General features: G+C 38.6%; 12 protein-coding genes, 1 long non-coding RNA gene and 1 other non-coding gene across 23 annotated transcripts; 6 read left to right on the top strand and 8 right to left on the bottom strand.

The window, feature by feature from the left end:
• Positions 1-45,740: 45,740 nt before the first annotated feature.
• TRNAF-GAA (transfer RNA phenylalanine (anticodon GAA)) lies at positions 45,741-45,813 on the bottom strand. The gene has a single exon. It is a non-coding gene; the product is annotated as a tRNA-Phe (tRNA).
• Positions 45,814-84,590: 38,777 nt separating this feature from the next.
• On the bottom strand, positions 84,591-127,827 carry LOC149373404 (uncharacterized). 2 transcript variants are annotated; one of them, XR_016293391.1, is made up of 3 exons: positions 127,309-127,827; positions 126,995-127,201; positions 84,591-84,672 (listed from the first exon to the last, which is right to left on the bottom strand). It is a non-coding gene; the product is annotated as an uncharacterized LOC149373404 (long non-coding RNA). The 2 variants fall into 2 exon arrangements; XR_016293392.1 differs by lacking the exon at positions 84,591-84,672 and adding an exon at positions 125,722-125,761.
• A 9,091-nt stretch (positions 127,828-136,918) lies between these two features.
• Positions 136,919-156,847, bottom strand: LOC106641569 (uncharacterized). Its single transcript, XM_089596748.1, has 17 exons — positions 156,681-156,847; positions 148,561-148,621; positions 147,705-147,887; positions 147,362-147,621; positions 146,997-147,251; positions 146,737-146,922; positions 146,381-146,643; positions 145,876-146,306; positions 145,628-145,750; positions 145,090-145,521; positions 144,438-144,801; positions 144,127-144,333; positions 143,718-143,795; positions 143,590-143,646; positions 142,704-143,514; positions 138,262-138,508; positions 136,919-137,587 (listed from the first exon to the last, which is right to left on the bottom strand). Exons 1-17 carry the CDS (start codon positions 156,687-156,689, stop codon positions 137,121-137,123), a joined length of 4,434 nt encoding a protein of 1,477 aa, XP_089452874.1. The 5' UTR covers positions 156,690-156,847; the 3' UTR covers positions 136,919-137,120.
• LOC149373403 (uncharacterized) lies at positions 140,224-142,034 on the bottom strand. The gene is made up of 2 exons (XM_089597113.1): positions 141,791-142,034; positions 140,224-141,004 (listed from the first exon to the last, which is right to left on the bottom strand). The coding sequence occupies exons 1-2, from the start codon at positions 142,032-142,034 to the stop codon at positions 140,358-140,360; spliced, it is 891 nt and encodes a 296-aa protein (XP_089453239.1). The 3' UTR covers positions 140,224-140,357.
• Positions 156,848-163,024: 6,177 nt separating the features above from the next.
• LOC106641595 (uncharacterized) lies at positions 163,025-167,535 on the bottom strand. The gene is made up of 7 exons (XM_014356069.2): positions 167,318-167,535; positions 166,707-166,963; positions 166,306-166,641; positions 165,706-166,172; positions 165,160-165,438; positions 163,965-164,210; positions 163,025-163,438 (listed from the first exon to the last, which is right to left on the bottom strand). The coding sequence occupies exons 1-7, from the start codon at positions 167,330-167,332 to the stop codon at positions 163,158-163,160; spliced, it is 1,881 nt and encodes a 626-aa protein (XP_014211555.2). The 5' UTR covers positions 167,333-167,535; the 3' UTR covers positions 163,025-163,157.
• A 1,798-nt stretch (positions 167,536-169,333) lies between these two features.
• LOC106641593 (ras-related protein M-Ras) lies at positions 169,334-170,472 on the bottom strand. Its single transcript, XM_014356066.3, has 3 exons — positions 170,234-170,472; positions 169,820-170,136; positions 169,334-169,739 (listed from the first exon to the last, which is right to left on the bottom strand). The coding sequence occupies exons 1-3, from the start codon at positions 170,421-170,423 to the stop codon at positions 169,650-169,652; spliced, it is 597 nt and encodes a 198-aa protein (XP_014211552.1). The 5' UTR covers positions 170,424-170,472; the 3' UTR covers positions 169,334-169,649.
• Positions 170,473-174,686: 4,214 nt separating this feature from the next.
• LOC106641614 (caspase-6) lies at positions 174,687-177,821 on the top strand. 2 transcript variants are annotated; one of them, XM_089596576.1, is made up of 6 exons: positions 174,687-175,535; positions 175,626-175,903; positions 176,217-176,487; positions 176,566-176,813; positions 177,202-177,448; positions 177,525-177,821. In XM_089596576.1, the coding sequence occupies exons 1-6, from the start codon at positions 175,398-175,400 to the stop codon at positions 177,657-177,659; spliced, it is 1,317 nt and encodes a 438-aa protein (XP_089452702.1). In that variant the 5' UTR covers positions 174,687-175,397; the 3' UTR covers positions 177,660-177,821. The 2 variants fall into 2 exon arrangements, with proteins under 2 accessions (XP_089452702.1, XP_089452701.1); XM_089596575.1 differs by having other exon boundaries at positions 175,623-175,903.
• Positions 177,822-178,400: 579 nt separating this feature from the next.
• LOC106641613 (caspase-6) lies at positions 178,401-181,200 on the top strand. Of its 3 annotated transcripts, none has more exons than XM_089596467.1 (6): positions 178,401-178,663; positions 178,907-179,137; positions 179,221-179,497; positions 179,566-179,813; positions 179,892-180,147; positions 180,220-181,200. In XM_089596467.1, exons 2-6 carry the CDS (start codon positions 178,914-178,916, stop codon positions 180,910-180,912), a joined length of 1,698 nt encoding a protein of 565 aa, XP_089452593.1. In that variant the 5' UTR covers positions 178,401-178,663; positions 178,907-178,913; the 3' UTR covers positions 180,913-181,200. The 3 variants fall into 3 exon arrangements, with proteins under 3 accessions (XP_089452593.1, XP_089452594.1, XP_089452596.1); XM_089596468.1 differs by having other exon boundaries at positions 180,239-180,374; XM_089596470.1 differs by having other exon boundaries at positions 179,892-180,067; positions 180,220-180,281.
• Positions 181,201-181,663: 463 nt separating this feature from the next.
• REG (proteasome regulator gamma) lies at positions 181,664-184,580 on the bottom strand. Of its 3 annotated transcripts, XM_089596471.1 has the most exons (6): positions 184,117-184,580; positions 183,550-183,668; positions 183,027-183,059; positions 182,612-182,932; positions 182,413-182,549; positions 181,664-182,333 (listed from the first exon to the last, which is right to left on the bottom strand). In XM_089596471.1, exons 2-6 carry the CDS (start codon positions 183,559-183,561, stop codon positions 182,111-182,113), a joined length of 726 nt encoding a protein of 241 aa, XP_089452597.1. In that variant the 5' UTR covers positions 183,562-183,668; positions 184,117-184,580; the 3' UTR covers positions 181,664-182,110. The 3 variants fall into 3 exon arrangements, with proteins under 3 accessions (XP_089452597.1, XP_014211580.2, XP_014211581.2); XM_014356094.3 differs by lacking the exon at positions 183,550-183,668; XM_014356095.2 differs by lacking the exon at positions 184,117-184,580 and having other exon boundaries at positions 183,550-183,893.
• Positions 184,581-185,189: 609 nt separating this feature from the next.
• On the top strand, positions 185,190-186,758 carry LOC106646384 (cytochrome b5 domain-containing protein 1). Its single transcript, XM_089596244.1, has 4 exons — positions 185,190-185,399; positions 185,543-185,729; positions 186,122-186,279; positions 186,522-186,758. The coding sequence occupies exons 1-4, from the start codon at positions 185,190-185,192 to the stop codon at positions 186,756-186,758; spliced, it is 792 nt and encodes a 263-aa protein (XP_089452370.1).
• Positions 186,759-186,827: 69 nt separating this feature from the next.
• LOC106641566 (alpha-amylase A-like) lies at positions 186,828-189,470 on the bottom strand. The gene is made up of 6 exons (XM_089596457.1): positions 189,131-189,470; positions 188,385-188,821; positions 187,909-188,290; positions 187,567-187,843; positions 187,178-187,407; positions 186,828-187,006 (listed from the first exon to the last, which is right to left on the bottom strand). Exons 1-6 carry the CDS (start codon positions 189,332-189,334, stop codon positions 186,992-186,994), a joined length of 1,545 nt encoding a protein of 514 aa, XP_089452583.1. The 5' UTR covers positions 189,335-189,470; the 3' UTR covers positions 186,828-186,991.
• A 2,758-nt stretch (positions 189,471-192,228) lies between these two features.
• Positions 192,229-198,111, top strand: LOC106641565 (uncharacterized). Its single transcript, XM_023392259.2, has 5 exons — positions 192,229-192,394; positions 194,037-194,311; positions 195,638-195,898; positions 196,160-196,313; positions 197,900-198,111. The coding sequence occupies exons 1-5, from the start codon at positions 192,229-192,231 to the stop codon at positions 198,109-198,111; spliced, it is 1,068 nt and encodes a 355-aa protein (XP_023248027.2).
• Positions 198,112-213,039: 14,928 nt separating this feature from the next.
• Positions 213,040-256,998, top strand: LOC106641608 (uncharacterized). Its single transcript, XM_089596568.1, has 9 exons — positions 213,040-213,437; positions 213,554-213,872; positions 245,128-245,340; positions 246,527-246,665; positions 251,310-251,436; positions 251,584-251,812; positions 251,881-252,476; positions 252,594-253,115; positions 253,427-256,998. The coding sequence occupies exons 2-9, from the start codon at positions 213,739-213,741 to the stop codon at positions 253,594-253,596; spliced, it is 2,130 nt and encodes a 709-aa protein (XP_089452694.1). The 5' UTR covers positions 213,040-213,437; positions 213,554-213,738; the 3' UTR covers positions 253,597-256,998.
• Positions 256,999-258,076: 1,078 nt separating this feature from the next.
• LOC106641607 (uncharacterized) lies at positions 258,077-274,629 on the top strand. 4 transcript variants are annotated; one of them, XM_089596669.1, is made up of 10 exons: positions 258,077-258,616; positions 263,161-263,373; positions 263,635-263,773; positions 269,067-269,193; positions 269,447-269,495; positions 269,706-269,885; positions 270,193-270,759; positions 270,832-271,237; positions 271,328-271,400; positions 271,606-274,629. In XM_089596669.1, exons 1-10 carry the CDS (start codon positions 258,288-258,290, stop codon positions 272,490-272,492), a joined length of 2,970 nt encoding a protein of 989 aa, XP_089452795.1. In that variant the 5' UTR covers positions 258,077-258,287; the 3' UTR covers positions 272,493-274,629. The 4 variants fall into 4 exon arrangements, with proteins under 4 accessions (XP_089452795.1, XP_089452794.1, XP_089452793.1 ...); XM_089596668.1 differs by having other exon boundaries at positions 271,325-271,400; XM_089596667.1 differs by having other exon boundaries at positions 270,832-271,246.
• Positions 274,630-288,358: the final 13,729 nt, after the last annotated feature.

Raw genomic sequence — 288,358 nt, 5'->3', positions numbered from 1 at the left:
TTTCGTAAGATAAGAGTTTAGTCGCCCTGTTGGCCGATGTCAATTAATTGTGCTTGATAGTGCTGCGAAAACAAATATTTCATAGCACGAAGCATCGATAGATGCTATTTATGTAATAATGTTTAATGAGTTGGAAGCTCGTGCAAGTACATTTCCGGACGATCCGCGGGGGTCGGGATGTCTGGAGAACTTTTCATGTCATGTGTTATCATCATGTTTGCGAGATGTGCCCACTGCATTTGTACGCTTAAGCGTGATATTATACATATATGGTACTTTACTGTGGGAGAATAAAACGTAGAGGCAATAATCAGCAGGGAGTTGGCGCTAAGAGGTGTTATATTCCTATTTATACTGTGTTGTAAAGTATGTTTGAGTAACCGTCACTTTTCGGCCAATTAAATTCTGTCCGATTCAACTTTTCTCGCGTGGAAATAGGTTCCATGTTCAAAATCTATTCAACTATACTTACAGCCAAAAGTTTAATATTGAACAGGCTACAACAACACGGTTTGTGTATGTGACATTTAAAAAAAAACATCTGGATGAAACAACGCAATCATTTTGGGTAATTTAGCCACATGCTAATAATTACATACACTACTTTTGTCTACCTATATTTATTATTTGTTACGTAAGAAGATTATAAATAAAAAAATGTATTAAATCAAGTTCTATGTTGACTAATCATCACACACTAATTTTGCGTATTTCCTAATATTATTTAAAGTAAAAAGATACACAAAATTGATGTAATTTCTAATTTCATTCATTTGTGTAACTTAGTATATTCAAAGGTGGTGGGGTGCACGGTCGTACGTACCTATTGTATTGTGTTATACCCGTATACGTACGCATAATAAATATGTACTATGTAACATAAGGTACCACCATTTATTACGGCGCGAATCACGCAAACTCCCTTCCATGCACATAATGTACTTGTATTACGTACAAGGAGCTCTCCAGCTCCTTGGTCATGTATGCGTGAGATCTTGATCCATCGTGTGTTATTTGCTCCTAATTTGTATACATCGTGTGAGCAGCGCTCCCAAAAGTGGCTATCGAACTTGGGGGGAAATTCAAATTGGCTATATGGAGCAAGACGCAAAACCTCAGATAACTCGACAACATTCCATACACCATAACTTGATCAATTAATCCTAAGCTATTTAACCCAATAACCCAACGCGCCCATACGCAGTATCACAAGCATTAATAATTAATAAAATAAATTAAACAATAACGCAAGCGCCAATCCCCACACAACCCGGGGCGCTTACTGGTCACTTTGATTATTAAGAAAATTAATAAAGTAGAGCAAGCGCCAATCCCCACACAACCCGGGGCGCTTTCTGATCACTTTGTTAATGAATATATTAAATAAAATAACACAAGCGCCAATCCCCACACAACCCGGGGCGCTTACTGGTCACTTTAATTATTAAGAAAATTAATAAAGTAGAGCAAGCGCCAATCCCCACACAACCCGGGGCGCTTTCTGGTCGCTTTAATTATTAACAAAATTATCAAAGTAGAGTAAGCGCCAATCTCCATAAAACCTGGGGCGCTTACTGGTCACTTTAATTATTAAGAAAATTAATAAAGTAGAGCAAGCGCCAATCCCCACACAACCCGGGGCGCTTTCTGATCACTTTGTTAATGAATATATTAAATAAAATAACACAAGCGCCAATCCCCACACAACCCGGGGCGCTTACTGGTCACTTTAATTATTAAGAAAATTAATAAAGTAGAGCAAGCGCCAATCCCCACACAACCCGGGGCGCTTTCTGGTCGCTTTAATTATTAATAAAATAACACAAGCGCCAATCCCCACACAACCCGGGGCCCTTACTGGTCACTTTAATTATTAAGAAAATTAATAAAGTAGAGCAAGCGCCAATCCCCACACAACCCGGGGCGCTTTCTGGTCACTTTAATTATTAATAAAATAAGTAACATAACACAAGCCTTAATCCCCACACAACCCGGGGCACTTTCTGGTCACTTTGTTAATTGATGTAATAAGTAAAATAACACAAAAGCCAATCCCCACACGACCCGGGGCACTTACTAGTCACTTTAATTATTAACAAAATTATCAAAGTAGAGTAAGCGCCAATCCCCATAAAACCTGGGGCGCTTACTGGTCACTTTAATTATTAAGAAAATTAATAAAGTAGAGCAAGCGCCAATCCCCACACAACCTGCGACGCTTTCTGGTCGCTTTAATTATTAACAAAGTTGATAAAGTAGAGCAATCGCCAATCCCCACACAACCAGTAAGCGCCCCGGGTTGTGTGGGGATCGGGGCTTGTGTTATTTTATTTATTATATTAATTAACAAAATGATCAGAAAGCGCCCTGGTTGTGTGAGGATTGGCGCTTGTGTTATTTTATTAATAATTAAAGCGACCAGTAGGCGCCATGGGTTGTGTGTGGATCGGGGCTTGTGTTATTTTATTCATTATATTAATTAACAAAATGATCATAAAGCGCCCTGGTTGTGTGAGGATTGGCGCTTGTGTTATTTTACTTATTACATCAATTAACAAAGTGACCAGAAAGTGCCCCGGGTTGTGTGGGGATTAAGGCTTGTGTTATTTTATTTAATATATTCATTAACAAAGTGATCAGAAAGCGCCCCGGGTTGTGTGGGGATTGGCGCTTGCTCTACTTTATTAATTTTCTTAATAATTAAAGTGACCAGTAAGCGCCCCGGGTTGTGTGGGGATTGGCGCTTGTGTTATTTTATTTAATATATTCATTAACAAAGTGATCAGAAAGCGCCCCGGGTTGTGTGGGGATTGGCGCTTGCTCTACTTTATTAATTTTCTTAATAATCAAAGTGACCAGTAAGCGCCCCGGGTTGTGTGGGGATTGGCGCTTGTGTTATTTTATTTAATATATTCATTAACAAAGTGATCAGAAAGCGCCCCGGGTTGTGTGGGGATTGGCGCTTGCTCTACTTTATTAATTTTCTTAATAATTAAAGTGACCAGTAAGCGCCCCGGGTTGTGTGGGGATTGGCGCTTGTGTTATTTTATTTAATATATTCATTAACAAAGTGATCAGAAAGCGCCCCGGGTTGTGTGGGGATTGGCGCTTGCTCTACTTTATTAATTTTCTTAATAATTAAAGTGACCAGTAAGCGCCCCGGGTTGTGTGGGGATTGGCGCTTGCGTTATTGTTTAATTTATTTTATTAATTATTAATGCTTGTGATACTGCGTATGGGCGCGTTGGGTTATTGGGTTAAATAGCTTAGGATTAATTGATCAAGTTATGGTGTATGGAATGTTGTCGAGTTATCTGAGGTTTTGCGTCTTGCTCCATATAGCCAATTTGAATTTCCCCCCAAGTTCGGTAGCCACTTTTGGGAGCGCTGCGTGTGAGTCATTATACTCTTGTATCAGTAAAGTCTGACTGGCCGTGGTGCTTATACTCGCTGGCTTGCTTGTTTGATTCTCCTGCACTGCGTTCCCACAATGTACATAGGAAAAGCTACAGCACCGTTACCAAACAGGCAAAGTAAAAATGTTACACGCTAGTTTCTCGTGTAATGTAAGTAGTTTTTGACTCCTTCATTCGATTTATCAAGTATTTCATCGTACTGCCAAGAGAAGTAGTCGAACAACATGGGCCACTCGTGCACTAGTTTTTTTTTTTTTTTTTTTTTTTTTTTTCCACGTTTTTCATGAGTGATGGTTAAACACGATTGAATATCCACTGGTGGCGTCGATGATCTTGAAAGAGCTCACGATTCACGCGGACGGGAGACCTCGAAGTCCAAGTTATATTGTCTTTACTCTCGGCGTTTGTACGATATAATATATGTTCATATATATTACGTATCAAGTACAACCCTACAGTATACCTACTTGCTCGCGTGTACACGCGTGCACCTGCCGGCCGGGGGATCACGTGTACGGTATACTTATTTACGTTGCGAGCGTACACGATGTATAGGTACCTACCGACGATAATAAACGGCCAGTCAAGTTCTCTTTCGAAACGTTGGCCGTGCATTATTATGTATGTGTGTATATTCTGATATACCGGAGCGGTGGTGCCCTGCACGAGAAAGGGGGACTCGTGATGCCCCTGCTCTGCGTGCAACGACTGTTTACCCTTGCCTGGCCTTTCCACCTCCGACCTCGCCGGCGTTATTATTTCTTTCGGTGCGCTGGATAAGATAATATACCGATCGTGATCGTGTTCTCGTTCGATCGATCGGTTCGATTCGCCCTTTCTTTCTCTTTTCTTTTTTTTTTTTTTTGCTCTGCATTCATATGAATCTTCGACAATGATGTATTATACCCAACAGTGCGACCTCGGCAGACTTATGTTCTCCATAGCTACGTTCGTGATAAAAAAAAAAAAAAAATTCAACAAAATTAAACAGTAGCCGAGCACGAGAGCTCCATGTATCTACATACCTGCATCACAGTGATTTTCATGGCAAGTAAATGTACAATAGATTTTTACTCTGCAGGGCATGAAAAAGTGCGTTTTTATTACCACGTGAAAAAAAAAGTTAGCTTCATCGTCTTTCGAGCTCAGCTAGGCCTCTTGATTCAAGTATTACTTCTTGAGAGATCGGCAAACAAAGAGTCCAAGTCCAAATTTCTCAAATGCTTAAAAAGTATTTCCCGTACTTGTTTTAGTATGAAAAATTGAGGATCGTTTCAAATTCGACTATGGTCAACGACGCCGATTTTTTCCACATAGGCCATGCGCTCGAGTGGTGTTATTAGCTGTCGGTGGAGGTGGCATGTGCGCGTCGATTCATGGGCCAGTGCGAAAGCATCGACTGTGCGCCAAGCAGGTAGGTAAGGCCCATTAACATCCGGAAGCGGCACTCCGTGACTGACTGGCCCGAAATCCCAACGCACGGATATAATCCGCCGGAAGCCAGGGACTGCTCGACCCGCGAAGCGTGACTGCGGTTCCGCCCGCGGTCGCTTCGCGCGCGTGCACAATGGAGTGGGTGATCGCGAGCTAAGCGCCCGACGCTGCCGATGATGCCGACGTTTAGTTTCTTTTAGTGCATGGGCATGCATATGTCAACCCATTTGTGAACTGGAAATCTTTATAGGTACTCATGAGGTAAAACAACAATAATTCTACAGCGTCTTCACAGTAAGGATATACGTAATATAGGACACGGCGAGGTGTTCATCGACCATCACTAAAAACTTGGAATAACAAACACGACTACGACGACTGAATGGATACAATAGTGTTTGGTTGCAATTCTTCAAGCACAAAACAAAAATTGGACGAGGCATAGGTACTCATACGCACCTATGTATTTGCAAAACAAATTGCACGCCACGAGCACGTACACGCAACCACGCGATATAGTGGAGCGGCATGAATGGAAACAAGCACATGCCATTTGAATGCATCGGTCTAAATGATAAACGTCAGCCGGTGTATAGGTAAGTGCAGGGCAGATGTCGTTTCACCGGAAAATCAAAACAGCCGGGACAATGCTCTCGAAATTTTTAGGCACAATAAGTACCTACCAACCCGATCCCCGCGTGCACGAAATCACTTCATTCGTTTGAGCTGCTCGTCGGGCAAACGCCCCAATTCCCATCAGGTGAATCGCCACCACCGACACGGCCTACCGCCCACCCCTCCCTGCACTGTACCATTACAGGTACCCCACCCACTGGCTACACATATATTATCATGCCTGTACTCGACGGCCACGTACGCGGCACATCCGTTTCGTTGATTTCCGTACTCGGTGACTACTACTTACTACTACCCTATTCTCCGCTCTTCCGTGTGGTGCTCTTTGCTTGCTTGTATTATATATTATACTTTGGCTCCGTGTCAACCAAACAGGTGGCCGGCCAGCACTCCCCTCCCCCTCTCCCTAAGTTCTATAATACTTGTATACATCTTCTTCTTCCCCGTCCTGCACTCTGTGTGTATGTGTGTGTGTGTACGCAGCGGACGTTAACGACTATTTCCGCTCTGACCCCTCGTGCCCACGAGATTTGCATCGGAGTGTACTTTTTACAACAACCGAACAACCGCCATCGGCAGCACCCGACATACGCTCTGGCGCGCAGAGTCAATCCGCCGACAGACAGGTGAATAAGTTTCCAAGTTTTTTTTTTCTTCTTTTCAATTCCCACCAAACTGATTTTAATCCTTTTTTTTTTTTTTAAATATTATTATTATTTTTCACAGCGCACCGTTGGAGGTGTAGTACATTAAATCACAAGTAATTAATCAATCGGCTGCAGTTCTCGGATTAAATTAGCGCACGTAAAGCGCGAAAATGGGGGAGGGGGCAAAGGAGGTTTTTTTTCTTTTGCATTTTATACACACGACTGCACGTCGCAGAGACAAGCGAAGAATCGATCAAGTGTGTCGGTTGGAAATGGCAAGAAAAAGAAAAAAAAAAAAAGAGAGCACCAATTTTATAAAGTTATTACCAAAGGGGGATCGACTACCTCGGGAGCAGAGCGTGTAACGTGTAGCAGACGGTGTAGGCGCAGGTGACTCTGGATAATGTTGAATTTTAGAAGGTGATCTCGAGGAGGTGATCCCTGAAAAATGCACCCAATCAGAGCTTTCACGCCTCTGGCCGTCAGCCGTCGACATGATCGATCGCCCGATCAGCTCTTCGCAAGCTCGAACGCGGCAGCCGCAGCAGCTCGCCAGTGGAGAAATTACACACGGAGGCCCCGCGATGAGTAGTCCCCCAATAAGAATATTAATGACTCTCCCCGCATTGCCGGAAAGTAATTACACCCGAGAGCCGATCGAACCACCACCTCCAATCAATGCAGCAGCAGCTGAGACGACGTAGCGCAGGGAGCTAGGGTACGCGGTATGCATTATACTTGCGAAGCGTAAAACGATCAATCAATTAGGCGTATAGCTGGCTCGGTACAAAATTGGTCAATCGCGCGATCGTATTACGTATTATATCCTCTCCCCCCCCCCACTCTCTCGCCCCGGCATGTTCTCTTCCACGATCGTCGAGAAGTGATACTCAGATGGGGCAAAGAAAAGAAAAGAAAGTAAGAAGAGCGAGACGCGCAAATAAGAACCTGTGCTTATCGCTCATTAAATTAAAAAAAAAACAAAAAAAACAAAAAAAAGACTTTTGCAGTCTTGCACATACCCACACACACAAATACAATGATATTTATACCTGTACCTACGTGTGTCAAAACTTGAAAGCTATACACATCAGCGAGAGGCCGCAACTAAATGCCGTGAATTCGAGTCTGATATCCCAGCCCTACCGAATTCAAAACGTGTAAATGTGATGTATTGTTCATCATGCCTTTGAATAAATTTTTTTCGGAAATACATATAATGTTGAATTGTATTAACAGATAAATCACATTTAGTGAATTAACCTTGATGCTTGTAATTAAAAGTAAACTACGTTTCACTATTGTTTATGGTTGAGCATTGATATAGCGATCAACGATATTCGTGGGTATATGTGGCTTCGCTGAAAAATGTACTTGTATGTGACTCGGGGGACATGGTTTGGCATGACTAGTATCCGAACGTGTCTCCAAACCAAATGGGATATGCCATCAAGAAAAATAACAAAGTTTTCGTGGCGCATAAATTACGCTAATGTTTCGTTAAAAGCGCCAAAAAAGAGCGCGATCGTTAAACCGAGCCTGCTCCGACGGATTTGGGACTCGTAAAATTTCAAGGAGAAACAGGACTGAAGGAGAAGCGACGAAAAAAAGAGGCTCAGAGAAAGACTACAAGGGTTTCTGCGCCTAATCAAAAGCGGAGCGTCCAAAAGTGCCTCCCCCTCGCTATCCCCCGAAATCGTTAATTTTCTTTTCTTCGCCCATCGCGCTCTCTCCGAGTGCCCTCTCGTGAAATGTGATTTTTATTACCACGCCAGCTCCCCGCTGATCCCAAGCCTTTTCACGGGAGCCTCCGCATACAGCCACGAAACAAAAAAAAAACAACCACAACTCAGCGTCTCGGCTCTCGCGACGGCTATACACGCGGGCCAAGCACACTTTCTACCATCTTTACTATTACTCGTCCTAAGCCACGCGTCAAAGTTGCGCGTCCGCTCGCCACGGGAGGCCGTCACCTTCCACTTCGTGGTCCCCTCCGACTTTTATATTTTCAAACATGTCGATCCAGCAAGAGAAAGTTACAAAGGTGGTATAATCATACCCTCACCTCGAGCAATTTTTTTTTTTTTTTTTTTTTTTTTTTCATCATCTATACTCGCACAATCCGTGCACTCTTGGATTATTGCGATCCATCCAAGCCGACTCTTTTCTTTCTCGCCAAGTGTGACTTGCCCGTTATCGCGAAAACGTATACCGTGCCCACAAGTGACAGTAATTTATGAACACTCCGAGCCGAGTGGACCGGCTGCTCGACGGCTAATTAATATTTGTCACCATTAGCTTTCCGGCCGGGCAGGGCGAAAGGCGGCAGAAGAAGCGGAAAAGTAATACGTACAAATAATAGGCGTTTCCTCTCACTTCTTAGCTCCTTTTTTTCGTAAAATTTAATGTGTCGGGTGCTTCAACCCACCGATACTTACTTACTTTTTTGAGGACAAAATCAAAAATTATTATTTTCAAGCTAAATAGATACTCGCGCAATGTTAACGAGCACCGTAAAACAAAAGGCTCGGACTCCAAGGTGAGCTGCTCTTTGAAGCTGTAAGTAATTTCAGAGTAGTTGAACATTTAGAGTCACATAATTACGTTGATCATATAACCGATATCTTAGCGGGACAATCAATTAGCAAACAGTAATAGGGTGAAGCGGTATCATTATCATGATAGCCGCACTCCAGATTCTCGATCGACGACGTGGTCTCAGCTGCGACGATAATAATGATAAAACAGCACAAAATCGTGATTGCTATTGTTATGATTTAAAGAGCAGTTAAAAATATGTTGACAGGCAGCTCTATCATGAAGATAGAGATAATAAGGCCATAATTGTAGATCATCAAAATTTAGAATAATTTTAATTTTAAATTTGCTGTTACAAGACCCTTGGACCATATGCCAAATGTTTAAAACATATTAGATAAACATTTAAACGGTCTCAGACATTATAACAAACTACTGCAAAAGCATAGCATAGGTAAAAAACTGAAATTTATGCTTAAAAAAATGTGCACAACTTTAAGCATCCGTATATGATGGAGATAGAGCAGAAAAAATCGAAATTCAGGATCATCAAAATTTATAAAAACATTTTTTTAATTCTGCTAAAACTAAGCCCTTGCAACGACATAATATATGAAATAAAAAATATTTAGAAAATATTAGATAAGTGTCGAGGCAGTCTGAATAATAATTGCAATTACACAAGTTACAAGGCCGTGGCAACGCTGAAAAACTAAAATTCATGCATAAAAAATGGCCAAAACTTTGAATGCCCGCATCTCAGTAAATAATAAAAATAGAGCTAAATAAGCCATAATTTGAGATCAGTAGAATAAATAAAAATAAATTTTTTTTTTTTATACTAAGCCCTTGCAACCACACATAAAATATTAAGTAATTGTCAGATAAGTATCGAGGCATTCTAACACATTATTGCAAACGATTTCCACGCTGTGGCACTGTTTTCAAATCGAGATTTTTGCTGAGAAAATTGGCCAAAAATTTAAACGCCCGTATCTACGTGAATAATGAAGATAGAGCTAAATAAGCCATAATTTGGGATCAGTAAAATTAACAAAAATAAATTTTTTTTTTTTATACTAAGCCCTTGCAACCACACATAAAATATTAAGAACTTATCAGATAAGTGTCCAGACATTCTAACACATTATTGCGAACGATTTTCACACTGTGGCATTGCTTTAAATCCAAGATTTTTGCTTAAAATATTGGCCAAAACTTTAAACGCCCGTATCTCCGTAAATAATGGAGATAGAGCTAAATAAGCCATAATTTGGAATCAGTAAAATTGACAAAAAAAAATTTTTTTTTTTTTGATACTGGGCCCTTGCAACCACACATAAAATATTAAAAACTTATCAGATAAGTGTCCAGGCATTCTAACACATTCTTGCGAACGATTATCACCCTGTAGCATTGCTTTACATCCGAGATTTTTGCTTAAAATATTGGCCAAACCTTTAAACGCCCGTATCTCCGTAAATAATGGAGAGAGAGCTAAATAAGCCATAATTTGGAATCAGTAAAATTGACAAAAAAAAATTTTTTTTTTTTTGATACTGGGCCCTTGCAACCACACATAAAATATTAAGAAATTATCGGATAAGTGTCCAGGCATTCTAACACATTATTGCGAACGATTTTCACACTGTGGCATTGCTTTAAATCCGAGATTTTTGCTTAAAATATTGGCCAAAACTTTAAACGGACGTATCTCGGTTAATAATGGAGATAGTGCTAAATAAGCCATAATTTGGGATCAGTAAAATTAACAAAAACAAATTTTTAATTTTTTAATACTGGGCCCTTCAACTACACATAAAAGATTAAGAACTTATCAGATAAGTGTCCAGGCATTCCAACACATTATTGCGAACGATTTTTACACTGTGGCATTGCTTTAAATCCGAGATTTTTGCTTAAAATATTGGCCAAAACTTTAAACGCCCGTATCTCCGTAAATAATGAAGATAGAGCTAAATAAGCCATAATTTGGGATCAGTAAAATAAAAAAAAAAAAATTTTTTTTTTGATACTGGGCCCTTGCAACCACACATAAAATATTAAGAACTTATCAGATAAGTGTCCAGGCATTCCAACACATTATTGCGAACGATTTTCACACTGTGACATTGCTTAAAAATCGAGATTTTTGCTTAAAATATTGGCCAAAACTTTAAACGCCCGTATCTCCGTAAATAATGGAGATAGAGCTAAATAAGCTATAATTTGGGATTAGTAAAATTAACAAAAATAATTTTTTTTTTTTTTGATACTGGGCCCTTGCAACCACACATAAAATATTAAGAACTTATCAGATAAGTGTCCAGGCATTCCAATACATTATTGCGAACGATTTTTACACTGTGGCATGGCTTCAAATCCGAGATTTTTGCTTAAAATATTGGCCAAAACTTTAAACGCCCGTATCTCCGTAAATAATGGAGATAGAGCTAAATAAGCCATAATTTGGGATCAGTAAAATTAAGAAAAAAAAATTTTTTATTTTTTGATACTGGGCCCTTGCAACTACACATAAAATATTAAGAACTTATCAGATAAGTGTCCAGGCATTCCAACACATTATTGCAAATGATTTTCACACTGTGGCATGGCTTTAAATCCGAGATTTTTGCTTAAAATATTGGCCAAAACTTTAAACGCCCGTATCTCCGTAAATAATGGAGATAGAGCTAAATAAGCTATAATTTGGGATTAGTAAAATTAACAAAAATAATTTTTTTTTTTTTTGATACTGGGCCCTTGCAACCACACATAAAATATTAAGAACTTATCAGATAAGTGTCCAGGCATTCCAATACATTATTGCGAACGATCTTCACACTGTGGCATGGCTTTAAATCCGAGATTTTTGCTTAAAATATTGGCCAAAACTTTGAACGCTCGTATCTCCGTAAATAATGGAGATAGAGCTAAATGAGCCATAATTTGGGATCAGTAAAATTAACAAAAATAATTTTTTTTTTTTTGATACTGGGCTCTTGCAACCACACATAAAATATTAAGAACTTATCAGATAAGTGTCTAAGCATTCTAAGACATTATTGCGAACGATTTTTACACTGTGGCATTGCTCTAAATCCGAGATTTTTGCTTAAAATATTGGCCAAATCTTTAAACGCCCGTATCTCCGTAAATAATGGAGATAGAGCTAAATAAGCCATAATTTGGGATCAGTAAGATTAAAAAAAAAAAAATTTTTTTTTTGATACTGGGCCCTTGCAACCACACATAAAATATTAAGAACTTATCAGATAAGTGTCCAGGCATTCTAACACATTATTGCGAACGATTTTCACACTGTGGCATTGCTTTAAATCCAAGATTTTTGCTTAAAATATTGGCCAAATCTTTAAACGCCCGTATCTCCGTAAATAATGGAGATAGAGCTAAATAAGCCATAATTTGGGATCAGTAAGATTAAAAAAAAAAAAATTTTTTTTTTGATACTGGGCCCTTGCAACCACACATAAAATATTAAGAACTTATCAGATAAGTGTCCAGGCATTCTAACACATTATTGCGAACGATTTTCACACTGTGGCATTGCTTTAAATCCGAGATTTTTGCTTAAAATATTGGCCAAATCTTTAAACGCCCGTATCTCCGTAAATAATGGAGATAGAGCTAAATAAGCCATAATTTGGGATCAGTAAGATTAAAAAAAAAAAAATTTTTTTTTTGATACTGGGCCCTTGCAACCACACATAATATATTAAGAACTTATCGGATAAGTGTCCAGGCATTCTAACACATTATTGCGAACGATTTTTGCACTGTGGCATAGCTTTAAATCCGAGATTTTTGCTTAAAAAATTGGCCAAAACTTTAAACGGCCGTATCTCGGTTAATAATGGAGATAGTGCTAAATAAGCCATAATTTGGGATCAGTAAAATTAACAAAAACAAATTTTTAATTTTTTGATACTGGGCCCTTCAACTACACATAAAAGATTAAGAACTTATCAGATAAGTGTCCAGGCATTCCAACACATTATTGCGAACGATTTTTACACTGTGGCATTGCTTTAAATCCGAGATTTTTGCTTAAAATATTGGCCAAAACTTTAAACGCCCGTATCTCCGTAAATAATGGAGATAGAGCTAAATAAGCCATAATTTGGGATCAGTAAAATAAAAAAAAAAAAATTTTTTTTTTGATACTGGGCCCTTGCAACCACACATAAAATATTAAGAACTTATCAGATAAGTGTCCAGGCATTCCAACACATTATTGCGAACGATTTTCACACTGTGGCATTGCTTAAAAATCGAGATTTTTGCTTAAAATATTGGCCAAAACTTTAAACGCCCGTATCTCCGTAAATAATGGAGATAGAGCTAAATAAGCTATAATTTGGGATTAGTAAAATTAACAAAAATAATTTTTTTTTTTTTTGATACTGGGCCCTTGCAACCACACATAAAATATTAAGAACTTATCAGATAAGTGTCCAGGCATTGCAATACATTATTGCGAACGATTTTTACACTGTGGCATGGCTTCAAATCCGAGATTTTTGCTTAAAATATTGGCCAAAACTTTAAACGCCCGTATCTCCGTAAATAATGGAGATAGAGCTAAATAAGCCATAATTTGGGATCAGTAAAATTAAGAAAAAAAAATTTTTTATTTTTTGATACTGGGCCCTTGCAACTACACATAAAATATTAAGAACTTATCAGATAAGTGTCCATGCATTCCAACACATTATTGCAAACGATTTTCACACTGTGGCATGGCTTTAAATCCGAGATTTTTGCTTAAAATATTGGCCAAAACTTTAAACGCCCGTATCTCCGTAAATAATAAAGATAGAGCTAAATAAGCTATAATTTGGGATTAGTAAAATTAACAAAAATAATTTTTTTTTTTTTGATACTGGGCCCTTGCAACCACACATAAAATATTAAGAACTTATCAGATAAGTGTCCAGGCATTCTAACACATTCTTGCGAACGATTTTCACACTGTGGCATTAATTTAAATCTGAGATTTTTGCTTAAAATATTGGCCAAAACTTTAAACGGCCGTATCTCCGTAAATAATGGAGATAGAGCTAAATGAGCCATAATTTGGGATCAGTAAAATTAAAAAAAAAAAAATTTTTTTTTGATACTGGGCCCTTGCAACCACACATAAAATATTAAGAACTTATCAGATAAGTGTCCAGGCATTCCAACACATTATTGCGAACGATTTTCACACAGTGGCATTGCTTAAAATTCGAGATTTTTGCTTAAAATATTGGCCAAAACTTTAAACGCTCGTATCTCCGTAAATAATGGAGATAGAGCTAAATAAGCTATAATTTGGGATTAGTAAAATTAACAAAAATAATTTTTTTTTTTTTTGATACTGGGCCCTTGCAACCACACATAAAATATTAAGAACTTATCAGATAAGTGTCCAGGCATTCCAATACATTATTGCGAACGATCTTCACACTGTGGCATGGCTTTAAATCCGAGATTTTTGCTTAAAATATTGGCCAAAACTTTGAACGCTCGTATCTCCGTAAATAATGGAGATAGAGCTAAATGAGCCATAATTTGGGATCAGTAATATTAAAAAAAAAAAAATTTTTTTTTTGATACTGGGCCCTTGCAACCACACATAAAATATTAAGAACTTATCAGATAAGTGTCCAGGCATTCCAATACATTATTGCGAACGATTTTCACACTGTGGCATGGCTTCAAATCCGAGATTTTTGCTTAAAATATTGGCCAAAACTTTAAACGCCCGTATCTCCGTAAATAATGGAGATAGAGCTAAATAAGCCATAATTTGGGATCAGTAAAATTAAGAAAAAAAAATTTTTTATTTTTTGATACTGGGCCCTTGCAACTACACATAAAATATTAAGAACTTATCAGATAAGTGTCCATGCATTCCAACACATTATTGCAAACGATTTTCACACTGTGGCATGGCTTTAAATCCGAGATTTTTGCTTAAAATATTGGCCAAAACTTTAAACGCCCGTATCTCCGTAAATAATGAAGATAGAGCTAAATAAGCTATAATTTGGGATTAGTAAAATTAACAAAAATAATTTTTTTTTTTTTGATACTGGGCCCTTGCAACCACACATAAAATATTAAGAACTTATCAGATAAGTGTCCAGGCATTCTAACACATTCTTGCGAACGATTTTCACACTGTGGCATTAATTTAAATCTGAGATTTTTGCTTAAAATATTGGCCAAAACTTTAAACGGCCGTATCTCCGTAAATAATGGAGATAGAGCTAAATGAGCCATAATTTGGGATCAGTAAAATTAAAAAAAAAAAAATTTTTTTTTGATACTGGGCCCTTGCAACCACACATAAAATATTAAGAACTTATCAGATAAGTGTCCAGGCATTCCAACACATTATTGCGAACGATTTTCACACAGTGGCATTGCTTAAAATTCGAGATTTTTGCTTAAAATATTGGCCAAAACTTTAAACGCCCGTATCTCCGTAAATAATGGAGATAGAGCTAAATAAGCTATAATTTGGGATTAGTAAAATTAACAAAAATAATTTTTTTTTTTTTTGATACTGGGCCCTTGCAACCACACATAAAATATTAAGAACTTATCAGATAAGTGTCCAGGCATTCCAATACATTATTGCGAACGATCTTCACACTGTGGCATGGCTTTAAATCCGAGATTTTTGCTTAAAATATTGGCCAAAACTTTGAACGCTCGTATCTCCGTAAATAATGGAGATAGAGCTAAATGAGCCATAATTTGGGATCAGTAATATTAAAAAAAAAAAAATTTTTTTTTTGATACTGGGCCCTTGCAACTACACATAAAATATTAAGAAGTTATCAGATAAGTGTCCAGGCATTCCAACACATTATTGCAAACGATTTTCACACTGTGGCATTGCTTTAAATCCGAGATTTTTGCTTAAAAAATTGGCCAAAACTTTAAACGGCCGTATCTCCGTTAATAATGGAGATAGAGCTAAATAAGCCATAATTTGGGATCAGTAAAATTAACAAAAATAATTTTTTTTTTTTTGATACTGGGCTCTTGCAACCACACATAAAATATTAAGAACTTATCAGATAAGTGTCTAAGCATTCTAAGACATTATTGCGAACGATTTTTACACTGTGGCATTGCTCTAAATCCGAGATTTTTGCTTAAAATATTGGCCAAATCTTTAAACGCCCGTATCTCCGTAAATAATGGAGATAGAGCTAAATAAGCCATAATTTGGGATCAGTAAGATTAAAAAAAAAAAAATTTTTTTTTTGATACTGGGCCCTTGCAACCACACATAAAATATTAAGAACTTATCAGATAAGTGTCCAGGCATTCTAACACATTATTGCGAACGATTTTCACACTGTGGCATTGCTTTAAATCCGAGATTTTTGCTTAAAATATTGGCCAAATCTTTAAACGCCCGTATCTCCGTAAATAATGGAGATAGAGCTAAATAAGCCATAGTTTGGGATCAGTAAGATTAAAAAAAAAAAAATTTTTTTTTTGATACTGGGCCCTTGCAACCACACATAATATATTAAGAACTTATCGGATAAGTGTCCAGGCATTCTAACACATTATTGCGAACGATTTTTGCACTGTGGCATAGCTTTAAATCCGAGATTTTTGCTTAAAAAATTGGCCAAAACTTTAAACGGCCGTATCTCGGTTAATAATGGAGATAGTGCTAAATAAGCCATAATTTGGGATCAGTAAAATTAACAAAAACAAATTTTTAATTTTTTGATACTGGGCCCTTCAACTACACATAAAAGATTAAGAACTTATCAGATAAGTGTCCAGGCATTCCAACACATTATTGCGAACGATTTTTACACTGTGGCATTGCTTTAAATCCGAGATTTTTGCTTAAAATATTGGCCAAAACTTTAAACGCCCGTATCTCCGTAAATAATGGAGATAGAGCTAAATAAGCCATAATTTGGGATCATTAAAATAAAAAAAAAAAAATTTTTTTTTTGATACTGGGCCCTTGCAACCACACATAAAATATTAAGAACTTATCAGATAAGTGTCCAGGCATTCCAACACATTATTGCGAACGATTTTCACACTGTGGCATTGCTTAAAAATCGAGATTTTTGCTTAAAATATTGGCCAAAACTTTAAACGCCCGTATCTCCGTAAATAATGGAGATAGAGCTAAATAAGCTATAATTTGGGATTAGTAAAATTAACAAAAATAATTTTTTTTTTTTTTGATACTGGGCCCTTGCAACCACACATAAAATATTAAGAACTTATCAGATAAGTGTCCAGGCATTCCAATACATTATTGCGAACGATTTTTACACTGTGGCATGGCTTCAAATCCGAGATTTTTGCTTAAAATATTGGCCAAAACTTTAAACGCCCGTATCTCCGTAAATAATGGAGATAGAGCTAAATAAGCCATAATTTGGGTTCAGTAAAATTAAGAAAAAAAAATTTTTTATTTTTTGATACTGGGCCCTTGCAACTACACATAAAATATTAAGAACTTATCAGATAAGTGTCCATGCATTCCAACACATTATTGCAAACGATTTTCACACTGTGGCATGGCTTTAAATCCGAGATTTTTGCTTAAAATATTGGCCAAAACTTTAAACGCCCGTATCTCCGTAAATAATGAAGATAGAGCTAAATAAGCTATAATTTGGGATTAGTAAAATTAACAAAAATAATTTTTTTTTTTTTGATACTGGGCCCTTGCAACCACACATAAAATATTAAGAACTTATCAGATAAGTGTCCAGGCATTCTAACACATTCTTGCGAACGATTTTCACACTGTGGCATTAATTTAAATCTGAGATTTTTGCTTAAAATATTGGCCAAAACTTTAAACGGCCGTATCTCCGTAAATAATGGAGATAGAGCTAAATGAGCCATAATTTGGGATCAGTAAAATTAAAAAAAAAAAAATTTTTTTTTGATACTGGGCCCTTGCAACCACACATAAAATATTAAGAACTTATCAGATAAGTGTCCAGGCATTCCAACACATTATTGCGAACGATTTTCACACAGTGGCATTGCTTAAAATTCGAGATTTTTGCTTAAAATATTGGCCAAAACTTTAAACGCCCGTATCTCCGTAAATAATGGAGATAGAGCTAAATAAGCTATAATTTGGGATTAGTAAAATTAACAAAAATAATTTTTTTTTTTTTTGATACTGGGCCCTTGCAACCACACATAAAATATTAAGAACTTATCAGATAAGTGTCCAGGCATTCCAATACATTATTGCGAACGATCTTCACACTGTGGCATGGCTTTAAATCCGAGATTTTTGCTTAAAATAGTGGCCAAAACTTTAAACGCTCGTATCTCCGTAAATAATGGAGATAGAGCTAAATGAGCCATAATTTGGGATCAGTAATATTAAAAAAAAAAAAATTTTTTTTTTGATACTGGGCCCTTGCAACCACACATAAAATATTAAGAACTTATCAGATAAGTGTCCAGGCATTCCAATACATTATTGCGAACGATTTTCACACTGTGGCATGGCTTCAAATCCGAGATTTTTGCTTAAAATATTGGCCAAAACTTTAAACGCCCGTATCTCCGTAAATAATGGAGATAGAGCTAAATAAGCTATAATTTGGGATTAGTAAAATTAACAAAAATAATTTTTTTTTTTTTTGATACTGGGCCCTTGCAACCACACATAAAATATTAAGAACTTATCAGATAAGTGTCCAGGCATTCCAATACATTATTGCGAACGATTTTTACACTGTGGCATGGCTTCAAATCCGAGATTTTTGCTTAAAATATTGGCCAAAACTTTAAACGCCCGTATCTCCGTAAATAATGGAGATAGAGCTAAATAAGCCATAATTTGGGATCAGTAAAATTAAGAAAAAAAAATTTTTTATTTTTTGATACTGGGCCCTTGCAACTACACATAAAATATTAAGAACTTATCAGATAAGTGTCCATGCATTCCAACACATTATTGCAAACGATTTTCACACTGTGGCATGGCTTTAAATCCGAGATTTTTGCTTAAAATATTGGCCAAAACTTTAAACGCCCGTATCTCCGTAAATAATAAAGATAGAGCTAAATAAGCTATAATTTGGGATTAGTAAAATTAACAAAAATAATTTTTTTTTTTTTGATACTGGGCCCTTGCAACCACACATAAAATATTAAGAACTTATCAGATAAGTGTCCAGGCATTCTAACACATTCTTGCGAACGATTTTCACACTGTGGCATTAATTTAAATCTGAGATTTTTGCTTAAAATATTGGCCAAAACTTTAAACGGCCGTATCTCCGTAAATAATGGAGATAGAGCTAAATGAGCCATAATTTGGGATCAGTAAAATTAAAAAAAAAAAAATTTTTTTTTGATACTGGGCCCTTGCAACCACACATAAAATATTAAGAACTTATCAGATAAGTGTCCAGGCATTCCAACACATTATTGCGAACGATTTTCACACAGTGGCATTGCTTAAAATTCGAGATTTTTGCTTAAAATATTGGCCAAAACTTTAAACGCTCGTATCTCCGTAAATAATGGAGATAGAGCTAAATAAGCTATAATTTGGGATTAGTAAAATTAACAAAAATAATTTTTTTTTTTTTTGATACTGGGCCCTTGCAACCACACATAAAATATTAAGAACTTATCAGATAAGTGTCCAGGCATTCCAATACATTATTGCGAACGATCTTCACACTGTGGCATGGCTTTAAATCCGAGATTTTTGCTTAAAATATTGGCCAAAACTTTGAACGCTCGTATCTCCGTAAATAATGGAGATAGAGCTAAATGAGCCATAATTTGGGATCAGTAATATTAAAAAAAAAAAAAATTTTTTTTTGATACTGGGCCCTTGCAACCACACATAAAATATTAAGAACTTATCAGATAAGTGTCCAGGCATTCCAATACATTATTGCGAACGATTTTCACACTGTGGCATGGCTTCAAATCCGAGATTTTTGCTTAAAATATTGGCCAAAACTTTAAACGCCCGTATCTCCGTAAATAATGGAGATAGAGCTAAATAAGCCATAATTTGGGATCAGTAAAATTAAGAAAAAAAAATTTTTTATTTTTTGATACTGGGCCCTTGCAACTACACATAAAATATTAAGAACTTATCAGATAAGTGTCCATGCATTCCAACACATTATTGCAAACGATTTTCACACTGTGGCATGGCTTTAAATCCGAGATTTTTGCTTAAAATATTGGCCAAAACTTTAAACGCCCGTATCTCCGTAAATAATGAAGATAGAGCTAAATAAGCTATAATTTGGGATTAGTAAAATTAACAAAAATAATTTTTTTTTTTTTGATACTGGGCCCTTGCAACCACACATAAAATATTAAGAACTTATCAGATAAGTGTCCAGGCATTCTAACACATTCTTGCGAACGATTTTCACACTGTGGCATTAATTTAAATCTGAGATTTTTGCTTAAAATATTGGCCAAAACTTTAAACGGCCGTATCTCCGTAAATAATGGAGATAGAGCTAAATGAGCCATAATTTGGGATCAGTAAAATTAAAAAAAAAAAAATTTTTTTTTGATACTGGGCCCTTGCAACCACACATAAAATATTAAGAACTTATCAGATAAGTGTCCAGGCATTCCAACACATTATTGCGAACGATTTTCACACAGTGGCATTGCTTAAAATTCGAGATTTTTGCTTAAAATATTGGCCAAAACTTTAAACGCCCGTATCTCCGTAAATAATGGAGATAGAGCTAAATAAGCTATAATTTGGGATTAGTAAAATTAACAAAAATAATTTTTTTTTTTTTTGATACTGGGCCCTTGCAACCACACATAAAATATTAAGAACTTATCAGATAAGTGTCCAGGCATTCCAATACATTATTGCGAACGATCTTCACACTGTGGCATGGCTTTAAATCCGAGATTTTTGCTTAAAATATTGGCCAAAACTTTGAACGCTCGTATCTCCGTAAATAATGGAGATAGAGCTAAATGAGCCATAATTTGGGATCAGTAATATTAAAAAAAAAAAAATTTTTTTTTTGATACTGGGCCCTTGCAACTACACATAAAATATTAAGAAGTTATCAGATAAGTGTCCAGGCATTCCAACACATTATTGCAAACGATTTTCACACTGTGGCATTGCTTTAAATCCGAGATTTTTGCTTAAAAAATTGGCCAAAACTTTAAACGGCCGTATCTCCGTTAATAATGGAGATAGAGCTAAATAAGCCATAATTTGGGATCAGTAAAATTAACAAAAATAATTTTTTTTTTTTTGATACTGGGCTCTTGCAACCACACATAAAATATTAAGAACTTATCAGATAAGTGTCTAAGCATTCTAAGACATTATTGCGAACGATTTTTACACTGTGGCATTGCTCTAAATCCGAGATTTTTGCTTAAAATATTGGCCAAATCTTTAAACGCCCGTATCTCCGTAAATAATGGAGATAGAGCTAAATAAGCCATAATTTGGGATCAGTAAGATTAAAAAAAAAAAAATTTTTTTTTTGATACTGGGCCCTTGCAACCACACATAAAATATTAAGAACTTATCAGATAAGTGTCCAGGCATTCTAACACATTATTGCGAACGATTTTCACACTGTGGCATTGCTTTAAATCCGAGATTTTTGCTTAAAATATTGGCCAAATCTTTAAACGCCCGTATCTCCGTAAATAATGGAGATAGAGCTAAATAAGCCATAGTTTGGGATCAGTAAGATTAAAAAAAAAAAAATTTTTTTTTTGATACTGGGCCCTTGCAACCACACATAATATATTAAGAACTTATCGGATAAGTGTCCAGGCATTCTAACACATTATTGCGAACGATTTTTGCACTGTGGCATAGCTTTAAATCCGAGATTTTTGCTTAAAAAATTGGCCAAAACTTTAAACGGCCGTATCTCGGTTAATAATGGAGATAGTGCTAAATAAGCCATAATTTGGGATCAGTAAAATTAACAAAAACAAATTTTTAATTTTTTGATACTGGGCCCTTCAACTACACATAAAAGATTAAGAACTTATCAGATAAGTGTCCAGGCATTCCAACACATTATTGCGAACGATTTTTACACTGTGGCATTGCTTTAAATCCGAGATTTTTGCTTAAAATATTGGCCAAAACTTTAAACGCCCGTATCTCCGTAAATAATGGAGATAGAGCTAAATAAGCCATAATTTGGGATCAGTAAAATAAAAAAAAAAAAATTTTTTTTTTGATACTGGGCCCTTGCAACCACACATAAAATATTAAGAACTTATCAGATAAGTGTCCAGGCATTCCAACACATTATTGCGAACGATTTTCACACTGTGGCATTGCTTAAAAATCGAGATTTTTGCTTAAAATATTGGCCAAAACTTTAAACGCCCGTATCTCCGTAAATAATGGAGATAGAGCTAAATAAGCTATAATTTGGGATTAGTAAAATTAACAAAAATAATTTTTTTTTTTTTTGATACTGGGCCCTTGCAACCACACATAAAATATTAAGAACTTATCAGATAAGTGTCCAGGCATTCCAATACATTATTGCGAACGATTTTTACACTGTGGCATGGCTTCAAATCCGAGATTTTTGCTTAAAATATTGGCCAAAACTTTAAACGCCCGTATCTCCGTAAATAATGGAGATAGAGCTAAATAAGCCATAATTTGGGATCAGTAAAATTAAGAAAAAAAAATTTTTTATTTTTTGATACTGGGCCCTTGCAACTACACATAAAATATTAAGAACTTATCAGATAAGTGTCCATGCATTCCAACACATTATTGCAAACGATTTTCACACTGTGGCATGGCTTTAAATCCGAGATTTTTGCTTAAAATATTGGCCAAAACTTTAAACGCCCGTATCTCCGTAAATAATGAAGATAGAGCTAAATAAGCTATAATTTGGGATTAGTAAAATTAACAAAAATAATTTTTTTTTTTTTGATACTGGGCCCTTGCAACCACACATAAAATATTAAGAACTTATCAGATAAGTGTCCAGGCATTCTAACACATTCTTGCGAACGATTTTCACACTGTGGCATTAATTTAAATCTGAGATTTTTGCTTAAAATATTGGCCAAAACTTTAAACGGCCGTATCTCCGTAAATAATGGAGATAGAGCTAAATGAGCCATAATTTGGGATCAGTAAAATTAAAAAAAAAAAAATTTTTTTTTGATACTGGGCCCTTGCAACCACACATAAAATATTAAGAACTTATCAGATAAGTGTCCAGGCATTCCAACACATTATTGCGAACGATTTTCACACAGTGGCATTGCTTAAAATTCGAGATTTTTGCTTAAAATATTGGCCAAAACTTTAAACGCCCGTATCTCCGTAAATAATGGAGATAGAGCTAAATAAGCTATAATTTGGGATTAGTAAAATTAACAAAAATAATTTTTTTTTTTTTTGATACTGGGCCCTTGCAACCACACATAAAATATTAAGAACTTATCAGATAAGTGTCCAGGCATTCCAATACATTATTGCGAACGATCTTCACACTGTGGCATGGCTTTAAATCCGAGATTTTTGCTTAAAATATTGGCCAAAACTTTAAACGCTCGTATCTCCGTAAATAATGGAGATAGAGCTAAATGAGCCATAATTTGGGATCAGTAATATTAAAAAAAAAAAAATTTTTTTTTTGATACTGGGCCCTTGCAACCACACATAAAATATTAAGAACTTATCAGATAAGTGTCCAGGCATTCCAATACATTATTGCGAACGATTTTCACACTGTGGCATGGCTTCAAATCCGAGATTTTTGCTTAAAATATTGGCCAAAACTTTAAACGCCCGTATCTCCGTAAATAATGGAGATAGAGCTAAATAAGCTATAATTTGGGATTAGTAAAATTAACAAAAATAATTTTTTTTTTTTTTGATACTGGGCCCTTGCAACCACACATAAAATATTAAGAACTTATCAGATAAGTGTCCAGGCATTCCAATACATTATTGCGAACGATTTTTACACTGTGGCATGGCTTCAAATCCGAGATTTTTGCTTAAAATATTGGCCAAAACTTTAAACGCCCGTATCTCCGTAAATAATGGAGATAGAGCTAAATAAGCCATAATTTGGGATCAGTAAAATTAAGAAAAAAAAATTTTTTATTTTTTGATACTGGGCCCTTGCAACTACACATAAAATATTAAGAACTTATCAGATAAGTGTCCAGGCATTCCAACACATTATTGCAAACGATTTTCACACTGTGGCATGGCTTTAAATCCGAGATTTTTGCTTAAAATATTGGCCAAAACTTTAAACGCCCGTATCTCCGTAAATAATGGAGATAGAGCTAAATAAGCTATAATTTGGGATTAGTAAAATTAACAAAAATAATTTTTTTTTTTTTGATACTGGGCCCTTGCAACCACACATAAAATATTAAGAACTTATCAGATAAGTGTCCAGGCATTCTAACACATTCTTGCGAACGATTTTCACACTGTGGCATTAATTTAAATCTGAGATTTTTGCTTAAAATATTGGCCAAAACTTTAAACGGCCGTATCTCCGTAAATAATGGAGATAGAGCTAAATGAGCCATAATTTGGGATCAGTAAAATTAAAAAAAAAAAAATTTTTTTTTGATACTGGGCCCTTGCAACCACACATAAAATATTAAGAACTTATCAGATAAGTGTCCAGGCATTCCAACACATTATTGCGAACGATTTTCACACAGTGGCATTGCTTAAAATTCGAGATTTTTGCTTAAAATATTGGCCAAAACTTTAAACGCCCGTATCTCCGTAAATAATGGAGATAGAGCTAAATAAGCTATAATTTGGGATTAGTAAAATTAACAAAAACAATTTTTTTTTTTTTTGATACTGGGCCCTTGCAACCACACATAAAATATTAAGAACTTATCAGATAAGTGTCCAGGCATTCCAATACATTATTGCGAACGATCTTCACACTGTGGCATGGCTTTAAATCCGAGATTTTTGCTTAAAATATTGGCCAAAACTTTAAACGCTCGTATCTCCGTAAATAATGGAGATAGAGCTAAATGAGCCATAATTTGGGATCAGTAATATTAAAAAAAAAAAAATTTTTTTTTTGATACTGGGCCCTTGCAACCACACATAAAATATTAAGAACTTATCAGATAAGTGTCCAGGCATTCCAATACATTATTGCGAACGATTTTCACACTGTGGCACGGCTTCAAATCCGAGATTTTTGCTTAAAATATTGGCCAAAACTTTAAACGCCTGTATCTCCGTAAATAATGGAGATAGAGCTAAATAAGCCATAATTTGGGATCAGTTAAATTAAGAAAAAAAAATTTTTTATTTTTTGATACTGGGCCCTTGCAACTACACATAAAATATTAAGAAGTTATCAGATAAGTGTCCAGGCATTCCAACACATTATTGCAAACGATTTTCACACTGTGGCATTGCTTTAAATCCGAGATTTTTGCTTAAAAAATTGGCCAAAACTTTAAACGGCCGTATCTCCGTTAATAATGGAGATAGAGCTAAATAAGCCATAATTTGGGATCAGTAAAATTAACAAAAATAATTTTTTTTTTTTTGATACTGGGCTCTTGCAACCACACATAAAATATTAAGAACTTATCAGATAAGTGTCTAAGCATTCTAAGACATTATTGCGAACGATTTTTACACTGTGGCATTGCTCTAAATCCGAGATTTTTGCTTAAAATATTGGCCAAATCTTTAAACGCCCGTATCTTCGTAAATAATGGAGATAGAGCTAAATAAGCCATAATTTGGGATCAGTAAGAATAAAAAAAAAAAAATTTTTTTTTTAATACTGGGCCCTTGCAACCACACATAAAATATTAAGAACTTATCAGATAAGTGTCTAAGCATTCTAACACATTATTGCGAACGATTTTCACACTGTGGCATGGCTTTAAATCCGAGATTTTTGCTTAAAAAATTGGCCAAAACTTTAAACGGCCGTATCTCCGTTAATAATGGAGATAGAGCTAAATACACCATGATTTGGGATCAGTTAAATTAAGAAAAAAAAAATTTTTTATTTTTTGATACTGGGCCCTTGCAACTACACATAAAATATTAAGAACTTATCAGATAAGTGTCCAGGCATTCCAACACATTATTGCAAACGATTTTCACACTGTGGCATTGCTTAAAATTCGAGATTTTTGCTTAAAATATTGGCCAAAACTTTAAACGCCCGTATCTCCGTAAATAATGGAGATAGAGCTAAATAAGCTATAATTTGGGATTAGTAAAATTAACAAAAATAATTTTTTTTTTTTTTGATACTGGGCCCTTGCAACCACACATAAAATATTAAGAACTTATCAGATAAGTGTCCAGGCATTCCAATACATTATTGCGAACGATCTTCACACTGTGGCATGGCTTTAAATCCGAGATTTTTGCTTAAAATATTGGCCAAAACTTTAAACGCTCGTATCTCCGTAAATAATGGAGATAGAGCTAAATGAGCCATAATTTGGGATCAGTAATATTAAAAAAAAAAAAATTTTTTTTTTGATACTGGGCCCTTGCAACCACACATAAAATATTAAGAACTTATCAGATAAGTGTCCAGGCATTCCAATACATTATTGCGAACGATTTTCACACTGTGGCACGGCTTCAAATCCGAGATTTTTGCTTAAAATATTGGCCAAAACTTTAAACGCCTGTATCTCCGTAAATAATGGAGATAGAGCTAAATAAGCCATAATTTGGGATCAGTTAAATTAAGAAAAAAAAATTTTTTATTTTTTGATACTGGGCCCTTGCAACTACACATAAAATATTAAGAAGTTATCAGATAAGTGTCCAGGCATTCCAACACATTATTGCAAACGATTTTCACACTGTGGCATTGCTTTAAATCCGAGATTTTTGCTTAAAAAATTGGCCAAAACTTTAAACGGCCGTATCTCCGTTAATAATGGAGATAGAGCTAAATAAGCCATAATTTGGGATCAGTAAAATTAACAAAAATAATTTTTTTTTTTTTGATACTGGGCTCTTGCAACCACACATAAAATATTAAGAACTTATCAGATAAGTGTCTAAGCATTCTAAGACATTATTGCGAACGATTTTTACACTGTGGCATTGCTCTAAATCCGAGATTTTTGCTTAAAATATTGGCCAAATCTTTAAACGCCCGTATCTCCGTAAATAATGGAGATAGAGCTAAATAAGCCATAATTTGGGATCAGTAAGAATAAAAAAAAAAAAATTTTTTTTTTAATACTGGGCCCTTGCAACCACACATAAAATATTGAGAACTTATCAGATAAGTGTCTAAGCATTCTAACACATTATTGCGAACGATTTTCACACTGTGGCATGGCTTTAAATCCGAGATTTTTGCTTAAAAAATTGGCCAAAACTTTAAACGGCCGTATCTCCGTTAATAATGGAGATAGAGCTAAATAAACCATGATTTGGGATCAGTTAAATTAAGAAAAAAAAATTTTTTATTTTTTGATACTGGGCCCTTGCAACTACACATAAAATATTAAGAACTTATCAGATAAGTGTCCAGGCATTCCAACACATTATTGCAAACGATTTTCACACTGTGGCATGGCTTTAAATCCGAGATTTTTGCTTAAAATATTGGCCAAAACTTTAAACGGCCGTATCTCCGTAAATAATGGAGATAGAGCTAAATAAGCCATAATTTGGGATCAGTAAAATAAGAAAAAAAAAATTTTTTTTTTGATACTGGGCCCTTGCAACCACACATAAAATATTAAGAACTTATCAGATAAGTGTCCAGGCATTCCAACACATTATTGCGAACGATTTTCACACTGTGGCATTGCTTAAAATTCGAGATTTTTGCTTAAAATATTGGCCAAAACTTTAAACGCCCGTATCTCCGTAAATAATGGAGATAGAGCTAAATAAGCCATAATTTGGGATCAGTAAAATTTAAAAAAATATTTTTTTTTTTTTTGATACTGGGCTCTTGCAACCACACATAAAATATTAAGAACTTATCAGATAAGTGTCTAAGCATTCTAACACATTATTGCGAACGATTTTTACACTGTGGCATTGCTTTAAATCCGAGATTTTTGCTTAAAATATTGGCCAAAACTTTAAACGCCCGTATCTCCGTAAATAATGGAGATAGAGCTAAATAAGCCATAATTTGGGATCAGTAAGATTAAAAAAAAAAAAATTTTTTTTTTGATACTGGGCCCTTGCAACCACACATAAAATATTAAGAACTTATCAGATAAGTGTCTGAGCATTTTAACACATTATTGCGAACGATTTTTACACTGTGGCATAGCTTTAAATCCGAGATTTTTGCTTAAAAAATTGGCCAAAACTTTAAACGGCCGTATCTCCGTTAATAATGGAGATAGTGCTAAATAAGCCATAATTTGGGATCAGTGAAATTAACAAAAACAAATTTTTAATTTTTTGATACTGGGCCCTTTAACTACACATTAAAGATTAAGAACTTATCAGATAAGTGTCCAGGCATTCCAACACATTATTGCGAACGATTTTTACACTGTGGCATTGCTTTAAATCCGAGATTTTTGCTTAAAATATTGGCCAAAACTTTAAACGCCCGTATCTCCGTAAATAATGGAGATAGAGCTAAATAAGCCATATTTTGGGATCAGTAAAATTAACAAAAATAATTTTTTTTTTTTTTGATACTGGGCCCTTGCAACCACACATAAAATATTAAGAACTTATCAGATAAGTGTCCAGGCATTCCAACACATTATTGCAAACGATTTTCACACTGTGGCTTGGCTTTAAATCCGAGATTTTTGCTTAAAAAATTGGCCAAAACTTTAAACGGCCGTATCTCCGTTAATAATGGAGATAGAGCTAAATAAGCCATGATTTGGGATTAGTTAAATTAAGAAAAAAAAATTTTTTATTTTTTGATACTGGGCCCTTGCAACTACACATAAAATATTAAGAACTTATCAGATAAGTGTCCAGGCATTCCAACACATTATTGCAAACGATTTTCACACTGTGGCATGGCTTTAAATCCGAGATTTTTGCTTAAAAAATTGGCCAAAACTTTAAACGGCCGTATCTCCGTTAATAATGGAGATAGTGCTAAATAAGCCATAATTTGGGATCAGTGAAATTAACAAAAACAAATTTTTAATTTTTTGATACTGGGCCCTTTAACTACACATTAAAGATTAAGAACTTATCAGATAAGTGTCCAGGCATTCCAACACATTATTGCGAACGATTTTTACACTGTGGCATTGCTTTAAATCCGAGATTTTTGCTTAAAATATTGGCCAAAACTTTAAACGCCCGTATCTCCGTAAATAATGGAGATAGAGCTAAATAAGCCATATTTTGGGATCAGTAAAATTAACAAAAATAATTTTTTTTTTTTTTGATACTGGGCCCTTGCAACCACACATAAAATATTAAGAACTTATCAGATAAGTGTCCAGGCATTCCAACACATTATTGCAAACGATTTTCACACTGTGGCTTGGCTTTAAATCCGAGATTTTTGCTTAAAAAATTGGCCAAAACTTTAAACGGCCGTATCTCCGTTAATAATGGAGATAGAGCTAAATAAGCCATGATTTGGGATTAGTTAAATTAAGAAAAAAAAATTTTTTATTTTTTGATACTGGGCCCTTGCAACTACACATAAAATATTAAGAACTTATCAGATAAGTGTCCAGGCATTCCAACACATTATTGCAAACGATTTTCACACTGTGGCATGGCTTTAAATCCGAGATTTTTGCTTAAAATATTGGCCAAAACTTTAAACGGCCGTATCTCCGTAAATAATGGAGATAGAGCTAAATAAGCCATAATTTGGGATCAGTAAAATGAAAAAAAAAAATGTTTTTTTTGATACTGGGCCCTTGCAACCACACATAAAATATTAAGAACTTATCAGATAAGTGTCTGAGCATTTTAACACATTATTGCGAACGATTTTTACACTGTGGCATAGCTTTAAATCCGAGATTTTTGCTTAAAAAATTGGCCAAAACTTTAAACGGCCGTATCTCCGTTAATAATGGAGATAGTGCTAAATAAGCCATAATTTGGGATCAGTGAAATTAACAAAAACAAATTTTTAATTTTTTGATACTGGGCCCTTTAACTACACATTAAAAATTAAGAACTTATCAGATAAGTGTCCAGGCATTCCAACACATTATTGCGAACGATTTTTACACTGTGGCATTGCTTTAAATCCGAGATTTTTGCTTAAAATATTGGCCAAAACTTTAAACGCCCGTATCTCCGTAAATAATGGAGATAGAGCTAAATAAGCCATAAATTGGGATCAGTAAAATAAAAAAAAAAAAATTTTTTTTTTGATACTGGGCCCTTGCAACCACACATAAAATATTAAGAACTTATCAGATAAGTGTCCAGGCATTCCAACACATTATTGCGAACGATTTTCACACTGTGGCATTGCTTAAAATCGAGATTTTTGCTTAAAATATTGGCCAAAACTTAAAACGCCCGTATCTCCGTAAATAATGGAGATAGAGCTAAATAAGCTATAATTTGGGATTAGTAAAATTAACAAAGATAATTTTTTTTTTTTTTGATACTGGGCCCTTGCAACCACACATTAAATATTAAGAACTTATCAGATAAGTGTCCAGGCATTCCAATACATTATTGCGAACGATTTTCACACTGTGGCATGGCTTTAAATCCGAGATTTTTGCTTAAAATATTGGCCAAAACTTTAAACGCCCGTATCTCCGTAAATAATGGAGATAGAGCTAAATGAGCCATAATTTAGGATCAGTAAAATTAACAAAAATAATTTTTTTTTTTTTGATACTGGGCCCTTGCAACCACACATGAAATATTAAGAACTTATCAGATAAGTGTCCAGGCATTCTAACACATTCTTGCGAACGATTTTCACACTGTGGCATTAATTTAAATCTGAGATTTTTGCTTAAAATATTGGCCAAAACTTTAAACGGCCGTATCTCCGTAAATAATGGAGATAGAGCTAAATGAGCCATAATTTGGGATCAGTAAAATTAAAAAAAAAAAAATTTTTTTTTGATACTGGGCCCTTGCAACCACACATAAAATATTAAGAACTTATCAGATAAGTGTCTAAGCATTCTAACACATTATTGCGAACGATTTTCACACTGTGGCATGGCTTTAAATCCGAGATTTTTGCTTAAAAAATTGGCCAAAACTTTAAACGGCCGTATCTCCGTTAATAATGGAGATAGAGCTAAATAAACCATGATTTGGGATCAGTTAAATTAAGAAAAAAAAATTTTTTATTTTTTGATACTGGGCCCTTGCAACTACACATAAAATATTAAGAACTTATCAGATAAGTGTCCAGGCATTCCAACACATTATTGCAAACGATTTTCACACTGTGGCATGGCTTTAAATCCGAGATTTTTGCTTAAAATATTGGCCAAAACTTTAAACGGCCGTATCTCCGTAAATAATGGAGATAGAGCTAAATAAGCCATAATTTGGGATCAGTAAAATAAGAAAAAAAAAATTTTTTTTTTGATACTGGGCCCTTGCAACCACACATAAAATATTAAGAACTTATCAGATAAGTGTCCAGGCATTCCAACACATTATTGCGAACGATTTTCACACTGTGGCATTGCTTAAAATTCGAGATTTTTGCTTAAAATATTGGCCAAAACTTTAAACGCCCGTATCTCCGTAAATAATGGAGATAGAGCTAAATAAGCCATAATTTGGGATCAGTAAAATTAAAAAAAATATTTTTTTTTTTTTTGATACTGGGCTCTTGCAACCACACATAAAATATTAAGAACTTATCAGATAAGTGTCTAAGCATTCTAACACATTATTGCGAACGATTTTTACACTGTGGCATTGCTTTAAATCCGAGATTTTTGCTTAAAATATTGGCCAAAACTTTAAACGCCCGTATCTCCGTAAATAATGGAGATAGAGCTAAATAAGCCATAATTTGGGATCAGTAAGATTAAAAAAAAAAAAATTTTTTTTTTGATACTGGGCCCTTGCAACCACACATAAAATATTAAGAACTTATCAGATAAGTGTCTGAGCATTTTAACACATTATTGCGAACGATTTTTACACTGTGGCATAGCTTTAAATCCGAGATTTTTGCTTAAAAAATTGGCCAAAACTTTAAACGGCCGTATCTCCGTTAATAATGGAGATAGTGCTAAATAAGCCATAATTTGGGATCAGTGAAATTAACAAAAACAAATTTTTAATTTTTTGATACTGGGCCCTTTAACTACACATTAAAGATTAAGAACTTATCAGATAAGTGTCCAGGCATTCCAACACATTATTGCGAACGATTTTTACACTGTGGCATTGCTTTAAATCCGAGATTTTTGCTTAAAATATTGGCCAAAACTTTAAACGCCCGTATCTCCGTAAATAATGGAGATAGAGCTAAATAAGCCATAAATTGGGATCAGTAAAATAAAAAAAAAAAAATTTTTTTTTTGATACTGGGCCCTTGCAACCACACATAAAATATTAAGAACTTATCAGATAAGTGTCCAGGCATTCCAACACATTATTGCGAACGATTTTCACACTGTGGCATTGCTTAAAATCGAGATTTTTGCTTAAAATATTGGCCAAAACTTTAAACGCCCGTATCTCCGTAAATAATGGAGATAGAGCTAAATAAGCTATAATTTGGGATTAGTAAAATTAACAAAAATAATTTTTTTTTTTTTTGATACTGGGCCCTTGCAACCACACATTAAATATTAAGAACTTATCAGATAAGTGTCCAGGCATTCCAATACATTATTGCGAACGATTTTCACACTGTGGCATGGCTTTAAATCCGAGATTTTTGCTTAAAATATTGGCCAAAACTTTAAACGCCCGTATCTCCGTAAATAATGGAGATAGAGCTAAATGAGCCATAATTTAGGATTAGTAAAATTAAGAAAAATAATTTTTTTTTTTTTGATACTGGGCCCTTGCAACCACACATAAAATATTAAGAACTTATCAGATAAGTGTCCAGGCATTCTAACACATTCTTGCGAACGATTTTCACACTGTGGCATTAATTTAAATCTGAGATTTTTGCTTAAAATATTGGCCAAAACTTTAAACGGCCGTATCTCCGTAAATAATGGAGATAGAGCTAAATGAGCCATAATTTGGGATCAGTAAAATTAAAAAAAAAAAAATTTTTTTTTGATACTGGGCCCTTGCAACCACACATAAAATATTAAGAACTTATCAGATAAGTGTCCAGGCATTCCAATACATTATTGCGAACGATTTTCACACTGTGGCATGGCTTTAAATCCGAGATTTTTGCTTAAATTATTGGCCAAAACTTTAAACGCCTGTATCTCCGTAAATAATGGAGATAGAGCTAAATAAGCCATAATTTGGGATCAGTTAAATTAGGAAAAAAAAATTTTTTATTTTTTGATACTGGGCCCTTGCAACTACACATAAAATATTAAGAAGTTATCAGATAAGTGTCCAGGCATTCCAACACATTATTGCAAACGATTTTCACACTGTGGCATGGCTTTAAATCCGAGATTTTTGCTTAAAATATTGGCCAAAACTTTAAACGGCCGTATCTCCGTTAATAATGGAGATAGAGCTAAGTAAGCCATAATTTTAGATCAGTAAAATTAACAAAAACAAATTTTTAATTTTTTGATACTGGGCCCTTGCAACCACACATAAAATATTAAGAACTTATCAGATAAGTATCTAAGCATTCTAACACATTATTGCGAACGATTTTTTCACTGTGGCATTGCTTTAAATCCGAGATTTTTGCTTAAAAAATTGGCCAAAACTTTAAACGGCCGTATCTCCGTTAATAATGGAGATAGAGCTAAATAAGCCATAATTTGGGATCAGTAAAATTAACAAAAATAATTTTTTTTTTTTTGATACTGGGCTCTTGCAACCACACATAAAATATTAAGAACTTATCAGATAAGTGTCTAAGCATTCTAAGACATTATTGCGAACGATTTTTACACTGTGGCATTGCTTTAAATCCGAGATTTTTGCTTAAAATATTGGCCAAATCTTTAAACGCCCGTATCTCCGTAAATAATGGAGATAGAGCTAAATAAGCCATAATTTGGGATCAGTAAGATTAAAAAAAAAAAAATTTTTTTTTTGATACTGGGCCCTTGCAACCACACATAAAATATTAAGAACTTATCAGATAAGTGTCTAAGCATTCTAACACATTATTGCGAACGATTTTTACACTGTGGCATTGCTTTAAATCCGAGATTTTTGCTTAAAATATTGGCCAAAACTTTAAACGCCCGTATCTCCGTAAATAATGGAGATAGAGCTAAATAAGCCATATTTTGGGATCAGTAAAATTAACAAAAATAATTTTTTTTTTTTTTGATACTGGGCCCTTGCAACCACACATAAAATATTAAGAACTTATCAGATAAGTGTCCAGGCATTCCAACACATTATTGCAAACGATTTTCACACTGTGGCATGGCTTTAAATCCGAGATTTTTGCTTAAAATATTGGCCAAAACTTTAAACGGCCGTATCTCCGTAAATAATGGAGATAGAGCTAAATAAGCCATAATTTGGGATCAGTAAAATGAAAAAAAAAAATTTTTTTTTTGATACTGGGCCCTTGCAACCACACATAAAATATTAAGAACTTATCAGATAAGTGTCTGAGCATTTTAACACATTATTGCGAACGATTTTTACACTGTGGCATAGCTTTAAATCCGAGATTTTTGCTTAAAAAATTGGCCAAAACTTTAAACGGCCGTATCTCCGTTAATAATGGAGATAGTGCTAAATAAGCCATAATTTGGGATCAGTGAAATTAACAAAAACAAATTTTTAATTTTTTGATACTGGGCCCTTTAACTACACATTAAAGATTAAGAACTTATCAGATAAGTGTCCAGGCATTCCAACACATTATTGCGAACGATTTTTACACTGTGGCATTGCTTTAAATCCGAGATTTTTGCTTAAAATATTGGCCAAAACTTTAAACGCCCGTATCTCCGTAAATAATGGAGATAGAGCTAAATAAGCCATAAATTGGGATCAGTAAAATAAAAAAAAAAAAATTTTTTTTTTGATACTGGGCCCTTGCAACCACACATAAAATATTAAGAACTTATCAGATAAGTGTCCAGGCATTCCAACACATTATTGCGAACGATTTTCACACTGTGGCATTGCTTAAAATCGAGATTTTTGCTTAAAATATTGGCCAAAACTTTAAACGCCCGTATCTCCGTAAATAATGGAGATAGAGCTAAATAAGCTATAATTTGGGATTAGTAAAATTAACAAAAATAATTTTTTTTTTTTTTGATACTGGGCCCTTGCAACCACACATTAAATATTAAGAACTTATCAGATAAGTGTCCAGGCATTCCAATACATTATTGCGAACGATTTTCACACTGTGGCATGGCTTTAAATCCGAGATTTTTGCTTAAAATATTGGCCAAAACTTTAAACGCCCGTATCTCCGTAAATAATGGAGATAGAGCTAAATGAGCCATAATTTAGGATCAGTAAAATTAAGAAAAATAATTTTTTTTTTTTTGATACTGGGCCCTTGCAACCACACATAAAATATTAAGAACTTATCAGATAAGTGTCCAGGCATTCTAACACATTCTTGCGAACGATTTTCACACTGTGGCATTAATTTAAATCTGAGATTTTTGCTTAAAATATTGGCCAAAACTTCAAACGGCCGTATCTCCGTCAATAATGGAGATAGAGCTAAATGAGCCATAATTTGGGATCAGTAAAATTAAAAAAAAAAAAATTTTTTTTTGATACTGGGCCCTTGCAACCACACATAAAATATTAAGAACTTATCAGATAAGTGTCCAGGCATTCCAATACATTATTGCGAACGATTTTCACACTGTGGCATGGCTTTAAATCCGAGATTTTTGCTTAAATTATTGGCCAAAACTTTAAACGCCTGTATCTCCGTAAATAATGGAGATAGAGCTAAATAAGCCATAATTTGGGATTAGTTAAATTAGGAAAAAAAAATTTTTTATTTTTTGATACTGGGCCCTTGCAACTACACATAAAATATTAAGAAGTTATCAGATAAGTGTCCAGGCATTCCAACACATTATTGCAAACGATTTTCACACTGTGGCATGGCTTTAAATCCGAGATTTTTGCTTAAAATATTGGCCAAAACTTTAAACGGCCGTATCTCCGTTAATAATGGAGATAGAGCTAAGTAAGCCATAATTTTAGATCAGTAAAATTAACAAAAACAAATTTTTAATTTTTTGATACTGGGCCCTTGCAACCACACATAAAATATTAAGAACTTATCAGATAAGTATCTAAGCATTCTAACACATTATTGCGAACGATTTTTACACTGTGGCATTGCTTTAAATCCGAGATTTTTGTTAAAAAAATTGGCCAAAACTTTAAACGGCCGTATCTCCGTTAATAATGGAGATAGAGCTAAATAAGCCATAATTTGGGATCAGTAAAATTAACAAAAATAATTTTTTTTTTTTTGATACTGGGCTCTTGCAACCACACATAAAATATTAAGAACTTATCAGATAAGTGTCTAAGCATTCTAAGACATTATTGCGAACGATTTTTACACTGTGGCATTGCTTTAAATCCGAGATTTTTGCTTAAAATATTGGCCAAATCTTTAAACGCCCGTATCTCCGTAAATAATGGAGATAGAGCTAAATAAGCCATAATTTGGGATCAGTAAGGTTAAAAAAAAAAAAATTTTTTTTTTGATACTGGGCCCTTGCAACCACACATAAAATATTAAGAACTTATCAGATAAGTGTCTAAGCATTCTAACACATTATTGCGAACGATTTTTACACTGTGGCATTGCTTTAAATCCGAGATTTTTGCTTAAAATATTGGCCAAAACTTTAAACGCCCGTATCTCCGTAAATAATGGAGATAGAGCTAAATAAGCCATATTTTGGGATCAGTAAAATTAACAAAAATAATTTTTTTTTTTTTTGATACTGGGCCCTTGCAACCACACATAAAATATTAAGAACTTATCAGATAAGTGTCCAGGCATTCCAACACATTATTGCAAACGATTTTCACACTGTGGCATGGCTTTAAATCCGAGATTTTTGCTTAAAAAATTGGCCAAAACTTTAAACGGCCGTATCTCCGTTAATAATGGAGATAGAGCTAAATAAGCCATGATTTGGGATTAGTTAAATTAAGAAAAAAAAATTTTTTATTTTTTGATACTGGGCCCTTGCAACTACACATAAAATATTAAGAACTTATCAGATAAGTGTCCAGGCATTCCAACACATTATTGCAAACGATTTTCACACTGTGGCATGGCTTTAAATCCGAGATTTTTGCTTAAAATATTGGCCAAAACTTTAAACGCCCGTATCTCCGTAAATAATGGAGATAGAGCTAAATAAGCCATGATTTGGGATCAGTTAAATTAAGAAAAAAAAATTTTTTATTTTTTGATACTGGGCCCTTGCAACCACACATAAAATATTAAGAACTTATCAGATAAGTGTCCAGGCATTCCAACACATTATTGCAAACGATTTTCACACTGTGGCATGGCTTAAAATCCGAGATTTTTGCTTAAAAAATTGGCCAAAACTTTAAACGGCCGTATCTCCGTAAATAATGGAGATAGAGCTAAATAAGCCATAATTTGGGATCAGTAAAATTAAGAAAAAAAAATTTTTTATTTTTTGATACTGGGCCCTTGCAACTACACATAAAATATTAAGAACTTATCAGATAAGTGTCCAGGCATTCCAACACATTATTGCAAACGATTTTCACACTGTGGCATGGCTTTAAATCCGAGATTTTTGCTTAAAATATTGGCCAAAACTTTAAACGGCCGTATCTCCGTAAATAATGAAGATAGAGCTTAATAAGCCTTGATTTGGGATCATCAAAATTAAAAAAAATTTTTTTTTAATTTTTTTAATACTAGGCCCTTGCAACCGTTTATAAAATATTCAGAATTTATCAGATAGGTGTTTAGGCAGTCTATAACACTATAGCTTTTGATTGTGAATCCTTGGCATTGCTTAGTATCTGAAATTCAGTCTTAAAAAAATAACCGAAACTTCAAACCCCCGTATCTTCGTAAATTATGGAGATAGCGCAGAATAAGCCATAATTGTGGATCACTAAAATTTATGAAAATCTTATTTTATCCGTTCTGGCACTAGGCTTTTGCATTTACCTCATAAATAATTGAAACAACAAAGATTAGTATGTAGACGGACTTGAAATGTTGATGCGAATGTCTACAAATCCATGGCACTACTAAAAATTTAATATTTCTGCTTCTAAAAAGGCCAAAACCCTAAACGCTTGTATCTTCGTTAATGTCTTGCATCTTAACTTGCCGTTGCTTATCCTGAATCTTAATGGGCGCGCGTGCGAACGATTTCCTTCATCTCCCCTGTTTTTCGGCTTAGATCAGCTGCAGCTCGGATTACAGTCATTAGCGAGGTGATTAATATCGTTGATTAATACGAGTTTGATATACATTATATACACTTAATGCAAGCCGAGATGACGATGATGGTAATCTTAACTCAAGCCGAGTTAATTAATTCGGGGGTTCGTGAATCCGAGTCATGTATTACCTCTGATTTTCTGGCGTGTACAACACTATATTTTTATTACTATCATTATTATTATCATTATTATTATTATAGTCGTGGAAAGGGTGGATATGAATCCTTGTTTCGCGAGACTAGCAAAAAGTACGAGAGAAATGAGAGAGATCATTGACACAGTTATCGACGTCAAGGGAAACCTTCGTCTTTGTTAATAAAGAGCCTTGCATTGACGCGGAGTAGCGTTTTTTACTCGATCGAGGTAAACGTTATCGAGTCGTTATTTTTTTTTATTATTATTATTTTTTTTCGTGATGCTCATTTGCGAGCTCACTCGCAAGACAAAGAGGCCGATTCTTTGAACAGTGTCTGGCTGCCGGCTGGAAACGGAATTCCCCGCTTGTCGAGTGGAACCAATATCCTCTGACCTTTCACGGTCTGTGACATTTGAAAATACCAGATGCGTTAAACATGTTTTTAGAGCGGAAAACGGCCAAGTAAAGTTCTTCTCGATGGTCATCGAAATTTGTCGCCCGCAAGCTGAGATCCGATGGCGATTTGCAAGGCATATAATATACGACTTGGATGAGTGCATGCGGGTCAACCATCTTTAATTAGAGTGACTAATGTTGTTCACACGAAGCTCCCATTCGGGACGTAACTAATCTTTCGGCAGCTGGATGGGGGCGCTCGAGTTTAACGTCGCACGGGAAGGCTAAGGTAGGATAAAGCAAAGTCGCAGACAACAATGGCTGAAATCTCGATGAATGGACGTTTTTATTACTTGCCGTATGCCTGTACGTAAAGACTATAACGGCTGTACGTTTGTGTGTACGGTATAGGGGTTGAAAAACAAAACTGCACTGCATAATACATATGATAATGGTAGACAATTTTGGTACAGGACAGCTAACGAGTGGTGCGCAGTAGCGGTGTAGGTGTGAGAGCGAATAAAAGAGTAAACGAGATAGAAGAAGGGCAGAATGAGGACATCAGAGACGAGAAAGGGTTAATTTGGCCAATGATTAACGTGAAAATTTGAGTAAATTTATCAAATTTGCGAAATAAAAAAATTGCATCGTATGACCATTGCACAATTACACTTGCTCATGGTATACTATATATATACATAGTGGCCTAGATGGTAAAACAGAGACAGTTCAATGTATAAGGTATGAATTAATATAATGTTATAGTAATGATGACCGAGCGATAATAGAGCGACAGGTAGATAAGTATGGGAGGAGAGAAAGTAAAAATAAGGAATGGGAATGAGGTAAGAAAAATGTATGAAGTGAATATACGAAAGCAAGAGCAGTCCCTCTCCTTTTCCTCTTTCCCATCGGCTCAGCAGCGCCTTATTTGCATCCAACCGCCTTCTCCTCCCGAGGAATAAGTAGGCAGGCACACGATGTATATCTGCCGGCGCGAGCGAGCGAAACGATCGCGTGGCTCTCGTGGGAACGGCGGGATGGAGAAAGAGAGAACGGCTTATCGTCTCTACGTGGGTATAGGCTGGGGGGAGGGGGCGCGTGCCCGCCGCGCTGCCACCATTCGTTCCCCGGCTGGCTTCTGGAATTATGTGACGGGTAATAAGAAACCGCCGCTGCCGTTGATTTAAAACCTGCGGAAAACGCACGAGTGTGCGACTGCTCGAACCTCCGAGACTTAGGTGTGTATAGGTGTGTTATAGTACAGCTACCGGCTCTTATCTCCTTGCCAATAAAAAAAAAAATAAATAAATGAAATGAAAAAAGTGTGGCGCTTGGAAGACTGGGAGTACTCATTTGAAATTTAATTCTCGAAATCGTTGCACGGTATCCTTAGTACTGTGCTTTTGCTCTCTTTTATCTCTGCTGTCTTTCTTCCCCCTCCCCTTTATTATTATTATTTTTTTTTTTCATTTTATTTTGGCGTCCCATAGATGATAATGATGATGATGTTGTTGGTGATGTACCTCAGAGTCGTGCGGTCAACATTTGCCGAGAGAGATTAATCGGGGCTGACACCGAAAAGAAGGAAACAAAATACAAGGATTGCATGCAACAGTTAGGGTATATCGAGTAGGTATCGGGTGTCGTGCGGGAAGCTCACGTCGCAGAGCTCGACGCCATCCAAGATTAGCCAGCCGTGCGGCTTGTACTATCGCGACAGGTTGTTTGTCCGGGGCCTGGAGCTCCGGCTCCGCAACAGTTTAATGTTTAACTTTCCCAGAGAAAAAGGGCGAGCGAGCGAGGGAACAAAAAAAAGCAAAAGATGGGCCAAACGGAAGAGTCCCAAACCACAGGTATGCGTATACCTATATATTATACTACAGTCGGTCGTCAGGAATTCGTGTGTGTGTGTATGTAGGTATATATTTATTACGTAGCTTATGCACACTATACGCTCTACCTGCAGTCCTGCGAAGGCTCCTCAAATGTTTTCTTAGGCGGGTTGGATATACCTATTATATATACACGACCGGGCCCCTTATGGTAAGTAAGTGAGCATACGTATATAGAAGATAAGAGAGACGCGACGCTGTAGCGAGATCGTGGCGAGACCATGATGGCTTTGCCTATGTAGGTACGTATATTCGTATATTACTACTAAGTAGGTATGCGAGACTGAGTAACTCCACTCGAGCCGACGTTGAATGTGAGAGTCATTTCAGATTTTTTTCTTTCTTACTTTCTATCATTTCAAGTAAATCAACTAGAAAAGGGGTACTATCAAAGAGATGCCCGTTGTTTTTTTCGGGCTCCAATGAAATTATAAACTGTAGGTTGTAACCCAACTTCCACCAAACAAAGCGAAAAAAGTTAAAAATTTGAGTAATCATCAAAGCCTCAAAGGGCCACGGAAGGGCTCTCCCGCTTATCTTGTTTGTGCATGTTTCAAGTAATGATAGCCAGCCAGTACAAGCTACATGTACTGATCGTTTTTCCAAAAAGCCAAGCAGCTGCTTGGGCATACATGTTATCTTCCAGTGGACGAGATGTCGTTGCTAAAACACACGAGAAAATTTACCGTATGTATAGGTATATCTGCAGCACAAGGGATTACTCTCGAATCTGCCGGAAAGAAGCAGGCACCGTATTACGAGAACACGCACTTCCACGGCACACTTGCCTTGCCCACAATCACACAATGAGGTATATTTCAGGGTTATGTTTATCGTGCTGCATTTACTACAATTGTTGTCGCTGATCATCGATAATTATCTAAAAATAACTATAGGTGTTTTTTCCTTGATGTTGTTATTAGTGCTGCACCGTATGTGTCATCTCTGTTTGACGTTTAGCATAATGTCTCTCTTTTCTCGGTGGAACTAAATTTTTCGCTTATACTTGTTTATCGCGACACTGTATGGACACAACGTTAATAATAGTGCCTACATTAGCGGTACAAATAGTGATACGACAGATATGTGTATATATCAGCGTGCAAGCATCAAACTGCAGACGTAAGGCAATGTCAATGAAAATATTTTCTCGCGCGCGGTCCGAGCCGCAAGTATGACGAATGAGCCTCACGATATTTGATGATAGAGCCCTCGAAAGTTGTTGCTGTTGTTGTTCGCACAGTTATACGCTCGTCTGATTATTTTTAACGACCGACGTCCGCTCAACCGTGTTATGGCCCGTGCCGTGTTGCCCCGGAGCGGATGAAAAACAAAAAAAGGAGAAGAGTTGGAAATGGGGGGGGGGGGGCACCAAACAAACAACACTTGCCGTGTCATCCTCCGCGATGTGCATGTGAAAGAGGCGATAGCACTGGAACGAAGGGGAGTCGGTTCTCATCGTCCCACGTGGCCCTCGAGGAGCGAGCAAACACACCACAAGAGAACTGGTCCAGAGCTAAAGCGTTGCTCGTAGGTATACCTGTGGCAGGTGCCACGACGCCGTGGATGTTTGATCGGTTCTCGACCCCTATACGCCCTGTCATGCCACAGTAGGGTGTAGTATAGGTAAGTACCTACCCACACACATCTATGTACTTACTTCTGGAGGTGTCTTTTCACTTGGGCATACCTACCACCTACGTTTCTCGGAGCAAAGTTAATAATCAGCATTGCACGACAACGAAAAATCTTTAAATCGCTTCGATTTACGAGCGCGAAGGGTAAAAGCAGGCAGGCACACCACCGTGACATTTGGAAATCCCTCGAGCCCGTACACAATATTAAATTTACTCGGTCGGGTCTCGACCAGCCACACATGAGCCGCCAGATCTCACGTTTGCGGGCTCGATTTTCCCTAGAGAGAGAGAGAGAGAGAGAGAGAGAGAGAGAGAGAGAGAGAGAAAGAGGGAGGGAGCCGAGGAGCCATATTCTACGGCACTACACGGTGCGGTCTTCAATACATGTCGTGCACTGGGTTGGATAGGGCCGGGCAGACCAGACGCTGTACGTACAACTGCTCCCCTGGGAGTGCGGGCCGCATGTAGGTATATAAACCTACCTACTTGGCGCGGACTACATCAGCGTCCAACGAGAGGAGAGAGACGCGGTGCTCCCGGATGCATCGTTGCGTTTCTTGCCCACCAATGGGTATATATATATATATATATACTTCACGAACCATCTGTGTTTTTCTCGCTATGTCCCGGACAACGTGTCGTTAATTTGCGAGCCAAGTTTTTGTTAACGCACTCCAGGCGAAAAGAGCTAGGAGTATGGATCACCCACTTGCTCTGACTCGAGGACCTCGTCTCCAACATAACTACTCTCGTGGCGTTCGACTGTCCCTTGGGTCAACTTATCCAATAACCGACCGTACTCTTGCTTGCCCGGCAGTCGGGTCTTATCTGTGGGCGCGCTAGCCGTATAGGTACTGTCTCGGCGCTATACGTTGAGCAAAGTATAAGTATCTCGCGTCCCATCATCGGCAAGCACGGGTCGATTCAAAGACTCGAGGATTCACGTCACGGGGTGCACGGAGACGCGAGAAAAAATAGATTGCCGAGTCCCTTCGGGTCCCTCAAGATCGTGATCCGAGAATCCACGAGTGAGGAGGAAAGCAAGTGGCTTATTCATCTTATTCTCTTCGGGATCTTTCGCATATCTTATTTATCTGGCGGGCCAAGGGCTCTCTCGTCCGAGCTGCTCTGCGAGGGCACGGCATAACTTATCTATGCCAGCATCGAGTTTCCTTTTGATGGAACTCTGAGAAAAAGAGGAAATGATAAGCGCGTAAAGCATGAAAATAAGTAATAATTTTGCTGATAAAATCTCGCATAAAATTCAAAATTTTTGGATAAAAAATATGCCTAAACTGAAATGACCTTATTTCCGTGATCAATGGAGATATGGCAAAATAAGTGATTATTTGGGACCATTAAAATTTACATAATTATTTTTTTTCAATTCTCATATACTGGGCCTCGGACGTCATTTTAAACATCATTTCAACAGTTAAAACAGTCCACTACATCACAACAAACAAACTATAATTTAAGCTATAAATAAAAATAAGCTATAATTTTGGATCATTCCAATTTATAAGATTTTTTTTAATTCGGCTAGCCATTGGGATTAGGGACTAGCCATTGATTTGAAAAAACAATTTTAACAATTGAACTAACCTTCCAGGCAGTCCCACTACGAAAGACTAGAAAGTTATGGCATTATTCAAACTCTCGATGCCTAAAATATTGGAGATATTGCGAAATAAGCGGCAATTTTAGATCTTCAAAACTCTTAATATTTTTTTTTTATTTCATGTTTACCAGGCCCATTGCTTTAAAAACTATTTTTACGGGAAAAATAACCTTCTGTAGAAAGTCTACTATATTACTACAAAGCCATGGTACATGGCGTCGTGTTTTGCATTTTGCGCGCAAAGCGATAACCTAATCTGCCCAAGCTTGGAAATGGACATAATTATACCTGACATGTGGGTTCTATTTATTGTCGAGCTCGTAGGAATCGACCGCAACAACAATAGTTGTATAAAGTGACGAAAGTAGGTATTACTGTATCTATTGTGCAGAGTAAGGGGGAAATGGTGTATTGAATAAGTATGATTGTTTTGCTTAAATGTTATACGCCCGCGGCTCGTCGCATTCGTCAGATGGCAAGAAAAGCCGAGCCGATCACCTTGGGCACGCGAATCTCTCAAAAATTACTTAATTCGGCTCGAACGTGCTACAATTGCCGGGAATTGCGAGCGAGCGAGAGAGAGAGAGAGGGGGCTCACTTCAAAGGTGGTCCGTTGGTTGCGTTGTCTCGGCAGACGAGAGAAAATTACCCTTTGTTTAAGCTGCGTCTGCCGATGCCGCGAATGGCGCTCGAAAGCCTCCCCACTTTGCTCTCGCGTAATTTTTGCGACTGCACGAGTATTATCTGTACAAAAGTTCTTTCATTTGAATTTATCTCCGATCGGACATACCTGCCACCTGATCGCACGCCACTCGAGGTAAATCACTAAATTTACTCGAGTTATCTTTTACCCTCACGATTGTTGGAGAGAAAAAAAAAAGAAAAAAAATTAAGAAATAAACCATCATTTTCATTTTCCTCATGCGCCTCTCATGGAAGAAATTCACTTAAAAATTCTACTTTTCAAGTTTGATTTTCATCAAGCATTTGACGCGTCTTATCGTAATGTTGGGAATGTTGACTAATTGTACGCACTTGGGAGTCGAAACTCGAGACTTGACAAACATCACGTGTAAAATTCTCCGGCTGGACCTGTACTTGAATAATTGATGATCGAAAAAAAAAACACCTTTGATAAATAGAAGAGGTACAACCATTTCTCACGTAGGCTCAACGCTAGCGGAAAGTTGTTGAATCATTAGTTGAGTACTGTGGCTTTCTTTTGGGAGCATCCTCTTTCTCTCTGACTCCTCATTTGTGGCATTGCTTGCCGACCACCATCAGTCACCATGCAGCGGCAGCACGCCAGTGTGGTACAATTTTTCAGGATTTCCTGCAGTCCCCACGAGAGCATTTTTCTCAGTCTTTTGGGACGGCGTGGCTGTATATTTTTGGAAGCGGATAATTACTCGGTAAGCAGAACATACCAGTTAATGCTGTCGACTCGCCTCATTTGTCAGGATAAACATTTTCTCTAATGGTCGATCTTTTCCTCTTAGCACAGGATTTTTTGTTTTGAAGCTTACACAGCAAACGATACATGGAAAAGTTTCATTACTTTATATCTCTATATTAAATTATTCGTGGCTTTAATATTTGAAAATTTAAAGTTTTTTTTTTTTTTTTACTTTTTACAAGTAGGTCTCGGATACAAAAAATGTTGTTGTAGAAGAAACTCATTTCAACTGCTTCATCAACGCTTGTATTACGAAAAATGGGTAAGTCACTTGGTTATAATTTAAAAACATGTATTTGTTTGCAGTTGCATATTTGATGGACAAGTGCAGTAGAGGTGGGCAAAAAACAAAGAGAAAAAAAGATTGCCGAAACCCGGGATTGAACCGGGGACCTTTAGATCTTCAGTCTAACGCTCTCCCAACTGAGCTATTTCGGCAGCTACGGACCTACTCGAAATAGCTGTACATACCCCAAACGCAGCCAGGTTAGGTGACCTCTTGTCGTTACATTCATTTCAATGCTATATCGGACACACACTTCTTGAAACATTAAACACGTGAAATTTTTATAATTATTTATGGTAATTTTGGGATTATAATAAATCAAATAAAAAGGTAAAGAACGAAGGTAATTTCGTTTCTACAAGTATAAAGTCGTATGGTATTATTACAAAAAATGATCAAGAAAATATTGTCACATGTTGGATAGAACAGAAGGATAATAATAAAATATCTATAAGTTACTGTCGTTGAGGATGAAATTCCGAGAGGCCGTTCCTTTCGCATAAATTTTTTCCGTGACTGATATTATTCCCTCCGGCATTCAATTTATACGGTTTTGTAGGATTTCAAAAGTATACTTACCATAATCCAACGAAGGTGTTACCGAACGCCCGTGTTCTTGCAAAAAAAGTCAAGAGGCTACCGGTATAAGGTACAAAAATCCGGGACCACCTTGAAACTGTGGCCAATCTTAAATTGACTGGGATTACGAGTCTGTGCCTCTGCAGCTGGGCGTCTTTGAAAACAGCGTCGTAGCTGAGATACTACCTGTTGAGTAAAAAAAAAAAAAAAATTTTCTTACGAGGCTCATACACAGTGGTAAAATCGTTGTAAAATATAAAAATGATATTTAATGATTGTTTACATGCGTATATAGTATAAGTATAGATTTCTAATTATAATTTGTTGCAAAAAAGAAAAGAAAAAAGGCTAGTTAACGCGTTAGGAAAGGGAAAAAAGTATAGGTATCGTGTGGCGTGAAGTAATCGTGAGGTAATTTTCTCAGTCGCACAACGAATAAACAGCTCCCAATAGCTCCCCAGAATTAGATAGACAATCTCTCGAGCGAGGGTCGTTTGTAAATAGTTTGCTGCAACAAAGCGATCTGCACAGAAAATCTCGTAAACGTAATGTACCCATGCACATGAACGTACAAGTGTCCGTTGGTGTCGGCTCGTTTCCGCAGATTACACAAGTCGGCGTGCAGTCTTGGTTATATGCTTGGGTGTACATACACGTGCAATGATAGTTTACGCGAATCGTAGCGGTAGGAGGGGAAACGCACCACAAGTGGTAAATAATGATTGTGAAATAGACGCGCTTGACGAGTGCGCGGCTCATCGATTATCTTGAAAACACTGCAGAAAGCGCTTTATAGTCGTAAATACGTCGCTGAATTTGAAAAGAAAAAAAAAAAAAAAAAAAAAAAAAAAAACACCGGATTAACATAATTTTTCAATATAAAGGCGCCGCCACGAGCATGGCCTGCTATATAATCAAAGGAATTTATTCAGATTATGGTGTAGCTTAATATCTGCAGTGCGTGTGTGTAATGTCTTTCAATTAAAAGAAAAAAAGAAAATCGCGCTAAATGGCTCATTGGGGCTACATACAAATGTTTAAAATTTGCTCAACAGCTCAATAGGCGTAAGTAATATTATTACGTATAGAAGTGAGGCCAATTCGCCACTGCTACTTTACACTCTGCGTTTGCCGATTAATACATCCATGAGCCGTTTAACGAATGACAGACGCATAGCATTTAGTCCACGCGGAAAGAGGGAAAGTCTCGCGCTTCATCCTACACAGCTCAGCGGAAAAAAGAAAAAACGTTAGCCATAGCTTGGGATGGGAAGAAATAACAGCAGAAAGAAAGTCGGTTTGGCGTTGCGGAAGAAGGGGGCATTTACAGTACATAACGTGTACTTACAAACATACGGATGCACACGTTTTTAAGTCGATGGAAGGGGCTCTCGAGAGTAGGGGAGGGAGGGAGGGAGGAAGGAAGGGGCGCGAGCCGTCACCACCGCATAATATACTTACGCATCAGGGAGATGGGACAATTCACGGGCAGTAGGCCCGCAGCCCGTTATCGTTGCAGGGAAGAGGCGTAATCTAAAAATCAGATGAACGGATATCCTGGAACGGGCGTGTGGCTCGTCATTACTTTCTCTCTTTCCATATACGCCGACCCTTGCATGCTCGGCTCGCGGTGCTCCATCATGCATTACAGTGAATTGACGCTCGGCTGCGCTCGCTCGCACGTTAGGCACCTACGTATTTTTTCAACTAGGTAATATACCTATCTATACATCGTCCACTTGACAACTTTTTTTCTCCGACTCCATCGAGTGTGTCTTTTGGGCGAGCATTGTCACTCATCCGCGTCCGAGGTTCCTACATCTTGTCTCGCGTGAATCGATTGTGGCTGACGGTCACTCTACTTATACATCAAGGCTGGCAATACTTAAACCCGAATATTCCGTAGAGAAAAATACAGAGGCATGGGAACGAGAGTTTGACTTGACCAGTGCAGGAAGCACGTAAGATAATATATACAATACTAACTTGTCCGTGGGGAGTCTCAGAACGTGGTGTACACCGCGTGCACATATTACATAATATATAGCTGATGCGTGTGCCGTATTACCGTATCGCCCGTATCCTATATGTATATTAGATCCCACAAGTACTGCACATATTAACATATTATATTATGTAATATATACATAGGTATACTAGTGACTCGTTTTTCATGCACATGGGACATTTCGAGAGATGCGTGGTAAACCTCTTATATGCAAGTATATTATTATGAAGTGCTGCCTGCATCTACATCTCGTGATTGCCGACAACAGTAATGAGTCTCTCTCGTTTGCATCAATTATTTCCTTTTTCATCAATGTAAGCCTCGTTCCACGCCAGAAATGAAATCCCACCAATTGACAGCGGCGATGTTTGCTTGCTTCTTCGGACGTTTATATTTCGAGGAGTGTGTATATGTATATTCGAGTACATTAATTATAGTAGATTTTCAATTATTAACGATAACCTGTACCCATGAGGTTTATTCTGTACCTATACAATTACCTACTCATACTATGGAACTATAGCCTTCGAAACAAAAATCGAGCATTTGTTGCTCGTTATGCTTTTGAGTTTTCCAATGAAGAAGAAGAAAAAAGGGGAGGGAAAAATGTTGGTGCGCGAGGAGAAGCACACGCGGCGCGGCACGAGGCGCACACGGCTCGACGCGCGACTCGCGAGGCCTCAATGGCGAGAGGGAGGGAGGCAGTGACGCGCAGTTGGCTCGCCTCCTCTCTCTCGCGTGGCCTGCACACTGCAGACACTGCAGTTGTAATAAATGTAAATCCATAGATAGGTACCACCACCACTACTACCTCGGTCACAAGTATACATAACAGTGAAGCGAAGGAACGCCGAGTGGCTGGCGCGTATATATATATATGTATAAACATTCGTATAAGCTGGCTCGCTCAGGAATTCCTTCTTCTTCTTCTTCTTCGTTAGTCGGACTCTTCCACCTTCCACGTGCACACGACAAATAAAACAGCAATAAAAAAGGCAAAGTAAGTACGAGGCGAGCAAAGGGTCTAATTGAGGGGAAAAAAAAGGGACAGAAGAAAAGATAAAACAGCGCGCCTGCGGGATCGCGGTACGTGTATAGATACACGTAGAACAAAACATTATTATTTAAGGGGCCATGGCCATCTGTTACGTCGTGTGACCTTCGTCCCTCGATCACTGCTGTTTCAAACTTTGGTTTGATTCCATAATGATTACTCGTACGATTATCTCGCCCTCGCTGATTCTATTACCACAGCTCATTCAGTATATATAAATACACCTCGTGATATCCAGTTGTGAAAACAACGGACCGCATAATAATTTTGTCGGGTACTTTTTGTTTCTTTTACAATTCTGATGAGAATTTTAAATTTAAAAAAGCGAAAGTAGTTTTATTCAAAAAATGGCATTGCAATTGAAACCACCCGCCGCAACCACAACCACTGAGAGGCTAGTTTGAGAAGCAGAGGACAACCTCAGCGATTGCGCTACTATTTTACCTCGTATTTTACTATTTACATACGTATATCCATTGGCCAGTTTAAATTACAATAAATTTAGGTAAACAGGTGAATCTTTTGAATACACGTAATATCGAAATTTTATATATTTTTACGATGGTGATTTCGATGCTTCCCGCGAATCTTTAGTTTAGACCACATCATTTAATTGCGCTGATTTCGAAGCAGTTTTTTTGCGGAGTGTTAACCATCTACATACACGAGTTTCCCACGAGTTTAAAATAGCTACAACAGTACCTACTTATGAATGGTCACGCAACGAGGAGATGGTGAAAATAAAACCTGCTCTTAATCTACAATCGCAAAGTCGCAATATTAGCTTACAAGTAAAAAAACGGCTTCAATGTACATAAAATCACATGCACACTTTGCGAATGTAGCGTAGTGTTTTGAAACCCGCACTTATTTTTCCTCGGCTCAGTTAACTGTCACACGTTGGGTATACTTACTTATAACTCAATACTAGTGGCGGTGGTACGGTAGGCGCGTACGGTATGTATGAAAGTAGACACGTCGACACGTGAGCTTCATTCATGAATTCCAACGACGTGACAGTATGATATTTGCAAATGAAAACCGAGTCACGTGCGCGTCCCCATGGAGTAATCGTCGCTACAGATAGTACAATTTCCCCGCTCTGTATACTATATGTACATTCAGGATTTTCTTTCTTTCTTATGCTCATTCGTGATTGGCTCACTGCAAAGCGAAGCCGGAAGATTCACCGCTGCATGTTATATATATGCGATTGGCCACAATTCGTACGAGTTCAGAGCCACGTGAAAAATATTTAACAGCAAACCGTCCTTGTTTTCTAGCACGCATTGGATTTTGTGAGTCTCGCTACCAGGGATTGTTTCAAAAATTTCAGCTTTTAGAAATTTAAATGATTTTTCATTCTGTTTGTTACTATTATTATTCTTTTTTTTTCCAATGAGAAAATATTCTGTTGCGCTGACACTACAAAATCATGAGTACCATTTTTTGTTCTCATACTCCCATCACTCCACACGATGTTACGTATGCCGTACTACAGCTAAATTTCGATTGATCGTACAAGTCCGCACTCAGAAATCGGCAATTGACGGGAGCGAGTGGGAGTCCACGACGGCCGCACGCTCAAGTGAGAAAAAAAAAAAAAAAAAAAAAAAAAACAATAATCACACCCTGCATCGCAAGCTCTGGGGGTAGGGGAGTTATTGATGGACGTCTCCACGAGTCACGAGGCTACACGAAGCGGTTGCGATGCAACTGTACATAAACATGTGGCTGATCTCGGTGCCTCTGCTCATCGAGCTCCATCGAGTTGCCCCCCTACCGACTCTTGGCTCGCGCTCGCTCTCTGTCTAATGGCACCCGATACGTTGCTCATTATAAATCACAAGGAGCCGAGAGCCCCCAAGCTCTGATTCATCTCGCGAGCGCGTTATCTCGCTGACGACAGTAATCTCTTACTCTCCCTCCCGCCCTCTGCTGCTTAGAAAAGAGAGGAGGTTCATCCGGTGGAGGAAAAAAATCAAGCACAATTTAACCACTTTACTGTACACATGAATGAAGCGTAAGATCTTCTGCTCCTCTTGAATGTGTGGTATAGCTTCAGACGCACAAATATATACCAACATACCAAGTTGAAAAAAATATACAAATCAATTCGTACATCATGCGGTACGTCTATAATATGGGTACAACTACTGATAAAATAATTTTAAAAAATTCACCCTTAAGAGTAGGAGTTAGTGCCCGGTTATTTACATATTTTACTATTAATCCAACATAGGATGATGGCAGAGCGCGCGCCTTAGTCCTGCGCGAGTTTCAGACTTTAGCGACCGTGAAATATGTACCTACAACAATAAGAGCATTTGATTATCAAATTGACTCAAAAATATATTGGTTGCGCAACCGCAGAAATGTAAGCTTAAAAAAAATCTCAATAAGTTTAACGCGAGCACATCTGTTGAGAAAGATCAGTGCAATTATCAGAGAGCGCACGCGATAACGAGTTGCAAAACAAATTAATTAATCGTAAGATAGAAATGTACGAAAAAATCATCATCCGGTATCTTATCTTGCATACGTATACATACAAATATAGCCGTACGGTTAATAGTACATATAATTAAGCGCGCGCCAGACTTTTAACATGTTTGTTTTGACTGTGCATGTACACGAATAATGTTGATTTATCTCGTAAAGTAGGTATTTACACCAAGCTTGCGTACTCTTTTTACTGCATGTTGTAATCAACACTGACACACCATTGAAATATTTTTTTGATAAAAAACGTGAATGTAAAGTTTAATGTTTCGTGCCAAACAATTTGCAAGTAGGTAAACATAATATATATATGCATGATGCAAAAGGAAAAGGGACGAGCGAGCAAAGGTATACCTAGCTATATACAGTTCGTCAAAAAGAGCACGCACCCTCTTCCACAGCTAAAATGTATCAGCACTGCCAAGCGGGGCAAGATGTATCATGTGAAGTGGGAAATATCTCTATATATTATGATGTACCAAGCCATGCACGTGGAACGAATGAAATACATCATCAAACAAATTTGTTCAGTCTCACCAGCTTGCATTTTCGTGGTCTGCAGCATCACTGGGCGCAGTGGCTTATTTTCCCCATGCATCCGTCGAGTAAACCGTGCAAGGTGTAGGCGTATAATATATATATACACTTGGTTTGCTTGGCTCATTATTACGCCTGTTTCTCTCTTCTTCGAGTTTGCTCGCGAGTTAGCATGGCGAGCAGTAGCCTCTTGAAACGCTAATGGCTCCGCTGCCCGCAAACGAGTTAGATGCAACGCTCTAAATGTATGTTTCCAACGTTCATTCTTCCGAGAAATTTTCATTGTTGCTACGCTCTTTTTGTTTTTCGTTTCTGCTCGTCAACGCTCCAGATCGAAGTTTGTGGATCGTAAATAATACATACAGCAGAGCAACGAGAGGGGGACCCTTGGGCCACTCTTCCTCGTCGATGCGAGCAGGCATAAAAAACTACGTCGTGTCGAACTAGGAGTTTTGACGTACGTACGTTGCATGTTGGGCAGCATGTAGGTATATGTAATAAGCAGACGCGACGACGGTGAGTGAAGAAAAGTCACACCTGAATTGTGGCGTGTTCGCACGTGTGCGCCACACTGATAACGTCGCTGATGAGCTAGATGATGATGAGAAGGTTATGCGGCAAGATGGGATGGGACGGGTATGTAAAACGTGTCAGGCGGGAAGAGAAACCGACCACACACGCTGCCCGACCGGCGACATTACCACGGCGCGTCGAAATCAATCATAAGAACACGAAACACTCCATTTTTCTGGCTCTTTATCTCTTTCTCCTTCTCACCTCGCGCAGTTTCGTTTTGGTAATCATCTTGTTACAAATTTCACCTACCCGTACCTACCACCTAGCTGCCACTGCGTTTTTTCAAGCAGCGCGTGATTTTTTATTGGAAATTAAATTATTTTCCTATTAAAACCAAGGTAACATTAATGTACTAGAGCGATAAAAAGTAAAATCCATGGTTCTGTTGAGTTATTTGTTTATCAATGATTATACCTTTGCGAAAATTACGACAGCCGGTAGGTATATTTTTCTTTTTGCGCCTTGAACGACGGCTTCGAGCAAAATTGACCGCAAAGTTCGGCTCTTCCCGATTTTCCGTCCGCTAATCCGAATTAATGGCACTGCTGCAAGTATAAAGCCGAGGAGCGCTCAACGGGCTCTTCACGAGGGCATCGGAGGTGCCAAGATTATATTATTTTGGAGTGGCCGCGCGCCCATAAAATTCCCGCCGTATCTCATGTCGCAGAGTGTTTTTTGAAGATAGAGGCAAGTTTAAGGTTGCGTGCTCTTAATGCACTCAATCCCTCTCTCTCTCTCTCTGCTACGGGTCGAGGCGAGGGGAACGATATTAATTGCCCGGCATTAATGGCCCGCGAGGCCAGATTGATCGGCAATAAAGGAGGAAGGAAAAAAAAATCCCCTCGAGAGTATCGATCAATCAACATATACGAACATCTCTCACGAGATGGACGCTAAAATTGGCTGCCTCACGGCCGCCTCGGTCTTGTGCCGTTCCGACATCATCTGTTGTAATGGGCCGTCTCTCGTGCAGCCTCATACACGTAACAATATAACAATGATGATGATGATGATGATGATAATGTGATGTACGTTCAGAGTTCGAGTCACGCGTTCTCATCGATACTTTTGGTTAAAGACATCCTCCCGCCCAATCTTGGAAAAAAAGTCAAGTGGGCGCAAGAAGCAGTCCATATCTTCCGATACGTATAGGGGGTTATTGTCTCCCACATTTATAATTATATGTACATGGTGCTCGTAACAGTTCTGATATATACCAATAGACACGGTTCACTGTGCAGGTATGGTCGAGAGACGACAAAATCACTCCTTCTCCGCTCGAGTTGGCATACTCAAGTATATACCTATAGTTTTCCCGTAAGATGAATGATAAACGGAATTGTAATGCAAGTGGTGGGGGTTCGTTGTTGTTTTTTTTTCTCCCCTCCTCGCTTTGCACCCTGGCCATTTGTATTTTTATTTCGCCTGAAAAATTCAGCAGATCGCCACCGAGGCTTTCCACGAGTTTTCGCATTAACATACGAGTATCGTGCGGAGCGCAAAAAAAAAACAAACGCCACAGCATTATCGATTCATGAAGCGCGAACGGCACGACTCGAGCTTTCGATTATGCAGCGCGTGTCTCTCTCTCTCTCTCTCTCGTTCGACTGCCGTGAGTTTACCGCGGTATGTTGTCATGTAGACGAGAGCATGCTTGCATGCACATGTGTATCGGGAGCCTACGACGAGCACAATGAGACACGGCTGATGTGTGTCATGGAAAAGCACGTTGACGACAGTCGAGTTGACTGTAGAGCCTCGATCATGTGTGCGAGCATCTGTCGAGCGGGTCGGCCCATTTTTTGTTGCTCTGGTATTGCGAAACTGTGATTTTTCTGGTTATCTCTTCTTTTCTTTTTTTTTTTTTTTCCTCTTCCCCTCGTATGTACGTATATTGTATCGGCGGCACAGCGCGAGACACGCTCTTGCGTGAGTGTAGGCATTATGCTGACACGCGGAAACATTAAATGTAACATTCTTGATGATCTCCTTGGGGAAAAAATAAAACGCTGACACGCAACATCTGTTCAACATCCAGATTAAGCAAACGAAGCGAAATGTGCGTGCCCGCGCGCCCTGCGAGAGACAACAAAGTTTTCAAGTAAACGCAAATCGATACGTTGCATCGCAGCAATATACCCGCCCAGAGAAAATTGTGTATACACTTATTGTCCTGACATGCGCTTTACTTTTGTTATATCATAATTATTATCATCAACAACTACTTGAACATTTGTACGGAGGGTCTCATAGGAGTGCCATCTATTTGCTTTGGAATAACAAGTGCAACCACGAATGAACAATCTATTTTCATGGAGGTATACTTACTGATATTGTCCACCTTTATGTGTATTTATAGAGTTCAAAAAGAGAGAGTTCACACCAGACACATCTAATGGAAAAAAATTACCAACGCCAAAAGTTGGAAAGCTACAGGAAATGTAAAGAAATGAAAATTAGATGACCCTACGTAACTTTTAAAGCTTTGATGCACTCATGTCTAATCATGATTAATTTGAATACCATTCGGCACCGGTACAACTATGGAGTGCGCTCTCATCATGACGATGGGGTGTTTACATTGCAGTGTAAACGAAAAAAGAGTCAAGAGAGTAGGGGTGGGAGGAGGAAAACATCAGCAGAAGCCGACGCCTCGATAAACCGCGGCATCCATCCTCCTTCTCTGACCTCCGCTCGCCGGCGTAGCGGTATATCGCGTTATGCCACACCACGTGTATATCTCGTATGCGGAGTTGCGCGATAGCGAGCCCTAATCTCACGCTCGGCTCACGCCACGCCGTAATCTCCGTCCCCTCTTTGGTGCTCCGTGCAAGTACGATATTTATATGTACACACGCTCACAGAGACACCGCGTTGTATCGCAGCAGCGAGGCCAGCGGAGGGCATTACTTGTTACCCTATATCCGACAATTCGTGGGATCTCGTGTGCGCGTGAGCCCAGCTATTCTTTTACCACCTCCTCCTGGACACTCTTGTATCTAGTAGACGAGTATAGGTACCTTGGCATGATCGGAAGCTATCAATCGCTTCACGTCGTTCTACACATTATGTAAAATTTACCCACGAGCTATGTCAATGCATGGGTACTCCGGGGCTGACTGATGGTTTGTTAATACCAGAAACTACTTAATATTCAGACTTTGTGTTTCTTGCCTGTTGAAGTTTTTTGTTGACCGCACTCGTGTATTAGCATTAACAGAAGCAAGATGTTAACTTCAAATTTCTTTTGCGTGGCTGGAAAAGACAAGAAATACGTTGCGGCATGTTATCTTATTGAAGAGCTTGTTTTAATATTTCCGCTAGTTGTAAGGAATTTTTTAGCAAAGTGTTACCGATATACCTAAGTGATCAATAATTACTTGAGTGCAAAAGTCTACGTTGCAGAAATATTACGTACGTACGTGCATAAAATTACATCACGCGTGAAGTCAACTGGATCTGGCTTCCCACCACCACCTCTTTAGTACTAAATAAAATTTCAACTCGCGATTCCTGCGTCAAATTTGCCGACACAAGGCAAAACTTGAAATTTTCTTGCTCGTAACGAAAGTCGCGAGCACCAGATCGCAGCGGCGATAGTTGGGTTTTTCGCTCACTCGCGCTCGGCCGCTGGACAATAGGAATGAACGATCGATAAACGCGATCGATATTCTCGGAGCAATTTATTACGTCTCTCTTGCGAGGGGGGGGAAGGGTAACCAGGAGGAGGGGGAGATGATAGGGCTTATCTGCGCCAGTGCGGAGCCATCGCGTTAGCCTCCCTTTCCCCCCCCCACCGCTGGGTACGGGTTCACTTCCTTCTACACCCAGGGCCCTGATCGTCCCCTCCCTCCTCCTCGCGCTTCGATACGAGTCACCGATAACGGGCCACTTGACATATATATATAAAAGGTGCAAAAACAAAGCTGCGCCATCAGCCACATAGGTATATATATAAGCATCCGTTTCCTCCTCCTCCTGTTCCCTTTTGACTCTGGCTCTGTTGCTATTTTCCGGAGCCACAAGTACTGCACATATAAATATCCAATGCCACTGCGGCATGACGATCAGAATGGAGACACGCTCCTCCCGTGCGCCGCGCCATCGCCGTATCGGGACGAGTGCATCAGCCAGCGCGTGCGCCGAATTCGAATTTACTTATCGATTGGCCATAGTCTGGGTCCGGGCGCGTCTTATCAGGATTCGGATTTTTTGTAATTAGAGGGATCGCGCGATACCTCGGCGCTCACCGGCCGATAGGTACCCACCGATAAACAAATCAGTTTGGGCTCGACGGTGTCCGCGTTGCGAGCCAAATCCTGATTGTTATCGACTCTCAGATGCATACATTTATGCACATTATACGCCACGTGTGTATACATATGTATACCAACTCTCACGTGCTCATTGATCTTTCTTTGATTTTTCTCTCTTCCATCTTTGGACCGTGAATTGAAAAAAGTCCCCGTTTTATGACAGCCGCTTGCGCGGGCAAGTTTTTTTTTAAATCGCGTTGATCAATTATACCAAGTACTTCTAATTTTTGGAATAAATACATGTACGAATAAATATGCACGATACCCGGGAGTTACGAGCAAATAATGACTAAAGTACAAAAGTGAGCGGAGAAACGCGTTTAATTAACAAAAGCTGTGATAATGGGTACAATATATGCACGAAGATACGCGAAGATAAATGAGTTACGCGGGCGATGTTGTTGCCGAAGAAAGAGGAAAAGATAAAAAGAAAGGTCGACACCTCCTCTCCGGGGCGATTAGCAGATTACGCGGCGGGCGAGGGACTCTCGAGTGGGCTGCAGTCAACATTCAGGTTCGTCTTGATCGCCGACTCCCTGCAGCTCGAAGAATAACAACGGACGGCGGCAACCCCCTCCGAGCGATACATTACTGCGCCAACTCGTGCTCGAGTACAGAGATAGAGAGAGAGAGAGAACATAACAGAGGGATATAGCGTGTGCTGCTGGCGCATCGCTCGGTAGCGCAAAGACGGCTTTAACGAGGCCGACGCTTGAGTAGCAGCAGCGAGCGATAAATTAAAGAAGCTTATCGGCGATCGTTTGCGCAGCACCGGTATATACGGCTCATGCAGATGCAGCATCCGCGTTTCTGCAGTGAGCCGCTGGCGAGTGTATACAGGTATCTGCCCGGCACAGCGGTAGGAGATCCCCTCGCGAGTACGAGAATAAAAAAAAAAAAAAAAAAAAAAAAAGAAAGAGCATACCTGCATTGGCCCGCCACGCTCCCCCATTTACCGGACCACGGCATTGTACGTATATGTATGTATAAAAGCCGTAAAGTCCTTTCTCGGGTTTACTCCGACAGGCGCCGGTTACCGCCGTAGGTACATATATATATATATATACACCTTTGTACCAGGTATAACGATCGATACGATTGTTGCCTCCTCTGACGTTGCACTGCTCTGATTTTAATGCACAGGGCACAAGGGGGAATCGCACAGAGAGGGCTAACGCGCTACTCTCGCTCGACTTTTATTAAATATATCGGTGCATAGTCTATTATACACTCACGCGGCAGTGGGCCATCTCGTGTTGAACGAGTTGAATGGCCAGCTACAAGACAAATGCCGATACAAGTATTCATGACACTGCTGCATACGGAATATTTGAGTCCATCCGTATAGATATAAATATATGGATATAGGACGGACACTTCTCAAGTGCCTGTTGCACTGTTTAATTGCCCTACCTTGATTACACATTTTTGTACATTTTTGTACTTTGATTTTTACTGCGGGTCTCCTACTCTTTTAAAGAATGGGAGAGCATACATAGATAATTAGGTTTATTTATTTTCAGTCCTCGTGGTTGTAAAAGGGAAAAAATCATTACACGGAGCAGTTGGGTGTGTGGGCTTGAAATACCACCGCGTATCGCTCGCATGCGCGTGTATGAGTATGTTACTCGTTACAAATTGATTATTTTGCTCTCGAGTGACAAGATTACTAGACCAGATTTCTGCTGATAACCGGTCCGATGTATGGTACGTATATATAACGTGATAATGTCGAGATCGATTCCTATCGGTGTATCGTATTGCATGTGCTATCATCGATACGCCATTGTAGATTATAGGTACAAGCAGAGAGAGAGAGAGAGAGAGAGAGAGACTAATGAAATAAACAGATACACGAGCTCCAACTCGTTAGCGGTGAACGTTAAAAATTAAGGGCCGCCTCTCAGTCCAGAACTCTGAGCGTAAACAAAAAACCACCATCGTTTCGAATCGAAAAGCTTTGTCCTCGAGCGCAGCGTCAATAAATTTGTGTGCACTGAAAAAAAAAAAAAAAAAAAAAAAAAAATTCTTGTTACGCTCAATGAGACGCTCCGATTGAGACAAGAGAGCAACATCATCGTCATCGTGTAATTAACGTGATGAAATCGTCGGGGACTGACGCCGTTGTATTGATATAATGAGCGTACGTGCAGCAGCTTTCGCTCGCTCGTAATACCACGTGTGCCTGCAACTCGGACGCATCATTACCCTAATTATTATTATCAATGACAACTGCTGCATAATTAAACGAAACAACGGCAACGAGCTGCGTACACCGTTGTACCACCACGCGTCTGGGCTTTTTCTTCAACGGGGTACATATTATTGCCAGTCCTGCCACGCGACCGCCGATCGATCACTCGGAGGGACAAATAAAGTACATACAATCAGAGCCCTCTTTCAGCGGGTGATCCAGATAGCGATCGGTTGACCAAAAGTGAAGCGTCCGATTCGTGGAAATAGAGGAAAATTTATTATAATCTATTAATCGCGGGTAACACAAAAATGGCCACGAGTTTGAAATTACTCTCGTACCTGTTATCTCAAAATTATGTTTTTTCGATATTTCAATTATTCGCAAATGTCGAATTGCGGCTGAAAAGAGAAAAGTTGTGGAGTTGCGGCCGAGCGATAAGCTTCGTTTTCTCATGTATGTCGAATTGCGGCTGGGCATTTTCTTATCTACGGTCGAATTGCGGCTGAGTAACGTTCACATTACTAATTAATATATAACGACATTTTTCCGTCACACTTTACCTGGCTCAATTGCTGGCTCAAAATCTGCGTATATGGTATTCGGTTCGAACGACAGCTTCAGTTTCTTACATTCGTCATTCAATATATTAAAAACTTGTTCGTACGAAAAAGTACTTTTGTCAGGAAGTAAAAAAAAGGCTAATGGGACATAAACATTGTTTTGATGACCATGCACGATGAATAATTGCTTAAAATTCCGGAGTACTATAAAAGGTGCCATCAACAAAAATTATAGGCTGTCTAGCTAAAAATTGCAAATTTGTTTTCGTCGAAAACAACACAATGTTCATCCTCTTGTCGTTTAATAACACAAATTGCTCACCAGTGTGCGTCAACAATTGTAGATCTTCGAGAGCATCGTGGAACTGCAAAACACTTTTAGGCAAAGTACGCAGCACACTTCGGCGAGTAGCACCAATATTCCGCCGAAATCTATCCAAATCATACACCGTAAACTGATACTCGTCGTTGTTTATCTCACTGCGAATTAATTTCAATGGTCGAGTCGAAATATCGTCCAATGCTTTGCGTTTCACACTATTGTTAATTTTCCGTCGATTTGCTATAGCCTCCTGGACAGGATTATGATTGTGTTTTTCTTCGTGTTCGATGAGGTCTTTGTGTGAGTTAAGCTTTAAAAAACTTTTGCAATTTTTTTGAGTACAAACCCAAACAAATAATAACAGTAACCGCAATTTGATAGTATAGATAAGAAAAGGCCAGCCGCAATTCAATATAAATTAGAAAACGAAGCTTATCGCTCAGCCGCAACTCGACACTGATCAAACGTTTACTTTTACTCGAGCCGCAACTCGACATCAGCCCAATTATTTGCGGAGGTACAGAGCTATTTCACCCATCGTCGCAGATCGCGGTGGAATCCGACAGCAGCAGCACAAGGTACTATCACGCATAGATAGACCATGATCGGACCAATTAACTGAATTTTAGTGATTACATTTGCACTTGGTCCTACACTCCTCGAGGAAAGGTCTTTTTCCACGTCACATCTAACAACTGTTTCATACCAGCTTGTAGTCGTAGTTAGCGTGCAGATAACGTCAACTTGGGGGTCGCGGTCGCGTGCGCGTGCCCGAAGGTTAATATGCAATGATTGCAGGAGAGCCCGCGAACGCCACCAGGGATTTTCTCCTCGCCTATTCCTGATGGGCCTACGTAATAAATCCTTCGTGAGAAGCACCGAGTTCCCACAGTTGTCCAACGCGGACGCGGACACTTACTCACAGGTACTTGTACCTGGCGCATCGCCAGCTCACAAAAATGATCGAGCCCCAGAAGCGAGTAACTTGGCAGTATCGTATAGTGCGAATCTCAGTTGTGCTTCCTTGCTTGTACTTATATATATTATATAACCCCCACATGAAATTACTACCGTATACCTTGCAGCGTTTTCTCTGCACACACATCGTATATAATATGACCGAGTAACCTTGTCATTTTTTCGATACGATTGGACGCAGTTTAGATAATATTAATCGATATTCGTTACAAAAACAAAAGGAAAAGATACTCTTAAATATCGGCATCTTCATGGGCCGTCGACGACGCTAAAGGTAAGGTATATAATACCAACAGGTAAAAGAATCCGCCACGCAGCTTTAGGGAGGAGGAGGTAGCGTTCGAATAGTTGACTCTTCCGAGGAGGAGGAGGAGGAGGAGGAGGATACGGTACGGGAGGAAGCAAAAGATGCGATCGACTCTGGCACCGCGGCATGGACGATAGCAGGAGCTGCGGCAGCGAAGGTGAAGATCTTGTTGCGCGATATGGGTTCTGCGCGTCGCACTGCTTTTTTACTCGCAGCTTTTTTTCCCCCTTCGAAGAGAGAAAGAGACGAGAGGAAGAGGTCGAGCGAGTGCGCGCACGCGTCGTCGTCCCGCATTCCCCCGCACAATGCTCGTCGCTAATTAAACGAGAGCCCGGCCGGCGGGTGAGATGTATATACGCGTACACACACGTGCCCATAAGTATACGCGGGCGTGCTGCAGTGCAGCGCAGTGATGCGGAGGCGCGATTACTTTGTTTTCGAGGGTCCAGAACCGCTGCTGATGATGCGAGTGGCGGAGGACAGTGCGCCGGTATACTTACTTATAGCCCGTAGCGGCACGTAGCGGGGCTTCAAATTAATTGGAGCCCCGCTGGAGGAGGATGAGGTACAAAAAAAGGGGCAGAAAGCAGCGGGAGAGGGCGCGAGCAGAGGGGGGCGCCGCGACTTTTCCCTTTTGAGGCAGTAGCCGAGACAGGAAAAAAGACATCTGTCCTCCTCTGTGCGGCTGCTCTGCATGGACGTTTTGTTCTTCTCTCTCCACAATCTGCAATCTTCCTCGTTGCTTAGGCCGCGCTTGAGACGCATTATCGTAATTTTGCTATTTGTCTCTGCTTCTACAGACCGATCGCTCCTTATTGGCGCCTCCTTTTTCACTGTTAGGTACACTCAATACTAACTTGAGCCTCAATGTTACCTTTTCGCCCAGTTGATGTAGGTTACTTGTTCATTCGTCGCAATTCGATTTGAAAGGCCCTACTTTGGTGGAGGCTCAATTAAATTATTTGAAACGTACCTTTGGTCCATCATCAAACTAAATACAATTTTATTGATCCTTTTCCGTACCTATACCAACGAAGAGGAATATTACTTTTCAGCTTCAGCGACGTTCAACCATCAAGTACTGCAACGGGACAAAACGAATTACTTTTCCGCCCAACAATTGAATCACGCATAATCATGCTATTACTATTAAAAGTACAAAATCATAAATTCCTACGTTTCAACGTTTTTTCCTTCTTTGAAAAAAATTAATCAAATCGTTTCATCTTTCAACAAGTAGAAATTATGTCTCTTGTACTTTCCAAAAAGTGAACATCAAAACTTTGTTTGTTTATAAGTATAACATGTTTAAATGATACTTTTAAACTGGCGAAGTTATACTTTGATGTGATTCCTACTTTGAGCGTCTATTTTCCTATGTTGGTTAAGAGTGATGGCGCCCAGACAGACAGCCGGTCTCTCTGTCCCCCAGTGATTGATTCAAAAGTAATCGCAGCCGGTAAACAATGCGAAGCAAAGTGTAAAGGGGGGTGGGGGAGAGAGAAAGAAACGGGCTCGGTGGCTTGGATAAATGACGCAGCCGCGCAGTAATAAATATAAAGCCGCGTACAGTAAACTGCAGCCGCACGGGAAGGAACGAAGCGGTTCTCGCGCGTTCGACAGGTGTTCACGTATGGTACCTATATACGTATCTCGCGTAAGTATAAGCAAACGAGTGGATATGTATATATATAAAATGAATTATTATGTATACGTGCTTGGATACCTATTTCGAAGGAGAAGAAGGAGAGAAAAGGTGGGACTGCGCGCGTGGAAATCCCACACTCGAACACACAACAGGTGTGCAAGTCTCGTTCCAACAAGTGCCTGATCCGCATATCATCGCCCAGGCAGCGATTTATCGGGCCTGCGCGACGCTCGATCAAACAAAGTACGTAGCTGATCATCATTTATCACCGAGATCAGTACAAATATAGCTATAGGTACAATCATTTTGGTACCCACAAAGTTGGCTTTTTACAACATCCTATATAGGGTCATACAGGATAGTTCACTCGCTACTCGTATATCCAATATTCATATCGCGAACAATTTGTGGGAAGAAAAAAAAAATTTCAATCATTTGTACATAAAAATAGTACCCAACAGCGAATATCGAAGCAAAGGGTATATATTTATGCAGGTATACAAATATGCAGCACATCGAGGTAAGCTCGGAACGCAGTGGTTTTATGCCACGCTAATAAATCCAACGGCATCCAAGCAATAGCGCGGGATCCGCTTAATCAGGCGTGATAGGGCGCATTTGCCAGCAGCGATAGCCATAGTTTACGGTAGCTTTCCGCGAAACTGTGTGGCTACCCGTATAATATAATATGTACACGTATGCCCCACGAACAAAGTGGGCACTCCACTGGACGCCGCAGTGTAACCGGCGGGCTTCCGCCCAAGTATTCATGCAACGATCCTCTCGAGGCTCCACCTTCTCAGGATTGACGGGATTTCTCCTACCTGGAATTAATGCCCCGGGACTATCGGAGTCCATCTCTCGGTGCTCGAATTTCAACCAACAGCAAAGCCACTCGCGCAGACCGTATACTCGTCACCGCGTACATGTATACCCCACTCGATGAATATGCGTGAGAGATGTGTGTTTTAAATATTGTATATAGGTACGGACATGTATACGCACACATACAGGAATGGTCTGGCGGCTGAATGAGTTTTTTTTTTTTTTTTGTTTTTTTTTTTTTTTGTAGCGTAAAGATGAAAAAGGCGCTACAACGCTGATGGACTCGGTTTCCCATGCTAGGAGGACATAAGTAGCCGTTTTACCAAAGTTAATGGGCTTTTCCCGTCCGTTCTCATACATGCATTATACCTATATCCTGTTGCATGCGCGGAGAGGCGGGAGGGGGCCCTTGACTGGCATCGGCATGATTGCGAAAAAAAAAAAAAAAAGGACTCAGTCTCTGCTGGGAAAAGGAGGAATAAGCTGGGAAAGGGGGTCGCTCGGACAACCTCGGTACAAAGCGAACAGATGTATATATAGACATACGTGCACGATAACCCCCGGTAACCGTCGTTATAGCTTTTTTTATGATTGGCAAAGGAGCCCGCGGCACGAGCGTCCTTTCAATTTTACGACACATCCCCGCGTGCTCCAAAGGCAATGCGTTCGAGCACCAGTGTTTCTGAATAGATCCTCCACTCAACGCTTGCAATAACCTGCACGCGTACTGCGATGGTAAAACAACGACAACAGCAACGGAAGTACACGGGCCCCCGGGTGGGGGTATCGAAAGTGTAGCGGATAATCGAGGGGGAAGTCAACAATCTGCAAACTCTCTCTCTCCCGACAGCCGCGATATCGGGTCGTCCGCCCCCGGCGAGAGAGCCATTGTGAACCCGTTGCGCGGTACAATTGCCTCCCCGATGCCGTACGAACAACATCCATCGGCAGCATACGGTTCAAGGCAGCGAATCAAGTTGCCGACACGTTGTATTTACGCCTGGTATGATGCACCTCGTTTTCCCTCCCCACGCCCCTATGCGTATATACAGGTAAAATATAAAATATGCTCTATGGCTAATGAAACTTTATTTCATCAATTTACAAGCTTTTGCGCGCGAGCTTAATCGTCGGAGGCGATCTCTCTCCGCAAGGTGGGGGGGGGGAGCCGGATTCCACACGCTGCATACTTGCGCAACACTTGTTTTGCGTCCATTATCATTATATTATATGTGCATGTAGGTATGAGTATATATACATACATATACATAAAATATCTTGGTTCTGCCTGCCTCGCGGGCTTGCGATGTTTGCATAAGCTCTCTTCTAGCAATTTGAAATTCCTCGATCGCCTTTGACTGCCGCGTCTTCGTTAAGGCTGCTGGCGCATTATTTAATTACTCGATTGGCGCGGTCCATATATATGTATACACACACACACACACACACGCCCCACACGAGCTTAGCCTCCAAGTGCTACAAGTATTTCTTGAAATGAACGCGCATAGAGTTATACTCTAATACATGATGCCTTGCCAACGATAACGTATCACGAGGCGATATGTTTTTGGCGAGCGTAATTTATAGTCAGAGCTCTTTTTGTTTTGTTTTTTTGTGACTAGCTGGCTGGATCGAGCGTGTATAGGTGGGTACGTAAGTATAGCGGATTGCAGGGGGGGGGGCAGTGATAAAGGAGCCGAACGACGAGAGTTGCGTGCGTGCAGTCATTGTTACGGATCCAACTGGGACAATAGCGTCGGGCCCACGCCACTTGAGTGCGTTATACGTGCAACCTTGAACCCGTAGTCGTGGCGAGCCTTCGATCTCGCGCTGCTGTAGCTGGAATCGATAAGATCGAAGCCGGCAGCGTGTCCCGACGATGACAAAGTTGGTTCCGGCTACGCGGACTGTCTTGGACGACAAATATTTCTGTGCCTATAATGAGATCACAGGGGCGTTGGGTGCAACACTGTACGGGCCCAAGCGCTTGACCCCCTTTTGTTTTTTATCTCTTCTATTATCTTTGCTTTGATTTGTCTGAGGTCGGAGGTGGACCAGCGCGCCGCTCGTGCGGGGTATTTGTTCCTTGCAAATCGGCATTGTAAATGACAAGCAGCGTGCGCTGAACAACTTGAGGAAATTCAACCACCTGTGATGGACATTGCGTTTACTTTTTGCGTTCATCTTTCAATATTTGGTTGTCAATGTATGTGAGACCTCCTCCTTAATAGAACTTTTTTCACTCAGACTTGACAAAAAAAAAAAAAAAAAAAAAAAAAAATGTTCCTTGCAGACTTGAAAAAATGTACCTTTATTAATTTATAATTTTTATTCTAGGATAGCGATATTGATTCATTATCAATTTCAAGAGTAATCTTAGAGTTGAAAAAAATTGTCCTTCTACAAAAAAATCATCTTCTTCATGTGCAAAGAAATAATATTTAAGATAAATTAGCCACCTATTGAAAAGGACAAATCCATAGTCATAGTCGGAAATTGAGCGATTGCACGTAAAGTCCTCGCGGGCTTGCTGTTTACGAAATAATTATATCGTACCGATTATGACATATTCAATGAATGTAAGTATACGAAGCATCGCAAGTACAGAGACAAAAACGAGGTTTATAATATAAATGCAGTACACCTCCCGACATCTCTCCATGGAAGCGGCAAGTTCAGCCCGACGCGAAGAAGAGAGAGGGAGTTCGCGCGACGAACAACCGGGGCCGAAAGTGGCCTGAGGCTCGGCGCGTGCAGGACGTGATTGTGTCGCGTTCCTCTCCCCCCTCTCTTCTACCGTCGTACTCACTCTCTGTTCGTTGTTCCCTCCCGCGCTGCTGCAGTGGTTCTCTCTCTCTCTCTCTGCACACACCCACATACTGGGTCTGGGTAACTATAACACATGTATATGTATACGCCTTTCTTGTGGGATGCTCAAAAGCCAGGGCGGTTATTTTATCCCTCTCTCTGGCCGAGCGCGCGTGCTCATCGTGCCGTGACTCTCGCTCTTTCTCTCCCACGCCGGGTTGCGGCTCGCGCCTCCTCGCGCTCCCACCGCATCGCTACTTATACATGTCTGGCTCTTCTCCTCTCTTTCTACTCGTTCCTCTTACTTTTCTGCTTCTTCCCTCGCTTATCCTCTCCTCCTTCGTCATGCTCTCTTTGACTTGGCGCATCAGCCCGAGAGGGTCGGATGATTGCGTTGGTCTTGTTATTCCTAGGAAGAAGAAGAAGAAGAAGCGAGCCGATCTCTTTGCCGCGAGAGACGCACTTTTTACGGGGGTGGAGTATAGTAGTGCATGGTAGTCGTTTCACGGGATATATATATATATATATATATTATAATTCTACGCTAAAAGCCAAACACGTTTGCGGAATCGACCTCCTCCTTCCCACAAATGCTTGCAGATATTATCTCGATACTTTTTCCCCTTTATTTATCGAATTGGACATTTTAATTCAGAAATCGGATCTGCGTCACAGTAACAAAAAAGAAAAACAAAAAAAGGGTGCACGCAACTCACACACGCGCAAAGAGAGAGACACAGGTACGTATATGTACATGTAATAATACGGTGGCATGTTTTATTTATGACATTCAGGAAACGTCTCGCTGGAGCTGCTTATCTGGAGTAATTACGTGAGACGCCAGGTTTCCAGATAACATGCTCATACCCGTATTGGAAATGTATGTATGTATTATATTAAGCCCTGACTGTCAGCCGAGCTGTATACTGCGAGTGCAGGCTTCAGAATACTATGGAATACACGAGGCGAATTATGGTTTTATTGATTTTCGAAAAAAAGTAGAGTGAAATTTAAAATTCCAATTTATTGGTGGAAAGTTCATTCGACGTGCGTATGTATATTGTGTACACACGGACAAATTGAATCTTATTTCTTTTTTTTTTTTTTTCCTCATAATATGACTTGAACAATTTGTAAAAAACAATTCACAAGAAAAATTCTCAGAGATAATCTCATGGTACAGATCTGGTGTGTCCAAGTGGTTGAGTCAACGAGGAAGATGTGGAAGATGGATATATACTTTCAAGCTACCACGTAACCTCAAAAATGTGGGAAGAAATATACTTTGTGGTTACGATAAGATTTTTGAGATGATAATTTATCGAGATTGACCACGGAACTTCAAACATGACACGAAGATTTCATTTTTGCCGTGAATCGTCTTGTAGTTTTCAGGGAGTACTTGTAAGAAAAGCGTTCCATACGAATACAATAATTATAATCGTGCAAGTATTAGCATGCAGAGGATTTTGCTAGATCAAGATAGTGACTGTATAGCAGAGAGAAGGTTAATTGTGAGCGGGTAGACAGATAGACAGACAGATGGATAAAACGCGAACGCTTTAACTGGTAAATAAGCAAAATAATGTAGTTGCCGGTTTACGATGCTCCTGCATCTCCGTTTTCATTCTCTGGTATGAAACGTGCCCTGACGCGGATAGCAGCCGTATTGTGCGGGCAAGTTATTACTCCGAGAGGTTCGTAAAACGACAAAGATACTTTTTCCCCCGGCAGATAATTTTCCGCTGCGAGTCACCGAGATCTCTATCGGGTAAAAATAGGATTCGCAACTCTTGTGCGTTGCTCCTCTTGAATTAAGTATATTATGTATACGAGGCGGTCAAATCTCTGGTGCAGGTTCTCGCAAATCTGCGTGACTGCATGGACCCAATGGGAGTTTATCTCGGCGTGATTAATGTACTTTCGCTTATTCGGTTTTCGCGAATCGGCAGAAATAAGACTACCGCGCCGATCGTTAATTTGCCAACGACAAGAAAATAACGCGAGCGCAGCAGCCGCTGCGGATCACGTTTCTCCCGTACAGTATACACACACATGTATATACCTACCTCCGACTCCTTAGCGCGACCTCGAATTTCTTTCCATCATTAAGCTTTCTCTCCGCGCGGCACGAGAGGCTGGCTGGAGCAGCGAAGCCAGAGAAAAAGAGGCTAAGAAGAGATAAGGAGAGAAAAAAAAAAAAAAAAAAAAAAAAAAAAAGAACCGGCGGGACCGAAAAAATCCAGCGAAACCACGGAAAGGCTCGGGGGCCTCGCCGGAGGAGGGAGAAAAACGATCCTCCTCCGTCCCTTTGCCCTTCTGGAGGCGAGAAAAGGCAACACCTGCGTGCTGTCCTTCCTTCGTCCCCGACTGATGATTAGGAGTGCACGGTGAGCCGGTACAGCGCGACGACAACGGGTCGGCAAAAAACACCTTCTCGTGATGTCGCGTGAGATCAGTCAAAGATACCCCAGCAGCGCACGTTCCGATGTGAGGAGGGATTTTCTTGTTCGATGCAGTACACGACGTTGGGCTCAAAATTTATGAAATTTGTTATGATGAAAAACACACACACGATAATATGCTGAAATTCATTTTCGTCTCCTATACACGTCCAGGCCCCGGCTTCTTAATGATTGTGAGCGCGTGCACTAATCTTTCACAAGGTAAAGCCAAATAATCCGAGCAGTCATGCTTTCTAAAAACTAAAAATTCGTGCTTCATGGTTACTGCTAAGCGAAAAAATTTGAAACATAAAAAGAAAATGTAGCTTGATGAAAATCAGGTGAGCGAATGATATATACATGCATCATTCACTTGATAATAATATCGCAAGCAACCCCCGAGGCCCCGTGCCCTCTCGAGAGTCATTAAGCCGAAGGTAGTTTTGCCGACGGGCTTCTTCTCTGCTCTCATGATTTCCTGAAACGAAGCTCTTCGGACCGGACTGCCCGAGTCACTATTTTCTCATTTATCCTTCGTGTTTTTGCTCTCGAGGTGTTTGGATGCAATGATTCCTCCTCTTTCGTCGCTTGTGCCCCAATTTTCTTTCCTCGGCACTTTATTTCACGAAAGCCAGCCGTACACTTTTGTGCGCGATCATGTCGCACATCAGCCGAGTACGTTCAAGTATTATGAGCCTTTGAAAACGTTATGCGCAAGATGCATCTTAAAGCGTGACGCTTCGAAGAGATTGAGAGAGGAAAAAAAAAAAGGGGGGGGGAAGGAGGGATAAATGGCAGGCACGTTCGCAGTGCGTCAACGGCGACGAGATAATCTCGGCGACACCTGTACATTTTTCCTCCCAATCGAGAGTGCCGGCTAATTAGTCGAACATTGCAGTGTTACCTCGCAGCCGCGGGCGGAGAAAGCCACCGGATCGCGCATGCAGCCGGTGTCACGGTTGCCCTGCACCAATGTACATAAGTACATATTATACGTGTATATATATATGTACCATACCTACGCTCTGCAGGTACGACGATTTTCGACGCGTGTATATAATATATATATATATGTACATACATAACGCGCGTGAGTTAATGTATAGTTGTAAGCTGCACACGCGTGGACGCAGAGATTGTGCACGCGTCGTTTCACGCGCGCGCAACCCGTCGTATTTTTCTATGTATACGTGTATATGTATACGCATATAAATGCGAATTTACGTGCGGGTATATAATATATATGGGGGAACTGGAGAGTGTAGGCTGCGCGCTAATTAATTTGCCCAAAAAAAAAAGCGTATGACCGGTACGGTCGTCTCACGGAGTGAAAGTGCAGCACCCGCGTTGGCGACGATTATTCTTGCGTGCCCTTTTCCTCTCTGATGCTTTCTTTTTCACTCTCGGTCTCGGCGGCTTTTTTCTCTCTCCGACTTGCCCGCACATTTCGTATCAATACACACAACTGATGGAAAAAAAAATACCTATCCCATTGATTTCGACCGAATGTGAAATTACTCGAGTAATAACATCCATGAGAAATTGTTCCCCATCCGAGGGAAGATTTTCAACGTGTAATGCAAAACCTCCTCCCGAGCCTCCTCCTCGACCAACCAATATTCTCTCGCATCCGCGGCAGAAGACAATTTTCTCGTCCCAGAGCTCGATGTGTATACACATATACCTGTACATGAGGGGTGCATATAATATACATACACAGGTACACCTAGCTTGCGGCGCAGTAATTATTTAACTCGAAACTGGTTGTTCGGTAGCTCCTGCGAAATATATTCGAGGCGTTTAATTACGCGTATCGCAATTTTCTTCGGCCGGCTGGACGCTGCGGGAGATCTAACATTTCTCACGCTTCGAAGCTCCGAGGGAGGAGGGTGGCGGCCAAAGGAGAGCGCGAGCCGAAAAGTCGTAGCCTCGGGTATGTTGCGCGAAAAGGAGCGAATCCCAGAAATTAGGCGGTCGAGGAGGAGCAGAAAGAAGGGAAAGGGAGTCGGTCCGCAGGGACGGAGGAGTTATCAGGCACGCCAGCGTGGGAGAGGCACGACGGTGCCAGTGCAGTGCCGGAGAAAGATTTCGGCAAATAACAGGTCTCATTGCTCCGCGAAAACGAGAATCGGCACGCAGCTGACTGTAATTCGTACGTGGTTACATACCTATACCCGTACTCATTAGCAGAATGGGGCTTCTTCGCTTTTACGGTTTTACAAATTTACATTACTACTGCGATGAAACGACTTGACCCATCTATTATTTCAATTTGTCGAAAATAAGAAACCAAACAAAATGAACTAAACTAAATATCTTGTTTACAAAAATAATATCCAAATACGTGAACAATTACGTTTCCGCTATCTCGACCACATCTATAATGATGATTACTTTATTTACGGATAATTGTTTATCAACAGTACCTGATTGTAAAGGTCAGCCTCACAAATAATTACCATAAAGTTTGGTTGCAACATTTTTGCGCAATAGAATATGACTGATAAACCGCAGAATGATATAGTGACTACGAAAATGGTCTACCTGTAGGTAGTTGGGTTCCATTGCGCTGTTGCCCTGGCGAGGGAGTCACGATCGTGTAGTGACACAGGGATAAACCATCAATCGCTGAAATATAATAAACACACCCATTTTATTCCTCGTTATGTACAAAAGGTATAGCACACCGGTGGTGCGTGCCAATATGACGAGCGATGCAAAAGGGTGTGGCGTCGATAACGATACGTATATTTATGTGCGTGACCAATGTAGATACAGTATACTAGGTCGCGTGTGCCCAATCGCGATCGAAAACGTGAGACTTGTGTTATCTGCACTGTAAGTTGGGAGGGGAGGAGGGGGAGCGCGTGATCACCACACTATCCTGCATCTATACCTAACACAATTGATTATTTCGCGTGTGTACAATTTTAGGGGCAAGCTTCGTTCTGCTGGCTGCACGCGCTTGATTAATAGGTGTAGAGTCACGGCACTGTCTCCTATAATTGATTTCGTGCTCTCGCTCCTATCTGCTTCAAGAAAATTTTTTTTTTTTTTCTCCCCTTGTGTCACAGCCCACTGCAGGTTTAAATTGAGATTGTTATATCGCGCCGATTGCAATTTATTTGATAGGTACTTGTTAATCAAAGTGACGTTCGGAACTTTTTGATATGGCCACCACCACATCTGCAGACTCCGTATAATTGAGTGAACATTTTTATTTGGTGATACGGTAGCGATGTAGAGTGTGGCACCATTTGTCACTCGCGAGTTAGGTACAGCGGTACGCTTAGTCTCAAGTTTGCGTGTCCAACCACAAATCGCATGTGCTTGCGCGGGAGCAAAAGGAGGCAACGTCGCATAACGTATTTAATAAACATCTATTAATAAAGTGTATTGGTGTACATAAAGAGCGGCTCCGTATGGGCCACGAGGAGGCTGTGGTGACATCACGCTTGCGTATAGTAATATAATTATATTATTATTATAATTATTATACGCACATAGTCAGCCAAACAGGTAGCGTGGGAACTTGGGGATAGTTTCGAACGGTCGAGCGTGATTATAGGTATGTATATATATACACACAATACCTATGCGTACACCCACACGCCACACACCTACAAGACAAACCAGCTTTATCAGCAAGTTTGGCTGCGATGTGCCTGCGGGCAGCTGACATTCTAATATTTACTTGCGCATCTGCGGCCAAGTATGGTATAGTGGTTCAAAGCGTTGGGTTACTTGAATGACCCGCTCTATGAGCGATAATTGACTAGCATGGTGTACATTGAACGTGTATTTAGAAATACACCAATGGGGGAAAAACGATAGCCATCCTGTATCCTGAGAAGACTCGTACCTGATGTATCTGGAGCATACAATTTCGTTTACAATAAAATCAATGCTCCGTATGTATTAAATGACGATGAATGGGATGTATAATTAACCATTCGTGTTGTTAAACTTGCGCTCGTTCAACGGGGGGTAGTTTTCGCTCGAGGGATGCTCCAGGATGAAGAGTATAAGCGCGCGCGCAAGCGCCAGGGCCGCCAAGAAGCGATTTCGATAATTTTTGACAAGGGGCTTTCAGGGGGAAACAGAGGAGCGACCCTCACGTGAGAATTTCATCCATCGATGGTTTAACCCACGGGAGTATTAGAGCGAGGGAGAAAAAGAGTGGACTGCCGGAGGGTGCACGTGGGCTTGATTGTGCAGCGGATAATTTCGCTCCTCCTCGGGCTTTCGCACGCTCGTCGTCGTCGTCTGAGCCTTTGGGGATTTATTATCCCGATGCCTTTGCAAGTACGAAATAATGACCAAGGTTTTCCCGTTGTTGTGATGAAAGTAGGAAGGTGCTGCAATACATCAAATACGTGTTTCAGTTTCAAATTACTTGTGTTGAAACATCATACGTTAAGGATTATCAAGATATTGTTTTGTTTACAAGTTGATGGTAACAGGTATAATAATAATAATAATAATAATAATAATAATAATAATAATAATAAAAATAATAATAATCAAGTGTACCGGTACAACTAACTATACACCTACTATACGCCAAGTGACTGCGACTGATGATGGCCATGGAGTTTCGCAAGGCCATACACACGAAAAATTTTCTCACCGCAACTTCAAAAAATTCACTTCGGATAGTATCTACACCTATTACGCTTAGGTACTAATGAAGCTGTTTTTTTTTTTAGAATCTCGGTTTGGCAATATTCATTATGTGAGTCTTGCGAACATTTTGACTGTCGTACGTATAAATTAATTCAACTATACCTACATTCTATTTCACTACGTACAAAATCATATATAGGTATATATAAATGTGTTTATACGTGTACCTATACACAATTATTTGTAAACATGTTTGCAAATGTTATAATTTATACGATAATTTTGAAGAGACGCATACATGATGTTATATTTTTCTTCTTCTCAGTCAACTACGTCAAGCTGTACATTCGGTTGTCATTCAGCGGGCGCTTCATGCTGTAGGAATATTTTCTCCCCCTTCATTCACCTATACCTTGACACTGCTTCAAGTTAATATTTAATTCATTCTATGTACAAACGGAGGCATAGACAGTTAAAATATCTCGATCTTTGTTTTTCACAATGTCACTCTCGAATGAGCACGGATGGATGTAAATAGGTTCATTGTTTGTACGCACGTTGTGCATTTTTTAGCCACACCTTATGCGAAAGGAGCTCTTTTAATAATAATGCAATGAAATATATTATAAGCCCATAGTTGCGTATTTTTCGAGTCACACAGGACGTCGAGTGCTTCGTGTCCCTGTACATGTATGTACGTATTATATATGTACACATTAACATAAAAGCAGTGAGCACATGCAGCATCAAGCTTACAAGAGCAAGCGATATAATATCTGTCCTGTGGAGAGGGGGGGGGGCGACGGCTCATACGCTCACGTTTAATTACCGAGACTCGCGCGAGAGAAGGAGACTGCAAAATGTACCTATCTCTTCCTACGATCCCCAGACCGCGGAGAACAGCGCATAATCCTTCAGAGACGTATACTCACTACATATAATAAATATAGTTATGTACCTGCGCGAGTGCACATGCATATTATGCTGTTCTGGTCCATGCCTTGCGTACACACGTACCCATATGTATTACATATATATTATGGCAGTGCAAGGCCCAGGTGAGTCGCTGAGTTGTATTAACGAGGATAGCCATGAATCTGACCATCCATGGATACATATACTAAGGGTAAAGGACGAGAGACCTGAGAGTTGGTTGTCCACTACGTCTACGCGTACGCGTAAATACGGTTATCATTGTTACTATGATTGTTATTATTGTTATTATTACTAAATCATATATATTATAGGTACAGGTCACACCTGTATTACAGGCAGCCGTACGTGTTAATAATTTGTACCCCCATAGGTATACATGTATGTACCTACACGTATCTACGCTATACGTACTGTATCGTCTTCGCGCCTTTCCTTTCAATCATCAAGTTGTCCTCTTGCCCTTCACACGTCGCCCAAAGATTCGCGCGGGTTGTAAGTAAACAAATAGTGATCCAGCTTGCGCTGTACCCAAGTAACGCCACGGTACTCATTCGAGCACCCGTGCAGGGGAACGCATGGACCGCATGAATTTCATCCGAGTTAAGAATATAATTATAGTTGAGCGAGAATATACCTACGGTACGATACGAGCAACCCAAGTGGGGTCCTCGGAACGCCTAGCGAGAGACCCATCGGGTATACCTCGCTCTGCGCGACGGAGCACATCATGCAACCAAGCGGTCCTTCGGTGTGAGTGATACCTATTCTACTTCGTGTGGCAAACAATACCGCGATGGACCATCGGAGTAGAGTGTACCTCCTATACTTACCTGATTATACCCTCGCACTGACAATACATTTGAAGGGGCAACATGATTCTCGACTATTTGGAGCATCGCGATAAATCACGGAGCAGAGTCGGTGGGAACCTGTTCCGCGCTGATACCTGCACGGCGTACGCGCGCGATTTGTCATCGGGGGCAACAGCGACAAGACAACGCGCGCGGCGTAATTGCCGCGGCAGCAGCCGAGGAGGAGTGCAGTCACACACAACCGCGCAATTATTCGGCACTTACATCAGAGCTAATTCAGTTGGCTCTCACTCTCCGTAGCTACTGCCTTTTCCGTCTTCATTCCGCGAACTGCGGACTGCGAGGTTGTCTTGCCTCGGTGTTTTTTCACTCCTCTCTCTCGCCCTCGTGTACAGCGAGGCACGGAGGCACCGCACCGCAATCCCGACACGTACGATATGCCTCGGCGTGTGCGCGCGTAATACACTGTAATTATTTTATTAAGCCTCGATTTATGTGCGTCGCGCGCGAAATTCCCGAAGCCAATCACACGTGCGGCCGCGCGCGTGAGAAAAGGCCAAGCTGCTGCTGCCTTTTCATCCTCCTCTTTTTCTTCGGCGCTCGGCCGTACATCCAATCACACACACACACACGTGCTCGCACCTTTTGCTCTCGCGCGCGACGGGCTTCTTCCATGTTTCGCGGCCGTGGACTGTTTATTAACGAGGCCTTCGAAATTAGGGCATGATTTATGGCGTCTTGCTTTATTGTAACGATACGAATTGAAAATTTCAACCACATTGGCTACAATAAAACGGCTCCCGAATTTCCGTACAAAATTATACGCTCATTACATTATCATTTGGTGTATAGGTACATACGCTGAGATTTATTATTTTCACTATCATCATCATCACCCCTTTTTATGCCAATAAATTTGGGCGTTATTTGTCTTTGATAAAACTGAGCCAACCATTGATCATCGCCCCCTTGATTTGCAGTGTGGAGTTGACCATCGGGCACATTATTTCATGTCCCAACCAACAATTAATTATCAACAAAAATTCAGATCTCGTCTCATTCGAAGGTCCACAGGTGTGCGCGGGGGAGATGAAGATGAGGTGAAAAATGACGCCAGCCAAAAGTAAAATGATAAAAAAAACAAAAAAAAAAAAAACAGAGTAGTGTATATATGTATATAATATACAGTACGTATAATGGGGACGTTGATAAGAAGCAATGTTACGAGCGTACACACATGACGTACTTACATGTATATACTTTATCGAAGGGGCACTTTCGCACCTCTGGCCACCTCGTAAATTCAGACGACTTGATTATTAATAAACGTCGCGGGCGTCGATGGCGCCCTCGAGATGCGCGGCTCGATCGAGAAATTTGACGATTCCGCGCGCAGCCACTCCATGCAGCAGCTTAGGATCGTAAATGCTCCGCGTACTAACTTAACTCGTATGTATCGAAGAAGTACAGCTCCTCCGTGGCCGATCATTAAAACCCGATGGCGCAGGATCGGTGCAAAAATTAAACTGGAATGCCGAACGATTTCATGGCCTCCTCGCCTCGTTAGGTGCGCACATCACATAATATAACAGGGGGTAGCCTGTATGTCTAGGCGAGCACAGTAATGTCCAATCGATGTGGTCCGGAGGAAAAGCCGAATCGGCCCCCGGCTCGGCCAAATTGGCGGTAAAATTTTATTAGTACCCGCCTATCCCGGGATCAAACGAGACTCGTGCATCCCCTGTTACAGCTACGGAGCTCATCTACACGCCCGAGGTGGCGCTGCTGCCAAAGGGCTCATTGACATTCAGTCGGCGACGCCACGCAGCGCCCATACGTTACAGAGCCGCGGTTCACCGACAATTAGCCGGACGCTCTTGAAAAACAAGAGAAAAACAAAAGTTTTGGTTTTTCCGAGCGGCACCATAACATCGTGTATCCTCTATCCATACGGATACATTGGTACCGTGCGGTCCGACCAACGGCAGCAGTCGGCGTTTTTGCGACGATAATTCAGTTATGAGTTATTAGCATTGGGCGCGCACTGCGGAGTAAAGTTAGTTGCGTTGGGCAAAAGAAAGCTGCGAGAGATGCATGGGGGGCTTTTTCTCCTTCCTGGCTGCCGGCGAGGCGCACGCACGCGCGGCTTTAGTAGCGATAAATTAATTGTGTCCCGAGTCCGGACAATTAATCCTCCGAGGGCTCGGGTCGGGAGGAGAGAAGAAAAAGAAAAAAAAGAAATTGCCGGAAAGCATCTCTCGCCGAGGTTGAGTGATTTATCCCGCGGTCGATTTATTTTTGCCAGATTTCGATTCATAAATTAAAAACCCGCGCGGCCGTTGTATTTCTCCTCTACCGCGATATCTGGGTCCGAAACGTGAATTACGCGTTCTTCCGTCTTCGTCACTCGATTTTTTCTTTTCACTCCGACAGATTCCAGTTGAGCCGAGCGTTTCATATCGCTGTAGGAAAAACGTTAATTTGATGCGACCGTGCGGCTGACGATGATTCATAATATCTCTTATCTATGGAGGAGCATCTCTCGTATCAAGAAAAGAAATCAGTGAAACAACATCCCTATGTATACAATTCTCTATCTATATAAATATATCCCTTTCCTTAGGTGCACTGGTATGGGCATGTTATATACATCACCTGTAAGTATAATAATATTAGCTAGAGCAAGCAGCGTTTAATCAATGAAAACTATCTCTTGTGCCTCGTGCCGCCTCGTTCCACTTTTAGTGATCTGTCGTTACATTTTTCACATTTTTTTTGTTACCTCTCGATGCCCTGCGACAAGACAAATGATTTTATTTACAGTTTACACGGCAATGCCACGAGTATGGGGTTCGGTCCCGATGAAATTGTAAAGTGAGCGTTGTTAGCAGCGTTTTTGCCTCAATTTGAGCACGGCTCCTCAAAGACGCGGCTCTGCCTCAATCCGCCGTGTGCTGTAATGTCTTAATTACGGCAATTGCAATAACCATACTGGCGCGTGTGCACGATTCAGAAGACGAGACGTCCTCGTCGAGAGGAATGAGACTGGGATGTGAGGCTCTCGTGCAAGCCCGGGCTAATATCTCCGTAGAGACGCGAAAGAAAGCGTTCGAAGTTTTTACCTACGCTGCGTTTTTACGCCGCGCGACGTAAGAAATGTGCGACGACGAACGGGCTGATGTCGGCTCATGAAATCGATGTGTGTCGCCGATGATATTTATGACGGTGATGACGTGATCCCCCCCCCCTCTCCACTCTTCTCTCGATGGGATTTCACGGACTCCTCTCGCGGAGAATGAATAATACAAAGTGTATCGCGTCTCTCCCCGATGTGCTCCCTGCATGGGAATGCACAAAATGAATTAATCATACCGTGCGATCGAAAGTCGCGAGTCATATGCTGTATGGGCTCCGTTATTGAGTACCTATATACCATCATGCATTTGTCGGGAGCGAGCCAAACGGGTGAGTTTTGGCTTCGTCGTTGTGTGCACTTTATTGTCAAGCTCGTCCCTCGTTTGTTGTGCAACGAACCATATACTATACGTGTCTCTCCTACCGTGTATGTAAATGCATTTTAAACGGGACCGCTGTCTCAAAACTCTCGTCTTTTCTCACTTAAAAATACCAATCGATAGATATGGTATACTATGAATTCACACATTTACATGTATAACTTACAATGTATCGTTGATTTTGTAATATTCTAGTGGAGCACTTTAAAATATACTAAATATATACATTTTTCATCAGTTTAAAATGGTTATTTTTTACATAATACCTATATTGAAACATGTAGTACAGGATATATTATAACAGTTGTGAAGCAACTCTCTCCTGTTCCGGTGATTTCGAAATGGCTATTTCTTTCTCTAAAGTAGGTATTTTTGTTGTACATTGATTCATTATCAACCAAACTGCAATCTCGGTAGAGCAGGCCAGGAATTGAGTTTATAAGCAATATGCAGAGTAGGTGTAGTATCAGTACTCGCAACTGAAATTTCATCTCTGTTGTTTCGTCCTCGGGAAACAATAATAATAATAATAATAATAATAATAATAATAATAATAATAATAATAATAATAATAATGTACTTACCGTCTAATCGAGCGTGGAGCAGCGGTGTCAGCTGGCACGCGCAAGTGGGTACATTTGATTCCGGTGATTTGTTACACACACACACACACACACACACGCACACACTAAGGACGAAAATTTGCCCGAGCAAAAATAAATGAAGAAAAAACAAGGCATGGCGTAGTGTAGGTAGTGTCGACAGACAGCAAAAGCAGCAGCAGCGTATTGGGTTTCAGGCCAGCAGCTACCAGTGTACGCCGGTTACTCGATGCTGCTGTAAATTTGACCCCTACCACCGTGTATGCTGTGGGCTCCATCCCTACTGGGGGTCGGGTGGTCGCCGATCGAAAAGGAGGAAAAAATCGAAAGGGCAAGCAAAAAGGTAAAAGGAGCGGCTCTAGCATCGGCCATCGGGAGCGGATGAAAGATAATGCCGTTATTACGTGGAAGTCAAAAACGTCGAGATGAAAGTCGAAGCGCCCCGAGGTACAGATGGCTCGAAGCAAAAATTATTATGCAAACTTGTACGACGCGAGCAAGAAAAAAAAAAAAAAAAAAAAAAAAAATACAAGTGTTTCGGCATTTTCTGGCCTGACAAACGTGAATGGGGAACTTAAAAATTCCTGGTACGACGACGACTAGGGCACCTTATACTGTGTACGCGTGGCTCAAAGAAACAAAAAACCAGTAGCGCTATACAGCCAGCGTCTATTCTTCTTTTTCGTTGCCTCTGCTTCTCCCTTTCAGCCTTGCTTGTTATCTGCCGAAAATCAGCAAAGAGAGAAAAATACATGAGTGCGTAGTCAAGTGCGTCGAGAATTGAACGAAGCTGCCCTGAGGGCCTAGATTTAATCGGATTTCGTGGATCCGTAAATCATTAGAGGGGAGCATGAGGTGAGGTGGAGAGGGGAGAGAGAGCCACTAGAGACCTTTCTCGTGTAATTTTTTAAAACCGATCACGACTGATTGCCACCGCCATCGTCACCGAGCCATACATAGATGAATATATAATTATGTACTCGGTCGAGGTATAAAGTTACGATTCATCAAAACTGTTTGTTTCAATAAATTTCTTTCCTCTTTTTTTTTTTTGTTTCCAGGTAACAGCCCATGCAGTGCTAGCCAGCTGGAAAAAAAGGGGTGACGAGGTAGCGCAGGTATACGATAGCGCCGCCGACGCGGGCAGGTACAACAGTAGTGGTCCCCCCCCTCCCCCAATTAAGCAAGCCCAGCCTGCAGCCGGTTATATATATATATTATACGCTATCTCTTCGTCCCTTTGGTGCTGCGTCCTCCTTTCCCATGGCTTGTTCATCGCTGTTTTCCTCGTTTGCGCAGCAACGAGCCCGAAAACGAAACTCTGGAAGATCGCGATCTGTCGCTCTGAAACGTGGCGATCGTTAAAATGCCTGCATGCATTGAGCGAGAGGCTATACTGCTACCGGAGACGCGCGCCCGTCACCGAATCCTCGATGCGGCTCCTCCTGCTCCCTTTGACTTTGCGCCGACCGATCCTCCTCTGCCCTATTACGCTACGCTCACTCTCCTGCACGGCGTAACGTGCGTATATATATATATATATATATATATATATATATATATATATATATATATATACACACATACATACATAGGAAGGTGCTCCACCGAAGGAGGCTTATTATATATTCGAGCTAATTCGTAACGGGGGCAGCCTCGCTCGCTCGTCCCTCGAACGGGGATCTCTCTGGCTTCTAACCAGCAGCTCCCCCCGAGTACGTGCTCGGCCTATCAAGATTATTATTGGGCCACCTAATGCTCCGTCTCCGACTCGCCTAAAACACGGATTCATTACCGGGCATTTCGTAGTTTTTGGAAGCAGTAAGGATTATACTTATTCATGAAATTCAGAGCGTGTCTTGCTCCCAATTTTGAGGAGAAGGGGGGTGGGGGGACTCTCGATTTTTCGAGCGGAGCTGACAAGTTGAAGCGGGGATTTTTGCATCTCGGTGCACACGCTTCAAGGTATATACGTATGAAAACTCCGAGCGAAAGTCTACCCGGAGGAGGAGGTGTGCGTACGTATATATACATGGATAAGCCTGGCACTCGGTCTGCTCTGCTGTACACGGATTGAAATTCCGGATCGAGGGGGTTTGTTATTGCTGGCATCGCGGCTCATTTACTTTAGCACAGAGCCGAATCATCATTTGCCCTCGGATTCTGAATAACATTATGCGCATACACACGCAACAGCCCACGGGGCGCATCTTGTTCGAACAGTGCGGCCCGGCTAATTTAATCGATGCAAAGTTATTCTATAAAAATGGCGAAACCCTCCTGCGCCGGCTCGTCGTCGCTTGATCGTATAGGTGTAGTTGCACGAGGGTAGACAAATATTGTGTATAGTGGATGCGGCAGCCGGTAATGCCGTCGTTAAAAATCAATCCCGAGCGCATTAGACGAGCGAGCTTCTCGCCTGAACTTGGCGACTCCCCAAAAACTTTGGCTCGCGGAGGAGACCCGCAGCTCATTGTCATTTCGGGCAGGTACGTCGGGCGAAGGGCGCAAAAACGCCGCTTTCGCCGTCGTCGTCGGAGCGAAAGTGCCGGCAGAAGAGAGAAGGCAACCGAGAAAAAGCCAAAGAAAGATTGTACCAGTTTTTCGTCGTGTACGCTCCCGTGCCCCCGTAGTTCATCATCATACGCCTGCCTGTATGGGCGAGCCTCGCTTGCTTTGCCCATAAAACGTTTTGCCGTTCATTTTGCTTCGTTTCTTTTTGTGCCCAGCTGCTGCTGGACGAAAAATAAGTTATTTGATTTCTCGAGCGCGTGCGCGCGCGCAAAAAGGTTCAACACACGCGCGTGCACAATATAGTACGTTGTCGATCTATCTTGATGGCTCATCGTCCATCGCACTACTGTTGCGCTTTGTAAAATACTTGCGAGTGTCCGATGCGATCAACAACGTGCCCGCCATGGGTGAGCGCATTCAACGTGAAAATTAATGTTGTCGCGAGAGATGAGCTCAGGGAGCAAAACGAGCTCTCATTGGTATCGATTCGCTTCTCAACAAACGGGCTGTCCAGCGTTTCATTATTGCGTCACAGTCGTCGTGAGAAAAATTACGCATCATTACAAAACGAAGCAACTGGTGATGTCCATGCTCGGTATTACTAATACATACATAGGGATACTTCATACATGTAAGACAATCGATTTAGAGACCAGACGTCTCCAAGTTTTTACGTATTGGGCGTATAGGATATAATTATACATCTAGTCGAGAGTCGAGAGAGTTTCCAGAGACACGAGGAGATGAGTGGTGCTCGCCTGTGGTATATATGGGTGTATAGGTGATGCAATTACCCGATATGTAATGTATGGGCCCGCGTCGCCGATGCCGCGCAACATCATGTCAAACGGAAGCGTGAGAACGCAAGTCGCCCTTCTTCTGCCTCTCAAACATCACTTTCACGCATCTGCGCAGCATCTTTGTCCTCCTCTTGCTGTCGAATGGGGCAATGTGCGCGCGCGCAAAAGATCAGGACCCGATATTTTATGCGAAGGTATATTATTTATACACGTGCATCATCTCGGCCTCTTCAAATTAAGGATTCCGATGCAAGCGTCGCCTGCTTCCTCTCTTTTTCTTATTCAATTCAATTTCGGGCCTGACTTTTCGGGGAGAGGGGGACAGATAAGTTCATTAGCTGCTTGAGAGAAAATTAAAGATTTGGTATCACCGGACCGGAATGAGCCCGTTTTAATTATGCTTGCCGGCGATGATGTTTGCCCGGTGTTTTATATTATATCAACAACATGGGTTGTACGTATGCTACATACCTGAGCAGCTGCTTTGTAGCACAGTGACTGTAGCCAATTTTTTTTTTTCCAATATATATGTTTATAAAAGTGTGTTACACAAGGGGGCAATGCAAGTTAGATGAAATAGCTCTACCGTGTATAAGCATCGTCACTGTTATCACCGAGAGGAATCGTCTCGACGAGAGCTCGGGCAGTATTACGCGTGAGCCACGTATCGTAGATACCCATGTCGTTATTATAAATTAGAAAACAACATGAGAAAATTAACATGGGGCTCATTTTTTCGCAGGACACAATATTAATGAGGCACTTATAAGTGTTTTTCGATCGCGCATTTCATTGTAATTGAGTATAAGGAATGTATAGTCGAGCAGCCTAAAAATGGTCGATGGAACTGCATTAAGGAGTCTCTCTCGGCAGGAGGGTAAGAGAGAGAGGGAGAGGAAAAAAAAGCCTTTAATCGATAATTCGGGCGCGTGTAACAGTTTCCACGCAGTTTTAACATATGCTGCTGCACGCAAAAGAACCACCACTTCGTCCCCCTCGACGTCTGGCTGTGCAGGGTTTTATCCGCGGTCGAATAAATTTCGCCGAGGCGACGCCAATTATCGGACGTGGCTGTCTGCTAGCTGCGGCTTACCAGCATCGGAGGCGGCGGCTCCACTCCAAAAGTAAGAAAAGAATGAGTTCTTCTCGGGGAATTCTTTAACGCGCGCGTGCGTGCGTGCGTGCGTGCGCGCGCTCGCGTGTTTTCATTAACGCCACGCTGCGTTAATTATGCCCCCAATCCGAGCCGGACTCTGATTATTCGGGACGATTGTCGCTGCATGCTGCAGAAGGACTCGAAGAACCAACAATGAATTTACCAGTTTCCCTTAATTGAAATATATTCAGGTACCCCAGGCACGTGTCATGTATCACGCATCACCAATACTAATTACTTTGTAAACAAAATTATATATACTTATAATCATACAGAGTGCAAAATTATGTTGTTTACTTACCAACTCGTAACTCAAACTGTGTGATGATGTTCGCCGGTGAAAGTTTCAAATGAGGCTGTTGGTGCTCCGACTTGTGGATTTTATTTTCCTGCAATTAATAATACGAAGATTGATTAACCGGGTATTGAGCGTCAAACTCATTTATAGATGTATTCTCATATTTTATTAATGATATTACACTACGGAAAATAATTGAGAGTTGTTGGAAAAACAAAATAGGGACAGGGTATTATAACAAATGGTTAGATTTGTTTCGGTTTGAGGGATCGTTATTGGGCAAAAGTTGAAACGATTCACTCTTTGTACGTGGAGCGAGCCATACGAGCGAGGATGCTGCACTATCAGAAATCTACCTCGTTCTCAAGTAAAAAGCCATATCTCTCGAGAAGCTGTCCCGGGAGGTGTTTCAGTAATGGATCGCCGGCACTTTTTCCCTGGAGCCTCGCGAGCAAGAAAAGCTACTTGTATCCATGGGTCCAGCATTCCGAGCCAGAGGAGCACCAGCGTCGTCTTCTGGGAAAACCGTGACGGGGGAGCGCGCAAAAAAACGCCAATCGATTGCTATCGCTTTGACGATGCCACGTGAGGTACGCCACGCGCGTGCCATCATCATAAAGCCAGGGAAAGTATAAGCGCACGTGGAATCGACGGCATTCGATGCTCCGGATCTGTCACCGTCAGAGATTTTGGATTTATGCGATCGAGGTGACAGAGCCACTGAGGCGTACAACAACTATATTTACAGTCGTACATGCAGATGTACACCTCAGCGACTCTCGGAGCGCTGCGAACACCTCCATCTGACGAATCTAATGTCCAGCACATTGAGAAACGCGAGCCGTATTGATTTGGTGATCCTGCAACAAGTTGGCACACGTGTGTGTGCTAGTTAATCGGTTTTATGACGCGACGAGCAGGGGGTTATTGGGGACGTTTGACCGCGTTGTACGTGGACGTAAATAATTGAGCTGTTGCTTCGCGCGGGGGGAGGGGGGTATACGTGTGTGATGCGCATGAACACGTACACACGCACGGGTGGATGATGCGAGGCGACGGCCGAAGACTGCTGCGCGCCAGATCGAAAAAGGGACAAATTATAAATCTTTTAATTAAAAGCTGTCCCCGTCGCGACAGCGACCGCGAGCAAGAGATGCAGATGGCGTGAAACGCTCGCCTCGAGGAGGCCAGGCAAGTAAGACTGTCTCGATGGGTGTCAAGGAGTCGGGAGAGAAACAAAAAAAAAATAAGATGGAGGATTATTTTTTCTCTCTCTCTCTCCCGCTCCTGCCACCCCGATTGAGATTTAACGTTATTAATATTCACGTCAGCGCGTCATCTAGCTCACTCTTGATGGAATTACAGGAGCCTGACTGTGGCCGCTACGGCAGGATGCAAATCGAAAATTCGATACAGCCGAGAGCCAGAACACGAGCCTGCCCATTCACACGTCGAGCAGCGATCATTAGATTGCCCCTCTTTTGCTGAGCATACAACGTGCACCTACATATATTATGATTATGCTCTCGTATTATACATGTGCGATTGGACTCTTTTACTGGTCCACTCCTCTTGAGGTGTACGGGTATAGGCTTTTTCTTTGCATTTGGAGAGAAAAAGAAAAAAAAAAAAAAAATTTTAATTTAGCGAGTATCGGGAATCGTTGAAACGTCGCCTCAAACTGTGCAAATGCAAACTTGGCTTTTTTCGAAAATTCAATCAAGCGCGCGTTTAAGGGGCGAAATGAGAGCGGCCCGGAGCCGGGGGCCACGGCGGGATATTACACAGCGTCGTCGTCGTCGTGGCTGCTCGAATGGTCCACTGTACAGAGAAGAGAGAGAGAGAGGGAGGGAGGACGGCGCGTAGCTGCAGCTGCCGTTCCGTCGATTTAGAAAATTGGCAGTACCTCTATACAGTACTACGACGACTGCGCGCACCGCCGCATAGCGTGACTGCAGTATCGAGTGCGAGCAGCTCTTCTTACATCACGTAATCGGTTCCCTTCGAGAAGTAAATAATTTTGGTCCCTGACAAGAGCAGGGCAGCTAGCTACGGGGTGGCCCCAATTTTTGTCCAGCGCACCATGCCACTGCGGCACGAGCACTGAAACGAACGTGTGCGCGTGCCGCCTCGCCTCTTTAAACGCGTGCTGCAGTATAATTATTATTGTTATTATTGTAAGTAGGGGTAGGTATGTCCCACCACACGACCGATAATTTACTTGTACCTATGTACTTTTTATCTTCCCCCCTCGCCGCCACCCGTTCGAGAATACGTAGCGGTCTGTGCCATTACGCGTTTAGTCCGACTCTCCTTCCTTCCTTGCTGATATGCGTCCGCCTCACGTGCAAGCAATTCAGAACAAAGTGCATGCGTGCCCGAAGAAAGAGGCTAGAGCCATCCTGTTAAAAGTGTCCATTCACTGCGAATCGGGTGTACCTGCACGTTTCGACATAGGTGATCACACAAAGTTGTGTCGGTACCTCGATTTTAAGTGCACCTAATCATATGGAAAACATTTTTTTCTCTCGACATGTTTTCCAAAATTCTTGCATACAGAATCTGAATATTTTTTCGACGTATTCAAATTTTGGCAAAACATGCACTCGGTGCTTGCTCAGCACTGAATATTCATTCGACTGCATGATAAGTACTGTTCCGTGACTCTTGCGACGTTTGTAGACTCGAGCTGATGTACAATACATACAATGCATCGTTCTCATTACCGATGCATCGCGTGGTGGTTCGGACCGAGTCCACTATTGACTACGTGTGCAACAATGACATTTCATTTGTCGTCCATTTATTGGAATAAACAAAAACTCAATCTTCTATTATTTGAGATTTTCGACAGCATTTACCAACAATCGGATCCAACTATTTGGTCCACATTGCGTGTTTCTTTAAGCAAACTAATGCCAACAGCAAACCCATCAATGGTGCGGTGCGCTCCACCAGAAAAAAAAGAAAAAAAAAAAAAAAAAAAAAAAAAAAAAAAAAAAAAAAAAGTAAACGTAAGTAGGTAATACATAGTTTCACTGGCACTCGGGCCGTTTTTTTACTCTCGGAGATGGCCAAGCTGCGGTAAATAGAGAGAAACACACACCCTCGCTCACGAGATCCGGCACATCAGCCGCAGCAGCCCAGTCTATCTAGGTACATTCCTCTGAAATATCAGGTCGTTATTATGGGATGATGCGTGCCAGTGGCGGCGGTCGAGCAATTTATACGTGCGTATACGTATAAGGTACAATCTGGTACAACGGAGCTCGTAGAGACCGTGCGAAAAGAGCAAGCGAACGAGGTATAACACCACCCCTCTGCCTTAACGCTGAGTTGCCGCGTTGGCGTGAGCCTCGAACCCCAGCGGCTAAACTTCCGCGCGAGCGTTTCCAATACGCCATCCTATTTTTCATTGCTTTTATTTATGCATGCAACGACCATCAATCAAGTGCAGGCTGCTCCCGTACATCTTACCTTGTATACGTACAACCGAGCTCTACAGGCCCTTTGGTAGACACCCACTATCCTCGGTTTGGCCGGACTCAATAATTATTTACCAACGGCGTACAAGGTCATACGTGCTATTAAAGATAAGTGCGCACCTGCGTGCAAAGCCAAGACAACAATGTTCCTTGATCCACTCTTTTTTTCTTCTCTACGGAATTACGAAATAATTTTACTCTATGACACAATAGAAATGTCAAAATTACACACATTATGTTTATCTTCTAGAGATATTTGATTCCAATGCAACTAACTCAGGCCGCGTGAATAGTTATTAGTCTGCTTGAAGCTGAACAAATTTTACATAGTGCGGCTACCTTCTAAAAGTAATATTTTGTAAACGGAAATAATTGAAAACTTTGCACCGCTATATCTCTTTAAATGATGCAGATATCGCGAAAAGGACACTATTTCGTAAACTTATATATATATTAGACTAAGCGACATTGGCCAAATTAAACGTTCCTAATTACTTAATAAAATACAGATTAGCGCGGAAGACCACTTAAAAACCGAAAGAAATCGTAGCCATTTTCAGAATGCCTTTTACCAAAATCTCTTTTTCAACAAATCATTATCAAGAAACTTTAAATCGCTGTATCTTCATAAATAATGCAGTTACAGCAAAAAGGACGATAAGTATTTCATGATCATGAAAAAAAAAAAAAATTATTTTTTAAATAGGGGACATTGACTACTCGAAACGTTGATGTATATTTCCCTAACTCTTTAAATTAATACGCATTAGCTGATAACATCACTCAGAGCCTGATAAAAGTCATGGCTACTTAAAAAATCAAAAATTTACAACAAATAATTATTAAAAACGTTAAATCGCTGTATCTCCATAAATAATGCAGATACAGTAAAAAGGACGATATTTTGTGATCATCGAAAAGAAATTTTTGTCACTATGTGGACATTAGCTACTTACAACGTTCATATATATTATATGTTTTGAACTTTTTAGATCCATACGGATTAGCTGATAATAGCACACAGAGCCCGAAAAAAGTTGTGGCTACACTTAAATTTTAGAATTTCCTAACAAATCATTGTTAAAAACTCCAAATCGCTGTGTCCCTATACATAATGCAGATATAAATAAAAGGACGATATTTTGTGAGCAAAAAGAAAAAAAAAATTTTCTTTTAATGATGGGACATTGTTCACTGGAAACGTTTGAATATGTTTCTATGTAATATAGTAAAAGAAAAAAGAATTGTAGGAACTGCAGGGGGTCTGCCATGCGCGTTATAACACCCCTGAAGGGACTGAGATAACTGCTAACGAAAAGTTTTTGCCAATTATAAATAGCGAGCGCTCGTGTCATCGTCTAATAAGTAATCATTGGCATCAAGAGGCAGACAAAGAAAACGGTCTAAATCGTCGGAGTGTGCAGAGAGAGAGAGAGAGAGAGAGCCGTTCAATCGGTCGCAACGGCGGCTGATAAAGTCCAAAAGGAAAGTTGTGAAACTGAGAGACCTCGAAGGAGAGGGAGCCATCATCAGCCTAAAGAGTCTCCTTCCCACTTTGTTCCTCGCACGCGCCGGCAGTTCAATACCTATACCCTATCAGACAGATCTACGGGTATACACGCGGGTATAATAATAAGTGTACATAGTATAGTGATGGGCACACCAGCCAGAAGGTGAGGTGATGAGCAGCTGATGAGGTGTTGGTAATGCATATAGGTATGTATATGTATCGAGTAGGTAGAGGTTACGCTCACCGCGAATTCACACCTACCTGTACAATAAGTGCTTACTTGTACCTGCTTATGGAGCAGCCAGCAGTCGCGTAACAGCGTGAAAATTGCCAGTGCAAACGAGCCATCGCTGGGCTCCGATTCCTCGCGCACCTTGCATCGTCGAGAGCGGTTAGCGCGCATTAGCCGGCGCGAAAGTGCCTCCTTATGTACCTACATATACCGAGAGATTGATCCGAGAGTGCGAAGTATAGGTGCTCTTAAGCGGTCCGCGATTTCGGCCGACGAGCCAGCACCATACACACACACACACACATGCATACTTACCTACTTGGCACGTGCGCACTGCTCCGTTCTGAGCGTGCATCACACGGTATCTACCTATACATTTTCATACCCACGTTACTATAAATCAGTTGGCTTACATTATTATACTGTATGTATGCGTAAGTATAACTAACCCGTGCGCGTTGATCATTGCTATGCAGTGAGGCGGCCACGGAATTTTGAGAGAGGCGCAGACTGAAAATTGGTCTCTAATCCTCTGCTCTCGTGCCTGCGAAAATATCCACTTCCATTTTTTACTGTCCACCTGCTTGGTGAAAAATACTTGGTCTCGAAATTGTGGCACAAGGGAAGGAAATTGAAAAGTAATTTATAAAGAGGCTCGGTTCATTTTATCCACACCCATGCCCAAACAATTGACTACTATTATGATTACTATTATTATTTTATGTGTACGTATTCCCTATAAACTTATAAGTACGAGGGGTCACTTGACGCTGGAGTCCCGCGCCCATTGTCTTTGTCGATCCGTCGACTCGGTCATTTTTCACACCGAGATTATCGTACGCTCCACTCTGTATATATATATATATATATACCTATACCACGGGAGATCGAAGATTGCATTGTGGTGGGCACACGGGGGGGAGAGCGACGCTGACGAAGCATCGCCGTCGATCCTTCGGTGACCTCAGGGCCAAATCCTTCCACGAAACGCAGAGCTGGAGAGAGGCTTGCCCTCGATTACCGAATCGAAAATATACATCACGTACCTATACCTACCTACCTGCCCTCGTGGTGTGCTTGACCGAGGCAGCCGCACAATGGGCATTCGACTTTTGGTCATTTGCATCCAAGGGCCCAGGGGAGTTACTTCTCCCCCGTGACCCGAGATCGAGGAACAAAATAAAAATAAAAATAAATAAATAAAAAAGTATCCAGCCCGCACGCACTAGCTCAATAAACGTCCATAAATAAATAACTCATGCAAGGAGCAAAAATAGCGCTTGGGTGACTATGCACGTTTTTCAATGTATTATTATTGTTATCAGCATTATAATTTACAACCTAGAGACAAAAAAAAAAAAAAAAATTCTACTTGCAATAAGGTTAAGCACGTGCGCTTCATAATTACAGTGTGTCCGCGCCGCGCGCGCTTTACTTAATGGGTTCAATGGAGATTTCTCGGTAGTTCCAAAGTCAGAGATACTGTTCAGCTTCCCCGACGCCTCCTTACGTATGCCATTGGCTGCTTTGACGAGCGCTGCTGCACATTATATGGAAAAAAAACAAATATATATACAGCGACCGGGTGAAAGGCGAGAGATCCAACTCGGCGTAATCACGCTTCGCGCTTGTTACAACCGATGAAACAACAAAAAGTTGCGTGGTGCCACCATCCCTCCCTTACCCTTGAAAAAAAATTTTTTTTGTCGTTGCTTTGTTACTGATGAAAATACACGCGCACAGCAAGCGTACGTCACGAGTAGTTTATCGACGCTGTCCATCAAATTATCCGGAGCCTACCCGTGGTACCTACACATACAGAAAAATGCGTACCGCTTTTTCCTCGTGTTTTCTCTACATGAACAATAAATATGATGAGGTAGGAAAAGTATACACTTGCACTTTTTTATTGGCGCCCGCCAAGTGATTTTACATTCTAAGAGCAGCCTACATCGGCAATCGAAAGTTCGAACTGACTTTCTAAATATCGTTACCCTTGAGGAGTTAATTAATGCCGATGAAGATACACCGAGTGCGAAAAGTAAAAAAAACAATATATATATATACACACATTATGTACCTACAAGTATGAAGCATACGGCCTCGTGAGGAGAGCCCACCATCATCTTGAATGTGACGCGCAGAGCCCCTTATATACCTCCCTGACGCAAGTAAAGTACGTTATCTTGACAGGCCGCACGATAGCCACGTTAAATTCCTCGAAACGAGATAAGCTCACTCTCCCTGGGGATGATGCTGGAACTTTGTTGGACAACTTTTGTATCGAATTGCTGTTATTTTTCTCGTTACTGCTCTCCCCCTTAAAATGAAAGTACCTACCTAATGATAATAATAATAATAATAATAATAATAATAAGTAATAATAACAATAAATAATAACAATAGTAGACGCTTTAGAGCTTGTTCGGCATATCTGCGAGATTCCTGGTAAATGTCTTACATTCATTAGTTCCTCTGCACTCCATTCTCAGCCAGAGTCCAATTTTCGCTCTTCGCCTCGCGAATCTCCTTAACTTGCTCCATCCACAGAGTAACCTCGGAGCTGAAATTTTTTGGATTCACCGGCTCGCCCGCTTACATACAGGTAGTACCTATATATGAATGCGGCAGCTTGGCGGGCATCTCTCCCCCTCCCCTCCCCTCATCCTCCACCAAACCAACCATCCTTTCAAAAGTAAGGTACACAAGGAATCTTAATTAGCGCGAAATCCGCGCTACACGGGCTTGCTCTCAAAGTGGTTTCTCCGAATGAAAATACAGTCGTCGTCGCCACTGGTGTACCGCACGAGCAGGTTATACTCGTAATATTGTACAAGAGCAGCCGCAGCAGCTGCCAAACGGTTGTAGTAGCGCAGACTTGCGCTTAATGAAGTTAATCGGTTTAATCGGTAGGGGTGCTGCACTTTATCTGTTGTCGCCGCGAATGCAGTCTCGCTGTTTCGTGTGTACCTATGTACCTATTGCCCGCGAATGTGAGCCATGCAGGCTCGGAAAATAGCTCGGAGCGTTAAAAATCTGATACCCACGTTTGTTTTGCTTTTTCTTTCGTTTGATTTTCCTTTGATTTCCGAGCCCAACCGCACGAACAGCCATTGTCTCTTAACCGTATCCTCCTCCTCCTCCAGTCTTGCTCCTGCAAACCTTTGTACCAAAGTCAATGTACACGATATGTATTTTGTCGACTACCTATACAGATTAAGGTTAAAAACTCCCTCTCTCATGCCTATATGCAATGTGTGCAGGTGTTGGGTATACTATAATTACGTACACTACATTTATTATCTCAACTTGTTGTTGAACAGAAATTCTCATTTCGCAGCGATTGATTTCAAATGATCCATCAAGTTCGTACTTATCTCTGTGAAAATAAGTAAATAAAAGGGCCGTATCGGTTTAAGGTTTAATGATGGGGGGTGCCTACTCGATCGGTGTTGCACACGCGCCAGCGTTGTACATTATCGGGGCGATAATTCGCACCCATAACTCAGACCTAAAGGGTGTAAAGTGCACTAAAGACGGTAGAAGAGGGAGACGCGCCCCTCAGCCGAGTAATCTTGAATCAAGCACTATCTTGAAAATTTTGACTCGGGCGCGGCATTGTCGATGGCAAGGGTATCGACGGAGGAGGCAATTATCGAGTTGCTAAAAGCCTCCAAAAGAGAATCAAGTTTGACCCTGAATCGACCACGAGTTACGACTCCTCGCGGAAGCTGCGCCCTAGGATGTGCCGTAAACTTTTCATACCGGGGGTAAAAGAAGCGAGGTACAATTGACGTTCAATTAAACATTCGGCTACCTTTATTTCTATCGCGGAGATTGCGTGGAAAGCTACACTCACGTGTCCATACGGGTATAGCATGTTCGAGTAAAGCAGGTAGGGTGGCGGTAGCAGCAGCTGGGCCTTGTTAGAATCACATTAATGGCACACACGCTGGTGTCCGGAGAATTTGCCGGAGCTGCAATTTTTTTCTAACTGGTTCGGGTAAAGGAGCGGCTTACGCATAAGCATAGTTTTGAAAATGAGATCCCGCTTGCACGGGAGCGGACCAGCAGCAGAAAGCCAATTATACAGGTGAAACGAGGTCGAAAAAGGAAGAAAGATTGAAAAAAAAAAAAAAAAGATTAGCTCGTTAATCGAGGCCTGAGCAGTTTTTCAACACGACGCGCCAAGTATTTGGCACACTTTATCGTATCGTTGGGCTGGTAGGCAGTACTATCATTACCGCGTTCGTGGGCTCAAGCCCTTCTCAACGAGAGCATCTCCTTCCTGACACCTGCCGATTCTCGGATTCGGGCACCCTGCACCGCAACACCATCAGCAGTCTAGCCGCGAGACCAAGCAAGACGAAAAGATGAGAAGAGGGGAGGGGGGTCAGCTCGTAGCGAAAATAATGACGCGTGAAATCGCTCCCGCGTGTGCATACAGGTATATGTTTATATATGTATATATATGTAAAGAGCTACCATATTATATATCCTTGATCGTGAGTGCGGACATCTAAGCGCGCGGATAATTATTGGGCCAGCACCTCTTTCGCCTCCTGTGTACCTGCACCCTACCGTGCAGCCGTCTAATCTTGCTCCATTATCGGAGATTGCGGCTCGGCGTGGCGAGTGTTTCTCTCTCGCGTAAAGAAATTTCACGATCAGCCAAGAATATTGGTGCACCAGCAGGTATAAGTGGCTCTCGGGGGGCCGACCGATTTGCCCGACCGGGTTAGAGAACGAAGACGAGCTTTTGAGGTGCCATCAGGGTCGCCATTTTGTTTTTTTTTTGTTTTTTTTTTTTGAACGATCTCCGAGTGCAAATGTAGAATAATCTCTCAAGCAGATATATGGCCAATACTTGGTAGCTACTATTATTTGACAGACCCGGCTTACAGTCCTGGACCAATACAGTTTTGGAGAATTCGGTCCAATATGATCATTTTGACATTGGCGGGAGTATTGACCAACGCCTGGCATACAATTATCTGTTTGTCATACTTCACCGTGATTCGGCCGTATTGTCAGTCTTGGCAATTCTTTCATGGGTATGTATACCTATACTTGCATAAAATTGACGCTAAGTAGTTGGTTGCTCGGCGTATTGTGTATTATTTTGTTCGCCAACTTCCGTCAATCGCAAACGCACACGAGCACGAGAAGAAGAAAAAAAAAAAAAAAAAAAAAAAAAAAAAAGTTTAACTTTGCAGCACCGTTGGGGCTGGCTAATGGAGCGCTCCCACATACCAATTCGAAACGCATCGACGTGCATATGCTTCTCCCACCCCGCACCGCCCATATAATATGGATATTATAAACAATACGTAGCTGAATGCGTGGGAGACAGGCGCCAAGCTGCCCATCGTCATAGGGGGAAGGAAGGTCCGAACTAGAGCCGGTCCACCTGCCCGCGACAGCGCGGCGGTGAGACAATACTCGCTGGCTCGACTCGTGCACACAAAGAAAAATGCAAGTTTTCACGGGACCTATGAATATATAGCTCTCCTCATCAGCCGCTTTTCTTTTCGCTTCTTTTCTTCCTGATGATGTGGCTGGCGTCGATGCGCGCACACACGCGGGAGGGAGATGTAACTATTGTGAGTATATACAGGGATGGGGGGGGGGAGGCTCTTTGTACGAGAAGAATGGCCGGACAATGGAACGAGAGACGATTTTCTCGTTGTCGGCGCGGGATGCAAGGTGCCCTCATTGTTGGCGCTTTTGTCTATGAGGAGGTCACGCTCGCACACAATGCGATATGGGTAGAGGTGGTAAACTCACGCACGCGCCGCGCCCTCCCTTCTCCTCCCCCTGCATTAATGCATGGTATTTACTTATACGTTTATACTTGGCACGAGTGAGCTGGCCCAGCTTGCCTTTTATTTTCACTTTTGGCACTTGACTCGATTCGCGCCCAGCACAAGTAAGTATTTTTCTTCCACGCTGTTCCCACGCGGACCATTGTTGTTGAATGTTCGACGCGCAGATGTTTTCTTCCTTTTGTTATTTTCGAGTAAAAACAAGGATCGAGGAAACCAGTCCTCGGGACTCCTAATATTGCATAACTGACTCCACAAAACACCCAACTTTTCCAATGCGGGCTCTAAAAGTAGGTGCACGCACGTGGATGCACACCAACTACTACACGCGAATACATATTATATTTACCTATAGAAATATATTGAAGAAATGGAATTAATAATGATAACGTGTTCGATGTTGAATATGAACATCCCAACAGCTTTGGTTTTTGTCAAAATAAATCATGCGTCTTGGGTATGCATGATGCATAAAACAATCAGCCCGAATCGTCTTCACTTTACAACCTATATAATATAATTGGGCATGCTCCGACGTTATCGGAAGCGGCACATCGAATATATTTGTCGGATTGACGTACAATCGAGTACAATGAATAACAATCTCTTGCCCCATACAAGATGTTAATTATGATGCCGTGAGTATACGCTCCACACAGGTTGGGAGGAGATAACACACATATACCCACATATTGTCAATCGCCAGCGCGTAAATGTACTGTGAAATCCACCGCTTCGATCGCGGGTGTATAGTTACATGTAATCACGTCTGCGGAAACGTATCATTATTTAGGGTGATTTGTGCGCGTCATCCTCGCTACGGACAGATTAATGAGAGTCCCCGTGGAGAGCAACCATTGATGTACCTAAGCAGCTAAACGAGCTTGATGCGACGACACCGAACAAAAGAAATCTTTGTCGCTCGCGCGATGCTTGTACATCCTTATAAATATGCTCCCATCTGACGAATACCATAACGTATGCGTATATGCAGCGCTGGATCATCCCAACTCAACAAGCGGGAAACAAAAAAAAAAGAGGTAAATAGATTAAACGTAAGAGCACGAGGGAACAAATGGGAAAAGAGAAGAACGGGGAGGGACGCGGGACGACCGCGATTACGTTTTTTCAACTCGGGCCGTCGTTTGCATCGTCAAAGTTTTCGGTTAAGATGAAAGAGGCATCATTGCCCGGTAATTACGCCGATCGTTAACGACAAGACCCAATCTACGTGTGGTGCAGCGTGTATTAGACAATGTTACCGCGAATGACTCGTACATTGAAAAATATAATCGAGAAACATTATGTATCTGAGATATGTAATATGTATTGTAAGTGAGAATGGGGAGGATGATCTGCTTGTGCGGAGGAGTCGTGGCAATGAATGACGAGGAACCTCTCATTGCTTTCAGATCGAGTTTCAACAACGAGGGTGTCTCGAGTGCCGGGAGGAGAAAGCGAAATGAATCCCAGATCCGTGGAGCGCCGAGAGAGACTTGGACGCGAGGACATCTGAAAAATGCTACCCCTTGCATATAGACAAGAGGGCCGGGTCTCGAGGGCTTCGTAATCATGCAAAAATGCGTGTAGATTTCATTTATTTCGTTGTGCTTGAAAAAAGGGCGAGTATAGGTGTGCAGATCGAGAGGATCGATTCAAGGAGAGCCACCCGAGGGGGAGGCTGAATCCGCGAGAGAAAAATTCCGATTGCGCAGGTGTCCGTGGCTCTTGCGCCTCCCGATTTTTCTCGCCCGAACTTTGCCGATCGATCTTGAGTTACAATCTCCCCTCGATCGGCGACCACCAAGGCGAAACAACGGGGAAGGTCGTGTGGGTGAGCGCTACACGTGCCGAAGAAGTACTGCGCACGCGTCCGGGAAATAAAATTGTAAGCGCGCTCTCGTGAGTCCAATGCCCCTGCCCTCGCCAATCTTTCGTGCGGCACTCGCTCGAGATAAATGCAGGCCTCGCAAGTATACGTTTTTTGCCATTGAAAAAAAAAAAGGGCATTCGGTTATTGCATACCCCTTTCAAGGATATAGGAAGCTGATACAAGACACAATCATAATAATAATAATAATAATAATAATAATAATAATAATAATAATAATAATAATAATAATAGTAATAGGAATAGTGATTATACTAATTATTGTCGAGATTATTGTTGTCATTGCGGTTACCGATGTTTTGAAATCGTTCGATTTGGGTCGACGGAATGTATCCCTCAATCAGGAATAATCCATGTTGGACACTGGCACATAGAACCAGCAATTGTACAAGCGCTGATCCGTCCGACACGTACTGCTACCACTCCGACCTAATGCGGAAGAAAAACTCATTAGAAGAGACGACAGACAAAACAACGTATCGTAGTCCAGCTGCTTTGGTCCCCCAAAAATAACAATAGTGCGCTCGCAAAAGCACGCCGTGTTATTCATCCCGAAATAACGAAGATGTCAGAGCAGCAAAATCAGCAAAAGGCTATATACAGCCGTCGTCGTGGGAGTGTCTCGCGAATCCAAGAGAGAGGGACAAGAGTTTGGTTTCCGTAGAGTATGACTACACCTACGCCGTAAACCGTAAGAGCTCGAAAGGTCGGCCAGCTGCCGCTGCTCCTCGTAATCTTCTTTTCTCCGGCCCCGCCGCGCTCCTCCACGCCACGGTCTATCTCTCTCGCACTCAAGGGCGATGAAAGAGGCCCCTTATCGCGGGGGCCATCGGAGATCGGTCGCCCGATTAGCGTCGCTAACAGAGCCCGAGGCTTTAGCTCCCCTCCGTCCACCGAGGGGGCCGGCGTAGATCTCGAAGGGCGATAAGCAGCCTCTGGTGGCTGGGGCTGCGGTGCTCGCGAGCTGATGCCCACCGGGGGGCCCGCAGTGCCACAATGGGGCGAACACACACACCAGCCTTGGCACGCGTGCAGCCTCTCCCCCTATACACACACCGTCCCCTTCTTTCCTTTCTCTCGCTTCTTCTTCTTCTTCTTCTCCTCCTTCTGCCTCCTCCGATCGACCTTCTTTTCTTGTTACTTGATCGCCTTATCCGCTTTCTGTTTTCTCCTGTACAACTGTGTGTAAGACGTGTCGCTCCCTCCCTTTCTATCTCTACATGTGCGGACGTGCGTGCAGAGCCCGTACATGCTGCTGAAAGAAACTCAAAAGAGAGACGTTTCGTCTACTTAATTTAGGCAAATAAGCGCCTGTGCATTCTCTGCTCGTGGAGCAATAGCAGCCGAGGATTAATACGCCTCGCAAATACTTGTTTTCTTTTTTTTTTTTTTTTTTCTTTTCTTTTTCTTATTTTTCCCCTCCTTCTTCTTGTTACTTTCTTGATTTGGCTGCTTTATTTCAGAGAAACATCTTTGTTCAACAACAACCGCAGCAGCGAGGCTCTCTCGTGGGTAAATAACAGCTGGTGTTATTCGTGTCGCGGTATACATAAGGGGTATGTAACAATACAGACAACCCCCCGCCTGCCCAATCGGGAAGTTTGCGGGCATTTTTTTGCTGTCATTATCCATGTTGTGCATATAATCAACCGTCGATATTACCTCAAGCATATGCATTTAACGAAGGAGATACTCGCCACGGCTGTGTGCGCCGCAACGACTGCAACGCGTCAAAGAGATTCATCTTCTCTACCACGCATCCTACATCATTTATTAAACCTATAATCGTATTTACCCGAATTTCCCTCCCCGATCGAAGAAGGCTTTTTTATTCAATTTATGCGAATTCGAGGTAAAAATAATTTTTTTGATGTTCAGCGCGAGAAATCAGCAGTACAGGAGATATGTGATTGCTGGTAGCAGCAACAATAAACGGGGCGCTCTTTTAAGTCGAGAATCCTCTCAAATCGGGCGTTAGTATACTATTACATACATGCAGGTACTTTCGGTACTTTGCCTGCCTGTACTCCATAACACAAGTGCAGCACCATCATCATCATCAACAAGCACTAGAAAGCAAGACTAATCAAAGACTATTATTTATTGCACGGTATCTATACACGACGCTGCTACTCAGCCATGCAGGGCTCTTTGATGCTCCCGCGTGAAAATTTTAAGCTTGGCCAACATGAACTTTTGCGCAAGTTTGGCCGAACTTAAAATTTTTACGCGGGCTGCTGTTGTTGATGTTGCACAATGTAAATATCACCGCTACGCGAGAAATGAGAAGCTTGACGCTGCAGCAGCGGTGACGGGGGGGATAAGCGATGCAGTCGAAGCCCGCAGGAGGAGAATGTATCTCATTTCTCTCTCTCTCTCTCTTACTTGAGCCGAAAGCTTTGGATTCTCGAATCCACTTTTTTTTTCTCCGCGTACGCGTGCGCTCGACCGAGCAAAAGAGGCGGAGAGGCATATATACATGTGCATAAATGCACAGCAGGATCAGGCTGGACACCATTACTGATGGCTGGCTGGGCCTCCCTCCCTCCCTCCCTCTCGTTATTCTCTCGGCGATATCGGACGTGCCGATCTTTCCAGCTCTTTTCGTCCGGCATGTACGTAGGCGTCTCTAAAGGAAAAACGGAGAGAGAGAGAGCTTTAGCCGACTATGGCCGATCGCCTCGCGAGATTGAGCCGCGCGACTCGCGTCAAAAAGACCACCGAGGACACGGGGCGTTGCGTAAATGACGCCCTCCACTCGAGTGCCAAAGCTTACAGAACACTGATGAGAAAGAGATGCAACTTGTACATAAGTATACGTGTTTGGGGGGGGGGGGCGCTCGCGTCATTGTCTGGTCCAATTGGCCTGCAGGACTTTTCTTGAATGTCCGTATATACCATTGCAAGTGAAATGCGAACCAACGAAAAACGTGCAGTGTGGGTACCCTGTATACCACGTAGGTTTATTGGTAACGTACAAAGGCAATTTGCCGCTCCTCCATTCAAACAGCCGTCTTTTGTCTTTCAATCGAGAAGAACTGCATTACTTTTTCTGATTTAGCCTTCGCCCCGAATTAGCGTCACAGGCGCGTTTGTTCTTCACTCGCGTCTCGACAGATTTTATCCGCAATAATAATAATAATGATAATTAATAATGATAATACTGTTTTGGCAATAACTGAAATTAAGTTTAAATCCCCATAAAAATAACGAGTTATCGCAATCGGTATCGTATTGCTGTTTCGAAATGGCCGTCGTCAATTTCAGATTAAGATAAATCTAAATCAGGCTTTAATTAGCCGAGGCGCAGCAACAGTTTGCTCTTGCCGAACAACACGATTTCGCAACACATTAAAACACTCACGTGTGTATCTGTAATGACAATAATCATAATAATAATATTACTACCTCTACCTGCGTCGTCGTCGTCGTGCACACACAATTATAAAAAGCAATTGGCTCTTTCTTTCTCCCCCTCGTATAACTCCCTCCGTTATCGCTCCCTGCGCCGCTGGAGTAAACCAGTGATTTTCTCGAGATTATCGTAAAATCGATTTCTCGACTGTATTCGCCGACTGTCTGCCGCATCGTGGTGCTGGATAATGCGATCTCGTTGACGATAAAAAGAGTGTGCGCCATACTATCCTCATTTTCGGTGTCCTTTTCTTTTATTTTTCCTCCTCCTCCTTTTCTTCTTCCATATACAGATCCGATACCTTTATATACAGGAGACCCGGGTAACTACAGGTATGGATTGTTTGCCAGCTAATTGCATCAACTGTTGATCATTGGTGATTATCGATACTCGAACAATTCTTTTATATTTACAATTTTTTTTTTTTTTTTTTTTTTTTTTTTTTTATTTCGGGGCGATTTTTACGAAATTGTAAAATAATTCAATACATCGTAGATTGTGGGATTTTTTCAATGATGGCCCCAAGATGGGTAGGTACTTTGAAAAATCCATTGCTATGGTCAATCAGCCAAAAACAAATAGGCAACTTATCGTATTGTGAAAAGTGTACACACACTTGGGTAGTTGAATACAATGAAATTAATTATTCAATGTCAAAATTATCTCGGCGATTAGGGGCTGCCATAAAGGATGACCATAAAATAACATCACACCGCGTTATCTCGTTAAGACCATCGGGCAATAAAAGTAAGAACAGTATCGGGCCGCCTCGAGCCCCGCACCGAGGAAAAAAAGCACAGCATCCAAGCTTCGTTGCGCCACCCATCGAAATTCATAAAATTATTAAATAGCTTCCGTCGAGAGTTATGGGACGATTTGGTGGGCTCAAACGCGAGACTTCCGCCCGCAGGGCTTTACGAGCGAGCAATAAAGGAGGAGAAGAGCCAACTCAGTTTGGTTTCCGAGTATAGTGCGCGAGATTTAAATTTCTTGGGGGGAGAAGGAGCTCCTCTGGATGCCATGAGTGGGCACATTGTGCGAGGGGGGTTTTCCCGAGCAACGCCCAGCGCACGAAGTATAAAAAGGCCTTTTTAGCTTTTACGACGACGCGACGGCAAGTCGAATGTGCGGCGCGCAAGTCGCCCCCCAGACATCCTTTCGAATTTAATCGTCACTAAAAATTCAGAACATAAGATGATGTGCCTTTATAATATCTGTCGGGTGCAAGAGACACCGTTGTTTTGGTTGAAAACATTCCCAGGAACGGTAATGCGTAACGCATCGGGCCCACATACATTTTTTTACATTTTTTTCAGACTCTACAAATTTTTATCTCGAACGAGCGCTGAGCGCGTCAGTACCGCGTAGCTCCACCTGGACAGAAGAAAAATGAGTTCATAAAGCTTCGGCAGCAATAATCTCTTGAAAATTTTCACTCGGACCAAAGTCGATCGAAAGAATTCATGACTATAAGGTTTATAAAGTTTCATCCCTTTTGTCACACGAGTATTGCAAACTAATGAGACTTTTATTGATCGTATGCTATAAGAAGTTTAGGGGAACGGGGTGGACGGGACAGCAATAGTAACGTTACGCAGCTCCAAGGAAGGCTTTTCACTGGCGCAAGAGTACAGTTAGTTAACAAAGACGAGATGCCATGCACCGCGATGTTTACGACACAAACACTTGAGCGACGGGGGCGTGAAAAGCGCTTTTCTTCGCTTTCACCTGTTTACATTACTCGTAGGTTTTATTGCACACCCTGCCCCTCCTTTCAGGGAAAGTGCAAGGGTAGCATATGCTTCCTTCTATTGCTCTGGTCGCTGCCTTTGTCGTCCTGGCCCATGTTGGTATTTTTATGCGCTCCCACTTCGATATCTCAAGATTTTTATGCGTGACGTAGAGTTGTTGTGTTTTTTTTTCTCGGGAAATCGTTGACCTCCTGACGCGGGAAAGCATATCATCGGGCAATTTTGAGAAAGCAGCCTTTCTCCAAAGGAGGGAGCGGAAAAACACGGATGTCAATCTCCTGATTCTCGCACTAAAACAACAATGTACGCAGGGTACTTTATACATACGTTTGAGCACACTGCGGCGACAGCCAAGACAATGGGCGACTTTCGGCGTAGACCGCATACTGACCCCCCCCCCCTAACGTTGCTTGCCCCACTCGTGCGTGAGCCGGGGATTCCCGCGGGGCGATATCGGTGACGATCTACGTAGGTATGGTACATACACATCGGCTACCTCAAAAGGAAGGGAGGAGATGATTTAGAGGGAGGCAAGTCCTCCGCACGAGATGGAACTGAATCTTTTTGTATCGTCGGCCGGGCACGTTGTTTATTACGTGTACCTAACGCGAGCACCGTTAAAAATCTCACACTTCAAGTTCTTGAAATTCTGAAAACTCCGAGCATCTTACATTGTAACATATTACACAGGTGTATGGAACGAAGATGCTTTACTATAATTGATTGCCAAGTTCCACATTTATTTTTCATTGAAAACAAATAATGTTTTGAGATTAGTCGAAAAAAAAAGACACCAGGGAACCGATAAATGTATGCCATCGAAAGTTTTTTTATAGTAATCAAGAGTCTACAGTTTGCCCAGGGACGTATCTTCTCAGTACGCTGACCTTAACAATTTATAACTCTGAATGTACGACGTTATAGAAGCCACTGATTTTATAATTTCGATAATTTTAAGACTAAGGATTTAAAATTTAGAAAATAGCTACTACTTTCTTTGGGCTCTGTGTGGTACTTACGACTTTAACTTTTGGATTACATTTTGTTTAAAAAATCCCGCATTTTGAGATTAGGGTAGCCTCTACTTTATTTTGGCTCTTTGTGGTATAATAAGCCAATCTGTACAATAGTGTTCGTACTTCTTTTTACACCTCCTCTTTTGGCAAGTCATTTCACACAAATTAATTCTACACATACCTTTTGCGACGGTATTATGGTTAGTTCTCTTGACAATTGCGTGGCTTTTTCTTTCTTTCTTTTTTTTAACGAAGGTTTATTTATCCTTTAAAGTACTATCACTCATTTCCGTACTCCCCAGGCCCCTATGGAGCAGAAAAATAGGGGGTCCATTTTTTACTGTCGAAATTAAAAATGCCAGAAGGTCCCTCTCATTTTTCTGTAACATGATATGCAAATTTCATCGTAGACGGAACACACGCCGCGAAAGTACCCTTTCTTTGTCGAAAACTAGCATTCATGGATCTACTGATGCAAATGTGCGTAGATGCAAAGTAACATATTGACGCATCCCAGCCACAAAAGCATATTTCAATCATCAAAGAATACAACTATTTAGCGGTAAATTTTTATGGAGGAAGCTTTCTTTTCGCTTTTCGCGCTTGGAAAATAATGGATATACTTTTTTTACATTTTTTATCCTACGATGGATGCACTGAAATTGTGTAACAGCATTACAGCAGATTTCTACGAGTCATCAAGTGTATATCAGTGTCATAAAGATGTCTAAAAAATTACTTTTATTAGCTTAAAATATTCAAAAGTAGGTTTTTTAACTTTGCTTTTTTGATCAATAAAAATTAGTATTTGCATTCACATTATTAGCTATACATTTTTTTTTTTTTTTTTTTTTTTTCATTTTTTTGGGGCAGTATAACGTGTAATAACTTTTGGGAAAAAAACTAAAATTTGATATCATCGCGCGCGAATTTTTGGCAATCAAAAAGACATCTGCCGTTTTAATTTACCTTTTCAGTGGACGGTCTGGTTTGGAATTTTAAAAATGTTCAGTTTGTGAGATTATCTGATGTTAATTTAGAAAAAATAGCAACCGAATGTTTTGCTGTAAAAATTAATGAGTCTGAGTGGTGGAGACGTTATACATAAACGTGCATGTAAGACCAAAAAAATTGCACAGAAGATTGAGTAGACGTTTTCAATACCATCCTTTATTAGACGCGACTCTAGTCTTGTTAAAACGCGCCGTCTCAAACAGAATAGAATTATGTCGTTAAAAGGAAAAGAAGAAGGCGAGGATGAGGTTGCGAGATGAGAAAAAGATTTTTCTAATGTTATGACTTGTAAGAAAGCCTGTTTTGCATAGCTATCAATTACCATACCCAACTCTTAAAGGCTGTCATTAATCATTGTTATTTAAATTAGCACGAAAATGTCAATGATATAACGATGCATTCGATTATCTTAAACGTACACAACATAGTGCCATAAGTTCGTTGAAAGTACCAAAGATTTTTATATTTAAAGCCGATTAGAGTTTTGACGCATTTCTAAACCTTTAACGGATGATTGATTATTACTCACTTCTTTTCTAAAATATATTCACATTGTTGTGAAAGTTTTTTTTCAATTCAGCTAAGATAAAAAAGAAAAAAAAAGAAATTATAATAAATAAATAATGTTATGCATACATACATGAAAAAAGTGAGATAGTTTTTCAAATGTCAAATAGTAACACGGACAGTCGTGTATTTTAGGACTCGCGCTAATTTAATGATCCACAAGTGTAGCTAAAAGGGATTTTGGAGTCGACCTTTACGGCGCTCTCCGGAAACGAGGGAGAGCGAGGCCCACAATAGAGAGCGATACAGGGGACGAAGGTCGTTTCTAAGAGCGGCAAAAAGCATCGGGAGTAAAAAAAAACATAGTCAGAGCCCCTTGCAAATCCGGAACTCGGAGTTTTTTACAGCTATAAGTCAGGTATGAGCAGTTCTGTGACGCTTTCGACGAAAGAAAAAGGGTGACACCAAAGCGGAGGATGCGATGACGCCATGTATTTTTTTTTCTTCTCAAAAGGGACCACGCCATCGTCGCTTCCCAGACAAACGCGCGTACACACAAACACACCTGCTCTCCCTCGGCTCCCCACTTGCCATTTGCGTCCTACTTATTTGCACCCCGAATGTAGGGTCCATGGATGTAGGTATATGCTTATGGCACTAATGCTCGTACAACACAAGCACGCACACACGTAACTGCTGTTCGCTCGGCATATAATAATAGCCCGTTAGGGAGTTGTTTTTAAAACAGTTTGACCGCGATGGTGTCGACGAGGCGAGATAATCACTTGAGAAAGGCGCCCTCTTTTTGTATATGCGAATGCTCTATTAGCTGCATGAAAGATGCAAATTTTTTTTTTTTTTTTGTACTGCTCTGCGTGAGCAAATTTAAAAATTAAAGTCTTCCTTGCTTTAGGCTCGCGTTACGTATAGGTATCAAAGAAATTTTAGTTTTAATTATTTCACGAGATAGTTAACAATGATGTACGAAGAAATCGATGAGCTTGCTGTAACGATATTTTAATACGCGGAAATCTGGATCATAGCCTTTGCAGGATTATTTAAAAATGAGATGGTAGAGTAATTGTTCTTTTTCAGAAACAAAAGTCTAAATCGACAATTTGTCGCCGTATAATTACGTTAATTGCGAGGACTTGGGCAAATTACATACAAGGAGCGAGGAGGATTGTCCCTTTAGCGGTCGGAATGGGTACGAGAATTCAACGTCTCAAACATGTTTGCCGCCACGTGTAATGGCACAAATGGGTCTGGGTCGTCTTGGATGGCCAAAAAGGGATATTTATCGAAATTAGCAGGTTACACGGTTACCTTTCCTTTAATGTTTTCCATAACGATGGCGTCTCTGTAGCGCCGACATGATTTTGGATTATATTATCCGAACGCGCCAATTTTCATGGATAGATACATCCCTCAGCCAAAACTCTCAAATTATCTGATTTCTTGGAATAGCCGGAATCATAATAATACATGTATACCGCAGCGTTTCCTGCTCACCTCTTATGAATACATAAACAGCAGCTTGACGACACGTATAAAGCTTTATACGTAATATCTATGCCATTTTGTACATTGGGCACCTACGATTCAACCTTTCTCTCTCGAATAGTCCATGTAATTGGAGGTATCACAAAAAACAATGGAATGATCTTTGGCCATGATGTATTACTCTTTTTTTTTTTTTTTTTTTTTTTTTTTTTTTTTCCTCTCTGTGTAACGGTATAGTCACGTAAAAATCTCAAATATGTGTATACTGGGGTATTGGCTTGTTAGTTGCAATATTTTCGCGCGTAGGCTCGTTTAGAAGCTCTGCATCAGAAGAAAATAATTAAAGAGAACCGACAGCTGGAAAATGGAGATGCCCAGAGGACGATTTATGCTCGTCAACGTCGGCGGGCGGGGGAGGGACGTGGTCGTTAGACGTAATCGCTGAAGATTACAGAGCAGAGCCATCAGCGGCTCCGCCGGCTGCAGCAAGCAGCTCCATGTACGATGAGTTACCTCCCCGAGTTCGTATAATTACAGCACGAGGTGCAAACGAGGAAAATCCCTTTGACTTTTGCCACCCGTAATTCTAGGTTTTCCTCGAGAATAGTTTCCATCCCACACCTGTAATCACTCGGATTATACGAGGTTCTACATCTACATTTGGCACTGAAAATTTGTTCAAGAACAACATGCTTGCCCATTTGTTTTCTTTCATTTCCAATCGCTGAGCTTACTACACGCGACCTCCCAACCTTCCAAAATACTCCATTATATTTTGGAGGTAGTTATTAGGTATACGAGATGCGTGCTACTCGGCGGGAAGCCAGTAATTTCGCGCGTATGAACCTACCCTCCTCTCTACTCTTGGAATTCTCAAAAATACACAATACCTGGCGGTATAACACAGGTGAAAACAAAATTTATCAAAATAGACGCCACATTGAGGGATGACGATGACCGCACGTTTCCGCACGCGCATCGCCATCATTGAGATAAGAAAAAAAACCATATATAGGAGGGACCCGAATTATCCATTTATACGGTCGACCATTCATCCCCTCGCGGTTTCAAGCCAAGCTTTTTATTGATGCCGCGCTCGCTCATTGAAAGCGGAACAATATGATGGCACGAGCAGAATGGCGCAGCTTTCGCGTGAGTGAGTCACGGCGATGATTATGTTGTATTGTTATTACTTATAAGTGGTCAACTCGTTCGTCGCGGTTACAGCTGCGCGTGTCGTTACGCGCAATAATTAGGCCGCCTGTGTATCTTACGTTATAGGTCCGCCCGCTCACACCCGCCCATGTGTTACCGTGTGATGGTATACGTAGTTACGTATACGTACATACTGACCACACTAACCTGAAACAAGCCACGTTCAATATGAGACGCTTTGAAAGAAAGACGAGAGTAATGATGAAAAAAATAACAGCAGGCTTCAAGTAAAAAAGGGTTTCCGAAATGTGGGATTTGTAAAATTGTGAGAAAATTGTGGAATTCTAAAGTTCTCACCTCGAGCACAGTTTACTTCCAGTGTAAATTTGTAAATCTTGGCGCAAACTGTGACGACTTCCTCGCGACTTCAGCGTCCGTCCGAGTGGCAATCATTATGTTTTTCTCACCAAGGGGACAAAATGACCGCCACTTTGGAGAAAATGCGCTGCACGATCGTAAGTCAAGACAGCGAACCCCTGAATTATCCTGCGTAAAATATTCATCGGCTTTATGGATTAAAATTAATCGATGAAGCGCCTTACCCGCAATGCTAAACGTGTTTATGCTCCGAATGAATAACAGCACACGTCGATCGAGGCAATCTGTTTAGCCGCGACGACCGAATCTGTGTAATTTGCTGAGAACGACGAAGAAGACGCGAACCAGTAGTTGTCGTTAGCTTTTCTCTCGAGTCCGGTTGTCCTCAAGTGCAGCCAGGTCTTACAGAGCTGCAGGCGTGTATATACTTTATCTCGAAAAGCAGTAACAAAATGTTGTTTTTATTTTTTTCTCATCGATGATTTGCCAGGTGAGTATGCCACGAGAAGATTATTTTTCAATTCAGAAAAATCAGGCTGTCGAGCGGGAAAACCAGCAGAGTATAGCATACTTACTACACTATACTCCGGAGACAGGGAGAACAAGACGCGTCTTTACAAACTACTCCACCTATATGTACCAATACCACCGTTTTCGGGACCAACATAGAGGCACATTTTCTTATTTTGGTTCGTTTTGAATCATAACAATATTATGTCACCTTGGAACAATCAATATATTATACTTCATTATATTATTAGTGTCGAAAAAAAGTGGAAAGTGCATGGTAATGTTTATCATGACAGGGACAGTGTGTATTTTCCAGAAACAACAAATTTTTTTGAGTTGATAAGTTACCACCACAGTTATAAACATCAAAAACCATATGACATAATGTTTCGCGCACATTGTTAAATTACATGTTTCGATACTTTTTTATGAGGCCTGATACATGCTACATCTGTTGTGATCGAATGGACCTGCAGAAAAAACAAAATTGGAGCTGAAAAAATATTCGATTCCAGACTTGCAAACTCGGAGAAAAAAAAAAAAAAAAAAAAAAGACAAAGACCGAGTCGGTGTATTTTGAGTGAACAGAAACTTCCTGTGAGTCAGTCGTATTAAAGATGTTAAATATTGTACGTAATAACGGAGGCAGAGAAAATAAAAAGCAGCAAGAGGCATCAAGGCGACTTGATTCCCCGATGAAAGAAACTATTGAAAGGCGAAGGCTGCATCCGACACTTTCTAGCTCGACTTTTAATTGGAATCAGGGCCCCAACAGCTCGATTCTCTGATTACTCAGAGCAAAAAATTTCGTGACCTGCATCTCGAGTAGCACGTGTATGTGCTCTTCCAAAAAATCTTGTTGGCTCCCCCCCTCCCCAATATAACGTTCGGTTCGAAGTCAAAGGGGGTAGTATAGTAGTAACATAATATTTTCTTGGCCGGAGACTAGACGCGCCGGAACGAGCCTCTGTAAGGGAGAGAGAGAGAGAGAGAGAGTATCGGTTTTGTGCGACGAGTAACACGAGAGCCACGCCTGGGCTGTTTTGTGCCAGACCGGAGACGATCGTATTTTTCAAATGGTAAAAAAGAAAAAAGCGCAGCCACCGCTCTCAGAATTCTCGAGATATTTAACAAATTTAAATATCCTTTAGTCTAAAAGCTCGGTAAGTGGCTGCCCCTCTTTCGCGCCGCAGGTTGTTCCATTTGGATTTATGAGAGGGGCATCCAAGCCTCCCTGCCTCTTGCCTTGCACTCCCAGAGTGCCCCCCGGCGAATGAAATGCTCGGCTTTAGGGGATCTCATTATATACAGACATAACGTACCTATAAATATTACCGATTATTAGAAGCATCTACACGTTAGCAAGTACCTCCAAGATTTGCAAATGATAAGTAGGTATTTATCACTGCCTAATGATAGAGAAAAAAAAAAAAAAAAAAAAAAAAGTTATACTAGGAAAGAACGTGCGCAACAGAGTATCAAGGAAAAAAAACCATTGCGAGCTGGCAAAAATTCGCAGTTTACACTACTGTACTCGTATATATTGGTGATTAATAAATAATTTTATTCTGAATATGTAGGGTGAGATTATTCAATACGGCTATTAGAGTTACGGTAGGCATTAGGCTCGTGTAGCACCTTTGTATCACAAAGTTACAAATTTTATTATTTAAGTAAGTGTACCTGAGGCATTATTACTCTCCGAGTTAGTTTGGCGCTTAAAATTTAATTCCACGTGACGCCCGTGGCTTTTGGAAACGAGCTGCGATTGTTGCTTTTAACATTCGGTGTAAGGGGGATGAGCAAAAGATGAAAAAAAAAAAAAAAAAAAGAGTAAAAGTGACCTTGGGCACAGCCCACAATATTACACCCACAAGTGCGCGCGAAAGAGCCGAAGGAGAAGGGACGGCGCGGGGTAATAATTCAATCCTGTCGGCATAGCCCCACGGCTCCGTAATATCTCTCCTCATTAATTGCAATTAAGCAAATCCCGCCGCGAGCGGGTCTCTCGTTCACTCTTGGCTTATTCTCCCTTCCCTCTGCGATGCCTTTGCTCCTTTCGATGCCATTAGGTACAACCGAACCTTTCGCACGCACGCCATAGGGTGCGTTAGTATAATGTTACCACGTGCGTGTGGGTGTTGGTTGGTGCTCTCCAACTTTTTTAGCCTTCTGGCTCTGTGCAGCCAACACGCGACGAGATAACAGCTCTGCCTATTGCACGTATGCGTACCCAACCAAAGTCTTGATGGGATCGCTGCTGTCTTTTCTAGAATATTTCAGAAGGGATCTTTTTTTTTTTTTCTTTTCATTTTATTAGTCTGAATTTTTTCTTTCCCTCACTGCGTGATCAATGCGGTGACATTTAGCATGTGAATTAATGCCTCAATTATCGGACTTTTTAATGGTAACGAGACTGAGATGTATTTTTGAAAACGATAGCGCAACCATTTGTGGAGAAGAGAAATTAAGCTTTTTCTCATGATCTACCACTTTAATACGCTTGGCACCCAAAATGCAGATATGTTATACACTTCCAGAGCAGACCAGCATTTTATGTAAATTATGTCAACACACACCGATAAATTTATCTTTCGTATGCGTAATACAAACACCGTATGACTTTTCTTAATGGTTAGGTATAATTTATGAATAATTTCTGTTTCAAGAGTTAATCTAATATAGGTGAATACAGATATTTATTGAGAAACATATAATGAAAAAAAAAAAAAACTAACTTCAATAGGACTTAATAAATACTTGCACCCGGGGTTTGGTAAATATTAGAAAAATATCCAATCAGAAATTAGCGTTAACGAAAAACAACAGTAGTACAGAAAATAACAGTGGCCTATATATCGTTTCGGACACACCACCTGCGTAAATTGATCGCTCTCTACTTTTTAGAGTTACGTTTTTTAAGTTTCATCATCCTTTCTTTTTTCCCAGAGACAGCCAAGATAATTAAAACAACTTTTGCCGTTAGACAAACACGACCAAGCTGCTTCATAAAAACGGCCGCGCGATTTGCATGTTTGTCAAAAATGTTAAAGATTTACGGTCTTACGCGTTACGTTTCAGACTAATTAAATAATTACACGTGTATGAGTAAAAATTGTTGAAATTATCGACCAATGCATGGGACAAAAAAAGGTCTAACTTAAAAGCCTTTTGTGCAGTACTTAATCTAAATCAGGGACGATGGCAACAACGAATAAAATTTTCCCTCTTTCTCTATTAAGTAAAACATGATGATTTTTACATGAAAATTAAATTGGAAAGACTTTAAATAATAATAATAATAATAATAATAACAATATGTGCGTCCATTTTTAACGATTTCGCCGAAATCCTGGCCGAAAGAGGGGGGCCTCGTTCTAAAGACGTTTGCGTACTTGCGTGTCCGCGTGCGTGTACATGGAAGGCAAGGTAATCAGAGAAGAAGCGAGACGGAAAAAGAACTGCTCGGATCAATTGCCTGCACACGCATGCGACACACTATATATCCATCAACTTACCGAGTTTGCTTTGTCAAAGGAGCACACGCGTGCACGGTTCTTTTTTTCGCCGTCCCTCCAATCATACGCACGTGCACGTAACTTTCACTTCTTAGTCACTTTTTTTGGTTACGGATTTTTTTGAAGTAACTTTTTGCGCGCCTGCACAGGTACTCTGGCGCACCTAAATTAGGGATGAACACGAGATGATGGCAGCTGGCTCGGTTTTATAATGCACATGCACCTCTCGGGACAAACGCGATAAAAATTCCAAATCCGTGACCACTTATAATGCACCTATTGATGCTATGTATAACTAGCTTTTGTACAATTTATGAATAGCTAAGAAAATTTCGATTGCTTTCTAAGGATTGAAAATTTTGATGTGTATCACAGTTACCCCTTAGTTTTGTGTCGTGGGTAAAATTCAAGCTGAATAAAATATTGTTAATATAGACGCTAAAACTAGCTTTATTCGCCATCGCACGTACGTCAAATGCTAAATTATACACATTTTGATGAAAAGTCCTTGAAACTGATTATAAAATATTGCTAAACTCAACAAACAAGATTTTTTTAGATTTAATAACATATGGATCATCGTTACTTCTTAAATATATACCTAAGGATTATTCGCAAAGACGTGAACGCTTTAGGGTACCTGTAAATGGAAGACCTGCTGTTTGGCAACTTCCCGTCAAAACTCTCTGGTCTCATGAGAGTGAGAGAGAGAGAGGTTCATCACGTGACCACATTTAACCTCTCTCTCACTCTCATGAGACCAGAGAGTTTTGACGGGAAGTTGCCAAACAGCAGATCTTCCATGTACAGGCACCCTTAGATTTTAAACAAATTTTGAATCAAAAGTAAGGACAGCAGGATTAACTGTAATATGAACCAGCCCCCCCCCCCCTTCCCTCGATTGTTTTAAGGAACATTGTTAAATGTCATTAGTTGTTCTTTCTGCACGCATACGTGTATAAAGGAATGACTGAATAATATAAAGTTAGTGTTAAACATGTTATTTTCGTAAAGCGTATGCGATCCGTTTAATTTTAAACGCAAAATATCTAAATTTATATAAGTACATTTCAATGGATTTTGTTACTGTTTGGATCATTCCTGAACTTATTACGACCACTTCTTATCACGTATTAAAAAAATGAATTATTTAAGTTCAACTATTGAAGTTATGTTGTGAAATACGTCCCTCCTCGACGAACATGAAATGGAACGAATCGATAGCTCTCGATCATGTCCATCATTTTGTATGAATACCTATCCCGTCAACAACTTGATTGTATTATTTTATTGATGACTAGTTTGTTCGTGACATACCTACTTGTTTCTAGTCACCTTGGTGCCTCCTTACTTTGCTAATGGTTTTCACAAATAAGTTACAGATATTTGTGGGGAAAACGAGTATGCGGGATGAATCGAGACGACGAAATAATATGTATGCACTTGGTGATAAAAAAACTATTGTGGATGTAATTTTTAAAATAAGGTATGTGAAAAAAAATCTCTGATTAAAGATGTATCGCGGTAGAAAGAAAGTAAGTAGGTCGGCTGAAAAATGAGAGAGAAGAGACGAGAAGTGAAAAAATTATGCGTGATGTGTTTTAAAAAGATGCAACGCAAATATTGAAAAACGATTAACTCTTTGTGTACCTACACATGGTATAATAAATATATACAGAGTCCCCCGAATGCGGCTCGGGTCATCAATCACAAGCTGCAAAACGAACACTCATACAGATATACAGAAAGTTTCATGGGCTTTCCTCTTAGGCGCGTATTAAGTATGTGCGCATTCTCTTGTGGTCTCGAAAATCTCATTGGCTCACCACACCAGCCATCGTCGTTATCTCATATACGCACACTCTTGACTTGGCTCCTCTGCAAACTTTGAGGCAATCTAGCCTGCGGCTTTGGCGCGCACCTCTGCCACGTTAGTATATTGCAGTGCCTTTCACGCTACACCTGCGCCGAGCGTCGAAGCGCTGACAATTACTTGACGATCGATGGACAGCCCGAGGTGGAGATTTTGCTGCCTGCCTTCCCGAGTGACTGACTGACTGACTGACTCCGCTCGGGTAGCCTCCAGTGTGTACGCGCACGTGTATTGTAGGTACCTTCTTTGAGCAGCATGCCAAAGCAATTGGGAAATAACGCCGCTGGTGGTGGTGTTCGCCTCGGTTCGCGCCATGTAGGTACACGTACACTGGGCTATTGTGCGGGCGACGGGCAATTGGGCCCATCCTCGCTCGTGTGTATAAATAATCTACTGGCCAGCCAAATTGTGGTGATCGAACCGTTATTTATTCGCTGCTGGAGAGCAACGTCGAATTATCATCTTTAACTTTAGGAATTTATTTATTTTTTTTTTTCTTTTTCTTTTCCCGCATCACCAAGTCGATCCATATTTTTTTACAAGATTGTTAAATACGCTTCTTCGCAACCTTACATTTTTATCGTCACGGTGTGTGAAGAGAGAGAAGAAAGAAAAGATTAATTTTAAGTACGTTGCGATGTTCCTGTAATAACGACGAGTTTGCGGTAACATTAAAGTTATTGCTCCTTGCAGCTATACTCATGCATCGCTATTATTTCTTGGGGAATATTATATTTATACGTACCTATACTGTTACATACTCGACAACGATAAACATAACAACGGTAATAACAACTTTGACGGGTCGCAGGTAGAGTAAGTACTAAGGCAAATAAGTGAGAGCACGTGCCACACTTTCGTGTGCTTTCGTGCACACGTGCAATTTCAATGCGTCCCTCGAAATTTGGGTTGCATCGTCGCCCGTAACCCCGAGAATCGGCCCATACACTTTCAGTATCGGCGACATGTGCGCGTAGCGCCATCGGCGATTCCCTTACCGCTTCTGTGGTGGTATGTATTTATGAAAAAAAAATAAAAAATAAAAACAAAAGCTTAACCGTGCCCTCGAGTCACTGTTGGCCTTTTTTTCCGTATCGTAATGGATGCACCAGGCGAGCAAACATGCTTTACATGATATTAATCTAGCACGTGTGCAGGCGAGGCTCCTTTGCGGCTACGAAAATTTCAATAAGTTTTTATTGAGGAATCGTCAACGGGAATTTATCGAATGTGAAAACTGAATGAATGAATTTTATAACCAATAAAATCGCAGGATTTTTTTCAAGTACCGCTTCGAGGCCCTGTAACAGTAAACCTCACTCTCGACTGGTGGGACGTAAAAAAAAGAGCGTCTATAGACGAGATATTTCATAAAAAATAAAGAGCGCTTCAAACTTCCGTTGAATCGAAAGCATCGGTGTTTCCAGCTGATCGGACAATGCGGGCCACCGCTACTGCGGCTAGCTCGCACAAACACGGAGGTGCCATTGGGGGAAACGCGAAAAAAAGCGCTTTGGAAAAAGCCGACACCCGTAGTGTAAGACTCCCTCCTCGGCCACCACCCATCGAAGACAGGCGAAAAGGCGTATACATCTCCACTTGGACGCCGACGCGCATCCGTCAGGGGCGGGAAGAGGGGAACAAAAAAGCAGCCCGTTGCGCAAGAACAGGCGCAAAAAGAGGTGGCTGATGTTCTGGAGAAAAAACGCCGACGTCGCCGACTGGCGCAAAATTTCGGCTGAGCTAGTACAGGCGCTCATTGTTTGCGCCGAAAAGTAAGTATACATTTATATCATTGGTGGAGGTTTCTCCATACTTTAGTCGAATAAACGCAACCTCACGCGTTTGGCAATGCCCCAAATCGAGGCCAATATGACACAACATTCCGAGTCATGCAATATACGTGGATACAGGACAGTTTTTACCTATACCCTCTAAAATATTTCTCAAAAATCAACATGTCCGGCAAAGTTGATGGCTGCAGTAATACATGGATGGCGCGTGAATAATAAAGTACCGATGCAACAGATGCAAGTGCACACAATTGCAAACTCGATTGGCTAGCATGAATCAATGACGGTAAGTCATCGGACGCTACTATAATTTATGTCGTTTATATTATACCTACACGTGCGAAATACCCGATGACGGAGGACATCCGGAAAGTTCGAGCTTTGCTTTCAATCGAGAACAAGTACATGACACAATACTCTCGAAAATCGTACGAAAAAAGTTCAAAGAAGAAGAAAAAGGAAAAAAATGAGAAAAATTTCCTTGAAGTGCATACAGAACGAGTCGGGCACTTCCCGTCAAGTGATCCTCGAGCGCAACTCGAATGGGCCATGGCAGCGCGTCGAATCCCAAATAATAAAAGAAATCGCCCTTCCCTCCTCCCTCTCGGTTGTCTCGTTCGCGTGCTCGCGCGTGCGCCCGGCTGTGTAGCGAGTGACTCGAGCCATTGATGAGTAAGAGGAGGCCCGGGCATTCAACGAGTCGTTTTGTCCACCGGCAGGAAGTGCATGGACGTTGTTTTTTCTCTCTTTCTTTCTTTCTTTTTTTTTTTTTTTCGCGAGCCTTGAAAGGAGCTGCTGGTGTCAAAAGCCAAGCAGCCCGCCCGTGAGCTCGGCCCTGTTATGCAGATGCCGTGAAAGAAGCTGCGTGATGCGTCGCTTCAAATGGCTCTTAGCGACAAATTATTGGTCGCCGTCGGCAAATCGCTCAGTGGAGGGGACGGGTACACCTTTTTCTCTCTCTCTCTCTCTTTGTTATTTTTTTGAGTCCCAGATGAATAACGCTAGCTCGCGGCGTAGGACCTCATGCAGCTGGGGTACAGCTTGTGTGCTATACTTACTGTATAGCCGTATATATATTATATAGGTATATATATATCCTGGTATGCATTTTTCGCGAGGATTTTTTCAATAAAACCGCGCTACTGATTTTACCAATTTTTTGACGCTTGCTTCTCTTGATGTGCTCAATCGGTCGATTATTTACTAAAAATTATGAGAAAAACAAATTATACTCGAAGCAACAGCAGATGATTTGAACCAAGAAAGATCTTTGTAACGCACCAGTTGAAAAAAGTAGGGAAAATCTTTGCTCGACACGGATGAGCAAAAGAAAAAAAAAAAAAAAAAAAAAAAGTGCTCCTAAGTAAAAGGAAACTACTCGGTCGATTAATAAGCTTCGAGTGAATCATTGTCCTCCAATCGTACAGACATTAAAACTCAACTATTAGCCGACCGCGTGATCTTCAAAAAAAGAAACAACAATGAGACGGAATCTCGGATCTTCGAGGAGAGACGCAATACACACCAGAGGTGGAACGATGCGAGCCACCCTCGAGGGGAACAGCAGCAATAATTCATCTCGTGTATACCCGCGTTTAACTATTATAAATATGTGTAGGTATATGAACACGCGCGCGTGCACAAGAGCCGCTGCACCCATTCCGAGCGTGCGACTCTTCTTCGTCCTCCTCCTCTCGCGCGTGAATGGCTCCGATGTGTATACTTTACCCACTCTACTTACTGTATGGGTGTATATAGTTATATCGTGCATTGTGTAGGAAAAAGCGAGAAAAAGGAAGGAGCCAAGAATGGAAATTGGCGTAAAGAGGCTCCGAGAAGTCGACTTGTCTCGGTGTGAAAAGCGGCAGCAGCCGGCCGGCTCGTGCTGATGGGGAATATATATATATATATATATATAGGTGCGCATGGGGCTCAAAAAGCCACAGTAGTGGCAAATTCCGGAATATAGACTGGGACAATTACTTAGCCCTCATAATGGACGCAAGAGAACAGATTCGATTCGTTCGGGGGTGTGTGTCAAGTCGAGGCATTGTCGAGGCTGAGAGAGTATGGCACAGCTCGTGCAACAAAGTGTTCCTCCTCGACTTTTAGCCGAAAAAACTCGATTTTATGCTCCGGCAGCAGATGTCTCGTCACATTCAGAGATGAGCTACCCTCCTCGGCCTATTAATGAACTCGAACCAAAGTGTACACTACGTGCGTTCCCCCTTATTTTCTTTATTTTTTATTTTTTCATAAACAAAAAATATGTTAAAGTTCTACTTGGCAGGATTTTATCGAGTTTCCGTAGCTGCTGATAAAATTATCGCAAACAGTGTTAATTATAATACCCTTCAAGACTATATGGTCTAGCCACCTGTACCAGTGATCTTGCAAATATTTTTCATTACATTAGTTTCGCAGTCGACGCTTGTTTAGCCCATTAATACGAGACGATAATCGCATTCCATTGAAATGTTGTGATTGGAAAATAAAAAGCAGCGGAAGATATAATGTAAAGAGTAAGAAACAAAATTTGGAAAAGCAGGGAATTTTCATTGTTGGTGTGCTCGGAAATGGGGCTCGGAGGGGCTAAAGACGCGTGAAAATTTGAATAGCCTATTTATACAGTACCGAAAGTCGGATGGCAATAATGGCAGAGCTCCGGGGACAGGGGCTATTTTAAAAGGAGCCTCGACCAGCCGTGTACACCTTGTTATAACTTGGGAAACGCCCCCTCCCTCCTCGGCGATCACGGCGACATTCGAGTGCACTCAGCTTTGAATCCCGTGACAATAGAACACCAATAAGTCCCTGGTGAAATTGTCGTTTATTTAGTATACGCGTCCCTAAGAATGGATGAGTCGATAGATTTTTTTTTTTTTTTTTTTTTTTTTTTGTCCCTCCCGACTTCTCATCCACTTATTTGGTAATTGAATTGATCTGAATGCAAACTGTTTCTCAATGGGGCAGACCTGCAGGCAGGCACTTTACTTGCCATTATTAATAGGCACCGTCACCTGGTGTAAATTCTCAGTATATGAGCTTCACTTTCGTTCCATCGAAACAACAGCTAGCCTTGCTCACTTGGCTGTGAAAATTTTTTTTTTTTTTTTTTTTTTTTTTTTTTCTTCAACTCCTCTACCATTAGCCTGCCATGCGTTTATTCATTCAATTTTAAAGTCGATTTAGCGTAAACCACGATAAAAGTTCACTAGCAGCTCTCGGCACAAAGCGAGTAGCGCGGTAAAAGAGCCATTAGGTGCCAAGGTAAGTAGGTAGGTATATACGCGTACGATGACATGAATATATGCCCAATTATAATAATAATTACAAGTAAAGGACGATTGGGGGGAGGGAGAGAGAGCTGGAGTTTCAATGGGATCCAATTTTCCCGAGAAAAAGAGGAGGACCCACACAGGAGCTTCCAATTAAGACGAGTCGCCGAGCAATTATCTCTCGGAGCTCCGAGTCGAATGCCAACCATCTCTCGCGCGGTACGGCTGCCGTGGAAGTCGAGACGACGAGGGGCATTAATCTCTATTAGAGATTCTGCGCAGGGGAAAATGATGTTGGCGTTCGGCGTGCCGAGCCACGGGTGAAGGCTTCATTTACCGATCTCTGCTCAATTAACAGAAAGCAGTGATAAACGAGGGCCTACGCACCGGCAACAACTTTTCTCAGATGTCGGTTTTGCATGTTTGGTCTGACAGTCTGACAATCGTGCAAGTGTGTCTATTTTATATTACTTATGGTCATATTTCCCAATTGAGATGGAGCAAACAGAAAAAAAAAAAAAAAAAATCCAGTGGTAAGCGCGTATAACGGTAAAGAGGGGTTTCGTCAAGTCCGAATACTGTAGAGGATTTAAAAAAAAAAAAAAATAAACAAATAAATAATAAAAATGATACTTGCAGAAGTAAATTTATAGATATTAAGTGAAAATTTGTCGCGGACGTATTAGTTTATCACATCTGAGTTATGACGGGCATTCACCTGCCTGCCCTCTCTTCTGATCTTCTCCAGCATTTCGATCGCCCTTAAAAATCAGACTAGAACTGCTGCTTCTGCTACAGATGTATACATATTTACAACATAGTATACTTATCATTGTTTCTCTCTTCCGATTTATTTGAGCTTCCATTTGTTTGTTTCGACAGACCGGTACTTATCTCCATCGGACCAGAACAAACTCTCTGCACTAGCCATCTCTTGATCTCGGGCGTCGCTCGCTGCCTACGAGAATTTCAGAGGCAAAGAAAAATCTTGATAGAGTCTTCCCCCCTCCTCCCCACCCTCCTGTGCTCTTATTTTCGTTTTTTTTTCTTTCTTATGTTTCTTTGGATGTTTACTCATTTTTATTTGCTACTGCAGCGTAAAACAGTTAGGGCCACCAGATAGACGGCTCTGATAGGCTTTCTTCTAGGCGACAGGTAGGCCTGTTTATCTATTTGCCATCCCTCGAGTAGGAGATATATGATGTGATGTTCTGGACTATGCAAGGGCACCCTTGGATTGGGCATAATAATAACAGTAGTAACAGTAGCAGTATCATATCTACGATGATAAAAAATAGAACGAGTTGTGTGTCGATACTGACCACCTGTGATTTCCTATAGGGCTTTGGTAAAACATGATATCGTTATACTTGAAATTAAATGTGTACGTACCAATTGAGTTTGAAAATAAAATTTCAAAAAGAAAGGTTCGAAAAATCATATGTTTAGTAAAAAAATCAAGCTCTTGCATGCGCTTGTAAGATATTATTAATACTTTTATACCTAAAAGCGCGCGTTTTTCTCTCTAAATGTTTTTGTTTCTCGCTGTATGCCCCTCTTTGTGTTGGGTCAGGGTCAATTAGTCATCCCGTCCAAATAAGTCGCTGCGATTGCCCATGAAGTCATTGCGCGCCACCAGAGAATCAGAGAGAGAGAGAGAGAACAGTCGCACGTAAGCGTAGCATGATTATGCGCGCAGGCACACGTGCACTTGCACTTTTTCATTCAACTGCTACCATTCCGGGACCCGAAGCAAAAAATTAAATACCCACAGTATATACCTGGCGCATTAATTCCTCGTCGTTCAGAGGCACGAAGAAAGGAGGTGTCCAACGTTATACTCGTGCGAGCGGAGCAGCAGCTACAAGTGCAAATCGAGTTTAATCGAGCCTTTTACGTTGACTGCTCAATAGAGCAACGTCACACTACTGGAAATTCATTATAATTACCTTGCTTTTACGCACCACTTGAATGTATGAAAAAAAAAAATAAAAATAAATAAATAAAAAAAAAGAAAAAAGTAAATAAATAACATAAAGAAAGAAAAGTTTGCGTAGCACAGAATTACTAATAGCTTGTTTTTTTTCCAAGCGCAACAATTGATTTTGATCTCACAAATGGATGTACATGTGTGTGCGCCGTGATGAAATTTACGGATCAAAGGTAGGTGAGAAAAAAAAAAAAAAATGTATTTCTCACACCAGTCTATACAGTACAGAAGTGACGTGATTGTTGTTGCTCCATCAACTGAGATGAACGCGGTAGCAGCGTGACGAGGTGTTAATTCGGTTATTAACGAAATCGACGTGCTAGCGCGATGTTGAGGGTAAAGTAACGAGCAAAAAGGCCGGCAGATTGGGACGACCGGGGAAAAAAGAAAAAGCTCCCAATATTGCAGAAAAGAGAGAGAGCTGCAGCAGCAGGGAGATACATTGAAAAATCCATCTCACACAAACGACGAGGGGCACGCAGTTCTCATGTTGGCTCGCTAAATGGGAAAATAAACAACGAGAGCTCGTTAAGCCGCGTAGTCCGAGGGGGATACCCGCCGTTATACCGTGAAATGGAGATTCGAGAGGTGATGCACTTCTCCTCTGAAATTCGGCTCCCCGGGAAGATGAAGAAACGCCTCTACTTGCCGCTTCTTCCCCCACCGTCATCATATTCATCAACCTGCGATGACCAATTTTTTCACTAACTCGTTTGGCTTCTTCCTCGTTTATTTTTTTGTTATTTTTCAAGGCGTTAAGCTGAGATCGACCAACAAAATTTTTCACACGTGGTAAAAAAGAATGAGGCCGCAAAATCTTACAGCAACGAAAATTAAAAAATTTTTATTTCAAGTGTAGCCACCAGAAGTCTGTAAATTTTATGAATATGGAAAACAGGTGTCTTTCCTTCCCTCCGTCCACCGTCCTGAGGCACAAGTGATGAGATCTCCCCTCCGTACAAAAGATTGATACATCCGCGGGTACACATACACAAGCATAGGTGTGGTAAAAATACAGCAACGATAAATTGTGAATCTTCAATGCGCTCTCAGGTATTTCGGCAGAAGATATTCATTTGAATGTTATGATTGAAATTTTCAGTTGAAAAATGTCACTGCCGTGCGGTACAGCGATCGATCAAACGATGAAAGGACCATTGACGATAAAGTGCGGCTGGGGTGGAAAATAATCATGTGCATAAAATATTTGCACCTACTCCGAGAGTGACGGAACGTTGAACGTCATAAAAACAAACAGCCAGTATGGATAACGTTATACCATTAATCGAACGTAATGGGAAAAAAAAGCAGCAAAGAGCATCGTACACCGCAGAGCCATCACGCGTAAGTAGTATACCCATGTATAAGTATATACAACGAGAGACTTTTCACTTGACGAATGAGCCGCATATTTAAATAATTTCATCCCCAATTGACTCGTCCGTCGTCAGTATGGCCATCACCCATGTAATACGTATACACATCCCTCTCCCTTCTTCTTCACGCGCATATATAATGCGATTCTTTTTTTCTTCCTCTTTCCGCCTGACAAGTGTGGCGTGTGCAAGTATAACGCACGCGCGCGCGCGCGCATCTACGATTATTACACTGTGACAGATCTGCGTCACCCGAATAGAAAGCAAAAAATCCGATCCTCCCCTTATACTTACTCTGCATACGCGAATATACACACACACATATATATATATAATACATTGGCAATACCTATATGCATATTTACAATGCATATACATACTTAATATAAATATTATACAATGAAGTACTGATTGCCATCCATCCCCGATGTGTTGCAATAAACTACTCATTGCCATACGCTTTTTAAGCCTTCGCATCATTATATCACCTTTATTATTGACGATATTTAGAGTTGGCTTGTGCCTAAATGTTAAATTTTTCTGTCAGACAGGCACGTGTTTTTCGAAAATACTACGCATACCTAACGGTGTCATTTGCGAATGGGGAACTAGGTATTGGTGCTCGTTATTGAATGAAAAAAATCCGTCATTGGTAGGCCAGAAATGGCGATGAAAAATATACCTATAGCGTTTCATGGTAGGTATGGTACAAGACAAGCATATAGGCAAGCAATGTTCGCAGACGCTCGTCCTAATAAGCCGGGCCTATACAGAAGGGGGTACTTTTGCATTTTCAAGAATTTGAATATAAATCACTTTTTGCCGGGGCTTCTTCTTCGCCTGCACGTGCTGCATCGTCATCATCGCCGTCGCCGTAGCAATGTGTATCGCTTATAGCGGAAAGGACGTGTGCTCGACCCGGGGCACGTCATTAGGCCTCATTTACAATCCACACCTCGTAAGGGGCTTCGCGCGCCGCGCTCCTTCGGATTAGAAGCCGCTAACGACCTACAGAAAGGAAGCCGACGGGGAAAAAAAAAAATCGCACGCAACGCAGGAACAGCTCAAGGGATGCATACCTACGCGTTAATATGTACATGGTGCGTGATATACGCAAAAGCGGCGAGTCAAAGGCAATCGTTCGTATTTTCGGGGCGTTTTTTTGCTCGACAATTCAAATGCGCGTTTTTTCTTCAACTCGGAGCCGAAAGCGAGTCGGCCTTCGAGACTTCCCTCCACCGGCTCCCGGGAGCTTTCGAGCATCACGTATAGACAATGTGATTCAGGCAGCCTCTGGAGAGAGAAGGGGGGACGGAGGCAAGGCCAAGAAAAATTGTACGCCGTTGATGAATCTTTGGCAAACGATAATAATCTCCAATAGGTACTTGATTGTGGGCACCTCTCGAAAGAGTCCACCGCGTCCGAAGACATTCACAAAAATAAGTAGAGGAGGTAGCCAATCAGCGCTCGTAAGACCATATTCAATGTACATTAAGCGACGTTTCTCCGCATATCGTGCAACGGGCGATTGGTTTTTTTTCTTTTCTTTCTCGAGTTGCCTTGCACACGCATCAATTTATTTCATACCTATAGTAAAGCAGCAGCTCCATTGCACGTATGGTAATTATACTCTGGCGATTTCTGTAGCTCGTGTCTTTTCGTTCGCTCTGTATTTCTCCTCGGCGTTTGGGACCCCCCGGGTCTCGAGCACAAGCCCGTTTAATTGAGACCATCTCCCCGCGACAGCACATGTCTTACGAACGTGTTTCCACTCCCCCCCTCCTTTTTTTTTCTTTTTTGGTCCCTGCTTCGTTGCCGTTGGGGTCGTGGGGCTGATTTATGCAGACGACGCGCTCCATACGACAGTCCCAAGTGCTCGAGACAACGACTGCGACGATGGAAAGGGTAAAAAAAAGGGACGCAGATGGAAAAGTGCTAATCCTTGGCAAATCACCTACCCGGCTGCGTACCATGATCATTGCGCGACTGGCGCGTACGTGATTGATCCTCCGTGGTGGTAGCGCGCGCTCTTTGTCTCTTTAATTTTGTGACTTTGCCGACTTGGGGGGGATTCGATGGCCAGACTTTATAAGACCAAATCGATCCACGCTTAACACGTCTCTCTTCAAACGTTACGGCCACTGTATTACGTTTGATTACGCCTTATGTGACATGCACACAACAGTCCCATTATTGAGCTCATTTGGTATTTTTATCGTCCGTAGAGTCAATTGGCGCTTCCTCGATTACTGCATCATCAAAGTAGGTGTTCTCTCGACCCACGAGCCTCTTGGTAAACAGCTCTCTCTCTTTCTTGTTGGTCGGAAGCGATTGGAGAAAAAAGGATTTGGTCTCTCGACATGAAAGCCATCGTGAGCAGAGCTGTATTAATCAATCTATCGCTGCCCAGCAACCGAGTAATCATTTTATTAGAGCCAGGCGAGATCAAGCATTCCTGTTAGGGTGCCTAGTACCATCACGCCCTCCTCCCTCCTTGCACATCCACCCCTATGCTGGATGCCATCGTTAGATTCGACGTTGCTCTGTATTATTTGACTCTTCGTTCACAAGCGTAATGGCATTGCGTGTGTACAAGGAAGACGGAGAGAGAGAAATTCTGGATGAAATCTCGTTGATGCTAATTATTGCCACTTAAAACTTAATCCACTGACGGGACTGTGTTGTACAGCAGAGGCGGAAGATGCCATTTGAATACTTTTCGACAATTGTTAACGTTATACCAACACAATATTAAGTTATACTTCACTATCCTTTTACTTTACATTGGTGGCTACCGTTTATAGTATTTCCACCTTATTGTTCCCTATAAATACTTACAAGTGTAAGATGAGTCATCGGTTCATGCTCATAAAAAAACTGAGCTCTGTTTCTCCCTGAAAATTTTATTATTAAATTCCAGTGGACAAACTAAACAAATTGTAAAATGGATATGCTTTGCCTTCTACAGCTACTGTAATTGTACTGCAAGTACCTACTCGACGAACGTGACAATGTGTCCTCTCACGCCCTGTGGCAAATCACCATGGATCGACTACTGCGTGTCTAGACAGCTCCTCCCTTCGACACTTTGTCCAATTGGCCAAATCGTAACTAATAATCATTGTCGTGGAACCCAAACACAGGCCACCTCCATACATACCTGTACATTTATAAAACATTTCAAGCAAGTCACATTTTGAGCATGTATATCTTAATATTGCATGTCTATGAAGACTCAATTTTTTGGTGTGATGAACACAATTTATATTTAATCACTCCAGCTATCATCCATATGGCCTCAATGAGAACTTTTCAGATAAATTATAAAGCTTGCAGTATGCAAATTTGAACAATTTAAAGACCAATTATACTTATAACTCTTCATTATATTAATCTTAACATTTTTTGCAGTGTACATTTTTTTTTTTTTTTTTTTTTTCTCTTTATCAAATAAAATTTCAAAAAGAAAGGAACTAACTTTTTTAGCACTAATACTTTGTAATATTAGATTATTTCTTAAAACAAAGTATATCCTGTTAAACATTTAGCGGGACACCTATAATTATGAATTTCTATTCTTTAACTGATATTAAATTTTCTCAAGTGTCAAATTGTCTTTTAAGGCTAACACTTACTTTCAACAGCTAAATCAGATAATGTTGGGACCACCATCATGAATTTACATTAGGGAATCCTTATTTTTGCACAATGAAATTTTAAGCACTTATGTGACTTGTGTACTACTGTACTCTACTGAGCTAAAAGTTTTTAACCAACAAAGACTCGTTTTTGCACTTAATCAACCACAAACACGTTTGTAGTGGATGTTATTCTTTATGGGTGAATAAATAGTGGCCAAGATATTTCTAACTGTGACTGACATACATGGAATGGTAATTTACAAATGTAAGCCCATAGTTTTCTCTTCTAGTCTTTATAACATCTGATTTAACTTGAGAAAATAAATAAAAGCAAGGAAAGATTCTCCGAGTCAACATTTTTAAAGACTGTAGGAACAATTATCTTTATCTACTAAAAAAACATACTTTAAATTTACGGACAATAAGGGAAACATCTAGCTTTTAATTATTCAGTCAAAATATTACTTCTTCTTTAGATACCTGCAGTGAATGCAAAATTTTAATAATTCTGCTGGATATACAGATAAAATGAGATAATACAAGATATCACATAAAAAAGCTGTTATAGATTACCACGATTTAAGCAGAGTGGTGTACCCTGTTTATCATTCGGTCAATTGTTTAGGTTTACATTGTATTACACTATTGATGTCTTACTTAGAACTCAAAGATTTTTAACAAGATACAAATCGATGTTACACTATTAATTATTTAATAATTTTTATTTAAATGATATTTAATTATTAACTCACCAAAAGTGCATCGCAAAATGGCTATTGAAGAGATCTTGTCCCTTGTACGGACCAAGACTGGGAATTGTACATAGAACGTAACTTGGCAAAGCAGACTATTACAAATAAACTGCAGTGAAGGAGTGCCTTGTACTTCCACTGCACTTGCTACATCTTTATTGTCCTCTTTTTCGATGCCCAACAAGTGACAGATGAAAAACTTGATAACTATAGCAACATTCATACAGAAATAATCTTAACATTTTACGTTGTTCACAGTAGGTAGCTTTCAATTACAAGAAATATTTTGGAAAAATAAAAAAAAAGTATACTACCTGACTTGTAATTAACTTTTACTTGTCCATTATTTCAATCAGTTTGTAGCCACTCAAATGATTGGAACTGAGTCCAAGAAGCGAACTCCTCAAAGTTTTGTCATAGTATTTCTCCTGTAACTACTTACTTGTACAGTCGACCGGGAGGATAACCGGAAACCGAACGACCGAACGACGACAACAACGACCCGGATGACTATACATGAGACTTGGTAAGTGGTATGGACCTACACTAGACACTGTCTACTGAATCGCGGCGACGAGGTATTCACGATCACGATTCACGCAACTTGCCGTGCGGTGCAAGGTACAGCGAGTCTCGCACTGCGAGAGTTCGAGTAGGTACAACATAACCAAACTTACGAAACAAGAGTGTGTATTTGTGTATGAACGACTGTGCTTGCTAGATTTTTGGTACACAAGATGCATTTACTTACTTACGTACTACGTACCCATTGTTCGCTGGAGCTCGGCTAGATGGGCTTTGTTAAAATATCATCACGCATTTACACTTAAATTATCAACAACCGACGTACCTAACTTATATCCCGAGTAGATATGGCAAACTGCACAGAGCACTGTACGCGCGCACGAAGACACTCCAAGTAGATAATATAGGTATACCTACACTAAATAAGCTGAAGCGCCAATCGCTCATGCAAAATTTACGTAAGGTGTGATGGAGTTTGGAATTCGCGAGAGAGGCGAGAGTGGAACACCTACTTATATTCTTGAATTCAAATTCAAAAAAGTCGTTAAACGCTACAGATTATTCAGTAGTACCTAGGTTACTTACGTAGATTCGTTCGGAGTGGGAGTTCGGAGGTGCTTAGGGGTTGGGGCCTCCCCGACTATCTATATAGACGTACATTTTAATTATGTTTTCAGAAGCCTTCAACGGTCCTATTAGCAACTACAAACCGTGCAGATGTCGGTATTTACAACTCGTGCTCGTGCAATGCGCGTTTCGATTTTTCACGTTGAAGTATGCATCATTTCGTGTTTCGTGTAAGTGTAAGTGCCGATACTAGTGTTCCAGTGTGTTTTTGTTAAATAAATAAAATTTTATAGAGTATACTTTTACTTATTGCATGTAAAACAAAAAAAAGGTGTTAATAATTGAGGTTAAGTAATGTTAGTTTGGTTAGTGGAACAACAGTATGGTGTCCTTCATTTTTCAACAAGTTGTCATTTGAAATTGCCCTTCTAACGCTGTCTACATTTTTAATGACTCATGAGGATTATCATCTTTGCCGAGATGTAAGTAGACATTTTCCCAAAAGGTCATCTGTTTACTGTAAGTAAAGTATATTTTTTACTCTTGTATATGCCTCAGCCATTAGTTGCAAATTGACGGTTTCACAATAAATTATAACCCATGAATTTGTTTACCTCTTGGACAAAAGTCCATCTCTCCTGAATAAGTTATTCAATGATAGTCATTTTTAATGAACCAATAGTTACTCAATTGCTCATCACAGAAAGCTGAATGTTTTTATGGAATTCCAAATAGACGGGTGTCCAAAGATTATTAGAAATGAGTTTGATGTGGTGCTGCATGAGAGAGAAAAAAAAAAAAAAAAAAAAAAAAAAAGAGAAAGACAGCTCAATCTACAAAACACAAAGGATGCAATTATCCTGATTTTTTTTCTTTTTATTTGGAGCACTGGTTGCAGGGTAAGTATAAGCTCTGAAATATTCCATAGGTTCCGATTCGTTTTTCGCAGAATCGAAAAGGTTCCCCGAATACCTGGTGGTCGTCTTAAGCGCAGATAAAACGAACTCATCTTACGAACTACCGGTGACGCAAAAAGTAAGTAGGTCCTGATTGACTTTGGCACACGTATAACGCTTCATCGATCCTCCAAAGACGAATGTGACGAATTTCTTCTCTGTATCAGACTCTATTTTTTTCCTCTCTCGCTCTCCCCTTTCCTTTCTTCTCTCACTCATCCCTTCCCCGACAAAGAAGCGCCAAAGCATTATTTGATTGCGAAAATCCGAAAGAGTATATAGGTATACATTTTGCGGCAGTTGAGCACAATGAATTATAATTAATAGTGATAAATGAAAATTCACCAAGAGAAAAATACTTATGCGGATTGGCTCGAAGCCGATGATTAATCGACGTATGCAAATTTTCTAATGAAGCGCAATTAGTCACCACTACTCCTTTGATGCATGAGCGGTTTCATGCTGAGAATATTTAAAAAGTAGGTACCTAGGTAGATGTGATAAATTCAAGTGTGCTGCTTCAACCAACGGTTACTATTATATTTTATGCTGTACGCTGTACACCTTTACTAGAATATATATATATATATATATATATATATATATATACCCTTTACTCATGCAACTCGTCGAGGCTTGGTTCTTCGAATTCCCTACCTAACCGCAATTCATCTGTCATAATTAAGTATGTATATATGTATAATATACCTCAACTGCAAAATAATTGCAAGAATGACAAAAATAAATGTCATGAATAGTATATAGATTTATCCACGCATCTACCTTTTGAATTCACTTCGTTTCGTTTATCACTTACGTAATAATATATAATATATTTATGTTCACGTACAACATTTTAGGGAATTTACGCAAAAAAATTAATTTCTTTGGCAAAACTGTTAAAACAAGTATAATTATGAGATGTTATTCACACTGCCATACGTAATCTTATAGTGTGGTTAGTTCTTATTTATTAAGATTATTATTATTTTTTCTGCCAACGTGCAATTGGTAAAATATTGTTTGTAGGTGTACAGAGATGATCTGTGTAAGTTTTTATATAATTAATCCTATATCTTGGAACAAAGTTGTAGATGAATTGTATTTACATGTTTTAACACGGTGTTTTCATTTGTTAATATATATCTGTTAAAATTTACATGAAAAAAAAAAAAACTATTGTAACGTAGCTATTATCGTACATTAACAAATGGCGCGTGTTATTGTTCATAAGATTTCCTAGCTTCAAGCTAATTCATGAATTTATATTTGTGCGTAAGTCTATCTAGTGATTACGTTGTATTCAACTTTTCGAATTCCGTTGTAATTTAATAATATTTTAGGCAGATCTGTATCTCAAAGTTACCGAGGATACCGCTCGATTAAATCGCTGCATGTCTTCGTGATTGATTACAGTATCGACTCGCGACACACCATCGTTCCCCTGTGGGGATAATAACAATTCATAGTTGGTTATTTGCGTGCCCAGCGAGGCAGGACTGACGAGAAGAAGCGCGTTTCAATGGGTCTCGAAATTCTTCTGAATCCCTAAAAGCCGTGCGAGCGCACTACAGCCAGCGTTTTCATTTGCAAAGTATAGATTATATACTTACCATGCATACACTTGTGCTTACGTCGCCTCCTCCGGTTTATCCATACGCTTAATTATAGTATACATATATTGTTTGACGCAGGGGGCGATTAAAAATACACCGACATCGTATCGTGACTCCGCTGGAGCACTCGTCGAGACACAGTGTGTCCCATTGGCTACTCCAATAACCCCCATGAATTCTGACAAAAATCTGCAATCTTTATTGCTTAAGCGCTTAGCGGGTTATGACGATCAAGCATCGTTTCATCCCCCATCTCGGCATCTTTGAATGTTTTCACGAAAGCTTCAACGGCTGGTATATCACAAGTGTACACGTGTACTGTGTCATTTATAGGAACAATAACAATAAAGCAATAAATAGAGCTAAACTCAAAACCCAATTTATGAAGTACTGGCTATGAATAATTGTCTTGCGATTAAATTGAGCATTATCAAGTTAAGTTATATGTCTCATAACGCAAGTAACGACGTTTCCCTGCAACTCGTGTCCGTATCGAATGAATTTAAAGCTCGGGTTCCGGGTAAAAAGGATAGTTCACCCATGTCGAATAGAGAGAGAGAGAGAGAGAGAGAAGAGCGCGCTAGATCGATATCTTACACAAAAGAGCCGGCCCGGTCGAGATGGAATGAAACGCGAGAAAAAGAGCCTACTGCCGCTGATTCGTGGGCCCGACCCCCCACCCCCTCTTTTTTTCTCCTTTCATTCAGGACTCTCTCTCCTTCTCGTTTGATTCGATTAAACGAATTATGCACGGGTGCTTCGTCCAAGTGGATGCGCGCGCGATGATCGGTTCCAGTAGAAATGTGAGTAACGGGAGCTCCTTTCGAAATCGTAAAACTCAAGAAAGCGAGCAAAAAATTCAAGCTGGTCGATATCGACTGTTTCACGCTCCGGGAGTACTTAAGTGGAGAGAGCGAGTCGCCGAGATTGCGTGGGAACCACACGTGTTCAGTAATGAGACTTTTTTTTTCTTTTTTTTTTACGCCCCATTGACGCACTCATAGCGCGCCCGACGAGGCTTTCTTTTCCTTAAATTTCGATCGCCGCAGCCTCTCATGAAGCGGCCGGAAATTAAAACTCTTGACTCGACTCCTTTTACTCCTGTTTCCGACTTGACTGCAGTTACACCTATGTGTACCTGATGTAACGAGGAAAATGCCTTTTTTTTTTTTTTTTTTTTTTTTTTTTTTTTTTTTTCTACTTGGCGACCAATTTTTACCCCTCTTACGTGGAGACTGACGAAATTTGGTGCAAAACTTTTTTTTGATGTTTTTTTTTTTTTTTACGAGATCTTGACTATTTTCTTCGATGAAGCGAAAAAATTCGAATCCGTTGCTCGATATAATGTCCAACTGTTGCTCGTACACCCGACTGTTTACGAAAACTCAATCACGTGAAAACGTAATTTTCCCCGCCCCGTATCTCGTTCTTCTTCACAAGAAAGGGAAAATAAGGGAAGGCTCATCGCATCAAAAGAAGGGGGAGAGGAAAAGGGGCGAAGGAGCTGCAATCCGGCGCATCGGCGCGGCGGATCTCCCAGTGAGAGCCACGTGGAAATAAAGGCTTCCTCGGCTTTTTTTGAGAGAAAATCTCCGGTTTTCTGAATCACGGCGGACCAACCCGATGGACAAAAGTTGTACCCTTTGTGGCTCACGGCCCATTGTGCCGAAAATTGGGGCTGATGCTCTGATGGCAGCACCGCGCCACGGAGAAAAGGGATGGCGAAACGGGTTCTCCCTCTATTTCCTTTTCTCGTTGGCCCGTGAAAATAAAAAGCGACCCGATCCTCGCGCACTCCGAAGGGTAGCGGCCGAGAAAAAAAAAAATTCTGCAGCAGCTGTACCTAGTTGATTTTGTTGGTCTTTGGGATTAAAAGTCCATTGTCCGGTTTGGTCGATTGTGTTTTTTCGAAGCTCGAAGGAGGCATTTCCCAGACAAAAAGTACTTAAACTCCGCCAACCATGAGGAAATCGAATAAAAAAAATTCGTACGTACACGTATAAGTGTTTACCCCTGCCTTCTTCTCACGAATGCATCTCCTTTTCTGTAAAGTATTGTTACAGTAGCGTAGTATCAAAAATTTTCGTAACACTCGATGAAAGATATCTCGTGTTTTAAGAGAAAAAAAAAAAATATCACTTTTTTCATGATCATAATCTGCAGCGCAAATCGATTTGATACAGATATTCCGACAGTATCTTTTGATATCGTTGCTTCGGAGAGTGAACAAATAATATTTGGATTTCCCCCTTCGGTTGCACCGACACTTTCGGACTTGATGAATGCGTGTATATATGATATACCTCACGTATCCACCACAAACACTCCAGCAGCGATCGCGCGGCTTTTATATACCTACACTTACCTTTCTTTCTCTCGATTACACCTCCAACGGCGGCGGCGCGGGTGCAGTGGTGTTATGTACGGTGTCGCCATACCTGCATCAGGACCCCGTAGTCATCCCGTGTCACTCGCTTCAATGGACATCATAGGAGCGGTGCACCCGGCCAACAGAAATGTTTCCCGAAACCTGAAGCTTGTTCTCTCTGTACACACACACACACACGCGCGCGCTGCTTTACAAATACGCGCGTACGTGCCCCCAGGCTCGTGAGGATCCCGCTCCGAATGAAAAAGTGAGGAGGCACCTGTGCAGTAAGTAGGGGAATAGGGGTCGATTTTTTTTTTTTTTTTTCATGGTTAACGGCAGAGAAAAACCGAACAAGGTTAGCCTCTACGTTCTCACGCTCCTTTTCACCCGCGCGCTCCCGATTCTCAAAAAAAGAGGGTTCGTGAGATGATGCGCTGTGTTGGAGCTTGCAGGACCACGTCACTTGAGCGGACGATTGGGGGCTCGGACGGATTTGTTGTTTGCGTAGGCCAAGCCATTGTTGGATAATGGCTTGCGCATAATATAACTATGCATATCCCAAACTCAGCCCCCTCGGATATTCTGTCAAACGGATATTTTACAAATTTTTATTTCAACGCTCTCTCGTGAATCTGCATTACAGAAATATAGCGAGTCGCTCCTGCGGTGTATCCCGACGTTGTAAGTTACTGCCTGTCGCGCGTATGGCTTAAAAAAAAAAAAAAAAAAATCTACAGAGACACGGAAGACGAGAACGGAGCACTAAAATTTGTGATGCCAATATCGTTGCAACTCGCAGCTACATAAACTGCAACTACCTTATATTGTGCCATCGTTGACTTTCATGTCGATGCAGCTGGGAACACTTGATTTTTTGCGAGCCAATAAAAATTCAAGTCGCTACGTCGAATCAAAGGGTATATATGTAGGACAAAAAAAAAAAAAAATAGAAGAAAGAAGGAATGAGAGTCGAGGAGCTCAAGAATTACGGTCCAAGCCGTCCAAGGTGCCAGCCACTCGAATACAATGGGACGTCGTATTTGCCATCTCGTTGTGCAATAAAAATTAATCCGATCATTGTGCTACACCAGCAACAGACGAAATACACAATACTGTGTTAAAGTAGTGTGATGTAAATTTTTTTTTTTACCGGCATCCAGACGTGTCGTTGAAAACGGATGAGTAAGTTCTGATAGTTACCGCAATAAAATCAGTGTAAAAGCCAAATGGTACTAGAGTAATTTTTAATGAGGTAAGACTATCAAGTTCGACTTACTATTATTCGACATAACAATTCGTATCCTGTTTTTTTCAGGAATAAATAAAGAAAAAAAAATGTTACCGACTTGGAAATAATAAAACAATGATTTGTTAAGACCAGATATTTTTAATCGGATTACAATATTAAGACTATATATTTTAAATCAGTTATCCATTAGTAAAAAGAAGGGATCCAATGATTCGAAAAATATGTTGTACGAGGCAGGCAGAAAAAATCGACAATGAAAAAGCTCTTTGAGATCTGAAACTAAATTGATTTGATTTTTAACGCGAGTCATAAAATACAATGTATAATAAATCCCCATGTATAAATTTATGTATATCTTTTACCAGTGGCGCATCTAATCTTCATTCAAAATATTCACCTTGTGTATTCTTTTATGTCACTAGCTCATGGAAGAAAAATCCTTTACACATCTATAGATGATGCTTTTATTGCTTAAAGAGCAATAATAATACTAAGTTGAGGGGTTCGAATGATATCGTTTTGTATGTGTCTCACAAATTCAGTCGAATAATGCGAGTATATATGTAAATAGATCTGACGTAAACCTCACCCTCAATACGTTAAAGCCTGAATAACTCGCGTCGTAACAATTTAGCAACATTCTGTCAGTGCCGCGCAAACATTTACGTATTATGTGTGTGTGTTGTGGAAATCATAATCAAAAATGCAACCATTAAAAGAGAGATTGGCCATTACCAAACTTTGTATTCATCTAAACCTTTACGAGCTTGAGAGATTTACACTCAACCAGACTGTATTCTACTACAGTGTTGATGAACGGAAGTGCTTTTATGGTGATCTCTCGAAACAATCTTGGCTAGCCCTGTCCGTCCTTGGTCCGTACAACAATATAATGTGCGCTTATTTTGACGAGAGGGGCCTCTTGAAGAAAAAGGGGGGGGTATCTATAATGTAAGCCTCTCTGTGGTTCGTAAGGGTTTATGTATGAAATGGGCTTCATATCGGTAATAAAAGTGATTTTTTGTCATTGCAATGACTCATTAGCCAGGTTTCCATGAATATTCACGCTTCGGTAACTGTAAAATTTTTAATAAATCCAGAGCTTAAAAAAAATTTCTTTTGTTATTAACTACGACGGTATTTTTTTTTTTTTTTTTTTTTTTCAGCTTCCTACCACTGAAAATCCCACTAAATTATTAGTACATTGGGTTGCTAAGAATTTTTTAAATTTCTTTACTACTGCTATAGCTTCAGAATTGCTCGCACTTTCTTTAACACATTACTAATAGAAACTCTGAACTTGATGTTTTTTACTCGGTTTCTTATCAGTGATACACCTAGAAAACAAGCGGAAATTTACTTGAAAGATATTTTGTACTTTACAAGTAGTGCAGAATAAATTCATACAGTTTTTTAGTTATAACAAATGTTTTTCTAATTGGTAAAAAATTATGAAATCCATCAATCCATTCATACTTTATATATGTATGTCGTATATATATAATATGGACAAATAAGAGTGCGTAAATGAGATATGTAGATATCATACGAAATTTCGCATACAAGCAGCTAATAATAATAAAGATCTGAAACATTAAACAGTAGGTGCCAAAGTGCCATTACCGTCTTTCAACACATATTTTCGGGGCTTGACTCATGATTAACTCTTAGGGTTCTGCTGGTTTCATTTGTGATAAACGATGATAAAGTTATCGTTACCACTACTTTATAAAAAAGATAAAAAAAGATAGGCGAAAGGAAAGCTTTCTATGCTGTTAAATTGGTATTACTTAAATGCGTGCTTTGAAAAGAGCTGCACCTTTTAGAAAAGAAACGCATTAACCTCACGATTATTCCTTGGTTAACCCAAAAACGATTTTTGTTGGTATTCGTTTCAATTCTTCCTTATATACATGAAATTTAATAATCATTTAATCAACTGCTGGTAAGGTAGAACTTGTACATGGTCAATGCTTAATTTTGACCGTATACATGCACAGTTACTATTAAATGGTTAATTACTAGCTGTCGGTGCAACAGTGTTCCTTAATTGTTTTTAAAACTGAACGAGGGAGTAACAAGATATTCAATAAAACATCTCTGAAAAATTCATAGTTAAAAAGTGTATTTTTTTTTTTATTTTTTTTTTTTATACATATATATATATATAAAATGAAATAGTTTTATTTAGTGCCGATTCGTTAAAAAATTATATCTATTTTATAAATTAATATGTCGCTCTCAAACTGGTACTTTAAGATTGTAAATTCTGCTTATACATAACGTTACTCTTATATTTACATTGACTGCGAGATTTACAACAAAAATATGTACAGTACATTAAAAAAAAATTAAAAAAAAGTGTAGAAAGATCTTATACATTATTTTTCAGAAATTTACTTATAAAAGTATGCTTCTAGAATATCAATAGCATGAAGGTGGCTTAACATATCAACCGTATAAATACATAATTTAGCGTATATTGTTTATCACACATCGCAATTAATAATGTATTTTTACATTTTTCCAAACTTCTAGTGGTTTCAGTAAACAACAATAATGGTAATTTACAATTTTAATAAAAGTTTTACGTAATTTGTAAAAAAATTGAAATTCATAAGCACAAAACTATTGGATACTTGTTTACAACTTTTTAATAACGTCTTACCATCTGAAAATTACAATTTTTAATTATGAACGCTTGTCGTAAAATTTAATATTTTTATTGTTAATTAATTAAATCTGACGCATTTAAAAACCAACATATTGAAATATACACTCATTACTGTATGCTAACTCAATAACACATGCTATTGATGATAAGATTTACATTTTCAATGAGTTATTCGGTACATCCAAGTCCTGCTGACCAATTGCACATTCCACCAACCGGATCGAATGATAATTTAGGTGGACAAGTGTACTCTGTCCCAATGATTTTACCATTTACCATTTTAGCGCAAGAAATGAATTTTTTGCACGAAACTGGATGCGCAAAGTTACCTTGATCTAGACATTTTAAAATACCTCTGCTTGTAATATAAATTTTGTCGTTTGGTTTATCAACAAATCTTTGTTCTTCGTCATCGTAGTAATCATAATCTGTTACTGCAGGCTTATATGGACGAGAATCAATTTTATAAGTATTATAAGAGGTAACTTTGTTTGAGTTATATTTTTGTCCTTGGCGACGTTTATCTGATGAAATTACTCTGCTTGGACTACTAATGTCTGAAATTTCCGTAGTTGTCTGGATGGAAATAGCATTTGTCTTGCGTTTGAAGCTGGGCCTTGAGAACGCTTGTATACCTGTTGTTGTGGAGTGCACAAATATTAATAAATAATATCATAAAATTTCGCACTAAAATTAAAACACATTAGCCACAAATATGCATTAATAGCTGGTTAAAACAGAAAATCATTGATCCCTGAAATGTTAAGCACAGAGTTATATTTCGTAAAATACAAGCTTAGATCGACGTAGGTAGAGTGCGTAAAAGATAAGAATGAAAGATACAAAGATATTAATTATACTCTGAGATCCCATCGCCTGGTATCACACTATGCTTAAGCCTAATTAACAAAATTGTTTCATAATAATAACACGTTAAATAAATATTGATTATAATATACAGTAAGAGACAATATGCGGATTAAATTACGATGCACTATTTTGAAAAAAAAAGAACCACAACCACACCACTGCATTAGACCATGAAATATAAGAATTTTACGTGAAAGTTAGTTTTTTGTTTTTTACATTTTTGTTTTTTATTTTTAATTTTTTTTTATAAAAGTAAACGCAATCCATAGCCACACGTTTAATTATGAAGAAAATTATTAAAGATCACCTTCCAGTCTGTAAGACACGACTGAGAAAAGATACAGACAAATATGACGAATAGTATAAACACAGAAATTCTCAACCACTTAAATTAACTTTCACAAGATTATAAAAATTGTAGCCGACGGTTGTTCTATACCCGAGTCAGTTGTCGAGGAAATCGATGCTGGTGTGTTGGCTAGAATGAGATCCAAATTTTGGGAATTTCCATTTTGATCAGCCACTAATCCTAAAACGCGTGAATTCTCGATATCTAATTGCACCGGATAGATTTTCGTCTTTAGGGGTAACTTCGCGGACGGTATTGCTGTAAAAGTGCCGCGAGGTAGCGATGGTGTTCCTGGTCGTCGATACAAGTTAAATCCTGGATTCCTGGGGGGCTTTACCTGTTTTGATCGTTATTTATTATAAAAAAAAAACTTTGATACTTTATTAATATAACCTGCACATCTTTTACGTGAATGTATACACACGAAAATATAATATGTGATGTAGAAAGTGCGTAGGCGTATAAGTTAATAAAAAAAAAATTAATACATATGTAAATATTCTAATGTTGCACAAAAGCGGAAAGATTTCTAGTGTTATTAATTGTACTTTATGATATACGTGTAAACTTTCTATATAGTCAGTGTGCTTGAACCAAGATTGATCAATATTTTTGATCTTGTACAGCTTAACTGTTAAGTGAAAAGTACTGTTGAAATTGTGAAGTGGTAGGTCAAGGCCATGTGTAAAATATTAAATTTGGTAACTAAACTGTCCTACAGAAAAAACTGCTTTAAAAGTGAGAATAATTATTTAAATTTTTTTATAGCAGAATAGTTATACAGCACAACATTGACAAATTAAAAGCAGTGTATTAGATTTTTTAATATAATTAAAAGATGGATGAGGCATCGTAAGAATAAAGAAGTGGTTATTATAGCGAAGGCACTCGTTATTTTTCGTGGCTTTTTGTCTCTTCATTTAATTTCATTTTTTTTTTATTTATTTTTTTTTTTTTTTTTTATTCGAGACTGACCTCTAGGAACCATGGATTGTGCATGCTAGAGATGCTGTGAAATATTGCTCTCCAAATCATTCGTCGGTGATTTCAATTTCGATCGTATAATTCTCTTCCGAACTACTTTCTTCTTTACCCATCTTCTTTGAGCAGAAATATTTTTGGGTAGGTGTTTTTTCGAACCTCGATTAACTACAATGCGTTGTCTATGGACTTTCCTTTTTCGCTTAAAGTCTCGGTATCCCGAACTGGATCATCTTTGCTTGTTAAAGTTATATTTAAAAGCAAATGTTTGTTATTCATAATTAAATTTTGTGAATCATCAATGGCACTTTTATTGTTTAAATTTCCTTCAACAAACTTTTTATCAAAAGAAAAATTATTTTTTAAAGCTGAAGTATCAAATTTTTCCTCATTCAAACTATGTACTTGAAAAATGTTTTCTATGCTTTTTCTCGTAATTTGTTTAGTACTCTTACGTATTAGTGTATCTGCTTTAAAAAAGTCAGTTGAAACATGAGCAGCTTCATTTGGATTACTCTTGTTGAATAATAGTATCTTATCTTTTGATTTAAAATTCGAAATATTACAGTCCAAGTTTTCATTAGATCTGAAATTTTTTTCAAAATCTTTTCGATTTTTCAAAACTTCAATTTTTTAATATCGATTCGATTCCAAAAGTGTTTAACTTACTTTTTGGAATGTAAAATAAGAAATATTTATTTTCTGAATCATCTATAATTCTTACTGGCACTGTTACAACTCTTTCATTTTGATTTTTAAAGTTTATTATCAAAGGTATTTTCGTTAAAGAATCAATTTTTTTAAATACTTGCTTAAGATTTAAATCATTCCCTAAAGTACTTATTTGCTTTGAATTGTCAGTTATAAATTCTCTAGTAGTTTTATAAGCGATAAAATTGTTGACGATAAAAGTACCATGAAGGTTCAGCTCATCTAAAACCTAGAAATTATATAAATTTCATTTTTTTTTTTTTTTTTTTTAATTTATTTATTTTTTTTTTTGTTCTATTCAAACATGTTGACTGATCCATGAAGTTATAATTAAAGAACTTTAACTGAAGAATTTGAACAAAAGTTACCAGGCCAGAGAGCAAAAAGAGTGTTCAGAAAATAAAATTTCAAAAGTGTTGCAGATCATATTGATGAAATGATTTAATACTAATCAGTGTAGACGAAGATCTCTGAATATTTATTAAATACGTTTTCTAATGTCCAATGAGATTACTAAAAACTGATTCAATTTCAATTGTTGATGATGATTCTTCACCAGATTCTGTAGTAAACTTCTTATCCACAAATTCACTTTCGATTGGTAAAGTTGAAAATTCGATACTTTGTTCGGTGGAGAAGCTACGAGGTATTTCGTTCAGTAATGAGTTTTTTCGTTCTTCTTTTTGTTTGCGTAAAAATAAATGTGACAAGCCACTTGTGATTTTTGGTATAAAAGTGGTTGAAGTCAAAGAAGAGTATTTCTTTTTAATTGAAATTTTTTGTCTCTCTGTAGTTCCAGATTCTATTATTGAAGTGACAAGTCTTGTAACCAATGGTTTGGTAGTTGATATCGATATTGAGCTTGAATTATTCGATGGTTGAGTTGTGCGATAAATTTGATTCCCGCGTTTACGAGCGTCAGCCAAATAATCAAACTTTTTAGTCTGTACCAAGGTTTCTTGTAAACTGTTCTCTGTTGCGCTAGCACTTTTTGTAAAGAAGGGATTAATCTTGCTTTTTCGTGTGGAAGTTTCTAGTTCTTTTGTAACATCGCCATCATCCCTGAATCTAGTTCTTGATCTACGATGATCTACTCTGCGACTGTTTGAAGTTATTTTAGAATTTTTTTTTTCATCAACTTCTGTAATTTCAAAACTATAATTACCAGGTTTGTAAGTTCTGTTATTATTTTTCGCAACTTTCAAAATTTTTGTATTATTATTTTCTTCTATGAATTCAGAGTTCTCATTTTCTGTATTTTGTTTAAATTTTAGTTCACTATCGATTTTATCGTTTACGTGCGTGTTATTGATTTGTTTTGCAGATGGCGTTGAGTATACACGTCGACGTTCAGAAACACGTTTTCTTTTTATAATATTTTCTTCTGCAAGTTTTGAAGATGTATCATCTAATTGCGCTGGTGTTTTCTTTCTAACGTAAAATCTTTGAGCAGAAGTTTTCGAAGTTACGGAATCATCTAATGTATTAGTTTTGTTGTCTGTATTATCATAAATCAAAGTTTTGTTAGACAATCTTCTACGTGATGGCATCTCTTGGTCATGTTTCAAGTGGTTTTGTATAGATTCGTTCTCATTTAACTTAGAGGTTGTTTCTAGAATAGGTCGTAAGCGTCGAATAATTTTTCTACGCTTTGGATTTTTCTGATCATTTTCTTCTGTATCAAGAAATGGCACGATAGAGCTAGATAATATCGATGGTGTTGAAGGCTTTTTTCTTAATAAAACTTTTCGTGTTCTTTGAGTTGGTTTAGAAAAAAAATCTGTACTGCTTTGGTTCAATGTCCCTAAAGTAGTAAATGATTCAGTGCTTTTTTCGTCCACTGTAGTCTGGGTACTACTTAAACTACTTGAAGTAGGAGCTAAGAATTTTTCAGTTATACTCTCTGTTGTCGTATCAAATAAAGTACTTTCAGTATCACTTTTAAAGTAATCAATTGATACCAAATCGGTGTACCATCCAAAAGAAGGCGCAGTTGTTTGTGAAGATTCTAAAGAATGTAATGTTTCTTCTTCAACTGTACTTGTGATTATTTCGGTTGGAATTGGTTCTGTCACTTCTATTAAGAACCGAGTTGTCTCAGTTTGCGTTGAGTCTTCCACATTTTGACTGTCATTTTCAGAACTTTCATAGCTATCTTTTCTATCTTCCATTTTCAAAGGAATTTTTTTAGTTACGTACTCCAACTCATGTTTTTTAATAGTGGTTTTTTTAGAATCGTCGTTTAAATTTTCAGACCGTACATCGGAACTTTTGAAAGTAGCTTTAGTAATTAACGGTGTAAACGTACTTGATAAAACCCTAGATTCTTTTGATTCGTCTACAGTTTTTACTGTTTGAGCTCTACTATTAAAAGTATCTGCAGTTTGTTGGTCCAATTTTGTTCGTGATATTCTGTACGAGTTTCTTCTTCTCGACGAATTTTCAGTTGATACAATTGGGAAACTTTTTACATCATTGTAAGTAGTTGTTGAAGTAACTTTTTGTGGTTTACGCTGCCTTCTACTAGGAAATTCTGTTGAACCGCTCATAATTTCTTTTTCAACAGCAGCAGTATTTTTTGTATTTGATTCTCGAGGTCTTTGAGATTTGAACCGACTAGAGCCTCGATTAGAGTTAACCGTCCTGGAACTACTTCCCGCTGGAATATTTTTTTGACTATTCGGTAAGTTTAAAGTTATTTGTAAATTTTCATCTTTCATCTGTATGTTTTCATCATCAACAGTGACTGTTGTTTTTTCTCGATTTCGCGTCCGCGTTATTTTACGTGTTCTAGGTGCTTTTGTTGTAGACCGCGATAAATTTCTCGAGTTAGTACTCACCTTAAATTTCGGGGTTGATTCAAATGCTGTTACAGAATTATGTGTTGTTTCAAAAATGCTTGTTGTGCTTGCCGTTGTTGGTCTTGATCTGCGAGGAAAACCGAATGGTCGTGGTTGTGATACAGAAGCTGAGGTTACCCTTGAGTTTACTTTTGTTGGAATAGTGGCACTTGATGCCGATTCAGTTACACTATTATCAACAGTACTGGGATTTAGAGAAATGGTCGATTGAGGTATTTGCTTCGTAGTATAGTAAGTGCTAATAAATTTTTCTTCGGTATATGGAATCGAAGATTTCAATGTAGACGATAAGTCGTCTATGAAAATGCGGGCTGTTGATGGTGTTTCTGTGGAAAATGAAGAAATACTTATTCTACCAGATTCTCCTGCTACTGTTATAGTTTTTCCTTCAGTCACATGATCTCCTTCATTTTCACTTAAAGTTTTTGGGGTGGTAGATTGAATCAAATAGTCTTCGTTGTGAAATTGTGGAGTTATGGTTGATTTAGCGTACACAGGGTCTTCACTATAAAATTGTTGGGTTGTCGAATATTTTGAGGTTACGTAACTTTCGTCATTAAAATCCGTATTCATAGTCTTTGTTGATTCCTGACTTTCTTCTTCCAATGGTTTTGTGGTTTCAGTTTTCAAAACTGCTTGTTCCTTAACCAACGGTGTAACTGTAGTAGTGATTTTATTTAACAAATTTTCGTCCAGTGTTGTTTCAGGTAAAATATTTTGTTTGACTTTTTGTTCAAATTCCTCAATCGGTGCCATAGTAGTACTTCGAAAACGATTTGCGCTTACATATCTGTAACACATATTTTTAATATTTTTATTTTAAAGGTAATTGCTTTCCTTGAAAGATTATTTCACTAAGTTAAACCTTGTTCTTATGTTCATACTGTCTTCTGTGTTTTCTTTTTGTATCTGATCAGTGTGCCTGAAAAATACGTTATAAATTCGTTCAATCTTTTGCAACTAAATCGTAGCAATAATTTTCATGTTTCTTACCTGAAAGAAGTTCTGCGTACATGTTGCTTTTGCGGCTCTTCTTCATTAAATGTTGATTCTTGAACATTGTTGTCAATTCTAATATAGAATATATAAAAAAAAAAATAATGAACTTTTTCCCCTAATTTTTTTTTAACTGTTCACACAACACGAATTAATTCGTGATCTTAAAAAAAAAGCGTGACTATTGTCATAGTTTAGACAAACGAACTCTTAAATCCTAACCAAACAAAGATTATTTTTAAAATTTTTTTGTTAAAGTAAAAACCACAGGTAAAGCATTGTTTAATTGATGTATGAACAATTTTATGCATTTCCAAACGCTTGTGACATGTAATTATATTTAAATCGCAAATTTAATCGTGTTTTGTGTACATTTGTTTCAATTTAATAAGTTTATATCAAGTACCTAGACAATTCTGTAGTGGTCACAGGCCTTGTTCGTCTTATATTTATGTATCCCGGCGTAGACCTCGTTGTCGATGAAAATTGCTCTGGAAAATTGCTTATTAGTTTCTCTTCCGACGATGCTTCGTCTTCATTATCTGCTTCTTCCATAACATCATCTTCGTCTTCATCCTCAATATTATCAGTTTTGGCCGGTGGTGTTGAAGAACTAGGAACAAAGTAATTTAAAAAAATGTATTGCTATCATAGCTGTACATAACCTTAAAATCGAAAGAATTTGAAAAATATCATCTTGAAGAAGGTATCGCGTACCTATGTCGTTCTATAGTTACGTATTTTGGAGAATTATGTCTCCGTAAACTTTTGACTTCAGGAACTTCATCTAAACCTTCAAATTGAAATCTTCCCGGACCATTTGCAAATTCGACTTTTGATTTTTTATTTGTTCCCCCATTTTCATCTTCCTTATCTTCGATTTCATAAGTCTTTTTAGTGCTTGCTAATCTTGTAGTGGGTATCTTGAAGAAGTTGTTTTTACCAGATTGTTGACTTAAAACTCTTTCGTACAAGCTTTTACTTATAGTAGCTGCAGTAACTTGTCCGCTTTCCTGATTTACACCAAAACTTACACTCTTTTCCTGTAGTGCCAATTGTTTTTCAAGCTGTTCAATTCCTCCTGTAGTAGTAATATTAATGATAATAATATCAATAATAATAATAATAGTAGTACTAGTAGTAGTACTTTTAGTATTAGTAGTATTAGTAGTATTAGTAGTAGTAGTAGTAGTAGTAGTAGTAGTAGTAGTAGTAGTAGTAGTAGTAGTAGTAGTAGTAGTAGTAGTAGTAGTAGTAGTAGTAGTAGTAGTAGTAGTAGTAGTAGTAGTAGTAGTAGTAGTAGTAGTAGTAATAACAATCTTACAAAATTTTTTTACTGAAGCAAATATATTCTACAATAGTTATTTACCAGCTTTTTTTATAAGTTCAATTAATTCTTTAATAACTTTCGGATCTTGTTCTTCATCTGTCATGTCATCAGAAAACCGAGCAGAGCCGACCTTTGGAGAGAGTGTAGTTGTAGTTGTAATAGTTGGTCGGTTTCGGTTTAAAGTTTTATAAAATAGCGATCTAGCTGTTGTTGTAATTACTTTCCTTTTGTTTTCTTCCTTAATTTTTGTATCGTCTACTTCCTTGATATTATCGTGGTCTTCGTATTCTTCATTTTCCTCTTCTTCTTCTCCTTTTTCTTCCTCTTCTTCTTCAACGTCAATTTTTTCTTTTTTTGTAGTAGTGGTGGTTTGGACAGTAGTAGTATCTGAAGCTGACTTAGGTTTAATTTTTGGGCATACCACATTACGTGCATAATCACAAGAATCTGCTAATTTATTGAAAACTAGTCCTGCAAAGTTTATTTTAAAACCTTATATTATATTTAATGTGTCAAAAAATACAAAAAATTTTTTAGTATCAGTGTTGTTTGTGCTTTAGAAAAATGTCGTATATACCTGATGGGCAAGTAAATTGATTAGCTACTATTCCTAAACCACTTGGTCCACTGTCAAGACACCAAAAATATTTTTTGCAATCTCTAGGATGAGAAAAAAATCCTTCATCCTCGCATTTAAAGTCTATAATATTAATTTATACAATTTTTAAGGGGACTTTTACAGTATAAGTTGATTTTTATAATAAAATTTGATAATATCCATGAGTTGTAAATTTTTTACTTATAGTTAACAGTTCATTGACATACCGCTTCCTGGATCAGGTGTCGTTGGAGGCTCTGGTGTAGACAATCTATTTTTTTGTGGTTTCTGAGTAGTCGACGTTGTTTGTTTGCTACGATTGTCTTTATCATTTGTATTTGATCGTGTTCTAAAACGACTTTTATTTGTATTTGTTTGCGATCTTGATGTCTTACTGGTAAGTTTTGTAGCTTCCACGTAATCATTAGTTTCATCAACTGGTTCTTCGTCTGATTTTTTTTCATTTCTCGATCTAGAATTAGTCCTACTTCTCGAAGGTGATTTTTTATCGGAAGATGATCGTGAGGCTGTAGTTTTCCTACTGGAGTTACTGGAAGATCTGTGAGAATTACGTTGAGGACTAGATTTTGAAGAATCAGTACCTCTGCTTCTTTTTCGCGTATTTATAGCATTAGGCCTTTCATCTTCTTTTCCTTTCCTAGCAATTCAATACTAATATGGTTACTGAAATCTAAGTTACGTAGTCGATATTTTGAAAATTCGTATACTCACCCACTTTCTTCGAAAAGAGCTTCTTTAGCAGCTTCTATTAATGGGTACGGACGGCCGTGACATTTACCACGGAAATCATCGTTGTCGATTGACCAAAACATTACACCACCCAGTTTATTATCGTTTGAATATCTTGCTTTAGCTCGCACAATATCTTCGTCATCATAACCTACCCACTGATTCCCTTTATATGCAAATGGTCCCATTGCTTTTGCATTTGGTTTTTCGACGGTCCAATCGCCTTTTTCCACGCCTTCACAAATCTAATAAACAAATAAACAATAAAATTAAAAAAAAATCTTAAAGTTAATTATCTCCCGTATAAATTCAAGTCGTCTGTAATTGTAAGTACAAACTTCATAGTAAGCTAAATATCCTTTTTCTCTCGTAGCTTCTCCTTCTTCACCAGGACCATCCGCAGGCGAACCGAGAGACGTTGCGTCTTCGTTAAAAAGAGTGTATGATCTTCCATAAGTTGGAATACCAATAACAATTTTATCACGTGCAGCACCACTTTTTATCAAATGTTTAACAGTGTAATCCTTAAAAGAACGATAGTATTAGAATGATCGTAATAAAAAGGTTTTGTAGTGATACAATTTGTTTATAATCTTACTATTGTCAACTCATTGTCATAATTATATTCATTATCTTCTTCAAGTGGATAAAGAGGTGAATGATGGTTGACAGCTGGCTCATATGCAGAATGGTAATCGTAAGAGAGAAGATTAATAAAATCCAAATATTCGTTTAGTTTCGGAATGTCGTAGCCTTTGTCAATGTATTCGATTCCTGCTGGTACAGCCATTGTGAGTAACAGCCGAGGTTTTCCAGTTTTTGAAGATTCCTTTTCAAATTCTTCCCAAAGTTCCTATTTATTATGTATTAATATATGTTGTTGTTGTCCCAGTAGGTTGAAATTCAAAATACATATTAGATGAAAATAACTAATATAAAAAATGCATTACAACAATGCATTACCTGTACAAATGTCGCATAATTATCTCGATCTCGAGGCTTGCCACCTTCTCTAAATGCTGGATACTCCCAATCAAGATCCAAGCCATCAAAATGATTTTGACGAAGAAATTTAACAGCATTTTTAACGAACTTTCTTCTTTTTTGAGGATCAGCTACCATCGGGGAAAACCGATTAGAACCTTCATTCCAACCTCCAATTGCCATTAAAACTTTTAATTCCTTGTTATATGTTTTTAGGCCAGTAAATTTTGCGTATCCTCCTACAATAAAAATTCAGCTTAGACTAAGTGAATTGATTTATATCTATGATAAAACGGCAATTAGTTGTAAAATAAAGTTTTACCTTTGTCAACATCTTGATATTTATCGAATGGCTTCAGGGTATTATCTTTCGTAAATCCACCAAATGCATAAATTAAATGTGTGCAAAGATATGGATTAATATTTTGCGGCGAATACTTTGCAGTTCCTGGTCTGTACACAGACCAATTTGTATAGTAGCACACAATCCTTTTTTCTCCATTATCTATAAAATTTCAAATATTAGACAATTTATAAGATTGTACCGTTATTATTAATACATGGATCATTTTAATCGATTCTGACTAAAAATCAGATCAAAAAGTACCTTAACTAAAAATTTACTAAAATATTTTTAACCTTAATAATTTGATGCTTGCTTTTGTTTTAATTGTATTAACTTATGAACGCGACAATCGCTACATATTGTATTTTTAAGCACAAGTTGTCTCATAACTGAAGCTTTCTTATCATTTGTTTTATTAGTGAAAAAAATCCCATGACTTGCTTGCCGTTTATTTTGAAAAAATAAGTTTATCAAGTTTTAACAAGATACTCAAATTATCAATACTAATAGTTAACTTTTTTACTTGAAACAACGGAGATGTCATACATTATCTAGTTGAAAAAAAAATTTATTGTTCAGTTATATACTTATTTACATACTTATAAAGCTTGCGTTAACAATTATCTTTGAAAAAAAAAAAATAACTGGTGGCATTATCTAGATTGCGTGGATAGTAACAAAACATACTCAATTATAAAGTTTACACAATAAAGCGCGCAAAGAGCGTACAACATGACTAGTAAATTTATACGTTGAAAATTAAAATTTAAGGAAAAAAAAAATTGATAATACCAATAAAACTTAAATTATTATTTCATACAAAAATACTCACCACTTTTTGCGGCAACTGCGAGTAGAACCAACAACAGTATCCTGATTCCAACTATCATCTTCTACGAAAAAATAAATACACATATATTTAAAACAGTTTACTTTTTTAAATAATAGCTTACAGTTTTAGCAAATTCGAAACAATTATCGTGTACTCTTATAAAAATGAGGGTCTTATACCAATAGTATTTCGTAACAATAAAGGCTTGTTTCTAAAATAATGTAAATGCCAAAATTTATGGAAAAATTTGACTATTTTATAATTTTAATGTTGCACTAGTATAAAGTGTCCATTTCAATAAAATTTTAATTATTGATAAAAATAAAACAAATAACATGGTAAAACATATTTGTTTTTAATCTCTAATCGATTGCAAAATTCACTAAGGAAACGATACATCTGGATATTAAGTGAGTATACACAACTTCCTGCACTGCTGCAGGCAGGAAACCTTTCACGTGCGCAGATTACTAGCCTGACGAGAATTACTTCGAAAAATCCTGTCCCAAGTTAACGAGCCACACATCGCTTGGATTTTTAGCCTTACAAACTTTATTTAACCTGTTGATACCGTGTCTGAAGCTGTTATTAATTCATCAACAAAAATCATAATTTAAGCATTGAAATAATTAAGACAAAAATGAATGTAATTAATTACGCTTCGAAGAATAAGTCGTTGACATGATGATTAAAATCAGACATAAAGTAACGGTCAAAACTTAATTGAATAGACAAAACTGAATTCACTAACAGTGCTGATAAAACTACTAATCTAAATGTATAATCCTTTCCTTAACAAAATCAGTGAAAAATCCACTAATTACATGAGTGAACACAGTTTTAACAAAAAAATAAATAAAATCAATGTGATCATATAGAAAAACAGTATGGAAAAGCTAGAAAAAATACATTAATAGATTGTATTTTATTCTGTTGTGTAATTTTTTTAACATTCATGATCTTACAGATAAAATTTTTTGATATTTTCTAATTTTTACATCTGTAGAATCCAAGAATCTTTAAAATTTTCATTGATGATAGTAAAAGTAAGAGCATTTTTAATGACAAAAAAGTATACTATGCGTTCGAAGTCTACAAACTTTTATTGAAATGAAAATTATACATTTTGATATCACCGGATATCACTCGCTTTCTTAATTTTTTTAATACAATAATTATTCATTTTTTTAGTACATTTTATTATCACTATGAGTTTTGTTATTACTAATACTGTTATAATGAGCGACTTTAATTGATTTTACTAGTAAAAATAATAGTATTAATATCTATGAAAAAGTTTCATTTATTTTATTCTCTAAAAATGTTGAACTTCTATGCAGTATATTGTCAATATTTATCATAAAAAAAAGGATTGTTGTTACTAATGGGCTGGTGTCCGTGGATGATGATATTTTTTCCTTTTTTTTGAGAGCTTGGCTACACAAAAGTAAAATGAAAAAAGCTGACAGCATTTTTGTAGAAAAGTAATACACAGGCTACGATACGAGCACGCCCGTACACACACGCACATAGAGAGAGAAAAGTCCATCATTCGTCGTGACGCAATGAAATAAAAGGCGAGTGCTACGCTCCTACCGTTCATCCGCCGTGTCACTTCTACTCTGGAGTTCGAGCTGGTGCTATACTTCTATAGTCGCTAAAACCAGAGAAAGCAAATAAAAATAAAGAAAAAGTGGACGGATCGGACGCTCGCGTTACACGATAGTTTCTCGAAAGTACTTTCTCGTATGTGCAAAAGCTCGTGTCGCATAACGAAGCGTTACCGCAGGCGTTACAGCCTCGTCACTTTTATTTTTTCATCCGCATTTGCACAGAGTTCCTTTAGTCGGTATGGATTAATTATCCGACCTCCAAAACAATTTGTGGGAACCACAGTAGCAGAGACAATCGAGAGATTCGGCACATATACGTATAGGAGTCCTCTCTAACTCGTTGCAAAGTAACAAAAAACACTCCGTTGTAAAGAGATTCAAGAAAGATTGCACCACTAATTGTCTTCGGGAAAACGAGCTAGGATTCGCATTGGAAGTAAAAAGAAAGGGACTGCAGAGTGCCGCAATCCTTATTCGTTTCTTCTTGAGCTCTCGATTTCGTAGTCATCCGTGTACTTGTCCTATATGTGTATATATATATATATATATATATATATATATATATACACACGCGCCCGCGCGCGTACACCAAAAAAGGATACGTAACATAAGTGCTCTAACGTTATACATACGCATCACTTTGTTCATTATTGCGCCATTCGATTGAGACGTTAGTAGACTAACAATGTAAATTTTATTGATGCTCTTTTTTACGATTCACGTGTCTCATTAGCTTGAGTTAACGCACCTACAGCTGTTGGTACTCTAGCCTCTCCCAGTTACCCACGATTGTTGTCACAAGCCTTGAATACGTATACCCATCCACGTACGTATGATGAAAATTGCGCGAAGCTGTTGGCCATAATTGGTAGATATATTGATACTCTATCTCTTTACGTCCTCATTATTCCAAATCTTAGCGCATGGCGGTCTGTTGAAATAGTAAGAATAAATTAAAATAATCTTCATGGATGCTAATCGCACGCGAATTATCGTAAGAATAGATCTTCATTCAGCGGTAGTCGACACATTTTGATTTTGCAATCGGATGTGAATATATATATATATATATACACGTGAAGCAGCTTAGTTATTCATTTCTTCACTTGAATCGAATCGTATTTTTGGTTACTTAGACACCATTATTTTGATCCAATGGTCTCAACAAAAATGTTTCAAATCAAAGCAGACAAAGCCATGAGATACAGTAAGAAGGAGAAATTTCAATTTCTCAATTGTCTCTATTTAAGCGTTGGTCATTGTGCATTATCTGGACGAACCGTGTTGTACCATTTTATCATAATGATGTGAAAAATTATTAAAAATAGTCATAAGTCATAAATCGATACTTTGAGTTTTCATCATGAGTCATCCACTTTAAATCTATGCCAATGATGCCAATGATCGTAGAGTTCAGGAATGCAAACTCGTTTGCCCATTAGCTCGTAGGAATGTGAGGACGAGGAAAACGATTTTTTTTACCTCTACCCGGTCATAAACCCCGCGAGTGCGTAGGCGTGTATTTTTTAAAGGCCAGCTCGCGCTCGAGAGATGCGCAGCAGCTGTTTCAAGTCTTGGCTTTGAGTTCACCACAGGAAAAATTTAATTTTTTTTCAATCATATTATTTTGATTTAGCTAGAGCCCGGTAGTTATTAGCATCACGAGTATGTTATTTTCTCGAAATCCAATACATTCTATTTTATATCCTGTAACCCCTTGAATTTTCTGGCGTTTTTGTTTTTTATTTTTTGATTCGTTGAATTTTTTTTTTTTTTTTTTCTTCCTTATTGTACTTTGGTTAAGTCATACATTTTATATTCCAATGCACGACTCCGTTATCCGAGGTATTTGCTAACAAACTCTCCCCAGCATTAATTTTATCATAATCAAATAAGTACTTTATTAAGTTCGTACATCATTATTTTGTATTCTCCTCGACGATTTATGTATATAGCGATTTGCAACTCGGGAAGTCTCATACATGCACGTAAAATGTATGTTTGCATGTATGTATATCACACAAGACATATAGGTGCACCGAAGGAGGCGAGCGCTCTCTTTGCGTTTAGCACTTTCTCACCCTGTGGACTAACAATGCCGGCAAACGTAATGCAACGTAATGTAACGTCGAAATCGAGAGCAGATAAACTCGGCGTCGAGTGGCACGTTTCTCACTGCAACCAAAGGTGTGGTCCCATGCACGAAACTGCATTAACTTTGCTGACACAGCCAATGGTACCCATAATATTATATACTCGTTCGCCCAACCGCGTCGACGATTCAAGTCGATAAATCACACATTTTCGCGAGGTTAACTGCTAACGATGAGATTCCGGACCTATAGTCAAGTTTTCAAGTTAGTGAGTACTTTTGCTCTTTTGCAGTGGAAAGAAGGTAAAAGTTTTATCCCGTTGAAGAACAAACTTGCACGTGATGCGTGTGCAAGTAGCCATGTCCTTATTACGACATTTCCCCGTCATTTTGCTGCGTACCTATATAATTTTCATGCGGGATAGCACCCATCCTTTATTTATTGTAGCAACGGCGCCAGTAGCAGAGTATAGGTATCATTAACATTAGGTATATCCATATACAAATATTTCAATTTGGATTATACGGAAGTGCAAACATGTATATGTATACGATAACGGCACTAATAAAATCTGCTGGACTTTGTTATATCATGGTGCCCGACGTACCCCGTGTGTCTTACCTTACATAGTGCTGCAGATATTGTAACGCACGACGACGCATCTTGTGAGAGTCAAAAAAACTACTTGCATCCACCATGGGAGCTACTTACTGCATGCGGGTAGTAGCCATTATCAGGAAGCACATTGAAGGATATATTGCCAATGTGGTGGACGTGTATAAATAATACCCTTTTTACTTTAGAGTAAAAGAATGTGCCTGGCGTTGCTCGACGTGAATACTGTACATATTTATGAACATACACAGGGATAATGCAGTTATACATGAACGCCGCAGCTAAAAGACACGAAGGTTCATACTCGACCGAGCCTCAGAGCCTTTCTCAGTTTAGTTGTGTTCAACGTGTGTGGCAAATGATTGCCTTGATGCTTTTCATGAATATGTATGACTTGTTGTTAGAAATTTTTGTATTGGGAAAAAAAAAAAACTCTTCTATCAAAACAGAGCTCACTAATATAGCATTTTCTATTTTCCAGCAATGAATAAGTACTTAGAGGCCCGTAAATCTATAAAATACGTTTAGTTGTTACTGTTGCCGCAGACTCTCGATGACTCGTAGCGGAATGAGAGTACAACAGCTCAAACTCCCATGAACGTAAGCAGGGCCCAATATTATCGATGCAAATATCGAGGTGGCGTCACGTGAAAAGAACCCGTCTCCAAAATAAGTATCGAGTGAGCTTTTGGTCACTCGCTCGAGTTGCGTATTAATTTTAATAGGTATAGGTATACTTGTATAAACACTCGACCACCGACCGTCTCATGCTTATTGTACAAGGTAGGAGGTACCTGTTGAAGGCTTGCGGGGGCTCTCTCAAGAAAAGTCCGTCCCTGTTGGCGTGCCTTTTCCTTTCGCGCTCGCGCATACCTATACCGACCTACCAATATTATACCTACCTGCCTTAAGTTACATGCACACAAACACACACACACACACACAAAGTTGTTACATGTAAGTGCACTATATTTTACACGGAGCTACACACTACTACTTACGAGAGATAAAAGCGAAAATACTCAGAGAAATCGAAGGCGCGTGGAAGTAACAAAAGAAAAGAGCATCGAACCGATCGATAAAAGAATACTTACCTAGTAGGTATATATACATAATTGGCAAGTCGTTATCCACTAATAATTATGTACATATAGGTATTTCATAAAAGATATTACAGCTGTCGTTGTTGTTATAATATGCCCTATGTTATAGTTCTTAAGTATACATATTCGGATGTATTGTTGTAGGATCCCCAATACTCGATCCAGCTCGATGGCTAAACTCGAATTAAAAGACGTAGTGTGGAGAAAGGTAGCGAAGTACTTACTCGTTATTCAAATTTAACGCAAACAGGAAAATATAATAATAAGTAGGGTACCTACTGTTAGGTAGGTACAGGTATACGCTTAATAATAATAATAATAATAATAATAATAATAATAATAGTAGTGTTATTGCACGCGTGTTTCGCAACACATATGCGCGCGTAAGGACGTAAAAATACGAAGTATCTGGACCAAAATCGACAACCTACAATCATTCGCTCATTAATCGTCTAGCCACGAGAGCCAAATAGACTTGGTTGCATCCGCAGTGGGGTTATTGGCTTCGCGATAGAGACAATTATTGCGTGGAAAAGACCACGCGCGAAGAATTTGATACTAGACGGTCGAGCAGGAAGGATCGAAAGTGAAATCTGAGCGACGATTAAAGATGAGGCTCGTTTTCACTTGTGTCCCCGCAAATGATTTTTATATGGAGCCCGCGAGTGAAAGAGTAGATAACGCGAGCATGCGGTACACCTGCCGTTAAGGTCATCCCGAAGCTGATGCTGCTCTCTCGCCGACGACACGCGAGATTCGTGACAGCTTTCTCCCTCTTGCAACGTGTATTGATAGTGCAATAAGATAATTTACATGTATACCAAAATACACGCGCGCGCACAGCTTGAGCATCGAGTGCAGGAAAAGCATGTTTTTTCTTTTTCTTTTACTCGCTCCTTGCAATGTTTTTCTTTTGTTGTCGTTACGACCACCACACCAGTTGTCTTTATCTCTATGTATAATTGTTCACCTATCATCCAGAGAGTGTGATTGTTGGTTGGGCACTTGATACTCGCGCAGGTGTAGATGACCACCTTCAGAGAACGCCATCGATTTCCGCTGCTGCGACTGGCACGGTTTAAATGGCCAGTAACGATCAATCGGCCAATTGCACCGCGGATAATGAGCACCAGCTCGGCTAATTTGCTCACCCCAAATTAGTTTGGACTTTTTTAACGAACGGTTGAGCGGCCGAGCCTCACCCGCCCACTACCTTCGCTTGTTCATCTACCGTAGTGCCATTACGAGCGCGCAAAGACAAAATAATCATTGTAATTAGGATAGCTTTCACCCGTGAGGAAAAATTTTTCTGTGATAAAATATAACCGTTGGCCACGTGTATACGGTAAATTTGACTTTCTTCGTCTGGATTTTACCTATTAGAAAACAACGATGCGCGTACAATGCTTTTCAATGGATCGCAGTCACAAGGTTATAAGGAAATTTACGGCCATACTTTTTTTCCATCAGTATAGGTACCATTGCCTGTAATGTGAGCGGTAAAATTTTAATATTCTACTTTCCACAGATGGAATTTTCACGCTGAGCTCGAAACTCATTTCAAGGTTGAATACGCGACGGATCGCGATGGTTTTTTCATTTAAAACCAATACTTATCTTAACCGTGGTATAATTGGATTCCTTGTAAATTTGTAATTTCGAAAAATATCGTTTGTCTTTTTGTGATTCGAAAGTGATGCTCAATCTGATTTTTCGAAAGTCGTTGCGCAACGAATCTGAATATAGACAAGATGTCCATACATTATAACTTAAGACGCGCGTTGCCGTCGCCACTGCTATAATGTTATGATCTTGAAAGATATACACAAATGGAGAATGTGAGAGTTCGTATATGCTAAAATAATACTTTCAACCGCGACTCGAACTGTACAAGCATAATTTCTCAAAAGCGCCTTCACCTTTAAAACTCGAAGAATATTTTTTATCAATGTAAGACAACATTACATATTTAAACCTGCTATTTATTACTTTTACGTAAGAATAATTAATGCTGAATCTATATCTAATAGTCCATAAACGCGTTCATCGATGACTACATCTAAAAATTTACCTTTGCTCCTCCACTTCCCTACCCTCAGATAAATAATCCACCTTTCGATTTCGTTATTTATGTGTTTTAAATATCTTTGGGCATGAATATTTTTGTCAATCATATTTTGAGAGTGTTACGAATGATTTATCGTCCTCATTTTTACAAGAAACATTTGCAGTTTAGAGATCAGATGGCTTTTCATTGAAAGTTAATAATAAATTTTTTTTTTTTTTTTTTTTCATTACCTTTTTTGTTACGACAAATGAAAAATTAACAAAGTTCAAGTACCGTTAAAAATGACTTTTATTAGTAATTAACAATTTTTTTTTTGTAAATAACAAGCGTATACGTAACATTTAGAAGGTATGCAAAAAAAAAGCTTTCTTTAGTAGGTATCCCAAATAAGAAAATACCAAACTTAACACACTAGGATAACTTGAATGGATGTTTGAAACGCTGCATTTTTATGAATTTATTCATGAGTTGTAAGTACTCACGGGAAAAAAAATTTCTCTTAAAATAGTGACGCGTAGTAAGTAATGGTATTTTCGTCGCGAAATAAAACCAATTTCTTTGTTGTTACAAACTAAGAGATATTAGGAAAAAAAAACCTTACAAGTACATATCCGTATAATTATCTTACCCAATCCATATCGATGAGTTAAAGGCGCGCCACACGCCGATCGCCAGCTGTCCGGTTATTTCTCCGAGTTGGGTTATTCGATCCTACGGTAGCGCAAACTGCATCTTCCGTCTCTCGTGAACGAAGCAAAGTCAAGCTACGCACCTTTCCAAGTTACTCGATTAAAAAATCGAAGACAAAAGGCAAAAAACGGCACTACGCAATTTCTGGACAAACGTGTTGGGCAAAAATCGAGAGAAAGAGTTATGTGCGTGTTTTTTAATGAGGTATGGGTACTTATGACGTGCTGCGGCGAGAAACGGGCGCCGATGTGCACGGGTTTGCACGTCCACGCGGACTAAGGCGAAAGGAGGCGGTAGGCGGCAGTTCGGTTCGGCTGTGCATCGAGCCGGCAGAGAGAGATTTTACCAAACTCACCTTCGAATTCTCCCTCCCTGTAGTTGATGTATACGCCTGTCCCCTCCGCCACACCACGAATCTCTCTCTCTCTCTCTCTCTCTGCGTGCATACGTATAGCTGTATACTGTTACTTTCATGGGTACGGACGTGCATGCTGATGGGGATACGAGGATGCATGCGATATAGGTGCGTGTGCAAGTTCCTCATAATATTACATGCACCTATACCTAACTATATAGTCTTAAAGTGTTTACCTACCTTAGACGAAGCCAATATATACCTCCGTTTCCATCTCGGGGTCCTCGGGCGCCGTATGTGCCCATATGTACCTATATTGTCGGCCCGTGGGGACGGTGAAAGGTAGACATTTCCAATGCCCCGGCTTCTCGCGCGCCAGACCATGATCGCACTCGATATAATATTCCATGCATGTCTTACACGGAGGTATACCTTAGTTGGTATATAAATATTTGGTATCCCAACAGCGGAGGTGAGCCTCGTACGTGCGTGGACTTTGAGCGTCTTCGGCATCCGCGTTGCTGCCCACGGCTGATGGGTTTATATAATTGCGTTGGACAAGTCCCGCGGGCAGGAGATTCGCGTCACGTTTGCCATTTCCTTGCCATCGCCTATGAGACGCGCCTGCAGGTGCATATTGTATTATCCATGGCAGGGCAATGACAGCTACCTTCGATCCGCCTCCTCGTCCATTCGGGGCGTCGCTGATGCCTGATGTATATGCACGACGGTATACTCGAGGTCGCGCCCCCGCTTTTACTCGTGCACTTACTCGTGTGTTATATATACGGGGAACACTCGTATTACATTACGCGGAGATCGGATCTTTGGGATTTGATGTACCTATCATCCGCTTTCCTCTCGGGTGAATGAAGCAAAAATCCGACGGAAGCCGGGATTTCAAAACTCGATTTCGTGCCGTACTTATCTATCTATGCCCGTACCCATCCCAAGACCCATCAGTTAATCTTACACTAAAATATATTTTTCTCTCTCGCATGTATTGTTTATTATCTTCCTCCGTCCCGACCCCAAAATGATCAGTGCGCGATGAAAAGTAATGCGGTTGACTTTGACTTTACAAAACGACAGTAACAGCGCGAATTTATTATTACTTTTGAACATGGTCATTTTTTATTTATATATTTATTTATTTATTTATTGTTATTTTTTTTCCTTCAACTAAACTTTTATTTAATTTTTACCGATGATATTGTCGAAACGTTGCCGCATGTCACACGCCCATCCTCATTTGTAAGCAATCAACATAATAACGGCAAGTGACCATAACAACAACTAGGTGTATACTTACGGTGATTATCGAGTACGATAAACGTTGCAGTAAAAATAACAACGATGAGTCTTGTATGGATTTATATATTACCCATATTATGGTAATCCAAATACAAATCAACTCATACGATTTACCACGCATACGTGATACATTATTCTTTCATCTTTTGAGAAAAATGCCTATTCGGATCGAATGCAATGGTAACGGTTAATCATTGTGCGCTGATACGCTTTGTCCCATTTTTTGTCCCGATGCTAATACTCACGAAAATTATCAAGATTAGTACTACTCGATCAACATTTTATTTATAAATATTTTTGCTTTATCCGAACAATTTAATATCGCCGATGATTCTCCGTAACCCTTTATAATGTCGCAGTAGGTAAGCTCGTCCTTTAACGTGAATTCCTGTGACGATACAAAAAGGAGCAGTAAATTGGAGTTAAGCGAGAAGCAAGGACGAATCGATGCCGAAAAGCTGTCATTCTGCTTTTTGAAGTTTGCATTTAGTCGTGCGTGTGCGTGTACTTATCTCCCACGAATTTCAGCGCACGGCCCTGAGCTTTCGTGCGGTTTAATTATATTTTTAGCTCAGACCTGTTTTGCGAGAGTATCACCACCCGAGAAACGCGGGTACCTATCGAAATATTCTCAAAGATTTTAATCCAAATGATGCGAAAATAAGGAGAAAGTTGGCAGTCCGTCTCTCACCTACTGGTAAAATATTACATTTACAATATACGTATGTTAGAGAATCAATGAATCTCTGTATAAACTTTACGCAATAGAAAATAAACGAATAAAGGCTATGTGTTGCGGTACAGAAAATACGTGCTATATTGTAGTAGTCGCAAACAAATTTTTACACCAATGAATGTTAATCACATACGGAAAAGCATATGTTTTATTTACATTATTCTTGGACGATATTATGTTAATACATTTATTAATTGGGATACTCGATCCCGAATGGATAAAAAAAGTCCGCATAAAAATTCATGTACGCAGCATTGAAGTTAACTGTTGACGTAACTGGCCGTTTTGAAAGTTGGACTACTTATTATTATGGAGATAACTAATTCTTGTCGTTCAATGACTGGTGTGTGTGTGCGTGCGTGCGTGCGTGCGTGTGTGTGATTTGATACTTGTACAGATTTTCTCAAAAAGTACTGGAAACGGTGTCCGTTTGTAGGTACGACATAATAATGTGTGCATGATGTTTGTATCAAGTTCATTATCGGGATGGTATCGTCACATACGACGCTATAGCGTACCTTAGGACTTTCATTCAATCGAAATATTATTATATTTGCGCTAGTGAACAACACTTTAGTAATTTTTTTGATGTAATCGTACATCAAAATTATCTCTTCTAACAAATAATCAAAACCTTGTTAAAAATATCACTTTTGATAAACGAAATCAATCATTTGATCGATCCTTCTCACGCTTACTTTTTTGTTTATAAATTTGGTTCGTTACCTGATTTGATTTGACAAATAACCTCTAAGAAATTAATTTTTTTGAAAGCACACAAACGGTAAAATAAATTTAAAAAAGTCAAGTATTAAGAAAAAAAAAAAAAAAAAAGTAGAATTAAGCGAGGAAAAAAACCATGCTCGCTTCATCTTAATTGGCAGCGATACTTTCTTCACGCAGCAAACGCGTGAGAAAACATGCACGAATATTACAGCGTCGCTGTGCTAGCTATATAGAGCAAGTACAGACTGATGTAGGTACCGCGCAACCATCACTCGTTGCACAGTATAAGTACTTACTAATCAACCATATATATTTATATACCTGCAACATGAGTAAAAAGAGATTTGCAATTTTAATAAATAATCAGCAGCCAACTCGGTGCAGTATCTCAGATACCTGTAGATCGAGCTGTCCGCTATACTGGCTCAAGTGCAAGTGCAAATTATCATCGTTAAGTATTGTATAGGGATGACGACGCTTGGTATACTTGCAAATAGGGCGATTGTATGAAAAGAAAAGCAACAACAGCTTTTCATTCCGATGAGCTTTGAGTCGATCTGCTTCTTATTCGCAAAGAAAACTCTTTATAAAATTAAATATATTTATATTCACACTTGCATTAATATTAGTAAGGATGCGTGTGTATCGTATTCTGCAGGAATTTAGATATTGCGAGCCACTGCATCAGCGGCCGAGAAAGTTGAAGAAACGAGGCATCGAATGATCACGAGCTAGCTATGTGTATGTGTGTGTATTCACGGCTGCCGGATGGGCATCAGTGTATAATCCGCACCTTGCCCGCGCAAGCGTATAACAAATAAAATTTGTTAAGTAGCGCAACTATATAGGAGCCTCGCAGGAGGCTCATCTGTATAACCATAAGAGGGGTCCGCCCGAGATTTCAATAACACGCGCTCTCTTTCTCTCCTTTGATTACATTGTTCACTCTTGTCTACGATAGAAAACATCACCATCATCATCTTCACAATCGCCATCGTGCGATTCCATTTTATAAGTCATGAGATTGTGATGGCTTATGGTTTATATAAATATGTGTATGTAATTATTATCCCACTGAGTACAAACTCTCTATCGATGTTATTAAATGTTGTATTGTACACCCATGTACCTATATATATATATATATATATATATATATATATATATATATATATACGTATCCATAATATATTGTTTAGTTGTAACCATTATTCACGCAGATATAGGCGTTTTAAGTTTTAAACTATTTTTAGGCTAAAAATATACATCTTTAAAAGAAGCCTTTGCCTTGTAGGTGTACACAATATACGTGTTACCTATATGAATCGATATTAGAGTATCTAAAAAAGTTGACAAGTACTAACCATCGATATTTTCTGACAAACAAATTTTTCAAGTTTGCTGATTTTAAGATATAGTCCTTTTTGCCATATCTCCAGTGTTTACGGAGATACGGGCGTTTAATGATTTAAACTATTTTGAAGTGAAAAATATATATTTAAAAAAATTCTTTGCTTGGCAGGTGTACATAATGGGCAATATTAGGGTGTTGTTTTTTTTTGAAACAATATTAGTTTCATCAGTCATAATATACTTTTCACACGTTTGCCAAACAAACCAAACTCATGTCCTCATTTATGCAAGCACATGATGTGTAAGTATACATAATACAGTATAGTTACAGTCACGAGATGTAACTTTGTAAACTGTTTTCACTGTTTGTTATAAGTAGTAGTAAAAGTATGCCTCGGCGAAAAGAGAAGAAAAGAGAAATATGAATAAAAATTGGTCATTAGCATGGAAAAACGTAAAAAAATCTTTATTAAATTTCTTCATTCCGGCTGGATTGAATGCATTCCATCGGATACAAGAAAATACAAACATTACCACTAGCGAGATCAACGCATGCTCGCTGCAGCTTTCTTATTTCAAAAGTGTCGTACGTACTTATATTACAGCTTTAGAAAAAAAAAATAAATAAATAAATAACAACGAAAAAAAACATACAATAGATACTTTATGCTAGCATGTGTTGGCGCTGATTTATAAAAATTTGCCACTGCCACGTTAAATGCACGCACGCGTCGATGGTTATTCTTATAGCCGTTGATCGCGACCTTTAACGTGTACAAAAATCCAGCATAATATTCGAGATAACATTACGTGCAGGCGAGCACCGATCCACCTATGCAAGTGGTAGACATAGCTGCGAATCTCGTTAGTGGCGCATATATATTTACATAGTGTGCGGAACAAAATACAGCCCCAATTTTTAAAATTCAACGAGTAAAAAACAATGCTACATCTAAAACTGCTTTGTTTTCTGGTTCGCCACCGCACAGGCACACCTGTTACAGAGTCATCAGAGTCTTAATCAACTGGGGTACTAAGGTACGGTAAAGGGGGGGGGGGCTAAACCAGCGCAACGCACGCGTTAGTGCAATTAAATATAGCTTACTCGGATTTTCTCAACACAAAAAGGTCCAACAGAATCTCGAAAAAATACTTCAGTGAGGAAGCAAAGAGGTTTTCTTAAAATCGAAATAACTTACGCGTTGGGCGAGAAAGAGGAAAAAAAAAAACATTAATCATCAGCCAGAGATCTTCCCTGGTATTTTCTCGCCTACAGATGCAAAAGAAAACTCGAGCGTTGTAGGTTTGACTCGCTGAATGTTTGATGGATGAAAGCAAGCAAGTATGCACTACGAAGGTTCCGAGCTCATTTCAATTTTACGCAACGTTTGAAGTTGCTTCAACACACTGCTCCGCATGTACACAAGTACACAGAGAGTATATATACATAAACACAATATACATATGCAGGCGAGTACATAATTCTCTTTCCCTCGACTCGACTGGGATAAATAAGAAGAAATGTAAACCCTATGGTGTGAAAGAAGTAGGTACTTTTACATGCAGTTATTTATACATGCGCGTGTGTGATGATGATATTGTATGGTCTTCTCATGGAGCGCTACTTTTTTTTACAATAAGGAAAAAAAAAAAAAAAAAAATTGAATAAATATATAACGCCTTTACCAAGTAAGTAGTATCAAGTTGTTTTTTCACGGATGTGCACATCATTATTATAAAGCATCTACGAGAAAAAAAAAAAAAAAAAAAAAAAAAAAATTACGAATAAGTAGTCCAACAAAAACGACGTAAAACATAAAAAAGTATTGCCCGAAGCTCGTGAAACTGTAGCGTAAAAACAAGAGCTTCTGCCCAATGGGGAAACAATATCAATGAATTATTAGGAGCACAAAATACCTCTTCAACGATAATTATACTTTTTTCTCGTGAGCACGGGACGGCAGGGGAAGCGATTGTTTGCCGACCATGAGAGATCCCCGCTGGAAACGTTGAGTCTCGAGCGAGGCGCCTCTCGGGGAAGTGGGACTCGGACGCTGATGGCGTAAACGAGCGATGGGCTGGCGAGCTTTGATCCTGTACCGGCCACGGTAGCGCTTCAGAGTCGGGCTCGGCTTGGCCCCGCTCGGTGAGCTACTGCTGCCGCTGCTGCCGCTGCTCTTTCTTCCATCCCTGCTGATCATACCTGCAAAGTCTAACAATGACAGTTCATGAAATCTCATCCCTGTACACACAATATATATATATACATACACACAAATACAAATATCAGTCCTTTTAAAACACGTACACATGCGTAAGGATTTAAATTTTAGCTCGGAATGAAAATAGATTTGAAAAAAAAATTCGTCCCTTTTCCCGTAATTTTGGAAAAAAAGAATACTAGTAAATACTAGTAAAAATAAACATTATCGAATGACGTAGATGAACGACGGTGTGCTGAGTACAGTTTACATAAGTACACAACATACACTTTTGGTAAATGTGCATCTTTGGTATATAGGTATATGCTACGGGATATATATACGAGTAAAAGTTACATGTAGGAGGTATGTAAATGTAGGTAATATATGTATTTTATAGTGCGTATATAATGGGGTATCGAAATGAGTAGATTTTTGTTTTGACTTTATTCGCGCTCACGTGAATCCGTAAAAGCAAGTGATGTGATAAATATGCAGTCACCGGACAGATTGTTGCAGTTGGCACGCGCGGCTTACCTGGCGAGGAGTCGCTTTCGCTCTCTCTCATCGTGCTGCAAAAGACGGGCTGGTGGCCGACCGCGACGTTGTGGGCCTGATTCAGTTGGGCCGAGGTGTGCGGTGGACAGCCACGAGCGATTATTGGGCTAGAGCTCGAGGTGCTCGAGATCTCGAGGATAGTTTGCTCGCGCTCAATACTCATCACGGGCATCAGGCTTGCCAGGGAAGTTGGCATGCTTGGTATCATGTGGTTGATTGCCTGCACTGTTGGGTTAAAAAATAAGTATATACTTTTTACCTTTGTTATTCGGTGCTTCCTATTTTATGTACGAAAAAAATAACACATGTAGCGCGAAAAAACGTACCTATACGTCGGAAATTATGTACCCATTTTTATACTCGCTTGTTAATACGCATGTGTACCCATGCACTAATATGTATATTGCATTCATTTGTTTCGATAAACAACTTGTAACACAAGTTTTTGGTGTTGCCACATGTGAGAAGATGATGAGACGTTAATTATACTTGTATACAGTGAAACGTGATTCGAGTCTCGTAACGCCGCTCGATATAAGAAATTTAGCGAAAGTGATGGAGACTTAAATTCCAATACAGGCTGTTTTCCCCAATTTGGTAAATGTATAAGTGTATAAAAAACGTGCCGTGGATGATAATAATTAACTTTCGAATGAAACACTACAACAACGGTTTTCATTTTAATTTAATTTTAAAATTAATAGCATAGGTAATCTGCAATTTAAATGTTTCAGCGTACGTACGTACTTGCCTAATATACCTCATATATCTACTTGTATCGAGAATACCAAGATATAAATAAAAAAAAAAAAAGAATATCTCGAGGACAATGGGAATAGTTATGTTTAGTGTGTTTACTTGTACACATATTAATGAGGCAACCAAGTGTACGTATACTGTTTATAATCTATTCAATTTTAATCATCAAACTCAGTTTTAAATTGAACAGGCTACACATACGCAGTTTGCGTAAATTACATTTGACAAAAACATCTTGTTGAAACAACACACACTTGTGTATTTCAGCTCGATGCGCTACCTATTATCATATTTTTATTTTTAACATTGAATTTGTGTAGTTCGGTAAATCACAGAATAGTATCAACTGTGTATCAATATCTAATAAACAAGCTAAAGTATAGGTCTATGGGTATTAAGATGGAGGTCTGCTCACCAGGTAACTTGTTGATGGCAGATTTGACAGCTCTCGCTACCACGGACCAAATTCCATCCGACTTGACCGGTGATTTGTCGTGCGTGTCTCTGTAACAATCGATTACCCGATCTTTGATTATCGGACTGCCAGCTTCCGGTGCCTGCACGGCTTTGCTGCAGTCTTTCGCGGGGTGGCATGCCTTGGCCCTCTTTTTGCCGGGACTCGGCACCTCAGGACTGTACTTGATCGCCCGACTGGCGCTGCTACTACTGGTGACGCATTCACTGTAACCGTCCCCTACGGCAATCAACGAACAATTTTATAAATAATTAAACATTGGATTAATTATTTGATTGATCTCGTAGTATTTTTTATATATGTATGTGGAATGCCACATTAAAAAAACACACAAGCGTGTGATCACGAAAACGATGGATGATGGTCTCGCGTGCTTGGTTCTTTGCCCGCAGAAAATAAAAGTAAAGAATGAAAAAGAAAAAGAAAAGAAAAAACAATTATCATTATTATTTGCCCTTTTTGGCTTGGACATCTAGATAGATATACCCTTGTCCGAATTCATTTTTAGCTGTTTGAGACCCGAGTCGATCAGTGACTGCAGATTTTCACTCGAGAGGGCCTTTGGGTCCGTCTGCTCCATCACGAGCATCATGATCATCCGCGAGGAAGGCGCGCTCGTCGTGACCGTGGACCTCGGGTTTCCATTTTCCCGAGTCTCGTCGTTCCTCCCGTTACAGCTGCAAGAGGCGGTGGTAGAGGACGGAGAGCACCAGCTCGTGCGGGCGTCAACCTTCCTCACCTCGTCTAGGCTCTCGCGGGCCTCGAAGAAGACGTCTTCGGCACTAGCCTCACGACAATCCGCAAATTGCACGTGCTTCTCCATTGTGTTGTTGTTGTTGTTGTTGTTGTTGTTGTTGCCCGACTTGATAAGGATCTCGCCCGTCACAGGGTCGATCTGATGTTTCTTTAAAATCGAGCACGAGGGTGACGGCTGGCTGAACGAATCGCTCTCACTGCGAACGACAACAATAACAAACGTTTGTTTTTTTTTTCTCTCTCCCAACGAGTGAAAGCATCGATTCATTGACACCAAAATATCTTATATTGTATTTTAGTTAAAAGTTAAGTGCAAGAGTTGGAACCGACCTCTTGCGGAGGCTGCTGGTCGAGTGACGATACTCGTCGCGAACCGACGAGCGCGAACCGACCTCGGACTCAAAGGACAAGGGCGTCTTGTTTAGGACAAAGTCCGGAGCGCTTCTTTGGTGCGGCTGGGAACCGTCCGGGCCGTGTTGCACTGGGGTGCTCGTGCTCGGGAGCCGCACCTTTTCGACTAGCGGCGAGTCCAAGCAGTTTTCCTGTCCTATCGGCTTGTCCTCGTCCTCGACGATTATCTCCAGCCGTGACGACGTGGAAGCCTGGCCGTTGTTGGTGAGCTTGCGCTTGGCGAGGCCGGCCACCACGAGCAGTTGCTCCTTGGATCTGTTTAATAGCAACAGTACCTACACTTAATCAACAACAATAAAAACGAGAGCAAACCCGCGTACCTGCAAGGCCGAGCAGATATCAAGTCGAGGTTGTTCGTGAATACTTGGCCGCAGAGTTGGCACCCGAGCGGAAGGTGGTTCAAGAGGAGGTGGCCGATGAGCTCGACCCTACTTCCGTCGCAGACCGGATCGAAGGGCAAAGCGTCACTTACGCACAGCGGGCACTCGCTCTTCAAGTTTGGGTGTTTATTTCTCTCGTGGGTATCTCGACAATTGACACAACAAAACACCTTAGGACAGACGCGACATCCGTTTGGCTGGCAAGTGTCGTGTGCATAGAAAAAATTGCATTTACATGACTTTAACAATGCGATTATATTTATATTATACATGTACGGGCTTCGTTTACCGGATGATACATTACTTTCAAGGATTTAATACGCGGTCTTTAGTATAACGTTTACTTCTGTTGGATTTACTACTTTTACAACAATGCACGAAATTCCCGTCATATGATCGACCCGATGCTTGTTGCGTTGATTGAAATATTTATTATTGCACTGGCCATTTTTCGCGGAGAAATTCAAAACAATTGTTTCAAGAATAAACGAAAAATAATATCTAGAGCACTGCAATATTCTTAGAGTAAGTTTTAATTTCAACTCCAATACCTTCGGAATCACCATCTTTTGGAATGTCCTGTAGAATCAACTATCTAAGACTAAATTTTTGTCGGCCCTTATAATATATACTGTTATTCTCGTTGATGTTCTCCTTTAATCTAGAGTCAAAGTCTACCTCGCTGCTGTAGGAAAGAAAGTAGCTGACTTGGACATGTAAACAATAACATTGTACGCAAGTATCAATTCGACGACGAATCAAGCTTACTCACGTCAATTTAGTTGTTATATATATATATATATATATATATATATATATATATATATATATATACGTATATGTATATGCCAACTCGAAAATGAGGACCGTACATCATAAAAATATTAATAGTTACTGATCGGGTATCGGAAAGATCATGGAATCGTGATTGATTGATGAAAATCAAAGTCATTGATGAACATAATTAATTTTATTTTTTTTAACTATTTGTCATGTTACGTCACAATATTATTATCTTATGTACAATACGTGTAGACAGTGACCCGCACAGTTAGACGCTTTAACAAAGAACTTCATTCGCTTCTGAACATGAGTCTAAATATCCCTCGCTTTCATATTTCCACCCCTTCCCCACATACACACACCCACACACAATATATTGACATACATATAAATGTATATACATGTGCGATGTTTAGTATTGCAATTATTTCAATGTTTCCAAAAATATAGACATTTCTTTGTTATCTTCAATGTTCTTCTAAAAGCAAATTATTTTAATAAATTTCAAAAACTATCGTAAACACTTTTTACTTTTCTCGTTTTGCTAATACGCCTTTATATTAATAATCGTAAAATGGAAGGTGGCTTGAAAGTCTGCTTCAAACTCAAAATTTGAAGCTCGTTCGATGCGCATTGTATTTCATGATATCTATGTACATACGTTTACTCATACTCTTTAAAAAGACGCGTGAAATTTATTCATGAAATAATGGCATGGACGGCAATTTACATTCATATATTATACAGTTTGTTACTTTTGCGCATCAAACCATAAATTCAGCTTATTTGCTTGATTAAACCTTCATTATGTGTGCTATTTGCAGCATTTTTCTTACTCAGTGATTTCCACCCAAAAATTGAGCTCAAACTTTGCTACACGTCTCATATTTTCATACTTTAAAAGAAAATCACAGGCTTTTTAATGCGAATTCATAATGATTGCATGATATTTGAAAAAAAAATTTATCACTATTTTTTAAATTTTTACAAATTATGATTCGTCAAAGATCCTCACAAAAACATTGAATATCGGTATATGTATATAATATATTATATATATATTTTTTTTTTCACTTTTTTTGTATAAAAATGTCAATTCTTACAATTGAATTTCCATTTATGTTTCTTTCAATATATATGTGTGTATATATATATATATATATATATATTTACACGTTGAGCTACTGTCTGACTGTAAACTTTTTGTTTAGTATCTATTGTAGGCCATGATAATTTTATCTTACGTAATACAATTTCAAAAATATTTTTCTCACCTCAAAAAGACCCAAAGCATATAGAATTTCTTGAAATTAATATTTGCAAATTTGAAAACTCAAATGTCTGGTAATGAATAAAATGTTTTTTTTTTCTCAAAAACAATAATTTAAAAATTACAATGATTTTTGAGGCAAGTTAACATGATTGCTACCCTCAGTATAAATTTAAGATGACATTTATACACATTTACAGTATATAATACAATGAATAACTCATAACTTATTCCTTGAAGATTTGTGTGTTAAACGCATGTGCTTACAAAAATCATGGGTAACATTTCAGAGGCAAGTGCCGTACGATTAAAAAGTAATGTTATTGTAACGAAAGACAATAAATTTATCACTTCAGTAAATATAAAATTTTTTTACAAGCAAGCGCGCGATGTTGATACATCTTGTGTAACATCAGTATAGTCATTTAATGACAGTTATTTACCGATTTATCGTTTGCTAAAAACTAATGATAAAGTAGTCAATTCCTGTTTAATCGGCAGATTTTTTTTTTTTTTTTTTTTTTTTTCTAACGGTGATTGAAAACTTTTTGACTAGATATAAATATAAACGTTAGAAGAGCATTTACTTTGTTTACGTATGTAATCGAATAGCAAAAGCATCGTCGACGGAAAAAAAAATTAAAAAAAAAAAAAATCTCTTATTCATGCAAAACCGCTGGCTACATCAATAAAAAAGGTCTACTCGTAAAATACGAAAATCTTGTCCGAGACTAGAATTAAATAATAAATAAAATATAAAAATTTCGATATGTCGTATAGAGGAAAAAAAAAAAAAGAAAAAAAAGATAAACAAATGGTGCTAGTACTAATTACATGACGGAACACTTTGACGAACGTCGGCGCTTTCGACGATTCTTCTCTAATTCCGTAGGAGGCTGATTCCTTATGATACGTACGACCTGCGAAAAACACACGATTGATGAATTTTGGATGATTGAGAAGCCAGTTATGAAAAAAGTGCATTGCTTGATATGGAAACCTCGTGAAAAGCAGCATCGACGTTCAAGGGAGGATCCTTGGCTGAAGTTTCGATGTAAGGAATGTCCAGCTTGTGAGCTAATTCTCTGCCCTGCTCCTCGGTAACTTTGCGCAGGTGGATCAGATCGACTTTGTTGGCGACGAGCAGCATCGGGTATACGTCCCTGTCCTTGACCCGCAAGATTTGTGTATGAAAATTGACAATGTTTTGGTAGGACTGCTTGTCGGTGACCGAAAACACGAGAAGGAAGCCATCACCCTTGCGCATGTACTGCTCCCTCATGGCGCTGAACTCCTCTTGACCCGCCGTATCCAGCACTGCGAGAAAATAATAATAAGTACAATCAAGTACGAACGACGTTCAATCAGGCTGTAGGTGTAATACGCATATATTATAATATGTATAAGTACTTGCCATCGAGGACACACCACTGCTTGTCGACCTCGGTGTGCTGTATGTAGCTGTCCTCGATAGTGGGGTCGTAGTCTGTGACGAAGAGCTTCTGGAAGAACTGTATGGTCAGGGCGCTCTTGCCGACACCGCCGTCGCCGACCACGACGAGCTTGTAAGTCACAAGGTTCTCATTGTTGGGTGGACGAGTCATGCCGATTCCTGAACGGGCTGCGCCGCTGTCGATCTCGGGATTAATCCTGATGATTACCCCCCCCCCCACCCTCTCTTTTCGGCTCGTGATTATCTCGTCGACCTCTGAAATTCGTAATGATAATGACGACGAATGAAAATTGCACATTACAAGTTTTATCATAAATTTTATACTTATTTTTACTAAAGTCTGTATATTACATGCACGGGGAGTAGGTAATTAGCAAATCACGCAGACAGACCCGTGCCTTGACAATAAATTTTACCAATTAGATGGGCCCATGGTGACACATTTCAGTCTACCCGTAAATACAGCACTACTCGATCGTGTCGATACTTGAGTACGCTGTAGAGATTATTTATTCATTAACAAATAATTGATAACGTGAATTCCTATGTGGCTTTAATAAATCAATGTTACAACCAAAAATACAATTAATAAAATTCTAAAGCGGAAGTTTAATAAGTTGATATCTATTGTCATTGTTTGATAATATTGAATGTAACCCTTTATACATTAATAAAACACGAATCTCCGCGATGATTTTCGAATTTATCAAGATTTATTAATATTTTGCACAGCTTTTTAGTGGGCTTTTTTATTTATCGTATATTATTGCTCGTGTTATGACATTAGATGGAAAAAAAAAAAAAAAATTTGTTCCTAAAATTGTATTGGTATCATCCTTTAAAGTTGTATTAAATATACATACAAGAGATTGAAGGTAATTGTAAAAAGAGATACAACTACTTAATAACGGAATTTCTGCGCTTGCTGTCGTCCGTAAACCTTTTTTTTCCGATAAATAATCATCAGTCCGCCACAAAGCACCGCACGTGAGTATAATGACAAGCGATTGTACTTGAGTTTTTCTAACGAAATAAATACTTTTTAATGAGAGCGTTTTTTAGATTAATAAGAAAATCATCGTAAGAAATTTTTGTTAACGCATAAGTAAAAAGAATACTCATAAATGTACTTTACAAAAGAATTATTTTGGCCATTTATGCGATGGATTGTTATCGCTCGTACAACCTTGTCCACTATCATTCTGTTCGTGCTGCATTATACATACGAGATTCCATGTGAATATTAAAAATTTGAGGACAAGAGACCAATTTTCTCTAAATTGCCTTTTTAATCATTAACTGTTTTCGATGCGTGTCTTATTCACCTGCAATTATTATTAAGTATCCTTTGTTCGCCTCTCATCCACCCAAATAATATAATATATATTTAATGTAGTTTATCTGCAGTTACTTTGAATTGTTATTATTATTATTATTATTATTATTATTAATTTTATTACTATGATTAATTTTCCTACGCAGATTCTACGAAGATTTAGCTAAAATTACTTGCATATTTTTACGGATTGCTTTGCGCCTTGACTATCATCGATGGAACATCTGAATATTCTGAACCCTATCTGCAGCACACAACTGATGACATTGTCATAAAATTTTTTAGGGAGACAAGGATAGCAACGTACATGCAAGTGGCTGTGCATGTGTGTGTGTGTATATACTAGGTATACTCGGTGGTTTGTTCACTCGTGAGCTACCAAAAAATCTCGTGAGCTATCTCCAAGTATCGATACACTTGAACTATTACTACCAAAGACTTGTGATAAATACCAAAGTACTTATTAGGCAAGCGTGCAGTAAGTACGGCGCACAAGTTTTAAACGATCATTAGAAACACGCAGTGCAATTTGACGGACATGATAATTATATAAGGTGCGTCCACCATGAAAATAATAATAATAATAATAATAATAATAATAGTTTGCAGAATACAATTTATATTGTATGGGTAACATCACCTGTAGACAATATCTATAATATAAGGTACAACAATGGTAGTGCCATGTGTATAAATATTATTATTATTATTATTATCATTATTATATTGCCGCCTCTTCACATAATTATAAACCAAGACTAACGTGTGGCTCAGATTAAAAAAATAACATTGGAAATTCTGAGCTACGTCTTCGCTACGAGGAGGGGTCCGAGTCATGAATACATAATGTTGCTATAGTAAGAAATATTCAAGTACTGCATACTTACATGCAGGACATGCTTACATTAAGTATCAATTGATCATTACATAAGTAGAGGAATTCAGATTCAGAGAGAACACCCACTAATAGGCATCAGAAACGTATATGTATATGTATACGTACATATTATAAATATGTACTGAAGAGCATTAATTTGTAGAAGCAAGAGAGTAAGCATAAAGTATACTTGGGCAAGCTTAACTATAATAAGTACTCACAATTATTTTTTTTTTTCGTTACATGGTTAGGAGCTGCAGGACAGCGGGACGCATCATATACTTATTAAGTACACGAGATGGACGGTTTAGAACGTTGGCCTTGATTTCCGGGCGTGACTCTTCTCTCGGGCTTTCTTCCCCTACACTCGCAGTCTACTTGTAGGTATATGTGTATACACACATATATATATATATATACACATAGGTACACAACAATAGCTAGTGCAGAGCGCAGAGCCTTCCCGTGGTCGGTCGCCACGACGACTGAGTCTGCGCTTGCAGCCATCATCGGGGATCTTCGAAGAAAATAAAATACTTAATCATGGGTACACCGCTCCCCTGGCCTCCGCGTCGGCGCTCTCGATCCGTGTGTGTAGGTGTATGTACGAAACACAAAGTACGTGGATGATTCCACGAAACATTCTCCATCGTTTAGCTGTAAAAAAAATTTAAGTACATACATAAATTACATTTTTTTTTCTACCCTCTGTACGTGTACGTCAAATACATTTTTTCAAGTCTACAAATACAAGTAAGTGGGGGGGATGATGTTCTTTTTTGTTTTTAAAGTACGTTTCTAAAATTTCAAAACGTTGAACGTGAATGTACATTCATTAGTTACATGCTGGCTTAGATTTTTCTCCATCTATAATACACATAATTTCTAATAATACATAGATATAGGAGCATCGAAAGGATCATATTATACAATACTGTATGCATATCCCATGTGTATGTACCAACATAAATATTTTTCTCTCTTTCTGCGATAGAGTCACTGTAAACATCTGCACATGTGGGTGCGCGTGTGCATGTGTTATATTAACGCATATGTACAATAACATTTTACATATAAGACGAAAAGTAAGTTATGAATAATAGCTTAATTACCGTATCCCTACTTTACCCCTCCCCCCATCCCAAAATACTATGACGAATGTCGATTCCACAATCTGCACGCATTGACCGATAACGATCCGGGGTTAACAAATCGCAGCTAAAAAAAAATAAAAAATAAAATTGTTGCTGTGAGATGACTCAGCGTCGAGATTGATAACAAAAAAACGTCTTCAACTTTACTAGATATATTGATGATAACTATAATATTATTATACATGCAGTGCATATATTTGTTACACGTCCTATAAGTGTGTATGCATACACTATGATTTAAGTCAATTAAAAAAAAAATTACTTAAATCGGTTCCGAAAATGAATCCTAGGTCCATAAAATACCATTGAAATTGATTGATTATGTGAATGCTAATTCAATTTAATTAGGTCACTCTGTATCGGAATGAATTATTTCAAAACCGACGTCACTGAGTGGCGAATTTTTCGAAATGTTGGAAGAATTTAAAACTTCGAGGAATCAACTTTGAACCCTTAAAGTAGATTTTAATTTCAATCGATCGACTATATTAGGAAAAAAAAAAAATTCTTATCCATTTATTTTATACATGTGACAATGTACTTTGTAAAAAAATCGACTTGAGTATAGTAAATAGAGTGAAATAAGTAGCTATTCTTATTTATTTTCAAGTTTGCCAGTGATTTCGATTAGTTTTTTCACTTTTCTTTACTGATTTCTACCAGCTAAAGTAACACGGACTTTATTCTTATCAATATTTTTATTTAGTAAAACGTATCTGAAAATTTCATTCATTTATTTATCCCAGATCGATTTGAACTGTCTTTTACAAGAGAGTATAGGGTGTAACATATACTTTTGTTACAGGCAGATCAGAGATCATCTGCTTTATATCTATGATATTATTTATGTAACATGAAGAATCTGCAGGTATGTAAATGTGGATTTACCGTATACAATTGCGGCTTTTTATTATTTGAAGTCTTCAGCGCTGCGCGGCGCTCATGCGCGCTCGCTTCCCTTCGAATTTCGATGCGCTCAGACGCTCAGCTCAGCTGTTGTCATGAAATATCCAACCTATAGCGATACGTAATGCACATGTTCTTACATCTTATAGGTATTAAGGATTAAGGTGTGTGGTTTATAGTATAGGTTATACACATAAGTATGTATTACATTTTGTTTTGTATAGGTGCTTAAAGTACTGACAGCGTGCGCCGTGTATGGGCCATGGAGCGCGGACTAATCCGATATTGGCGTTGACGTGATGCATGTCCTTGGTAAAGACGTCGACGAACGTTTATCAACAAATTGCACAACGATATGATAAAATTTGCGTTAGATAAAAACTCGATAATTTTTAGTGCAAATTGTTACATTATCTCGCAAGTGCGAGCTTTTCATGCTGTAGCTCCGTGAGATGTAAAAAAAATTAAAAGTAATTTTGCTATAGAAAGAAAGTATATCATGACTATCATGAGAGCTTGAAAGTGTGTGTAGTTGTAGTAGTGATGCCGTGGTGCAAACGTGAATCATCCGGTCATCCATTGGCCGAGGAGGCTCAGCACAAAGGAAAAACAGCGGAGATAGCCTGCTTTGAACCCTCTCCACCTCCACCTCCGCTGCCTTTTCTGTACCTGCACCAACACGTTTCCCGATACTCTCTCGATAGCGACAGACCAGTTCCCATTCCTTTTTCTGTTCTCTCATTACTTATCTTCCCTATTGTTTTTTAAGTTAGTATCTCGCCACCGCTATTCTTTTTATTAGCAAGGGCTTGTCTTTATGACTCCTAAACTGCCTAATCTACTCGGGGAACAATGGATTACAAAGACAGAGAGAAGGTCAACTACATGTGCAATCGGCTGTTGCAATGCATAGATATAAACAGGTTGTGGCCCAAACTCTTGGAGAACGGGGTCTACAACAGAGATGATGTAAATATTCCAAGCTGGCAGGTAGGGGCATCATTTTTTTTATTTACTATCAATAATTACAATAAATTAAAATTTTGCCAAGATCAACTGCTATAAACCACATTACAGAAGGACATGCCAAGTAGAGAGACTGTTTATGACATTTGCTCCACTATTAAAACGAGAGGACCACATGCTTACGACAATTTAATTTTGAGCCTCAATGAATCTGGGCATCACAGTATTGTTCAAGAGCTAAAAAACTATCAATCTTCTCCCAGCAGTGGTAGCAGTGGCCACAAATTTTTTCAAACAAATGATCAGCATTCTGTGGAAGCATCTAATAATCATACAGAAACTACATCAAGCTCTCCAGAACCATCTATTTCCAGCTTTGATGATAATTCCAAGTAAGTTTAAATCGTTGCAATCATATCATTTACATTGTTCAAAATAGATTTTTCATTTGGTATTTTCCTTTATCGTTCTTATCTTATTAATGAATATTGTTTATTTTTATTTTTTTTTTTTTTATGGAACCTCCTATACGTTGTTCCATAGGATTTTCAAGATCAAATATATAACAATTATAATTTGATTTTCAAAGCTACAGTACTTTTTTAATTGACAGCATAATTGTTAAATTCTGTTGGTAAACCAAACCATTATTGTTATTATTATTATTATTATTATTATTACTACTTGCAATTTTTTTTATTTCAGAGATGATTATTATACAAAATTGTTGAAAAATTTAGAGCCTCTATCTATTAAGGTCAGAAAAGCTGTAAAATTTAAAGATGGACCAGAATTCAAGGATATTGAAAGATATGTTATGCGCAGCGAACCACGTGGTTTAGCGTTAATCATAACAAACATTGCATATGAATACTACGTCAGCCGGCCGTCTGCAAAGTACGATGAAGACAATTTGAATATACTTTTCACAGAAATGGGATTCAAAACAATAGTGCGTAGGAATTTGACAGGAATCGTAAGTTGTATTTCTTTAGATTTTCAACCATAAAAACGTAAGGAAACTTTATTTACATGTATTATACAAATGACTCAGGAAATCAAGAAAGAAGTCAAAGAATTTTCTAAAATGAAAGAATTACGCAGAGTAGATGCCGCATTTATTATAATATCATCCCATGGTCATGGAGAGTATGGAAAACAAGAAACGGAAATTCAAGGCACTGATTATCTATCACCGAATTACAAATCAGTATTTTGTACAGACATAATAGATTATTTCACAGCGGAACAATGTCCTAATCTTTGTGGTAAACCAAAGATATTTATTTTTCAAACTTGCAGGTCAGTATTATGTTCAGTCATTTTATTACACATAAATGGCACATTTAAACTCAAGTGTTGTTTAGTGTGATCCATTTTGTATTGTAAACATTAACACTCTACTTTAAAAATGTTTCAACACGGTAAACCATGTCAAATGTCTTTTTACCTACATTAAAATTTTTTTAAGTATTTAATTTTCCTTGAGTGTTCAATACTGTCATATAATTGCACAAATTATAGCTGAATACACGTACTTTTTCATCATTTTATGTTTGAAAACAGTGTTAATGTTTATATGCTTAATTTTCAGCGACATAAAAAATGAAAATTCTCAAAGATGTACTAAGATAGACCGAAACAGCGTGAGCTTAAATAAATCATCAAATTTTTCTTTTAATCATATCAGGGGTAATACTCATCAAAAAGCTGTTTCGAGAAATGTCACGGATACAATATCAACAGAACATCCTGATTCCGAACAACCATATGACTTATCTTCTCGTAATTATGAAGATACTCTGATAGCTTATGCCACTTTACCTGGTTACGTTTCTTATCGAGACAAGTACACTGGAAGTTGGTTCATACAAATTCTGTGCGAAGTATTCATGAACTATGCATGTGAAAGACACATACAAGATTTGTTTGTCATGGTATGATATCTCAAATGTGGTTGTTGTGTTTTATCAAGTTGAATTAATATCTGATAACTAAATCGTCCACTTTCAGACTGATAGGAGATTAAAAGACTTGAGGACTGGGCACAACGGTTGTCAAACATTATGGGTGATCAATCAAGGATTCCATAAACATTGCTATTTAAATCCTGGTTTGTTTCACAAGCCTGGTGGAGAAAATAAATAGAAAGCATCTACTGCCAAATTATGAACTAATGCATTTATTATTTTTTACTTGAAATGCAAATATATTTTTTACTATTTGTGGATTACCTATTTGTAGTTATAACAAACAATTTATAATTAATATTTATGAGATGTATTAAACTAAAGAATTGTATTTCGTGAATCTAGTGGATTTTTATCAAATGTAGATAAATAAAATTTTTTATACGTATTTTTGTGCAGTTTTATAATACACAGCAAACAAACATTTTTTAGTTTTCCAAATTCTTTTGAACGTATTTTTAAAAAACCAAAAAATAAGTGAATTTTTTTATGCTCTCCAAAATACGAGATTGATTGAAGAAGAAATAATTTTTTATCCTGTCTACTTATAATATAATATGTGTATTTCTCGTGCAGGAATCAGGAACAAGTCAATAATTCTTTTACTTGTTATTTTAGACACACAAGTTTAATGAAAACATACATTATCTTTATGTACATAGTCATTACACTTGAATCAAATAATTTTATATTACCACTTTTTTTAGAACCTTCTTTGGGACACTAAGTAGTGACTGTACCTATATGCATATGTGACAACGCCATGAGCTGCGTTCTATGAACATACTTAACATACACGTACATTATACACAAATACTGTTCTGATACTATGATTCAAGAACATTTGACTTCCAGCGTCCAGCCTCTCTTGGGGGGGGGGGGGCTCACATTGAAATGTATATCTGTATGTCTGTATCTCTGTATGCAGGCCTCCGACCGCGAGCACCTCCGATCTCCGACTTGGAGGGGTCCGAGCTGAGATCTCGTACAAATCTATATTTGACAGTGTTTTAACAGTATCGGTAACGACTGTAACGAGCTTGTAACAGAGAAAACCTGTTGCCGCATCCACGGCCAACTTGCGATAATTTAATGCGTGATTAGGCAAATTTTTCGAAACGTGTATTCGATCTATTAAGTAAAAGTGATGTTGCTGCCTTCGATTCTTACGTAAAGTAAAAGGTGATCAATTTAAAAGCACTTGTTGCTTTCTCCTATAACGTACGAGCTCCTTAAGCTTGTTCTCTTTTGTTAAGTATGAGAGGTTATTTGGATTTTTTTTTTTTTTTAATTTATGAAACAATAAGGGTTTTCTAATATTAACCGAACTTTGACTTTCAATGAAGGTTTTCTGAATGTATTTGTTGTACTATTTAAAAATGGACGTCATTAATCTTACATTTTATAATTTTTTTGGCATGAAAGGTACAAAATGGAGTCAAATATACAATTAAGTGTAAATACATACAAAAACTTGATTGAAAATCTGAAAGAGTTGAATCTTGATGACATTGCAAATCATCTCCAAAAAAATGTCATTGACACCAATTTTAATAATCAAGTGGAGATAAATAATGAAGCAAACAGACCTGTTACCCCAGTATCAGATAATTCTGACTGCAATTCTTTGGACTCGTCAGATAATGATTCATCCAGGTTCTTACTACTATTTTTACTATTTTCTTGTTCAACTACGCATTTTTCTGTTGTATTATAAATACATATTTATATGTACCTAGGGAAGATAATTTCCATACAAAGCTACAAGTAGTTATGGAGCCACTTTGCATAAATGTGAAAAAGTCAACGAAATTTAGAGATAGGCCTGAAATCAAACACATAGGAGTTTATCCGATGAGAAGCAGTCCAAGAGGACTTGTTTTGATTATTGCTAATAATTTGTACAAAAAGGAAAATGATAGAAGGCCTAGTGCCAAACATGATGAGGCCAACTTAAAAAGACTTTTTGAAGACATGGGATTTAAAGTACTACCGTATTTTGATTTAACTGGAGAGGTATGAAAAAAGCAATTTAAATGAAGAAATTTAAGATACATCATGTTACAACAAAATTGTACTTATAGGAAATTGAAAAAAAAACGAAAGAATTTTCACAAATGCCAGAGCTTCGTAAGGTGGACTCTGCTTTTGTAATTGTTTCTTCTCATGGCAGTGGGAGATTAGGGCAACAAGAAACAGAAATCCTAGGGGTAGACTACAATTCGGTAGGATATAAAAAAGTCGTTTGTACAAAAATAATGAACTGCTTCACTGCAGAAAATTGTCGGAATCTATTGGGAAAACCAAAAATTTTCATCTTTCAAACTTGCAGGTGTGTGTCTCCAAAAACGTTAAACATTTTTTTTTTCTTAATTCACTTGTACTCAATTCTTAAAATAAAAACTTTAAGAGGCAAGTACGAGCAGGTTGCGGTACCCAGGCACACAACAGATGCTGCCACAACTCCCAAAGCCAAGACTGAAGAGCATTATGTTCATTTTTCGGAAAAAATGAGAAATTATGAAGATATGCTAATTGTTTACTCAACAATTCCTGGATATGTGTCTTACCGAGATGAAATAAACGGTAGTTGGTTCATTCAAATCCTTTGTGAAGTGTTCATGAACTATGCTCATAAAGTTCATGTTCAAGAATTGTTTAACATGGTGATTGTGATAAACAAAATTAAAATTTCACTTTAAAATTTATATTTTTTAAAATTTGTTCTTATCTTTCAGATTGATTATCGATTGAAAGATCTTAGAACAATCGACGAACATTGCCAGACACCGTCAATAACATCTCAAGGATTCAATAAATATTGTTTTTTGAATCCTGGACTTTTTGAAGACAAGCATGAAGCTAATGGATGTGTGAAGACTGATTTTACATTTAAATGTTGTCCTGACAGAAAAGCAAATATTTACGTCTGCACTCATTGCGAATCAATTTATCATCGAAAATGTGTTAAGAATCTTACAAACGTGAAGATAATAGCCAATGTTAAAGCAAATTGTTGTTTGCCATATAGACAATATGATGAAAATGACGACTCTAGATCACTAAGCGAAAATGTAGAAGAACTAAAAAAAGTTCTTAACAACATGAAAGAAGAAAACGAAAATTTAAAAGAACAAATCTCCACCCTTGAAACTCAGCATGTTAGTATTATTTCCAATGAGATACTGTTGAAAAATTCTGAACAACATTTAAAAGTCGAAAATCTGATGAATGAAAACGAAATTTTAAAACAATTGAACGAAGAAATAAAAAATAGTAATGAATTGCTGAAAGAGAAAAATGAATGGCTCTCTGAAAAATTGGAAAAAAAGAAAAAAAATAGATGGCCTAAACCTTACCTAAGCAAAGTATTAAAGAAAAGAAGAAGGAAAGTATCTCAAACCATGGAATCGTTGGAGATTTCGTTGTAAACATTACAATTTTTCTTTGTTCAGAGCGACATCAATCAATTTTTTAAGTTACGTGATTTTATTAACTACAGAGCCGTATGTTTAAACAATCAATTAAAATGTATTTTTTTTTTGACAGGGTAAAAAGTGCATTTAAAAAAAGTGATAATTCTCAATATCAGATTTTAAACTGTGATAATGCATCTATAATTATAAAGTGTTGAAGTAAACTTCGTAATGCTAATATTTTTGTCTAAAGCAATAAGAACAAATAAACACTAAAGTGCTGCAATTATATAAGTATTTTTGTAACGCTAATGTTACTAGGTAAATAAATTTCTATCGTTTTACTTATTTTTCAGTTGGTTACGATTGCATTTACAGTAGAATTAAAAAAATAAAACTTTAATATTTCAATGTCGTCTATACAGCGCTATTTTGAAACATTGTCCAAACTATAATTGATAATGCTCCCTAAACAGATTTTTAATTTTTTAATACAATTTCCGAAAAAAATTGTAACTGTGTAAATTATGTTCTGAGTTTTTTGTTACTCGCATAACTGTCTAAATTAAAATATCGTAAATTAATTTTTTGATGTATTCCAGAATATGCCAGATGGCTTGGAACTATTTTTTTTTAAATAGTACTTTTTTTTTAAATTGCATTTTGCATTTCTATAAAATCGTCTTATTGCGTGTTTATTAATTCTGCATAAGAAAAAAATTACCTATTTGGCACAGAAAAAATCACGCTCTTATTAAAAAAATCGTTTTTACACTTGAGACAGTTTATTTATTCTCTAAAACTTGAAGAATCAATTAAGTTTGTACTCCATGAATCATAATCTTTGTTTCGGTTACCAACTTTGAGAAACATTTATCGCTTGACAATTTATTACTCAATTGTTCACAACGTCACGTACAGTGCATCTTCATACACAGGCGTTAGAAACGTCTTGATTCAGCTGTTTCACGAACATTAGCTTAAAAGAATACAGAGTACAATATAATACGACAATGCTATATACATTAAAGCGCGACCTTAATATATTTATTTGCTACGTAAAAAAAGTGTCGTACTGCAAGTTATTAGTAATTGAATTGTAAGCGTCGATTAAGAACTTGGAAAAAAAAAAAAAAATTTCGGCACTTTTCTCCAATCGTATTTAAATTAAAAAATTTTCGTTATGTCCAGTGATCTCATTCATGCATGTAAATCAGTACAAAGATTCTGCATTCGAGGAACGAGGTTTCTTGATCTTTTCTAAATTTTTAATTACAAGGTCGTGTAGCGAGCAATAGCGATTGCGTATTTCACACATCACCAGCCATAGGTTTAAATATTCTTTCTCATCAAGCTCTTGAATAGCTCGTCTGTAATCGGCCAGGTGAGGATACTTGGCGACTTTACTTACAATTTTTGCTCTTGAAACAAAGTACCTGAAGATTGAAAATTATCATTGAGTCATTTAATTATTTGAAAACTGAAAAAAAAAAATTACTGAATTCATCAGGTTACCTTGAAATTTGATCAAAAAATGCAGCGGCTTCGCTTTCGACAGCTTGAACTTCGGCAAGTGTGTCCTCTTGAATTGAGACTCCAAAATTATTTCCATCTTCTATTTTAGGAATCATGAAGGAAATCCACATTTTTAGCTGAAATAAATAAACCATTATTTTCAAGCGTAACAAATTTTAATGCCCAGACAAACACTTACAAGATTGGAATCCTCCAGGAGCTGTCTAATGTATGGTTTAACTATAAGAATTAGATCACAAAGTGGTTTGTTGCACGGTACTAAGCCATTTGGTAGAATCATTACTTTGGTACCAGGAGTTTCGTCCATGCTGTTTTCTAGTTTTATTCTTTTAGAGTTTGGTCCATCTTCAGAATGATTAATCATAACTGGATCTGGAATGGGTATGTTTACATCTTGGTGGACTTCTTTCAAATCTCTGTTTCTGAACCTTGGTGTTTCAAGGATTTCATTCAGCTGGACAATCTTGTCTGGAAAGCCTTTGATAATCAACTGCTCAGCCTGATGACCACAAATAACATTGATTACAAATATGATGGTGATAATTGGAGCACACATTATATTCAACAATTAAGAGTTAAAGGCTACTTTTTACCTTAGATTTGAGTGAATCTTTGTATTCTTGAACCTGTAATAGTGGAAAGTTTGGAATGATTCAATAATAAATAAAATACAAGACGGTAATTTGATATGAAATGAAATTTTAAAAACTTTTGACTAATGTTACGAGTGATCTGCAAATAATATTTTATCAAACATGATTGTAAAAGAAGGCCTCTGCAAATGCCATTGTTGCCTATTGTTATATTTGCAAAAACAAGTGTTAATAAACACACACACACACACGCGCACACACACACACACGCACACAGTTATGCCTCAGTTGATTATTTACTCGGGTTTTGTGTTTTAGTGATTTTTTTACTATTATCAGGCAATTATTGGCAATAATCACTTTTATTTAATGTACCAAGCTTAATATATTCATAAGACGGATCACGATGACCGATATCGATTGAAAAACTAAGCACGTATGATACACAATTGAAGTACAGGGCAATGATGAGGGGGGTGGCAAAAGTATAGAAATAATAAAAAAAAAAAAACACTCCCTGGACCTTGTTCGACATTGTGAGAATGTAGATTATTCCGATAAGCAACGTCAAGCGTGATTATCAGTGTACGACGTGGATTGCCTCTTGGTGCACGAGTTAGACAATAGCCGCTGCAAGCTACACTGCAGGAACAATAACAAACGGGGAAAATGACAAGATCGAACCAATCGAGTAAGCTGACGGTGAATGTTCCAAAAAAAGCATAAATTAAGTACAAAGTGGAAGGGTTAGTAAGTAGCGTAAGTAATTAAATAAGCACTGTTTAAAAAACCAGCAGAACACGGCGGCGGCGCGAGTTCATAACCTATAAAGGCGCGAGGGGCGATAAAATGCAAACACCAACTGGCTTTGCGCGCCACGGCAGTGGCAGAACGGCACTATAAGTGTATATTGTGCCTATATACACATACCCAGTAAGTTGTATAAAATCACCACCGTAGTGTTCGATTCCCTTTACTGTAAAATCGAGCTTTTTATGCTTGTATATTTTTATTTACGTAAAAGTACGTACACGTAAATTGGGTTATTGGGGTTATTGAGTGCTCATGATATCTCACGTTCGTCACTTACCTTCTTCGTGGAGGCATTTTCCATTATTGAGTCAACTTTGAAGGTCACGTGTCAAATAAGGTACGACTATGCGTTTATCAAGTGTATTCGGCAATACGGTTCCGTTACTCCTTAATATAATTATATTTTAGGATGGATTATAAAAAATAAAAATAAAAAAACGTGGTAGCCTGCAGGGTCGCTGCTGTCCCTCTTCTTCTTGACGACGGCGTCGACCGCAGAGTGCAGACGACAAACGACGGACAGTAGCGCACGCGTGAACACGCGGTTTTAAATTATCTCTATGAGGGATCTTAAATGAGGCGCTGGTGAGGCCCATATGGTGTAGGTGTAATGTATAGTCTCCAGTTAACCTGTCCGTGAAATGTACGGGAAACCTGGAATTCTGATTTATCCCTCCCATGCATGCGGTTCCAGTAGATCATCTTGGTTTTTGGTTCTTTAGATGGCGATCGGGTAACACACAGTACATGACTACAGGACAATAAACCGTTCTAGTTGATCAGAACGTTGTTGTTATATATATATATATATATATTGGCTGGAGTAGCCAGCCATTGCCAACCGTCATCAAGCGCGGGAGAAATACAAATAAAAATAATTTACACTAGAAACGAGGTGTTGGAATAAAATCTTTTCATTAATTTAACAATAAACATTGTTAACAGTACGCAATTTTTATATTCAAGTTAATCCATACTGAATACGTTCATTTTTCAATTGATAACAAGTTTGGGTAGTTTTAATGAAGTAAAAAATAAACAAGTTCTTGGATTAATCACTCGCCATAACCCCAAGTTGCCTGTAAAACCATCCCATGGAAAAGTTACCTTCGGATATATTATGTTTAGTTGTTGACCTTCTTTTATTATTTCCAGCATCAGTTAAATATACGTAAGTATAGGTACATAATATGTGTATACCTTGTGAGACTGGTGTTGAACGTATAATCCCATCCAAAAAATCTCATGAGTTATGTGACACGAGCCATTACATTTAAGTTTCATTAATTTACTATTAATCCGAATGAAAGAAAAGAAAGAGGAAGAGGTTTGCCGATCGGTTGTATTACAATGGCAGAGCAGGCAGGGCGACTACCGTATTTTCTACCGACGGAAGTGGCTATGCACAGTACAGCCCAGGACTGTTGGCTAAGTTGCTTGGGAGGGGTCTACGATCTCACCTCGTACATCGCGCTGAATCCCGAGAGTCTGATTTGCAAGTATCTGCTGGCTCACGCGGGTAGGGACGTCAGCCACTGGTTCGACGCTCGGATTTTCGGGGTTAGAGCTACCCTTTTAACCCTTCCTCCCCCTCCCCTTTTTTATCATTATTTTTTTACTTTGCTGCAAACTGCGCTTCTTGATATTTTCGTTAAAATCGTCCAAGCACATTTTTTTGTAAATTTTTCAACGCACAGCGCAAGCGTCTACGGCGCTACGTCGAACCGGCAACCGGCCTTTGGCGGATCCTTCTGCCCTACAGCAACCCGATGCCGGAGGGCGTGCAGCAATCGGAGCTCGAGGAGGACTGCGACTGCAGCTCGCACGACAAACTTTTTCCCGGCAGCCAAGGACTTGCCGAAAGTGACAACTTATTCAAACGTCCACTCGGTACCTATACTTATCCCTTCGTGAACTAATGGCACAAATACTACCCACAAAAAATACTGATTTTATACTTTTCATGATTTTTTGAGCTAAACGGAAGAAAAAAAAAATTTATTGAATTAATTCGCTAATAATGAAAATCGCCAACAGCTTTTAAGAATAACCCTTGAAATTCAATTAGTATTTCCAATTGAGAATAATGAGAAATGTATCGAATTATGCATCTGCCCGTGTAACCGTATAATATAATTAATTATTACGTTGTACCTTACTTATAACCCATCTGTCTGCATCGAGTGATGTAAGTCTACAGGTAAAAGTTATAAATAAGAAAGAGTAGAAAATAGTTGTTTGAACGATCCAGCTGATTGGTTTGAATTTTTTTTGTTCGATAGAGCTCGAGTTAACGGGAAAGTGTTGGCCGGAACTCGAGTACGTCTTCAACGGTGGCGACGGCGGCGACGGAGTCACGTATCAGCGGGGCTGGCTGACAAAAAAGTCGAGACCTTGTGGCATCACGAACGTACTAACCGGGCACCGAGCAATTATATCGGTATAGCGCGAACACGAATATGTCCATATTTTCCTGGTCGCTCTCTCTCTCTCTCTCTCTCTCTCTCTCTCTCAAGGCCTGTTCCTCACGATTACTTCCGTAAAGCTGCGCGTCTATAACAGGGAGTCTATAATATATACTAGGGAGAAAGAACATCGGCACGAGCGGATAAAGCGGCACCTGCACGATTTCCCCTGTGATGCACTGCATGAGCCGTGTGTGTGTGTGTGTGTGTGTTCCAGGTCTGCGAGGAAGATAGCATCTCTCGGATTCAGGAGCGCGCTTTGGTTTTCAACGGGCACGGCGCCTCCTACACGTTCAAGTTCGAGGGAAAACTCTTGAACCCGCGGCTTTCGCTCTCGGAAAATGGCATTCCCGACGAACGAGATCGCTATCTTGGCTGCGGCCTCCCCGACGACCACACCACCTACGTGCCGAATCTCCTCTGTTACTTCAACGACGATCTGACGGAACTGTGAGTTATTACCAACTTATGTGCTGCGTGGCCCACCAATCGGGCAATCACCAAGACAGGCTTTGTCATTTATCATCTCTTTATTATTCAACTACTTTATTATGTATAATTTCATAACACGACAAAGTCAATCGTTTTACCGATCCTCCGATCCGGAAGCTCCTGCTGACTAGGTGCTCTTTGTCCATTCAAGCAAATTCTTTTGGTCAATCTTTTCTTCGACGGCCGTTGTTTTTACTACGCTAACTTTGACTGAAAAAAAAAAAAAAATAATAAAATAAAATAAAATTATTACTATTGCGATATCAAGCATAACAAAATTAATTAAAAATCTGTGTGGAAAATGTGTGTATATAAAAAAAAAAAAAAAAAAAAAAAAAAAGGGGGGAGGGGTTCAACTGGTAACATGTATCAAGTGATTACCTTTGTGTGTATCGCGAGAACGCCGTTCTGTTCGTTCTTGAGGATTACGATAAAGGCTCTACCGTTGGGTTTGACGGTGACGGTTTTACCGGTGCACCTGCCATTGGCATTACTACCCGAAATGACGTCACAGTACTTCCCGGCCGGCATACCGGTCTGAAGTTCTTGGCTAAGGTCGATCCCGTATTGTCCGTTGAAGGCGATGAATCCCCGATTTCCACGTGAAAATGCTGAAAAATAAAAAAATAAAAAAACCCCAATCGATAAATTGGAGCACAAATCATCACGATAAAATAATTATGATTAAATATAGGTACATTATTCCATAGCCAATATGATGTAGGTATAAACAACAGCTCATTTGCGTGATAAATAATAATTGCTCTCACCGATCTGGTTGTTGCCGTTGGACCACCAGTTGGCAAAAACAGCTGGTCCGACGTCATTGCGAAATCGTAGCATGCCCTGGATCTCGGGCCAGCGGTGCTCGCACACCCAGCCGTGGTTGCAAGGATTCGCCACGTTGGGGCCCCGTGCGAAGGGATCGGGCGAGATAATGTCACCTTTTTCATCGGCGGGTGGCCCTTGCGACGGATCCGTAAAATTAAACGAACTCATGAGCCTCGTCCATCCGTAAGGGTGGGCCAGCATGAAGGCCACGGCCATCTATCAATCCCACGAGACTATCAGCTGTTTCGCGGATTTTTGATATGGATAATTATACTCGTTACCTTGTAGAGCCTCGGCACTTTGTAATTTAGTATGGCCCTACCACCGGCACCGTGTCCCCGCTGATTGTCGTGATTGTCGACCATGACGACGGCGTCCTCGCTGTCGAGCAGACCGTTTTTCCGAAAGCCCCAAGTTTCCAAAGTATCGAGGCTTTCGTATCCCCGGAATTTCCTCCCAAGCTCGCTCCCGTAGACGAATTCTATGACCGTACCGAGGTGAGTGTAATCCCCTCGCTTGCTACCCTCGCCGAAGCCCAAATCGATGACCTCCTGGTAAATAAACGGACGCAAATTCGGGGGAAAAAATTCTCTTGACAAATTGTTCAGCCTTTTGTAAATTTGCTCGAGGTCGGCCGGCCACATGTGCTTCGCCCCGTCGACTCTGTTTCGTGATTAATTCATGCAATATTAAAAACTTGTCGTCCCTTCACGCGGTAAGAAGTTACAAGTAAAAGGTAAAGAAAACGAAAGAGTACCTGATACCAGCGATTCCGTGGTCTATGGCACGATTGACAAACTCGACGATTTTGTCCCGTACGTTCGGCACAGCCTGATTGAGATCGTGTAGGCCGCTGAGCTCGCAATTTCTCACCTCGTTCGGATCCTGATAGCTGTTGATGGCACAGAGCTCGTTAAAGTCGCTCAAGCCGTACGGCACGGCCGGGTAGAGTCGGGTCCGAGGGTCCGCCGTCGAGCCCGCCACGCCTACGGCCGGGTCGGCGTCACCGGTCATGTGGTTCATCACTACGTCGAGGAACGTCCTGACGCCCACGCGATTGCAGCGTCCCACCATGTCCCGGAACTCATCCTCGGAGCCGGAGCGCGAGGCGATCTTGTAACTGATCGGCTGGTACCGCTCGTACCACGGCCGCGGTGGCTCCTCTATCAGGAGGCACTCGGAGATCGGGGATACCTATACATTGCGTTATCAACTATGATGATCCAAACTTTTACGATCGATACACCCATGCATGCACATATTCCGGCCCGAGACTATACTTACATACGTAGTACGTAATGTAATGTATATGAATGTTGCGTATGGCATGTGTATACGAGAAGCATTTCTCAACAACGAAGCGTCAATACGGCATACAATATGTGTGTATATATATATGTTCCCAGTGATGCCCCGAGGTAAGGTATTTTAAGGCAAACCCTTTTAAATCCACCCCGCCCCGGGGTGTAACAACAACAACAACGATACATTTTTTGTATTCACCTGTACGGCTGCGAAGCCCATGGGCCCGAGAAATCGCTCGCATTCCTCGGCTATATCCTTGAATTTCCACTCAAACAGGTGTACCATGGTGGTCCTGCCGTCGGCATAATGCGGGTCCTTGTAAGCCGCTGAATCGTAACTGTGCGCCTGTTGTTGTACGAGTAAAAAAAAAAACAGCCGCACTAGCCTATCAACCACGCGCATTGCTGTCGCTATGAGTATACTTGGAGTATAATGTATCCGCTCAACAATCGGTTCGGCACGACAATCAACAGACTCGTTTGTCCGCCCGCTTTACTTACTTGGTGCTCTTTCCGCTATCTCTCGCTAATATACTTGTTGTGTACTTGGACCTACCTGCCTGCGGTTCACATTGGCTCTTATTTATATAGGCATCCGAATATTTGTCTGCGCACGCTCTCTCTCTCTCTCTCTCTCTCTCTCTCCGTCAAAAAAAAAAAAAAAAAAACAGAACTCAGTTGTTCATACATGAATCCAGCATAATGTCACACTGTCATTACTCACGATCGACACATTAGACTCACGCATAAGAGCGATCCTACGAAAAAAAAATCACCAGTTGGTATTAGCTTCTTGTTGTTGAAATAATTATTTACGTAACAAGTACGCGGATACTTAATAAGATTAGTTAACGCGACACCATTTGCCTACAAGATTTCATAATTTTCTCTTTCTTTTACTTAATGTCTCAAGTACAATCTTGTAGTAAATACAAAACAAACAATTAGTTGTGACACACGTTTTTTTTTTTTTTTTTTTTTTTTTTTTTTTCTTCTTCAAGTTTTATCAATCCCACGAAAAATGTTCAGTTATTATCAAATTGTATGAAAAAGTTTGAAAAATTTATTTTGTTTCGTAGAATACATTGAAATACTTGAGAATGCTCGAAATAGTGTCGTACCTTATTCATACACACAGTTTTTTTCCAATTTTTACACATACCTGAAGGCATGGAGATGATATCAATCTTTACCCATTATCTCGCCAATCACTAGAGTTTTTTTGTGGAATTTCTCCTACATCCTCATTCTCTTGGGCACGTGTCTGTGTGACAATTCCAATGATCGGAAACTAGTATTCACAACGTAATTTATGCCTTTCATTCTCAATGCCAAGTGCTTGTTACGAATAAAGTAAATAAAAAAAAAAAAAAAAAAAGCCATACAAACACTTACGACTTTCTGGAAATTCTTACCTTGTTTTTTTTTAATTTTTTTTTTTTTTTTATTATTACAGGTGTTTAAATTAAAAAATTTTGCATACGCCTATGTATTGCATTTTGATATTTATTTCAAAACGTAAAAAGTTATTTAGAGTTATGTATACATCAGCTCTTGATCTTCAGCGACAACCTAATAATTTTACTACTTTGCAAAACTTCTTTTCGGATAATAAAATGATTTTTTTTTTTTTTCAATTAATCTTGTTTTAATTCTGATTATACTTGAATTTTATAGAAATAAATGATCATTCAGGTAGAGTAAAAATTGTCATTACTTTGTTTTGAATAAATTAAATTTTCTGAACTAATAGTACTTTTGCTTACATTTACATCATAAAGAAAATAAAACAAAATAAAATTTCACGTGATAAAAATCATAAAATGTTTGATCTTTTAAGATGGACAAGTGATGTGAGATAAATATTTCTTTGAAATCTGAAATTCCGAAATCAGCAGCGATAAGATGGTGAAAAAACTTATTTAGGTGCTCGGCTCGTTACAGTTGAATTGATTAAAAAAAATGTTTTCTCTCAGAACGTATCGTTGAACCTATATACAGTTGGATGTTTTATATACATTCAAAATGAATGAACAAGTCAATAAACAATAATAGTGATGACCATGATGAGAAGATTTTAACGAGCCTTTAACCTGTATGTGCATACATTGAATTATATTATACGTATTACCGTAGGTGCTCTACGAATAAGGCATGTAATAATTTTGCAAGTTCGGCAAAAGGGCCAAAGCGAACATTTTTGAGCCATCAGATCGATCTCTGTCGACTTGAACAACCCGTCCAATCGAATAATATGTTTGGGTCAGTAAACTAAGGCCAGCTGATGCAACCTCCCCACCGTTGTCAACGTGCGAGGGAGACAGATATACACGTTCGATGTCGTGTCTCTTTCTACTTGTGCTTCCACGCCGTACATAAGAACGAGCAGTCTATTTTTTTATATGTCTATGCTTAATAATAATTGTAAGGACAAGGCCGTTCGATGTATATTATACAACAGTTGCGAATCGTTGGCTAGTTTCAGTCCACATAATTCGTATCGTATACAATGTTTACCCTGTACGTTAACAGTATTTATTGGTTACTTATAAATATGAATACATACACACTCATACTTACGCAAAATTTATGCCGAGTGTCAATTAAGGTATGAGCTAATAAAAAAAGCTGTCCCTACCTGTTAATCGGGATCCGGTGCAGTTGTCAATGTTTGGTACACCTACGATCACCCGTGCCGCCTGCAATCTCGTGCACGCACAATCTATACTGCCGTAGGTAAGTACACCGTACCTATGACTACTTTTGATGTCGGGCTCGTGCATTTGAAACCAAAGGGAGGCTTACCGTTACTACTTATATACCAACGTACGTCAACTCTCATCGAGGTGATTACAATATTATTATAACCCCATTCCAGAGTAACGGCATTCGTTAAGGGGCTTTTTTTCATACCCCCCTGTTCACGGCCAACTGCTCGCTTTGACTGCAGTTGTTCCGATTGACACGCGCGATTTTTTTCTTTTTCTTTTAGATAGCGATGGATAAAATCTGACGGCATGATTTCGGCACGAATCGTACAGTTGAAATTTAAATTTGGTGGATTAAAAATTCCCGATGCAAGTATCACATTATTATTAAGTAGTTGGCGGAACGTGTAGAATCTACTTTTGACGTGTATTACGACGCATGCTCGTATACAAGCAGATGGAAATCAAATTTTTTTTTTTTTTGCCAAAGACATCCGCGATACTATTGTGCAGTAATTATACCTATATTTAATAGCAGCCTTGAAATCGGCTCCTGCTGGTCCTGAAGCAGTTTAGCAGAAACAGCAGGATGGTTTGGCTGGCGCGCCGATGGAAGACCATTGACTGCTGGCGGAGACGAGGCTGGCACGAAAACGTTGCCTGCAGCCGTCTCTGGTGCGGTAGCAATATTGGCATCAGCACGGGTTCTGGGAGCCTCATGAAAGTTGCGATCGTTGGCGCCAACTCCAAAACGGGTACCCACCTTTATTACCTATACATCATCGTGAATATATACATGGCTTCCTATTATTATACACAGAAGATTTTACAAGATTGTGCAGCCATCTTCATTTCAGGTGCTGATGTCATTCAGTTAGGTACATCAACGGGTATACTTACACTGTTTCCGTAATGGATAATTATTTAACCCAAGATTTGGGTGGCTCTTGTTTTACCTTTCCAGATCACGACAACCATTTTTCTAAATCTCGTTGTTTTTTATGTTTTCTTTAATCAATCAAATCTTTAATAAGTGATTTTACAGGAGTCTGCGTCAAATGACGCTTGTGCGATAAAAACCAGAACAAAAAAGAAGATGTATATAGGTAATATAATACACATTTGCTATTGACTTGTACAGTGGCTTGGAGTGCATTCAAATTGAATTAAAGTCGTGGAACGGTACCACATTGCGCAAAGCAAGAAGGAGCGAAAGTATAACACAAGCCAGTATATTCGTAGGTAGGTAGATATAGGCGCATATTTTATCTACATGTACATACACTGATGCAATATTTTATGCATGTACACCCACATTAAATATATCTTTTAAATATGATTCTCGCATGCTTGCGTATATATCTGTGAGGAAATTTCTTTTTACCTCTTTTATCGAGATATATAAGTAAGTAATCGGCGTGAATTATCGCTGAATTGAAGTGTTTGGGTACTGTACATGAACCAACACTTATACATGCGTGTTACGTGTATGTATAGGTAGGTATAAAAATAAGATACGAGTGTCGCAAGCGAATTAGGATCCGAGTTTACTTCATGTACACTGACACTCTAAAATCAAGCATAACAATCAATTACGTGATGTATTACTTTGGTGATTTTATGTTCCTTATAGTGGGTCATCATAAAGAATCGTTTCAAAATCTCAATTTTTTTTTTTTTTTTTTTTTTTTTTTTTTTTTTTTTTAAATTCATCATCGAATTGAATCGAATTGATGAATTTTCTTGACTTGTGCCGTTCTTATACTAATATGTAAGAAGCAAAGAGCTGGATTGGCTACGCAAGTGACGATAACTCAAAATGGAACTGCTAGATCTTATTTTCTGTATGCAAAAGCCTTGGAATTTAGTCTCGTGAAGGTTACTTAAACATTGAAAAATCGCCACGGGGCCTAGATCGAGTGGCGAAAAAAAAAGTTTTTTTTCATCCTCCCAGGCTTCCTTTTATAATTGTATTCTTTGTCCGCTATCCGTCTCCGTCCCTTTGTCATTCCCTGCAGCAGTATGTATAGTAGGGTTATTGGATATAAGCAAGTAGGTAACACATACGTAGGTATTGGAAACATATCGGCCATCCCCATATGACCGCTCACTTTCTATCCGATGACGTCACCACGTGCACGCGAGCTGCTTCCGCGTGCAGTACTTATGGATGTGTTTGTACGGCCCCTGCGTAATATACGTATGCGCCAGTATTAATTATTAAGTAAATATAGGTGACTGTACTTATGTATACTTAATGTAAGTTCAAGGTGCAGCAACGACCGAAACAAAAGTACCCTTGTAAACAAGTTACGCGGTGCGTGTCTTGTGGGGGCACCAGTCAAATTTTATTACCAAACTGGGTGTACCTGTACAATTTATGTTATATGCACGTAGGTAAAAGCCTGACGCTTTGCCTGAAGCAGTCGGGCTTGATCGATGAGCTAGCGGTGTACGACGCGAGGCCGATCCGGGGCTTGCTCCACGAGTTGAGCCATACGGGGCGTTGCAGGAACGCGCGACACGACAATGCGGGAAACAACAGACAATACCTCGAGCGAGCCCTCCGCGACGCCAAGGTGCTTTTACTTGCGAGCAGCCGTTCTAGGCTCAACGACGAGGTTGCCGATCTGCGCCAGCTCGTACCCAGTATCGCCAAGTACTGTCCCAAGGCAAGTGTGCGTATACACCCATAAGTACCTATACATGTTAATATTATAACTTACAATACGAATTGTCATTTGTGCATTTGCTCGCTCAACTCCTTATCCACATTTTACTTTGTCACTGATGAATAATTATACGTAAATAAACAATTATATGAATACATAAATATCTATAGATAATATAGGTGCACACATCATAAATGCCAATCGGCTCATCTGTGACATTTTTTTTTTTTTTTTTCCCCCACATGTGATAATCATTTTCATTCTTGTGAATATATATATATGTATATATTTGGTTGCCATCTGCACAAATCCAAACTCGAGCGATAATCATGTATCTAAAGCATGTGTAAGGATTCGGCAGAAAACTCTCCATGCCCATTCTTCTCCGTAAGTCAATGAGTTGACGTCCAATACCTATTAGGTGTATCTATACGCGACGCGCGTCGTTCAATGCTGTTTCTAAACTGCTCACTTAAGTTTGCGAGCGAAGAAACAAAGAGCCGCGCGTTACTTGAGCACAAATAAGTATAATACAGGTACGGTTAGTGCAGGGCAATGAATTCCGGCCCCTTAAAAGAAGATCAGAACCTTATTATCGAAACATTCCACCTATATTGATCGGACCTGGAGATTTTCGGCCGTGGTGTGTACGTATACGTCTTTGTCCTCTGCCCCCCCGGGGCACCGCAATTACGAAAAGCTAGAGTACGCCCATTGTTTGGTTCTTTGTTTGTTTCATTTTCTCTCTGTCCTTCTTTCTCCGACCATTTTACATTTTATACATCGTCATGAGATACTTTTGTCGTGGCCGTATCAATAAACAATTTACTTGAAAAACTTTCATATGAAGTTTCAATAGCTTTGAATAACTCGAAGGAAGAGAGAGAGAGAGAGAGAGAGAGAGTAGGAAAGAAAAAGAAACAACTTGAAAGTGTACGACGACTTACATATCTTTTACAATTAAATGGTACAACGTTATAATAATAATAATAATAATAATAATAATAATAATAATAATAATAATAACAATGATCACGAGTGAAAAAAAAAAAAAAAAAAAAAACTAAAGGTAACGTAAAGCAAAAATTTAAACTTGGTAAGATATTAACGAGTAGGTCTACCACCATTATATATTGTTGTTATTATTATTATTATTATTACTATCGTGTTATATATATAATAATATTATATAATGAGGGACGCGGGTGTTACCCCTGGGGGAGACTCATTGATGAACGCAGAACGTCAGGGAAAAGAAAATTCGATGATGATGATGATGAAAATATTGTACTTGATTGGGTCCAACCGAAATGAAAACAATTGAAGGCATTGGTGGCAGTGGTGTCCCCCTCGGTGAACTGCTTGGTGCCGATGCTCGTCGAACTTTACAAAAATACGGGAGGCTTGCTTGACGAGAGACGGCTCTTTGGGGTCCTTAGCCTGTACTCGGTTCGAGCCAACAGCCTCGCCGCCGAAACCCTCGGCGTAGCCCCGGAGTTCGTCTCGGTGCCCGTGATCGGTGGTGCCTGCTCCAAGAGCTGCGTGCCCCTTTTTTCTCGGACTCGGCCGTGCGCTGACTTTACACCCGTGAGTCCACTTATACGTTATAGTCCTGTATAGTAACATCCATTGTCGGGGAGAACGGCCCGGTACGGAACCATTCAAAACTTGTAGTAAAACATAAATAGCTCTGTAAAAAAGTGATGAATGAGATAAGTGCTTGGGGGTGTGGGGGCACATTGCAGTTTCGAGTCTGCCCATCCAGCCATTCATGTTAATGTTTGACTACTTATTAGCCTTTCGTTCATCATGATAATTATAATAATGATTGTGCGTCGTTGACCGCAGGAGGAGCTGAGCAAGCTGATGCACGCGATGAGAAGCTCGGACAATCTGGTCAAGAGTAGTGCAGCTTACGAGGAGAACGGCGACGGCTCGACCGACTCCTCAGCTTGGTGCCTTGGCTTCGCAGCCGCCAGATTTTCCATCTCGCTGTGCAAAGGTCAGAAATAATGAGCGATTTTTTTTTTTTTTTTTTTTTACATCTCTTTACTGTACTGGCTTGGAGCTGCGTCATCATCTGCCCATCGCTGCTCACGCCTACTTTAACGTATCTGCACCACAGCTATCATATTTGCCGGTATTTTTTGTGGTTATTTATTATTCTCTCGGTTATGATCGATATTGACGATGCAAGTGACGCCGGACACTCCTTGTTCTATACTCTTATACACATACACATATATTATATACCTATAAACTTTTATTCCTCGGTGTACCTACCTATATGTATATTTCAAATAATGTGCTTTAAAAAGTGCACATCATCACGTACCTATACTTACTTGCCTTCGACTGCCATTTCACTTTCCGCTCCATTGTCTTCGAGCAGAACTTTGATTCTTTTTTTATTTTCAAACTTGTCCCTTTCTCTTTCCACCGTTTGTTGGCATAAACGTATAAACGTGCGCATACATTTTAACTGCCGACCGCACGAGTACAAAAATGTAAATATATTGTGTATACCATACACGTAGAACGAAACTAAGGTATATTATGCGAGCGAGGGCCGTAAAGAAAAAGGGACATGAGGGTTTACAGGTCATCAGGGGTAGCAGAAATTTGTTACCTCACGCGACGAAGACAACATTCTGCTGGTGATGATCTCGTGCTTACTTGCATGCATGTATGTAAGTATAGTTTGATTATTACTTTACGTGCAGTCAGAGTAAAGGGAAGAGAGACAGAGGCACCCTCCCCCCCCCCTATATACAATAGTATATCGTTGCTCTTTCGCGAAGAGTGGCCTGTTTTACACTGATATTTTTGCGTCAGGGCAGGAAAATTGAAGGATGCTCGAGCCACACATGCACGCTTGTACAAACAACGCAGAGCAACCAGCAGTAATAAATTTCTGCAATGAACCTCCGAAATTCGGCCAATCATCACCTCTGCCCCATGTGCTAATAATAATAATAATAATCTATACGGGTGTATGGGTATGCAGTCCAGTGTTATTTTTCTCATAGGACAGCAACGGTGTAATATGTATACAAGAGTATAGGTGTATAAAGGTATAAAGTAACGGAGAAAGCGTGAGAACGAGCGATTTTTCAATGAAATTCCTCGCGACACAACGCGCATTGTAACACCAACTTGGGTACCTCATAGGACCAGCCGGCCTACACACACCCACATTTCACGCTCGAACGTGAAATACTGCATGCAAGATGAGTGGGCCGACCCACTCCTTATCGTTGACTATTTCTTTCTCTTTTTTTTTTTATTTATTTGGCTGATATGAATAAATGGCCCCTAACTCGGCTGTACCTATGTACTAATTGATAACGTATCAATTCTGCAAGTCCTTTACTCTTACTTAATGTATGTTATGTTGTCGTACTTTTTATTCATTTATACATAATATATATAGGTATGCATGCATTATGAGGTCCGTCCCATGAAAGTATAACTCATACGAGTTGTACGGAAAGTGATTTTTTTTTTTAATTTTTATAATAAATATTGCAATCTGGTGCATTATTGGTGCAGTAAAAGAGTAAAGCGCGTTGGTTCCGTCGAGTGCAGCGTTGCGGGACGAGCAGGGGATCGAGGAGTGTGCCTACGTCCGCTCGTGCCTGCTGCCGGAAATCAAGTACTGCGGGGAGCGGCTGGTTCTCGGGCCCTCCGGAATCCAGAAGCGCTTGGGCGTGCCACGGCTCACCAGTCAGGAGTGCACCGCGCTCTACGAGGCCATTCCTGAAATTCAAAAAAATATCGCGCTCGGCGAGGTAAGATGAACCATCAGCGCATCAGCCATTAAATTATTAGGCGCACAGCTTGCTCTCGCACACAAAGGCCGTGGCATTCGTAGCTACTTTTTTTTTTTTTTTTTTTTTTTTTCCATCTCTCCATACGCTTCCGATGACATGTAAAATGTTGGATATGCAAGATTCACGTTCTTTTTTATTTACTCACGTATTTTACATACATCTTTTGTAATATGAAGGTACATACAAATACATAAGCCTATATATACTACCTTTGAAAACAGCGTGTATTTAAATACGTACCAAAGGGAAAAGTTAAAGAAATGATGTTTCTCCAGCAAAAGTGGGACCAGTTCTCATGTATAATCCCATGATAGTAATAACGTTCGGCTTACATTTCCTACACTATGGAGGCAAACATTTTTACAGCAAACTTTCACTTGATGCACCCGCCCCCTTCCCAATATAATTAATCACGGTATAAATTACGAAATCGGTGAACCCACTGCGCAATACGGTTTCGTAACTCGGTAAGTTCCTGCAGTGCCATTAGATATAGTTGCAGATCTCTGTGTACACTGACTACCGTATTGTACCATATACTGTTTATATTATCTACCTATACTCCTGTCCAATAAGTACCTACTTACACATCATACCAACGAATACTTTCAGATACTGGCACTTGGTGGGAGCACTCCAATCGAGGCTTGCGCTCTTCCCGCGCGCTGCTTGGTTACCAGGACCTAAAATCGTCAATGTGAAGGCTTTGCTTTTGTTTGAAATTAAAAAATGTTGATTCCATGCGGCACGACTACGCGTACATTATTGTGATGATGAAATTTTATCAATGCTAGGATCTAGCAGTTGTAGTTTTAAGGGGCTTACAAAATATACATACGCATACATCTACAGTATTATACTTTGTCCAGCCGTGGTAAGATGAGGTATTTTTTTTTTTACCGCTAGTTTTAAAGTAAAAGCAAAGTTATCATTGGCGAATAAATGTTTTTTCTGAGTTGAAAATAGAATGGTGTAAGTATATAATATGCTTTATTAAAATTAAAAAATTTGTTGGATGATAATATACTGTACCACCTATAGGGTATGACCCTATAGCACAGTATAATTATAGTCTTATCAAAGCAATTGCTACGTGTAAGTATCGGGTGTGCAATGTGCATGGATCGCCGAGTTGTGGACGTAATTTTATCTCTTATTGTAATATAACTATACTTAATTACATTCCACGCAGTTTCTGCAGGTTTAAGGCATATTTTTGATGACGTAGGTACAGGTACAGCAATCTCGGGCGAAGAACAAAGTGTGCCCGGTGGTTGTGGATTTCATTAAAGAAACCTGTAGGAAAGAAACCTGCAATCAAAAAAAAAACTGATGGATGCAGAGCTCAATACTTATTTCGTCCAAAATCCGAATTTTTATATTATCATTGTTAGCTGAGTATGGGTTATACACACTGTTGCAGTTGCAGTACGAAGACAAGTATACTTGATCTATTTCCATTTTTCTTTGCGTGGGTAAGGTGGTGGACGGCTCAGTGTACCTATACGTGTAGATGCTGCAGCTCACCACATGTGCTATGGCTTGACAGGAAGAAAAAAAAAAAAAAAAAAAAAAAAAAAAAAAGGAGAGCCTCGTTCGCTTGTTCTATACTTATATGTAGGTATGGCCTCAGCTCTTCCGCATTCCCTATCCAGGTTTGCTCTCTCTTTCTACTTACTTTTCTGCTCTCGCCGGTTTGCTTGCCAACTCTTTTACTCGGGGAGAACACGAGTTGCTGCAGTCTCTCGCTGAATCATAAAAAAAGCCTAATGAGACCTTGAACTTTGCGACGAGGAGGAGAGAAGTGGTGAAGCTTTTCCCCTCCTCTTTTACTCTGCTCGCTCGTCGTCTTCCTCTTTTTGCTTGTCTTTCACGTTGCTTCAGAGCAGGGAAAACCTGGAAAAATGGGATCGCGGATCGCGTGGCTCGAGAGCAGCGCACTGCATGTGTATATATATATATATATACATAAGTATGTCGCACACACAAAGGTACAGAGCGAGAGTAGAGAATAATCTTAGTAATGCCCATGCGAAATGGTGTGTATATATATGTATACACATGGGAGCGAGGAGCGAGGTAAGGCAAGAGCACAGATGTATGTATTTATGCTCATGTGCACGTGCATCAGGACGAAAGCTGAGCTGCGCTTGGTGTAGGTATAAGTACATATATGCATACCTATTTTTATCGCATCACTCGAGGACGAATGAATTATTAAACTTATACAGACTCACATTGAAGCATCCTTTTCTTCGTTTTCTCGTACCCATATGTACCTATTAGTTTATACCCATGGATCATATACGACAAGGGCAAGAATTTTTTTTTTTTTTTTACACAAGTTTAGCGATTTTTTATTTTCTTGGGGCAATTATTTGTCTACAACAATGTCTTTGTTGCACACACTTTGTGAGTCGCAGGTAAAATTCTAATTTTTTTACATCAACGCATAAAAATATAGTTGATTGACTTGGCGTATATAATTTATATGGGTACATCGGACACATATCCTATTTGCATGAAATTATAACATCTGGTAACAAATAAATAAATTGGTCGAATTACTGTACTAAGCATCCTGAAAATCGCCATCAGAGTAATTACTTGTACGACGCAGATTATTCGGCAGTTTATCATTAGGTACCGTCTCTTAACGTACAATAAACTCAAGTGCATTATGAACCATCAATATTCACCTATTAAGAGGAGCGGCTTTTTTATATATATATATATATATATATATATATATATATATATACGTATATGTACTTACATAGCTGATGAATGATACAAAATAAGTTGGATAGTGTTGGCTATCTCTTTCTCTCTTGGCCCACGTAGAGATGGCGCGTGCATCATGTGTTGTTGATGGTTAGATGAAAAGATTGGCAAGAGGAGGGGGAGGAAGGAGCAATACCTATAAATTATAACCTACATATACACGCGCACCCTTATCTACCCTGTATATTATAGAGTATATAGATGGGGTAAATATAGGTATTATAATGCGTGTGTTGAGGCACACGGAGAGGCTGCATTTGTTGTCGATTCCGATTCCGGTGATGGTATGTATATCTATATTTATGCACGATGGGCCGTATGTAGGTATATCTATAATATATTCTCGCGCGCTCATCACCTGCTCCACATGTTGTTGAACATTTCATAAAATATTGAAACAACAGCATTTGCTGCACTGCAAGAGCCTACAGCTGTCCCATAAGGGTATATAGTTACATACCTATACTTATGTGTACCTACACCCCTCCTTAATTCAATCCTCTCTTTTGCAGCCTCCTCAGCAGCTCAGCTCGCTCATACCATGCATACATACACGCATTTGCTCTCTGTTCACTTCTTATTTTTCTCCTCGTTCGTGCTCTCTGTTTCCTTTTACCCTCCCCTCTTCCCCACCCTTATCATCTACCCTCCTCACAATGCATATATCTATATATATATATCATTATGTTCTCGCGCAAAAGTGTACACGTGAGATCTACACTGACTCTGCAACTGCACGCTCGCCCTTTTCCCTCTTCCTCTTTTGTATATGTTACAAGTATAAGTACGCTACTCTTCTACTGCTTCAATAATTCATGTGGTAATTTACTTTTGAAATACGTGCACTTACACGGAATTCTGCTTGTTTTTTCTGCTGCTTCTGCTCTCATGAGTTTTCCTCCTTTGCCGACCAATTTATCACCAAATTGTTCTGGTTATTCGACGAATCGCCCCAATTTCTCCTGCCCTCGTTTTTTCCTCCTTTTCCATCTATACTTACACTTTAACCTTTACATTATTTCCTTGGCATAGATGCTTACGATGATGTAAGAGAGACAAGAGTTTTAGTTTCCGTGAAATATATCTTACGTAAAGACGTGGGCAAGAGAAAAAATAATTATCGTATAACCAAGAAAATCCGCGCAAACAGATCTGATGATTACATGAAAAATCCAAATTTCAGTCAATGTATAAGCAGTACCTACATTACTGACACCCCAAACGCATCAAGAAGGCCGAATCCCTACAGTTGAAATTGAAACTGCCACGAGACATACTTTTTTATTATCGTTTTTGTTTTTGTTTAATCGTAATTTTTTCTTTTTTTCTTCTTTCTATTTTTTCGTACGCATTTATAATATCGCTCTCCGTTATAAATCCATTTGGCTTTACAGTTACGTTAACGGGATGTATTTTATTGATGTCGGTAATAATGACAATACCTGCTTATATTATGTCTTTTGTTTTCGCAGTTATAATGAGGAGTCTTTTCCTTGGTTAATTTATAGCGACAGGGACGCTAACTTTATTCACGCGTCCAAGTATATAAGAACCTATATGGAAAGACTGCAGTTTTTAAATAAGTATCGAGTAAAGACTTTAGGCGAATGACCTCCGGCATCGGTTTGTGCAGTGAAAACCGCCGTGTCTCGAAAGTAAAAAAAAAAAAAAAAAAAAAAGTACAAACATCGTTGCATAAGTGATGCAGTAACAGCGATCGAGGTGTCATCGATGAATCTTTTTGAACGCACAAATTACATAAAAATGATCTCACCACGTGTTTGTGTACGCTCGTGTTTAGCGGTATCAGCAGCGTGCTAAAAAATACCAACCGCAAGGTAGGTATTTTAATTATAGCCACATCGTGGTAAAGGAAGTTAAGCCTTATTGCCCATAGGGGTGAAAGAGCGGTCAAATCTGAATTGACAATTAATTAATTGTCCATGACCTGCACTCTTTTAAGCTCAAGTACAAGTAGTATAGTTATTATTACATGTGTTACCTCAACGCGATCCGGTGATATCTGGCAACTTTGCGTGCAATACACATATATACTTACAAGTGGGCGTGGAGAAAAAATTAATATTTATATATTAATATACTATACAAATATGTATATACATACACACATGTAGGTTATACATTTTTTTGGCTTCTTGGTCTCATTTACACGTCCATACACATCACGCGCGCTTAAGTAACCTTTCTCCGACGAAGACCCCTTTATTTCTCAGTTTCTTCTTTGTCTTCCTATTAATTATTTTGGACATATGAATTAATTGACTATCCCTCCAAAGTTCCCACGAAATACAAGATTGAGCCGATATCTCGGATTTCTTTTTTTTCTCTTTTTCCATTCAATCATGGGATGTTATTAACTTATCGCTGTAAATTTTAGCGCCTTGCAAGCAAGACGACCATCGGGAAACATAATGAAAATATCGGAAAATTCATGGCAAAACGGGGGACAAAAGCATTTACTGCTGATCGTACACAAAAATTTGGGTAAGCTTCGCACGAACAAGATTGGCAAATCCTATACATATATATATAAACATATATATGTCTTAGGATGTCCTGCTGCAGCCCGACATACTGAATGCAAAGCAGCAGCAATAAAAAACAATAGCCTGCACGTGATTGTGAATGGTTAAGGTGTAGGTGAGTAGTAAAGTTGTTCTTGTCTTCTCCCGCTTTAGCATGTATTACCTATTCCGCAGTAGCGCAAGTATATTACCCATGCTAATTGTCCGCGATAAGGCAACGGTCTTGCACGCCAACACGGTATAATAATATATGCCAGCAGCTAAGTAGGTATTACCATCACCAGTAAAAGGAGGAGCTGTGTCGTGTGGGCTCTGAGCGAGCGTTGTCGCAGCAAGTTCCACCGAAACGCTTTAAATGCGCCGTTGGGGGGGGAAAAAAAAAAAAAAATTAAGGAGTTTCGCCTTGCTATGTGTGTAGGGTAAGTATACTCGTAGTTTGTAAAAAAACTATTAGAGGGACGGCGATCGAGCGAGTACACTGCAGGTATAGGATTATGTATATAGTACACACGCATGCACGTATATATTATCATCGTATACCAGCACCAATGCTACTGCAACTACCAAGTACTATACTGGTAGTGGTGGTGGTTGCTGCTTTCTATACTGTACGGCTCCAGAAGGAAAAGATCGGATCGGGAGGTTGCGCCTCCATGTACTCGGGGACATTTTTTTTTTTTTTTTTTTTTTTTTTTCCTTGAGCTTTTCTTGAAAAATACCTCGGATAGTGATGGTTAAAGTGCCTCTCTTTCATTGGTTACTTACACTCGGCTTAAGGTTGCGTTGATTTACTGGCGAATATATAAACACTTTACAGGGAATGCGGCTCATCCTCCGATATCTAACATGCACACGACGCTTGTGAATTTCTTTTTCTGCAGCCTATGTGTTTACGCAGGTACAAAAAACACAATTATTTACGTACTATGTAACTTATACACCAGCTTATAGGGGAATAATATTGACATGTACAATAAATAATCATGATCCAATTGCATTTAAAAAAATCCACGTTCATAAAGTATCGAATAATGATAAGATATACTTTGCATGTGTTGAGTATATTCTTTTGTAGACTAAGTAGCAGACTTACACTATCCAGCGTCGCCTTAATTTAAACACTGCAGCATGTACGGATCACGAATCTGTGTTTAATACAGTGATGGATATTTTCTACTGATGGTCTATGACGACTATAGGTTTATCCATCCTTACCCATTGTATGCTGGACTGTCGTAGCACAGTCCTCAGTGTATAAAATGTGTACACAACATTATATTACATTATATTATAGTATATTATAGGGTATTAAAGAAAATAATAATTTACATCGGGCCTTCTGTCATCAACAATCATATAAAGAAATATGTCCTGATCCAGGTGTACGTATTACTAAGATCGGCAGATTTTTTTTTTTTTTCTAATTTTCGAGAAAATACCCCATGTGACAGTGATGTACATAATATAGATTAGCAAAATAAAAATTCAATCCCCGGTAGTATGATTTTTTTTCTCCGGGTTCCGACTCACAATTATATTAGTCACATTCCGTCAGTACGGATGCCGAGACTAATGAGCTCCTCCTTCTCGCACATAAACCTCATCTAGCGCTACGGTTGCTGTCCCACAGTAAATGGGGGAAAAAAAAAAAATGAATAAAATAAATAAACGCAGCAATCGCTGTTCGTCAAAAAATTTTCCATTTAAACACTTTCCCGATACAGTTTACCTCCGATAATTCGCCAAGTTGTGCAATTGATTCCACCAACTTGATATATTACTGCCAAAGGAAGGAAAAGACAAAGGTATAAGCTATTTGGAAAAACTTTTTTCGTCCTTTTTTCGATATCCGCATTATTTGTGGAGACAAGAGAATCTTCATCTGTGCAGTATAATAATAATAATAATAAAAATAATAATAATAATAATAATATTAATAATAATAATAATAATAATGGTGTTGAAAATTTTTGTATTAAAATGTAAAAAGTGAGGAGGACCCGAAGAACGATTATAAACCTTCTTTAAACTTTGAATTCAAGTCGTGACCTAATTTGATCGAGCGTTGGAGGAGCTACGATTGGAGACGGGGTCGCAAATTAGGCGCTACCAACCCCGTATCAGTGCAGCTGCTCAACAACTATCTACATGGTATACATAAGTACAGCACGTGCCTTGCCCACATAGAATTACTAGGTACACGTGTAACAAACGTTACAGAAAATCCGAAGAAAATGCCACAGCAGGGGTTAATAGCCATCGCGTAAAAATAAGCGCTCAGGCATGCGGCCGCTGCCAAACAGCCGGCGGCAAAAATAGCAGGGCGATCCTCTTCTTGGCTCACGCTCCGCGCCACTCGCTGCAGTTCCTCGTCACATATATACCTGTACAACCTGACTCGTTTTACTTTGCCAAATAAAGCGACGCCGTCGTCCTTTGCAGCCATTCGCGGATATAGATGCTTAGCGGGCGCGGCGACCGGCCGGGGGCTTCCGCCCAATATAAGTATCGCCTCGCAATCTCGTTGTGCACATCACATGTAGGTACAATTACTATGCTTAAGTAGGTACATTGGATTGCGAACAACGGGTGATGTAGTAGTAAGAAGCCAGCCCAATTATTAAAAATAATCTTTATCATTTACATGTAATTTATACCATGTGATTGTTTAAATTGTGCGTCGTATATTACTACTGGCACTGGAGGCGCTGATTCGAAACCAATAACCCATACCTATATCTAATCCACTCAGCTTATCGTCGTGCTCTTACACTATACTTATAACGTGTTAACTATCAGCACGACGAAGAATCCATCATGCGGAGTGAAGTTTTTCGTTACCCGCGATTTAACGGCATTTCAGCGCTCCATCATCATCATCATCATCATCGAACCTTCAAAGATTGACATACATTTTTCAAGACGGGGTGTCCGCGTTGCAGATTTGTTTATAATTTTGTGAAAATCTTTTTTTGGAAAACCGCCATGAGGCTTTCTTTTTTGTGTTTCGCAATCTTAATGCTTCCACACGTACAGTAAATCATCATTAGCTTATTTTTTTTTTTTTTTTAATAGTAGGGCCGTCATCATCATTGCATTTTTGTTGGATAATAATTGTGATGATGGTACATTCATAAACGCCACCACGTTATTACTGCAAGATAAAAACGTTATCATCATATCATCACAATTTCTGCTTAAAATTAAATTTATCTGTAAGAAATGTGACGATCCATTACTGCACAGGTACTATAAGTTATTTGTATTTGAGCTCTGACACAATGTGGAATCATGCGTAAGAGAGGGTAAACCCAAAATTGTCGATGACCAAAATTGAGGTGCTTGTTAATTTTTTACTTCATCGAGAACTTTGTCGGAGCAGCTTGTTGCATGAAGCTCGTTTTCAATTGTCTCCGTTAAATTTGAATTTGTCGGTACAATTTCAAGTAAGTTTTTAAGTAAACACTCGGTAATAAATCAAGTACAAGTATAATACGTATACAAACTCGAGGAATGAGGTTGAGTCTCCTGTCGGATGTACCAACTAAAGAAAAAAAAGTCATCAAATGGGCTGTTTTGTACCTACATTTAAAAAATCAGACGAGGCGCGCACGCAGTGCGGCAATGAAAAAAAAAAAAAAATAAATAAAATAAAATAAAAAAATAATAATAATAATAAATAAACAATCGTGCTGTGTAGGTGAGGTGCCAAGACTGCCGAGAATCATGATCATCAGAGAGAGTAGAGCACCGCAGAGTTCTATTATAAAGCAGAGGCGGGCAGCACGCATACTTACCTAATACCTAGTAATAATAAAATGTGTGCCAAATACCTGACGCATTGGTCAAGCTCGTAAACTAACGATATAAATATATACATACATACACGTATGAAGGTAGGAAAGAAGCCGACGGGATTTCTATAAGCGGCCATCAACAGACCAAACTTTGGCTTCCCGTACCAGAATATAAATAGGAATAGCATTTCATATATTTATATAGGTACGTTAGCTGCTTTTGATACAGCTGCACGGTCGGGGGTAGCCGCTTTATACCTACGACGCCGGCTCGGCCTACAATGCATGTATAGCAACTTGGTCACATTCTTATGCGGGAGCCGGTGCGGAGCGACATAAGGCACCGTTTATTTTTCTTGCCTCTGATTTTTCAGATATACCTATGATACTTACAACCTTGATGCTACAGTGATAGGGGCATAATCTTTGCTTTATAAACACACATGATTCCAACAGCATGGGCGATTTAATCGAAAAGGTACTAAAATCGCGTGCTCAAGTAATCTGCAATTTAATTGACGAGTCGCGAGCGCCTACGCTTTTTACGAGCGCCTAAACTTTTCAAGGACGAGTCGTTATGCGCTTCTACAATAAGTGTTCCTACCCACTACTTCTTTTTCAATATATCATCATCATCATCATCATCATCATCATCATCATCATCATCATCATCGTCGTCGTCGTCGGTATTATATAATAACAACAGTCATACAAACTATCAATAATGGCTATGCTTTTTATTTGGTGCTATCGTATAATATTATGCCGGTGCGATGTAAGAATCGACTACTTTTCCGTGATCGAATAGTCAAATAGCGTAAAATCTCTTCACTTCTTCAGCTAGTGTTTTTAATTTCCCGTATACCACATAATTTTTCAGAAATTCAAACGTATAATGTATAATGTAAATCCTTACTCAACCCTTGCCCTGCTGGTGCATGCCGTAATAATGATAATAATAATAATAATAATAATAATAATAATAATAATAATAATAATAATAATTGTTACACCCATGCCAAGCTTACACGTGTGAAGCACGTGTATTGGTCTTGGTAACGAACAATTTTAGGAGTTTATTGTATATGTATATTACAGCTGACATGATTATATTCGTGCACACTATATTATATTATTAATATTTATAGATTTTCGAAAACAGTAGTTGAATTACGGAGTGGTACTATCTCCCTTTAGTGCTGCTTCGTGCATACTTATATTTATATGCCCCATGCGTTGGTCGAAAGTAAGAAAGCGGAGGAGGAGTGGCTTCGACAACCGGCTTTTCTACTTATCCTTGTACATTTTTCCAAGTTAATTTATTCTCCTTTCATCGCTGCTGTTCAACGAGATCCCTGACATAACACCGTTGTTTGAACCGAAAAAAAAATCCCTATCGAGACCCCGAAAAACAGTATTATACTGTGCTGCGTTTAACGAGAAATATAAAGGTAAATACCCAGTGAAAAATGGTACTTTTTTTGGATTATTGGCTTTTTCGTCCGAGTACACTGACACCTCGAATTGCGTGCACTTTGACAATTACTTTATACATTGTGTTGGTAAAAGTCTGCTATTATCGGCACGGTGGAGCAGAATTTATTTTATTAAATAAGTAGCGGCTGCTATGACGTTGTAAGTACAAGATGGGTAAAATATGGAAGAGCTAAGCCAATAGTCATGTATATTACAGAAGGTATATTGCATTCAATTATCCGTAGGCGATTGATAATACTTGTATACAGATACCGATAATATACCTATATTTGTGTGTACATATAATATGTGAGCTGCAGCTAGTATTGTCACTATAATAATAATAATAATAATAATAATAATAATAATAATAATAATGATAATAATAATGATAATAATAATAATAATGATAATACTAATAATGATAACAATAATTATATTTGTCGAACGAAGAGCGTTGAAGGGGTAGAGGAGTAAATAGGCTGCTTCCTGCTATACAGAAAGAAAGAAGGAGCTGACGACGACACAGCAGCGGAGCAGCGCAGAGAGAGAGAGAGCGGAAAGGAGAGTGCGACGGCCTCGAGAGAGAAGAAGGAGAGAGAGAAAAAGAGACAAGTAACGCTTGCGCGACCTCGGTCGTCCTTGCCCCATGTGGTAGGCAACCGCGTAGTCAACCTCCGCTGAAGCTATATTATATACATTTATGTAAATATATACACACACCTAAGTATATATAATGAGCTCGTCGTTGGTTGAGTTGGTTAGCGTGCTATAGTCACTGAAACAACACAGCCCAGCTCAAGGGGTCGTGGGTTCGTATCACGGTTGGGACACTCAGATTTTTTTCTGATGGTTCTTGCTGGGTATCGAATCCATAAAACTGATTTAGGATAAGACTTTAATTTTAAGATGAAACTAAAAATACGAAGCATACGAAAAGAAAAATTAACAGAATTGTGATGAGTTCTCGATATCCGGGTATGCGGGTCCGGGGTAGATAAGATGTATAAAAAAGCTAATAAAACGTATTTAAAGACAATGTAAATGACAAGCGAGAAATACGTGAATATAATATGTAAAAATAATATGATACACCACGTATATATATTACTTATATGTAAAAGACTATGTTAAATGTTCATTGAATAAAAGGAATGGAAAGTGTACATACCCACAGTTGTGGTCAGTACTTACACTATAATAATAAAAAAATTAAAAAAAAGTATACGTATAATGTACAGGTAATGATGGTATAATATTATATATAATTATAATAAACTAGCCTCCATTTCAACGTACAATTAGTTGGTATTTATACATATTATATTATGTAGATATATTTTGTTTTCTACCAAGTAAAGATAAACATTTTTTCAAAATTAACAATCATTATATGATTGAATTTACCACTCTAAACTTTAAACACATTACCTTTTTTATCTCTCTCATTCTAATAAAACTAATCAAGTAATTGATGACGTTGGATCGGAAAGATCCTGTACCTACCATGCACTATTTTGCAAACATTACGTAAAGTTTGTTAATAATACAACGAGAGAGCTGGAGGAGCTATATTGGAATACTTAGTGCCGTCATTATCATCGAGACATTGAAAGTCACGCCACTAACATTTATCTTTACCTTTTGGTTTTCTTTGGTTATTGGGTTAGTTATATCGGCGCAAAACCTTCTTTTCGGCTCGCGGCAAGCAGAAAAAATTTCCAATTTTACATCCAGTAAATAACACTCAGACAGTGATCGATGCAAATCTATTATTAAACAGACGAACGAATACGTGCTTATTTTATTTACGTAAAATAAAATTATAATCCTTGCTTGCTGCTCTTCACTATAACTATAATCGCTGGCGTTAGAAAAAAAAAAAAAAAAAAAAAAAAAAAAAAAAAAAAGAATTATTGCATCAACGTTTTGTATAGGTCACACGAAGTCGACGGCAATACTCAATCCACACACTCGTACAGGGTATGATTTGCACGTCCACTTGCGCTGCACGTATTATCTATTTTCCAAAAATCAATCGATAGTTTTTTTTTGTTCCAATTAACTGACTGACAGATAGTAATAAAAGTTATTGCGTCTTATTTTTATACTAAAAGCGTTTAGCAAAACTTTTACATGATATTTTATATACGTGATTGAGATCAAACTTTTAATATCAAAGAAATGGAAAAAAAAAGTTGTGGCTCCCCGCTAGCGGCGTAGCCCGTATTTATTACGCAGCAATAAATAGCTAGTTCATCTATGAATTGTGTTATACTTATCTGCAGTGAGGCAAAGGTGGGGCCATGAATTATTTTGCACTTATAATATGTCGTGCCCGCATCGTCATAATCTTCTTCACCAAACTCGTCCCTCTCAATTGTCAATCTCTGGTCTCTGAAAAATGCTATCGACGCAATTAGGTATATATAGGCAGGTATGCACGTATGGTCAGTGGTCAGTGGTCACATAGGTATATATAGTTACCTTATACTTGTATGCACACGTATCAGCTGTGCTTGTACAAATCTATAATAGGTGTGTGTATACCTTATGCACATATTAGCGCGAGCTCGCACTTGCATACCCGTCCATCAACTCTCGTGGACTTGTATCTCTTTTCTCTTCTTCTGCGAGGAGCAAATACTTACTTACAGCACGAGCTCATTGAAAAGTCATCAAAGACACATACATGCCTATACTACATTAATACAGGCATATGTGCTGTACTATTGTATCTTTATGATAAAATTATGTAGACATATGTATAGCTCAGTACTATCTGCCCACATGCCCATAGCATGTGATACGCACACATTGGTACATATATACGTATAAACAATTTCGTGTCGTCGTATGTACAATAACTTACTTTGTCTGTACAGCATTGTCTTGCTGCAAACAGTTGCTCTTTTTTTTCCCTATACTTGGGCACTTGGAGATACTCTTAAATTGCCTGACCTTATCACACTACAAGTTTTACATATATTATATACATACATACACACAGGTACCTTAATCTCATGATATTTGTTTTAAAATACATGCACCCTTTTAATGCCATGACACTATTTAACAATTATAATTATATAATTGTGCAAAAAGTAGTTAGAGCTGATTTAAAAATTTTTGTGGTATTTGAATTTTTACACATTTACGTGTTGTACGAGTGATTTGATAAAAACAAACCAACAATTAAACCAATTTTAGTGTTAAACCTACAAAATAAGTTTTTTTTAACTCTCTGTAGACATTACTGATAAATTTTTCATTCAAAAATTGTCACATTTAGCAATTAGCCAATTACATAGTTGATGAATCATCGATTCAACGATTATTTAAAACGCTTACCAACATTAACTGCACTGACATGTTTCGAAATAAAAATATGTGTATCCTTCTTATTTAAAAATAAAATCTGTTATTTTAATAATAAAGGTCATCAATTTCATGTCATATTCTTTTCGGTACCACTTATGATTGAAAAACTTTTGTTTTTACTAAGTATTTCATTTCTGTTGATCAGCAACGCGTTATCTTGATTGTCGAGTGCCCTTTGCATGCTCGCGCTACATCGTTTAAACTCTTATTAGGTACATATATTCTTCGTTCCAGCGTTAATGCAGCAAGTTGAAACTAAACGGACTTAGTAGCAATGTAGCGTGAACATGGAAAGGAACCTTAAATTTTTTCAACTTCATTTGCGATACTTTCGAAAGCTCAGGAAGTAATCACTGATAGGTAGGTACCTACATCCGAATAATAAGATAATAAAGTACCGGTTACGAGGATAAGAACGTCAGATGTGCTTAGTTAGATTATATGTATTTGGAATATTGTTAAAAATATCTTTAAAAAAGAAAGAAAGTTTTTCTTGAATCTCAAAAAAAAAAAAAAAAAAAAAAACATGAAAGTTAAAGGTGCAATGATTACAAGCGTAGTGTGATTAGTGAGAGTGAGTGACTAATCATGTAGACCTGTAAATATACATATGTGTATGCCTTTTTATACCACAACCACAGCATCGCGAAGCCAACCGATCTCAACCGAGCGAGTACCGTAAAAGCCTCAGTTCCAGGCGCTTGGTATAGGTAGTATAGGTGTGTGTTGAGTACGGCTCCCCCTTCTCCTCTCGACAGTAGCAGCGGCGGCTGGATGGTGGGTGGCGACACTGGCGACGACGATGGCGGCAACAGCTGCTACACAGACAGAATACGGAGTGTGCGAAGGTTTGCGGAACGGCGGCGGACAACGAGCGCTGCGCTGCTCCGAGCTCCGAGCTCCGAGTGCTCCGACACAGAGCCGTTGGGTCAGTCAGAGTGCAGCCTGTGCAGCTCGTGCGTGTAGTGTGTTTGTGAATCTGTAGTAGCACTAGCTAGCACCAGTGCACGGCCAAGTAAACGATATCGTTATTGCCGTTGTCATCTGCATGTACTTATAACATCTATTATACCTACCTCAGCAGCCGTTAAGTCGCGATTCAACGAGCGCATGCGATGAACTGGTGCATCAGGAACAGCTGTTGCTGCTCGCTATACCTGAGCTCTTATACCGCGTATAGGTTATAGAGTATCGATATGGTAATGTGTGTGTGTTTGCCCGAAAAATGTTCACCAATCGTTGTTCGGGCGGCGTTCGCGAGTGTTTTGAATATACCTACCTATAGTGTGTGTGTAGATTAAGCGCCAAGGTAACCGTACTTTCCTACCCTATCGAGTAAACAAACAAGGGTTATAATATTGTACGGGCCAGCGATTGCATGCCGCATGAATAATAATAATAATAATAATAATAATAATATAACAGTGGGGGCGGTGTAGGAGGGAGTGCATAGTACACCACAGGCAACAGTTGAGTTGGATAATCCGCCGCAGCAGTATATCTAAGGAGGTAAAGAAAAGAGCTGGTGGTTCGGGGGGTGCTGCTGCCGGTGGGTTCTATCACGAACCCGAGGAGGATAACTAGGTAGCAGCAGTAGCAGCAGCGCGAGGATGGCAGAAGAGGGCCACTTTGAGACGACGAGCACCCCAGGCCAGATCGCTCCCACGCCGGAGCGCCTCGAGCGGCTCATGGCCAAGGAGCCGCTCGAAGAGCTCTACGAGGTCGAGGAGCAGCCTTTCGCACGGTAAGTGCCCAACGTAAACGTTGTATGTATTTATGTATATATATATATATTGGTGTACCTATCTTACACATACTGTACACACAAATAGGAATCTATATTATGTGCTCCTCTCTCTTTTTCTTTCGCTCGGGCTCTTGCTTCGTTTCCTCCGTATAACGGGGACTTGCAGGCGAGGAAGAGAGATTCTTCTTTGGTTTGCGCTTTTTTATTTATCACCATCACGGACCGTATATTACATACTTTGTATTACATTTTGGAGCAGCCAAATCTCTCGAGCGATGATTGTTGATCGACGTGCGACCATCTGTTTGCGCCTCTTTTTACTTACTTCGTTCTACAGAGTACCTATATATTTATTCAGAGCGCGCGGTGGCTCGATCGGCTAGGTCGTGGATTGGCACGCGGGAGACCGTGGTTCGATTCCCGGCCAGTGCGACTTTTCGGGCAAGTACTTACCTCTGTGATTTTTCACATGTGCTTTTTCACCACGCAATGCTCCTCGAGCGACCTTCTCGCAGCAAAAATTGCCTAATTTCCCTCTACCCCCCTTCCAGTAATGAGAGGCCTCCCATCCCTTTCCTTGTCCCTTTCTCAAGTGCTAAGTGCCCATAGTAGTGCCCTTATTAAAAGGAGCCGGACGTAGAGCACTGTAATTATATATATAAAACCTATATTTATTCCTTCATTCTTTTTTCCGTAAGTCTAAGACTGATCTTTCCCTCTACCATGTACTTATATTGTAACCTCGACTGTAACATGAAAAAATCCTTCAACTTTGATAGCGTTCTTATCGGAAAAAGATGCAACTACTGCCGCATACCGATTTTGAATGGCGTCCATGTAATAGTACGGAGATCCATACAGAGCTGCTAATTTTAGAATTTTTGTGTCATTAGCAGGTATAATGTATAAATTCTTACGCTACTCTCGAGTTGGAACTGGGCCTCTATTTGATAAAATTACGACCAATGACTAATTTACACCCACACTTTACAGAGAAAATTATTCTCAGATGATGCTGTGCTACAGAGCATCATATCTAAAAACGTTATAAAGCGCACGCACGAATCGCATACATACTCGCGATAGGGGTAAATGGCCCAATTACTGCACAGGCACCAAGTACTGCGCACTCGACGGTAACTGAAAATAAGAAAAACAGACTGAAAAATTTGGGTGCTTGGATTTGGTAACACGTACGGACATTAATAACGTTCAATCCAGAATCATACTTTACATCATGACATTTATAATTTCGTTTATAATTGTTCAATTGAGTGACTCTAAACGAATCTAACCTACAAAACTTTGTAGTCGTGCGTAGTAACTGGTGCGCAGCAATTGGGTCTAGGGCTTCAGCATGAAAACCTTATGGGAGATACCCGCGCAGTAGTTGGGGGCGCACCGACTGGTGCTAATTTTATAACCGTGCGCAGTAATACCAGCAAGTGATATCAGCACTAAAACAATTATTTAAAAAAAAAAAGTTACTTAACAGAAAAATGTTTGTCGTTTTAATCGCACAAGATGCTGCAAATAAAGATTAAGTAAAACTGGTTCAATTTACATCGAAAAACATTGAGAAATGAGAAATTTAGTACAATCAAAAATTTCAGTGCGCAGTAATTGGGTCATTTACCCCTACATGTGATTCGTGCGTGCGCTTTATAACGTTTTTAGATTTTTAGATATGATGTATGATATATAATTTCCAATTGTGCACACTCACCTTTGCCTTTGGCTTCTGTTTTATCGTCTTTGACTCGTTTTTAATAATTGTCCGTGCGAGCTGCAACTGCGTGACGTTTTACAGAACAGGAAACAAAAAAAAACTATGACTTCGACTTTTACCGTTGGCTGCGTTATACTTCTCGCTGCCGGCGTAACGCGTGTGAGTCATATTTTGTCAAGAAGTATATATCCATAGACGAACGGTCCAATTCTACTAAATCCCCACGACGACGATTTAACAGCGGTGGGTGCGTTTTATGTTTATTAATATACTAAATCCAAGGAAATCATTCAGCTCCGATGCTCTAGGGAATTTTCTGCGGCAAAGTATTATGCTTTTCATTCTTACTGACGCAGATTGTCCTTATTTGTTTCCTCCCGTAGGTTATAAACAATTTTTATTTTTCATCAATTCTGCACCAAAAAGGAAATTTACTCCCATTTCGTGTATCGTTAAATTAGTATGGTGAAAAATCATTGACCACTCACTGGTTTGCAAGAAATGCAAACAATTTGTTAGAATAATAGCTCTTTATCGCGTCCCCGAGTTATTATTATTGCCATGATCATCGTTATCATTATTACCGTCACCACAGGAAGTAAGGCGAAAACTTATCTTTATGTTAAATAACTACATTTGCTGCAGACCCCGGAGCAACGATACAGTGGTCAGTGAGTATATCTTAATATTATACATACATCCGTAGAAAAACGATTATGTAGGTAGATCGTGGGTCGAAGTGCCGTGAGAGGTCCACACGCGTACCCGTTCTTGAAAGCAAAAAGAATACAGAGCAGCTGCCCCTGTTTTTGGACAAGAGAGCTGCCGCCGCATATTATGCCGTATATCTAAGTAGGTGCGTCGATGTTGCATTCGTAATATACGTATTCTACCTGGGCTTACATTCATCGATGTTTTAATTATGTACACAGTATATTTCTATATATATGACATTCATAACAGGAGAAATTTAGATCCGCATATACAGCCAAGAAGAAAACAATGGGGCCAGATTTTATCATGGTGGTTTATATGTAGCACAAAAGTGTATTATTATTATTTTTATTATTGGGGTTATTATAATAGTTGGTTAACTCCAATGACCTCTCGATCTCTATTTATTTTCTGGACCACTTGGCTTTTCGAAAATTTCGTACAAACAAAAGTTAGTACCTTCATCATTTAATAATTTTTTTGTCGCAATGGCTGTTCATATTTGCACTTTTATTATCGACTTTCTTGACGAGACTCGGTCGATTTGTTCTAGTGTTCTACTTGAGTTATATTTAAATACGTTTACAAAATGTACCATCGTATTTACCGATAATTAGATTTTTATGATGCTTTTTGCCCTCGTTTTGTTCCGATGCTCTTTGTGCAGTGTAGGACTCATGAATTCAAATTTGCTTCCATGCTGCATGGATGGGCGTATGGTAGGTTAATGGAACCGAGTATCTCTCGACGAATTTATATACATGTCACGAAAACGCGATAATTGGTGGACGCCAGCTGCAGCAGCGCCTAGTCATTTGTCTCTATTGCTTCATCGCTACACAAGCCGGAACGCGCTGTTTCTCCTACTACTCCGTTACATTGTTATGAGTGATATTTTTACAGGCCTAACAAATACCTTCAAACAGTAGGTGTGTTCATATTTTATGATAAATTACAAATTTGAACGTATCACGATGAAAATAGAAATAATTTCATACGGTCAAAATACTAGCAGAAATAATGAAATACACAATGACTGACTCGCGCACGCATATTTCATTTTCTTGTTTTTATATTATTATAAGCAATATCAATCATCCGACAACAGTATATAATTACGTAATACAAACTCTTGATGATTTTCGACAGAGGTGATTATTTTTTCTTTATTTGCAGTGAAAATTTGTTCTGTGTAAGTCGTTGGAGGTGAAAAAAAAAGTTGGACGAGCGTTACTTTAACTTGTGTAACTTACACCCAAAAATTATGCATTAATACTGACTGATGGCAACGGAAAAAAAAAAAAAAAAAAAAAAAAAATAAGACAACATCGAATTTGTACATCAGGAATAAGTATGTAATTACGTATGTCTAGCTCAGCTCATAGCATGAAAATAAAGCCAGCGGTAGTATAGTTAATCCTATCCTTCTGAAATACCTCAGCTACTGAGAGTTTGTAATGAACTCGTAAAAGTCCTCTGCCCTTTTCGCCAAGGCTCTGGTATTTTAGCAATGTACCCCCCTTGTCGTCTTTCACCAATCCAACCATTTTCTTGCTCTTTTAGACAATAGTTTGTTCGTTCGTTCACTTGTTGCTGCCGAGGCAAATGCACGAGTCAACCTGATATGGATCTAGAGGTCCATAAATTCTTTTCGACAAGGCTCTTTTCGCTGGTACAGCTTGTTCTTGGAGTTATTGTGATTTTACCATGAGTCATTAGTAATGTCACAGCTAGTAACAGCTCAATAAAAAGAAAAATCAAGTGGCAAGTACCAAAAAAATAAAGCACAGAACTATTTGATTATTTACTAGAGCGAAGAGTGTGTGCAATGCATGTGAAAATTAATGTCATCACAGTGTAAATGTGTTTTGGATAAAAAAAAAAAGAAAAAACATAGACAATTTCTGCATTCGATAAAAATCAATAAGTATACTTTTCGCGACTTTTCGCTCTGGTAAAAATAATAATAAACGATAGTTGTGAAAGTAGTTATGCCTCGAGTCATGCCTAATGATTGTTAAAAAAATATACCCGAATACCTATTGACATCGCTTATAACCATAGACCAGTTTGACTTCCTACTTAACTCTCATTTGTCAATTGTTGACACGGAGCGTTGTGGTAAACATGCGTATCAACTATAGACCATCTTTTAACACATTGTTGATCGGTGGCCTCAGCTCGATAACCTTTTATACTCCTCCTTCAGCGGCGGTACGGAGATAGACGCCGAGGAATCCGGTGTATATATATATATATATATATATGCGCTTACTTATCAACTGTAGGCATAACGTTACTGTGGAGAGTAGACAACAGATCAAAACAGAATAAAGTAAGCGTTCTCTCGACCTCCTTACAGCAGCAGCTATACTGTACACGACTGTACCTATTTGCCATTATTTAGGCATAAGGTACCTACATAATAAATATGTATATGCGTTATGTGTATCTGTATGAGTATTCGCGGCTGCAGGAGAAGTGACATAGCTTTCTCTCTGTCTCTTTCATTCGGCGTTTCTCCTCACTTTCCGTTTGGTTAACCGTAAATTATTAAATTATACTACAACCACCTACCCGCACACACACACACACACACACACACAAGTATCCACATAACACACAAGGAGAACGAGCGCGGGCGCGACTGACTGGTTAGCCGTCTATGTAACAAGCGTAATCATGCATCAGGCATACAGGTATGCGGGGCGTAATAGCGTCAGGCAGGAGCGAGCATAGTGTATATAATACATGATGTAGTAAGTTAATGCGGAGCAATAGTCGGGTGAAGGTCGGCCAAATCGAATGTGCGTGTACCTACAAGTATTAAATAGTATATAGATAGTTCAGCGCGTGCGACACACATTGCACTGCACCCAAGCAACACAATTAGGGTAAGTACTTATAACTTGAGCGCTTGGATCGGAGCAGAAAAAGATCGAAACAGTTTCACATTTCGTGTGTGTGTGTGTGTACAACCATCACATGAATAGCCAATAATCGAACGAGAAAGCGTGGCTCGTTGTATCAACTACGAGATTTTGTATGTCTCTTCATTTCTGATTTCATGCTTTAAGGAGCAATTACTGGGCCCTGCGCTTCGAAAGAGTCGAAACAAACACATGCTCAATCCGCACGAAATTGCAAAAAATGAAGGATTACTTTCGATTATTTTTAAAGCTGCTGGTCATCTGCTAAAAAACATCAAGTGTGGGGCCCCCATCCCGATTTATCTTAACAAAGGTGAAAGTTATCGGGAATAGCGTCATGTATTAAGTGTGCGTAAACCCTGTGTGTTTTATCGAGACAATGGGCACAAGATTTTTGCTAAAGTTTCTTACAAGAGGTGTTTGCAACAGGGTTATGCGGTGGTGATCTCAGACATAATTCAGTCTGCCTTTTTTTCTCTTTAAAAAAAGATGGAGAAATAAAAATTGTGCCTTAATTAGTTGGCAGCAGAAAACGAGATGTTGAAAAAAGTTTGACAATTCAATCATGAATTTACAGTCAACTTCAATGTAATAATAATAATAATAATGATAATAATAATAATAATAATAATAATAATAATAATAATAGTAACAATAATAATACTAATAAAAGTTATTTATAATAATACTATGTTATACGTTTTATTTTATCTCGAAAAGTTTCACTACTGAGCTAGAATAACAGCTAATAATAGTAAAAAATATAATTAAATGTCTGTTAAAACTTTTTTCCGCTACTTGTTCGAATTAAAGAAAAAGTTTGACTTCATATTACCACCGTTTCCATCTTCGAATTAAGTATTGGTCTCGGAAAAATACTTATACGTAGAACTCGAGAAATAAAAAAAAACACCTTTTATTGCGTCAGGGGCTTCAGCTCCCGGCAAGCCATGGATAGATGGATATGGATGGATATAATATATCTATAATATATAATATATATATTATACATGTACAGGACTCGATTGCCCGGCACATCTGAATCACTATATGATATACTCTTATAGTAATATAACGATGGTGTCTCGTACCCATGTAATTATACATCTATACACAAGTATTCTTTTTTTTTGTTTTCTATATTATAATATTATCTTACGTATTGATACTTGAAATTTGGTATGTATGAACGCGTGCTTAATTTGAGCTTTAGATTCTGGGACGCAAGAAAAATTACGAGATTTCAATGGAAATTTGATAGGAAGTGGATTCCAAAAATAAATAAGTTTAATCACCTATACCGGTTAACTCGCGTAGCTCGCGGCCGAGCACTTACAAAGTTCCCTGTGCCTCGGGTTGTTATTTGTCGCTTGATTATATGAATGTGGCTTTTACAGTACCTGAAAGCCGGAAAACCGGATTTTTCAAAACCTTATACTCGAGGCAATCTTCGCTTTTCGAATTTCCCGAGCAAAGGAGGAGGGATCGGCAGTACCTACAGCTGATTTCCAATCGACGGCCTTTCACGTGCAACCTTTACAATGTCACCGCGAGGAATTTAAAAAATGCCGCCTCTTTTGCTTGTTGGGAGAAAAGGCGGCACTGCATGGATATATCTATACTTGTGCGCGGAGAAGGCACGAAACGAGAAAAAAATCCGAGAGTATAGCAGCGTGTAGAGGTACTTATCACGTTACTCGGCATGGCTCGTAATATTTATTGGTTTGAGTGCTCGAGTACTTTTGTAGCAAATGTATGTATACAGTTTCTCCAGTGGGGCACTGATAAAATCCTAATGGTTAGATCAACTTTACACAGTTGCTTTGCTGCCCGTAAAAATCACATAAAGTCATGTACGGGTAATATTGAGTACAATAGCATTCATTTATGTATCCATAATATAAGGTGCACTTTTCAACGGCACGCAACCATAATTATGGAGAATAGGCTCTACTAGATGAAAAGTGGGAAAAAGAATAGGGAAATTAGGAATAACCCGATTGCAGTATAGTCCACATACATGTACATACTTTTTTTTTTTTTTAGTGTAGTGGCCTCTTCGTACACGTATACGTACACATGCAACGACAACGCGCGTGGTGGAACTGATATGTATTTGTCGTCAAGTAGAGAAAAAAGTTTCGGGAAAAATATATTGTTTGTAAAAGTATTGGTATATTATTGCTAAGAATAATGAAAAATGTCGAGGAAAAAATTCTTGGTTAATGTATACTCATGACAGGAAAATTATTGAAAAAATGTTCACCATCTTCCACGGTGATTTTCCAAAGTTAGAGACTGTAGGGTTAGATTTTTGTGCGAAAATTGCATGGAATGAAAATCATTCATTGCACCGTGATTATTTATTAAAAATGTATTTTCAAGTAGATATATAATCCAGTCGAATGGTACAAATTATGAAACGTGAAAAATAACATGATGGGTATAAGATCCTATTACTTTGTTATTAGATAAAGCAGCAGACCTTTAATTTCAGCTCGTGTAGCTAAAATTGTGAATTATCATTTTGTACACAAGTATAAACACACTTCAAGCTCTACAAAATCCATTTCTGATTTCAATAAGAAATAGTTGAAAAGAGAAAAAAACCTTGTGTAGTAATTTTTATGAGAAATAACTCTCCGCGTAGGCCGTTGTGGCGCCCAAGATATCGCGCGGAATCGAGCGTACGTGGGATTGAGCGCCGCTACTCTTATATTATTACGCATAGGTATAGGTATGGCTAATGCTATTGCCATTGCTGCTATTAGTCATGCACAATAATTAAAGCGTTGCCGTTGCTTTGCTGACGCATACGTATTCAACGATTCTTTCTCTCCTACGCGAGCTCGCATGTATGTATATATATATAAACAAACGTATACGTATCCATCGAGTGCGTGTCGCTTGGAATTTAAGAAAGCACGACGATGATGCCGGACACGCGCGTTCCACAGTGTTTCGCAACAAATCTGAATGTCTCAACGGCTATCGTCCAGAAAATATTAAAAGTTGCGTCGCTCGGGTCATCCATGTGAGACATCTTGTAACTCGAAATCATTTAAATGAGTATACGTATAGGTACTCAAGCGCACCGATAAATATGATGAAACGATGAAACTCATTCTTTAGCCCCCAGCTAAAAATATAATCGTGTCCCTAAAAATGTTTCCAGCCAAGGTGGGAGCTTGTAATATTTTATAAAATGGGTGTGCACCTCAACTCATATTCGATTCATGCGAATCTAGTTGTACTTTAATCAGATTTTATTTGACGGGCAAATTTAATAGGTACATGTATACCGCAATCGCAGTTACAAATAAGGGCATGCAGCGAATGCGGCCGAGTATAATTTTTCACGGCTTGGAACAATTCAGCCCTTTGGTTTTTGTCAAATGAAGGTGGTAAACCCGTAAGATCGCTGACTTGTTAACTAATTATAATTGGTGATGATATATGGAATGCCACGATTAAATCCTTGCTACTGCTGCTTATGATGTGTTTGCATTCTAAAAAAATGTGTACAGTATTATGTTTTAAACTTTCTTGTTTAAACTCATTAAGTTAAACAGTTTGAACTGAACAATTGGCTCAATATGTACATGTATCAACGTGTATCAAAGTATATTTAAGCCTTTTTTTTCACATAAAAATGTCTATGCTTTTTAGTTGTATTTTTCTACTGCATATCGTTCAATTTTTTTTTTTTTTTTCCATACTTCAAGAATTGTTTCCTCAAAAACTATTTCCCCTGGACAAAAACATGTTTACTGCAACAAAAATGACACTTTTTAAATTTTGCACATTTGAACAAAACACATTTTTGACCAGTAGCATGCACTTTGACGCATACATACAGTATTCTTTCGATACTCCTATACGTGCCAATATCTCTCTCATTGTTCACAAGAGATTTACACAACATTTAGCTGTACGCTCGCTTGTTTTAAAGAAGTATTTTCTCATGACAACTGATTCTTGTAACTGCAATTGTTACGAAGAAGTACTGATCACATTACGTTTATTGGATTCTTACCACACGGAAGTAATTGTGAAACATAGAGTACCTACAGATGTACGTACAGATCGAAACATATGATTAAATGGGTTCCCTCCTTTTTTTGCCTCGTTCTCGTTGTGCTTTTTAAAATGTTAATATTAAAAAACGTTGGAAAATTGCAAATGTTCCACTACGCTCTACTGAATTATTTTGAATTATTCAAACTTAATCATCTATTGAATTACCAAATTAGTTTATGAAAAGCCATGCAAATAACAGCGAAGCGAATTAATGTGTTTTTCAACGAAACGTAAACAGTCGACGCGTTTTAGCCACCAAAAGAGACACAGGTCTGTTGTGTAAGATGGTTTACGTTTACACGTATACATACAAGTATAAGTACGCATACTAAGGTAAAGGACCCAACACTCGACCAGGCACCAATAAGCTCCGTGCACAAAGATACCAGCGCCAACTTGTGTCTGGATGGTGAGTTCGCGTGGTTACGAGAATACACGGAGTAGTATGGTTCCCTAAAGTCAATAATTTTTTTCATTAATATCAAGATCCTTTCTTATAGTCCGGTTATCTCAATTATAATTTCCAACTCCTCAATTTTATGATGATATTTTTTTCAGCATGAGATTTTGCTTTAATAAGTTGTAAAAAAGATTGATATCCCTTAGTCGCTTGTACGTGTGAGCTACATTGCACGTGTCAGTAAAGTATGTAAGAGAGATAGAGTATACTTAGTACTACCAACATAATAAGTTTTTCTAGATAATTACGTAATCACATTGACATTATTTATGCTTTCAATTACACTACACATATGCTAAGCAAACCAGCAAAATGGCAAAAAATGTACGGTCAAGCCGAGGTTACAACGATAATAATCATAGAAAATAATTAACAATAATATTGCGGCACGTAGTAACTACTACACATATATTTTAATACTCATCTGACTGATATTACCAGTGCACATTTACAAAGGGTTGCATTGGCATCGATGGCAGTAAGGCCTGACTGGAGAAAGAGAGAATAAGGAAAGTTACTTGTTTGTTGGTCTGTTCCGCACTGCGTCTTCTGCCTTTGCACATATACACACACCCCCACACTGTACTGTCGTTCTTGCGCGACTATTTCGCGAATAGGTACAAATTTAATGTAAGTATAATTTATTACATATTTGTTTGTATTGTTAATACCGCACCTATAGGTATATTATAGGCAAGTATCTTAAAACCGAGCAGCCAATCGTTACAATAATAGTTGGATATATATAAATATATATACACATATACATATACATGGCAATGTTATATATGTTAGAGAGCTACTATATGTATAGCCAAGCAACAGAGGAAGCAGCAAGATATAACCCTATGTATTATATACCTATAGTAGAATCAGTAGCGGCAGGCAAAGTGAAAGGAAGAAAGAAAAAAAAAGAGATGGAGAGCAGGAGTTTATTTTCTTTTCTTGTTCAAGGGCTTTTTACACTTATGCACCCAATCCTCTGGAGCAGCTACATAGGTAACCGTCAGCGTCTTCATGGTATTGTAGAAACCTCGAGCAAACCTTATGTTATATGTAATGCATCATGTGCTAGTAAGTATGGCTCGCTTGTTCCATCTCTGCAGCTTCCGCGTGTCTAATTGTGTGCTGAAAGAACACGATGGATATTTGGTTAAATAGTTACAAGTCCTTCCTTTTAAAAGCCAGAAAAAGTATCGACCCTTGGAGTAAAGTAGAAAAAGAACGTAAGGCCACGAATCAACTTTTTTAATGCAAATTTGCTCTCGAATTTGCTTCAGGCATCGATATTTTTTATGATAATTATCTGTACAATTATACAATGTTGGGTTGTGAATTTGCTTTTGTAAAATAAGGAAATTCAATATAAGATTAGGAAAAATGCTTTTTCATCGGGGCTATTTCATAATTCTCTTGGACAAGTTATTTTATAATTTTACACTTTAACCTTGTTGAATTTTCGCTTGTTATCTGACAAGTTCAATAATGATTGAAATTTAAAATTCTACCATTATTTATGCGTGACGTACTACATATTTTTTTTACAAGCTCGATATCAATGACGGTGCCGCGATGCCCTGCCTCTCCCCTGAAGGGCTAACTGAACCTCATATATATATATTATGTGTACAGAGTAATATCGCGTACGTGCATGCTGCTATAATGTATTTTCCATTCGAACGTCTTTGGAATTCTTTCATTGTTAATCAAGAGAAGAGAAGAAAAAACAAAAAAGTTCAAAAGTAACGATGGGACACTCGTTGGAACTCATACATGGAGTAGGTATATCCGCGGGCGAGCGGATTCTCATACTGCGATAGTTACAGAAAAACCAAATCTTCAACTATAGGCATGTAAATTTTAAACGTCAGACTAATACTTGATTTCTTTGGGTGCGATCGTGTGCGATGTTACCTTAGTACGACTCTGCATCGATCTCTGTCCAATTAGTCCTGGGAAGATAAATATCATGATTCTTCTCACCTGCGCCAAGTTGAAATTTGGCAAAAATTATTTCTTTAGCTCAATTAATGTTGCATCTGTTGTCAGGTCTGTACAATATCAAATTCGAGACGAGATAGTCTCGATAAATGATTTCGAGATTGACACCTTTAGATATCTTTGCTTGAAGTCTCGGAGATATTCTCTAGAGTTTCAAGACTTGGCAGTTGAAAAAAAAAAAAGATTTACGACGCCTCTCCTTTGAAAAACTTTTGAGAGGAGACGAAAAGTTTCTTGACATTTCCCGATACCTATCGCATATGTCTGGAACCACTCATCTACATTATTTCCGAGATTATTTCTTTTCGGACTGCATTGCGTACATAATTCAGCAATCTGGTGGTGAAAATTTTTAAACTCAAAGGATTGTTGTAGGTAGTTTTTTTTCAAAACATCTTATATACTTTCCATCATAGTCTTTTTAAACAGCAAAATCCATCATAATTTTGTTACTGTGGCTCGTTTTGTAATTTTTTCGCTACTATGGAATAACAACTTATTAACTGTTTATAGGCGCCTCGTATTCCTTTTATTTTTTAAGATATTAATACGCTTCAAATGTACATAATATGCGTATATAATCGCGTCTTGTCCCGCTTGAAGCTTCGGAGATGAAACAGAAAACAGCCGTGTCGGTTTTCCGTAAAAGTTACGTGTGCACTTGCAGAGGGGAGGGGTAAAAAATGGAAGCAGTCCGTGGAGGAGAAATCGAGAGCCACGACAGTCTAGCTTACAAGTTACACGCTTGGTGAAAAAGAGAGGAAGAAGAAAATAACGGGACAAGCTACTTAATCGGCACGTTCTCATCTTGATTTCCGCGGGTGTCGGGAAAGTAATCCACAGTAGCTGCTCGCGTCATCTTGCTGCTGGAAGCAGTTACCACTTCTGGAAAGAGGAAGCGCAAGCTCAACAAAATAAGACACTGAGTTTTTTTTTGTTTTTTTTTTCTCTGTTGCTGCTGCTCGCACCGATTCGCACCGATTGGTGAGAAAAAAAAAAATTAATTGTGGTGCTCTAATCAGTGCGCCATTGTGCCCATTTGTTGGCTTTCTTGCTCGTTGTTGGCTCAATTAAATTGGCGTCGCCTGTAAGTGTAGCTACTGATAACATTGTTGGCCGAGCTAAATCTTCGCTCGCATGAAACACGCGTACGTTACAGCATGTAGGTAATTTCAATACCATTTTAATTGCCAAACAAAATGCATATCCGTTGAATTTGATGCGTATAACAACACAGTAAAATATGGCTTGTGTATTTTTTCTTACTTTACACATAGTTCAATTATTTAACAACAAAAAGAAGTAAAGTTATTGATAATAATGTGTTGAAACTTTTTATTTATTTTCATCAATAATTTAAAGTTCGCACAGCAAAAATACAGCTCGCCACCTTTTACGGGATTATAAGTATTTTCATTTCCCAAACCTAGGTATCCGTACTGTCTCAATTTCACGAGATTTAAGCGGGGATTTTATGTGTACGCGAGTTATCTTTTGTCTGACGGTGGGATCTAAAAATGCAGGTATTGTCTTCTTTTCTCGACGGGACTGATTTATCGCGCATCAAAGGAGCCTCCACGAAGAGCAAACTTCGATTTCAGAGGCATGCAGCGCATAGTAGGTAGTTACCGGACTAAAAAGGAGGCAGCTGAGACAGACGGCCAAGACAACGGTTGCGCCGAGAAGAGAAAAAGAGAGACAGTTCCAACGACTCTCAACGCCTGGCTTTTGCGGAGACATTCCTCGGGCGTTAGTCACGTTTAGGTATACGGTAAACGCGTGCAAGAGTTTGGCTCACGCAGGAGCTCCGATTGCTATATATAGTGCGATCTATATACGCGTAGGTATATATTTTTCTAATGACGAGTCTGACTTTATTCATAATGAGTATACTCTTTTTTTTTTTTTTTTTTTTTTTTCCTCTACATTTCGTACAAGTATACTTATCTTCGCATTACTAAAGTCGATTAATGCGTAATGTGTACCTTCTCTCGTTTAATTAACGTCAAAACACTAAAATTCGTACACTCGCACCCCATTTACACGTGTTTACATGGGTGGCATGATGAACGTCGTCGACCGTGTTTTGAACGAACTCGAGATTATCAATAGCGTTAAAAAAAATCAATCGACCTAGATTCACTTGCTCTAAGTAAACATGTATTTTTTTTTGTTTTTTGTTTTTCGGATGAGCATTTGGCAACATTGCAACGCGAGCTTATCGAGTATAAAAACTGCTGTTATTTCGTCGAAAAACATTTTGGGTAAAAAAAAGGATGACGGAGTGGGGTCGGGTTAATTAAATTTATTACTTGTTACTCGAGACTACAACGTTAGTGAACAGCCTGGCATCATCCTGTAGATAGTTGCGAGACAGTTGGGCCTCAATTGAAATTGCCAGCGCCAGTAATAATCTGCACATATGATAACATGTGGCGGCTTCGACGTCAAATTTTTGGCCTGGGTATCTTTTTGGCAATCCGCGGTGGTGATGGTGGTGGTGATGACGGCGACTAAAATAGCTGGGGCAGCGAAATGATAAACAAGCCTGTCAGTTGTTCTAACCATACAAATTAATCACCGCCCCGCGAACCTGAAAAGAGTAAAATCTTAATAGACAGCTCGCGAGGAATAGGAAAGTGCATGGGACAAACGTAAAAAGAAAAGCCAGGTGCGGGTTACACACAAATACATACTCATTGCGTGTGTGTGTACCTCTTATCACAAAGCGTGGGGTAGAGGGACACGCCACACATCATGTCTACCACGTTCCCACGTTCTGTGCAAAAGATTATACTGATAGAAGTACTGCCAGTCAGGTGCGTGACATTAGTCGCCTGCAAATGATGACAATAATAATAATAATAATAATAATAATAATAATAATAAATTGAAACGCTAGCGCGGCTGAGTATCTTTTTTTTTTTTTTTTTAATTAATACCGTGCCTTCATTACTTCATATTATGTATTAAGTCTCGTTATTCGCATGCATGCAAGTGTGTATACGCTCTTGCTCTTCCCCGACCACTGGCCGACAGTGCTTTACGAAATAAATCAAGAAAACCATGCCAGACCGCTTTCTAGAAATTTCGCATACTCACCGCACCGTTGTATATCCCTGCTGCAATGTTTTATTTATTTTGTGTGTGTGTGGCTCATAATACTGTGTACTACATTATAATAATACGTATACGTGACGCGCTTTCATGCGGGCCCGCGTACGTAATACAAGTACACGGTGTAACGTTCGAGGTAGCGTTAATATAACGGTACAAGGGTATTGTCCGAAAAGCACTAGCTAGCCGAACCAGCTATCGTGGACTCCGATTAGCTCTGAAATGTGTGAAATTTCACAGGTATACTTAATGGATCTTTCTCTCATTTTTGCCAGACTAGCCAAGAAAACCGCTGTATCTATGCCATTTCATTTAACATATCTACGAATCGCTATAGCTCCTATTACACAACCCCATCTGTAGATAGTATATACTATAACCATGCAAAAGCGACACTCTAATAAATTCTCAAGTATATCTATTATTGTCCCTTTGTTCGAGTCAGCTCTTTAGAACGAATAAAGGCGCCAGATTAAAGATGGAAAAAAAAAATTACTAGTTTTTTTTTTTTTTTTTTTCAGTTGTTTGACACGCTGTTGAACCGTTTTTATATATAGTCTTGTGTTGATCTTGCCAGGTAAAACATCCAATACCAGAACAAACTTTCGATTTTTGTTATGACTAGTTGTAAAAATTATTGATTTGGATTCATTACGATGAAAAGTATTTAAAAAATTATAAGTCTTTTGACTCTAAAGAATAATGAGATCTAATTTTATTTTTACACGTGCCATGGTATATCCAATATGAATTTTTTTTCTAGTTTTGGGACAAAGTTTTATGGTTAACCAATAAAAAAAAAATATATATATGTGTATATATATAAAACTTAAGTGTGCACAACACTTATAAAAAACTAAATTATTAAATAACTTTTTTTTGTGTTATTAATGGCTCCCGCACCAGAGTTGCTTTAGAGATCGTTGTAATAGGGCAGACAAAAAAAATTGAACGCTCTCTTAAATATATGGTGCTAATACGGCAGCAGCGAAGGTTAGCTTTTCGTTTATGCTTACATAGGTACGTTTGCTACGGGCTAAAAAGCATTTTCATAAAATATGTAGGTTGCATGAAATGCGATGACCGCCAGCGGATGACCCAAATAAATTGAATAATTCCGGTCACGGGTAGCTGGATTAAAATTGTCTTATTATTCTAGGAGTATGGTATGTATCTATACATCGTTACAGAAGCTGTATGGGCAAAAAAGTATCTAGCATTCGAATAGCCACAAAATGGCTCTGCATGCGTAATATTTTACACACCCAAGTGTGTATCAAGCACAGAAACTGCTTGCACATTATACTTCCACTTTCCTCAGTACTGGGGAAAATTTGTATATCCCTGTAAAGTCCTCATATTCCTACAGTGCGTTATATGTATATATATATATATATATATATATTTTTTTTTTTATTGTTTCACGCAAGTACAGTGAAAATTTTTTAAAACAACACCTTAGGTCATGCACTGAAACAAAAAAAAATTACAAAATTACTATGGTATCATTACTATTATATATTCTCAATTATATTCCGTCGGCCAGACTGTTTAAACATTATTTTTTACTTGTTGCACGATGATTTTAACTGTTAAAATTTGATCAAACATTAATTTTTTTTCGCAAGTATATTATTATTATAATTATTATTGTTATTATTATGATCCAGCATGGTAAAAATGTATTTTTAATACCATTATGTACAAATAATACCAGTTTAACAATCTTCCACGGTATGTTTATTATTCTAGTTATACGTAAGAAAATCATTTTATTCCATAAAAAATGAAAAGACGTGTATTTTAGTTTCTGGATACAAATAAAATGATTAAATCAGCTTTAGTTTAGTTTTAGCAAGTTGCGCGATCCTCTTGTCGATCGGTCTCTTCTTACAAACACCTGTTTCTATAACCTAATAACCCTCGTCTATTTTACCTATACGCGTGAGTATTGAGTAGCCATACCCAAGTATACATGCGTGTATAATAACAAGATCGTATTTACTGAAAGTCCACGGTATGGACGTTGTCGAGTATACATCTGCTGGTCTCCGCCTCGGAGGCGAGTAAGTGAAGCCAGAATAAAATTATGAAATCCAATCCATCGAGCGACCGCAATGGTTATTCGCTCTCGTGATCCGCATATACATACAGATGGGATCGCTCCGCATCTGGCGTGCATCCAAGGAACCCTAGTGGTTGTATATGAAATGCCCACATCTATATGTACACACATACATACACACACACACACACACATATTTGTTGTTGTCGTAGAACAAAATAATATGGCACACGGACAACCCTTACATACACTTACACAAATACAAATAATAGCAGTAACAGAGACTATATAGATTTTGGAACCTATAGTACCTAATACCTATATCTTTGCAGGCTGTTTCTCGCAAGTTTCATACATCGTATACCCATACCTATATGTACTTACATTTGCCCCTTTTACTCCCTTTTTTCACTCTTTCGGCGCTATAAATCGCTATAAATTCCCGGGTATACGTACGTAATCGTAATATACACCACCTACCTATACCTAACTACTTCTTTCTGCAGTACCAACCTGTCGCCTATAATGCTCACAAGTGAGTAAGTCCATTGGAATTTCACGCTCGAAAAGCTAGCGTCGGCTAGCGTTAGCCATATAAATGTATAAGTATAGAAACTCTCGCCATCAGCAACCTCTTTCCTTATTCTTATTGTACAGCTGCACGCAAGTATACTTGTATAATATATTAATTCTCGATTGTTTGAGAGAGAGTCACACTAGACCCATTTTATTACCTATATAATACAGGCTATAGCTAAGCATATATCCGACCTAGCGGTGCCTCCCCTTAATTTTATCTATGCTACCACTACTACTACTACTACTACTACTACTACTACTACTACTACTACTACTACTACTACTACTACTAATACTACTACTACTACTACTACTACTACTACTAATACTACAGATTACTACCACTATATATGTATAATAATAACTGTGGTATGTTTGTGTGTGCTCATATTATGTTACCTATATCTTTCTCCCTCTCACCATCAAGTCTGATTGTATCCCATAATACGTATTACTGTATTTTGGTAAAAAAAAAAAAAAAGTTTAATCGTTGGGTTATTTGTTTGTTTTTAGTACTTGTAATAAAGAAGACGCGTCATCACAATCTGTGACGTAAAAATTAAAGTAAGATTCCGTAAGAAAAATTTCTGTTAATCGAAACGCTAATGATTTTAATTGCCATGCTGTTAAGACTATATTTGCATTATATTTGCAAAAAGCAGAAAACCACGATATTTTTTGATTCCTTCATTCATCATACCCAGCTCACTTAAATTATACATTACATCAGGATTTCAGAGAAATTCATTTCTAACGAATCTATTTTTAGCCTCTCATCTTTAGAGTTCAAGTAAGATTGATATGGGGGAATTGGAAAAGATTATAAGGTGTAGGATGGCATAGAACGAAAGAAAGAGATGGAGCTCGTGAAATGTCCTTTTATTTTTCATGCACTCCGTTGCTCCTGTGCTACAAAACTCTCTCGTAAGACCATTCGTCGACATCGGGATGCAATGTCGCGTCACCGAGTTGATTGTAAATAATATACGATAATCGTTGGATTCTCGAAGTTACATGCAATTTTGAGGTTGCACTGGATGCAGGGTAAAACTGTCTTTATCCCTTTTCCGTCAACCAAAACTATCGGATTGTACGACCCCGCAACTGTATGAAAAAAAAAGGTCAAGGGGCAAAAGAGTCCCAATGCCTATTATTCTGGTCGCTCGTCGATGATACGTAGGTACATAAGTATTATGTACGAGCTGGCTTTCAAAGAGCAAACAGCCATCATCATCATCATCTCCGAGTACTTACTGCTCTTCCTCGACGACAACTGTTCCCGTGTACCATCTTGGTTCAGTGCCAAGTAATCTTTTGAGAGATTTGTCCGAGGTTATGGGTGTGGCGGGTTCGCCGAGGCGCTCTGTGTCGTCGAAATTTCATGCGCTTGAAATAATTTTCTTGGGCCCAGCGATGACGATAATAATAAGTATTTCTAGCATTATTAAGCCATGAGTCAGATACCGAGGCTTAAATTAACTCGCGCGTCTCTGGAAATAAAGTCGCGTTTCCTACTCAGACCCTTCCTTCCTTTCTCTGAATGGGCTTCGCATGCAAACGCTTATGAATGTATATTATTATATACCTACTCGTGTTTGAGAAAACCAAGACGGGTGCATGCACACACGCGTATTCTCAGATTATAAAATTGTTACGATGAATTAAGTATGTTGGCATGCGCAGAGCAATTCTCGAGTATATGGTGTATGTATGTATGTATATATATATATATATATATATATATATATATATATATATATATATATATATTATATTCGCTGTTGGGTCAAACACATTTCTTACAACGACTCTGGCCCACAATTCTCTCAAATAAATGCGGACATAATGATCCTCCAGCTCGACTGGAATATACGCTCAATTACATATTTAAGCCCATGATCGTTACTAGCATATGAGCTTTATTATCCTGGCAAGCTCTCTCTCTCTCTCTCTCTCTCTCTCTCTCTCTCTCAAAATCACCGAGACTCTCATCTGGAGCAGAGCTTCGAGATCCCGTTTGCATTAACATCTGATTTTCATCATCATCATTATTGTTATTATTATTATTATTATTATTAATATTATTATTATTAATATTATTATTTTAAACAATAATTCTACCAATATTAAAATTATAGAGTATTTGGTGCTTATGGATCTCTCTTGGCTGGTAGCCTTGCTGAGAGAGACAAGGACGCTGATGTGAACTCTCCCCGCAATAATTACATACGCGTGAAAGATACGCGCCCAGAGGCTTTTTCTATTTGAGGTCGAAAAGGGTATAAGAAGGAAGAGCAATCTTCATCCGCGGGCCGTTACTTTAGCTATACGTGTGTCGCCGTGTGCGTGTACTGTGCCACGTGCAGTGCTCCTCCCGACCGCGACGCGCGCCGCCAACATCATCCTCCTTCTCGTTGGACTTTTTCATCTCCCTGCATCACGTGTGTGTGTGTGTGTGTGTGTGTGTGTGTGTGTGTGTACGCGAGTGTGTGCGTGTATATATATATATATATATATATATATATATATATATATAAAAGAAAAAGTTGGGTCCTCCGCACTCCGACGACTGTCTTGTACTTTTCGTTGTCGGTATCGTCTCTGTCGTCGGCGCGGAGGCTATTACTTACTACTGCCGTTGCAGCTTTATCCAGGTCGGTCTCTGGGTCCTTGCATCCCATACATTTTCTGCCTCGTTTTCTGCGAACGACGTGACTCGCCTCATTCTCAGTCGTATCTCTCATGGCTCTTTTTTTTCTTTCTCTTATGAATCTTTCTTACACGCTCGAGGCACTATTAAGTACAAGGTATATTTCGAGATGGTGTCTCTCAGCACCAACACCTCTAGAAGTGAGGTTTTCAATTGTTGTGGAATTTCAAAATAAAAAGTAATGCATTCTATTTTCAATCACGTAAATAATACATTTTTTTTTTTTACTACAAAAATGTTGATTTTATCGGTACCTACTTGTTAGTCATGTATAAGGAATATTTCAATAAATAAAATCATATTTAATCTTTATTTTCATGAGTTACCTAAACTTGCAAACTTGTAATCCAACCCTAAACATGTTGTAATAATTACGGCATACATTCGCACACGGCTCGTTCTTAGCGAGTGTATGTTATTCACTGTTTTTCTGTAAAATTGATCTATCGATGTTCATTTTCCAACAGGGAAAAAGGAAAATCAAAAATTTTAAGATTGGAAACCCCAAAAATATATCACATAAGTTTTTAAACGCAACGTCGTGCAGATTTTTTTTGTCAAATCATGATTTACATTTATTTAGAATTTTTCATGGTTACGGTGCAACTTTCATTAAACTAATCCGCAGTAATTGAATTGAATCGGAGTAACAAGGAAAATAATGTGTTGTTATACAATTTACTCAGGTGGTGAGAAATAGGCCCTTCTCTAATCGCGATATGTGACTGTCAGTCGTAGTCCATCCATCGGGAAGAAATTTTACGAAATTGTAAGCGCGTTCATGTACTTATACTAGATGGTCAGATATTCCCGACCCCCTCCGACGAGTTGAGTACATAATTTCAAAAATCGTAGGAGGGGGTAGTGAGTATCTGACCGTCAAGAATGTACATGTAATAAGGTAATAAAATATGTGCGTCTGATACACTATAATATATTAACGGGTGTTCCTACGTTCAAGTCAACCGTTGTCGAGAAATCGCATCAACATAGCAGCCTCGAAAGCTACAGCATCAGAACAATTTCCGCACCTCTCTCTTTTCTCCATTTTCCTGTGTTGCATCTGCAGCCAACACACAAACACGCACATGGATACGTATGTACATAAACATCCCCCTTTTCTCACAATCAGATCTGTACTTATGTTTAACTCGATTATAAACACCTGAATAGTTGCTGCAGCTGCAGTCGCCTAAAACAAACGATTTAGACGTAAATAATATAATATGTAAGTAGGTACCGGCAAGTACAGTTGCTCTTGCAGTATACGTATATAATAATAATAATAATAATAATAATAATAATATATACCTACTGATTTGCCCCTCGTGTGCACGACAGTCGAAGAAGCATCATGCGGGCACCTCACCCGTGGGCGGATGTGTGTATGTACAGTGCAGCTAGGTACATGTATATGTACTTCCTGATGGTGGTTATCTTTCAAGTATAGAAGGATTAATATAAGGATTGAATTCGATAGAAAGAACTCGCGAGTATTTTCTACTTTTATATACTTTGACAACTGCAAATGGTCCTACAGCACAACCCCAGCATGATAATAGAAAAGTTGTCGGTTGAAGGTGTGTTTGGAGTGCTCCGAGCGTGTCTGCATGTGTATGTATATGGCCAAGACTGTAAATGTAGACTTGATCGTCGAACAAATCCATTGCCCAACTCTCATTGACTCACGTATAACCGTACGCACATATGTTTGGATCCGTATTTAGAATGATTATTAAAATTAAGTTCGAAGAGACTTACACGGGTGGTTGTTATTAAATATCAAGAGCCTCTGGTTTGATAATTGCTCACTTTCTTTCGCGATGAATCCTCAAAAAAGCAAGTTTGTAGGTGCACGTATCCCACGCAGGCAAATGCCGTCACTCAGCGACCTATCATAATTACGCTTATTATTTTCATTCGATCGAAGATGAGAAGTTACAACCGTTGGTTCGCTCGTGTCTCGGTTTGTTCACGTGCACCATGAATAGCATGATCGTTGATGTAGGCCACGCGGCGGCGGAAAAGTGGGTTGGAACTCTCGGCGTGCCACCGCTCTTTTCTTCCATTCTATTCTATACAACCCGCATGTATATATATATATATATATATATATATATATATATATATATATGCTGCTCCTTTTCTTGTCCCCCTTGCTGGACTGCAGGCTGTAACTATATACTACTTGGACACGATATCACACACTTTGTTGTGTACATAATATTATGTGTGGGTACTTACATCAGATATAGGTCCATCTACAGTCATTTTCCGTGCACAAAGAGCGGGCAGCTCCTTTTGGGGCCTATACCGTTTCTGGCGCGTGCAAAAATACACGCACGCACACACTCAGACACACACAAACAATTTACACCAATGTTCAAAGCCATTCGTGTAGTGATGGTCGATCGGTCGGGGCCCCCTTTTGCTGTTGGCTCCTTTTGTACCTATTATTGTATTTAATTATACCTACCTGTCTTCTTGAGTCGACGCCGATATTATCGCTCGACATTTCTTGTATCTTTTTCTTTACAGTTGTACAGGTAGTGTACATGTATGGAAAAATTTTGTCCTCCATGCTCGAAGTTTTAAGTGTGTACTATGTAGGTATATGGTAGTCATCCTAACAACGTACCCCGTCATCTCGTGAGAATGGACCACGTAAATGTGCTTTTGTGCCTCTGTACCGAGAAAGACGAAAGAACTGCTGCTGCTGCTTGCTAACTCTCGCTCGTTTCTCTCCTAATAACAATATGTATAATAACCTACTTTGCACAAGCAGTCAAAACAATTATAAAATTACGTTCCACTTTGCTCGTCATTTTTGTCAAGTTTAGATACTGTGGCACCTCGTACTTTTCGGTCCTTTTGTTTCATACTTTGCTTGCTCTACTCCCCCTTGCTCTTTTAGTTCTCAGATTATATCAAGTATTCTTTACCCTTGTCTCCTCCCCTTTTTTTCCCACACTTTAAATAAAATTCCTTGATTTCATTTCCGTCTTATCCTATTTAATATCAATGCGCGGATACGACGGCTACACACTTTAAAAAATTAATTTTTTTTCTTTCACCATTCACACGCTCGCTGCCTCGTGTTAAAGCATCCACTTTTTTCTTCATTTTTTCATTTTAATGAAAGCTAAAAATAAAAACTCACAATTAAGTAGTTAAAGTATATACCTAAGTGAGGTAAAACGCCCTTTAATGGGATATTTTTGAAATCATTTTGTAACGTGAAATAAATTAAGAAATAAAAAGACTTTTGTTCATGAAAAATATTTATTGAAAAAATAGTAACGTTTTTTTTTTATTTGCAAATATTCGACGAGTTAGCATCGATAACAATACAAATTTTTGTTAATAATATTTTATTAATAACAAGAAACAAAACAAAAAAATTTCCTTTTTCTGGGCTTGCTTTTGCGAACCAAAACTGTATGTTCGATGCCATAACTTTGGAAAATGATAAGGTTCCGAGTTGAATTTTTTACAAAATCTACTTGTAAAAATTATCACATGAGATAATGCGCAGTGCTCGAATTTTGTAATTTTTTACAAAATTGAAGTGATGTGTTTCCAGCTACTTGGGGTATAAAGGAACACTAATAATTATAAAAGTATTAAAAATCCAAAGTGTGTACCCTGGTAGAAAATTACTACATAAACTGGCTAGAAACTCGTCAACGTACATGCGTAAATGGGCTTATAACATGTTGACGAGTTTCTAGCCAGTTTATGTAGTAACGTTTCTATACCAGGGTACTTGAATAAGAATTCTTTTTTATTTTTTATCTATTGAAATATTGACGTATGAATCTAAGAGTCAAAAGAAAAATTCATGGAAAAAAAATTATTTTCTTGTTGTAGGAAAACAATTACGATGTAAGTGTACTACAAAGTATTTATTGGGTGTAATGTCAGGATGGATTGTTAAAGTAACGGGAACTATGAGAAAAAGAAAAAAAATAGAAAAAAATGAATAAACCAACAAGTATCAACAACAAGAAGCGTATGCACGGCAGTACGGCACTATATTTATATAGGTACGATTTTATATACATATACACGTCGGTATGCGCGTACCCGTATACACAAAAGAAACGCTCAGAGGTCGATCGTGCGGTACGTAAAAAAATTGTTTCTCATTGCTTGTGCCATAGTATGGAAAAAGAAAGAGATTGTCAATAGCATGTGTGTATGCGCTGACAATATAGCAGCTCGTGCAAAGACTAATCCTCTTTCATGATTGCAAGACGGTCGAACGGTATTGGCGTCCGATGAAAGAAAGAAACCACACGAAATTTCCTCGTGACTTGGACGTGCCGACGCGTTGAGTTGCCCTGACTAGAATAATGCATTCATCAAATCCTAAAAGAGTACAAGAGAGGGCATGTTTGTCATAATAGCTACAATGCATGAGCTGCTGCCGTAATGTTGTATTGTGCGCTGATATAACGTTATCACCGTTCTATAAAAAGAAACAAAGACAAAGAGAGAGCGGGAGTAGAGAAACACTCACCAACGTGGTGTCTCGACCGTTATATATATATACACATAGCTCAGAGTCGTAAAATATCTATTTTATGAATACGTGTGTTTAAATTATTCAATGAATGAATTAAAATGTGTAACTGCATCCAATCATTAAACGACAAATTATTGTACAAGTATTCGATAATTTTACTTTTGTGAGAAAATTTATACATTTACACGGGTGAGGTACAGGTCTTTCTCTTCCGTCAAGCTAAATATTCCGACTCGTGTATTTCGGAATATGTTTAGGAGGTGTAGCGTAATATTAAACATACTTATTACTTTGAATGGTTGTCAAGTACAATATTTTGTACTAATATAATAATAATAATAATAATAATAATAATAATAATAATAATTATCATTATTATTGTGTATATTATACTCTAAATGGAATAAATAGTCGCACGCGATCGCCAGAAGTTGTCGTGTATTCTCTTGAGCAGTATATATGATATGCAGGTGTGATGAGCTACCCCAGCTACTGCTGATTCACGTGCATGCAGCATGGGAAGCACGAGATAAACGCGAGCATACTAAACTTATCCCCAACACATGCCTTTGCTTGCTTATACAATCTCTGCTACGCTGGTTCCTTTCATTTTTTTTAACGTAGGTATATACATTTAGAGTCACTTGATGTGCTGCATCAACAATAATTCCAACAATTGTTTGGGTATATATTTGCATCGAACGTTATAGTTGCGAGATAGGTAGTAATAGGTGTAAATAAGCGCAAGTGGCAAATCGAAAGAATCGAGCAATATATTATTACAACCATTGCAAAAAAGAAAGTTTATACGTAAAATATAATTATTTTGTAGGTAAAATGTACATGCGCATCATACGATGGTAGGAAAAAGAAGTAAAAAGAAAATGGATGGAGAGGAAGGATGACATGTTTACGAGAACGCCCGAAGAATTTGTTGGTTGTAATGGGATGCTTGCGGCCCTCGTTGCTGCTCCCCATGTATCTATACCTGCTGTGCTGTCCCATGCTGTAGGTATGCTAAACGCGCGGGGCAGCCGTGCTGGTAAAACAAAGGGATACATCCTTTCGTGACTTGCAGTCAAGACCGTCAAGTAGTTACAAATAAAAGTTTTATCGGCAAGCTTGTGTATTACTTATATATTATAGTGTCGGTAAAAACGGTGCAGCTCATTTGCTATGCAACCGTTTTAACAATAATGTGTGTCTAATTAATTGTTTCATAGTATGTATGACATAATGTGGACCCTTTTCCTTTATCCCCGTCAACTATAACGATGTCGCGCAAGTAACACTGTTTATTTATAAATGACGGGATGAAACAAAAATTTTTCCACCACCCGTGCATATTTTTATTTCAAGTACTCTTTTATCACGCAGGCAATAATAATTGCATGTATACGTACCATTAATTGCTTACTTACGTCAGAGACGAGTCGAAGAGTCGCCGAGCAACTGCATGTACAACTAAATTAATATTAAATGATCGGCATGATTGAACCCCACCTAACTTTACATTGAATTTAGTGCTAATCGTGGAGAATAAGGTTTTTTTTTTTTTCCATTTATTTGACACACAACGCTCAACTGCATTGCCTGCGTGTTACTTTCCTGCGTTTTTGTATTGTATTTAAATCGTTTGTTGCGTTTAAAGAACACCAGAAATACAGGCAATATTTACTATCATCATTATTATTAGCAACATCGAAGGTGCGTCCTAGCTCGAATATGGTGTATACATCCTGTTTTACAAACTTTACGAGCTCTGTCAGTATGGTAGATCCCGTGGGCTGATAACACCTTCCTCGTACTCACAATTAAACCCAAGAACCGTGCCGGCAAGCTGATAATAATAATAATAGCTCAACACCACCTTTTTTCTCTTTCCCTATCATGTCGAGCCCATCCCGTCTGATAAAGCTTGACTGGGTGTAGTGTATAGGTATGTTTATCCTGTTTTTTTTTGTATTTCAATACTTGTGTTTTATTACACGTTGGGCACGTATGTATATTCAAGTGCCAATTCTGACCATAAAATTTTGTGAATTGCAGCGAGACTCTGAACTCGAGAGACAGAAAGAGAATAAACCTACATAACCTCAATGAAAAGGGCAAAGACTCAAATGAAGTGAGGTATAACTAATACCGTAAATAAGAACTAATAATGACGCTGCAACACCACATAAAGTTGTTTTTTTTTTTTTTTTTTTTCGTCCCATTGTTGCCTCTTGGTCAACTGTCGACAGCTGCAGCAATATTTCTATTCATTGTTCAAAACTATTCGCGCTCGGGCATTTTTCTCTCCCTCCTGTCGCGAGTGCCTTCTTCAATTCTCACGTGCATGCACATACGCGAGGGCGTGAGCCATCCTCCGGATGTTCAACAGCAGTAGCTCGATATAGGTATAAGTACTTAGGTATAGGTACAGCATGTAATATTGGGAAAAAAGCGCGCACGGCAATCACGCCGCATTGCTTTGCTCATTGTACATCTATTCCCCACTCCTCTTGCATTATTCCACATATGTCGCGCGCCTCCCTCGCTCCGTGGCGACCTTGAGTCGCGAGCCGGGGTGCGTTAAACTCGGCTACTATACGAACAGTACAAACCATGCCACGTGAATTCAAAATAAAATTCACTACGGTGCACGCTACGATGATGAGGAACGAATCCGAATCATGACGCCCCGTAGCCGTCCATTGCTTGCAGCTCTGCCTTTCTTTTCTCTCTCTCTCTTTCTCTGCCTTGCCCGCGTGCCTGGCGTGACTACACGCGGATAGGTATTTTTATACTTTTGACCACATTTTTATTTTATTTTTCCCTGACCGCGCGTCGGTGAAAATGTCTATGAAAACCGAACAGCATGATGCGATGCATCGAGCGTACTTATACTACGTTATTCCCTCTCTACCTCGCTCTTTACTGTAATATACGAATCGTAGCGCTTGTCCGGTACTCATTTACTCGCTCAAATCCCTCGTATCAAAGAGACAAAAAATTGGAATAATTTATTTAATTACACACATTGAATGTCAAAAATACGTACATTATGAGTGTATCATCTTTTTACTCAAACTAACGTTCAGAAATTCACAACATCAGTATTTATTGATGGTTAGTTAGTGCTAAAATAACCAAAATTTATGAAATTTTAACAAGGCATTTATGTCCAATGCAACGTACACAGGCTGTGTGTATGGTTGTTACTCTGTTTCAAAATGAAAAAATTTTAAGTAGTGTGGATATCTTTTAAAAGAAAAAGTGTTTTTTAACTGAAATTATATAAACTATATCAAACAAAGCCAGAAAACAGTATTAGATAGTCTCTAAATTTGAAAATTTTTAAATACAAAAGATATAATTTTTAATTACTGAGATTCAAGCCACTTAAATCGTTGGAAAATTTCTTCTTTACTCTCCCATATCCTACAGATTTGCACATGCTTCAACACAGAGCCCGAAAAAATAGTGGCTATTCATTCAATTTAGATTTTTTAGAACTTAGAATTATCAAAAACTAAAAATTGCCATATCTCTGTAAATAATTCATACATTGTGAATAATGCGATATTTCGTAAAAATAAAAAATACAAAAAGAAATTTTTAATATGTGGGACTTTAGCCACTCAAAACGTTTGAATATTCCTTTATGATCATTAAAAAAAAGAAAAAAAATTTGTTTAAAGTGTAAGACATTAGCCACTTGAATCATTTGAATATTTGTTACGGACTCTCCAATATCTCATAGATAAGCTTATTATTTATTAGTCCGGTGCGCAAGGCGTTGAGGGGAAAGAGGCCAGTCGGCTGATCATTCTAAGGATTTGCGCGACGCCTTGCATATCTCGCAGCAACAAAAAGTAGTACGGTGCAGTGTGTGGCATGTTCACCTGTGTGAGTATACAGCAAAGCTGTTATATTCTTTTAGTATGCCTATACGTATTTGTGTAAGCGAGTGTGTAAGTATCTTACATGGAGAAAAAAAAAAAAAAAAAAAAAAAAAAAAAAAAAAAAAAAGAATTAGACATTAAGACTTGGTGGACCTTATTGAAACTCAAGCAGTACATCGATTTCAAAGTTTCTGGTGTTTTCAATTTGATTAGATTGTCTATAGAGGGGAGAGGGGGATAGTGCGAGCTACGTCGTAACGACAAATAATATCTTAAGTTTATGACAAAATGATGCCAAAACCCTAAACTTGTGATACTTAAATATACGCACACACACACACACACACACACACACACACACACACACACACATATGCCTAGTACTCGGTGCTACCTAATTGACTATACATACACACATACAGGTGTGTGTGTGTGTGTGTGTGTGTGTGTGTGTGTGTAACCTCTAGAGGAGCTTTTCTGGAGATCGCAAATACCCACTCCCAAGTTAAGGAACAAGTAAATATCAATCCCGAACCTTTGCGACGCGCCCGAAAACCGGAGCCCAAGTTTCTTTGTTCCTCTCGAGTAGCTATACTACTACAACAACAGGTACTCGAGTACTCGTATACCCAATGCCTATATGCTAACTTTTCTGTATTTTACATCCATGCAATAAAGTATATATGTATACTAGAGTTGAGCCCGACACAGCTGCATGCAACTGTATAGCACAATTGGCAGCTCGATTGGCAGCGGATAAGAGGAGACATGCAGCGAGAAAAAAAGAGAGAGGGGTGAAAGCAGCTCCGGCTGCATGGAGTTCGTGTGCACTTACATATACGTGTATCACGTCGAAGGAGCAGGAAAGAAAAAGAGTAGCGCGTTACGTAAATTTCGCGCACGAAGAAACAAGGAACGGAGCCCGAGAATAAGTATATATGCACGAATGGAATTTATTTCGCGAGAAAGAGGGACGGGGCTGTACTCAGTACTGGCTTTATGTAGCCATACACGTGTGTACCTATAGGTATATAACATTATGCGCTGCGGTATAGAGCTTGAGCTTCCTCTTCACGAACCCTTTATGGGGGGTTTTGTGCTGCTGCTGCCGTTGTGGAGCTGATCCTTCCACTCGACTCTTGACTGCTTACCTATACCTACCCGTATATTCAATCTCGATCACGATCGAATATTTAACGACGCGAACAAGTTCATGATTTTCCCACGAAAAGTATTTGTGTATCCATTGCGCGCGAGAGCGCATGCGTTAATGCAATAGTATATAATATAGCTGTATCCATCGTATAGTGCAACTCTTTGTTTGCTTTTGTGTCATGATTGAAACAAATACAAAGGCCAGAATTACATTTATTCTATGTAAGGCTCGTTTGATGTTGATAAAATTAAATTCTTAATAATGCAGGCCATGCAGACGACATCAAAGACTCCACTTTTTTTTTTTTTTTTTTTTTTTTGGATGGACTTTTCGTGCGACAAACTCGCTCCGATGAAATTTTCGTACCGCATGAGATAACTATGTTTTAAATAATTGTTACATTTTTTTCGATTGTGATTGGCGATTTTCGTGTTTTATTATATTTTCGTATAGTTATTATAACTGCACGTTCGACAATGTTTATTGCTGTACAAGAGGTATTTAATAACAATAACAATAATAACGATGATGATAATGTCAATAATAATGATAATGATAATAAAACTAAAAAAAAGACAAAGAACAGCGTAAAATCTCCTTTCGATATGCAATAAAATTTTAGGCTGTTAGCAACAGCTAAATTTATATATATATATATATATATATATATATATTTATATATACACACCTATCGTCACGAGCACAAGTCTGTAAAAAGTCCGTTCGTGCTCACAAGGATGAATGTATTCTCATGATCCATAAATCCATAACTAGCCATTCAGCTTTTTTGCACCATCGGCATCCGTTCCAGGGTTGTTACGTGTGTACATTGAGTATATCAGCCATATTCGAATAAATTATTTTTTAATACCGTAAAAACAAGCTCGCGAAATTTTTCGCATGTTGTATTACAGCATATACTACTGTTTTCTGTTATTTTTTGGTACAATAATCCAATACATCAGATATTAAAGAGTTGGTGACAAATAATTAAAAGTCATGAGTGGTCAATTTCTCACAAATTGAAATAAAAATTTTTTTTTTTCATGATCACGAAAACGTTGTCCTTATTGCGATATCTGCGTTATTTACCAAAATATAGCAATTTGAAGATTTGATGAACTTTGGGTTTGAATTTTTGAATTTAGAAAATATTTACTTTCGTTTCCTGGCTTTGTTTGGTATAGTAAGCTAATATATATATATATATATATATAATATTAGAGGGTGACTTACAAATATTTGAAAGTTATAAGTGGCTAATGTCTTACAAGTTGGAATTTTTTTTTTTTACAGAGGCAAGTACGCGACGGTAAGACGATGCGTTGATCGCTCGAGCGGCCACCAACGGGCAGCCAAATTCTTGAAGAAGCGCCGCCGCGCCCAAGACTTGAGACCTGAGGCCTTGCACGAGGTAGCGGTGCTCGATGCTGCCGCCCACTGTTCCAGACTCGTCTCTCTCCACCAGGTGTTTGAGACCAATACCGATATGGTCCTCATTCTAGAGCTGTGAGTTCACTATAGCTTACTTGACTGTTATCATCATCATCATCAATATTATTATTATTATTATTATTATTATTATTATTATTATTATTTTTCTTTCTTTTACTTTTTCATTTTATAGATGTTTTCTGTGTTCCCTCTGTCGCAAGTTATACCTGCGTATTGGCTTCGTTGTTTAGTTGGGCACTGTAGTTGTTGTGTGCTACATATTATCCCCGCACAATGTTAGGACAACCCACCGTTTTTACCTATATAACACATATAAACAAAGCCCATTGTTACCCAGATGTACTTTACAGTAAATGAGTATGGCTCAGTTAACACAACTGTCAACTCGACGTATCTATAATTTTCGTCTGTCATCAACCGCGGTTGTTGCTGCCTTCACATTCATCTCGTAAAAACAAAACCAATGAATACTTTTTTTTGTTAATAAGTACGTCGTCGATGGCACGGATCTAATATACGCGCGCCCGTCACTTGCCGTTCATCGCACGAAGCAAATAAATTAGTCAAAGAAAAATTAGTATGGCAAATTTATTTTGATTATCTAATTTATCATTTATGCTTTGTGCAGCAGCGACGGTGTATACTTACTCGTGTACTCTTTTACAGAGTTCTGCTGCTGATGCTCATGATTTTATACGTAATGGAGAAAAATTCTAACACAAGGAAGTTGATACATATAATACACGAGCGAGCGCGCCTTTACAAAGTATAATTGTGTAACTGTGCGCGTTTTTATTGTAATATACCTATATGTTTGAGCAGGGTGTAGCTATGCTTGCCTCCTTTCGTTTTTTTTCCTTTATGTTTTTGTTCATTCCATGTAGTATTATGTTGGTGTGAGTATGTCTGTTTTTTTGCGCGCGTGAGTGTCAATAATAGACGTACTCATGTCTGTCGCGTTTGCACGCATGTAACTTGCGTGTGTCAAATAATGAAATTGATGAAGGACCGCGTTATTTTATCTGGGACGTGTATATATATATATATATATATATTTATTTAAGCGTGGAGGCCAGTTCAAAGTTTGGTTGAACTTTATTCGGTATATCATACATAGAGCACGCGTACCTATAAGGTAGGGGACATTTGGGCTACTTACGCAACTCAGACAAAAGGGGAAAAGAGGACACGGCGACCGAGCAGATCGGCACAATGAGATGACGACTGTGTTTGATTGCAGGGCCTCTGGTGGTGAATTACAAATGGTGCTAGACCGAGACGAAATACCGGAGGAACAACAGGTGGCCAAGCTCCTCAGGCAAATTTTAGACGGAGTTGCATTTCTACATTCGCTCAACGTAGCGCACCTCGACATTAAGGTAATGTCGTATCGTATTTGTATTATTTACGTCTTTCTCTGTTTAATAGCGAGCACATCAGTGCCTATTATTATTATTATTATCATTATTATTATTATTATTATTATTATTATTATTATTATTGATGTTGTTGTTAATGCTAATCAAACAATAGCTTGGAAAAAATAAATTATTATTCCCAACCTTACGAGCTATGCGATTAAATACTTTCGACAAACATATTTTTTGATCACTTTAATTGTCATCTTGAATATCGTTGTAATCATCCAAATTTATTGACATTTTTTGCAAAGGTTGCAACACCAATCAACATTTGAGAAAATCAAGTTTGAATCGTCCGAGAGGAAAAATTTACACAAGTACAAATAAAGAAGTGAATGTGAAAAGTTGGGTGGACGCGAGGCGCGGTGCTCATGTAACAATACGTTATTTATCCCTAGTGTCAAAGTGCGGGAGCAAATGATAATTATAACAGAGATTATAACGGTAATGGTAATTGAGTACTGCACTCTCTTGTCATTAAATAAGTTCCGTTTGAACCAGAGAGCGACATTGAATGTTGCCATGAACTCTTTGACTTGATGAAAATCGACGAGCAAATACTTATTAAACATCGAGATGTAGTTGAGGTGGTGCAACTCTGTGCACTTGTAGTATAGTAGGGTATAGAGGAAAAAATAAAGGTTGCGCGCGATACCAATTAATTAAACCTCCTTTCATCACCCTCGCGAGTTTATCTACGCTCTCCACGCAGGGGCGTAATTAATTAATTTACACTCACTCTTGATCTTCAAAGCAGTAATTATATTATTTTTACACAGATGATCGGTAAACAAATTAATACAAATAAGTTTTAAATAACTGTATAATATCATCAATCACTGTAATCAATATCGCACAAATTCAAATAAGTAATTGTATTACTAGTACGTACAGAGAGGTTTCTCTCATTCTTATCTTTTTTATTTTAATTATATCCTCGATTATATCTGCACGATTTTACATCAGCGCTTTTTTTTTTTTTTTTTTTTTTTTTTCATTGGATGGAGTTGTCTCTGCCCCTTCCTTCGGCTGCCCTTTGCAGTTTCAGTTTTGTCACTCATCATCTCCATGCAATAAAAACAATCGTTGGGTAAATTGGCTGCATTAACTCGTAGGTATTGTGCCTATAATAGTTTGTTCTCACGCACTCCATTTTGTACATTTCTTTTACTACGTATTACATGTCACGTCGCGTTTAAAATGGCATATGCACTATAAAATATCACACGCACCATAAGTATTGTGGTGCAGATAGCCAAGTCCCCACCACGTGGACAGATATTGCAAAGACAAGATATTATTGGAATTGGGTGGTACTTAAGACGATATGCTTTGTTCACTCTTGGGAAGAAGGAGAAAGGTGAAAAAATAAGTGAGCAAAGAGGTGCTATAACAAATTGCAATTGAATTATCAAGTCTGATCCCCAGATTTCTTCTTATGAGACGGTGTATAGGTACATATTATTATTATTATCATTATCATTATTATCACTATTATAATAACGTTATAGGTACATTTTGTTTCTGTAGTACAGTTTAGTGTGCACACTTGTATTGTACACCGTGAATGCATTACACCGATCACTAATGCATATAATATACCCATGATTGGTTGAGGACGCGCTCTCCTATACATATAATTATATGATCACTTTCGGCACAGAGTACCTAAACATCGACAGTCACCTAAACGAAACTGTCCTTATAACTTCCCGGTCGCTATCTAAAGACTCGAATGCCTCGTCGCATGTATAATACATTATTATATCCTGCACTACTATAATAATAATAATTATAATAAATTATTAATAATTTATTATTATTATTTTGTACGTCTGTATTAGCGATAAACAGATATCAGGGATTTTCTACTCGTAGTAGAGGAGCTCGATGAATTTTGCTTACTTAAGTACACGAAATTATTGTACTTGTGACCTTTTGGCTACTGTTGCTTTTCGTGTGCGTGTGTTCATATAGGCATATACCTACTTATTAAGCTGCTCGCCCGTCGTAGACTCAAACAATCTCAAGCGTGGGAAGACGAGAATAACAAAGTCCTCCTTGAATCTGCTTCGCCTTGAAATTTCACTACATGGAACTCTATCTCTTTCTCTCTCTCTCTCTCACACTCAAAGAGGCGCGTGTAAATAGTAATACTCGCCCGCGCGACCAAGCATCCTTTTATTGAATCAATCATTTTTTCTTTTCCTCGGAAGGTCTTCATTAATTAAATTAAAGTAGCATATCATATGAGCGCGTGCACAAGCCGTGCCCATAACGGGCAAAGATTGCCAACGGATAAACTTAATGAAACCTGAAAATCTCAGCCTACTTGCTTGGGTAGGAATAAAATACAACACTCGTGTACCTATATGTGCTGCCGCAAAAGTTGGTGTGCATGCATCTTGGCCCTCGTACCAAGGTTATTGGGTTACTTTTTGCACATATGAGGAGGAAAGAGGAGGCTGGTGTACGTACTTACTTGTGTTAACACTAAGCAACAATGACACCTCGGCCTGCTTGCTTTGGTGAAAAAAAAAAAAAAAAAAAAATCAGCCAACATGCTACTTCTTCCGCTCTTTTTCTCTTTGAATGTATTCCGCGGATAATAGCAGAAAGCTGGGGCATAGGTACTGGCTATAAATGGATTCTCGGCTTTCACATGTCCAAATTCATTTAATATAAATTCTCAGATGCCTCTCTCGAGCGATCCAATTACCAAGTCACGTGCATTATTTATGCAGTAGACGCTGCACATGACGCGCCTCTCGATTCGAAAATACTCTTGGTAACATATACTTACTTTCTTTGCATGAAAAAGTTGCAGCTCTTTCTCCTCCTTTGCTGGGCTTCCGACCAATCATATTGAGTCCTCAAGATGCACATACACATATTATATTATGTTACGTGAGTCTAATAACTATTAATATATAGTATAATTCGAGGTAAACCATGGCCTAGAGCCAAAATAATGAGCAAATACTTTTTTAGTTATATTTTTTTCGACAAAAACTCCGTACATACGTGAGGTTTTTCATCCAATAAATAATCACAAATTTATTCTACTGCCCCTTCTTCCAATATCCCGAGTAACTTGAAACAAGTGCAAATTTTTCCGAGTTTGGCGAAAATACTTGGGTGCATTGGAAAATTGAATAAATCCCTAATGTAAAAGTAGTATTTTCCATGTCGTCACCAATTTCACATTCATCCCCATAATTATATGGACATGCATACACAAAAGATAAAAAAATTTCGATTTTTGATGACTTGTAGCCAAATCGTTTTCTGAAATTGCTCACCATGAGAGCAAGAAGGAAGGGTTAGTAGCGGCCATTGTACCTGCCTGTGTGTGGCCCCTGTAGGTTGTAGGTACACTTTCACACCATGAAGGTTCAGCTCAACAACTGCTACAGTAGCTATATATATATAGCTATATATACTAGATAAGGAAACGCGATGCACATACATACATATATCCAAGACTTCTTACCACCCAAGCAGTTGCAGACAAGTTTTTCGCGAGCTAATGCAATTTTATTGTGAAGCAAGTGCAACGGTCCGAGTCCCTCGACACGGAGTATATATTATATCATTCTATTTGGCATGGAAAAAAGACAAAGAGGAGCATGCGAATTGTCGGTAGTCCAGCGATGATCTTCTCAAGGCCGTATGAGATAATTTTACTAATTTTTATTCTTTTTTTTTTCTCAAATCGACGGTATACTCGTATATCATTATCCTAAAAGTTCGCTACGATGGATGTTGGAACCATTTGTTTGCTGCCTTGAGCAGTTTTTTATCATTATTTGAAAGAGAAAAAAAAAACGTGCAGGTGTGCGGAAATAAACATCTGCGAGTCGTGTACATATACATAGAATTAGATACACCTACCTGCACCGTTTCAGCTATGTCGGCTCTTCATTATCTTGTTAATTATTATTATTGTTATTGATGCTGATTCTCATTTGTATCAAGATGTCGCATCTCTGCAATGAAACAGTCTTGCTGTGAGATCATTGCTGCTTTTGATTTTGAATATCGTCAAGTCCCACGTATGGATTGCCTCAATATTATACGATTAAAGTAAAAAAATATAAACCATACTTGGACGAAAAAACATTTGAATACGGGTTACAACAGTACCTCGGTTACTTTTTAATATCGTAATCCAATTCTCATACAATTCAACGTTTCCCGAATATATCAGTATTATCACTCATTGTACATAATTTCGATTGGAACATCCTGTGGGTGAAAAAACGCCCAGAGTAGCAAAATTAAGTTTTCCTAATAATAGCCATATCAGGAATATTTGAGTGTTATCAGGTAAATGTAAGAAAACCTTTGACCAATTTTAATGATCCGTAGGGTTTCAAATTATTTATCTACTTATTCTCATGTAGCGGCTCGAAAAAAGTTTTAATATTACATCTGATCTTTTTGACCTTGGACGTTGTTGGTTGTATTTTTTTGTTTCTATATTATTTGGGTTGAAAAATCTTAATCCTATATAATAAAATAATTGAACTTTACAGAGCACAAAGTTAGTTTTATTAAAGAAAAAAAAAAACCAATCTTTTTTGTTTTGTTTGGTTTTAGCCACAAAATCTTGTCCTCACCGGTGAATTTCCCGACTGTGATGTAAAACTCTGCGATTTCGGCATCTCGCGGTACATTAGCCACGGAGCTGAGATTCGCGAGATCCTTGGGACACCTGATTACATCGGTAAGTGTAAAATCGAATAACGGACCTCTCATTGATACTATGACTGTACTCATTAACCAAATTGTCAAAAAACTTGGCTATATAAAGTACAAGATAGTCGAATATATCTGTCTACATCCACATACTTTCTCTCGTTTCCCCGCATAGCTCCGGAAGTGCTGAATTACGAGCCGATAAGCCTGGCGACCGACATGTGGTCGGTCGGCGTTCTGCTTTACGTGCTGCTGACTGGCTGTTCACCCTTTGGCGGCGACACCAAGCAGGAGACCTTCTGCAACATTAGTCGCTGCAAGCTTGACTTTCCCGATGATCTCTTCGAGGAGGTCTCCGAGGACGCGCAGGACCTCATACGCCGGCTCATAGTCAAGAATCCAAGGTACGCGTAAAAACCACTACCATTTCATCCAATATTTTCACACCGTCTCTCGTCTCATCTCGTTATAGTGAACGACTATCTGCGGCGGATTGCTTGCAACACTCGTGGTTCAGCAAATTTGAGGAGCTACCAAGAACACCGTCCCTCCCAATGGCTACGGAGACCTGCAGCGAGAACCAGAACCTCGTGACAGAATCGACCAGCAGCAGTAGGCCCAGTAGTTTCGGCTCCGTGTCGCCTTCCGTCCCCGAGAAGCAGGAGAAAAGCGTGGCAGAAGCTCCGATGGTTCCGCATCAAGAGTCAGAGCTCGAGGCGATCACTCTAGTCAAGCTGGACGATAGCAGTACGACGCGTCTCGACGAGACGCCCAACGAGCCAGTTACGCAGGAGCCCGTTGTCCCGACCACGGCCGAACATCTCGAGAAGGACGGGAATACGACGTCGCCCTCCCCGTGCGTTTTCGACAGCGCGCCCGCTGAGCACGTTTACACCCAAAGATCGGCCCCGAGGCATAATTTCAGTGGTTTGTCGTCGGAGCGCCGGATGAACTTCAAACGAAGCATGGACTACCTCGCGAGAAAGTTTTCCGCTAGTACTGATCTCCTGGAGGTTTTTAGCGATGACATACTCGAGTTGCAGACGTCCTCTTCCCGGCGCACATCAGGTATACATTGTACAATCATCTAAATTAGACGTTCTATTTGAAAGTTTGTTCTCTTATACAGCGTATGTGTGTGTGTGTGTGTGTGTTTTTGTTTTGTTTAATTATATTCACATCAAGATGCGAGCGCGAGGACGTCAACAATGTCGTCGGCTACATCGGCAGCAATGGGCGAATTGTTCAAGTGCACTCCGGTATTTATTCTGGGTGAGGAGCACCAGAGCAGCGACAGTGGTTCCGAAATCTCGACCGACAGTTCTTCGGACCGGAGCAGCATCTACTCGGACGACTCGCTGGATTTTATTCTTTACGGAAAAACGAGCCAGCAGGGTCGCGTGAGTTTTCCTTTCAGCGCCAGCGAGTCGCACAGTTGGAAGCAGCGCAACGGGCTATTACTAGGTACAAGTGCCGCCACGTCTGCCAACAGTAGTACCAACAGCTTGCGCCATGGGCCCCGGGTCTGGCCGGACGAGTGCAGCGGCATCGTTGGCAAAGCCCTCAGCCGTTTCACCACCGTCGACCAACACCACTACCGCTATGCCTATAGAAACAGCAACAGCAGCAGTAGGTTGAAAATGCCCCTCGCAAGCTCGAGTACGAGCAGCAGCGTTTCTCTAGCAGCTACGAGCTCGACGACCAAAAGTAAGTACACACACCTACAGGGAGCTTTTATTTCTCTTGCCGCTTTGCCATTTGTACATACATACATATACATACCCTACGTATAACTCGATTTGAGATAACCGAGCTATAAGTTTTGAATTTATTTTATTACTTTATAGATGTATAATTTATCGGGGTATGTTTTACGTTAATATTGGGATGGGACTGACTTTTCATGATACTTGTACGCACATTACATTACATCAGCACCATGAGTTATTTAAACAAAAAATTTATATTCATTTTAACTCGAATAATATAAATACATTTCACCTATGATTTGTTTTCAGCGAGCACGAATCGCAGTATTACTGGACTTGAGGCGCTGCGCAATCAAGGTGAAAATTTGGTGGTTATCCGAGAGCCGGTGCGAGCCGGCAAGTACATGCGTTACAGCGAGGTGCAGTGCGAGTCTGTCCAGGCCCGTATACGAAGGTTCCAAGTGCACGGCTCTTCGTAGAGAAAGCATAGGGAAACTTTTCTATTTTTTAAATTATACATACATGCGCACGCAGATGATGATCATGATTATAAGAACAATACGTTTGCGTTGCATTCACCGATGCAGATCTTTGTAAATACATACGCGTCCGCAATAACTGAATCATTGAATCGAGTGAAAGGAAAAAGTTTAAGTATCTGTTAATGCTCAACGCATCAAACAAAATCATTTTAATAATTTATGAGCGATTTGTTCGATTTGTAAACTCGTCTGGCGCAAGCATAAGCCTACGCACTTTCTTAACGAAAAGTTACACTTGTTATTTTTTTTGCCGTTGTTGCCGTTTTGTTGTTGTTGTTGTTGTTGTTGTTGTTATTATTATTATTGTTGTTGTTTCTGTATTGTTGGTAAAAGGTAGCATCGAGGGTTGTTTCGTTGACTCACTGCCGCACTTGGTTGTTGGTGGGTTTAAAAAGTATTATTTTTCTATTTTAGGTGATTTTTTTTTCAACTTTGGACGTTTATTGCGCCTTTAATAGGAAAATGACGAATTATTAATTTTTGTACCACCTGCATTCAATGTAAAAATTAGTAAATTTCTTATTTTTCTCGTAACTGAATATTTACTTTCTCTCTATAAGATGCTTGCGTCCTAGACGAGACTTGAACGTTATCATAGTTACATATAATATGTACATAAAAGCGAGCGCCCAAATTAATGGGGGATGATTTATCATAATGTGCATCTGGAGCCTGAACTACCTACCTGATCAGGCATCGTTGCCTGGGAATAAGTGTTATGACCATAAATTTAAGTATTTTGTATGCTTGCGTTTGCGTATGCTTGTAGTACGGAACGATAAAAGAGTAAGAAAGCGGCAAACGGACAATCACGTGAAATCTGAAAAGTTTGTCGATTCCTCGATAGAGACTTAAAGACTGATTTACTTTCCCTCCTACGTATAGTCAACAACTGATTGCGGTTGCCTGCTTGTAAAACTAACAGGCTGTGCATTAACAGACAAATGATTATTACAGTGCCTTATACAAATCATTTTAAAAATCAAAAGCAAAATTTTATATTTTTTACGTAAACCATACACTTATCGTATTGTGCGCTTTCGACGAAAGATTGTAGGCATAATAATGTAAGGACGCCCGTTACATTTTGGTATCGGGGTGCGTTTATTTGACAATTCATTTCTGCGTCAACAAGGTATGGCCCGTCCGTCCCTTCCAGAGGCTCGAGGACTATCATAACTGTATAAAAAATTTTTTTGTATACGCAATATGCATAATATTAAATTATTATAATTATAATTATTATTATTATACATCGTGTGAGTAAATCTGTCAAGTCCGTAACTCGTGACGAATAGGGTTGTAGCTTGTGCCTTTTAAATGCTTGGAAAGTGACGATAACAGTTGCATTCAATAAGATTAAAAACCCAGTGTTTGATGTAACAGAGCAATTGTTTGAGTGATACATATATTTTATGTCCTTTTCACAGTTTCTGGGAAAGTGCCTTACAGTAGCTCTGGCGTGTACATCAATTGGCGTGTTTCTATCTGTCAAAAAATAGAAAAAAAAGAAAACCAATTTCCATGGGCTGACGACTCAAATATGTACTTGCTGATATTTTAGTCGAGGCGTTTATTTCGTAGTAATAATGTTTTGTCAGCAAAGATGACAGGCTGCGACAGATGAAAAATAACGTTTTTAAACATTTTTATACGAGTAACTCGGTTAAAAATTATTTAAAAAGCACGCAAACATGTTATAAAAATATTTTGTAAAAAATTTATTCATTGATAAATTAAGAAAAAAATTGAATAATTTTAAAGAATCATACAAGATTTTTACATCTGCCTTGAGTAATAATAAAAAGCAAAATTCATCACCAGTGCCTTTAAAAACTTGCAGTGTAATTTTGCTATTTTCATTTATATTTATTAATAAAAATATTACAAAATTTTTAATTACAGTAAAAATTAAGTTTACGTTACAAAATATTTATTCTCTAAAATGTACATCTGCCAGTCATAATAAAAATTCAGTTAGAAATAGGATTCCTCTTGGATTCATTCAGCACCGTGGGCGTAACAAAAAACATGATGCTTTCTTTCGAATAAGCTGATAAATCCACTGATAAATACGAAATCAATAGGCGCAGTTGCGTAATTTTTAGCAAATTTAACAGTAGTTTCAAATTTCCCTTACATCTTTTTATCATTTATTCAAGTACTTTCTTTCTCAGTTGAATTAAATTTTTCTCATATCCGCAAATCAATGTTTGACATTTTGATGCTATGACTCATAAATCAACGATATTATTTTGTACTTGAGCAAAGAATTTGTAAATCTACTTTGTACAGTAATCATAGATAAAACGAAGAATGGCGTGGAAAGGAATTAATACTCATTCGTCACATAATGGTTTGTCTAATTACACACTCTGTTTTTAAGGAGAGATGTCAGCAAAAACGATAATAAAAAAAATTTGTGAAATTTGTTTAAAAAAAGTTTATGTCATAGTTTAGTGCATAAATTACAAGTCCAGCCATGCGAGCTCGGTACACAGGGACACGAGTTTTATAAGATACGTTAATTATTGAACTCAGGGATGGGAATTACTTTAAAAGAAAAATTTGTTATCTGTTTGCTCATACGGAATTTTTAATAGTATTAATACGCGTCAAGCCAGCTCGAATTGTATAAAAGTATTATGTCGAAACTTGAATGATTATGGTAATTTCTTTCATTTTCAACATATGATTGCACTTTTTATTCGACTGTTCTTAAAGTGTGCATAATGATAAAGTTAATTTGTTTATCTAGTGATGATGAATAATTCAGGCCACTGCTATACTTATTTGATTTCTATTTTCAGTAATTATGATGGGAATCACACTTCAATTAAAAAATTTGGTTTTTAATTTTTTATTACGTCAAATAAAATAATTTTTGTTACAACACTTTTAAAAGATCATAATTTTATCCCGAGTCAAAAAAGAATGGCTGGCAACTTTCAAAGTAATCGAACATGCCTGGAGCCTTGTTTATCTAGATTGTACATCCTTTTTTGGAGTTGGAGGCAAAAAAAAAAAAAAAAAAAAAAAAAAAAAAAATCACCAAGAGAATGCGAGGTCATTTAGTTATTATCGACATTAATTGTCACGCATACTTAATCATTACAATAATTATTATTATTGTCGTGATTTTCATGTTTGCATATTTGATATAATCTTTAACTGTATGTACACTGGCGCCTCAATAATCATAGAAACCTCGTTGTTGCGTATAACTACTACAGATGTAATCTCTGCAAGATATCTGTGAAAAGAGCTGTGTAAATATCAAATTGAAAATAGTACTATTATGATAATTTTATTAACAGTATACAATAAACGATGATAATTGACAAACACGAGAACGTAAACTTTTATTCAAACACTCCCTTTACATTTCCTTGCTAGTTAAACTGTGAGAAGGTTAATAAACTGCAGGGTTTCTTTTTTTTCCTCATCATTACTCGAATGACATTGAAGTCACGCGTAGCCCAATTAAACATGTACTTTATCCAATTCATCCGTACTCTGCCATGTACGAGTGTTTTGTCGGCCACTATCGAGCTGAGTATAAGGAATAATCAACAAACTTACTTGAGATAAAGAAATCGCATAACAGAGGAGGGAAAGTGAACCAAGAAGAGAGTAATTATGGCAAATAAGAGGGGGAAAGCGTTAGATCATTGGCCGGTCCAAGGTTTCATGACTCAGTGGTTTTCTTTATTTGAGTGTTTGAGCAAATTCTTCAATCACTTCCGGCATAAGCCACACAAAGTCTGACGTCCAACGTTGGGATTTTCAAGTAGGAGCAAATGACGGCTATTCTGCGTATGAGGGTACTATTAGGTCGTGACACTTCTTACTCTGCGATCTGTGCTTCGTACATTACCTAGTTTTCCTCTGAGAACAAATATTTTATCCTCTCGTTGCGTACGCGCGAGTAATTTAGATAATTATTATTCGTTGAGTAATGACATTTTTGTTGTAATAATAAAATTAATAATTTTTACGTCGAAAGGACGGTAATTTTTACCGATTAATAGCTACAAGGTCGGACGAAAGTCGTTGATTCTCAATTGCGTAACAATATTACATGAATATTAAGTATGATGACCGCATTCATTGCAATAATGTACACGTCAATTATTGTTCTAAAAATTGTCCGTGTGGGTATATTTAAATGGTGTTTGATGTGCAAGCGGTCCCCGAATCGCGCGAGGGCATGTCGAGATTCGATCGTCAGAGAGAGAATACCCTAAGTATGCGTGGCGCTGCCAGCGGCGTCGGCGTCGCGCGGTGGCTTCCAATTCTTCCAAAGAGAGAGAGAGAGAGAGAGAGACAGAGAGAAAAGAGAAGAGGAGATGGAAGAAGGCCGCCTGCGCGCAGTAAGCCAGTAAGTGTAGCATTAAGTATATAGTTGCGGGTTCGCGCTTGTCCGCGGAACATCGGCCACCGCAAGTGGTGATGTATATCACGGCTATGTGACTGACCGACACGTATAACAAACAAAGGTGATATATATATATATATATATATATCTGCTACCAATCGATGGCTGCGTTGCTTGGGTGATCGGAAAGGACGGTTCTGTAGTTGGGCGGCAGTTAGCCGCGCTAATTTCTGTTGAAATTACGGGGGCGATGATCTACAACAACGGATTGGGCCACCAGGTACCGACAATGGCCTCGATCGGCAAGACGTCCACCTCTTTCCTCGCCTCGTCCCAAAGTCGCGACAAGATCTCCAAGTCGAAGCAGTCCACCAAACCGACGCAAAAGCACTCTGGCAATCCAAAAGCTCCTTCTCTCGACACCGGCGATGGTAAGAGCCGGGGCCGGTGCCGCGTCCAATGGAGCGAGGAACACGTCAAGGAAGGCTTGGTTCTCGTGCAAGAAACACAGCTCGCTAGGGTCGTCAAGACGGGGCCCATCGCCGACTATTATCATATTGAGCCCAAGCCATTCGCCAGGTAACGAAAAACACTCCAAGTTTATTTCTTTTTTACTTAACCTCTTGCCACCCTTCCTTTGGCACCGCTTATACACTTGTAACAATTACTTGTCCTAGTAAGTACGGTGTAAGTAATGTACATATTTGACTGGAATTTTTTGGTTTGCAATCTCGATTGCTGGTACTCGAATACGTATAACAATAAGTAGAAAGATGTTTCTTCGCAAACCGAATGCTTTTATTTCTTTTTTTTTTTCATTCCCTTCTTCGTTATAAGTATTCATCTATTGTACGGCTTTTACAGCGTAACTTAATTATTCAGATAAAACTAGTATTAACTTCTCATTAGAAAAATATTATAAAATCTTTCGGCTGAAAATTATCACTAAACGATCTTCCAAAGCCAACATACATTTGTTTTAAATAGAATTTTTCTCGGAATTCTTATCACCCGAACGGAGAACAAAAATAGTAAATTGAGTCGTAGAAAAAACGTGTTTTAACGATATTCAACGTTTTTTATTTCATTGTTTCGTCTCTGTACTCGAAACATTGGTTTTTCCTACGTTTAGCATTTTTTGTAGTCAAGGGCATTTAACGCGTACTCCCAGTTACAGGAGTTGGTATATATAAGTGGGGTAAACGGGGGGGGGAGGTGGTATTATCACGGTTTTTTTTTTTAGTGGTTAGCCTTAAACGATCGTCTAAGAAATTAAGTGCGTCAAATTGTTGTTAATTTTTTTTATTTTTATTAATGTTGGACTGAAAAACTATTGACTTCCACTTTCATAAATGTATTAACTCATGAATATCGATTTAAGAAGAGGTTTTAAAGTTCAGTTGCCAATGCTGGTATTACTGCGGGCCTGTATGTATTGTGCACGTATTATTATGGTCAATTTCAATGCTAAATCCGCAATAATACCATCATGGTGAAAGAAGTTATGTGTGCACCAGTTACTGCGGACGTGATTTTTTGCGTTTTTTGCTATACAAATGTAAAGTTTTTAAGACTATTTAGGAACTAAAGTTCAATAAGTTAGGTACTCTATAACTTGATTTAATGATTTTAAGTGTTTACTAGCTATAACTCATCAGTTCAATTAAAATATACGCATTATTCAAGAGTACCGCAATAATTGGAGCAACCGCAATAATACCCTCGTTTACCCTACGCCATCCAACAATCGGGGCTATCCCCAAATGTCGTACCAAAAAAACAGTTTTCATACCTGTGATTTAAAAGAAAAAGAAAAAAATGGAAATTTTTCATGCTCTCAGTTATATATATATATATATATATATATATATATATAAAAGTTAATTTTCACGAATCGGTAAGTTTATGCTCGCTCTTTACGTCCAAGAGACAGCGATATGTCGTCACTGTCACGATAATCGTTAAACGCAAGTACTGCATAAGTGGTAAATATCGTAGCCACACACGATCGTAAAATCTCGATGCTGGTTGCAGGGACGTGGGGAAATACGCGGTTTTCTAATATTGTTCTCATTTTACTCATAGAAATTACTCATTCCATCAACTCAAATGTAGGATGACACTTGATAGGAGGTAGCATACAAGCTGTGCATACATTACCAATAAAACAATAATATCTGAATAAAAGTGGCGACTGTAGTAATATTCGAGGTTTTGTGAATATTGAACTCAACTGCTTTTGCGTAGGTATACGCATGCATAATATATCCGATACTTAGTTGTTGCTGCGACTGTACTCTATATGGAGAAACAAGTTTCGGAGGAGATTTTTGCGAAACAGGCGATAATACAAAACCAACAGAATGGTTTGGGAGATAATTTTTTTTAATACAAACTTTTTCATTCCCCATCGAATTAGCCCGTACGATATTTGTAACTACTTGCTTAATGTCGCAATTTGTTGCGCTCATAACTCTCGTACACATTTCAGCCGCTTTTATGTTTCTTGACGTTAAATGTTAATTTTCTGATCAAAGTAAATGCAAATGCTTGTAATGATAATTTTATTTTTTATTTTTATTCATGGTACATATTATACAAATTTCTACTTTTACACATTGAGCATCAGGAAGGCCGTTTTCTTATATTTTGTCAACAAAACGATTAACGTACTAGCTAGCATACTTTATTTTCGTTCTTATTTTACCATTTTAATAGATGGAGGAAAAAAAGTTTATAACTCCTTCATGCTCGCCTTCATGACACCTTAACGATTTTTCTAATATCACAATTCTTGAAATTATGGAGCCTCAAGTATATTATTAAGCCTGCCTTAACGGTGAACCCAAATCATCTACGTTCTTTAACATTTATTGGAATAAATAGACTAAATTATTTTGACAAGCAAATCGACAGAAAGTTACACGTATTCTTACACTTTTACTCATGTATATGTTGAGCATGTCCGCTAGAAAAAAAATTTAGCCTAGTCGAACAAGCAATGTTAAATATTATTGTCATCAATTTATATAATGTTTGTTTAGAAATTATTCTGTGAGGTAAAATTTATCTTATTTATTCTTAGATGCTTGCTTGATATGGAAAAAAAAAAATAAACAAATTAAAAAAAAAAACTGCCTAGTCCCGTGTAGTAGAATTAGTCCATCAGTGCTGATCGCTCAATTCAGTACTGATGTAGGCAACCGATCGAAAAAATAATAATAATTACACGGGACTGCAGCTGTCGAGTCTTTTTTTCATCAACGACTATAAGTAGACACTACTCAAAGCTGCAAGCTAGTCGAGAATTGGTTGCCTGCACCGCACTCTTTTTGTTCTGCCGATAAAATGGTTCACGTAATGTGCAACCACTGTCAAGAGCCAGGGTGTGAAAAAAAGGCGATCGCTACGCAGTATACTCGACTCGGCATGTAGATACACGCTATAGTAAAGAAAAGCCCAAACATCGCTCGCGGGTTCAGGCAGAGGTCTTCAACATAATATATATATATATACATATCAAAAAAGCGTTAATGAAACGCTTAAGCGCTTGCCATAAATATATATATATACATGGTATAATTATATCCTGTGATCAAGTATATACCTGCGCGGGTGGAGAAGAGACCTTGCCAACGAGGCGCCACTATGTGTACATATGTAGGTATATTATTATTACGTTGTAATATTTAAGAACGAGCCCGGCGCCGACCTTGTACCGCATGAACCAAAGACTTATTCCCTACCTCGCGTTCTCAATATTTTACAAATGCTGGGAATATCGCCATATGAATATGTATCATAAGAAAACTCCAATATCCGAGAAAAGCGTACCAAAACCCTTATACTAGAAAACAAAAGTACTTTTTAAAATATGTGTGAAAAAATTGGACTTTTATTGGGGTTGCGTTTTAAGATTAGGATGATGGTAAATAAAACGTCCCGACTCCCGTAACCATTTATCTCTATTATTTATTTTTCACAAACAACAATGTTTTGTGGTACAGAATATTTTAAATAACAAATATATCGAGCAAAAGCCTTGAAATTTTTTTTTTTTTTTCTTTTGAAATAATACACTTTTCTGTCGGACAAATCATTACGTCTATATTAATTGAAAAAAAAAAAAAAAAAAAAAAAAAAAAATTCATACTGTTGTCATTAAGCTGTATGTTTAACGATAAATAAAGTTTTTGGGAACCGTGCTTTTAACTTTACGTCAAAACGTGAGGTCTTTTTGTTTGGTTCAGTTACTCGTTATTAATTGAGACGCCATCATCGTCATCGTCGCAACTGCCTGCACGTACGCGAGGTGCGCGTCCTTCCAACACTCGATCGCGCTTTTTCTGGCCTTCATCCGACGCTCTTTGTCTCTTAAATATACTAGGTACCTATACTTATTAGTCGTTTACGCCCGAGTTCCGAGTGTTGGTTGCATATGCTGCAAGCCAACGGTGTTGCAGAAAATCCGGAATCCTTGTTTCCGTATTCAATCAATCAAGTATGCATTTTACGCGAATATGAGCCCATATTATACCACGTATTAATATTTTGTACAAGTATAGCCGTTTGAGGTTCAAAGTCGTCCGCCGACGCTTCCGCGTGTGTATATAATATACTTACTTACCGCAAACGAGAGGCACGCTGTTAAACAAAATATCATCCGTTCACTGCGGAAAACGGTCAGCGACAATAATTTTCTTTCTTCTCCGTCGTTTTAGCCTTTCTGCCTGTGTTATTATTATTATTATTATTATTATTATTTTGTCTTTCTTCAACCGTCGTGGTTCCTCTTTGTTTTTCGCGCGCAAACAAGCTCGATTAACATCACGGCTTGCGACCTGTTGACAATCATTTTATTTTACATAGCTCCCGGTACACCATACGAGGCCAAACAAATCGGCGTACCCGGTACATGTACCTGTAATGTTACATTTTTACCGTTTCGTTTAGTTTGTCTACGATAGAGCGTGGAAACTAAATTCTATATATCATTGCAAAATTATAAATACAGCTAATTGCTCGGTTTTTCAAACTTGGTAACATTCACCAAGGCTTTAAACTCTACTAAACATGGTTTACATGTAAACAAAGTATCATAATGATTTTCTTTTTTCTCACAGTGGACAGTGGGCTCGAGTTTACAAGTGCCGATCCCGATCAACGGGTATCGTATACGCGGCCAAGTATTCCTCCAGAAGTCGCTTCAATGCCGACTGCAGCGCTGAACTTCGCCATGAGATAGCCCTGCTGTCGCTCTGCTCTCAATCACCCCGCGTTGTCAGGCTCCACGACGTTTACGAAACCCCCAAGGAAATGATAATGGTTATGGAATAGTGAGTGAGGATATGTACCGATTTATTTCATACGCTCTCTCTCTCTCTCTCTACATAAAGCATTATACAAATTGTCGCAGGGAAAGTCTCAATGTACAAATTAGAGACATAATAATAAGGTGATGCGTTTAACATTGTATTGTATTGTCGCTACATTAACTTACTAAATAATATCGGTTGAACGGTACAAAAAATGAGGATGTAGTCTATAGTCTCGGGCAGTCTGAAATTTTTTTTCTTCTTTTTCAACTTTGACGACAGCGCACCCGGTGGAGACCTGCAAACTCTGATAGATGGGGATTTGGTGCCTCTCGAAGGTGACGTGGTCCACTTTGTCAGGCAACTAGTGGAAGGACTAGTTTACCTCCACGAGAGAAACATCGCCCATTTGGACATCAAGGTAAGTCAAAGTTCCCGTATAAGGTGGAGTAGCTCAGCTTCTCGTAGCTATGCTCTCTCATCGGGATACCTATACATAATAGTAATAATAATAATAATAATAATAATAATAATAATAATAATAATAATAATAATAATAATAATAATTACACTCAGAGAGTACGCATTTAACAGACATAAATACTTATAATAATTTTGTACACCTACTCTACGAGATTTTTACATTTACTCTACATTTTCACATGAACATTATTTTTATTCTAATTTTGGAATCCATTAGGTTGTGTCTGCTTGACCGACACATGAAAATTAAGACGCAGCAGGGAAGTGTACTAGAGTAGATAAAAAAATTAATAGGGGTCGCGGAAGTTATAATTTGTTATGGGAGCCAAGGTTGTCATAAAATTAGGCCAATAACGGCTTGCTCTTGTTTTTTTTTTCCCTCCTCTCTTAAAACTTACAACGCGATAATGTGCAAGGGAGCGGGGGATCAAAGAAATTTTCATGGCAGTCTTTTTGGGGCTCACTCTCGGCCCTGCGTTGTACTTTTTTGTTTTACTCTCCAGAGCTGTACCTACACTCGCGGTCTTTCGAATTTAGTGCGTGGAGAGAGGAGTGATGGGCGCCAAGCACGTAATTGCGTGCTTACGCTCGCAGCGCCGTTTGCAGGGTATTTCTTTTTTTTGTGCCAACGTTATCCTTGAACAATACATGTAAGTAAGTACGTGCGGACCTACTGCGAGAAAATTAGAATTTTGCGCGTTTTCAGGAAACTGCATGCGCTTTTTTCCATCTTCTTTTAGTTGACCAATGCCATGGTAGTATTGATATTATATATACACGTTATGTATTGTTTCACATTAATGAGCGTGTTTGCTTTTTTTTTGCCGTCGATCAAGTTACCTCATCACCTAAGGTAGGTATGTTTTTTTAAGATTCGCAGTCATTAGTATTCGAATTGATTTTCCCAATCAAACTTATATAGAAGAATCGAACACACACCCACGTAATAAGTAAATAAACCGCCAACCTACAACTCTGTTATTATTTGCACCTAAAAATCTAACCGAGATAAAAAACGTACCCCTTTGTAGGAAATCACCGATGTCGAAAAAGTCAAACACAAGGATATTAAATTACAATCCTGAAAAGTTGAAACAGTTACAATTAGGACAGCAGGGACGATTATCTAAAAAATCGGACGGATAAGGGCGCGAGTATGGAAAATTGAGTCAGCTTTACGGCTTTTGCCAGGTTGTCTGCCGGTTTATTTGGAACCTACGTAAAATGTTATACCGATAACCGAAAAATACGAAAATCCCAATTATACATATCCGCAATTGTAAATTTCGTTGATAATTGTACACGAATATAAGGAAGGCTCTCCGTGTCTGCGTGACATGGCATCGTTCACCACCCACCGATCTATGGTCGAGATAAGCGGCACGCTCTCTGTTTCAAACCGCTTCAAACCGTATTATACTCACGTGATGAAAAAAAAGCTCATTCCCGTACAACTGCTATGTACCTATACGTTTTAAAAAGCTGTAGTTGGGCTTCAGCGGATTTAACATACTTTTTCGACAAAACAATGCATTATTTGTTAGATCGCGCTTTAATCATGAACCTAAGAATGATCGAGTATGTCCTAAAACTCTTATCCTCCTCCGGATGAGTATACTGCATGTATAAATTCCACACTGTCCTACTCGGATGAGCCATCCAATCAATAACATCAGCGGCATCAACTTCATGCTTGCGCTGTCTCCGTTTGTTATTTGCGCCCTGTTTTCTCTTACTGCGATTTACTAGGTGGGTAGGGGGGATGAGATCCTCGGGCCGCGGCCTCGCTGTTCTCCCTACTCTTTCGCTTTCCTCAGGGAAGGGTCGAGGTCGGCGCTTGTGCTTTCTGATCTTTAGGTACAGCTCTTTGCCGTGAGTGCATGTATGAGATACGATGAACTGCGTATCACCTACTCCCTTGTGTGTGTGTGTGTAATTACTTGTTGTTTCTGCCCGGGTGTCGGAACGTGTCGCCTCTGTATCCTTGGAGAGCTGTGCGAGGCTCCGACTCTCAGGTCAATGCCCCCTGATCAATCTCGGATTTTTTTTCGTCAAGGACGGGTGGGTATTTTTTTTTTTTTTTTTTTTTTTAAGGAAAATTAATAATCCGTATATTTATCGCAATTTAGAATTTCATAAAAACGGAATATTTGTGTAGGTGTTTCAAATATTGTACTTTTCTCAATATATATGTATATAGCTGACAAAATCCATTGGAGGCGTCTGTTTCATCGCTTCGTCGTAAATTGTTTCATTCCATCAACAGAGTTACGGAATCACTGCAGCTTCAACCTAATGTGTATACCTATACAACCTATACGTGTATACCAGTTTTGCTGCCAATAGCTCTCACAGCCCAATTAAGAGCGAGAGAAAAAAAAAAACCTCAATGACCTTCACTTGAGAGAGTTCGTGTCCTCCTCGTCTTGGCTCTCACTTGCTCGATTACGTCTCGCATGTACCTACACACACCGTATACGGAGGTGCTTTTGCACTTTGTCGTTTTGCTTCTCGATTCTCGTTCTCGTTCCCTTTGCTTGCATCGCTCGTTGATGATTTTTGATACTCCTCGTTTCACCTTGTTCAACGATTATTAGACATTAAACCGGTAATAGTCTTTGTTGCACACGCAAAACTTACGCTATTCGTATATATACAAACGAAATTTTACATTTGCTTTGACAATACGTCACCACGCGTCAATTTAACTCTCGCCTAGTGGAAGCTTTTTTCAAAGAAGAGGGAAAAACAAATTAACGAACAATGATCAATTTATTATTAAATTAATTCTTTAACAAGGCAAGTAACTTGATGCTTCATTATCGGTTCCGTGGTTTTGGTTTTGATGTAGGTAGATCATATATATATATATATTATAATTGTTTGCATATTATATTTAAAGAGAGAGAGAGAGAGAGAGAGAGAAAAGAGATCAAAAAGGATCGCGCTCGATTCGTACCTATACCTGAATCCGATTTTCGCGCAACAAGTATACATCGCATGCTTCAGAATCTTTAGCATACGTATTTAAATTTATAATAGGTATATTGTTTTATATGTGCCTTTTAGATTTTGATTCAAGAGTGATTAATATGAGTAAAAAGGGGATAGGTAGCTACGTGTGACATCATCAAACGCCGACGATATTTTATGTAATCATAGTAATAGAATACCAATGCATAATTTATAACAGATTAAGTATATGCCTATCATGGTGAACCGATCATGTAACTTCGGATGGGGAGCGTTATTGATAGTTTCTGAAAGATATACTTTTAATGTACATTATGTACTAATAACTTTTTTTTTTTTTTTTTTTTTCTTACAAAAGAGTGCGCGATGCACTTGTGGTGGGTATACCCATAGCTGTAATATTACGTAGGTATACAATCCTATTGTCGAAAAAAGCCAAGTCCATTATAGGTATAATATTTTTATTTGCAAATACCTCGGTTGGTTGGCCAGCGCACTATTATGTATATCAGTATGTTTATTGTCGTGTCTTTACACACACATGGGGACGTCTGTCTTTTTTTCCGTTATATTCGAGATCACCCACGCGCACCATACATTATTTATATATATACACATATATATATGGATGGGGGCGCGCGCGGGATCCCCTACCTTGGGTCTCATCGACGCATCAAGGATACTGCCTCTGAGATGTCGTCGTGATGTGTTTTCTCACGCGCGCCCAGCCGGTGCTATTAAACTTTCGCTGCGGACGTACGTGACTCATTTAATTACGCTCGACTCTCGGATCAATCGTATATTTCTGACGGTGAGCTATTTGGCAATTTTTTATCACCCACTAAACAAAGGCGTCGTTTGAGAGCCCCCAACTGTGATAAAAACTTTACCGATCACCGACGAGTGCAAGAGTAAATACATCTCATTTCATGCAGGCGTTGTTGGGAATGTTGGACGTAAAACAAGAGCTTGAAATTCCGATTTTCATTACTTTGTGCTAGGGTGTTACGTTGAATTAACAATAACCTAAAATAACTTTTTTCGATTAGTACGGATGGATATGTATGAATGTAAATAGGCTACCAAATACTTTTTCAAGGACAAAACAATTTGCTGATTACGTCCTTGGTCCTTCGTGTTAATATTCTTGCAAACAGTTGGTTCCCCCCCTGCCCCGTTTTTCGTATCAAAAAATAACAATGTCGGTAGAATATCAGGGTATTCGAAAGTTCGAGCATAACAATAAGTATAATCAAGGGGTATGTATTTGCTGGACAAAGCAAAAGTCGAATGTCACTTGAAAATTGACAGGCTGCTGCAATTGATCTTTTTATAATGGTCTCTAATGCATTGTTGTTAAAAGCGAGTTAAAGGATCGCTGACAAGGCCATTTATTCATTCGGTCTTTATTAATCACGTTGATTCGCGCGTTGCTGCGTATACAATTACCTGCAATAAATAATGAATTCAAATCAACAATCCGTATAGGCAATGATTTTTTTCTCTCCTAAAAATAGTTCAAAAGTAAAGTAAATGAGAAAAAAAAAAAAAAAAAAAGTACTGTTTTCTTGGAGAAGTAAAAGCATCAGGTAAAATTATCATGGATTAGCAAGTGAAGGCCGTGAGCTTCGGTACAAGGGTCTTGCAAAAATCAGCCGATCAATGAGCGTTTCCGGCTGTTGCGGTACCGCGTCAACGAGCTGCGGGAGTCAAGGATAAATATAATTATAAAAAAAAAGTCATCATAAATCTATATAGACACACACAATATCGCTACAGTACAAAATACTCTCAACGTACACGTTGTTCTCTCGCATATCACAACAAGTCTCGGGAAATTTAATTATTGTTATTATTCTCCTCTTTATATTAATTCTTGATCCACTGTGCGCCTGGGTAGGAGTAAACAGCATTATTTGAAGAATGTACAAACAAGCTCAAATAAAAAGTGGGTTTCGCTCAAAATGCCGACAGAAAAACACTAATTGATACCTCGTCGTCATCGTTGGTCAACTTGTTTGCGTGAGATGCATGCATGCATGCGGGTGTAATTGCTGTTTGCAACCTTCAATATATATATATATATATATATAAATGGCGGCTGAAATAAAATGATTGGCAAAACAGAAAAGAGAAAGGACAATTTAAATTACAAAACAAAATGTCATTTATTGTATACGACGTATGATTATAATATACCTATCATTAATTGGAGTGGAGTATGTGTAACAGTAGCGACGCGATGTTTTATGTTTCAGCCGCAAAATCTCGTGATGATGGGCAACTTCCCGGACTGCAGCGTCAAATTGTGCGATTTCGAAATATCCCGAGTTATTCTCGAAGGCACCGACGTCAGAGAGATCCTCGGCACCCCTGAATACGTAGGTAAGTCGTGATTTTTAATTTTTCGGGCAGTTGCTGCATGTATATCGTGTCTATGGATATGAGATTGTCAGATGAGACGCGTAAAGCAGTCAAATAAAGACAAAGAAAACAAAAAATTATTTCGAAAGAGTAGGCGATATTCTCGTTCTTCGTGTCCGAATGAATAACGTTTCACGCAGTTCATGCATTATATGATAAATATTTTATTTTTTATATGATAAATTTCTTTTCTTTTTCTTTTTGTATCCCGCAGCTCCCGAGATTCTTCACTACGAGCCCATCACTCTGGCTGCTGATATGTGGTAAGCGATATTTCCATGTACTTATTTATTAGATTTCGTGGAAAAAAAAAAAAAAAAAAAAAAAAAAAAAAAAAAAACACAATGTGTATCTCGTTCGTATACTTGGCCTTTTGTGCGTCCATGTAAATTAAGAGATTACGCATATATAATGCAATTAGAATCCACGTGTGGCTCGACCGAATTGCGTTTACACGAAGCTCTTTTGCATAGGTCGCTGGGCGTAACAACTTACGTGCTATTGACAGGTTTCTCACCGTTTGGTGGCGAAACGGACCAGGAGACCCTTAAAAACATTATACACGGCCAAGTTGACTTCCCGGAGGAGCTGTTTGAGGACGTATCCATCCAGGCACGGGATTTTGTCGCCAAGCTCCTCATACTCGAGCCAAGGTAACTGCCACGCGACCAATCATCATCATCAAGGGAGAGAACTTACTCATTATGCTAAATTTTTGTAATATTTTTACATTGTTTATTCGCGAGTCGAGAGCTGGAGCTCCAAGAAATGATTAAATCATTTATGTCATCGTTGTGCTTGGCATTCACAAGAATTTCACCTTATTTCGAAATACAATACCCATTTATTCGATTAATTTATTCTCACTTTCGTAATATTTCGTTCTCGGTACGAATAGGGCGACAATACCGATTATGTTCTAATGATAAGAATCGTGACAATCATGATGTAATTACGCAGTGACAGAATGACGGCAAAGCAGTGCTTGCAGCACGAGTGGCTCAGGAGCGCACCGACCCAGGCCTCGTCGCATCTGCGCAAATACTTGTCAAAGTCGCGCGATGTGCTGCTGGAGCGGGTCGTCAGCCGGGAACACCTGCGCCGAACCGCCCTCCTAGGCCAAACCTACAACACGGCCTGTAGCAACAACAACAGCAACAACAACAACAATAATCTACAGCTTTTGCTGCACGATAATCAGAACAACCAAAACAACAATTGGACGGGGCTCAGCCAGAGCGAGGTGTGCCTGAGCCGTGGCAGACTGAACGGTAGCAATGGGAGCCTCAGCGGTGGCAGCAGCGTTGGCGAAGACTGCTGGGGGGATATGATCGGTTCTTCGAGGATAAGCCTGGCCGATTCGGTGTCGTCAAACAGAAGCATCGACAGCAGTCTGGGGACCAGCCAGAGCTGCCTGCTCAACAGGGAACAGACCGAGGGTCTGCTCAGCCAAGCCCAGGACCGCAGCTCTATGAGGGCCAGCCTCGCTCAAAGCCTCAATCGCGTGGGCCTACTGTCAAAAATAAGGCAAGTCTTGAACCATACTACAATGACTTGCGAATTAATTGTTTATTACATATACAATATGCACATACGCAGGAGCCTCAACCAGGTGCAATCAAAGTCGCACATGTGTCTGCGTTCCCTGCTGAACGGCCCGGCAGAGCGCGATATCAATCAGAAGCAGCAGCAGCGAATAATGATGGGTAGTTGCCACTTTGACGGGTCGCGGGAGAAATTGTATGGGCTAAAGTCGCTCTCAAAGTCACAGGGCATGCTCGACATTTATCGCAGCCTCGAGAGCCTACAGAGGCAACGCCGCAGTCTAATTAGGCAGAGAGAGCGCTCAAAGACTGAGGACGCACTCGTACCTTTTTTCCGGCACCTTCGTCACAGCGGTACAAGTAGTGCCTCCTCTCTTGTTGACTCGACTTTCTCGGCTCGATCAAACAACAACAACAACAACGACGACGACGACGACGCGGGCAATGATCAAGTCCAACATGTGAGTGATGTCTGTATTATAGTCACTTTTACCCATACGCCAAGTCAAATTATGCATGTATTAGTCCGATTACTTCTTTTTGAACAGCAGAACTCGATTCAATTAGAGGCAGCTGAAACAGCATCGATGCGGTTGTTGATAGACAAGGGGACGGGCGTAAGTGGTAAGTTGTGGGTTTGTACTTACACAGGTCTTTTGATATTCTCGACCGACTCGACGGGAGCGTTCTGAAATTCATGTGTACGGCAGTAATTGCGCATATAGATGTCGGAACGCTTCTTTTTGGTTACCCAAGAATAATCGGACCAGCAGAGAGTCCCGTTAAGCATAACTGCAGCTATAACCAGCTATATACGTTGCTTTGCTAGGGACCGAAATGGTTGTCGGCGGTAGCGAGGAAAAGGCGAGCGCGGAGAGTAACCTGGACTCGTTGCAATCCCTGGAATCGGACACGTTGACGGACGACTCGGAAGTGACGGGGTTGTCACGCAGTCCCAGGAACAAACAGAGCTCAGTAGGTTCCGAGTGCTACGTTGACTCGGAAAACGAAGAGCCCAAATTTAGTGTCGCTCAGCTCGTTTCAGCATTCAGCCGTCACCAGAAAGTGGCCTCGTCCACGAGTCTCGAAGCCTTGATGACCGAAGGCTCGACAGACTTCCCGATCGGGCCTAAAGCTCTGCAGCTTTTCGTTAGCCCCGACATCGATGCCAGTATCGTGGGTGGCGAGCGCACGACACTCGTGCGAAGAAAAACGAGCTATAAGCCCCGCAAGGATTGGGAGGAGTTGCGCAAGCAGAGTGAGAAAAATGAGGCCTTGCTTGACAAGAAGGATTTTTTCAACGATTCGGGAAACGAGGACGATACCGAGTTCAACAACAACAAGGACGACGACGACGGCGACGACCGAGACAACAAAGATAAGGGAAAATTTGCTTATGACGGCAAAAAGAAGGAGCCATTGGCTAATAGTAGCATCAACCTTGAGCGTGCCGTACTACGGCACAAGCCTGAAAGTCGCACCTCCAACGCGATTAACAACAATCTTGCCTCGAGGATATCGATCTTCAGCTCGGAGACTCGACCTTCGCCAAGTTCGACTCATCACGAGACCAAATCCAGGCTTGCCGTCAAGGAGAAGCTTTGCACCGGCTCGTATGGCCGAGCACTGGACAAGTTCTCGAGCAAGTCGGGAACTGCGGACGGTATCAAGCCGCTTCAATTACCGAAATCGAGGAGGACCACTGTTAAATCTTAAGATACCTACTCGTCATTAAGAAAATACTGTCAATTGTTGATTAATTACTCGATTTTTCATTATTATTCATCATTAAGACTTTTTTACACGGGTTTGATTACGTTGTCTGGGAAAAAGCTGTATTCCTTAAAGTTTGCTTAAAATAATCATAAAGCAAGTCTATGGAATAAAGAGAGACTCGCAAGTCCTTGAATGAGATCATCTCCCATAACAGGAACGTATTATTATATAGAATGTTTAGAAAAATTGAACAGCGCCCACGCAGAGGTGCGTTTAAACGGTCTTGCTCCTCTGACGATATAATTAATAATACCATTGTCAGCAATGAGGAAGAAAACACTTGGTCACGCGCATGCATTTTTTTTTTTTCGTGATTTTTCCGGCTGTTTACTTTTTTTCTTTTCTTATAATTTTCATAAATGAAATAGTTTATTTATTATTTCTGTGGTATAATGCTGCTAAAATTTATTACCAAGTCCACGCAATCAATGATATTTAAGAAGGTTTAATTTTCGGGGATTGCGATGTTGTATACATGTACATACGCATGAATCAGCATCCCCAAAGAATGCAAACTTTAACACAAGTGCAGGATCGTCTTAACTGTGCGTGTAGGTATGCTTTTGCCATCTATGCGGTTACTTATCAAGTCCCAAAAGACATATGACACAATCTCTTCTTTGTTTTTTTACCTCTTTCTAGAAAATAATATAAATTTTAATTAACCATTGACGCATGAGTTTCTATCCTTGATTAGTTCATTTCAAAATAGTATAAAAAAATTTGGCGGTTTCTTTGTGTCAAGTATTTATTTGTAGGGGTAGTACTGCACTGTTATCAGACTTTTCACATAAGCAACTCTATTAGATTATTTCATTATTGTAGACGTTATTAAGTATATGTCATTGTCATGTACTCTGAATGAATTCATTGGTGCAGCAATAGCGTTGGGACTAAATATAAAAATTAAAACACAAGCGAGTGACATAGGAATTGATGGACGGAATGACTTGCATCATGCAATGTGGTACACTCTAAAGAGTACCACTTGGAAAAGGCAATGCGTATATGTATGTAGCTCACCAGCGATGAATGAAGAAACAGTGTGAATTTCTATTTACTTTGCTCGAATAGAGCAACAAGGAAAAAGTCTCGTTTGCAGCGGTGCCCTAAATGGCTGTCCAAGGATTCGCAGATTAACTCATAGACTTACACGTATACTCACATAATTATTTCGTCCAACTGCAAGCTGGTTTTCGCTTTGACTACCTGTAGTTAGGTTTATACAATCAGTAAGATACGGTAAAGTAAAAGTAAATTTACAAATTATTCACGTACTGTAAAAAACATCTGAACACCAAATGATTTGTATGTTTGTGATGGTTTAATTAATTTTGTACGGAACTAACATGAAGAGATCAAAAAAAAAAAAAAAAAAAAAAACGACATTATGAGCTGATGATACTCTTGGACTACCATTTATTGGATGCTGCATAGCTAAAAACTGTTTTAACTTATATTGGGGGTACTAAAAGAATCTAAAAACATACGAATCAACAAATAAAGATGAGTCTATTGTAACAGCCAATTATGTCTTAATTAATAATTATTATCAATTGATTTATTTTAGATAATCGATTTTTTATAGGTGGGGTTTATAAGAAGCAAATAAAACATCTTTGAATATTTTGGTATGAGAACTATCAAGACAATAAAATTATATCAAATGTTAAGTTTAGTTTTTTTTAATAAATCAATTCATAGCATTTATCAAAAAACCATCCGATTCCCTACCATGATGAGTTGTGAATGTGATTGATTTTTAAGTTACAGTTATAAAGTTTTAGTTGTAACTGACTGACTAGTCCGTAACATGACCATGACCATGGTAGACGGCACCACTGAGAACCTAGTTGTAATTGGAGACGTAGATGATGATTAGTCCATAACTCCGGCAGTTTCGATGTACAGATGCAGCAGTTCGAGCTTGAGAAAAAAAAATTGTGTATCTTGTCAGAAAATTAATGTACCTTATTAAACAAAGCGAAATGATATGCTCGATGAAAAATTGAAAAAAATATACAATAAAGCAACTGTGAATACTTTAATTAAATGAGTTAATTGTCTTTATGACGATATTTATTCAACATAATTTTTTACTGCCTGGTGTCCATGAAATAATTTTTCTAATCACTCACCATGGTTGGCTTGTGATACTGTTGACTAATGCACACGTACATAAAAAATAATATGCACAACTACACGACACTATTAGTACAGAAATAAACACAAACAATTAAAAAGGTTTTTGGAATTTATCTGAATTATTTAACTACTGTAGGCCCTCAGTGTTATTGTTAAAATAATGATGATGTCAAAATTGATTTACAGTTTATCTTTGAACATTAAATTCTAAACAATCTTTTACTGAAAAATTTTAGAAAACATAAACTGTAATATACAGCTTGTGGCCATCGGTCATATAACTACATAAAAATGGATACATTTTTTTTGTTTGTTACGATGTAAGTTTAAAATTAGGCGCTCATAAATAACAAGCGCACTCGCGCATCAAGTAGGTAATTATCTGGGAGCTTGCTACGCAGCACATCCCGTACCCCGTACCCCGTACCGTCGCCCGCGCCGCAGTCACTGAGCCTAACGCTAGCACTACATGAAAGAATCACAATATATGACTTGAAGCGACTACCTGTCTCTTTCTCTGGCACATCGGTAGGGGTAAACGGTACAGTTGTTGACCCCCCAATAGTGATTGACCGCCACATGCATTTTTAAATGGAGCCTTTATATATAAATATACAAATTATACAGGGGTCAATCACTACCTTAAGGTGTTAATAACTGTACCGTTTACCCCTATCATGAACAAGGACAAATTCATATGCCGCCCTGAAACCGAGGTTTCATGTTGCAGCTAGAAGAGACCTGGCACTGTAATTTTGACTCCCTTGCTTGAAAGGCTACGAGGCCTCTCTTTCCAATCGAGTTTTTGTTAGCAGTCATTTGTTGCGCGCCTTACAACGTTTTGTATAAATCTTTTTCCTCCTTGTAACTCATGCGTTGATTACTATCATTATTAACTATTTCATAAACTTCGGAAATACTTAAAACGCAAATGTTTCATAAATAAATTATTTGTCATAATTATAATCCATTAGCGTCCGTATTGGTAAAACGAAGTAATTTTGTATAACTGACGTTCAATTTGGATAATTGTTATAATATTTAGAAAACGAGTTTAATGATGATATATAAATTAAACGTGTAACTTAATAGTCTTTTTCTATCCCTTATTTTGATTCATAATTATTGGGGTTATTCCATCGTCCTTCCGGGTTCGCTTGATCTGTTAAATCAAGTTAATAGTGACCAGCGACCTTCACCATTCCTTGGTGTTGTCCTTTCATGCCCCTTCTTGTTTAATAATTCCAGTGTGTGCGTTCAAAGGTAAGATATCAAACGTTACAAAGTGTATATGTAATGTACAGGTAATTGTAGAAATTTTATACGTATAAATAACTATAATTATAAAAAAAATTTATGAATCTACTTATAACTATTAATATTTGGCTGTAAAAGCTAAAAGTTTTATCATGTTTTATTATAAAAATAATTAACGAAAATATTTGAAAATTTTCCAATAAAGGGGGAAAAATAAGGTATGTATAAGAAAAATAAAATGTGTTTGTTGTGGTTGTATTATATTGTATATATTAACATTATATTTAATGATTTTAAATAATTTCAAATTAAGGCTTATTTTGCTCTATCTTTATTATTTACAGAGATACAGCCATTTTAGGTTTTGGCCATCTTTTAAACTCAAAATTCCAGTTTTATTGAGTTTTTAAGGGTGTAGGTTCATTCTCTATGATGTTATAGACTGCCTGGACATTGAACTACTACAATTTCATGATTTAAGTGTAGTTGCAAAGGCCTCATTTCCAAAAAAAAAATTTTTTTTTAATTTTGATGATTCCAAATTGAGGCTTATTTTGCGCTAACTTCATGATTTACGGAGATACGGCCATTTCAAGTTATGGTCAACTTCTAAAACTAAAATCCCGGATTTTCAAGGTTTTCACGGGTTTAGGTCTATTTGCTATGATGTTCTAGACCGCCTGGACGCTTAATTACTACACTTTTATTATTTTTTAAGTAGTTGCAAAGGCCTAATTTTAGAAAAAAAAAAAAATTTTTTAAATTTTGATGATTCCAAATCAAAGCTTATTTTGCTCTATCTTCATTATTTACGAAGATACGGCCATTTTGATTTTTGGCCAACTTTTTAAACCGAAATTCTGGATTTTTAACGTTTTGACGGATTTATGTCTATTTGCTATGATGTTCTAGACTGCCTGGACGCTTAATTACTACAATTTATTCATTTTTTGTGTAGTAGCGAAAGCCTTATTTCGTGAAGAAAAAAATTTTTTTTTAATTTTGATGATTACAGATTAAGCCTTATTTTGCGCTATCTTTATCATTTACGAAGATACGGGCATTTTCAGTTTTGGCCAACTTTTTAAGATAAAATCCCGGATTTTCAAGGTTTTCACGGGTTTAGGTCTATTTGCTATAATGTTCTAGACTGCCTAGACGCCTAATTTCTACAATTTTATCGATTTTTGTGTTGTTGCAAAGGCCTAATTTCGAAAAAAAAAAAAAAATTTTTTTAAATTTTGATGATTCCAAATTAAGGCTTATATCGCGCTATCTTCATTATTTACGGAGATACGGCCATTTTAAGTTTTGGCCAACTTTTAAAACGGAAATCCCAGATTTTTAGAGTTTTCATTGGTTTGAGTCTATTCGCTATGTTGTTCTAGACTGCCAAGACGCTTAATTACTACAATTTTATCGTTTTTTGTGTTGTTGCAAAGGCCTAATTTCGAAAAAAAAAAAAAAAAATTTTTTTAAATTTTGATGATTCCAAATTAAGGCTTATTTAGCGCTATCTTCATTATTTACGAAGATACGGCCGATTTAAGTTTTGGCCAACTTTTAAAACAAAAATGCAGATTTTTAACGTTTTTACGGGTTTGTGTCTATTTGCTATAATGTTCTCGACTGCCTGGACGCTTGATAACTACAATTTCATCATTTTTCGTGGAGTAGTCAAGAGCCTAATTACAAATAAAAAAAAAATTTTTTTAATTGTAATGATTTCAAATTGAGGCTTATTTCGCGCTATCTTCATTATTTACGAAGATACGGCCATTTTAAGTTTTGGCCAACTTTTGAAATCAAAATCCTAGATTTTCAGAGTTTTCACGTGTTCGGGTCTATGTGATATGATGTTCTAGACTACTAAGACGCCTAATTACTACAATTTTATTGTTTTTTATGTTGTTGCAAAGGCCTAATTTCGAAAAAAAAAAAAAAAAATTTTTTTTAATTTTAATGATTCCAAATTAAGGCTTATTTCGCGCTATCTTCATTATTTACAGAGATACGGCCGATTTAAGTTTTGGCCAACTTTTAAAACAAAAATCCAGATTTTTAACGTTTTTACGGGTTCAGGTCTATTTGCTATGATGTTCTAGACAGCCTAGACGCTTAATTACTACAAATTTATTATTTTTTGTGTGGTTGCAGAGGCCTAATTTATAAAAAAAAAAAAAATTTCAAAATTTTAATGATTCCAAATTAAGGCTTATTTCGCGTTATCTTTATTATTTTCAGAGATACGGCCATTTTAAGTTTTGGCCAACTTTTAAAACCAAAATCCCAGATTTTTAGAGTTTTTATTGGTTTAAGTCTATTCGCTATAATGTTCTAGACTGCCAAGACGCCCAATTACTACAATTTTATCGTTTTTTGTGTTGTTGCAAAGGCCTAATTTCAAAAAAAAAAAAAAATTTGTTTCAAATTTTGATGATTCTAAATAAAGGCTTATTTAGCGCTATCTTCATTATCTACGAAGAAACGGCCGATTTAAGTTTTGGCCAACTTTTAAAACAAAAATGCAGATTTTTAACGTTTTTACGGGTTTGTGTCTATTTGCTATAATGTTCTCGACTGCCTGGACGCTTGATAACTACAATTTCATCATTTTTCGTGGAGTAGTCAAGAGCCTAATTACAAATAAAAAAAAATTTTTTTAATTGTAATGATTTCAAATTGAGGCTTATTTCGCGCTATCTTCATTATTTACGAAGATACGGCCATTTTAAGTTTTGGCCAACTTTTGAAATCAAAATCCTAGATTTTCAGAGTTTTCACGTGTTCGGGTCTATGTGATATGATGTTCTAGACTACTAAGACGCCTAATTACTACAATTTTATTGTTTTTTATGTTGTTGCAAAGGCCTAATTTCGAAAAAAAAAAAAAAAATTTTTTTTAATTTTAATGATTCCAAATTAAGGCTTATTTCGCGCTATCTTTATTATTTACAGAGATACGGCCGATTTAAGTTTTGGCCAACTTTTAAAACAAAAATCCAGATTTTTAACGTTTTTACGGGTTCAGGTCTATTTGCTATGATGTTCTAGACAGCCTAGACGCTTAATTACTACAAATTTATTATTTTTTGTGTGGTTGCAGAGGCCTAATTTATAAAAAAAAAAAAAATTTCAAAATTTTAATGATTCCAAATTAAGGCTTATTTCGCGTTATCTTTATTATTTTCGGAGATACGGCCATTTTAAGTTTTGGCCAACTTTTAAAACCAAAATCCCAGATTTTTAGAGTTTTTATTGGTTTAAGTCTATTCGCTATAATGTTCTAGACTGCCAAGACGCCCAATTACTACAATTTTATCGTTTTTTGTGTTGTTGCAAAGGCCTAATTTCAAAAAAAAAAAAAAATTTTTTTCAAATTTTGATGATTCCAAATAAAGGCTTATTTAGCGCTATCTTCATTATCTACGAAGAAACGGCCGATTTAAGTTTTGGCCAACTTTTAAAACAAAAATGCAGATTTTTAACGTTTTTACGGGTTTGTGTCTATTTGCTATAATGTTCTCGACTGCCTGGACGCTTGATAACTACAATTTCATCATTTTTCGTGGAGTAGTCAAGAGCCTAATTACAAATGAAAAAAAAAAATTTTTTAAATTGTAATGATTTCAAATTAAGGCTTATTTCGCGCTATCTTCATTATTTACGAAGATACGGCCATTTTAAGTTTTGGCCAACTTTTGAAATCAAAATCCTAGATTTTAAGAGTTTTCACGGGTTTAGGTCTATGTGCTATGATGTTCTAGACTGCCAAGACGCCTAATTACTACAATTTTATCGTTTTTTGTGTAGTTGCAAAGGCCTAATTTCGAAAAAAAAAAAAAAAAAAAATACTTTAAAATTTTGATGATTCCAAATTAAGGCTTATTTTGCGATATCTTTATTATTCACGGAGATACGGCCATTTCAAGTTTTGGCCAACTTTCGAAATCAAAATTCTAGATTTTCAGGGTTTTCAAGGGTTCAAGTCTATTTGCTATGATGTTCTAGACTGCCTGGACGCCTAATTACTACAATTTTATAATTATTTGCGTAGTTGCAAAGGCCTGATTTAGAAAAAAAAAAAAAAAAATTTTTTATAAATTTTATTGATTCTAAATTAAGGCTTATTTTGCGGTATCTTCATTATTAACGGGGATACAGCCATTTTAATGTTTGGCTAACTTTTAAAACAAAAATCCTAGATTTTAAGAGTTTCGTTTAGCTTAAGTCTATTTGCTATGATGTTCTAGACTGCCTGGACGCCTTATTACTACAATTTTATAATTTTTTGTGTAGTTGCAAAGGCCTTATTTAGAAAAAAAAAAAAAAATTTTTTAAATCTTATCGATTCCAAACTAAGGCTTATTCCGCGATATTTTCATTATTTACAGAGATACACCAATTTTAATGTTTGGCCAACTTTTAAAACCAAGATCCTAGATTTTAAGAGTTTTCACGGGTTTAGGTCTATGTGCTATGATGTTCTAGACTGCCAAGACGCCTAATTACTACAATTTTATTGTTTTTTGTAAAGTTGCAAAGGCCTTATTTCGAAGAAAAAAAAAAAAAATTCTTCAAATTTTGATGATTCCAAATTAAGGCTTATTTCGCGCTATCTCCATTATTTACGGAGATACGGCCATTTTAAGTTTTGGCCAACTCTTGAAACCAAAATTTTAGATTTTTAACGTTTTTACGGGTTTGTGTCTATTTGCTATAATGTTTTCGACTGCCTGGACGCTCAATTACTACAATTTTATTATTTTTCGTGGAGTTGCAAGAGCCTAATTAAAAAAGAAAAAAAATTCTAAAATTTTAATAATTCTAAATTAAGGCTTATTTCGCGCTATCTCCATTATTAACGGAGATACGGCCATTTTAAGTTTTGGCCAACTCTTGAAACCAAAATTTCAGATTTTTAACGTTTTTACGGGTTTGTGTCTATTTGCTATAATGTTTTCGACTGCCTGGACGCTTAATAACTACAATTTCATTATTTTTTGTAGAGTTGCAGGAGCCTAATTAAAAAAAAAAAAAAAAAATTCTAAAATTTTAATGATTCTAAATAAAGGCTTAATTTGCTCTATCTTTATTATTGACAAAGATACGGCCGTTTTAAGTTTTAAACAACTGTTAAAACCAAAATCCTGCATTTTTAAAGTTTTCAAGGGTTTAGATCTATTTGCTATGATGTTCTAGACTGCCTGGACGATAAATTACTACGATTTTATTATTTTTTGTGTTATTGCAAAGGCCTAATTTCAAAAAAAAAAAAAAAATTTTTTATAATTTCGATGATTCCAAATTAAGGCTTAATTTGCTCTATCTTCATTATAAACGGAGATACGGCCATTTAAAGTTTTAACTAACTTTTGAAGATAAAATCCTGGATTTTTAGGGTTTTGAACGGGTTTGGGTCTATTTGCTATGATGTTCTAGACTGCCTGGACGATAAATTTTAACGATTTTATTATTTTTTGTGTAATTGCAAAGGCCTAATTCCAAAAAAAAAAAAATTTTTTTTTAATTTCGATGATTCAAAATTAAGGCTTATTTTTCTCTATCTTCATTATTTACGGAGATACGGCCATTCAAAGTTTTAGCTAACTTTTGAAGATAAAATCCTGAATTTTTAGGGTTTTTAACGGGTTCGGGTCTATTTGCTATGATGTTCTAGACTGCCTGGACGATAAATTACTACGATTTTATTATTTTTTGTGTAATTGCAAAGGCTTAATTTCAAAGAAAAAAAAAAATTTTTTTTTCAATTCCGATGATTTTAAATTAAGGCTTATTTTGCTCTATCTCCATTATTTACGGAGATACGGCCATTTAAAGTTTTAGCTAACTTTTAAAGATAATATCCTGGATTTTTAGGGTTTTTACGTGTTCGGGTCGATTTGCTATGATGTTCTTAACTGCCTGAACGATAAAATACTACGATTTTATTATTTTTCGTGTAATTGCAAAGGCTTAATTCCAAAAAAAAAAAAAAATTTTTTTTTAATTCTAATGATTCCAAATTAAGGCTTATTTTGCTCTATCTTTATTATTCACGGAGATACGGCCATTTAAAGTTTTAGCCAACTTTTGGAGATAAAATCCTGAATTTTTAAGGTTTTTACGGGTTCAGGTCTATTTGATATGATGATCTAGACTGCCTGGGCGCTAAATTACTAAAATTTTATCATTTTTTGTGTAATTGCAAAGGCCTAATTCCAAAAAAAAAAAAACTCTTTTTTAATATTAACGATTCTAAATTAAAGCTTATTTTGCTCTATCTTTATTATTGACGGAGATACAATTATTCTAAGTTTAAAACAACTGTTAAAACCAAAATCCTGGATTTTTAAAGTTTTCAAGCGTTTGGATCTATTTGCTATGATGTTCTAGACTGCCTGGACGATAAATTACTACGATTTTATTATTCTTTGTGTAATTGCGAAGGCCTAATTTCAAAAAAAAATAAAAATTTTCTTAGAATTTCGATGATTCCAAATTAAGGCTTATTTTGCTCTAACTCCATTATTTACGGAGATACGGCCATTTAAAGTTTTAGCTAACTTTTGAAGATAAAATCCTGGATTTTTAAGGTTTTTAACGGGTTCAGGTCAATTTGCTATGATGTTCTAGACTGCCTGGACGATGAATTACTACGATTTCAAAATTTTTTGTGTAATTGCAAAGGCCTAATTTAAAAAAAAGAAAAAAAATTTTTTTTTAATTTTAATGATTCTAAATTAGGGCTTATTTTGCTCTATCTGTATTATTTACGGAGATACGGCCATTCAAAGTTTTAGCCAACTTTTGGAGATAAAATCCTGAATTTTCAAGGTTTTTACGGGTTCGGGTCGATTTGCTATGATGTTCTTAACTGCCTGAACGATAAATTACTACGATTTTATTATTTTTTGTGTAATTGCAAAGGCTTAATTCCAAAAAAAAAAAAAAAATTTTTTTTTAATTCTAATGATTCCAAATTAAGGCTTATTTTGCTCTATCTTTATTATTCACGGAGATACGGCCATTTGAAGTTTTAGCCAACTTTTAGAGATAAAATCCTGAATTTTTAAGGTTTTTACGGGTTCAGGTCTATTTGATATGATGATCTAGACTGCCTGGGCGCTAAATTACTAAAATTTTATCATTTTTTGTGTAATTGCAAAGGCCTAATTCCAAAAAAAAAAAAAATTCTTTTTTAATATTAATGATTCTAAATTAAAGCTTATTTTGCTCTATCTTTATTATTGACGGAGATACGGTTATTTTAAGTTTAAAACAACTGTTTAAACCAAAATCCTGGATTTTTAAAGTTTTCAAGCGTTTAGATCTATTTGCTATGATGTTCTAGACTGCCTGGACGATAAATTACTACGATTTTATTATTTTTCGTGTAATTGCAAAGGCCTTATTTCAAAAAAAAATAAAAATTTTCTTATAATTTCAATGATTCCAAATTAAGGCTTATTTTGCTCTAACTCCATTATTTACGGAGATACGGCCATTTAAAGTTTTAGCTAACTTTTGAAGATAAAATCCTGGATTTTTAAGGTTTTTAACGGGTTCAGGTCAATTTGCTATGATGTTCTAGACTGCCTGGACGATGAATTACTACAATTTCAAAATTTTTTGTGTAATTGCAAAGGCCTAATTCATAAAAAAAAAAAAAATTTTTTTTAATTTTAATGATTCTAAATTAGGGCTTATTTTGCTCTATCTGTCTTATTTACGGAGATACGGCCATTCAAAGTTTTAGCCAACTTTTGGAGATAAAATCCTGAATTTTCAAGGTTTTTACGGGTTCAGGTCTATTTGATATGATGATCTAGACTGCCTGGGCGCTAAATTACTGAAATTTTATAATTTTTTGTGTAATTGCAAAGGCCTTATTTCAAAAAAAAAAAAAAAATTTTTTTTCAATTTCGATGATTCCGAATTAAGGCTTATTTTGCTCTAACTCCATTTTTTACAAAGATACGGCCATTTAAAGTTTTAGCTAACTTTTGAAGATAAAATCCTGGATTTTTAGGGTTTTTAACGGGTTCGGGTCTATTTGCTATGATGTTCTAGACTGCCTGGACGATAAATTACTACGATTTTATTATTTTTTAAGTAGTTGCAAAGGCCTAATTTAAAAAAAAAAGAAAAATTTCTTATTAATTTCGATGATTCCATATTAGGGCTTATTTTGCTCTATCTCTATTATTTACGGAGATACGGCCATTTGAAGTTTTAGCTAACTTTTAAAGATAATATCCTGGATTTTTAGGGTTTTCACGGGTTCGGGTCAATTTGCTATGATGTTCTTGACTGCCTGAACGATAAATTACTTCGATTTTATTATTTTTTGTGTAATTGCAAAGGCCTAATTCCAAAAAAAAAAAATTCTTTTTTAATATTAATGATTCTAAATTAAAGCTTATTTTGCTCTATCTTTATTATTGACAAAGATACGGCCGTTTTAAGTTTTAAACAACTGTTAAAACCAAAATCCTGCATTTTTAAAGTTTTCAAGGGTTTAGATCTATTTGCTATGATGTTTTAGACTGCCTGGACGATAAATTACTACGATTTTATTATTTTTTGTGTTATTGCAAAGGCCTAATTTCAAAAAAAAAAAAAATTTTTTTTTTAATTTCGATGATTCCTAATTAAGGCTTATTTTGCTCTATCTTTATTATTTACGGAGATACAGCTATTTGAAGTTTTAACTAACTTTTGAAGATAATATTCTGGATTTTTAGGGTTTTTACGGGTTTGGGTCAATTCGCTATGATGTTCTAGACTGCCTGGACGATAAATTTTTACGATTTTATTATTTTTTGTGTAATTGCAAAGGCCTAATTCCAAAAAAAAAAAAATTTTTTTTTAATTTTAATGATTCTAAATTGAGGCTTATTTAGCTCTATCTTCATTATTGACGGAGATACGGCTATTTTAAGTTTCAAACAACTGTTAAAACCAAAATCCTGGATTTTCAAAGTTTTCAAGGGTTTAGCCTGGCAGATTCGGTGAATCGTGCCTGAACCGCCGCCATATTAAAGATTTCTGCGCCCTCTTTCGAATGCGCGTTGATTTAGTCCATTTAAATTGACTTAGACCCTGCAACGGCCCTTTTGAAACTAAAAATTTCGAAAAACATAGAGTTTTCCGTGTAGTTGCAGAGACCTAATTTAAAAAAAAAAAAAATTTCTTTAAAATTTTGATGATTCCAATTTAAGGCTTATTTTAATCGGAGACGTAAATGATTAGTCTGTAACTTCGGCAGTTAAGATGTACAGATGTAGCAGTTCAAGCTTTAGAAAAAAAATTGTGTATCTTGGCAGAAAAATAATGAATGTACCTTATCAAACAAAGCCAAATGATGTGCTTGATAAAAGAATTGAAAAAAATATACTTCATTAAAAGCAACTGTGGATACTTTAATTGAATAAGTTAATTGTCGTTATGGCGATATTTATTAGTCATAAATTTTTACTGCCTGGTGTCCATGAAATAATATGTCTTATCACTCACCGCGGTTGGCTTGTGATACTGTTGACTAATGCACACGTACATAAAAAATAAAATGCACAACTACACGAAAGTGTAAGTATAGAAATATACACAAACAATTAAAACGGTTTTTGGAATTTATCTGAATTGTTTATGTACTGTAGGCCCTTAGTGTTATTGTTAAAAAAATGATGATGTCAAAATTAATTAAAAATTTAGATTTGAACATTAAATTCTCAACAATCTTTTCATGAAAAATTTGAGAAAACATAAACTGTAATATATAGCTGATGTATATGTAATGTACAGGTAATTGTAGAAATTTTAATCAGTATTTATATCTTTAATTATGAAAACAAGTTATAAGTCTAATTATAACTATTAATATTTGACTGTGACAGCTAAAAGTTTTATCATTTTTATTTTATTTGGGAAAATCAACAGGCAAAAATACCCTTTACATACTAGTAAAGTATTGCAGGTATGAAACTAATAAGTAATCTTATTATGCTATTGCACGCGTGGATAAAAATTATACAGAAGCAATATGAAGTTTTATGCGACTCCTAAACAAACTTAGTGAATTAACATTTTGGGCTTTTATGAGGAAGAGTATTCGATTGCCTTTTCAAGCGATAAACAATTAAGTAAAATATATATTTTTTTTTAAACAAAATAATTAACGTGAAGATTTAAAAATTGTACAATGGAAAAAAAAGGTAAGTATAAAAACAATACAATGTGTTTGTTGTGGTATTATCATTGTATATATACATTAACACTAAAATTTACAAATTGTACACACGCTTAGGCATCACTAGAAGTCTATTATCGGTTCGACAATGCCGTAAGCTTCAACTAATTCCTGAAAATGAAATTATATAAATAGTAACAAAGTAACCAATAACGTTCTTAGCATTATTGATATATATTATTCATTGATACTTACTTTCCATTGTCGCATCGATAAACTTAACACGTTCTGTAGTTTGCTACCTGTTGCAGCATCAGCTTGATCCTCGTCGTTACATACGCTGACGAGCGGCAAACCATCATTATCTGTAAACACCGAACAAGATGTTAAAAATATGTAGTGAAAAACAATACATTGGTGCGATAAAGCCAGTAGAATAATTATTCTTACCTAATATAAATTTCACAATGTCATCGCGAACGAGAAAAGCTACACAAAGAACATTGTCTAGTTTTTCCAAAGTCCGTCGGATGGAGAACAAGTAAAAAAAAATCCACTGACCCCTTGGCACTGCGAATGAGGTCAGTAATTTTTGAGGTTTTTTCTTTGTCGTTATCTTTCATTGGCTCATTCTTCGACGTATCCGGGTGTCGTACAGGAGCATTGTCCTGCTTCTTCCGTACTACAACTGCCTTGGCAGCGTTAACGACAGGTTTTTCTGGAGTCGACTCTAACGTACCTAAAATGTTATGGAACATTTTGAGAAAAATGATATGTATATGGGTTATTATGTCGTAACTTGTTTAGATCCACTTACAAAATATTTAAAAAAGAATTTATTAAAAAAAATTCTTGAATTCGGCACTGCCGATCGGTGCGTTCCTTTAAAGAGGCGTTTTGTGACCCAAAACCAAGCGGAAACGATAGAAAATCAAAAAAAAATAGGTTCTGTCGGAGCGTAACCCTTTGTACCCCAAATACCCCAAACACATGCCCCAGGTCACAACCCGAGTAACCATTAAAAATTTTCTAATAACCCACGATCCGTAACCCGGGGCACAACCCGTCAGTAACCCACTTAAAAACGTCGAATTCGTTTTCTTACAGAGTTTTCGTGTGTACCCCAAATAACCCGCATAAACTTATAGAATTTCTGTAATAACCCACAATTTGTAACATGGGGCACGACCCACCCATAACCCACTTAGAAATGTCTAATTTTTGTTTTTACGAAGTTTGAACTGTATACGGGGTAGCTGTAGATATCCGCATTTAAGCGTTTCATGACCCAAAACTACTCGGAAACGTTCTCAAATTAAATTCAATTAGTTTCTGTCGGATCATGAATACGTCATGTTCATGTATACAATTTTACTGATATATATTTATAATGTCAAATATGAGATGTTAAATAGCGCCAAGGTTGCCGGTCAAAGAAGATAAAAAACGATCGATTCGTCCACATGTTTGACACCGAGTTTTAGCGAATAATTTTCAGCGCGTTTGGTTGCCTGGAGTTGTAGTAGCGCGCTATTTATGACGCAATGGCCACGTAAGAGCCTGGGGGTTATTGGTGTAGGATCGCGATTGATTTACTGCCAGAGAAGAGTTGGCGACCACCTTACAAGAGTGAAGCTGACGGGGAAACGGAAAAAAAACACAGGCACCCTCGCTGGATTTTGGTCCTGCATTGCAAGAGAATCAAAGTATCAGCTAATAGAAAGAGTCGAGTCGATAGGGCAGCAAATCAGTTTAACAAGTCGATTTTAGAGCTGACAGGTCTCACTTGATAAAAAATGTTCTAATTATCGTTGATCAAATTTGCACTTGTTGTTTAAAACTCTGCATTGTCCAAAAATGCATCAGCTAATTTGACGATAAAATACTTGTAACCTGGTACAACAGTGATATAATCGAAAATAAATACGCTCACAAGACTCAAAGTCAAAAAATACGTCGAATTGTGTTTCAGGGTTACAGAGTTTTCGGGTCAGTGATTTTTTTTTTAACCGGGTAATAAGTTGATTTTAAAAAAATGGCAATATTTTGAACAATATTATTCAGCATGAGTTGCACATTTTTACTAATTTAAACAATAAAATACTTGTATTTTTGAAAAACAGTAATAAAATGAAGATTAAATACGCTGACAAAACTCAAAATTAAAAAATACGTCGATTTGTGTTGATGAGTTTCTTATTTTTACTATTTT

This window comes from Copidosoma floridanum, unplaced genomic scaffold (genome assembly GCF_036245765.1).
Source record: "Copidosoma floridanum isolate Cflo_tuat_1 unplaced genomic scaffold, Cflo_Japanese_pri ptg000030l, whole genome shotgun sequence".
Lineage (NCBI taxonomy): Eukaryota > Metazoa > Arthropoda > Insecta > Hymenoptera > Encyrtidae > Copidosoma > Copidosoma floridanum.
The sequence above is the reverse complement of the archived record's forward strand: the minus strand, read 5'-3'. Positions and strand labels throughout refer to the sequence as shown.

Coding starts and splice junctions, on each gene's coding strand:
- LOC106641607 (XM_089596666.1), top strand. CDS start 258,288: ATGATCTACAACAACGGATTGGGCCACCAGGTACCGACAATGGCCTCG. Junction 263,374..263,634: donor ATGATAATGGTTATGGAATA/GTGAGTGAGGAT, acceptor CTTTGACGACAG/CGCACCCGGTGGAGACCTGC. Junction 271,401..271,605: donor CAAGGGGACGGGCGTAAGTG/GTAAGTTGTGGG, acceptor TTGCTTTGCTAG/GGACCGAAATGGTTGTCGGC.
- LOC106641613 (XM_089596467.1), top strand. CDS start 178,914: ATGGAGTCAAATATACAATTAAGTGTAAATACATACAAAAACTTGATT. Junction 179,498..179,565: donor ATTTTGATTTAACTGGAGAG/GTATGAAAAAAG, acceptor TTGTACTTATAG/GAAATTGAAAAAAAAACGAA. Junction 180,148..180,219: donor TTCAAGAATTGTTTAACATG/GTGATTGTGATA, acceptor CTTATCTTTCAG/ATTGATTATCGATTGAAAGA.
- LOC106641608 (XM_089596568.1), top strand. CDS start 213,739: ATGGCAGAAGAGGGCCACTTTGAGACGACGAGCACCCCAGGCCAGATC. Junction 251,813..251,880: donor CTCATAGTCAAGAATCCAAG/GTACGCGTAAAA, acceptor ATCTCGTTATAG/TGAACGACTATCTGCGGCGG. Junction 252,477..252,593: donor CTCTTCCCGGCGCACATCAG/GTATACATTGTA, acceptor ATTCACATCAAG/ATGCGAGCGCGAGGACGTCA.
- LOC149373403 (XM_089597113.1), bottom strand. CDS start 142,034: ATGGAAGATAGAAAAGATAGCTATGAAAGTTCTGAAAATGACAGTCAA. Junction 141,005..141,790: donor CTTTAAAAGTGATACTGAAA/GTACTTTATTTG, acceptor TTGAAATTACAG/AAGTTGATGAAAAAAAAAAT.
- LOC106641565 (XM_023392259.2), top strand. CDS start 192,229: ATGGTTTGGCTGGCGCGCCGATGGAAGACCATTGACTGCTGGCGGAGA. Junction 195,899..196,159: donor CGTGCGCTGACTTTACACCC/GTGAGTCCACTT, acceptor CGTTGACCGCAG/GAGGAGCTGAGCAAGCTGAT. Junction 196,314..197,899: donor TTCCATCTCGCTGTGCAAAG/GTCAGAAATAAT, acceptor CGTCGAGTGCAG/CGTTGCGGGACGAGCAGGGG.
- LOC106641614 (XM_089596575.1), top strand. CDS start 175,398: ATGGATTACAAAGACAGAGAGAAGGTCAACTACATGTGCAATCGGCTG. Junction 175,536..175,622: donor TAAATATTCCAAGCTGGCAG/GTAGGGGCATCA, acceptor ACCACATTACAG/AAGGACATGCCAAGTAGAGA. Junction 176,814..177,201: donor TTTATTTTTCAAACTTGCAG/GTCAGTATTATG, acceptor TAATCATATCAG/GGGTAATACTCATCAAAAAG.
- LOC106641566 (XM_089596457.1), bottom strand. CDS start 189,334: ATGCGCGTGGTTGATAGGCTAGTGCGGCTGTTTTTTTTTTTACTCGTA. Junction 188,291..188,384: donor CACGGAATCGCTGGTATCAG/GTACTCTTTCGT, acceptor ATCACGAAACAG/AGTCGACGGGGCGAAGCACA. Junction 187,844..187,908: donor AAGTGCCGAGGCTCTACAAG/GTAACGAGTATA, acceptor TGGGATTGATAG/ATGGCCGTGGCCTTCATGCT.
- LOC106641569 (XM_089596748.1), bottom strand. Junction 146,644..146,736: donor GATATTTAGCTTACTATGAA/GTTTGTACTTAC, acceptor TTTGTTTATTAG/ATTTGTGAAGGCGTGGAAAA. Junction 146,307..146,380: donor GCTCTTTTCGAAGAAAGTGG/GTGAGTATACGA, acceptor TTGAATTGCTAG/GAAAGGAAAAGAAGATGAAA.
- LOC106646384 (XM_089596244.1), top strand. CDS start 185,190: ATGGCAGAGCAGGCAGGGCGACTACCGTATTTTCTACCGACGGAAGTG. Junction 185,730..186,121: donor CTTATTCAAACGTCCACTCG/GTACCTATACTT, acceptor TTTGTTCGATAG/AGCTCGAGTTAACGGGAAAG. Junction 186,280..186,521: donor GGCACCGAGCAATTATATCG/GTATAGCGCGAA, acceptor TGTGTGTTCCAG/GTCTGCGAGGAAGATAGCAT.
- LOC106641595 (XM_014356069.2), bottom strand. Junction 165,439..165,705: donor AAAAATGAATTCGGACAAGG/GTATATCTATCT, acceptor TGATTGCCGTAG/GGGACGGTTACAGTGAATGC. Junction 163,439..163,964: donor CGAAAGCGACTCCTCGCCAG/GTAAGCCGCGCG, acceptor TGTCATTGTTAG/ACTTTGCAGGTATGATCAGC.
- LOC106641593 (XM_014356066.3), bottom strand. CDS start 170,423: ATGACTCGTCCACCCAACAATGAGAACCTTGTGACTTACAAGCTCGTC. Junction 170,137..170,233: donor GCAGTGGTGTGTCCTCGATG/GCAAGTACTTAT, acceptor ATTTTCTCGCAG/TGCTGGATACGGCGGGTCAA. Junction 169,740..169,819: donor TCGATGCTGCTTTTCACGAG/GTTTCCATATCA, acceptor TGTTTTTCGCAG/GTCGTACGTATCATAAGGAA.
- REG (XM_014356094.3), bottom strand. CDS start 184,140: ATGGAAAATGCCTCCACGAAGAAG. Junction 182,933..183,026: donor AAGATTCACTCAAATCTAAG/GTAAAAAGTAGC, acceptor TGTGGTCATCAG/GCTGAGCAGTTGATTATCAA. Junction 182,550..182,611: donor TCCTGGAGGATTCCAATCTT/GTAAGTGTTTGT, acceptor TATTTATTTCAG/CTAAAAATGTGGATTTCCTT.